Raw genomic sequence first — 288,358 nt, 5'->3', positions numbered from 1 at the left:
ACGGAATAACGCTGATAAATGTCGAGAAAAATACCCAAGTAATTTTACGGAACGATAATGTAGCGAACAAGCTCCAAAAGTCAGCTCCGAAAATTCCTTAGGATTTCTGCGGGTTTTCTGAGCCGGAAAGAGATATTTTTCTAGCAAAAAAAAAAATAAATAAATAAATAAATAAAAAAATTGACCATTTGTCTTGGGTACGTTATCCAATGTATCTCAACATCAATTGACCTAGCAACGCCTGCTTGCTAAATGCATAACCGGATACCATGAATCATAAACATATTGTGTTACAAAGGGTAACCCGCCTTTGTTAATGGTCTAGTAGTCATCATAGATAAAATACATGTAACAGCTCTCGAAGTTATGAAAAGAATAAGGTTGACGCGTCAACCAACGTTACTGTAAAAACTTTAAACTGTAAGCACCCATATTGCCTGCCAACGTTTAATTTCGCTGCCTGACGATGATTCTCTTAATAAGCTCACGAACCCAATTATTCGTTCTGTAACTGCCAGTCTGTTACAATGTTATAGAGACAAACGCCGGCCAGACCCAATTAATTGATACACTTGGTCCTTTTAAGGACGTTGACGATGCCGAGGGTGGGAAGCAGGATGCGGTACGTAGGTATACGGATTTGGTATCACCTTTTTTCTCTTCTTTCGCACGAATCTCTTACCTCCGTTCCTTTTCTTAGTTCCGTTTTCCTTTTTTACGTTTTACTTTCATTCCCTCGTTTGTCGCGTAGTCCCGTTGATTGATTTTTTCCACCGATCGGGCTTCGAGCGCCGTGAAGCGTGTGGTTCAGCCGACGGAGAACGGGCAACGGCATACCTGCCAGACTACAAACTGGCGGCGAATGGTCTCGCTGCCTCCTGAACCGTAACTTAGGAAGCCTCCGTACACGCTTACCAGGTAGTGCAGGTCTACCCTGCCCTACGGGGCTTCGCGCCGTTCTTCCTCGTTTTCGAATGCACCTATCGTTATCAATTGTCTCGCAATATCTTTCAAAGTCGTAGCAGTTAGTTGGGTTATAACCTTTCTATTATCGAACGATTAGTTTAACGGATAAAGGATACAGTTACTGAAAGTAAATGTGTGAGAACGCCGTTGTCCTGCGCATATCGTAACCGTTCGTCCGCCTGGGCGCTCTTCCAATTTCGAGGCATTTGAATTTCTGTCACGATATCGCATCGCGTTGCACCGTCAAGGGAAGCCCAGGTCGTTTCTCGCCGGCTATAACGGCGGAAGAAGACGTAGCGTCATCCGGTCGGCATGTGCGTTCACAAAAAGTTAAACACGGACATACGCACGCACACGCGCGAATGACTGTGGGTACACTGAAACGTTTTCAGGTATATGCAACTGTATACCATACGGCTTGACGACCCAGCCCAGTGACGCGTCGAGCGATCGTTGTGCCTGGCACATGTACTACGATGTCCCATTTTGACGATTGATCGTTGACATAGGTGTAAAATAGTTCGTCGCTGCGGCGTATAATCGCATCCCGAGGGGAAATGCCGACTCTTCTCTATTTTCATTCGGAAAATGGAGCGCGTCTCTTCGACTTCGTTTAACCGGCCATTTCTTGCTTTTACAGCTTTTTTCGAATCGGTTGTTCAACATTACGGTGATTCCGCGAATATCGCGAGCGCTGTTGATGAAAAAAGTGTTGAAAATGCCTGTGTTTACAGAACGAATGTAATTGTGGGAAGGTTACGGGGACTAGAAAAGTGGAACTTGGTAATCTTGGATAAAAATTTCAAAATTCCAAATAGCGGATCCGACATGCCAAATTGAAAATATAAAAATCGATCCGATTCGCTTGAAATTTGTTACCCGGGACTTTTCGGGGTCATATTTGGTGAGCCAGAAAACCCCCGGGTGTGCGTTATCGAGCCATTACGATCACTTTTACATTTTCAGTCCGCCACATTAGATCCGCCATTGTGTGAATATTGAAAACTTCTTTGATCCGATCCCATTTTTGAAATCAGCAGCCTCGTGACACCCACATATACCCAGTTTCAAGGAATTTGACTGCAAGGACAAATGCATCCTTCAAAGGGTTAAACACCTCTCGGGGATGCACTTGGGACCCATAGATTTTCGTAGATACCGAGTACACGTCGCACCGGTATAATCATAAGGTTATTCGTCTAATTGCGACAGGGAATGTTATCAACCGCGATTCACCGGCTGTCTGTACCTTTCGAAACGTCTGTATAATCGAACGACTATAATTGTCGTGTAAAATAGAGGAGGTAAGTAACAAGTAGGTGGATCGGGAGGGTGTACGGAAATCGATTCCGCGGCTAGAGATAAGCCGAGATTTCGCGTGGGTCGTAACGCGGAATAGGTACGGCGGCTCCTCGGTAGGTAGTCGTTGCTCGGTGGTCGCGCCGAGCTGCGGATCGAGACTCCGCAGACCTTAGGATGGCTGGCACGCGCAGTAACTGCCACGAGTTGGAATAATTTATCGTAATGTTTGCCGTAGGTAGAGAAGAGCGTCCGCGCCCGCGCCGGGCGCTGCATCTACGTCGTCGTCGCGTCGCGCGTCGTCCGCGTCCTCAGCCCGGCATTGCCAAGGTCTAAAAATAAGCCCCGGGCCTCGGAAACGACATCTCACAATAGAGCGATATCGTACAAACCGAGACGGCGTGAGGGTTGCGGTACATAGAATTGATTATAGGATAAGAGATGAGGAATAGGAAAAAAAAAAATGCGAGGCAATTGGTTTTTTAATGTTGTTGTTGTTTTTCTTTTTTTCTTTTTTTTTTTTTGTCACCAAATAATCCCTGCGTCGAGATTTTCGGTTGGCATTGGTTGGCTCGTGATACATCTCGACAAATTTGATCAGCCAATAGAAGGCCTCGATGCCATGTTTTCGGTTTCACTCGGGACGTTTCAGTTCAGTTCAGGATTTGCAGATCTCCGTTTCGGCAATAATCGAAGCAAGGATCGGGGAGTGATCTTGAAAGACAAGGTACGGACGAAAAAATGTCTACGAGTAAGCAAACAACCAGAGATCTTCCCCCGGTCGGTCTTGCCATGGGATCCGCGTCACACGCTCCCTTCCTTGTATCACTTCTGCGTTAACGACGCTTCGAATTAGCTTAACAGAAGCATCCGCTAGCCAAGTAGTTCTCCGTCCGAGACTCTCTGAGACTGGGAGGCGAAGGTGAAAATTGTTCCATGCAGGCTTAATGCAGATCGCAGTTATACATCGCTTTTCACTGTTTCGCTTGGCAGCCTTAATTCTTGCAACGATCGTAACGAGCGACCGATTGGAATGCAGTTTTATTCTTAGAGCTAGAGGTACTGCAACGTGAGCTTGCCATTTAGATCGTTTGTAGTGGGGCATCGATCTCTGTGTGATATTAGAAGGAAAAATTTAAACCACACAGTTGACACCTCTTTGCGAATTTCGTGAGGTCCGTTTTATTCAAGAAAACTATCTCCATTTTTCAATTTGAAATTCCATTTACTTTTGTACCTGTACGAGCTTACCTCGACGGTTCTCAGACTTTGGAAAACTTTGACAGTTCTCCGAAAACTTCGGAAATCGCGCTTCGTTTTAAAATGCTGCATTAAATATTTCGTACGAAAGTTAAGCGTCGTCGGGTACGCGAATTCCGAAAAGCTAGAGTGATTAATAAATTTTTTGTTTGCATTGCCAACAATAGGAGGCTCGTTGTTTGGACGAAGTGAAAAAAAAATGACTACAGAAAAAGTATCTGCACGCAATCTTGGGGTAATCGAAGAGTGACCAGATTCACGGATACCCTGCAGTTACGAATTCGGAATGGTATACAAAATCACAGGAATCAGTAACGAATGTATGCGTACGTGCATAAATTATAGATAATGCATCTCGTGGTCGTCTGTTTTTGGATTATTACCGCCGAGGGCGAACGATTGCTAAGTAATTGATTATTCATAAGCGAATGCTTTATGTGGAGGAGGGAGCTCGAATATGGAAAACATTTCCAGTGTGAAACAGCGTGTGGCTTTCCATGGCTGTAAACTAGGTGCGCGGTCACCTGGCACGATTTTCTCAGGTGATATCGGGCGTAACCTGGTTTGTCGCAAGAGATCTTTCACGAGAATAGGTTGAGAAGATTTCTTATTAAATGGGAAGAAGTTGTACGGGATCATTTACTCGTTGCTGAACACCGGTGATACGCCAATGCGATAACGAGCAAAGATTCGCGATAGTTCCGACTAGATAACCACGAATCTCTGTCGATTTATGCATCGGAGTAATGTGACTGGTTTTTTGATAGTCGTGTTGGAATCATATTCCGTAATCGAGGCTTTCCCTCCGCCCTTGCTCGAACTCAGCTCGGAGCCAGCTGGAAATTGTGGTTTCGAAATTTTTCCATTTCATCGCAGAATGTGTTCCGCGAAAGTCTCTTCGTCTCTTTCCCTGCAAACGATAAGGAAAAAAGTCGTGAAAAAAGTGTCGCGAACGACGAGTTGAGCACCGCAAATTCCACGCGATTCTTCTGGCATCGCGGGCAGTGGAAACAGTCTCGCCACGCTGGCCGCAGTCGTTCGTAGTTACGCCGGACTACGAAGGAGTTCCTCCACCGCACCGTCGCCCATCCGGATTCCTTAGAGCTCGACGCTGATACCGAGTATCCCCCTTCGCCCTTTCGCCCCCCCCTCCGAGCTCGCTCTCTCGCTATTTCGATCTCTTTCACTCTGTCTCGCCGCAAACTGCGACAACCGAGCGGGGCAAAGAACTATTAATCTATTATAATACAAATGAATTATTAGCAGGCACACCTTTTAATCAGAGCTTGCGCGTGTCGCCGACATTTTGTGACCGTAGCCCGTGTACTCAACGTCCCCTGTATCCTACAAATTCTCAACATTGACTGCTCGGACGAAAGGATATGGCAATCACTTTTAGTCCCTCTTCTTTCCTTCCTTTCTCTATCTCCGCAGTTACAGTAGGAGTGAAAGGGCTTTGCGATTATCAAGCACTTATCAAATATCGTATTATACCGTACACCTTATCCGTAACGCATAGAATCGTAGATACACTTACACCCCAAATTTTTGCCCCCGCAGACACGAATTGCGTGATTCGTGGGTTTTTTTTTTCCTCCAAAAACCGTATACTGGGTACATTGTTTCAACGGAAAAAGAGGCAAGAATAGCCGAGAAAATAAGATTGATATTGTTGTCGGACGTATGCGACGATGACGCAATATTAATCGACTGGTAAGCATCGTAGGTAAGAGAATCGTAAAACGTGTCGCACATCCTTGCAGTTCATTTTCAGTGATTAATTGTAAGATCGGAGCAACCCGCACGCAGATATTCTCGTTAAATAACCGAGGGTATAATGTATTTTCGTAACGTTGTTTGGAAAGATCGTTATAAGAACACGATTTCCCGAGTTTCTTGCATCATTGCTACAGGTTGACAGAGTCGATTGAAACGAGATGAGGGCAGGGCAGTAGCGAGGACAGGAGGAAAGAGGGGAAATCAAGAAACGGAATATATCTAAGAACCGGCTCTGTTTTGCATGTCGTCGCCGGTCGTTTGGTTTTTTTCTTCCCTTCATTTTATTTCCCGTCTGCACGCTTGCTATTTATATTGAATTTCTATACTTTTTTCCATTATTTTTATTCCCACAACGATTGCGCAAACCGAGCGTTACGTAAACAGAGAAAGTATGCAGGCCAGCGTTTTCTACAAGTATCCAACTTTTATCTCCCGGACAGTTACACGAATGTCTTTACCAAAAATCATACCCTACGTACCGCTTTGTCGCTAACGAACGTAAACGTGAATAATTGTCAATACTGCGGGCGTATGTACGAAACCGGTCGTGTCCGTCGTGCGGTGTACCGTTACGTTAAGCTTTCGCACACGCGTAGAATTTTCGTTGCTCCTTCGCCTCCGTTGCGTCTGTCCTTCTATCTTTTTCTCTTTCTCTCGATATCGCGGAGTAGCGTCGAAAATTGCACGGGGTAAAATCGATGTCTGAGCCTTCGGGGCACAGACCCAAGTAATCAGCCCCCCTTCCCACTCCCCCTCCCCCTCCCCCTTCGACCCTTTCGACCACCCGACGACTTTCAACCAACCAGCCTCGACCCTCGCTCGATTTTCCTTCCACTCGCTATCCTTCTTCTTTATGGTAGGTAATGTATGGTATAGGTGCCGGTACATACCCACCTGCGTATCTATAGGCATTCCTATGCCCACCTACGCAGCTATGCCATTCCGCGTCGTGCCGTGACTCTAGACCAAGTTCCTATCCCCTACCCTCCGTCGGTACCGATTTAATCCGTATCGATCATTTCTACGTAGGTGCGCAGGTCTGTGACTACGCTCACTGGACGGTTAACGATGGAGACTGGTATTGAAAAAGGAAAAAAAAAAAAAACGAATAACATACACAGTTCGATAGTTTTGCTCATAAAAATATTTTCGCACTCCGTGTAGCCTGCCCTGAAATTGATGATTTTCGGAAAATCGTCATCCCTTCGGACCGCCGAAATTTATTCAAGTTTACTTAGGTCAAGTTCGTAGTGAAATTTTCGAAGCGAAGATATGCAATTGCATATCGCTAGCTGAACACCAGTTTATGTCGGATACGACGCGTTACGTATGTTATTAGGTACGTGTAAAGGGTAACGAGGGCGAAAACAACGACGTAAACTTTCAGCCTACACGGCATTATCCGCGTTTCGAGAGAACATGCCCACTCCGCTTGTTTTTTTTTTTCTTTCCGCAAAATTGCTAAATTCGGTTCCCGGGGAATTCACCTTGCCAGCTAAGAGCTACTAGGGTTGCCTTTTCGACTGCGTCCTATTATATCCAACCGCGAACTGTAGGTATAAGTGTACAGGGAGCAAGAAAGAAGTCTTAAATCTTCATCTCGTTCTAACATGTTGCATGAAAGAAAACGAGGTTGTAGTTGAATGCAAACGATGTACCGCGAGTCATCTAAAGAGAAACGCTTACCCTGGGTACGAATGTTCGAAATGTTCCGTTAGGACTTGGTGGGATGATTTGATAATTTTCCGCTTGATCGCGGCGAAAAAAAAGTACATTACGCAACGAGGGAACAAAGTCGAAGATTCTGGCCTCACATTTCCCGCAGATGCGTCAAGAGGGAATAATATGCTAGTTTCGTCCCGTTTTTCAGGTAAAAAAAGTAAACATTTTGGTTTAGTCGGGAATAAAATAGTTTAGAAGACGGCTCTTTTGCCGAGGGTTGGGGAGGTCGAACTTATTATATACAAGTATCTATAACTTCTATAAACCGTCAAGTGTATTTCACTTATATCTCCCGTCGGGGTACGCGGCCGCCTTCTTGTCTCGTTCGTCAGAGGGATCGAAATGGGCGTATCCATCTGACATCGAAAACTCGAAGTGGATCAACGTGCAAATACCTTCCTCGTTGCTCACCCAGACGAATATACATCTACCCTATCGTGGCACCGCTGTTCCTTCAAACGAATTACCCGCAACCGTGAGAATCTGCAGTTTTACTCTCCAGCTCTGCGGTTTCCCTTATTCGCGATCTCAACAATCACTCGTCGCTGCAAATGCAAAGCTGTCCGACAAAAATTCACTCTCCGTTTCTAAAGATTTGCGGTCGCTCGACAATTTTGCATACGATTACTTTTACGTGGAATTAGTACTCGTCATCGAAGTTATGACAGAAATACGTATAACATCCGTTTGAGCGGATCGGAAGAAGCCGAAGGACCTTGAGCCTCTATCACAGAATTGTTGGATCCGGAAAAAAATATTCTAGCAGTAATTAAATTTTATTTGTTTACGAGCGTAAACTTATTGCAGAAAGTTCACGTGCTATGCATAAATGTTGGCCTGACGCAACGAAGTTGTTTGTTTTCAAAAATGTATGTTTCGTTGGCAAAATTTAGTTTGACTTGTCCGAGGTGAACAATTTCTCCGTATTAAATTAACTTAATTTATTACTTGATCGATATCTACCTATACAAATAAAAATTTCGTTGCCTCCGGCAATCGATTTTGCTAGTTACGCTAGGCTCGCTGCTGACCTCTTTCCCTTTTCTTTTACTCTTAATCTTCCGTTCCTTTCTGCCTTCTTATCTGACATCCGCGTTTCTACTCCAGTTTGTTCTTCAACTTTCACACAAAACTTTTCCCCAAAAAGCGTTTCCAGCAGTACGGTTATACAGCTTTGCTGTTGTTCTTTATTCCCGCACGTACAGGATGCCCGTAGGCGGGTATCCCAAAACTTGCGAAACAGAGTTTCCACGCGTAGACTGACAATGGTCCAGCTCGAGGGAGACAAAGAATTGCGCAAAAAAAATCGGAAAATAAAAAATAAGTAAGTAAAAAAAAAAAAACGGCAGATACCCACGTGGTGTGAGTGCGAGTGGGCCCGTACATACGTACGTACAACCACGTAGGTACAAGCGTAGAGTATTCCGCGATGTGGGCTTAGGCTGCGGGGTCAATAGTTTATCGGGTGGTAGGAAGAATTATCGACCCCGAAGCTGGGGCTGGGATGAGAATTGATGTCGCCGCGGGTAAGGTGCCTGGGAATCATTTGTCCTTGGCTGGAACGTAGTCGCCTCTGGGGCTGTAAAGAACTTACCTTCCGCCCTCGGCATCGCCGTCGCCTCCGACTCCTCGACGTCATCCGGGAAATACGAAACGAGGTCCCTGCATACACGGGTACGAATCCTTTCTTCCTTTCTTGACATCCTGCCGCGCTGAACGCGACGAAGGGAAGATCCGAATGAAAGGAGGAACGCGGATTTTAGCGAAAATAAGAGAGATCACTGACAACTTGGGCATTCGACATTTTTTTTATAAGCTCGCTTCCTTGTCAGTCTCTTTGCAGTCTGTTTGTTTTTGTTTGTCCGTTTGATACAAATTTTGCAATCGATTTGAAACCAACTTAATGATGAGATAGAAACTTGAATCTTTAAACGTAGCTCAGAACTGAGAGACAATGCAACATTATTTCTTTGTCCGACAGATATTAGAGAATAAAAGAAAAAAAAAAATAGGATAGTTCGGGCTGGGACTCGAACCCAGAACAGGTGAAGGGAAACTGAAATAAACCTGAAATTTGCCACATGCCTCTGTCATAATCTCATCAAGATGTTTGAAATCGATTGCAAAATTTCGCACACGCAAGACTAAAAAGCAGAAAATCATTAATTAAAGGAAGATAACATTTTTAATTTAACACGTTTTTAAAACGGTATGAAAAGTATAAAATAATTTCTTCTAGCCGCATACAGATTTAGAGCAAAAAACGTGGGGCCCATGAAATAGGTTTCGCCTGAATAGTTTACTTAAGTTAGCAACAATTTTATTGCAATGCAAATGGTATTATACTCTCTACATTTCTTACTATTCTCAGTTGCATACGCCCCACGTCTTTGGTTTTAAATCTGCACGAAGCGAAGAGAAATTATTTATTTATTACTTTTTATTCCGTTTTAAAAATGTTTTGAATTGAAAATTTCAACTCCATTCAAATGATTATTTACATATCCACTTGTACTACAGGCATAGGCGGTAGAAGCAATAATCGCAGCAGCGATGATTACGGCCGTTTGTAACTTCGATGTCGTATATTTTGCCAAGGCAATGGGCTATAACTTTTGCCATACGTGTACGTCTGCTACAATTGTCAAGTACTATCGTACTCCATACTGTCACGGACGATCGGTTACGTCGCTTGTAGAAACTAAGGTCTCTCTGATTTCTAATTCGATATCAATTCCCGGTAAGAATATGCAGCACCTAAGTATATGTGCGATTACTTTTTACCCATCGCAAGCAATGTTTGCTAAAATTATTTCACTGCCAGCGCGATCCTCGAATCGGATTATCATCGTGTTTCGATTTTCTTCGGGCTTACACGATTCTGTAGAGTCGTTGCAAAAGCTTTGCCGGCGCTGCAAGTTCCGAACACGTTCTGATATTCTTGACATGTTTCATACGATTATTATACGTATTGTACTTGGTTATTACACGCTCACAATCGGCGTTTAGTGTTCGAAACATTCCTCGTAGTGGAAAGTCACGCAATTGTATTTCAGTTACCCATGTATGTCGACGAGGTGAAATTAACTGCAAAGAACCAAAAGTAAATAATTAATTTTTTTTTTTATGCCGGAGGCATTTGGCTTGTAGTGAACATCGATCGATAAATATACCAAGTTCGTGAGTATGTAACAAGAGAATTAAGCTCTGGTTTATACCCCGCGATGGCGTAAAACTTTCACTCGTAGTTAATACTACTATGACCTAGAAAACGTGTCGTTTGAAATCTTCGTCCAGGCCTTGGACTGCTCTGGTTAGTTTATCCCCTGATTGTCGGTACAGGATATATTGTATCGAAGCTTTGTCGACCGTAAGATAACGCGGCGTTAACAACTCGGGTGAGTAATTATAGTTCGGGGTTGAAGTGTAAAAATAAAACTTGCAGCCACGTACTGCAAGGCTCCTCACGCGATCGTGCAGCGGCTTCGTGCGTTTTCTTTCTTTCTTTCTTTTACCTTATGTTTTTTCCACACTTCGCTAGGATTACATAGAGTTTCGAAAGTCCTGCAATACAGAAGAATAGCAATGGGGTTACATATACACCTGGTTATTATACGCACGTAAAATCGTAGTTTTGGCGCATGGATTTACCGCCAAGTTGTTTCGATGACCCGATTTATTGGGGCGGGGTTGAAATTCCGAATTTTAACAGTTCCGAAAGTACCAGATTTCGAATTTTTTGGCGGCGAAACTTGAGGTAAAGAAATCGAACTTTGACGAAACATCAAAGTTTCGAACGGTCCGAAACCTGGCGCTCAAAGTTCCGCAAGTGCGGAAGAACGGAGAAGATTTAAAAGTCTAAAACATCGAAATCTCGAATGATCGAGGATTTTCAGTTCTGTGAATTTCGGGTTCGGCGAAGATTCAACACTTTGATCTTTCCTTGTTTTGGATTTTCGATATTTTTACGTTCGGAATCCAGGTAATTCTGATTTTCGGTTTTTTTGATTTTTTCACACCCACTCGATGAGTAAACTACGCTTCGCGAGAATATTTCGATATTCAGAATTTTACTCTATCGAGCCTTAGATTTTCGGAATCTTGTATTTCGGAACTTTGTGCCATCGTGTTTCCGACCATTCGAAACTTTGTCGTTTCGTTAAGGTTTGATTTCTTTACTTCAAGTTTCGCCAGCAATTAATTCGAAATTAGACGCAATTCGAAACATTTGAAATTCAGAATTTCAACCCCGCCCCGATTTATTACTCCTCAAGTTCGAAGACCCAGCAATATAATTTCGTCCGACTTCCAGCAATATAATTTCGTCGCGGTATAACGGCTAGCGGTTTGTGATTTTCAAGTCGAAAGTAACAGGCGTGGTCACTTTTCCAGGTCGAGTTGTAGCATTTTCTCGGAATCCGCAGGATGATCTAAGGTCCGGAGTTTCGGGGGTGCTTTCTCGATACGGCGATTAGATACCGAATCGTGTAAACGTCTGCCCGCGTGATTAAACGTCGCTTGTTTGAGGCCAAGGTTGCACTTGAGGCGCCACCTGGATCTTCCGGTAAACCTGTAATTACCCTTCACTCCGCCCTCTCATCCTCCAACCCTAATCACTGTGATCCACATGAATTTATTTCTTATCGAACCTCCGGACGGTTTTTCATCCGCACTTCACGCCCGTCCTTTGGCCCGGCGTTTTATCATCCTTACACGTACCTTGTACATACTGCCGCTTTACTTTTCTCCTTTGCCGCAGGCGCTAACTCGGCTTCGCGCAGACTTTGCCGTTTTACCGATCGCTATCGATTCGACGGCAGATCCATCCATAAGTCGGACGAGAAAATTTTAACTCGGAGCACATCCTACGTTCGAATCAGACTTTCTCACTTTTTCACCTTTTTATTGCGTTAATCTTCTTTTTCGCGGTAGTTTTTACGAGGATTATTCTTGTTTTCAAAATCACCGCACACAAATTTGTTTCAGTAAGACTCAGCTGGAAAATTCTTACAGATTTCGGGACGAAAACAATATATTTACCATTTCTTACACGATTTGAAAAAAAAAAAAAAAAATTAAATCACCACCAAACTCGCAGGTTATTTGGTACTTCGGAACCTTCTGACAGCTCAATATTCTACTTATTGTCAATTTAATCGACAGGCGAGACGGCTAGCCGGAAGTCGCGGTAAGAAGTTTCAGGTTTGGTCGGGTTGCGCGGTCATTCGTGCCGATAAGATCACGGGACCGAAAAATTTAAAGACACGGTTTACCTGCAATTTTCAACTGACCGAAACAACACAAGTATAAACAATACCGGGCAGGTCTACGAAGTTGCGTAGAAGAATTCGAAAAATAAGGACGGAAAGAATACATCGAAATGAAATCAATGTGTAACCGGTATCTTGCGACGAGGCGAAAAGGCGGGCACGCATCGTATTCTCGTCAAAGTAGGTAAAGAGTGTGTACAACTCTGCACTGCAGGGAAAGTCGCGGATCGGTGAATCGTCGTGGTGTCGTCACGCTCCGAATACTACCCCGGTAAATAAGATCAATCCATTACTTCCATAGCGTGTCTCCCTGCGATCATGGATTTCCCTATAACTGTTGCCATTTTTCAGACGCACGAATTTCACGAATTGATTCGATCTTGGTTTTTTGCACGCTTTGAGATACCCTGCGGTACGAGCGACGGTCACTGAGCTAAAAATAATCGACGCACAGATTAATCTGGACCAAAAAAATAATCGAATACGACTGGATTGAAACGGTGAAAATTAATCGATGAATCAATTATTTCGTTTTTTTTTCAAACGGTGCATATGAAACTGAAATTTCGTAAATTTTATTATGTAGTCTTAATAGCGGAAAAGTTTTTTGATAATTTATAGTTTCATTCAAAAAATGTTTCAATTTCGGGTGAAAATATTAATTTATTTTTCACTCATATATCAAGTATGTAATTAGTAAGTAAGGCAATGATAATAATTGATACTCTAATCACATAAATTGATATTGCACTGCGTCGTTCGTGGGGGTAAAAAAGAAAAACCGATCGTGAGGAAAAATAATCGCGTTTGAAAAATAATCGATTATACTCGATCAATCGGAAAAAAGTAATCGGTAATTCTTACCGCGGCACGCGTGATGTCGGGAATGTGATTCCGAAAGAATTAGTTATAGGAAACGTGGCGAGGGTGACGGAACGCGGAGAATTTGGTAATTGGTTGAAGAAAGGTGAAAGTCCGGGGTGGGGCAACTTTGTCCCCGTTAAATATTTAAATAGAGACCTGCTCCCCTCGACAATCCCCGACAATCGGCGAGTGGGACTTTTCGCTCCACCGGAAACCGCTTGTTCCGCGAGTTGCTTTCCCCGCGCGAACTGGAAGCGCAGGCTTCGAATCAACCGTTGACGTGACGATCCTTGAAATATTCAAAGCACGAGGCGTCAGCTGGAATTCATAGCGATACCGCTTCCACTCATATTCGCAACACAGTAGGCACCCACCCATACGTACAACGACACATGCTTCTGTATGCATGCCTAATATTATGCACACGTATGTGCGCACAGTCCTCGATCCACATCGTCGATGCCAAAAATTTATAAGTGTAGGTACGTTACGCTGATAATACACCTTACACCAGGCTGGTCCCTACATTTGTATACATGTATACACGTACATTATTTTATTAGACTGGCGGTTAAATAAAATGCCCATGCTCGCTATTAAGGGATGCCGGTAATTTTTATTTTTATTTTCTCATAAAACAAGGTTTTATTTATTTTCAGACCTAGAGTCTTTATGAATTTTACAACCATTCAAGAAAATCAAACCGTAGACAAATAAATCTGAGATTGAAAATACTTTTTACTCAAATATTTTCACTTTTTCATGACGGAATGGTCAACACACCGTCCAAAAAAAAAACATAGCCTAGAAATTAGTGTACAAATTTTTTTTAAATGATAGAAAATATTTAAAGAGAAAAGTGAAATCCGAATGTTTTTGAATATTTGCTTTTTCAGACTGCAATTAAGCGGGAAGCTGTAGATGTCGGTCGACGTTTAACGCCGATAATAGAACAATTCAAACTATTCATCTCAATAACACGGGGCCGTTCAAGTATTATCTAAAGCATTTTTGGCAAAATTTTGCATCCCACCTGGAATGATAACGATTGGTAACGCTTGCTTGTTTTGCTCACTACTGTTTTTTAACGTTAGCTAACGCTTTTATAAAACTTTATTGGCACATCGGTTCATTACCTGAGAATGGCAGAAATGCCGTTTATAGTCACATCCTGATCAATTCGTTCCTACTTTGTGAAATATCAATTATTATTTATTATCAATACACATTAACATGTTCGGTAAAACGTGAATTCATTATTCACTGTTCATTGCGTATTGAATAAATTATATATTGTCTTTCTTTTTGAATGCATGCGGTAAACATTATATTTGCTAAGATATTATTACTGAGCAAATCATGCATTATTAACACCTCCTTTTAGAGGAATTTTTTTATTATTCTCAAGCAGGCGGCGTGTTGGCTCTGAGCACGCACTTCAAGTTTCTCATGTTAGCTAACGCTTGCCTGGAACGCCATAGTAATACCATAGGATAACATTTGACAATGTTTCTCCGAATATCCTACCCCTGTTTCAGCGTTAGCTAATACTTGAACGGCCCCCATGCAATACTCTTCATTGTGGGTACGTTCGAGAATTAGTTTGATGGGCCTTGGAATGTTTGACTTCATCAGAGCCAATGTCCGTCGATATCTTCTGACACGAGTAACGCAATATGCAACGCTTACCCGTAATAAACGTACCGCGTGTGCGTACCAATATTTGTAATTGAGAAAGAACAAAAGTAAGTACGCGTGTGTGGGATGCAAAAGGGAAGAGAAGAGAAGGTTAAACGACGAAGGTTGGGTTTTTCCACCGTTATATACGTGTGCTGGAAAGCAGAGAAATAACAAGAGCAAAAAAGAAACGACATTTTTTAATTAATAAAACTGGTTCAACTCAATTAGCAGGCGTACACCTGTTGTCGCGAGCCGCGGGCTCGCATGCTCTTTTTCTACGTGCTACTGCTGCTGCTGCTGCTGCTGCTGCAGTATCTGCCTTTAAAGCGATAGATTTGTGTCAGGCGATATTGTCGCGAGCGGTCTGCATGCATCGGAGGATTAATGGTCGCGCAAAAGTAACGAAAAATGGGGTAATTGACGAAGGAAATAAGGCCGAATAAATCCGAATTATCGTACACGACCACCCGCTTATGGAATCCCATTCATTAGCGACGTGCTTGAACGAGGATGTAATCGAAACGCCTGGTAGCGTTATTGAAAAAAGAAAAAATTTCAAACGACGATCGGACAATTTAGTACCAGACCTATGAAAGTTTGTCGGAGTCCAATCAATGCCTTGACGAGGTTGGTTTTTTATAACAGCTCTTTGCGCGTTTTAGTTGGGAAAGAAAAGAGTAAGAAAAAGAAAAAAAATAAAAAAATTAACATCGCAGACGAGCTCCATTGCCAGGCAATCTCCATGTATAATATTCAATCAAGTTATGTCTATAGACACTTTGAACGAGGCGAGGAGAGGCGGAGTGGGCTGGGAATAACTGTTAATGAAATATATTCTTGACGTCTATCGAAAGAGACAATTGTATAGGTATTTCCATGTTTTTTTTTTTTTATATCTCTTTCAAGGGTGAAATTCAGCGAAATTGGAATTTCTCACACCTCTTTTTGCACTGGAATGTCTTTAAACTCATAGCTACAAGTGCTTAATTATTAAAATCGCGAATATTTCATTCTCTGGCAATAAGTAACAATTTATTGAGAGAATTGCAGCAGAGGAGCAATAACACAGGTCTGCAAAAAAATTATTGCAGTATTCTTGCAAAACACGAGGTGTTTGCATAAAAAAGCATAGCAGTAATGAAAAAAACCACCATTTCATTACAACGAACTAAACAACACTTCTTACAAAATTAAACAAATAATTTCTTTACGAAATGTATTTAACATTCCGTGTTCATTCTTTTCACTTATGAAACCTTTTCTTCATCTCTTTGATACACCTCCGGACACGCTTCCGCTTTACATTCGCCGTTTCTCAGTTTGTATTTATTCTTGAGTCTCGCTCTAACGCGTATTAAATGGAAGTAAGAAATCCCTTTCGCATAGAATTTTTAGAATAAAGAATATGATAACAGATTTCGAATTAAACGGGGATTCCACTCCAAATGAAACTGCAAGCACGAGTTCGAGAAAAAACCTGACGTGATGTAACTTTTTGAGTATTTTTCCGGGTTTCAGTGAGTGGCAATCTATAAGTAGCGGTATAAAAAACCTGTGCAGTTTTTTGTTGTACACCTGTATAATTCTAGGGTGCAGAACGGGGCAGGCCTTTGCAAGTTTGTTCGGCACGTCGCCTCAAGATCGAATGAAATTACTCGCGTATCTACCGGGGATAGCGTCCGAAGGGGGTTGCGATATCCGCACCACTAATCAATTTGAAAAATCTAATTATCCAAATGGACCCACAGGCAAGTCGTGGCGACACACGATTCGGTATACAGAGACCTACGTCCATTCCCAGCTACCCGTCTAGTTCTGATTATCGGGAATTTGTCAATTGCGGTACCGGCATCGCCGACCCCCGACATTCCCCGCGGTAAGACCTCGCAAGAACGAACCACCGTCATTCAAACATCACCCGGGTGATATTTACTCCTAACGCTTCACCTCACGATCGACTGTCTCGCTGCCGAAACTCCGAAAGGGTGCAAAAGCGTAGCACCCCGTATATAGTGGTCCAAAACGGGGTAAGATGTTTGAAAAATGGCTAGGGAAAGGCCGTCTGCGCCGAATTTGATGTTTTTTGTTTGTTTTTTAATAAAAAGATCGGAAAACTTACAACAGATTGTCGGAGGCCGTTTCGTAAAAACAAAAACATTTCATTTTCCTCAACCTCGACCCCATTTTCGAAACAATGGCAGTTTGAATTGACCCTGAAATAAAATTTATTCAGAAATTGTCAAATTCTGACCTCAGATTAGTGATCAGCGACCCGTAAAATCTGCGAATAACAAAATTCAGGCCAAAATATTGAGTAGAAAAATGTGTGACTCAAAAGACTGATTCAACCTGTCATTTTCTTTTATCGAAAATGAGGTCGAGATTAAGGATTTTTCTATTTAGAAACGGCCTCCGACAATCTGTCGTACAACTTCCGACATTTTTATAAAAAAAACTTGCGATTCGTCGCAGATGGCCGTTCTCTAACCATTCGTGAAACAACTTACCGCGTTTTGGACCACTGTGCGCACCGGCGGCGTAGTAAGGGACGAAACTGAAATCTTTATTCCGATCGTAAGAATACCCGGGAGCGAAATTACTCGAGTAATTTTGAAGCCTCCTGTAGCAGGTCCGCCCTGGAAAGATCTCGCCGGATTTCTTCGACGCGCCTTGCTTGGCTCGTCAATCGTGTGGCGCCCTGGCGCTACGAGGGCGCCACGGGTGATTGATGGCCCTTGCACCATTGCCCAGGGCTGCACCAAGGGGTTCGTTCCAAAGAGCATATCGTCTATCGGCAACCGAGTCCCGAGAACCCCGGGACTCCGGAGGGGTTCCGGATTTTTCCTGTTTTGGCTTTGTGAAACCCGGTTCCCTTCAAATTCCAAATGCTTGATCCTTCGTCCGAATGGCAGGGGATACCGTTGCGACGTGATCTTCGGTGAGGAAATTTGAGAGAACGAGTGCTAAACTCCAAGTACCTACATCTCTTTGCAATGCGACGACTTACCTCGAGTTCAAGCTTACGTAATTCAACAATCGTACACTATTTTTCGGTAATCGCATCATCCTTAGCTCCAATTAATCTCGTACTGTATTTTATAATCCTCGTGGTGATTCTACAGGCTTTGATAAAATTAGCTTCTTATTTTTTTTTTTTATTTCAAGTCGTTAGGTAATTTATTCGGATTATTGCAAGTAACGTTAAATCCGACAGTTCCGATAATCTCTACTCGGAATAAAGAGGATTGCAAAAATTTCTTCGCATGTCAGAATTTTCGTAGCTCAGGTGCGTAATGGTACGAAATATTTTAGTACGTAAATCTAGGGTAATCGCGCTCCGTGTCAGGGGGTGAATTTCTACTTTTGAAGTCACGAATGTACGCAATTATTACAAAGGTCCGATTCACCGCTGAAGCTGAAAATGAAATGTGTTGCGGAATGACAGACGTTCGTCTAACGTCGTTCCGCTTTCCTGCCCTGGGAAAATTTCAATTGGATTGAGCAACGTCTCGATTAATTTCCTAATCGGCATCAGGTAAAGGTGTATACATTTAGTTCCGGGTAACGTTTCGCTTTCGTTTCTACCGTTGTTCCGCGCAGATCCGCTGTACGAAACGTCTGGGAGTGAAACACTTCAGAAAAAAAAAAACAGACAGTTCCTTTGTCCAGTCCTGTACAGAACTATAGCGATTCATTTACCAGTTTTCTGGTCTCTACCCTTCTGATTCCAGTTCAGATTACTACAAGAATAGATGTAAAGTAAAACTCGGCGCCAGGTGAGGAAAATCTGGGACTTGCAACGGTGGCGTGTATCGAGGCACAAAAGGAAAAAGGTGAGCCGAAGCGCCGGCACGAGCTTCATGGATTTCTATTGCAAGTTGAAGTTGATACGATTGGGTAAGCTTGCGGCACCTCGGAGCTTTCTCTGGAATCTAGAAAAAAAGGCCCAACAGGTTTCACGTCAATCAAGTTCCAGGTGACTGTGATTAACGTCGTTTAGAACGGTGAAGTCGTAAATACGGCCTGTTTCGAACGAAGGTGAAGCAATCGTTGGCGTTGTTAGGTTTAGTCGGTCATCGAAGGGTGTGTCGTTTACACCGTTCCCAATCTGGCTCCCTCTAACCCAATCCTAATTTGATCGCCCACGTGCCGACCGAATATCTTGACAAATTGAACGGGTGCTGCATGAGGAATTAAACTTGCCCGAATTCAAATCGAAGTTCACGTTTCTCCTTTATCCCTGCGCTGCGTGCAGAAGAACGAAATTTGCACTGTAAACACAACGAAATTGATTCTGACCAGTTGACGGACGACGCGAAACCCGAATTTGTACATCCGGTTGCCTTGAACTGGTCGGAATCAATCTCGTTGCGAGTACATGTATGCAAAAAATGTTTCTGGAGGAGAAAAAAGTGTTTGTTCAACTGGCTGAATGTCCGTCTTTCCGACCTTCGTCACCTTCCACCAATACTGCGTTGAATAACTTCATACTCGGTGTGACAACAAAGATGAGAATTGACGAAGAAGCAGCAAGACAGGAGTGCAAAGAAACACGTGTAACAATAGTGTGGTTCTTATTCAAGGTGTTGACGAATTTTTTCCACCCTACCCCCTAAACCGACTTCAAATAATTCAGAAACAGTTGCCTAATTTTTCATATTTTTATCTCAACTCCAAGATACTCCGTATTGTGATCGAAGTTTCTTACGGAAATAACACGGTGAAAACTTTTTTTCTCAGTATATATTTTATTCTAAAAGTGATAAAGCTCCAAAAACCTGTAACTGCGAGGTTTTAGTTGGCATTATTGCTACTGTCTGAAAAAAACTAGACATCGTCATACCAGGCAGTCTAGACGAATTGCACTAAATAAAAGGGAAGGTCAGATTTTGAGGGCGTTCAATTCGTCGAGATTGCCTGCTTGCATGATAATGTGAATTTGTTTTCAGATAGTGGCATTTAAGCCTACCAAAACCTCGCAGTTAAAGATTTTTTGAAACATTATTACACTTACAATAAAATATATACTGACGATGAGAAAAAAAGTTTACCCCATGTTATTTCCGTAAGAAACTGCGATCACAAAGTGGACTATCTTAGAGTTGAGGTATGAATGTGAAAAAAATCAGGCGATTGGTTTCGAATTATTTGAAGTTGATTTGGGGGGTGGGGCGGAAAAAATTCGTCGACATCCTAAATAAGGACGATCCTAGTGTAATGTGAGCAGGTACGCAGATACGAAGGTAGCTCGTACGCAAGCGTAACAGGGTGCACGCAAAGACACTCCGGCCTCGGGGCGTGCGTAAAGGCCTGCCTGCATGGCTGAGCCGTGGGACCGAAGGAGGTAGAGATACCTACGGGGTGTAACTATCTATAGGTAGAGAATTTGTGCGAGCGGCTGCACGAGGTTCGTTATGAATGGACCACGTCAGTTGACGTTAATCTGGCACTTCATCTCTGTCGCCTCCCTCCACCTCCCTCGCTGTCGTCCACGCGCTCAGCCTCCCTCCCTCCCGCCCTCCCGCCCCCGCCCTGCGCCCTTCGCAACCCCCGACGAACGACTCACCCCTAACCAATTGTTTTATCGAAAAAAATAAACCACCTGCCCGAAAACTGGACAGAAATTTTTTGTTTTCGAGGGATTTCGACCACCGCGCGTTTGGGGCTGGATCCATTTTACCCGATGCTAGGATCAAACCCGGCGGCTATTTTTCCATGGTTCTGTACAACACGCAACGTCACATTGTAGGCTACATATAGGCAACACATGTATAATACCCTGCATAAGCATATCGTAGCGCACAATGCGGAGTCCGCGTGGCCTGCAGAGTGTAGGAACTTCGTACCAGTCATGCTGCGACTCGTAATTGCGTTACATGCATGTAGGTCACGCGCGAACAGGTTGAATATATGACACTTACGGTGGGGGATATGTTGAGCCAAATTACCGAATTCAAAGTATAAAGGTTCGGTATAAATTCACGATAACTGTGTTACAACGACCACGTCATTTGGTAATAGAGCCTGTACCTACTATACCATAGGTATATGGAAATGTAGCTATATTTTAGCGATGCAACGTATGTAAATTTCTAAGTAGCCGCAAATGCGAACGCGGATGCCAATATTTGTCATCGATATTCGCGAATGGGAATATATATTTTTAAATCTGGCGCCACTTCTCTGTTGCTGAAGGTCGACAATTGATTGGCTGACAGGTACACCGTGCAAGTCTCTCGCACGCATTAGAGCCGTTTGCATCTTATTCCGGAAATTACCGAGCTGATCCCGACCCGGACGATTGTTTGTTTGATTATTCAACGAGAAATTGATAACCGAAACAAATCAATTTTGAGGTTAGAGTGTGATTCAAACGTGAGGACAAACTTTTGTAATAAAAGTTCATTATCAAACGCACGTTTTTTCTCTTATTTGTTATTATTTTTACAATTTTCGTAAGAAAAATATGAACTACTCGTGACAGTCGCATTCGCAAAATATTCGCACGATTTTCGCGAATGCGGGTGCGAATGCGAATGTACAAGAAATATGCAAGTATTCGCGAATGCGAATATTCATCACATCACTATTACCAAGGGTCTTCGAACATCGTTTGGAAGTCACTCACAATCAGTGAGTGAAAAATTCGAATATCCGAAAGTCGATATTGAAGGAAGGCATTGCAAGAAATCGCATTTTTCTTTATCCTGAATCTAAAAATCCTAGCTCGAAAAGTGTGGAGCTTTGAGGATTTGCTTCGTCGGAACCTCGACCCGGGTTAAAGCACGAAACCGCGTCTTGGAGTCAAGTGGGCATTCAAACCAGGCTTACACAGAGCTTGCGGCCAGGGTCACACTGTTACAAAGCTTAGTCACTTCTCCGTTGTCTCTTTTTTTTTAACCGATTTGCGATATGAAACGACTCGCTCCTGCCGATGGTGTCTCCAGTACGGTGCCTCTAGTTTATCAATTACATAAATATACAGTACCGGGGGTTTTTCACAGATCCAGCGTAAATGTCCATATCCACTTGGATTTATTTCTCACGTATTCTTATAAAAAATGTTCACTGATAAAAATATGGAAAACAGGAAAGAGAGCAAGAAGATGAAGAAGTGGGAAACGAGGATAAACAAGAGCCACCGGAAGATGAGCGAAATCAACTTTTGCATGTTTTCTTTCGGGCGTATTCTTCGATCGTGATCATTGAAGCAAGCATGAAAGAAGGATGAAAGCAAAATGAATTCCATCCAACATTTTTATCCACGTATAAGATATGAAAAAATTTGTATTTTTCTCACTCCAACGGGTAACGGTATTTTTCCGATTATATTTTCATACAATCGTAAATTTGGACGACTAAGATCCTGGCTTTCGGCCTGCTTATCATAGATAGGATATTTAATTTATTCCACGAACGATTAACATCTCGTTGCAGGAGCTGCGCCGAATTATGCCTACACTCGGCGGTAGCGAATCGATATCAACTCGAACCGTCCTGCGCCTACAACCGTCTATACCGCCTACCTATACCTACGTACTATGCAATGGTGTACAGGCCGTATACGAGCCGGTTGTGCGAGACACGCACAGGTACTTCTGCGGTGTACGTAGTACGGAAAAATATGCCACGATTATCGATCAAAATTTCGTTGTCTTATTTTAGTAACAAATAGTGTTACACTACGGATCAAGTGAAATTCTTGGAAGCACCGTTCCTTCCGTAGGAATTCAAACGGTGAAAGACACGATTGAACTTTCGATTTTTGTTGCAAGCATCATCGCAAGGCGCCGCACAAGTACTCGTGACGATGTTTTGAAATTGACGAATACCGCGAGGAGTCTTTGTTTTAAACTTTGGAACACATTCGGCATACGCGCAGCGTGTATAAGTTAAACAAACGGCGAATAAATTTCCATGCGAATATCACGCTATTGAGTATTGATTCAATTTAATTTTTGCTCACCAGCCGGGAAACGGTTTGCGTCTTGAACGCGGGAGACGGAAAATACCTTGTATTATTCACTATCGAAAAACGTGAACCGCACCGAGATCGGACCAAGTTCCCCGTGAGAAGCCTTCGAACGCGCTCCCTCCAAGACGTTCCGTCGTCGCATGTACTTGGCGTACAATGCCCGAAGACAAACGCGCGTCACGTGACACGTTCACTTCTCCGAGTACAGGAGATGATTGGGGTGTGAGGAAGCATTCGGGCGGACGCATATCTCACTTTCGGATAGTTAACGGAGCCTCCGGGGACAGCCCCGTTGGAAGAAGCTGGCCGGTAACTTCCGCGGGGTCAACGTCGAGGGCGTCCGTCGGTGTTCCTGGCCATTATGGTTCCTACCTGGTACCCATGCCCGTGCCGGCCCACCCAGGGAAGCTTTCATCCTAGGACAAGCTCTTTCCGCGCCCGAGTTTAATATCGCAGTATTCCCTTTATTTCGAGGAGGGTGCAGAGCGTCGGATCCCCTTTAATCCAAATAAACCATACGTACGACCGGCCGAGTAAGAAATGACCCGGTGCCTATCTTCGTCGCTGATTCGCGACCGCGGCGCGTTCCGCACCGACCCGAAACTGGCGGCGTGTCAAGGTGGGCGGGAGCGGCGACGCGGAGCGTTTAAAACCGCGCGGAAATGCCGCAACGCGAAGGGGATTGAAGGGAACGTTCGCACCCCGATCGGACGAAACTTTCCAAGCGGAGGATGTTTGTCCTGCGAGTGGCGGAAGTTATGTCACAGCGAGGATGGTTCGAGCGGCGATAACTCGCTTCTCGATTCCTTGAAATAGATAAATTTTCTCTGAGAAGATCGCGACGCCGCCGGGCCAGCCGCCCCACGTGAAACGGCCTCCGATAAGGCCCCGCCCAAAATTGTGAAAAATTTTTCGGCAAAGATGGTTGGGCAGAAGCTCTGACGCCCCGCGGTTGTCGAGGGTTGGCGAGGCTTGGCGAGGGTTTCTGCCGGCAGGGGGCGGCGCAGGATGGCTGGAGACGCGGGGGCGCCCAGCCCAGGACGTCCTGTGACGCATTCAATTGAAAATCTCAAGGCACCCTCCTGTACCGCGCCTCGGGATAACGTATACCCCGTTCGCGATTACTGTCGACCGCTTCCACCCTGCAGTCGTACCTTGGGTATGAGAGGTACGTGCACCTGCCGCCCGTTACGAGTGATACGCGAGAAGGAGGGAAAACTCGATGCACGGAAACTACGCGCGATGTTAGAAAAATTCAACCAAACGTAATGTCCCGACGCGTCAACACAATATTTGGTTATTTTTTTTTTTTTTTGTTACTTTCTGTTGGCGAATGTGACAAGAATTTTTGTAATTTTAATGCCTAAATTGTCACATCGACATTTAATTTGTAATTTGTACTTTTTCTTGGAGTGAGTAATACATTATAAAATGGCTCAGTCGGACCAAAAATATTAGTGAGCCCGCTGGAACATTTTTTTTACTAACCGTGCACCAGAGTTCTACCTGGTCAGTTTTCTTCGCTCTTATTCTTGGACGACGGGAGTTTTCTGTGCCGAGTCAAATTTTCATCTTTGATAATACAACTTTGCCAGAAAATTTAAGAAACAAAGTGTCGATTAACCGATATTACTGAATCAGCAATAAGCTATTACGCGTGACGTAACCTCTACGAAAGTTTTTGCCCGTATTTTTTTTTATAACAGCTGTCGAAAACGAAAGAGTAATTTTAATTGGAAAAAACTATGGTCTGCGAAGGAATGCGAAGAATTTGAATCGTTGCGAAGCACACGTTCGGCCCAAGACTAACCGTAATTTTGCATTTTCAATTTCAACGAGCTTTGAGGCACGGTTCCAAAGTTCGTAGAATATGGATTACTGATCTATAGTAGATTAGAAGAATAGGAAAAATTTGACGATTGTAAGCGCTTTCTACATTTGTTACAAGGTTTGAAGGCTAGCAAAAAAATTATCGTACATGAATTATCAACTAATTTCAAAACATTGTGATTCTAATCCATTTTGCTTCAGAATAGAAATGCGGAATTTGGAAATATCCAAGAGCGAGAATAATCCTTGAATTTTCTCGTCGGAAAAACGTCCAGACGTAACGTCGGTCTGCGTTGATAGTGAATTTCACTTTTTGAAGATTATCTGTAATTCTGGCGGAGCAAGGTAGCGTCAGGAACGGTCCGACCAAGGCGGGATATTTTTCTTGGGCAACTATTCATAGCGGAGGAAGCATGCTGATGACTCTGCATACACGTATAGCGTAGAGGAAAACTTTGCAGAAACTTTACAGACAATCCTCATCAGGAGATGTTGGGAAAATCTTTCTCATTCTGTGCCACGCTTTCCGCGTCTTCTTCCCTTCGTCCTTCCTTTTCCTCCCATCCGCGTAGGTATACCTGCCCCGGTAAAAATGATTTCCACGATTTTCCAAGAATTTTCAAGGAAATTGGAACATATCGTACAATTTTGTGCTGTAAATATGCCCAGTTTCTCATCAAAATTTGTAGATTTTCATTAAAATTTCTATTTTTTCAGTTAAAAAAATCTACAAGCTATTACAATATTCAACGAAAATTCACAGTTCGTTACAAAAAATTGTGCTTCCTCTCCCTCGTGCAAACAAGCAAATATCGTAATCGGACATTCGCGATATTCCCAGGCCACCTTGGGAAGTTTTTCTGTAATATCGTACGTATAAGGTACGCATACGCTTCTCGGCGGGATTTCCGGCGTTTGCAACGTTGTAAAGTTTCTACTTTAAAACGCGAGTAAAAGATTTTTGATACATTCATTATACGCAATAGTCGGTAACTCGTTTACCATAATTATAACGCGTGGCTGAGAAGAACGGCCGGACCGAAAGGAGGATGAAAGGGTGCCGTGGGGGATTCGGAGAGGTGGAGGGGGCGAGGAACCGAAAACGAAAGCAGCTTACGGGCTTAAGGATCCTTAAGGAGGACAGGACACAGCCGTCTACGGTTACATAGGGCATCCTCGCCGTCCTCGTCGTATCCGCGGGGTGAAGCTTCTCTCTTGCTCCTTCATTTATAACGATGCCTCGGGTAACTCGATCGCATTGTGTTGATAAGGGAGAGCGAGCTGGCAGTCCTTCGGAGCTGCGCGATATACCTACACGCCTCTCTTTCGTTATATATTTGTTCAAAACGTAGGTATAACTCTCGCCTATTTTCACCGTTTCTCATTCTAAGCGACATCGTAGAGAATGGGGACAAAAGGACGAGAACCAGAGGGACGAAATATCTCGAACAATGTTCGCGACCCCTCGGCACACCCGTAATGACCGAACGTGTCTCAGTTTTGCGAATCGTCAGACCGGTGATCCTTACATTCGCAGTGATTCGCCGCGCGAGCACGAAGACGTCGAATTTGGGTCAGCGCAGGTAGAGGTGAATGAAAAAATGGCCAGTCGATACAGGTATTTCGAAATAAATTGCGAAGGGTGAGCAATTTTATTTCAATCGCCGAGCGTCGGGACATCCCGCTGGCCCAGCACGCGTCCTCTGCCTCCCTGACCGTCCATATCCCGGCCCGTTGCTTTTGCCTGCTGGGAATTCAACGGGATCCACCGGAGTCCCTCTCTCTCTCTCTTTCTCTCTCGCCACGGGACGCTGCCCCGTGCTACAGGGTGAATTTCAAACAATTTTCCCTCTAGTACCTATGAAACTGAAATAAATAGATTTTTATCTTATTTCGGGAGAATGTCGAAGTGTAGATAGTAGGTATTGTACTTTTTGAGGGTGAAACGGCAGGTATTATACAGAGCTGCGTTTCTGTGTCTGACTAGAATTCAGATATACAACTGTGGCAATCGATGATCGAATAGAATTTCTCAAATTCTCGGTAAGCTTGTATTCGACGATCTATAAATATCGATCCGAAAATTTGAACGGGGAGGGAAAATCGGCTTTGCCTCGGCACGCGTCGGTCGGGGAACAACGATGTCATGTGGAAAAATAAAAATATTACAATTCTGTGCAATTGCAAGGCGAATTAATCGCTAACGGGTACGCGGCGTGAAACCCGCACCGAGTCCGTCCCGCGTGCAACACTTTGACTCACGCAACCCCTGCGAGGGAATCCCCCGCCCCCTGTTCCTGCCGCAACCCCCAGGAACTCCGAGGAGGGTGAAATAGCACGCCATTCAACCGGGATGGCTTGACGGCACGGAGCCTAGCCCCGGACGTATGTACGCGTATGTATACATACCTGTGCCTATGTACCCTGCTCTATACGTGTATGTATACTATACATACGTAGGCCGTCCGCGCGGAAGCTCTCGCTCGGCGTTACACATAGATCTACGAGATCTGGATCTACGTGCGAGGGATGGATCTAGGTGTGCGCGCGTGGATCCCTGGGAGTAAAATGCGTAGGTATGCGTATACGGTGTGTGTTATTGTTGTGTGCAAGCATTGGCGAGGATTTACGAAGGTAGGCATAAGGGTGTGCGCGCGAGGCGACGCGACGCGGAGGTGCCGTGGGAACTCCTGACGCAGCGCGTCTGACGGCGGCACCTGACGTGACGTGACGTCCGTCGAGCTAAACGACGAGATGTATTTATTACGAAAGTTTAGTCGCTAGTTTAGCGTATAATCGTAAGCGAGGTGAGCGAGAGTTATCTGGCGCAAGATACGCGACTTTGTCGTGACCGGCTCAGCATCAATTCCGAATCACCGGGGAGAATACGATGCGAAGAAAAGCGTATCACCTGGGAGAATAATCGCGAGGCCGACGCTAGCAGCCAGAATTAGCAGCCAAACGTTTTAATCTTCGTTCGAACAAGGTGGTGAAGTCCGGAAACAAAAATTTTATTAGGTAATTGCGGTGGATCCCCGATACTTTTATACAATTACGAGGATAAGACTGAAATGCCTTTTTTTATTTTCAAAAAGCTTAATACGTTTGGCTGCTAACTTTCACCGCCAGCTGCAGCTTTGTAGAATAACTGATATCCACGTCTGCGCGGGACAATTGTGCAGGTTGAAAAGTGCCAAAAATGCGAGTATCTTATGCCCGACACATTCAAATTGTACGATGGAACCCGATTCCTATGGGAATTGTAACTTTTCTCGATGCAGGAGAATCTAAAAGACACTTGGCTATTCGCTTCGTGCTCGAGGAACAAAAATCGAGCGATTTTATTTCGGTAAGTGAAATGAAATTCGAAAGGACCAGGAACAGGCGACGATGAAGGAAATGGAAGAAGAGCGAGGAGAAAAGACAAAAGGAAGGAATAGAAAGGTAAGAAAGTGGAGTTCGGAGGCAGCTACTTACCCCGTTCAATCGACCTCGAAATGGGATATTCCTGTTTCGAGGGGCGTGCCCCAGGATTCTCGGCACGGTACCACTAGTACCTCGTGTGTACGTAACACACGACAGCGTCGCGTGTTTCCAAGCTTCACGTTCTCTCTAACCTACGGCGGTACGGCGCCGTGCCGAGAGTACCGGTGACTACCTACGTGCAGTAACGTCTGACTACACGGCTGCACGTAGACATCCTGGTGCATGATGCGTGTCTGTCGAGTGATTGTGACCTAGTAGGTTATGTGCGTCAATTGACGTTACGCACGGGGGTACCTGCTCGGACGGTCTAAAATCGTAACTATTTTTAGGAGTTTTTTTTTTTTTTTTTCTTTAATTAAGAACACTTTTTCGGGTCAGAGATCGTAGCCCAAGTATTGGAAAAATAATTTTTTGTTCAAACGTATACCGTTATGAACAAAAAATGTCACTCTTCGAAAAAATTCCGTAAAAAAATCTCGGGATTAAAATTGGAAAATTTAGCCATGAGCTCGAATCGATAAACCGCAAGTTTTAAGAATTGTGTCAAAATTTCAAGTCAATTTCACTCTTAAAAGTTTCTGTATGGAACTTCCTACACAGCATCGGAAGTTTTACTCGGATACGGAACTGTGAATTCACCATACATTCACTGTTTATCCAATTTACAATTACAATAAATTTACTGCACAATTTAGTGAATTCAAATTACTTTTTTTGGTTTTTCCCAATCTGATTTAGTAAATTGACAACTCTTTTTTACAGTAAGTGTGCAGTGAATTCGCAATAATTTTCAACACTTTAACATCGTAAGCAACTGACGATAAAAATCATTCCTCAATAGAACGATTCCGTTTTCGTTACGTTTCGAGTCGTTTTACTTCAAAGACCATCATTCCAAGGTAGCGACGGACTTGTCATTCGTTATTCAACTCTACGAGCAACGATTATAAATCGAATTTGGTCAAAGCTTTTTTGCAAACATTTCAGGTGACAAGAAAATACAAGCCAGAAAACACAATTTTTTGAGTAAAAGACATCGAACTGGATTGGCTGTAGAAGCAATTTCTACATGAGACGCGTGAGACGGATTCTGGGGTTATCCAGTTTTTCTGGCCCGCCTCAAGGGCGATAGACGAGAAGCTGGCGACCGGAGAGGAGGCTTAGCGACTTCTATGTACCCGAAGACATCTGCACGCGGTTTTTACCACCTGTTAACACATTTCGTCCCGTTCCGGGGCTGACGGTCGTTGTCCCTCTCCCCGCAGTCTCGACGCTTCTCGTTCCAGCCCTCCGCTCTCTCCGCGCCGATCGATCCCTGGCTCTACTCTTTTTTTCATACCCCTAGAAAACAATCAGAAGATTTACTTGGGTAAGAATTTTTTTGCAAAATTAAAGTTTCGCACGAATCCACCTTCGGGATACATGCTATTCTTCTTAATAATCTTAATCATGGGGGAAGTGATGTGTAATAACAGGATCGAGGAAAGAAGCGAAAAATAAAAAACAAACGATAAAACTAAAACAAACCGATATTTGAATGAATAATATAGCGAAACGGTTGCCTTTTGCACGAAAATCCGCGCATTTAGTCCGACCGACACGGGCAGACGGGATTTTACAAACCCGGGTAGATACGGTGGGTATGTATTTTAGTATAATTTCCGAAGATGCGGTTAAAATTTTTAGGCAGAAGGTGCATTTTAATTTCGAAACCGGTGATTAGTCCTCCCGGGGTCCGCGGCTCCGAACGATTACCGGCACGATTCCTCTCGCCAGGTTACCTAGTTTGAGATGAGTAAATAACAGGGGGATGATTGGATGCGTACACGTAGAATACTTAATAGCACAACTTGTAAGGCCGAAAGCTTGTTTTTTGAACATGCTCATCACGCCAATTATAGACATGTCTTACGTACACCTTGCTCACAATGTATGCACGCCGTGATATAATATAGCAGAACCTGCGGCCTGAGAGTCGGTGGAAGACGGCTTTCACGCCATGCGATTCCCAATCTGAATGGTAAATTTATTGAATAAAAAGAAAATAAAAATCCACGAAGAGCCAGCTGCATGTTTTCCCACTATCCGCACGTTATTTTTCCAATTCAAGTTCAAGCTCACCCTGGCAGAAGTCGAAAGAAAAAACACGTTCACCGACGCGAATACACGGTTGTCTGTTTGAGCAATCGTTGTATATTAATTAGACACACGATATACGCGTTCTAATTTTTTGGCCAACACAGCGAATCGGTGCGGGGTGAATATCTGGGGATGGGAATCCGACCGGTGAAAATTAACATTTCGAATGGTCGTGGAGGTACTGCACGGCGCTTGCAGTGCCCACCTGTGCCCGAAAACCGATTTCCAAACATAATCTACGAGGGTTGGAACGGGTGGATCGAGCAGCCCCAAAAGGGGCCGGGGTGCACTCGACAATGGTCGACCTCCTCCTCCTCCTCCTCCTCCTCCGCCCCCCACCTTCCCCAGGCCGGCCTACACAGAATGCGTTCTGTGGATTCAACGATCCGCGATCCATTTGGGCGTGGGAGGCGGTGGCGGAGGGGCGGAGGGGCGGGGGGAGGCAAGCGTTTTGCACGCGAGAGAACGTTTCGGCGTGTCGGCTGGCCCACTGCGCCCCCATTTCCTCCCAAACGCCCCACGCCCTTGTCCTCCGGCCCCGCGACTGGCGCAACCAACAGGTCGATAGTTTGCCTCGCGATATATCGATGCCTGGTCTACGTACATGGATAGGTACTCAATAGATACACGTACACCGTGTCAGGGTACGAAACCCCCCTGCAGCCAGATTCTAGGTGCCTGCACACGTACGACCGCGTATGTCTGGTACAGGGAATTGCACTAGGCTTCCGTCTGTATTTATGTACAACTTTCCAAATGTAACAACACGCGTACACTCACTTCCGGTACGGTATACACAGGCTGTGAAAAACAATTTTATCTACACTTGAGCACATGGCGGACGAAAAATTCTCATACTAAATGGCCCAAGTTCGCGGAGGAAACTCCGGCTCTACCAGGTACTATTACCGACTACTGGCTCAGCTATTGCAACGTAGGCGTGAATACTTTTTGAATACGCCTCCCGAGCTGATTGATTGTTTTCCAAATGATTTTAGGGCTTCTATAACATGAATTGAAGTGACGTCTCGTGGCTGTACCGACAGCGATGCCGTTCTGGCTTTTATTATTTTACGTCGGTTTTGTCCTCTGATCGTATGCGGAGTGTCAAGTGCCTCAGGTCGTGAATCATATCTTGTATATACGCAGGAGGGAAAAGTTTTCCGATGCTGCCTCGTAGGAGCGCCGGAACGCGGAGCGAGGAACCGCGACGGGATGCGACGCCTTGGCCGTTCCTGGGGGAACGATTCGAAACAAAACTGGCAAAGTTCCCGATAAAGCTCACTTTTGGGACCAGCTATTTCTTACGAGTGGGACAAAGTTTTACCGTTCTCGACGACCATCGCGTAGGTATCCGACACCGCGGAGGATGATCATTCGCGAAGAAAATGGGGGAGCTCGGTAAAACGATCAAAATTGAATTGCCCCGTGGCGATACGTCGGTGGGTACGTGATTTTTACCCTCCCGTCTCTGCGGAGCTTCTAAAATTCCTCGTCCGATCGGGCATTCAAACGATTGAACGCGATAATTACGTCTTGTGAGATTTTCCTTAAATTCCGATAATGTGTCAAGAACATCGGTCCCTTGTGGGTGTGCGGATAAATGCGAGCCGGACGCCTAGGCGAGTGTGCGTAGACGTCTATCCTCAGAGACGTATCTCGCAAGAGCAGGCGGTGCCGAGGAGAGAGAGAGAGAGAGCCAGCCGGCGGTCCGTCCGTCCGTCCTTACTCCCATTCGCCTGTCTGCTCCGGCTGTATCTCCTCCGACCATTTCTGGTCTTACAATGCCCCGGGATCTGACCCAGCCTCCTCTTGTCATGTCTATGCCAGTGGTAATCAATGCAGTATTCTCTCCTCTTCTATTTCGTCTCGTCTCAGCCGACGCTCGCGTTATACCTACAACGTGCGGAATTTCTTCCCGCGCCAACTTCTGGCATCGTGTCGTTTTTGGAAATTACACCGGTCAACGCGAACTTTGAGACTGGGTTTTAGATGTCAAATTTTTAATTCTTCCGCGTAACTAACAAATGAAAAAATAGTTTTGTCGGGTAAAGTTTGCTTTTGTGCAAACCAAAACGATGTTTCGGATTTTAAGAAAAATTGCCGACTTTCTCAATCTTTTATCGTAAATAACAACTAAACAAACTTCAGTTTTGCACTTAAATCAATTTTATTCAAAAATAATAATTAATAATAAACTACAGATGTAAAATAATTCGTAAACAAAGTTTAAAAATCAATATTTTTCGTACTTCCATCGTTTTCGTATGGATTTTCTTGTATCAAAGGCCAAACGTAATGTGTCATAATGCTCTGAATATGCTGCTTCTGATAACGTTGATAACGATAAAATCTATCGCATCTTGGTGACAACGATTTTCATTTTCTTCTCAATAGGCACCCATATTAGCTATCAACGAAAAACTTCTTTGAACAGTTTCTTTTTTTCCATCTCTTATCCGCAATCCATTATACCAGTGTTCTCCGAGCAGATGAACCCGAGCGTTTGCCTTTTTTTGCGCGGCGGAGACGTGTCTTTATTTTTAACGCAAATTGGGCCCACCGTTAAATTTCTGCCACGCCTCCTTGTGACTGTTGATTTTCTGCAGTTACGGGTACAAGTAATTTGGTCTTTCGATACATCGTCTCAAATTCAAGTCGGTATATTCTTACGCTTCGTTCATCGTCAGACCCGCGAAAATTTAATACAAATAACAGCGTTGTCCGCTCGGAATTAGAGTAACTTTAATTCAGATTCGATGTATTTGAGCTTACACTTAAAGCTGATTGGCGAGAAGTCCTGCTGTGCCGGGTGGATGATAACCCTTCCGACACCGTAAGACCCTCCGATGACTTACCTCAAGTTATATCCAGGGAGATTAAGTTCTCAAGTCTTCCCGTATACATCCCGATCCAATATCCAAAATGGAGTTCGAACAGAATGCTCGGCTGACGAATCAAAGGCCTATGGTTTTATCTCCGTTACTCCGACAGCAGACGAGAGAAAAAGTACAAGCTTTCGCTTGATTCTCAATCCAAAATATGATTATTCGCCCCGCGGAATATGCGGGGACCCAGACAGGATTTCGCCAGGAATACGAAGCTCCGCAGGAAATGAAAACTTAAAGTCAAAATTTTGGACCGACAGCCCTCCCTCTCGTTCTCGGCTCGTGGCTGGTGCTCGCCGCACGATGAGAATGGAATCCGAGCTCGTCTCCTAGGAGAGTACGGATCTTGAATCCTCCAAGGAATCCATTCTGCTCACGTCTTTTGTAAGGGCCTACCTCGTCCCGCCCTCACTTGCCGCTTTCCTGGCCTTACAGCCCCTGGGCACTCCACCAGTGGTTATCAGGAGTGCCCGTTCCGCGATTTCCCCTTCGCCGTGAGCTCGGAAGAACGAGGGGAAAGAGGCGAGCGAGGCTTCTTGGGTCTGGGAGTGGTTGGCAGTCCAGATATTCCGCTGTCACAGTGTGACGTTCTTTCTTCCTTCCTCTCCCCTTTTTTCCTTGCTTACGAGATTTCCTAATTATTTTTCGTCTCGTTCCTTCCGGTTCAGAGTCTCGCCCTTGCGCCGTTTCCTTTCTCGGTCGTCCCTGCGGCGGCGCCCCGTCCCGTTTCGCACTTTGCCAGAAAGCCGTGGCGATAACAATAGCGATAACTCCAAAAGGTCCGTCAGGGTCAGCGCGGCTTTATACGCCTACTCGTATCCCCGGGATCCTGAATTTCCCCGCTAGAGAATCACGCGGATCTCGGGGGTTCCTCCTTCCTTTCTCTCGCTCTCTCTTCGCACTTTTGCTTACTCGCTTGTGATAAATAGAAACAGATTCTTTTGCCGGAACACGAATTTTCATGCATGCAAAATCACCGGGCTGTACTTCTCTTTCACCGCAATGTATAAGACGAAAGCGCTAGGAAACTTTTGCCCAAAAAAGATACCCCGGAGGAGGGGATGGAGATGGAATATTTGACCGTGGCGTACTCGTTGTTTCTTCCGCGGAGAGTAAGCTCGTGTCAGTCAATTTGGATCTAGACGTTTCCTCCTCCTCCCCAGCCTCCCTTCGATCTCCTCGTCAACGTTTCGCTTTGTGTGTATGCAGTGGGTTCCTCCTTTTTCTCCTCTTCTTTCGAATCCCTAACCAAACTCTGCCAGGTTCACGTCAATCACGACGAGATCTTTGGGTCTTGAAAATTATAGGGTGGATGCTGGGCTCCCTTTAAAATTGCACCGCGGACTTTTTCTCTAAGAAATACGTCGAGTTTGGTCGAAAATTGATCCTCTGTGTACATCTTACGGGCAGGGATGTTTTTTTTTTTTTTTTTTTTTGTTGTGGTTGTTGATTTTGGTTTTTTTACTTTCTTTGTATTCTTCTTCGTCTTCTCTTTCAAAGTTTCCTTGGATCACTTCCTTTTGTTCGAGGATCAGCGCCACGGTAACGAAACGATCATCTGCGATCCGGTTTGCCGAAACGCTAGTCTTAATCCAGTCGAGATTTTCAACATCCGTCAGCACCCTTTCTTCTAACAATAAGTATCATGGACTATTCCATGTTTTATATATGTGTACCTGCGCATGGAATGAAAAAAAATCTCTAAAAATATCGACCATATGCATGAACTCTGTTACCGTAAATGAAAATTCTAAAGGTGATATCCGCAACTGTTACTCTGTACTTGTTATTACTTCCACTTACTCAGATATGTCGCAGTATCCAATTCTGGCTGGGCACAATAGTAGTTATACTACTAAACTAAACCTAAAACTAAAACTTTGCTGTTGAAGTAAAAGTTTTTGTCTCGATGGCTGAAACTGAATTGCTGTGACTATATCAACACTAAAATTTGCTAGTACGGTGAATTATTTTTTTTTTCGTTGATTTCGGAGAGAACTCTTGAGGGGGTCGCGTAATGTTAAGGCTGTTTAAAAAAAAAACCAAAACCCTTTAAAAAAACTGCACTAGACGACCCTCTTAAGAATTGTACGACGAAAAGAAAGGGTATACAGAAATTGGCAACGAATATTCAGAAGAGACTCTTGCCAATACTTGGCAAAAGTTTTGCAAAATATCCTGCCACTTGCAAATGTTGAGATTACCTTGCTTCTTGCTATCTCAACATGTGATTTTGTACCGTGATTCTAGACGACAAGAACGCAATATGAAAATGACGAGAGAAGACATATCACCGAGTGGGCGAAACAGAAAGCTGAGCCAGAGTCTCGTCGGTGGAGCTTTTTTGAAAAAGGGGGGGGGGGGAGAGGGCTTGAATCAGGAAGGGTCGGGGTGAAGGAGGCAATAACGCCGGGCTGGTAGGGATCTTTTTAAAAATGGCAATAGCTCTTTTGGCAGACGTTAGCCATTCTTCGGATCGCGCAGCGCGCGGAGCCCGGGCTTAAAATATTACCCGTCTCTTTCTTTCCGCCTCCGTTTCTCCGCCCGGGAGAAGGGTTGCACCGGCTATGTATTATATTTCCCCGAATAGCCTATATATTTCTGCCTCATCCTCGTCTCCCTATCGCTCCTGCGGCCCGGCTCCCTCTCCCACAGGAGAATATATTACTCCCACCCGCTTTCCTTCGCCCTCATTCTCGTCCTTGTCCTCATCCTTCTCCGTCTCCTCCTTTCCCGAACGGACCTTCGTGGGTCGGGACGCGGCGTTGCGTTGCGTTGCGTCTTTGAAAACACACTCCTGGGACCTCGCACTGTCCCCGCTGTATCGCAAGTCACGTTGGGGACCATCCACTCCGAAGTCATCGGCAGTTTAAGAGAGGAGTTACAGTTTGCACGGTCTAAAATCGTATCTATTTTCAAAAGGTTTTTTTTTTTTTTTTTTCCAAGAAATTGAAAACACTTGGAGCAATTTGAGTTTGAGGGCTTTATTATTTATAGTTAGAAAAATAATTTAGAATTTTTCCATTGCTAAAGTAATAAAAAAATGGCGGTACGTCCATTCCTCGGTTAATTTTAAACCGATCGACTTGAAATTTTGACACAATCTTTAAAACTTGTTCACCATTTTGACATCGTGACTAAATTTTTGAATTTGAATCCCAAAATTTGTATATCTTTTTAACGTTTGGATTACGAGGTCGAACCCGAAAAGGTGTTTCGAACGCAAAATTTTTTTTCTATCCGTTACGAGATGAATCGTGCTTTAAGGAGATGAGCCACAGCGAAAGCCCTCGCGCTTAGATTCTTTCGCTACTTACATGCACCATGCCGGCATTTTGTGATCAATTTCAATGAAAAAATTCTAAAATGTTCTAGAAACTATAAATAACAAAGCCCTCAAACACAAATTGCTCCAAGTAATTTCATTTTACTTTCCAGATTATTTGCAGCTTAGGAAAACTTCTTCACCTGGACGCAACGTGTTTTGGTGCTCTGAGCTTCATAGTTGCCGTGCAAGTTGTCGACTGACAATGAGCATCTGAATAAGTAGCATAGCAGACGGGGCCGCAATCTTCGTTTTCCGTTTCTCCAATCCTCACCGATTCGAACAGAGTTTTCCAGCAACTGTTTACGCGTGGTTGAGAGACACTGGTGCACTTTGCTCGAGCGCAACTCTGTCCTTCTCTGGCTCTCTTCCACTGGCTAATTCGGTCTCCTTCTCCATCGAGTTCTCCCCTTACCGATGCGACGGTTGGAATTCAGGTGTGACTTTCGACATGACGGAGCTTCGGGAGTGCCGCGCGACACGATACGGTTAGAAAAATCATTTCAATACCTAATCATTCGAATACAAACGTACGTGTCGAAGTTTAAAGAGAAATCGATTGATTTTAAACCAAGTTCTTCGTATTCATTTCAACCAGGAACAACGCGCGATGAAAATCTTCGACATACGACGGTGTTTAAAATTTGACTTCTGATTCTCAGCGTCTCCACGTGGGGTTAAGGAAACTCCGAGGGGTCGAAAATGGAGAAGAAGCAAAAAGCGAAAGGATACGAGAAAAAAGAGAGACGCGGTTGGAAATATGATTTTCACGTGGTGCACGATACCGGCTTCGGATCCAGTCTACCTAGGACGTACTCGTATCTATACGTATTTGGTGGCGGTACAACTGCGCCTTGTAAATCTATGTATGTACATACCCGCGTATGTATTGTATTATTATTACACGTATTACATAGCCGCGTTATAGGCTGGTACATAGCCGCATGCACACCTTCCTTCCATACCTACCTATCCTACGTCGCGTGGCCCGTAGATTACGCGGGGGCGCCAGCGGGGCTGGGGGTCGGATGACTGATGAGGCTCCGGGGGTCTCCTACCCTCGCCCTCGCCCTTGCCCTCACCCTCGTCCTCGTCCTCGCCCTCGCCCTCGGGCACAGCGTGCAGAGGGTTGGTTTCCCGGGACTGCGCTTTCTCCGCCGTACGTACTGCCTTTCTGCTACGACTCTAGGGCCACGGTGTTTAAGGCACCCGCGTAGGATACACTGCGTATTTATACGGAAGATGGCTGTTTACGTTTTGCGTACCTGAGGCTTTAATTTACGAGTGGGCAAACACCCCCAAGAATCATTCTTACCAATTTCTATTGCGATGTTATGATTGTACTATAAGCTGGCTCGGAAGACGTTGTCTTGCCCTTTCCGGTGGAGGCGCGATGACGTGTTAACAATGTACGAAATAAGTTGACAATCGCAACCCGTCGGATCATAGGATAGCTATGAACCATCGTCTCGGCAATACAAATATATTGTATGAATATATTGTATGAATATGACCTCAATCGGTCAAGTTGTTCAGAAGTTACACGATCACTGACAGTACGCTCCAAAGAATTATACTATGTAATAAAAATGAAGTATTATACATGTCAGACGGGGTAGGGTAAGGGTATAAATATTTGCATTGAATGTTGTGCTTTTCCGTGCTTCCCTGATGCACTGGTGAAATGACGGAATCTTGAGAAAAAACTACTCTCGTAGTACGCGAAAACTTTTCAACGAAAATCATGCCTATTTTCAGGAGTTTTTTTAAAAGAAATTGAAGACCCTTGGAGCAGTTTGAGATTGAGGACTTTACTATTTATAGTTTTAAGAACATTGGAGAATTTTTTCATTGATATTAATAACAAAATGGCGACATTGCGCATATAAGTAGCGAATGACTCGGAATTCGAGAGCTTTGGCGGTGGCCCATCTCCTGACGTCACTATCTAACTTGTAACAAATAGATAAAAAATTTTTTGTGTTAAAAACACCTTCTCGGGTTTGAGCTCTTAGCCCAAACGTTAAAAATGTTTTTTTTTTCAAATATATTATTCATTTTTCGACCAAAAAATTGTTACAGAAATTCTTATGAAAAAATATTGATTGAAATTCAAAAATCTACCTACGAGCCTGAATCGATGAACTAATTTTAAAGATTGTGTCGAAATTTCAAGTCGATCGGATAAAAATTGACCGATGAATCTGCGCCACCGGATTGAAAACGTGGTCGTTCGCTACTTATAAGCGCCATGCGGCCATTTTTTTATTAATTTCAATGAAAAACTTCTAAAAGGTTCTTGAAACTATAAGCAATAAGGCCCTAGAACTCAAATTGCTCTAAGTGTTTACATTTTCTTAAAAAAAAAAAAAAACTCCCCCCCTCCCCCCCCTCTTTAAGGTCTTTCAGTCTGACTCTGTTGTACCAGTGAGCTGTTATGCATGTATAAAGATGCGAGCCTGTCACTGAGATGTCTATAAAATATTTTTAACCCGCAATGTTCGACGGTCGTTCCAGTTGAGCGTGTTATAATCGGATAGTCGAAACGGAGAAATTCCGAGGTTCGCGGTGTCCCGAAATTGGTGAGATCTCTGTCACGCGATAGGTTATTCGGTGTTTCGTCGCCTTGTTGCTGCAAAGAAATAATTGATCGCTCTCACGAACGCCCACCATGCTCGAAGTTTGACATATTCGGGTCCGGGTGTCGGATTGATATACGCGCAATGAGGGACATGGAAAAGAAAAAATCTGAAGGAATAACGAGACTGCGAGCAGAATGATCTGAGAATTTGAAAAAGGGGGAAATCTAGTGATCAAATAACGCTGCGGTGTCACAAAATTCTATATCCCAGTTCGAAAGCAGCGATTATCTAGGGTGAAAAATTGTTTTTCTGCTTTTGTTATCCAAAACCCCATTTAGGCCAGATTTGGTTTCGATAGCATTCATCGCCTCGCCTTTGAAGTGTTCGCAGTTGCGATCTGGAAAAATGTCATTAATGCGTTTAAAAACCTTTTTTCAATTATTTCGTGCCTGCAGATCCCATCGTGGCAGGATCTGAAAATACCATTCATAATCGTAAGAATACCACAAGAAAGGAATGAAATAAAAAGCAAAATACGGAAGTCACTGTTCCACAATCAATCAAGAGAGTATTCGCTGTATGATAACGTGCAGTGATCAAAATGATGGGATAAATTGTTTATTTAAATATACGCACAGTGTAGAAAATATGAAAAAATCAACCGAGTCAAAACATTCATCAGACAAACAATTACCTTCAGGTTGATCTAGTCTCTGCTTTCTTTTTTCATGCTCATACAATCTGACAGGAATATCGCACGAAAGTTTCATATTGACTCATGAAGTTTTGCGAAGGACATGACAAATTACGTAACATTACACGTTCAACTATACCTATAAGTATTTCAGTTACAATTACATTTCCGAAAGTTATACACGTATTATTCGACTCCAATGGGTAAATATGTACGCGTGAAATGTACATGATACATTAGGCAGGTCCTTATTTGGGGGTTGACGAAGTTCTGCCGCTCCACCTCCAAAATCAATTTCAAATAATTGGAAAACGGTTGCCTCATGTTTTTCGGATTTTTACCTCAACTCTGCGACAGTCCGCTTTGTGATCGAAGTTTCTTATGGAAAAAAAACGAGAAAATATAAATATAAATATAAATATATATATTGAGAAAACAAGTTATCGTATACGATATTTTATTGTAAGAGTAATACTGTTCGAAAAAATCTGTAACTGCGCGGTGTTATTGGGCATTAGTGCCACTATCTGAAAAAAAATTCACATTATCGTATCAGGCGATCTTGACGAATTGAACACCCTCGAAATCTGACCTTTATTTGTTTTTTTTCGAGAAAGTGCAATTCGTCTAGATTGCCCCGTACGATGATGTGTAGTTTTTTCAGATAGTAGCATTAATGCCAACTAAAACCTCGCAGTTGCGGATTCTTTGAAGCATTACTACACTTACAATAAAATATACACTGAGATAAAAAGTTTTTCCCGTGTTATTTCCGTAAAAAACTTCGATCACAAAACGGACTATCTTAGAGTTGAGGTAAGAATCTGAAAAAATTAGGCAATTGTTTTTGAATTACTTCAAGTTGATCTGGGGGTGAGGTGGCACAAATTTGTCAACAGCCTAAATAAGGACCGGCCTAATGATACATACGTAAGATATCAAAGAATCGGTTACGTAACAAAACACATGCATCTATGACCTCTGCACCTACGGGGCGCTTAATTCTGACTCGGCCCTTTTAGGGTGTCACCCACCTGTCTGGGGTCAAGAGGCGCGTTGGGGTGGTGGTGACACGGGAGAATTTTGACGCCGGTTCAGGGCGACAACCCCGCTTCGCCCCAGCTGCTTCTCGACTTATTGAAATTTTTATTTTACTACACATGTGTACCTGCGGAAGGAAAAGCAGGAGCAACGAGAGAAGCTGGTTGGTAATCGTGATAGAAATTCGTAAAACATTCATCGATAACTAAATAATGTATTAACCGCGGAATTTCGCATTTTCAAAAACAAGCCTCTGGATTAATGTTGTTTCTCGCATACAGGTTACAACTTATTGCTTTACGTCAAATGCTGGTCCCTAACGAGAATTTGCGATTTCTACAGTTTGTCATTTTCGTGCTTTGTATTTTTATAAAACCGATATTACGGTACGGTCCGTGTATCAATTTTTATTTTTTTTTTCCTTTCTTGCTGAACCGAAAACTGTAGAACTGATAATCTTGGGTCATTCGGAATTTCAATGTTTCAGATTTTCAAATTTTCTCATTTTCGCACTTTCGGATCATCGACTTGTCGGGATTATGGCTTTTCGGCATTTTGTCCTTTCGGAATTTTTCCCTTTCGAAACTTTGAGCGTCGGGTTTCGGACCATTCAAAACGTTCATGTTTCGTCAAAGTTTGATTTCTTTACTTTAACTGTCGCCACCTAAGAATGCGGAATTTGGCACTTTCGGAATTTTTCAAATTTGGAATTTCAACTCCGCCCCTCATCATCACGACATGGCTCGTTACCGAAAAATAGATCAAACTCACGGTTGGATAATTCAAGCGAACAGTCCCGTACTTGGCTGCGATCTTAGTAGGTACGTGAGTATAGAATGCAACATTACACGCGTCGGAAGGAAATGGTTAGTTTTGCGTAGAAATTTATTAAAAGTGCGATATATGTATGATTACCAACGGTATTCCGTGCCAGAAACTTCAGGCACCCAACGCGGAAACAGCACTCATTGCACTCAGCGACCGGACCGTCGAACGTTTCGTCGTCTGCACGAATGTACAAACGCATTTCGAACCGATATGTCGGTCGGCTGTAGGGCGAGAGAGTTCCGCGGAAGGTGGCTGTATAATACTGTATACTCGGAGGTTTAACCAAGGTTCGAGAGCCCCTTCACCTCACCTCACCGCTCCCTCTCCCCCTCCTCGGCCCCCTTCCCGTCCCGTCGCCCCGCATAAAATTGTATAATTTGATTTAAATTTTAAATTGCATTATCCGGGCGGGCGCCGCGCCCTTCGAGACGAAACCCCGCGACGTTACAGCCAGGGCGCACGGCGCCGAACTTTGCTCAGCGAAATTCGAATTGAATACATACAAATTCTCTCTCTCTCTCTCTCTCTCTCTTCCTCCTTCCCTCCCTCTCTCTCATCGAGTTCGGCAAAAGGACTTCCGTAGCGCACGTTTGCAAAGGTTTGCTCCGGCATTATAGACGTCTCGTACAGGTGTACGCGCACCTAGGATAATATACTTCTCGCAAAAATTAAGGGAACAACAAAATTTTCGAAATTTTTAGGTGATTTTCAACAGGCTGTATTTCAGTGAAAAATGGTCGTACAAGAAATAAAAAAACAGAGCTTTCGAAGCTTGAAGACTCTAGTTTTTGAATTTTTTGATCAAAAATTTTTCAAAGCACTATTAGCCATGCAATCCTTGGATAAAGCGCGAAGAAAAAATTTTCAAAATTTTTTACATTTTTTTTTTTCGCTCTACGGGCATGGAAAAATTTTTCCGAGCTAAACCAATGCATAGGTCGCATAGCCTGTTTATTCAGCTTCAAGATGCTTTTTTTTAAACCTCGATACGACCATTTGTCTTCGAGATATCGAATTTTGAATGCCAAAGGATCCTTTTTCACTCAACTGCCGATATCTCTGGAACTACTGGTCGCACAGCAAGCCGAAGGGCAGTTTCTTTTTCTGCAGAAAATTTCCTACAAAAATCTGTCAAGGTTGATGTCAAAAAAAAATTTTTTCCACCTGTAGCGTTAACGTGAAAAAAGAGCAAAAAAATGCCATTTTGCCTTTTTTTGGATAATCGACTGTATCTTCGTCAATATTGGGGGGAAAGCATAGGTTAGAAGAAAATTTTATAGCCTAATGTACCCCAAAGGTCCCTCTAAATCGGTAGATCGATCGGTTCAGCGGTTTTCCTGGACCGATTGATTGAAATTTTGAAAAAATTAAGAGAACAAGGTCCCTTAAGAAACAAAAACCTTGTTCCCTCGATTTTTTCAAAATTTCAATCAATCGGTCCAGGAAAACCGCTGAACCGATCGATCTACCGATTAAGGGTGACCTTTGGGGTACATTAGGCTGTAAAATTTTCTTCTAACCTAAGCTTTCCCCCCAATATTGACGAAGATACAGTCGATTATCCAAAAAAAGGCAAAATGGCATTTTTTTGCTGTTTTTTCACGTTAACGTTACCGGTGGAAAAAAAATTTTTTTGACATCAACCTTGACAGATTTTTGTAGGAAATTTTCTGCAGAAAAAGAAACTGCCCTTCGGCTTGCTGTGCGACCAGTAGTTCCAGAGATATCGGCAGTTGAGTGAAAAAGGATCCTTTGGCATTCAAAATTCGATATCTCGAAGACAAATGGTCGTATCGAGGTTTAAAAAAAAGCATCTTGAAGCTGAATAAACAGGCTATGCGACTTATGCATTAATTTAGCTCGGAAAAATTTTTCCATGCCCGTAGAGCGAAAAGAAAAATGTCAAAAATTTTGAAAATTTTTTCTTCGTGCTTTATCCAAGGATTGCATGGCTAATAGTGCTGTGAAAAATTTTTAACCAATAAATTCAAAAACTAGAGTCTTCAAGCTTCAAAAGCTTGGTTTTTTTATTTCTTGTACGACCATTTTTCACTGAAATACAGCCTGTTGAAAATCACCAAAAAATTTCGATAATTTTGTTGTTCCCTTAATTTTTGCGAGAAGTGTATAATCGGAAGAGATAAAGGAGGTATCGTCTTTTAATAACGGTTTGTACCGGTGCGTCTACCTGACATTCAGTGTTGAATTGATTCATTTTGTAAAACTGTTATTCAAATGAGAATCGACATTTTTTTAAACAGTCGCTAAACACAATAGTTCTTAGCAGCATAATAGAACCGGATTCATGAGATCTAGATCACTTCGCAAAATTGGACAAGTGCGGATTAGGGTCATCTTTGATTAGGGCTTGAATGAAGTTTTCTAGCAGTAGACCACAAAATGATTCAAAAACAATTCCCTAATTTTGTCAGATTTTTATCTCAATTTTAACCCCTGCCCGTAAGAGTGTGAATTTTCCCACACAAAAGACACGTGTTTCGGCTGTATTCTCAGTATGTATTTATTCTGTAAGAGAAATAATTTTGAAAGAAATCTGCAAATGACGAATTTTAGTGGACATTGGTGCTCCTGTCCGATAATAAAAAAAAAAAAAACACATCATCATACTAGGCAATCTAGATGAATTGCACACCCTCCAAACCTGATAATTTTCATATTTAGTTACTACATTTCGGTGAATCGAAAAAAAATTTAGATGATGTGAATTTTTTTTGTCAAACAGTAGCACCAACGGCCATTAAAATCATTACTCTTACAGAAAAAAAATATATAATACTGGGAACATAGCCGAAAAACATGCGTATTTTAAATCAAGAAATTCTCCCTTTTTTTGGAAGGCGTCAGAGTTGAGATAAAAACCTATAATAAGATTAGGGAATTGTTGTTGAATTATATCGAGCCGATTTACGGGGGCGCAGTTAAAAAATTCGTCCCGTACCTTATCCAAGGACCACCCGGGTGCGTATGCATCATGTTACACAGCGTAAAAATTATGTCCCGAAGAAAGAGAATTCGCAAATCAAAGAAACACGTTCCTTTTTTGACTTCGGTATTTGCTTGCAGATTGAACGCGTGGCCTGCAGCCGTGGGTACGGTTCGTCTCTGCCGCGACGCCAAAGGTAAGCCACCGTCCATTTTGCACCGTCGTGTTTTTTCAGCTGCCGTGTAGTAGGTTGCGTTATACCGTCCTTACTCCTCAGCCGACAATCATCTCTTACAATTAGCGCTGCGGCAAGAGCGAGATGATAATGTTTGCGTTGAAGGGGCCGCGGCGTTAGGCCTGAGAATTGTTGTATACGCGTGTATTCGATATGATTATTGTCATCATTGCCAACTGTCGTTGGGACGGTTGTTATTACTGTAATGAAGCTGAACGAAATGCGGCTGCACGCGACAGGCAAAGACGAGTCCGGGTGACTCGCCGTGTCTACTCGGCAACGCCGGCAGAACAATTGTTCAGTCGAATGAAACTCCCTAATTGTCAGATATAGACGCGGAGAGCGAATGTTGAACTTGCCTGTCCCCGAGACTCTGTCTGATTATTTGGATATCCTCAGCCTGTGCCGCGGAATTCCGAATTTTACCCTTCGACCGTTCAGTTTTGTAGAAATTTTGACAAATATCTTGGTTAGGATTGCTACAAATTTCACTTTGCGTCTCTTTCCTGTGCTTGCGTTTCGTTTCACAGATACGAACGTTGCGATATTACATATTTGAATGTTGGAAAAATATTTTCACCCTTAATCAGAAGCCTCGTTTGCCGTTTATTGAAAAAAAAAAGAAACTGAAACGAAGGTAATTTCATTTAGCCAAGAAGGTTACACCGTGGAAAAAAAAGAAGAAAAATGGTGTTCGATTGAACACCGCTCAAATTCTGTTGTGGTCGAGTCTCTTTGGTGTGAAATTTCACGTCGTTTTGCGTTAATTGGGAGCGAATAACACCGTGACAGGTTCAATTATCATGGAACAACGTAAATTTTGAAAGCAGGACGATTCGATGCTCAGTCCCGAATTCAAGGGGTTATATCAAAGTCAACGTGACATTTTTCGCGGTCAAACGTCATCTTGAATACCGACGTGCTCGATTCAAGCCTCTAGCTTTCGGGCCGTGCCGAAAAGACTGATGTTTTTCTCTCTTAACGGCCAAGGGTTCGTGCCAATTTCTGAAGTCGTCATCCTTTAACACAATCGCGGTAGGAGTGGGCAACTTGCATGCAGCCATGTTGCGCGCACACACAGACGTGTACCTGATACGTGTATCGACTTGAACCAGCAACACTCCGTCACATCTCCGTCATTCGCGCGATACGTGCAGCGATAATAAGTACGTACGTATCGATCGCTGACCCAAGCGTCTTTGAAGTTAACACCTAGACGTACATAGGTGTAGATAGAGTCTGCATGAAAAACCGTCTAGACTCGAGGCTTGAAGTCGCGTCAAGTAATCCGGGAGTCCAGCTTCGTTCCATCAAAATAATCAAGAATTTTTCAACATGCCACGATTATAGGTATACGCTGCATGTTCCCCGTAATATAAGTTGCACCAGCTAGCTCCAGACACTTTTTATATCAGTGCGGCACATCTGAATTTGAATCGATATCGTAAATCGATCGTCAAAATTCGTCATGTGTCTCAATATCAGAAAAAAACAAACCGCCATTCGTCTGTGTGGATAATTGACAGAGAGGAGACGAATTTCTTCGGTGTGAAATCAATATCGCATCATAACACGTACGATATCGTCGAATGAAGACCATTGCACGTTGAATCCGAGTACAGAATTTGGCCGGTCCTTCATCCTTCCGACGCCAGACGTCAGGTATCACACTGGAAATGAGTCAGTCTTATCGTGGCCCCTGCGTACTGAACATGTACCGTCAAAACTGTTGTGAAAATAAGAGTGAGTGTTCGTTGTATACGTTTGTTTGTTCAATGGTAAGCATACCGGTCGTTTCGCGACACGAGCAGACGTTGGCAGACAAGGTAGCCGAACCGTTCGACGCGTTGAATTTCGTAAAATGTTGTACGTAGGTACGTACGTACACACCTACTCATCTTATTTCGCTTGGTACCTTCTCCTTCACTTTGGGCTGGGTAAAGTGCGGGCGGAAAGCGAGAGAGCTTCTCCGCGAGTTTTGTCCCACAGCGGCGTCGCGTCGCCTCGGTGGCTCTGGTTCACTCTGGTTCACTCTGGTTCACTCTGGTTCACTCTGGTTCTCCGGTTTCCTACCCACGTTGGGGCCCGCAGAAAGTCTCGCAAGTTACAGCCCCGTAACGTTACAACTCCCTGGCGTGCGGGCATCAATCTTATCGGGGATTCCCCGGTCGCTATCCCCCCCAACCACCCTTGCCGCCACCCCCCCGCGATGCTCCCCCCCCCCACCCCCCCGGCCGGCGAGTGGCGCTACGCCAACCCCGCGGAGGGCGATCTACGATCGCTATTTGTCACCCGAGAGGACGTCTTGGATTGCCTCTGCGACTTGCGTGCGTCGCATTTGCATCGTTTGTTAGTGTTTCGAGGATACGACGAGGTATCACTCTGGATTTTCCATATGCGGAGAAGGGGCTTCCACGTACGCTTAGGGAGAGACGGGGTAAGTTGACCAAATTCACTTCTACAATTTTTCCCCAACATTTGAAGGAACATCGATAATGAATGCGGTGTTATTGCGTGTAATGTGTATTCTGCGTATTCATAAATGTACGATAGTTTTGAAAAATTGTCAAGTACCTATAACAATCAATTGAATTATACTTTTGGGGTGAGGATGAAATACTAAATTGGAAAAGTTCCGAAAACGACAAATTGTGAATTTTTTGGTGGGGATACTTAATGAAAAAAGAAAGAAAATACTGACGAAACATCAAAGTTCCTAAAGGAGGAAATACCGAAAGGGCGTAACTCCGACAAGTCAAAGTTCCGAAAGTGCGAGAATGAGAAAATTTTACGATCTGAAACATCGAATTTTGAATGATCCAAAATTTTTAGTTCTGCGAATTTCTGGCGAGGTCAAATTTCAACACTTTGATCCTTCTTTATGGAAATTTCATTTTTCGGAATTTGCTCTACAGGGCCTCTACTTTTCGGAACTTTGCTCTACCGTAACTTGAATTTTCGGAATCTTACATTCCGGAACTTTGAGCCGTCGTGTTTCCAAATATTTGAAACTTTTTTGTTTCTTCAAAGTTTGATTTCTTTACTTCAAGTTACGCCATCAAATAATTCGGAATTAGGCGCTTTCGAAACTTTTCAAATTTGGCACTTCAAGCCCGCCCCTGGTTGAAAATGTCGTTCCGAAAGTACCAGTTCATATTCTCTAGCGATTGATCTTTGAATTGCAGGCTTTCGTTATTCATTGCACCATCCGCTCTAATTTCGCCAACGCGTGATTCCCACGTTCCTCAGTACGGCCATTCTTATCGAAAACTGTATACGTATAGTTATGTTGTATTGGCTATTTTATTCCTACTAATATTATTCTTCTCAAGACATTCCCCCTCAGCGCGTACGATAATCCACACTTCAGTAGGTGTAACATACCAAATAATGGGTTATATACACCGATAGTCGGTATTGTACTTCTTCACTTTCAGCCGAGACAGTTTTAACGAAAAAGAGGCATTAATTTCTGTCCCATGCCAAGGGTGAGATACCCTCTCACGTCCCGGAGCAATAAATCTGATCTCTTTCTCTCTGTCTCTTGCATTCCCTTTTATCTACATGTTATTCTTACTCCTTTTTACATAATACGCATGCGGCACGTATTAGAATTTTTTTTAAGCTATAGACACACTCCGAACACTCTCTTGACTTTCGCGAGTCAATTGACGCAAAGTGAAAATATAATAACTAAACGAATTTAAATATGCATTTATCATACTTATTTCCTTCGTTGTGTTGATAAAAAATTTCGTAAAAATACATTGCTGGGTTCCTTACGAGTTTGATCACTGCGTTGCGGATTTCGAGTTGAAAGATTCGATCGATAACAAGCTAATCCGATATTACGAAACAAAGTGGAATTGTGAAGAAAAATGGGGTACATCATTTTTTACGGGGAAACCCGAGGATGTTACGATCTAATGTCATACCTAAATGGGCATAATACGTGTGAATTTATGCATGGGATATGTAATTGTAAAAGGAGATGAAAAAAACGATGTCTTAGGTACTACATTTGTGTATTACACCGAGCAGCGCACCTATAACATGCGATGAAGCTAAATTTAGCACATGACTCAACCGCAAGTAGGTGCATTTTATGCGTGTACATATACCGCCACACTGTACATATATACGTATCATACCTCTGCACGAATATACGTTAGGTATAGACGTGTATTTCAATACGCTATACACACGATGACGATGATTCCGTACGACGCTCCGTATAAGGATCAAACCGTTTTACAGTTGAAATCAAAAACTGGTTCAAAATTTGTCTTTCGTATCGTATCTAAATGTAATAAATTCATTTTAGAATTAACCGTAAGCGGTGAATTTGAAAAAAATCTGGGGGATTCCCGAACGATCAAAATCTCGATAGACTTTCGTGCAGAGCTTGAGGAACTGCAGATATATACTCGTACATACAGGGCAGTGTGCTGCACGCGTAAAAGTGAGTGATATGACATCGATGCACAGCTCTGCAGATAAAGGTATACATCATCCGCATCGAGATTACACCTATAAAGCCAAGGACGATAATAATAATTATAAATAAAAGAAATGTAATTGAAGAAGAGCGCTCGTACATATAGTATAGTACACGCACGATGCTTGCGTGCAGGATCTCATGGCACGGCGTCGTCAGCGTGACGTAATCGGTCAACCCGCGACACAGCGGCGCGCCGTTCCCGTCTTTCCTCAACATTGTGCGCTCGTACGCACACATCCGGAACTTGTAGGTATGCGTATGCAACACGTTGTAAAAGACTACGAAACACATACGCACACGCGCGCACGCACGCATATACGGAGATATAAATAGTATATCGGTATACTAGCGCGTGCAAGTTTGGTAGGTTATTTTTTTTTTTTTTTTCTTATATTACATTTTTTTTATTTCCATTTCACGCACACATTCATGCCTACACGTACTAAACCTGACGAATAGATTACGGTAGTTATATTTGTCTGGCAAAGTAGGTATGTATGTAAAACGGCTGTCTCATCCGCGAAACATAGACCAGACACTAGACAGCGGATATATACCTATCTCCCTAGGGAATAAAGAAGTTGGAACAGATTTTTTGTCCGGAAAAGAAACTCCCCCATAACCGATTTGCGGAGGTTGTCGTTGTACCGCAGTCACTGCGCCACGTATTCGTATTTTTGGCGAAATTGCGTCAATACTGAAAATGTTCATGTGTCAAATCATAAAATGTTTTGAATGAATTCAGCGTGTCATTTATTGCATTATTTATTTTGTAAATTTGTTCAAATATGTAAGAAATCACAGAATAAATTACGAAACTCCGAATCATCAGATATACCGAATAAAAATTCATATAGTTCACGATGTGGTTGATTGTATGATTTTTGATCTAGTATACCTGATGGTTGGTGCTTTCGTAATTTGCCATGTGATTTCTGATATTTTTTAAATCAAATTTACAAAATAAATCGTGCAATAAATTACACGCTGAATTGTTCCGGAACGTCGTGTGATTCGAGACACGAACATTTTCAGCAAGGCTTAACCGAATTAGTCTGACAGTGTAGTATCGTTCGTTTTGTCGTTTCCTTCGTTCTCTGTCTCCGTAACCACTGAACGTCTCCTGTTCGTTTCCAAAATTCGAGTCCAGTTCAAAAAATGAACCCTCTGGCTTTTACCCTCGAGTCTCCGGGTGGCGAAGGTGGCAGGGGGGGAAAGGGCGTCACGTTTTGCTGGTCCGACCACGGAGGCGGAGGCGAAGCTGTGGAATAGAGAGTCGGAGAGATAGAGAGTGGGAAAGAGGGGCGAAAAAGAGCAAGATGGAGAGAAGAAGAGAGAGACCGGGGGGCCGAGGCACCATCTCGCGGTAGATAGAGCCATCAACTACCCTCGGGGTGTGCCGGGGCACGGTGCCTGAGGGTAGACGCCAGAGTCACGTCCGGGAACCATCCCCACCGACCCCCGATGGGACGGACGGTTATGGGGAGCGAGAAATAAAGAGTTAAGATTTTTTTGCCCTCGTTGTCCTTTTTTTCTTCTTATTCCCTCCCCTCCTCGTCTCCTTTTTCTTTTTGTTCCTCGTGCCCTCTCTTCTCTTCCTCCGCGCTTATCTTGGTCCCACCGCAACTTTTTATGGATACGTAGATATAGGTTGTATGACGCGCGCGTTGTCTTATTCTCTTCTTACCCCGCTGAAACTCTCTTTGAAAGATGGATCGTAGCCGCGTCGCCGTTCGGCAGTCGATCGTGCTTCCGGTCTCATTTTTATTTATTTTTTTACATCGTAATCGGTGCAGAAGAATCGTAATTAACATGTTACGTTATACTATATGATTGCAAGAATATGTGTGGAGGTGCACTGTCGCATGATTCTATCCGAGGAACTCTTTTCCTTCTTACGATTAGACTCACGTGGGAAAAAAACGCACGCAGCGGGGTCAGTATGAGCCAACGTTGCGGTAAACTTATTTTGTTACAACAACGAAAGTAACAATCGATCGATCGAAGCCTTCTGAGAATGGAATTTATTTTGCGTCATTGGCGGTCAGAAATTTGTGACAATTGTATAAAAGTTATCGCTGGCAAATGACACGAGTATCGTAAGGAATTATAAATTGTAAAATCAATCCGACTGCCAGTTCGATGGTTGCATGATGATAAATTTAATCAGAAGAAAGCTTCGGCTTGTGTGCTGTCGTAATTCGGATGGAATCACTTATTGCGGGGTATTTTGTAATATGTTTACCCGTTTTCAGTAACATTTTCAAAACATTTTCTCATCAAAAATTTCCTCCATCTAGGATATAGTCATGTTTTCCAAAGCAGTACATCGAAAAAAGTTAGTGGTTGGGTCTGTTTGAATCGACGATCAGGGATTAGTTGATGTGACTATTTGTTCGCGCGAAGACATTGGTGATTGATGCAAATTTTGTTTTATAGTAGATTAAAATCTTACTTAGTGTTAGCTGTCTGTCATCGCTGGGTTTCGTTAATCCAAGCGATCCTTTTTTCTTTGCAGGGAGCCTAACAATTGATATTAAGTCAATGTTTCTTTTGCCCTCGGAAGACGACCAAGCGAATGTGCTGCAACGATGCTTTATTCTTTCCGATACAGCCATTATAAATAAAATTGAAATGAGCCGACGAAATTCGAAAGGAAATCAAAAGTATCGCCGATTTATATTTCATCGTTTGTTTCTCCGAAAACATTCACGCACAATTTAGCCAATACTGAATTTTCCTTATTTCCGCATCACTGCAAAAGGAAGGGTAAAAATGTCGTGCGTGGGTCAGCATTCTCGTTTTTCACCGCACATTCGCACTCCCAATATCAAAGAGTCTCCGCATAATAATAGGCTTGATGAAGAGTGTCGTCAGCCTCGCTTAGTGTTTGCTCGGCGTAGAGACTGCAATGATAAAATGATGGAAGAATGGTTAGACTGTTATGCGACGGCCAATTAGCAAAATAGCGATGGATTTCGGCATCACGACCATTGCGAATGTATGGATAGATACATGAATCCATTCGTGTGCCCGATGGTCAACGTCATTTCCGTAAACTGAAATTGCCGAACAAACTAGCTGGCTAGTTAGGTGCAGACGTATTAAACATGCGGTACAACCAACGAAGAATGGGACAAAAAAAGGGGAAAGCACAGCGAAAAAAATTAAGAACGTGTGCAGTGTGTGTCTCACATTCCCGTAAATGCACGTAAACAGGGTACCTCTGACTAATTGTGAATATCGCGTTGCGTTGTGTTGTACATTCTCCTGTCGTGTCGGCAGTCGGTAATTCTTGGTAACGTAGAGTCTAAAAGTATCAGTGCTCGTGCACTGGATCGACCAGTACTCCTGGAATCGCTTTCGATCGGAGCATCGTCCACGTATGTTCGAAAATGAGAAATCATCCCGCAACACCGAGAGTGATCGTCTCATCAAAAGTGAATATTTTCAAATGAAAATATTTCCCAATCGTCAAGTATTGTGAGTATATATTTTTGCGATTTTCTTTTTCGCGCTTTCGCATCACGTTGGTATTTACGCAAAACAGAAGTATCGGAGTAAGGGAAAACTAAATGAGCACTCGCAAACTTTGACGGTTCACCACGAAAGAGAATCATTCTCTATTTGTAAATTCCGCTTGTTCCAGCTCCGGCTGTTTGAAATTTGTTCCAATCTATAAGATTTTAGCCATTTCGAACTTGTCAATTGGTACATTTGACTGTAATTCAATGTGTACAAGGACACGCATCGAGTACCATGTATGCCACGCATTCTGTGATACGCCGTTAAACGGGTTCTCTGCTTTTTGCTGAACGTGGATGGGTATATATGACGTGTAAAAATGAAGTTAATGTAACCGCGGACAGTTTACGCGCGGCTTCGTACGACGTGCGAGCTCGCGAGGGCTTTTTAGTGTTTCCCCAGTTAAATGTTTTCAATGAATCTCTCTCCCTCTGTCTCTGCTCCACTTTTTTCTCTCTCTCTCTCTCCTTCCTCTCCATCGTTTTTCGCCACTCTTCTCTCTCCGCTACGTTCCACTTCTGATCCCGATACCTGTTCGCAGTTCGTTCGACCGACAATGATCTCTATAACTTTTTGGCGTCACGTTCGACGCATGAATATCGAAATTTTCACCGATATACGCCTTTTTGTTTCGCAATCACTTTGTGACCGGGAGCTGAGAACAATGCGGACGGTTAAACTTTTCAAGCACAAGTTTTTCTATCGTCAATCGTAGCCGCCACAACCACCGTTAAATATAGTTCAGTGAAATTTTTTCCCATAAGAAACACCGAGGGCTGATGGTCAGCTGGTCTGGCGTCGACGAAACGTTAACCCTTTAACCGTTTTGTCCAGCGAGTTCAAGTGAGTCTCTCTTTACGCAGAGTTCCTTCTTTGTCTCCTCGTATCTCCGCACTGCCGTTATAATACCATACGGGCGACGCGTTGTCATGTCGGCTACTTTAATACTTCTGAGTAACGCGCGTATTTAAAAACTCCCCATCTTATTATGAGCAACGCGAGTACCACCACCGCAATGACGTACCCAGTTGACCGGTCAAACGAATGGAATTAACCGCCAGTCTGCAATAGCCCGTCTTTCATCTCGATCTACGCACGCACCTAACTATCCACTCCCGTCATGTGTGCACGCAATCCTTGTAGTATATTTTTTACTCCACCCCCACCCGAAAAAACAGCCCTAATTTAGGGAGCTAACGCACAGCTCGATTTGGCAATTGATCGCAGTGACTCGAGAGAGGAACAAGAAAAAAAAAAGGAAACGAAAGTGTTTATTTTACGCTTTCGATTGATGGATTAATGTTCAAGGCAAAAGTCTGCTCCAGACTTTCAGATCAATATGATGTATACCACACGGCTGTTGATGCGGAAATTCCGAGTGGGCATCCATTGGGATATCTAGCAAGAGGTTTCAATCAGTCGCATATTCATTTCAAATGTTTTGTTCAATTTCCATTTCCGCTGATCTTAAGGATTTCCTGCCTTCAGAAGTATTTCTCCGTCTGTAGAATCCGGTGGTAGAAAAATTAAAAGAAAAAAAAGAAATCTCGTTCCTCCGTAAAAGAAAATGATTTTCTTAGGAAGTGGACTCGAGCTATTCACATAGGCGTAGAATAAGCGGAAGAGAGACAGCATCCGATATTGTGAGTTATTCAGAGATTGGGATTCGGTACGTGTCCCAAGCGTGTTCCAGTAGGGGCGGCCCTGCGCGACGACGGGGACATTAACAAAAGAACCCATCCGTTCGTCCGCTGAGCTTGCATCTATTATTAAACGTCAAGCTTGAATATTCTATTAGCCACCTTACGGGTACAGCGTTATCGGGGGGTATGTATACCACTGCATAGGCGCGCATAGGTATGTTATAATACATGTGCATACATATATCGTATACCTCTATGGTGCCTGTATACCTAGAGGTGTTCCACCGAGGGACGTGCATCTCTATACCTATATTTCTCAAAGGTCCTGCAGTTATGCAGCGCCATTTCTCAGACAATATACTCATTTATGGAGTTGTACGGTATGGATATGGGAACAACGGTCTCTATCCCGGTAAATGCGCTCAAGCACAGTGGGAAAAAAAGTACATGTAGGTCATTTGGTTGACCTTGATGGGCCAGCTTACGAATTTCGCTCCGCTCGGGGAGCAAGCGTCAGACTCGTAATCACCTACTTTCCACCCTTGATACACGATGCAGTATGTTAAACTTTGGTTATTTTAATGATTCGCAGTATGGTGGACTGAATAAGCCCGGAATCTGATCATTTCCGAATTAGGAAGATCTTCGTCAGGTTGATTAAAAACTTATTCAACGATTCGACAAATGAACTCAAAACGTTTCGAATCCAATTCCGCGTTATTACAGTTGTGTGATAAAGAATTGTAGAGAAATGTCGAATAATACAGTGAGTCGTCACACGAGGAGCAGGAACCCCTCCATCTAGCACTTGTTTCTTCCGCCATTTCTGGGCCAATGGGAATAGATAACGAAGTAATCGCGTACATATCTCGCGAAGCTGAACAACGCGAGACACGTGTTCTCGTGCTTTTTTTAAAACATGTAATATGAAGCAAAAAGAAAGAAAGAAGGTGAAGGATGAGAAGAGAAGAGAGAGGGGGGGGAGGGGGAAGGTGCAAGAGAAAGGAATAAAACCATGCAGATAGGGATGAGGGAGGGAGAGGGAGACGAAGAATCGCTTCGACCCGGTCCGTGTTTTATAAATAATAAAAACGATGCTTCGGATCCGGCATGAGCAGATTCCCGGCGGATAAGAATTTTCTGATAATTGTCGACGCCGAGAGGTGGGCAAATATTCCGCGAGACGTTGCTGCTGTCGCGTATATGGATTCAGACGGATAGATAGACGTGTGCGACGTTCCGCGGCGGAAACAGCTACTCCGGGGAATCAATCGGATCGGATGGGATACATTAGAAAATTGCGAATTACATGGTACACGTGCATGCGTATTACTTAATCTCACAAGCGTACAACGTATCGCGAGAGGATGCGGAAAGAAGAAACTGACGCGAGGAGTGAGCTTGAAATGTGAAACGAAAAATCTCAAGCACGTGGAAAAAATGTTTACTTTGCAATCCTGTAACTCTCACGGATTGACAATTCATTCGAGCGTTTTATAAACACGCCGCATTTAGGTGATTGTTGTTATTACATTAATTAGTTTAATTTGATCTGCATTATTAGGCTGCTGATTTTTTTTCCTATCTTGCGCATAAATTTTTCATATACGTATATGCAGTTTTACCATCCCTTTCGAAAAAGGTAGACAGACTGCTTCGTCCTCGTCCGAAGCAGAGCGGAGAATGCAGAGCTGCGCGTTCGGATTGTTAAAAGTTGTCGTTTACTCAGCCATGCGTGCCTAAGTAACAGTCAACACGAAACTCCTGCTTCCTTCAACCACCCTCGGGCTTGTTTGCTGCAAAGCTCTAATTTCCCCTTCGCGATTTTGCCCGAGTAAACTCGAAATATCAAGAAGTACGTCGTCGAAAATTCTGCAGCTACTTCATGCTACTCATTTTTCTACTCTCATTTTTCTACGTCACACTTCGGTATACGGACTAACGGGAATATTTTGTAAAGTTGTGGTTTAAGCCGGCAATGAAAAATGCCACATTATGCTCGGGAGAAATATAGAAGTCCTGCTCAAGTTTCAAGTACTGATGTAGAATGTAGAACCCGCACGATCATAATCTGACAAATTAGGTTCCTCATCGTGTATAGAAACTGCGGTAAACATGTCTACACTCGCTCTGTAGCTCAGTTCGCACGCATTCGTTTGGACCTGAGTGTAACAGACATTACATGATAATTGGCACCTTGCCTGCAGTTGTAAAAAATCATGGAGATATAAACGTATGACGTAATAGGTGAATTGTGCAGAGGAAGGGTTTAGGTATTCGAAAATACCGAAATTCGAAAGGTATACAGTGATCGAACTCGAGTTGCTTGTCCGAAACATTTACCGTATACGCTTACATCAAATTAAGTCCGTTTGAGGGATGCGATCATGAATTATTGGTACGCAATAAGTTTGTCAAATAGAATGAATTGGATAGAATCGAGTAACTTTTATCAAGTTGTACGAGTTACAGCAATCAAATAGTCTCTTCGTGATATATGTATTTTTGAAGCTAGGGAGAAGCAAGGAGGAACCTGAAAATAAAAATATAAAAGGAAGGAGCGAAGAAGATAAGGTACAGAAATATTTTTCCACTTTCATTTCCTCGTTTGAAACTAGAGGGTATATTTGCTCTTTGCGAGGTCTCCTCGTTTGCTCGTCGAAAGTAAAAATTTTACTCGGACCTCGGTCGAGGGCGACGGGGAAGGGGTTATTATCGAGGAAAAAGTACTTTGGACAATCCTAGCTATGCCGGGTGTCGCTGGCAGGACTCGGAAATGAGAATAAGTGGAGTTGCTGAAAGAAGCGAGTATGCGAGATGTGGAAAAGACAGCGCGTGGTAGCTCGAGTTTCAAAATCTGTATTTCAAACTGTATCAGCTCTCAGTTGGTATCTGATCTGTAAAAAGTATGTGGTTAGGTTAGGCTTCGGATGTGTCTCCGTGCTGTTGAAAAATACCTTAATGGAATATTAATTTTTTTACTAATTTTACATTTTGACGAAGTTAAAAAGAACAAAGGAGAAATTTAAAAACGGTGATGAAAAACGTACAGAAATTTTTCCCAGATACTTTTAGACTCAATCGTCTTTGAATTTACTCCGCGTTATGATTTTCATGTCGTAATATTTTCGTTCAGCTGTGTCTTAGTCGTTGATTCTAGCGTTGAAAAATGGACGCGCTAGTGATTGTTTGACATGAATGAATCAACGGCTAAAATACTCAAGTGTCTTTGATCAGTGAGGAGATTCTGGATTTGACAACTTCGTACAATGCTTACCGAAGGAGCGCTTTAAAATATCCATGGTGTTTCTAATCTTACGTTCATCCGTACATGAACCTATTTGCTTGGTTTAGAAAATTATTTTGCAGCTACACTTCAAACTTACTGCGACATATTCGTTCTGTAAATCATTACTCGACCTTTTAACGATCTCTCAAGCTGGGTAGTGGAAAGTGACGGAAGATATGAATTCGCAAAGCGACACTGATAATCGAGAAGAACTGAAGGAAAGAGTAAAAGGGTAAAAGCAACTTGGATCAAAGTCAGGCCAAATCTCATTGTGATCGGTTCCTATGCCACTTACTGCATGGAGTTTCAGTTGATATAATAAGAGCCATCGAGTTTGAAGCTTGAGAACTTTCTTGTCAGAGAAGATTGTATTTTTCAGAGTTTATCCACAGCGTTCAAGTTAAAAAACATCCAATAAATTTCAAACAAGAACGAAAATGTTGCACCGATGCTTCGAAGAGTTAGTTTACCCCTTGCCTACTACGGATCGGCAAGAGAAACGCAGTAAGTTAATTCGAATGGTTTTCAGGAAGTGAAAAAATGGATCGTCGATGGGGTAAAAGAAAGGTAAACGCACCGCAGAGGCGCTGCAGCGTCGGGTTACCGCAACCTGCAGCAACGGGGCCTGCCGGCCAATATACATTGCAGAATCCAGGCAAATTCCTTAATTTCACGATATCCGCTTTAACGGAATAGACGTTGGGTACGTTCCCTTTAATATACACAACATAAAAAGTTTCACGACGAATAAAGTGACAGAGAAGGATTGATCGGGTTAGTTTTGTCCGGGGCGTTAACTTCGGGGGCTAAGCAGACCGGCATCTCGGCTCCGTCCGAGCTGGTCGCAGGTTCCATTTCCGTTAATCTTCTTTGAATTTTCTCCACGCGTCGTCGATCCGCGATAATTCGAAATATTTTATGAAATTTCTCCAACGTTTCCACGGCAGGAATGGTCAACAGTTTTCCCGTGGAGAGGAGAGTGCGAGAAGGACGATAGATAGACGGAGAGAGCGAACCAGGCAGAGACGATGGCTCCAACCTCTGGCTGATTTTCAGTTGTCCGCGTGTCGCCGGGTTTCAAAGATTCTCATATTTTTGCCCGCATTAAATAAAAGAAAATTTATCTCTGACATCGTCGGTATTTACCGTATCTTCTTATTCAGAGAAAAATTTTCTTTTTCAATCTAACGATGATAATTATAGAAAAATCCAACGATTCTGACAGATGGACAATAATTTTCCTTTCCCCGCCCCGGGACTCGTTTATTTTTGCATTTTAAGGCATTGAAGAAAAGAAAATGTTAAAAAATAGTAAAAAGCGAACGGGACCGGCGCGCGGCGGCCGACGGCTACGGGGCAACGGGAAGGAGGAGGAGGATGAGGAGGAGGTGGCGGAGGCGGGGGTGGGGGATCCACGGGATGTGGGGGTGGGGGAAAGATGCACAAAAACGGACCGAAGAACGTACAGAGAAGCAAAAAGGGTACCAACGTCCCTATACACACCCCACGCCTCCTTCCGTGTGTGCGGTCTTGATGTGTCTACGCGTGTATCTCAGGTACATACTACATACGTATATGTGTATATAAATGTGCGAGAGTGTGTATTTATACGTATATACGTACACCCACCTAGTCGGCAGAGCCAGGCACAGCCGAGCCCGGTTCGCTCGGCCCGCGTTCTGTATGCCTCGTCATTTCTGTCTCTGTCTATGCATGCATGGATATAGTATGTGTGTGTGTGTGTGTGTGTGTGTGTGTGTGTGTGTATATATATATATATGTACATGCATGTTCGCCCAGTCTACCTATTTCCCTCGTATACCTGATACACGAGGGTTATACCCCGCGTGCAATGCAGGATCGAGAGGGTGGTTGGCCTGTGCGTTTTGTACGAAGGGAAAGGGTGAAATTAGAGGTGGAACTGCAGATACGTGTTTACCTGACAATAAGTTGCCACAGCAACATTTTTAGGAAATCGACTTGAAGCCGGGCTTCTTTCGTTATCGTTTGACAATCGAAACTTCGATTTCGATCAAATTCGAAGCACTGGTCTCGAGGATTTTGAAATCAGTCGAGTTGAGAACAGGGCTGTAACGAATACGCGCCTGCTAGCTCTTCTTTCATGACGGTATGGTAGTTCAATCGCAGATCACGGTGGCTGTCACAACGGAAACATTCGCGACCCTGCCTGGCGTGGTTTTTCTGAGCGAGGTATTCATATTTTGCCGGTATTTTGGTACAGCTGAAAAGTAATAATTTAGGTCTGGTTCTGTCGTATCTTGATTTTTATGGACTCTCATCTAAGTGCCGGAAAGCAGAGCATATCTCAGATTTGTTAGTTCCTAGAAATGTTACTTCGAACCCTTCGGCGGTCACCCATGACCTTGTTCTCACAAATTTTCGTATAACGTTTCCATGCTATAAAGCGACGCAAAGAATTTCTTTGCAGAGTTTCAAGCTTTCTTCTCGCAAGTTCGGAGCTTGCGTCTCTGTATCCTTGGCATGAGCGTGAGATACGCTTGTATTCAAAACACCTCGAACTTTGCAAGAAACTTTTGGGGTGTCGTACACGTGACGTACAAATGGAATCAATAATCTTGGATTTTAGATTCCGGAGAAACTGTTTGATTATCCGAGTTGCGTGAAAGGCTTTGTAAATCGTGCATGATTGAATTAAATCTATGCAAAGTTCCGCGTTTATCGACGCGGCATTTTGCCCCGAAGAAGAACCCTGAATCGTCCATAGCATCTGGGACTTCCCCTTGAATGAAACGCTGCAGCTACGTTGGATCGACGTTTAGGGCGGAGTATCCGCTTTTGCATGTCTCCGGTTTTCAAGATTCCTCTTTCTCGGCGGAAGAGTTGTCATCTTCTTCGTCGTCGTGGTCACGGCCGTCGTCACGTAACGCACGTAGATAACGGGATGCTGTCGCAAAGTTCACGGGGCGTTCCGCGATTCGTCTTTCGGCAAATCGATTTACACTCGCCTGCCTGCAACTCTCTACGTTGTAAGTAAAGTTTTTGTAATAAAAATAAAGACGACGACGACGACGGCGATGAAAGCATTTCGTATCCAATTCATCTAAGATCCGAGAGGGAATTAACGGCGCATCGCAGATTTCCTGCAAGTTCATGCCTCGGTTGTACACCTATACGCATGTTCTTATAGTCGGTTACCTGCAGAGGTGTGGGCATACAAGCGATACGAATTAAAGGAGAATTAAGCGGTAGGTAGACAGCCGGAGCTGGAGGGACAATTAGGCCGACACTTGTTACCGCTACTTGCATCGGCGACGCTCATTGTTGGATTAATTGGCGTCGTATTATATACCTATGCATGCAGCCTGTGTTACATACATAAATTTATGCGGAGCACGCGTAGCGCAGCGTTTCGTCGTTTCAGTCTCGAGAGGCATGCACGCACGCATGCCGGGCCCTTGCACTTTGCGGCGCAAGGAGAGAGACTCTGTAGATCCGTGGAACGCGAACGTCGCGATCCCTATGCCATGCCTTATACTCCTCGCTACACGCCGCGGGAAGCGAACCAGATTTCATTCTCGGCCGTACGACTTTGACACTTGACAGTTGAATTGGCTTCGGACTCGAGAGAGGCTCCCGCTCCGCTGGTATGTTCCCAGATTATCGCTAAAAATTCAAGTGTTCGAGGGTGAGGGACAGGAGGGACCCCTTCAAGAGGCTCCGCTTCACAGTATTCGCTCCTCTGCAGAAGCCGAAGGATTCGTGTTTAATTTTTACAAGGGGGATCGGCGTGTCGGGTTGACGTTGACAATTGGGAAAATTATCAACGCCGGAAAGGACCTGAATTATCTACCAGCCGATGGTAAGAAATTATTGATCGGAATGTGAGTCCGGGCTTTGAAACGAATCGCGGTATCTTAGGTTATTTGTGAATAGCAATGAATAGGTGTTGCAGAGTAATGAACGAATGACGCATCCTTTTAATAAAAATAAAATAAAACGTTTCAACTGTTTGAAAAGCTAAAATTAAGCAAAACTTCGATTACTTACGCTGCTGATCTTTTTATTGCTCTGCAACATCGAATTTGACCAAGAAAAAAAAAAGAATAAGAAAAAAAAAATTGAGCACAGTATTAAGCGCGAGATTTTACTCGGTCGACAAACTTTGGTTTACTGCTTAATTTAAAAAAATGCGAACTTATAGATTGTCATAACTTATGATTTATTCATTTAGCCGTCATAAAATCCTAAATTCATTATAGAAATCGCTAATCTCTTGCGTGTGCTCAATTTTAAATTCAGTATTCTGTAGTAAAACAGATAAGCCTAGCTACGGTTAGATCCTGGGCACTAAAATTTTCGGATCCGGTCGCGTGTTAGCAGGGCAACGTATTCAGGGATTATTTTATGACGTGGAATCGAGCCAAATCTCGCCGACAGGAGGTACCTACACTCGACGAGAAAAAGGAGAAAATGGGAGGTGCGCCACAACAAAAAGAAAATAAGAAGAAAATGTCAAAGAACAGATACATCGAAAGATTAAAAAATTTTTTTATTAAATCACCAAATAGAAAGGAATGGAAGGATGGATATAAGTATACCCGTACGTACACGTTTACACTTTATTTTTATCGCCTGCAGCTTATCGACGCGTACAAAATTCGATGAAATCAAAACAGAAAAAGTATGACACTCGTTGGCTTTCCATGTTTTCCGGTCGTTTTAAAGGTTACGCGGGTCTCGAAGGTTGAAAAAAAACATATTGTCTCTATTCTTTTGTAAATTTAATAAAAGAATTATTTTATTCAAAGTTAAGGCATATGAAAAAACAGTATTTGAACGATATTTCATAAAAAGTTTATCCCAAAATTTCGAAAATTCAGCTGTTCGTAACTCGTTTTCGGAGACCCAGTATTTTCGCGGTGGGCACGATAACTTTGTCTGAAATCAGAGAACCAAATATTTCCTGTTGGTAGTTGAGTATGGCGAGTGATTGAAAGAGGGAATTTTTTTCTTCGATCGCAATTTATTTTATTATGCAATATATGGTGTATGTTGTACCGAAAGTCGTAATTGTTTGCATAAAACTCTGCCAAAAATTCAAATTTCAATTAAAAAAAAAAAAAAAAAACAATCCTACGTTCAATCTCTGGCTATACTCACCTACCAACAGAAAATATTTAGTTTTTTGTTTTCGTACACAAGCTAACAGGAGTTGTCGTGACCACCGCAAGAATATCGAGTCTCCGAAAATCAGTTCTGAACGGCTGAATTTTCAACATTTTTGCATAAAAATTTCATGAAATATTGTTAAAATATTGCTATTTCATATGCTTTAAAATTGAATTAAATATTTCTCTTAACCTTTGAGACCCACGTAACCCCTTCAGGCATGTCCAGTGTGTATCGAATAAAGAGACAGTTAGTTCTGAAAGTATGTATGTTTTTCGAGGTGCTGTCCGAGCCTGGGATCTTCGACGTCACTTCGAATTGACGGATTAGATCATAGTCAATGTAACCGATATACAGAATTAAAGATATACATCTGTAGTTGACGAGGCTGCGAGGGTGACGCCGCACCCCAAATCCTGCATCGCGTACCGCCTACCTATAATATTACCACGGCTGAAACTGACGAGCTATACGGGCTCAGGCTCTTCGTTTGTCTCTATCCTCGTCGGTTTTCCCGCTTTTTAAGCATTCTCTTTTTTCCAACTCCTCTCATCTTTCTGGTTTAATTTTTTTTTCTTCTTTCTTTTGCTTTTTTTTTCTTTGCCGCCACACAACCGATTCATTCACGAATATACCGACCGTGCGAACATACGCGGCTATTATTATCATCCGTTTCTTTTACTGGTATTTTGACCCCAAGTTTTATCACGGCCAATGTATTACGAAATAGCTTGTCAATCTTGAACACGTACCTGAATACTTTTCCATTTTACGATCAAACCCTTAACTTTGCATGGAAATATCCTTACAATATACCTGCAGCTGTACTTTAAGGGTCAGAGAAAGAGAGAAAGAGAGAAAGGTTCAAGATTTTTTTACAAGGTGCGGGGTATTAAATTTGGACTGCACACAATGCAGGCGATGTCCTCTGCAACGATGTATACCTGCATGAGTTTACTCTTAAGTTCAGTCGACGACCCCGGGCGTATTCGGCCAGGTAGACACAGCCGGGTTTGTCGGTCATAATATCACCGTTATACCCGTTATTTGGTGAAAACTCAAAAACCCAATGCTTTTGGTACGTCAAATTATCGTTTCCATTGTTGCAGAACTCGTCCCCGGTCGACTGTCAGGTACACATGTAGAAATTTTCACAATCCCCCCCTCTTCCGTCGGCCTTCTCCTACCCCTCGCAGCCTTCCCGCGGCATCGTTTCCCCGGTATCGGCTGACGGAACACGCGGCAGGGATTTGTCAAATCAGGAATTAATAATTTCTCGGCTATCGACCATTTGTTTGCTCGGAATACGCGACGCCGTCTGTCAACGGAGAATGCAGCGTTCAGGACGGTCGCAATTGTTTTCATCCGAACCGCCTTTCCAGCTGTGCATATATATATGTATATATGTATATATACATATATATATATACCTTCGTATCCACATGGCATCCCCAGTATACTCGTACACCTACTCGTACCGTTCATCGATCACAAGTGTGTTATTTGTTCATCTGTAAATAATGCATTAGTCACGATAAACTGCAGAAAATGTTTATACACACACTTGGGTAGGTACCTAATCCAGCCGACGCGTTGCCTTTGTCAAAAAATAAGCGCATGCCCCGTACGCTGAAAAATTTCAATATGTAAACTTCGAAAGAACGCGATAAATGAAAGAAATTTTTGGGAATGGTCAGTAGCCTTCAGTACTATTCTGTGAAGTCCGATATAGGGTTCAACCGGAGTATCCGACAATCTCGAATGAATAGGAACCTAAAATTTAGTCAAACAACGGGTGCATGGAGGAGTTATGCAAAATGTACCTGATGTATAAAATTTAACCGTAACTGTGGGACCATCAAATAACCGGACGATTTTGGACGAGAGGGTGTGCAGTTTTTATAATATTGAACAATGCCCGGGTATATTTGACCGTCGAGTGATTGCCCCGAGTTTGTGCCGCTCTGCCACGGTTAGGGACACGTTTTTTATTTTTATTATTCTAAATCGCATTACGCGGCACCAGCCACACCGCACGTACTTCTGTACCCGCAGGTATATCCACATATCCGACCGCCTAATCCATGTACGGCGTGGAGTTTATTTTCAAACTTTACTAATCCTTTCGTGGCGTTTTCCGTTCCCAATGCCACCGCAAGTTTCGGTGTTCACAGATACAACGAACGTATCAAAGTTTCGTTTCAATATTTACGTGATCACGAAAAAATTACTTCTGATAAATTCGACATTTTGAAAAATATCTACCAAATGGAAACCGTGGGATACAAATTGCAGCACGAATTTTGTATTTGTTTTTTAATTGTTACGACACTGCACCTATCAATCGCACTGTAAGAATTACGCTTCTTCTCCGTCTGTCTCCTCGGCTTGTACGCATGAAGCGATAATCGGGTGTGGCAAAAACGGAACGAGAGTAGTGAAATTTTTCGGGAGGCTCGATGCCTTCGAAAATCCATGTGAAAATAGAGGACCGGAGAGAAGCTCACTGCAGGGAGGCTGTAGCACATGCCGGGGTATTCGCCGTTGTTTATTTTATTACGTAATCTAGGGTAATAAACTTTACTCTGGTTTATTTATCCCCGGCCAATATTTGTTTGCAATGTAAACGTGTAGCGCCTGCAGGAGCGCCACGGCTACACAGTCACCGATGGCCCGAGGTGATGTTTTGGCCCATCGGACATGGAAGAAGCCTCGATTCCCGCATGCCTGGTACGACCACCGTTCTCGCAATTGTCGAGGGAAACGTCGAACGGCAACTCCGGAAGCGATGGGAAAGGCGAAAACGAAGACGAACGCGAAGGTGCGGGACAAATATTACTCTTACATTATGTTCGAGATAACGAGCGTCGCTGAGGTATAGGACGTAATTTTGCCACGCCCCACACCGGGAGTAGAAAGGAAAAAATCGAAATGGAAACGTTCGGGTTTCAAAGGCATCGGAATACGGATCTCAATTATGAATTTCGCGCGACGAAGCCAGAACATAATATCACCGAGATATTGTGATAAAGTTTTTGAATTCAGATCCTGCGGCCAAAGACCACGAATGCATTAGCGGACAGGCAAATTGTTTGCGCGTGTGCTGGTTTTTCAAAGAACTCTTGGATTTCTACACGCTTTTCGTTCGTCGAATGTCTTCGAATTTGTCCGTTATCTGAAAATGGTCGAAAATTCCGACAACTCACGTTGGGTACCATTGGCGCTCAGTGAATCATATTCCAAAGTTCAGATCGAGTTTCTTGATAAAATTTGGAAAATTTGTTCCTCGCGATGAGGTGTTGCGTCACGCATTGTAGCACGTCGTGCTAGAACTTAGCCGGCATCTCGGGAGCTTCGATAAGCTGTGGTGTGGATTATGTAGCCACGGGTAGATGACTCACGCGGACTGGAAATGCTCGGAATATCTATTTACGTCCGAGGCGAGAGGGGTTCGCCAGAGAAACGACTCAGAAGAGGCGCCGGAAACGGAACTCAAGCTCGTCTGCCCAGCCAGGAACCAAAGACACACCTGCGGGGAGGTGGATTCGAAATATGTAATGTGCCCCGTGATCCAAATTCTTCGTTTAATTCAAGTTGCAAGTACTCGTGAACAAAGAACTTTGCTGAGGATCAACGAGGAATCCTCGCTCACCGTTCAACGTATCGGCTTCGAACAGAGACGTGCGAGCACCTTTGGTAACTTGCGTGTTCTGAGCAATAGAAAAAGAGTGAGACTATCCGAGACATTGTTAGTATCCGATACTGTCACGCTTAGGAGATCGGTTATTATGATTTTGATGCAATGCAACACACTGTACGCAGTTAGAAGTTGCGTTCTCTCAGAGATTCATTGATCGGAGTACAAATTGGAACCAGTAACCCTCGGTACAATACTGTAAAATTGAAATTCAAATGGCAATTGAATTCGGGATAGTACCTGTTTTCCGAATTGGATGTAGAACGACTTGGTACCCTTGTTTACCTCATTACCGATGAACTGGGAGCTCGCAGTAGAATATTGGAATCATGGTGCACTCGGGACCAGTCTATTTATCGAATTGAAATACCTTCAGATAATTATCGGGATCTGGAATGTGAATTGTGGTAGCCCAGTTGGTTCAAGGCGGTGCATATCGTTCAAGTATGAACCGCGGTATCTCGAAAAAAAAATTCTACAAAGAGCCATAGCTTATTTTATCACATCGGCTGTTGACCATACGAGTCTTTTGAAGTAAGATCGCGTGGAAATGTCAAGACTTCTGAGATGTCATCGCTTACAGTTAAAGATACAGTCAAAGCAGAGGCGGCTGTCGTAACGAATCGGATCAACTACTGTTCGTATCTCGTAGATCTTTTGGTTGGCGATTGTTTAGAGAAGATCCTTCTGTCGTTTTCACCCAATAGAATTTTTCATTACCACGGAAGATTACTTCTCATTAATCATCGTTAATTTCTCTCGTTGATCTGTAAAATTTTTTCACAACAGTTTCAATACGCTGCATACGTGCGAATTTCGAGTTTGGCATACGACATTTCGGTTCGCCGAAAATTAAAGTGCTCAAGGGACGTACGATGGGGCTCTGTGATAATCAGAACGAGTGTTTTACGCAGGCGGTTATTTTGGAAAATGTTTCACAGTGCGTTCTCTGGTCTCTTCGTTGACGATCCTCAAAGCGGTCACAGCGAAGCATTCAAAAGAATCGTGAAGTCTTGGTCAACGGATTGCAGAGAAATTTTAGTTTTCTCCCTATCCACATGATTTTCCACGAAATATTATACATACGCGACGCTTTTAATGTGAGTACTTCTTTATTCTACATTTTTTTTTTTTGTCTATTAAGTCCTTTGTTTCTGGGTGCTCTACACATTCAGTCCAACACCGTAACGCGCTTTAATCCATCTAATCATCACATGCCGATGTATCATTATCGCACAGTGGAACGAGTATTTATCGTTCCGAAAAGAACTAAGTCTGAGCTAAATTCGATGCATAAAAAAATATTCACAATCAGATCCGATCGGACTAAGTATCGACCTTGAATTATTTCGCCGAAACATTGATGTTTGTAACATATTTCTAGCTCGTCCCATCAGCTAGCATGCAGCGTGTGTTGCTATTGGCATTAATATAATTTGATTTCCATAGCGAAAACTTGAGCAAAGATAAGTTGAAAAAGAAAATTAAAGACAAACAAATTTGTATGGTGTATAATCGAACTCCTTCTTCCTGTCAATGTTTAGGAGGGGGTCTTCGCGCCTTTACAGGGCTTCTTATCTGCCACCCGCGACAGGGAGGTCGTGAGTGCGTCGGGAGAACGAAATCGCAACTCGCAGTTGAAGCGGAAGAAAGTTGCGGGGTCATGTTCACAGACCTACGCGACAGACACGATTCGCATCCAGGCGCATATGTAATATGTAATGAAACTCTCGTGTACCTGTACAAGGGTGGTCCTTATTTAGGGTGTTGACGCTTTTTTTCCACCCCACCCCGCAAATTAACTTTAAATAGTTCAAAAACAATTCCCTTATTTTTTCATATTTTTACCTCAACTTTAAGACAGTCCGCTTTGTCATCCAAGTTCCTACGGACATAACATGGGTAAAACTTTTTTTCTCAGTATATATTTCATTGTAAGAGTAATAACGTTCAAAAAAATCTGTAAGAGCGAGGCTTTAGTGGGTATTAGTGCTACTATATATAAAAAAAAAAAAAAAAATACACACCATCATACCAGGCAATCTAGATGAATTGCACTTCCTCTAAATAAAAAAAAGTTTTCCCCATGTCATTTCCATAAGAAACCTCGACCACAATGCGGACGATCGTAGATTTGAGATAAAAATTTGAGAAATGAGGCAATTGTTTTTGGGTTAGTTGAAGTTGATTTGGGAGGTGGGACGGAAAAATTCGTCAACACCCTAAATAATGATCACCTCAGTGTGTGTACAACACACGATGTATGTACAGGCAACTCGTCGATGCTTGGATGAGGCGTGCGCGGTATCTACCAACCTTGCGCGTGGAAGCGGCTGTACCTCCGTAGGGTATGGCTGGATTTTAATGCCTAATACCGGGGATAAAATTCCATTAATGGAAAACATCGAGGCTTTTTTTCCTTGCGCCTCTCTTCATCCTAGCGGCCGCTCCTCGCCTCCCTGTCGTACCTACAGACCATTCGGTGCCTCCACGGCACTCGCTGGTGCTCTTGGTGCTCGATGCCGACAGGAGTATCGCGTATCAGCCGATGACGTATACGCTCGCACGAATCCTGCATACGTGTCCTTTTGTGCAACAGTATCGTTAGAGTTCACTCAGGTCCGCGTACCTGCCTGCGTAAGATATAGATATATGTGGGTATAACAGGCGTGATGTACGCACATCGTTCGTTGATATCACCCGAAGCTGCTGCGCCAATGTCGAATTCATACAAGAATGCAGATTGAATCGTTAGCTTTCTGCAAGTACGAGAGCTCAGGCAGTCGAAATATTAACAAAACGGAACTATGGTAGTGTTGATTTGCTGTTCAACTTCCTGCTTTTTTTTTAGCGGAAAAAGAGAATGAGAGACGTTATTAATGTTTATTTCTCGGTTCATCCCTTAATTAACTTTGGAATGAGAAGAAATCAAATGTCACAGGCTGGAAAGAAATATTTATTTCGCACATGTCGATATAAACTTTGAGCGATCGGGATAAGTGTGAATTCTTGGTGTTGTTGCAATTACAGTTTCGAAAAATTTTAACTTTTTCCACTAACAGAATAATCAATGATCATCAATTGTTGTACCGACGATGAGGAAACTGAAATAAATTTCAGACATAACGCGGCTGTTTTCGTCAAAGCCTTTTCTTTCCGTCGTTCGAAACGCAAGATTTTCCGAAAACAATTACAACGTGCCCGAACTTACATTCTCGATTCACACTCATGGCTACCGGATATGGGTACCTACGCGCTTTGTTATTCAATAAATTACACAGACTAAACATCGCAATGCCGCTGTTGCTGCTGTAACGATGCAGCAGGCGCTGTTGTTTTTCGATCCTCGACTCCGCGGGGTTTCGAGAACTTTCAACAAATCTGCTGAACACGTACGGTCCTGTCGTTAGCAAATATTTTTGCTCCCGTTTTTTGGACTGTTTCTTCTATTCCTTCCTCGCCCTTTTTCTTTTTCATTTTTTCTGATTTTACTCTCAAAACTGACGCGAAATTTTTTAGGTAAAAACTAGTAATAGTACCTATAATTTAAATTCTATGCCTTGGGAAGATTTTAATTAACTTGATGACGAAAATTCTTTCGGAATGATCATTACGGGAAAAAACGTATATTTATGTAACGAAAGAAGTCGTGTAGGACAGGAGGCGGAAGTAAGGCTATGCCGGACACTTGGGCCAAGTCTGGGACTGGGAAGGGGGAAGAGGCGCAGATAGCCGCGGTGTGCGTCGTTAAGCCTCTGGCAGACTTTGCAGGATTCCGGTCTGCAGGGGCGGGATAGCGGGATAAAGGCTCTCGTATAAGACAGCGTCCTGTCTGCGCGCCATTTTACCATTTTATCGGCTGCTTTATTGGGTGCTTAGGCGGGCGCACGAGGTTCTCATGCAGCTACGGATATATAATACTGGGATCGGCGTACGTATCCCGCACGTCCGCGTCTTCTATGGCATCCTTCTCTGAGGAATACTCTCACCACTGTTTTATGTCGCCAGGTGACGACGAGAGTCCTTTGTTGATTCCATGTTCTTTGAAGGCTGCAAACAACGCACATGCATAGGGATATACGTAACAGCTATCAATGATACTACGGTGTAATAACAAGTGCGATTTAGAAATTGAAGCCAAAGACTGCACGAAAGTAATAAAATGAACATGTAAACAGCAAGGACAAATTAAAACGACGATATAATGATCCGAAAGTTCTTGTTACCGTTCAAATTTTCATCGTTCAACTCTTGGATATTTTTCGTCAAATATTTCGTCAAAAGTTTTATACTTTTGTTCCGTCTCTTAAGACCGGCGAGACAATTTTTCCTCTTGTCGCGTGTCCTAGCAAATATATAGCGAATGGAATGGTGCCGGTTTAGGTACTTTAGGGTGCTTGCAGCTCTTGCCTCGTGGAAGGAAACCGCCCCGATACGTTTCCTTTGTTTTGCATTAGTTCTATTTTGTCTGCTTAAGTCTTCTGCGTTTCCCGTTTCTCCTCGAGTCCTCTCTACAAGATCCCGTAGCAAGCTCGCATCTCTCCGTAAGCTGCCCCCACGTCCCTCTGCTTTATTCAAGTTGGCTTTGCCGGGCAGACGCGGAAACTCAACTGTCAAGATATGGAAAAACAATTTTCGAACCGTTGCCGATGGGATAAGGGCTAAATGACATTGCCAAATTTGGTTCAGTTTGGCGGGGTAAAATTTTTTGAAAGAAGCTGAAGTTTTTCAGTAAAATTGTACGGTGAATATTTTAGACGGAGGGTTCGTCAGGAAGCAAAAAAAAATTATTCAAAGACATTAACTACAGCTACGTTTTCGATGTGCAGACTAACAAGCACATAACATAAAAATTTTATTGCAATTTTCACCCCCATTACTTATTCCTCAGTCGTCGCGTAACAATTTCTGACAATCACTTGACAATTTGTGCAAAACAGTTGATAGAATAGCCCAATGCGCTCGTTATCTACTGCTGGTTTGATTCGATACCGTCGTTGTTGCAGCTATGCACCTATCACTTTCACATCTAATGCAACTTTACAGAGATTAGCTCTGCATTTTTCGCAACCAGTAGGGAAAAATCGAGGGCTCGCTAAATTGGAGCTGAGAGGCTAGACCGAAGCTAGTTTTAATCTATGGTGCACGACGGTCGAGCGATCAGTGGACGGAAGATGGTAAAAGGTGTGCGGGAATATGGGCTGAAATAAGGGCCGTAGGTGTATACGATGGAAGTCTTCACTGTGCATGAGAAGGACGTCTCGACTCGTAGACGAGGCTAGGTGGAATAGTTTTAATATTGCGGATATAAGGGGTTCCGCGACGCCGTCATCTAGACGCGAGATGGCCGCTCTAAACTTGGAAGGAGGCGTCCAATATTCCTCGAGTTGACTTCCTTTCCTCAAGTATTGCCAGCTTTTTGCGATGGGCTGGGACCCCGGATGCAGCCATCTAGCCATGCGAAAACCACCTCCACTGCCATCTCGAGCGAATCTTCACTCTGTTATTTTTCGATGGTCATCGCTCTTCGTTAGATTGGCCGTGACTACCGGGGTTTTAATAATAGTATTCTCTGTACATCATGGTCTTCGAGAAAAAGAAACCCAAGTAACCGTTGTCGTGACAGGCGAAAAAGTCTGATCAAAGTCGACGAGATTTGCACTAGCGTATTTATTTTTCGTGAAACTGTGTGACCAAATAAGTAAAAAAGTGACCTACTCGCCGTGAACGTACAGATATTATTGACGGTGTTTTTGGTCGGGTGTAATAGTGTGATCGCTTTCATCCAACAACAAATATCCGCGTATACCAAGATACGTAACTACTCGACATTCGCCAATACAAACATCAAACATGTTCGGTTACGTAAGCAGTTAGAACTCTTGTACGAGTATGACGAAACCAACAATTGCCGATATCATTGAAGCAACATCCTACCACGCCTTCTAATGTACATTCTCTGGGCTGCTACCGGTTTAATCACATAGCTATACGCATACTGCGTTATTTTTCTTCACGTAGTCGCGCGTTTATGTATACAAATCACTTTTTTATAAAGAAAAACGCAGTTTCCTACGGCTTCGCGAAACAGCCTGAAATGGAATGTCAAGTTTATTATTTCATATTCCGGTACAGAGTTCGGTGGAAGCTACAATATATACCTAGTTCGTGATCACAATTTGGTAAAATATGTACCGTATGAGTAATTTTATCTGTAAAATAAATAAATAAGGAGTTACATCGGGATTCCCGAAGCAGGTATTATGGTTCATTTTTATAGCGAATACGGAACTCGGTTCTTTTTTTTCTGCAAAAACTTCTGGAGAATGCCACGTACCTGACGTAGGCGAAACGCGCACCTACCTGTGCGCGTATACGTGTGAGCTGAACGCGCTTTACTTACGGCGATAGTCCTGTACATTTGCCGCTCCCGTGACGGCGTTGAAAAGATTTGAATTTCTAAAGACTTGCCCCGTAGAGTTGACTCCTGAAGCGCATAGGTAGCCGGTGGATTTTCACAACGAGAGCAAAGGGAAAAATCAAAAGAGGGAGACAGAGAGTGAGAGAGAGAGAGAGAGAGAGTGATGGGGGGGAGAGAAGGTACATAGAGTTGAACGAGGATAGAACGCAAGCTGCTCTTGCTCTTAAAAGAAGTAGCAATTGAAATTTTAAGTCTAGGCTGCTTTTGCTTTACGCTCCAAACTTTTTCACGGCTTATTTCCGCAGGAATATATTCCAGAGGAATGCACCCTTACCAAAGCTCGTTTCTTTTGCCATGAAGCTGGTTCAATTTATACCTTGAACTACTGATAACGGGTATATTCACTCTGAATACCGCTCATGCTTTCTCCGTATCGTGAACTGCGCGATCATGTATGTTCGACGCACGTGGAAAGGCACTTTATAAAATTCCTCGGAACCATTCTGGTAGATCTTTTACTAGTCTATTTCAGCTACTCTGTACCTTAGACACTTTGGTCTCCATTCAGCATCACGTGCGTTACTGCTTCAAAGAATAGGCGAGTGTCTGTTCGTCCAGGTCTATGTGTAGGTATAGCTAGTTTAAGGCTTCTTTGTGAGACCTCTTACACCTTCAATTCATTACAATTTTAAACTTGCAAGAACTTTTCGATATTCGAATCGTGTTAAATATCAACAAATTTCTTATAGATTTACCCTTTTCCACGTATGAAACAATTCGCGTAAGCACGAAATGGTAATCATTTTCCATTCGAAAAATTCAATAAATGGATAGTTTAACGTACTTTAAAAATTATTCTTATTTCGAACGGCGCATCCAACGGTTAGCATAGGCTAACCAAGTAATGCCAGTGGTCTTAACCCTTTGTGACATAGTGTATATTTACCACTTCTTTATCCTCACGATTTCTTCTTTTCTACGCTTTCAATTATTATATTTTCAATCCACCATATTGGATCTGTCATTCTGAATTTCACAATTCTCATGTCGGATTCATTTTCAGCGATCCCGGAAACTCCCGGCTAACGAATTTCATTCGAATCGGAACAATTTTTATATTTTCGGTCCACCATATCCGATTAGCCATTTTGAATTTGAAAATTTCTCAGATTCGACCCGATTTTTGAAATTGGCAACCTCGAGAACCGATATACACACAGTTTCAAGAAATTTGACACGAAGAAAAAATGTATACCTCAAAGGATTAAAATCGTTTAAAATAGAAGCCCCGACGATCCGGTTCAAAGTCAAAATAGCGATGCAGGTACCGGCTCGCGGGGAAGTTGGTAGATTGTTTCATCAGAAAGGTCGGAATTAATACCGTTATCAATTTTGATTATGGTTTCGCGGGGCTTCTAGGTTTCGAAGGTTTCACCCACTACATTCGAGCCAAGGATCTCTGTGCGAAAGCCTCATTAGCATCATAACGAACTTAAATAAGCTGGCAGCATCCCGTGGTATCCGAGTTCCAGACGGTGCGAACGTGATCGGGAATCACGCGTAGTATCAGAAACTCATTCATTATAATTGTGGATACTTTCCAACATGCGTGAACTAGTCCGGGCTTAGGGTTTCGAACCGAGAATGAGTTGGTAGATCCAGGAACACTGCGATTCACGCTCGAAAGTTCAAAGGTTGTTAGTTCGGCCGTGAGGTATACCGAACCGAACCGTAGCGTTGACCGTCCCCTGTCTTTGGCACCTTACCAAATATAGAAGCCAGAGGGAACCGCGAGGTCGTGGTGCCGTATTATTCCGGAACGGTCATTTGGAAAGCTTCCAGATAATTTTACCGTGGATAATTAATATCGTAGGAGTTGCTTGGTAGAGATCGTACCCTGAAATATCGGCAGAAGGATTCTTATTCCAGGTGAGACTCCACCAGTCACGGTTCGGGATTACAGAATACGTTTGGCTTCACCGGAGACGCCGACAAGTGCAGGAAAAGTTTCTTCTAATCGGGAATAATTAACAGTTCACCCAAAATTAAGTAATTTATCGATTCATAAAAACATCAAAAGCTTGCAAATTTTGAACCCGTAAAATTGATAAATCGACTGTATCGTATCGCAGGAAAAGTATTGTACCTAACACAGATTTCACGAAAGTACTGCAAGAAAGGAACGATAAAAATCTAGGTGCGAAATTTTTGAACTATCTGCATGCGAGGGCACACGAGTTGAAACCGCTGGAACCTTTTTGTTGCAAATGTTTGATTGGTTTCATAAACGTCAAAGTGGCACGACGGTGTTGATATATGCGTTGGGACTCGACTAACCTTCGCTCACTGCAGATGTCGGTATGCACACACATACGTACCACACGCATGCTGCGCACAACCGTGTACGCCTAAATGAGCACGAGTCTGCGTGCACCAGGCACATTTTATATACTGCGAATGAAAGAATGCAGCTCAAATCGCTGCAGGTAAGTGTAAACGATTTCTGCAGTCGTGCAGAGTTCTTTTGATTTCCCCCTTGTGCTTACAGGGCTGTGAGGGTGAATGTTGACAAATTTATTCGATGTAACAAATAAACATACTGTTCGCAATGATTCGCGGCTATTTAGAGATTCTGTAAGTTTCATGTGAAAGTTATTAAAAGTGATAAAGCAGCAGCGATTTCGCGATTTGACGGATTTTCGAAAACAACTTTCGTGCGGCCCGATATATTTTAAAAACTAACGGGCCGATTAATCTTAAACTTTGTACATATATTCTCAATACAATTATCTAGTTCACCACGTGGTAAATTTCATTAATATAAATTTTTTACGAAACGTCACCCATTCGAACGTAGATCCATCTGACGTCAATTTATCAAAAATGAACTGTAAGGTTTATTCAAGAAATCAACAATCTCAACATCAGCCTTACTATCCGGTTTTGTCTGAGCAGGAGCAGCTCTTCTCCAGCCTTCCGATTATCTTCCTGCTTTTCATCTCTCCGGTCCTACAGCATCCTTTGTTTACAGAGATTTCGCTCTCCCACCTTTCCCCTCTCGTCCCTTCCTTCTCATCTTTCGTCTTCCGCCTCGCACCTTCATCGCACCCCTGCTGTCGTCTGCTCTAAAAACTTTTCTCTCATGCTACCCGTCCGCCTCTCTGCAGGCCACCCTGCCATCTGAGAGCCGTGGGGGACGGAGCGAACGGCGGACCAATACATTACATCCTTACGTTTAGCCTGAACATGATTTCGACGGCAGCGAAGAAAAAACTTAGAGTTCGTTCCTCCAACGTTAAGATCTGCACTGAAGGTCGATTTGGAAAACCTTCCCTTACAATTTACAAATATTAGAGTTGGAGCAAGCTCAGAGCAAAGCGACTGAACACTTGATAGTTTTTTGTTTCCTTTCTGATGCTTTTTCGCCACGCTCATGAGGTTTGTCCAAAAGAAAGTGAGGTACAGGGCAAGGAATACTGGATAATTCGGCTAGATAATTTGCGATGCATGGCCCCGTCTTTTGAAGGGCAGCGACGAGACAAACTGGGTTTGTTATAGAGTTGGACGAAGAGAGGAAAAGTGGCGGCAAGATAGAGATAGATAGATGGATACTTTACTATCATATCCATAGCGATGTTGGGTGAATTAAAGAAAGATACAAAAGAACGCCTAAAACAAACCTAATATAGTAGTAATATAGGAGAGAATAAGAAATTTCAAAAAAGACAAAAATGCTCTGGAGCTAGAGAGACGCTAAGCTAGGAGAGAAGAGCAAGAATAGCCAGTTCGGAATTTCGCATGCAGCCCGGGACAGTCACCGAGCGAGAGAAATAGAGAGAGAGAGAGAGAGAGAGAAAGAGAGAATGCGGTAAGTAGCCTTTTTGTTTTCCTAATGACCGGGCCACCGCTTCCGTCATACCGTTATACGTGTATTTACACCGTCCGGTGAAACGCTTCGCGCTTACGTTTCCAGTTTGTCTCCAGGTATGTGCAGATGCACAATCCCGCTGTGAGCAAAGGGAGTCAGTCTTCAACTTCTATCGCGGCACACGCCGTATGCAGGTACGAGGTACATGCCTGCGGATGATGGATTCCAAACTTGAAATACATGTGTAGGTGCATGTGGAAACACGACCTTGAATCTGCAGCTGTTGATAAGTCAGATGCATTGCTAGTACAACCTTACTGTTCTTGTCGCAGACACTCGTTCATAGACTCTCACCCGAAATTGTCCAGAATCGACTGCGTTGCTACCAATTATTAGCTTACCACTTCTTAATTTCAAGTATTTGAAGATATTTGTACAGGTTTTCTGTCTGTATTTACGTCAGGATTTGATTTGAGAATTACTACCATCTTATTCGATCTTAAGGTTATAACTTTCTTGAATCTCTTTTTTGACACATGCACGATTTTTTTCATATCTAAATCTCGGATGAAAAAAGCCTTTTTACGACCGGTGGGTAGTAAAAATCAAGAGCTCCCTTGGTACACAATATACTATTCATAATGGTTTGAAGTATTAGCTGCACCTCTGCCTGTACATTACGTTCATGTATCTTAAAGGAGCCAAGTATCTCAAAGCACCTGGTTCAGAAACACCGACTGAAAAACCGAGGCAACTTCGTACGATTCCGGGGTATCAGTTTAAGAAAATGCAAATCCAAATGAGAGAAGAAGTGGTATCATACATTGTGGAGCCGATTTTGTTCGAAACTGAGAGCAGCATGAATCAAACCACCTCCTAGTGTAGCGGTAGGCTGAAGGTCAAAGGTCACAGGTCCCAGGCTTTCTCATTTGTCAGACGAAATTGCTCTGGAGGGATCTTCCGTCACTCTCAGACCCCGAATCGCAATATATTTCCTATCTCCCTCTTCGTCTATCGCTCCTCATCTTCTCGTTGCTTTACAGAAAGGTAACGGATGTAGACACTGTATGCTACCGTAGGTGCAGGACCAGATGAGGTCTCATTGAGACTGCCGCAACGAATTTCTGGTTCATGGGATTTCCTTCAAAGTAAATAACGTAAAAAGGAAATGAAGGAGTTACGCAAAATCTTTGTCGAAGCTCATCTTCGATAACGGGTAGTATGGCTGAGTAATTGATACTGCCTGTGTTTCTTTATCAAGCATCATCGGCGAGCAATGTGGTATCGGACATTTTAATTCGGACAATGGCACCGTCACCAAGGTACCAGTTCCTGGAGCGAATACCTGCTCGCATCCGTGGTAATAAGGGACGAGGGGAGAGAGTAAGAGAGATGAAGGAGGTGGACGGAGAGTGGGGGAACAAGGGGAGCACGTGAGGCTAAGCCCTCCTCTGGCGCGAAATTAAACTTGGGGGATTAAAGTTTCAAATTCCTGACTGCAGTTGAATGATGGCCGCGTCCCCCGGGACGCTACGGATAGCCGGCGCCCTTCCGCGTCCTCGTACGCGCCCGACGTGCTCCGAGCCTTACCCCGAATACCCCAGATGATAGGAATACCATGGATAACTTGGTTTTCGCTCGGTGACTCCCGTAGCCCAAGATATTCGTGAGCTATATGACCCAAAATAATTCACGGAAATACGATTTTTCGCATTTCCCCTATTCGCATGGCCAAGTTCACGCCCAGCATTTTAGCCCACTTTGAAAGTAATCCTTATCAATTGTTTAACGTACTTGGTCTACAACTGAAATTTCAAGAAAAATTAGCAGCATGGTTTGCACAAGAATATTTCGAGTAATACTGATTATATTCAGTATACTAATTATAGTACGATTGTCTATACCTTGATGAAAACTTCTAACGTTATTTTACAGGCTACCACAGTAATTGCTCAGATGCACGAAAGACTCACCTTCTTCTATAAAGTGACGCCAACAAATAAATTTATTTCGTACAAGGTTTGACACAATTTTTAAGAAAAGTACGCGATTATCTTGAATGTTGACGCTCGTTCAATTGGAATGGAATTTCATCAATCAGACATCCCTTCCAAAGCGTACGGCGACACGATTCTTTGACACGTCTGTCACAACTGTCAGCTGTCTTCGCAACGAACTGGTCCGGTGGACAACGGTACGTGTCTATTTCCATCTCCATCTGACCAATTTTCATAACTATAGTACTATATAGATGCGTAAATACATCGGCGGATAGATGTGTCCTACAGACGTTCGTGTCGGTGATGCAAGAAACAAACGAGCTGAAAACGGCACGGTACGAGGCTCGCTCGCGCCAGAAGCTAAGACCGTTGGAGGATGGTAGACCCACCAGCAGGCATCGGGGCACATACGAAGGGCTTCTTTATCGTCGGTAATATCTTCTGTCCGGAATGATAAATTCGTCCCGCGGTAGTTATCTCTCGAGGGGATCAACCGGGAGGCACGCGGGGAATATATACCAGCGTCATATTTACTCGACCGTTTCTCCTACAACGGCACACGCCTCGTGCACCGCGTAGGTGATGCGAGCTGCAGCCACTGTCCTGGTTCCATGACCGAGCCTCCGAGTGGACATATCCAAATTTTGGTGTAACAACGTTGTTTCGTTATTCTTGTTACACCGTCTCGACGCGTCCCTTCTCGATCGGTCCGTTACAAGATGCAAAAACCGCATCATTCCTCGACAGGCAATAGGAGAGCGGAACTCGCTGGAGGCACTTATGTGACATATCGTTTTTAGTCGAACAAGTTCATGACTTCCGTTATGTTGCAGGCTCACAGCATGCGGAGTGTACATACATTGAACATATTAGAAGCTATCCAACGATAAATGTCAGAACTACCTTTCGAAGTATGATGAAAAACAGTGAACCGAAGGACCGATGCAAATGTTATTCAAAAATCTTTATGTAAAATTTTCTTAGGGTTCGATCATGTTACTTGATTACTTGGTACTGGAGTCGGTCCAGATCGAAGTGTTATAGAATACGAACCGAGAATATTTGATTAACTAGTAGGTGACCAGACTGTCCGAGAAAGAGAGGTTAAACGTCGCAGAAATGAGAGGAACCGCGAGTGGGAGAGAGAGACCATCCGACAGAGAGGAGAAGGAGTGGGAGCAGGGCAAAGCACGAAGAACAAGACAGTGTGCGGCGTTTGTGTACACGCACGAATACACGCGCGTGGAGGATCACACGGAAAGGTGCCTGCGGGTGTCGTGGGGCTGGTGGTTGCGCGAGAAGCAAGGAGAAAGTTGATGGCAAGGGACGAAGAGCGGGGGGAGAGCCCTTGGCCCTCATCCCTCGGCCGAGACTACAGTTGGGTTTGGCTGGCTGGTCGGCCACCCTTCCTTGCAGACCAGGAAACAAGAGAAAGAGAAGGAGAAGAAGAGGAGAGAAGGAGGACGTAGCGCAGGAAGGGGACCGTGAGCTGAACAGCTGAAACATGGAGAAGAGAGAAATATATGGAATATGGGGGGAGTTAGGGGTCAGAGGGCGCATATGTGTCATGTGTTATTGTCCTCCAGGCACCGAGGCGTAACCCCGGCTGCTTTGCCGAAGAGAGAATAGAACCTTGCGACAGGGGAAAGAGCCGGAGAACAAGGAGCGAATTTCAGTTCCTTTTTTCCTCCTCCTTGCTTCACTGTATCCGCACCTACGTTTCAGCCTTTCGTCTGCCGCGAGACGGAAGCGGGGGAGATGGAGGATCCTGAAGAGACCAAGGGAGAGAGTAAACGTCAGAATCCGATTTTCAATCTTTTTAGTTTATCTTGCTTTTTTCGCTCTCGACTCGAGCCACCTTCACCTTCTTCTCCAGTTCTTCCTCATCCCCATTCTCTGCCGCGCCCTCTCCATCTCAAAGTTAAAACTCTCTTTAATGTCTCGCGCATCTTACGTCCTCCCCGTGGACGTCCACCTTCGAGGCAGAGCCAGAAAACTTTTAACGATGATTTTTATGAACTTTTGTTTTGTTCGTTATAAAAATTGTACCAACAACCTCATCCTCTCCCCTTCTCCCTCTCTCCTACTCTCTATCCTTCCTTCTCACTCCCGTCATTTCCTGCGTGTCCCGCTCCGCGGACTCGAGCCAATTTCCACGCTAGATGTTCAGGTTCCAGGTTCCAAGTTCCAAAGCTTTGGACCCCGAGGGGACCGCAAAGTTTTCATTGTTTATCAGGATTTCCCCCAACTCTGTAACTCGAAGGAATTCCTCATCCAGGCAGGCTTCCCCTTTCGCCATCTCTCTCTCTCTCCTCCCTCTCTCTCTCTTTCGCCTTCATTTCGCGACCTTCGAACGTAACACGGCAAGCGTCCGTTGTACGAAAGTGACACACAGCCCGGGCTGCTCGAGGCTCAAAAATCCTCTTCAAAACAGAAAGTTGAATGAGATCGAACTTAAATCAACTCACGATTCTGATGAATCCACGAAATAGCCACTAGAATTGCGTTCGCAAATCTGCGGCCTACCGCAGCTGACCGTGAGAAAGGCCAGTCGGTGAGGAGTCCGACTTTCCGCCACACGTGCGGCCCACGATATGCAAATAGACCTGTATATCAGTATTCGGATGGTCTTGATAATACGATCTTCACTGATCGACTCCGTACCATAGGCGCAACGACACTGTTATTCACATTTAGTTTGATCATATTAAGGGGGCACATTACATTCTCAACCGTTCGAAATTGGCACAATTCTCCTTCGAGAGAGTGGGACGAGGGGAATTTATCACCACTCAAAGACGTGGTTTTCATTGCAGTTTAAAATGAGATGAACATGTGTATTCAGACTTAGCCACAGTAAGTTCTTGAAGGTAGTTCGGTCTTCACTGCTTTCAATATTAATAAGTACCTGTGTAGTTATATTTCTTTTCCACATTGAAGTCACGTAGATGCAAATGTAGTAGGAACAAATCTTATTCTGGGAAATAACTTGGAGAACGTTGGCGTGGTCTGATACTCTTTGATTTGGTAATTTGAAAATTTCGAAACTTCACTAACCCACATGATAAACTGAATTCCACTGCAACAAGCCGTGGTCTCGCCGTGAAATGAAACGGCATAAAATTTTGTTTAAGATCACAAGGAGCTTTTTTTTTTTGACACGGGCTCCAATGTCTGATTGTGAGACCCATTCGCGTCCGTGTATGCGGAGATCAATGTACATGTTCGATTCATTGAGCAAAAGCCCGTAAGTGTACCTACTTTTCATTACAATATAAGCATGTTCTGATGCGACAGAAATCAAGGAGCAGAAAAGAGGAAAAAGAAGAGAGGAGAGGTGCAAAAAAGAAAGATACGGACGGTAGTCGCAGCGCGGATTCAGGAGAATTTCTTGCCAATGCGGATGAAGTAGCAGTAGCAGCGACAGTGGTCGTGGCAACGATGACGTCGATGACGACGATAGCGGAGGTAGTTCAGTTTGACTAGAACTTGGCCCGAGCTTTTGTCGGCTTCTGCAGAAGTAGAGTCTCAAGTAGAGTCTGTTTAGAATTCCTCCCTCGGGGACTGGAGGAGTTCGACTCTCCCCTCTTCTTCCTCTCGAACTCCTCCTGCTTCACCGTCCATAAGAAACAGACCGGGGAACCAGAAAGAGAAAGAGAAGACACAAAGAGAGGGGAAAACCTCTACCGGGTGTTACGTACTCAGTCTTGAAGTATGCGTCTTTAGAAGTAACACGGTTTGGAAGGAAAGCAAGTCGAAGGCATCGAACTTAGTTCCAGACTTTAAGAAAGCAAGTAAACATATCTACAGATTCTGGGCAGCAGATAACCCGCTTGTTTTACACAAGCTGAAACATTTTGCGAAAATATAAGGTGCTAGAAGGACACGATAGGCGGGATGCCCGCGCTCATGGCAGAGGCCCGATCGCTGTGATAAGGGTTCACTTCACTATCACGTGTCCGATGCAAACGTCTGAAAGTCCGTGGTAACGTCAATTCTCAAATGAAGCTGAATATTGCGGGGGCTGATCAGCGAAGACTGCCACACCGACAGTAGCGGCACCAAAGATTTTTCGATCCTCGCCTCGTTCGATTTCGCGAAATTGAAAAATGGAACAAACGAACAACGTTGGATCGTATTCGGACACCCTGTAGAGCGTTGAAGTACGGCAAGGAGGGGCCAGGCGGAGTCCGTAGTCGGAGGGACAGGATACGATGATGAGGGTCCGAAACATGGGCCCGCCGCAGCGTTGCCAAACCTATTTTATTTCTTTCGTTCTTATTTTTTCTCTCCTCCCCCCGATTTCCTCCAAAGTTCCGAGGGACCGCGCAGACGACGAGTGTGTCTTCCTACGATCACCTCGTCCCCGGATCCCCGCGGACTTTTAAACGACTGACCTGAATTTGAAATACCAAAGCTGCTTCGTGCCCGTCTATACCGTCGAGGTGTACCAGGTCATACGTCTCTACCTGAAGCTAGCAACCTGTCGCTCCACGGATTCACCTGCTCTTCACCGCGTACCTCTGTCTTTTTCTCTTTTCTCCTCCTTTGTTTCTTTTTTCTACACGTTACTTACGCTCCGGGAAAATCGGCAAAGGAAGGCATAGTTATGGCTTAATCGTCGGTGAAACGTCGGAGAAGTGGTATTCGTCGGTTTTCACGACCGGGTATCACCAAACTGGACCTGCGGTCGTGCGAGATCAAAGAAATTAGCTCGACAGCATACGATAAGGCGGAATAGTTTCAAATTCTGAATAGTCAAATTCCATAGTGAGAATACTTCATTCTTACACCGTGACAATCAAGAATAAGTGAATTCGTTTCATCATCCAAATATAAACTTAAAACATGGGTATAAATCATATTTAATTGATAGAAGACATGGATCCTTTCAACGATCCAGTTCGATCGCATGAGCTACGCTCTTAAAGTAAAAGGCAACGATCACATTCCTATGACGATTCAAAATTCATTACCTCTCATGGAAGTCTGTGACGAAACAACATTATTTGACGTTTTGGTATTTCGATTTTCAAACGTCGCAGTCCAATCATTTAAATTTCTTTTTAGAAGTGACAAGTCAACCTAAGAGGTTGACAAAAATCTAAGAGGACATATTTCGTTAAATTCGTGAAGATGTCTAATATATGTTCATCGTCTGCGTCAATTATTTAAAGCATCGGTAATCCGTGCCACGTTAAAAAAAAAGAGAGAAAAAAACGTATACGCCGGACCAACAAGTCTTCTGTTCGTAGAATATATATAAATGTTGAGCAAGAGAATGCTAAATCTTCTATTACACGGTAGCCCGACTATCTTGATTTTACCATATTCTTTTAGTATGCCAGAAGGCCACACTAAAATATTCATGTTATTTCAAAACACACACTTGATGTCCAAAAACAACGAATCGGGTATTAAAAAATTATGGTAGATTCAACATTTTGATTTTGCAGCTGATTACGTAAGTTGCCGGCTCTTTTGTGATGTTAATAAAGTATTTTAGAAAATGAGTGCAATTCAAGTTGACGTTGATAAAATCAAGTATAAATCCAGTCAACCGTATATTAAAGAGATTGTAGCATAATTTGACTATCTAATGATTTAAACTTGGTTGAATAAAATTCCGGCTCGAAACGTGGTAAAACGTACTCAATATCATTGACATAGGTATAACGATGAAATCGAAAGTGATTTTTCGAACCTGGCCAGTTGGGGGTTATCAAACTTTTCAAATTCTCATGTTCAAGTGACCCTCAGATGAATAAAAAATAGAAAAAACAGCAGCTGCAAAACCATCTTAATTCAAGTACAACAATTTGAACACCCAGGAAACTTGATATTTGCACAATTCATTCGTAACTGTTTATAGAATGATGAAAGTTCAAATCTTAGAGTCGAAGCTGCAGCGAAGAAATGTGTGCAGTGGCGGTTGAAAAAGGCCTGGTAACTTGATCCGTGGTGCACGGAGCCCAGCATCGCGGTTGTCTCTGCGAGCTGCGCTTGCGGTTCGAGGCATGGCGCTGAGCGTTATGAGATAAAGAAGCCCGCAGGTTCACCATGCCTTTGGACCCAGGCCGATGGTTGAGAAATGTGCTCGTCACGTTCCAACCGAAGTTAGTCCCGACGCCGAGGTATGAAATTCTAACTATCAGCAGTGAAGTTTTCACTTATTGTCAGCCTATTAATCAATCAACCCAGTGCAGCACTCGCAATGAGGGTATCCCAGATCTAAAGACTAGAAACTAAGCGACATGTGTTTTTTTTTTTTTTTTACTGTCCTTAAGCACTTCAAGGGGGTAAAATCACCCTCCAAGGTAAGGCATGTCAGGAGGCGATTTGGCAGTTTCACCCACAAGAATATAATATTTTTAACCAATCCAATTGGAAAGGTTTTCTCATAACGAGAAATGAAAAATGTAATAAAAAAAAAAAAATTGCCAAATCACCCCTTAACATGCCTTACTTTGGAGGTTGGGTTTACACTCCAACAGTGTTCAATGGCAGATAAAAAAAAATCCACATTGCCATGCTATAGTACAGAAACGTGCATTTCTAAGACTGCTGAAAGAGGAGTAAACATGTTGTTACGAATATGAAAGCTCGAGCAGACCCTGATGGCGAGTTTTGGACGCGCTAGGGCGCGGAATGGAATGGATGTGTAAGTAGAAGGTAGTTTGGTGGGTGTATCTCACATACCGGAGGTTGATTAAACTACCCCATAACCTATAACGCTATGACATGAAGTTTAAAACGAAAGCGGAAAGTGGAAGATCCCGTGCGTCGGATAATCCACCCTAACACGCGCAGCTTTCCGTGTGCCGTGCAGGTTCTTCGTCGTATACTCACGCGCGACTCCCGTTGCCTAGGATGTACGTGTACCTACGTCGGCGAAAGACGAAAGAGAAAGATAAACCGGCGAAAAGTCTCGCCAACGCAACCCCATCATCCCTAAGTCGAGAGTGGAGATCTCGCCTCAAGATCCCCCGTAGGTATATTGTAGGACGTAGGTATACCACACGTATATAAGCGCGGGAGATTCAAGATTCGTTCTTTTATTTTCCCCCATCATTTCAGTGCCTTGGCCCGGCTGATGCCTGCGGCAAGGTGGTCACTGAAACTGAAAAATTTGTTAGTCTTCTTCCGCTTGTTTCTCTTCTTCTTTCTTGATACCCTACGTATTTGAATTATTGACCTCTGCGCGGGCAGGACGATGAAACGAGAGGTCTTTTCTTAACCATATCCTTACGCCCTACGCTGCACCCATAAAATTTAATTCAGTGGGGATTTATTTCTCTTTCGTTAACCCCGTGATGTGTTAGAATATGTGTTCTCAATTTGCCTCCAGAACCGGTGAACAAAAATCTTTAAAACCGTAAGTTCGTCAAACTTTTCCCGTCTTTCCCCACGCGGAAAAATAGTATAAAAATGCCTCCGAATCGTGGAAATATAAACCCTTGAATCACGAGATGCAGGTTCTTTTCGTGGTACTCGAGACATGCGACAAGTCCCAAAACGTATCTCCTTCTACTTCTGCTGGCGCCTCTTTGGCGAGCTGTATTGAATCGCCGCCGCGCCCATGTATGTGGTAGCGTACACGAGTGCGAATATCTGCACATGCACACAAATGTATAATACGGGTATATTATATCCAAACACGCACATGGCGATACGGCGAGGAGGTTTACATGGTTCCTGGTAAAAACTATAATCCGCGTCAGACGGCGCTATTCGTAAAAAGCGGAGACAGGACAAAATAAGAAGAAAAAGTGAAAAGTAGAAGTAAAAAAAAAAAAAAAGAAACAAAACAAAAAAGAAAAGGGTGAAAATAGAGGGATACGAGGAAAAGAAGAGTAGAAAGAGGGATAGGGATAGAAATAAACTAGAAAAAAGAGAAAGAAGAACTCACGCACGCAACAACGGGAAAGTAAAAACCGTCCGTTCAAACGTGGTTCAAACGTCCGTTATGGTGGATAAAGAGGGCCTTGATAAAGGGCCGTAGACCTTTCGTGGCTCGTCGGATATACCCGGTGTCTTGTAAGATCTGAAACAAACTAGCCGCCTCTTTCTACATCACTACATATTCTATAATATTGAGAAGATTTTAAATGCCAAAATTACTTTTAAAATTCGTTTCGTTCGTGAGATGGGTTCTCCGTTGGGTATTTCACCGATAGGTATCGTTCAAAAGTTCGATAAGGAATTCGTTCTAATTTTAGTCCATTTGTCTGCAATTCATATTCGATGTGGCCGAATTTCCGCTCGCTCGCGAGGAGGAGGCGGATGAGAGAGAGTTCGCGAAGGTGAACCTTGGTCCTGTCCGCGACTCGCATTCTCGCATAATATATACTATATTTTTAGCCTCTGTATATACAGTATATATTGAATTTTGTATATCGAACGAGCGAAGACCGCCGACGTCACTGAATTATATATAATATTAAACCCGCGGCTAATATGAAAGCGTGGCTTTGCATCGGGTTCGATCGCCACTCGCCATTCTGCTAGGATTTATTCCATATCAAAGCGCAAAGCTCCGCTATACACGCGAATGTGTATACATATACGTCGGCGTTACGTAGGTATATTTATGTGTCACAACGAGATCGCAACGTAGAGGATGAATTTCTTGGCAGTTCACGTCGATTGCGAATAACGAGAGTACCTGTGTAATAAAATTAATCAACGATTTGCGAAAACTCCGACAATGAAGGAAACATGTTAATATCGAATTGATGGCCGAATTTCTTGAGGGTACGAGATCGTTTATTCCTGCGTAATTATTCTCTCGGCTACTTTGAATAATACCAGGTTCCCTGCCGCCCTCCGTCTGTTCCCCCGTCGTACCGACCTTACGTCTCCTCGGGACGCGAACGCTATCATTTGCCCGAAATCGCCAAATTCCGGGATCATAATTTTCCCAGGCTATTCGGCCGGCCGTTCGAAGGAGGCGCTCGACTGATGCTCGGCTTCGTGCGATCAGAAACTACGATCTTTGCTGAAACAGACGTACGTACAACCGCGTCTCTTACGATGCTGAATCCGTAATCGAGATGAAATAGAGAAAATTATTTTGCCAAAACTTTGCTTGAGATTCTGCAACGGTTTATTTTCGACTGTAACTGAAACATAATTCACGAATCGATTGAAAGGTGGCTCATCAAGGTGGAAATCTAGAGTTTGAAAAGCATGTTTGGTCGATTTAATCAACAATCATTTTCCACAAGGCAATGTGCAGTAATTAATTGAATCTTGCTCTCTGCAAGTTCTGCATTGCGTCCTTGTCAAAGAGTCACAAGTGTACATTGTTAAACATTTCGGTATGGAACTTCTTACGCTGTATTCGAAATCTTATTCGCATAACGAACAGTGAATTCACCATACATTTACTGTTTATTCAATTTACAAGTACAAGTGCGTGTACGTAAGTGTGTAGTAATTTACGTCGCTGCACCGTATTTGCAAATTTGCAGCTTGATTTCGTAAATTGACAATTCTTTTACACGGTAAACGTGTGGCAAATTCACCATATCACTTTCAACAATGTACCGCAGCTTCGAAAAATCTCCGTCTGCAAAGGATCTATATTGTTTTATTACAAAATCTACGATACGTTTGAACCGATTGGTACAGAATTGTAACCGCAATCCGTTCCGCCGCGGGTTATGTCGCAGCCGATGCGGCCTTTGCGCCGCCAGTCCGCAGGTAGTTCGGAAACCGCGGGTACGCGGCAAATCCCTCGCCGTTCCGGATTTCTTTAATTTTGCGATGCCGTTCCTTCATTTCGGCTATCGCGCCAGGCGAAACGGCTCAGCCTCTGGCGGATGGCAAGCGAGGGAGGCGAGGGAGGCGAGGGATAATAAGTATAGGCGAGGGCAACGTGCAGGCGCGGAGAGATAGATGGAGAACGAGAGGTTAGAGCCGGCGGGGGTGGCGCAGGACGGAGGAGCGGAACCCCGATAGAGCGGGGACGATCGATCTCGACGATTCCTCACAACCCCCGGCCTCGCCGCCCTTCTGCGAGTCATACGCGTATATCGCGGCCCTCCGCCCTCCGAGAGCTTCAACTTTTACACCCGCCTTACCTCGGCTCCGACACCTCGCGATTATATATACCATACATGTATATCTGATCGCTCGAAAAGTTTCGATCCGCCGGTTGCCGAATTTCGAACGGGACCTTCGAGCTCTTCGGGGCTTCCGGCTGATTTTTCTGCACCCTCAAGAGTGTCGGATCGGCAGAAAATCGACTGGTATAAGTTGAAGATTTACAGCGAGTCATGGTGAAGGTGGATTTTCCTCTTCTTTCACGCTTGGGGGTATGGATATTCAACATTTCAAGTTCTTCGCTATTCAAAGAATGAAGGTCACACGTTTTTGCTCTGATTGTGAAATTTGGATTTTTTTCAATTCTCGATTTGAATAATTTTTCGATGCGATAACGTCGGGTGAGATTATACGGATATGTTTTGATACCAAGCTTGTTATTTTCAGTGCTCGAATCCGCGATTCTGTTACACTTTTTATAGCAACGTCGAGAAGTCGAAGACTTGAGAAGCCTGACAGTGAAATTTGCGTATGCCGCATTACTTATTATACCGAATTCACAGCTTTTCAGGTCGTGCGAATCATTGAAATGTATTTGAAAAATGGAGCTTCGAAAAGTAAAGAAACTACTAATCTACATTCTCTTCGAGTAATCAGGTTCGAGGAAACCAAAATGGAATTAAAAAATATTCAAAAGAACGAAATAGATCGAAGTATAGTAGAGTAATCTTGTCGGTTTCTTTCTTTGTTGCCAGAAAACATTTGTAGCGGAATGTATCAGAATTAGTCGACCGACGCGTTTGCAAGAAATGCGAGTAGTCGAAGATCATCGATTCCCCCACTGTGTGACTTCGCGACCGCTAATTATTCCTTACGAAATTCGTTCGATTTTAAGCCTTCCGAAAATACACGATCGCTTCAATAACAATTCGAAGAACGGGGCTAACGAGGCTGGATTCTTACATAATCGCGTAATTGTTAGTTAAATCGGACCAAGATTGTCAGAGGGATTTTTGAACAATGAGAGAGATATTTTTCTAAAGTAAAGGTATCGAAGCTCCGTGAAAAATTGTGAAAAAGTGTATCCCTGTCGAAGCCCTTCCTTGATAACAATTAAACTGAGATTAGCTTATCGCCCATCGCGGCTTATTCCGCGTTCTAACCGTATTTTCACCGGTACGACATCCGCCCTGATTTCCTGCTGATTCTGCGCCGGTTCCGATGAGTGCTCGGATATAATTGGCATCCTTATTAAGCCGATGCGATGCAGTCCCGTGATCTGCACGCCGAGCCGTGCCGTGCGAATTCATCAACGTTCGCTGCGCCACGCACGTCTTCTTTGAAAATAGCGCAAAACTAATAAAATAATATGGCTTTCACAGAAAAATTGACGCACTATCTAGTATTTGTCGTTCTACATTTGTCTTTCACCCGATTTCTTTTCACCGAAAATCTAGCGATGCATTTCAGAGCTACGCTGTAATGTCTTTCGTCTTTCTTTCGCAGAATGTTGACTGGATTCTTATATTCAAACACTTGCAATTTGGCACTAAATGAATGAATATTGTTTACCGCTACAAAATAGGAAAACGAAAATCGAAACTGATGGGAAATTCTCGTTGCCGGCAGACTAGCAGAACTGTGAATTTTCTCAAATCAATTATTGAATCAGGAATTCTGGATTCTGTGTATATCCAGCTAATGTTCAGTCACGTGTAACTTGGTACATCGCATCGAATAAAAAAATTCCAGCTTTATTACCCGACTCGTTTCGTTTTTGTTTCTGTTGAAATTGAAGCTGTACGTAGGTATATTATGACAACATCTACGGTATCTTGTGAACATGTTTCTTTATTAAAATGTTTTTCATGATATCCACCCCATCGATCAGATCCCGCCTGATCATAGGTTTTTCGCATTAACGATAGCTTGAAACTTGAACGACGCAAAGAGTGAAAATTTTCCAACACAAGAATCACGTAGTTTTCTATGTTTCGATGTAAAAATTAGGGCCTTGAATTATCCAATATCAAACATTTACACAAATTATTTTCAACGGTGTGAAAATATCTTTAGGACGGTGGTAAAATTTGAGGAGAAAATACCGCGCGTAGGAAAACAAATGATCCTTCCTCTTTCCCTATCTATAATCCTTACACCATAAGTGTCAGCAAATACTTGCGCGTATGCATATATGTATGCCCACTACACACGTTCACCTGAGTGCGTAACGAGGTTAGGTATATAGAACCCGCTAACACGTTCGACGCACGTTTCGGTATACATGCCTGTATACATTAAACATAGGTACGTACATACTTATATACCATATATGTGTACACGCGCATGATGTGCGTATAATCGTGAAGAACATCCTACAGGCATTGGGCACGTATGTGCAACGCGGAGTCGCGGGACTCGCGGGTCTGTGAGCGTGCGCTAAATATGTACCCGAAGCCACCCTCGACGCTCCGCCCGATAAGTATGTACCCGTGGGCAAACACACGGACGGCTCGGGGTGGCTCGGTGTGGGGCTTATACCCACACGTGGGCGGGCAGCTATGTCTATACGGACAGAGAGCGCCGCAGCGGCTCCGAGAGCTGAACCAACATTTGCTGTGTTGAGAGCTTCGGCTCGAGGCCCGGGTTCTCCCTCGGGACTGCCGCGGGGTCCGCCGGGTCCGCAGAGTCCGACTTGAGCACGGAGCCGTCTTCCGCCCCCAACCCCCACCTACGCCGAGTCTCGATACTTCCGGGAAATTCCATGTTTACCCGCTCGTTATGACGAATCGCAAAATATTTATCACGACATGCGGATGCATTTTCATCGAGGGCGTTTTGTGGCGTTGTTTAGCTGTGAATATCCAAGAGATCCCATATTGGGATGCGAATGACAGAGAAACGATTGTATCATTCAGGGAGAATAGTTCTTGACACCCGGAACTAGGACGGACCGGGCCTTCTCATCTCTGACGGTTCCGTTGCTCCGGTAGCGAGGTTCGAAAAGGGAGCGAAGGGAGAGGCACAGAGAGAGAGAGAGAGAGAGAGAGGGAGGGAGCAACAGGGATAAGGATTCGAGTCGGGTCGGTGGGGATGGACGTGACGTGTGAAGCTTGTACCTACTAATTCATTGCGTGATCACTTGTTGATGCCTTCGTAAAAAGGGTCCCTCTTCACAGGCTCCTCTCCCTGCTCCCATCACTGTTTCCGCTGCTGGTGGTGGAGCAGAAAAAAGGCCATACGTTGTGCCAAACACGGTTCCTGTTTCGTCTCACTTTCTCGCGAATCTGACTGCAATGACGAAACGCACAGCTCGTTTGAAACGAATACCTGACACACATCGTCCTACAGATATGCCGCGGAGGGTGCAAGAAAAAGCGGCGCGTGTTGATTACTCCGAGCTTGCGATTTTTGTTCCCTGTGCTCAAACGAATCCCATCGGTTTGCCCAAATTTGCGAAGCAGGCGTATTTCGTTCGCAGTAACTACAAATAACCGCATACTTGCGGCATTGATCACATTTTTCCGAGTCCTTTACGCCGCGGGCCCTTCCGGATATGAATTATGAAATCAACGCGGAGCCGCGATCCGGAAATTAAAAGAAAACAGTCCTGAAACAATGAGCCCAGGGACCGTGTCTTCTGGTTTGCACAGAGTAAGACCAATATTCCCAAGAAAACAGCGACAGTGGAATACCTTCGTGACGCTACTCAGAGATTTGATTGCAGAACTGCTCGATCGATTTCTACTTATGATACGCGGCCCGCCATCCATCAATCTCGATACGCTGTTGTATGGTTAGTTTACTGTTTATGCGAACCGGAATGATTTCAAACTACGTATTATATGGACTGGAAGCTCAGCTCCGGACACTCAACGTGAGGTATGCTTCCAAAACAAACCACCTGAAAGAAATCATGGAACGGGTATTAAACTAGCTGAAGCCAAATTTATATAGCCCAAGGTCTTGAAAAAGGCGGGAGAATATGCGTTTTTGAAGCAGTATTATTATCTCATCAAACGTTCGTGTGATCTGCATGAAATGTTTATAGTTGGAGGTTCTCTTGCGGTACCATCTTTTCCTCCCAAGCATGTGGTACAAGTTTTAAAGGATATCGCGGGGCTCCAGTTCAAACCTTCATCCTCGAACGCAAAATCTCTACACTAAACTGCCACGGTGACGTTTCACTGCAGACACTTCGATGTGATGTTTCGTTGACTCTGGATGTTTCTCGATGATTGTTTCTATACTTCCGGTTATCTCAATGCAAATAATGCTTCGCAGAGTGGCCGCATAAGGTGTGCGGTCACATTATAATTGTACAGCTGTAATGTGTATGATTCTCAGGTTCATATATGTTTGTTATGTAAAATATGAACAAATACCCTGTTACATACTTTCTATATGGATATACCGGTCTATTCGTCAGTCGTGTCACTTTCCAATTAACATTTGGCGGAGCCGTTGCTCGATGCTGTAATATTCTGCAGCATTGACGACGGAAATCTTGCAGTGATGTATCGATGAAGGAATCAAAATTGGAAACTTGCGAGGGTGATTCTTTCGGCTTATCTTCTCCTTCTTCCCTCCCGTTACTTATCATTGTTCTTCACTCGGTTCTATCCACAGTCGCCCTCGTGCCTCTTCTTTCCCCCCCTCATCCCTCTGCCAGGCCTTTCTCTCTTCTGTCCGATAAATGTGGATTGCGAGATTAAGGAAGTATCCTCCTCCCGTCCACCCACGCCCTGCGTAAAAATTTCCAACCTAATCCATAGTAGGTGTAGCCAGCGCAGCGCGGTAGGCACTCAGGCACCCCGCGATCCTCGCGTCTGGTTAAAATTCTCTGTGAAAAATCGCACCGGGGGTAGGCGTAGGGTGCAGGTGGGGTTCCAACCCTTCGGGCAGGACGAATAATTATCCGCCGGCAGTAGGGGTGAAATATTCCCGCGCAAAAAGCTCTCGGGGTTCCCCACGCGCACGGGAACGGATGAGCTTTCTGTACGCCCGCGTAACTCTCCCAGTTTACGGATTAGAATTCTGTGGCCCCCCCGTCCCTGCCGCACCGCCCGCTCAATCTAGATTTGTAACTTTTTTGAATCCACATATCTATCCCGAGCATCCTTCTTCCTCTAAACTTGGAACCCGATGCCCTACGAATACACGCAGGTGCATCTGTCGCGTCGTTAAGATTTGATCTCGTTCACGTAAATTCTCGGAGATGATACTTTTTGGTGCAATAACGTAGGATGTTTCATATTTATGTTAATAATTAAAGTTAGATTCATGTGTACAGGCACATGAAGAGCAAGGAACTGAAAAACGGACAACAAGAGGAAAAAATATAAAGACAAGACCGTTTGAAGTCGAACGAAAGCTCGAACGAAACTTGAAACACGTACCTATCTCAAAGTTTTCATCGTGGAAAGTCAGGTACTGTTATACATATAGATAAGGGAGCAACAAATACGAACTTTCCAGTTTCCAGTTTCGCGCTGCCGCTGCTGCTATTGCTGTAAACAAAAAAAGATCAAGCCTCGTACGTCCATATAACTCTAATAGTTGCAGAATGTAGATCCCGGGAAATAAGAATCAATTATTTGAGTTTGCCGGTCCAATTCTTGACAAATTGCATTCAAATAACATTGGGAAATTTCATGGAGGAAAATTAGTTTGCTTACCAGTTTCAATGGCCAACGCTCTTGACGATATCCACTTCTTACCCTTCACTTGTGATCGACGGACACTCTGGAAATATATGAAGAATATTGGGTTGACGAGACGACTTCAGTATGAACGAGGTTACAAAAAAAAAAAAAAAGGATTTGGTAAACTTCGGATTGCCCTTTGAGAAGTGTAACTTGGGAAATTCTTTGTGAGTTTGGTCTTTTTGCTTGTTTGTTCTTGTGCGGAATATATATTGAAGAAAGAATAAATGAGAACGAAAGAGGGTGGAGATAGGGGCGGAGTACGAGGGGGCTGGGAATTCCACCGTCTTTAACAAGATTCCTCGGTGAAATGCCTCGGGTGGCGTGGCGCGGATTCCAAGCGTTTCCGAAATACGTGCGACAGGAGGTGGCTCGGCTATACCTACAAGTACCTTGCGTGTGGATGTGAGGAGGCGAGGGGAAGGCGGCGGCGCGACCCTGTCAGTGTACCATAACCTACCGGGACTCTCGGGCCGACCCCGGGGTGCGGAATTCACCGCGGGGAACGAAACGCAACACGCTGCTCTTCCTCTCCCTAGAACGCGGGCCAAGACTACCAAGGAACCCGCGGCGAAGCCTTCGGTATCGATCTATGGAGACCGGGCCGCTCGCTAGTGCGAAAAGTACTCGGACGTTAACGAACAGCGTGGCACGAATGCGTCCGCAATAGCGAGCCGAAATGCCGTTTTTGTTTTCAAATTTTCCTTGCTTTTCATTTATTTTTTATCGCTGAAAAGGTCGATTCGAGACGAAGCCACCGAAATAAGAAAAAAAAAGTTTCTTCAACCGGTTTCCGTTGGTCGAGACATTCGCATTGACATTTTTTTTAGAGGAATTAGAATTTCGCCACTTTGCAGTGCTTCGCAACTTTCGTTCGCAACTAGTTCTGCAGGCATGAAATCCGAGATCTCTTAAATTTTGGAAAATTCATTGTGAATACGAGAGTGCGACAAAAGCATTCCTTTTCCGTATCTTCCAATTCGATCTGTATCTAGATAGGTATGTGGGTACCTATACGCAAGTGCCTGACAGCAAATACTGCAGGTGGGTGAGCGCGGATAGAGTTGATGTGCGCTTACGCTTCGTCAGACAATGGACGGGTACCGAGGCGGGAAGGAGGACTTATTTTCTTCTCCTCGTATTCTCTTCGTCTCTTCGTCTCTTCTTCTCCTGCTCCGTCCTCCTCCTTTCCTCGGGGCCCCGGCGCGAAGCAATACGGGTGGCGGCCCGTTTCATGTCCCATGGGATCTCCGGGCACCAGCGAAGCGTATACCTGAATTCAGGCCCCACCCCCGCCGCCCCGCAGCTCCGCTCCTCTACCTCATGCGAGCTGCTCCCAAAGGCTCCTCTGACAGTTGACAAGTTGCTCTTGGATTTTAGTCCCCCTCTAGCTCTCCGCTCTCCGTATGCCTGTGTATGTATGCATGCGTGTTCTCTATACCCGGCCCTCTTTCCTCCTCGAGAGCCGCCGCGATGGGCAGGGATCTTGTGCAGCGACCGTTTCTCTTTTGCCAACGAAGCAAACTACCGATGGACACGAAGCGGGATAGGAGAGACGCTCTTAAGCCGCGTCCACGCTGGAATCGGTCGAGCTTACATCACTTTACTCGGATAGAGGTGTACGTAAGTTTTCTTACTTATTTGTCTATTTTTTGTTGTCTTGTTTTTTTTCTTCGCATAGCGGGAAATATCAGATTTCAATAATGTTTTATGGCTACGTGAAGAAATTAAACTGCACGATAATGATCAGTAAACTAAACCAAACTAATTAGCTAAACTACGTGACGTATAAGTAATTTAGTGCTGATTTAGATGTCGAATTGAATGTAATTTTTTAATTTGGCGAATAAGGTGTACAATTTATACCCATCGAATGTCACGCCTGTTTTCTGAAGAACGAAATGAACGGTTATTTGATGATACATGACAGTTGATACCAGACTGTAATATGATTTTTTACATTCGAGAAGTGGTGAAATTGTGATTGAAAAAATTTCAGGATTAGTTTTTCTCAGAAAACTATCGACTCTCACGTAAAAGTACTCGTATGTGTGCCAGAGCAAGGTGCGGGTTTCTGAATATCTATACCGAACACGAAACGTAACAATATTTGAAATCTATAAGCGTTGAAGATAATTTAAACGTTTCGCGGCTTCACGGGTTCAATGTTAGAAGAAATTTAAGGAGTTGAAAGATCCGATGAAACTCAATAATCAAATATTTTTTTGCAAACCGTCGGCATTCTCGGAAATAGAAATTGCGAAGAATTAATTCTTCGCCAGAAATCGTATAATCGAACAAATAATTAACTAGCTGTTCTCCTTCTCATTATTTCTATCGGTCTATTCATTTGATTCGTGAAAAAGATTACCTTCGACTCGCTAATGCTTGCTCTTAGATCCAGAAATACAGAAATTGGTAATATTCTCGAACGACGTCGATCGATACGAGTCATCGTTGCAGTTTTAAATATTTTTCGCGCCTCCTGAATCCTGAATAGGTATGAGACTGTCCGAAAAAGGAAAGGGAAAATAATAAACTGCCAAAGAAGACTCGCCTGTGCCCGTCAAACTTCGGAATCGTGACTTCCCGGTCGGCTGCAATACCTGCCCGGCTGGGAATGATTAATATCTAAGCATCATACGTTAAACGCATGTAATATTTATACACGCCTCCGGTGAGTCTTAGGATGGAGCCGCGGTCCTCGACGACGTCCAGCTGTGCTCAGGGCGAAGATCTCGCCGGGGAGAACGGGCGAGCTGACGGTACCCGCTGCGGTCTCCGCTGCAACAGGCATCAGCCATTCCCGACGACTTTGATCTGCCATTAGTTAAGAGAACCGAAGACGAATGGGTCTCGCTCGGCGACACGTTAGCGGCCCGTTATCGGGCTTGTCAACGGGTCAGCGAGACCTTGACGACCGAGGAACATGAAGTATTCTCCCCCATCCTCCTCCTCCTCCTACATGCCACCCCGTTAATCCTATGAGATCGATTTAACTGTTCCGATTACCTCTCGTTTTCTCACTTTGGTACTTTCCAAGTCGAATATCAACCTTGCTGGATTACAATTGCAATGTTCACCGAGATTGAACCCGGAAAACATTGGTACACAAGGACCAGTGTTCGAGCTTTTATCCTCCTTAATGGGACCACGGTGGGCAAATATAGACGGGTCGGCATGGAATATCCAAACAAACTGCATCGTACTCGGATAATTGGAAATTAACGAATTAATGTTCATCCGGTTATGGGGAAGGTCCAACGTATGTAGGTCGCTCCGATATCAGTTGAGATGATATTAGACTCTATGGAGGAGAAGAGTCTATCGTAAAAACAAAGAGAATGTCGACTGAATTCAAAATTTCGATACGTTCAAGAAATTGTGCTGCTTTCTGAAAGAGTTCGTCAAAGTTTTTTCCGCTCGTGCAACAGAACTCTAATCACTTCTTGCCTCGCCACCACTTTGCAGTAATAATCATCTGTGCTATGCTTCAACTACAATCTGCATCGTGGAGTATATTGTATTTCGTAGAAATACTGAATTGCAAACTTCTACAAGGTACAACGCTGACATGCATCTACCGCAGATTTGTTATGTCTGCCTGTGCGTCAAAGTTTCTTGAACCGCATGCAGCGAAGCTATTCGTAATGCTAATCAGGAGTTGATGCTGTCTATATAATTACCTTAATAACAGTTTCATTTCACTAACTATTCGTGAGCTCCGCATCACTGCGTTCGTATTATTCACCTGCAGCGCTACGGTCATCTGGGCTAAAATATTCCTCAACGACGAACAAACGCTTTAAACTTGTTACAATTTTACACGATATTAATATGTACTAATTTACACTCGTTCCTAAACCACGAATAATCCCCCAGTAGTCCGTAGATTGAAGGCGTTTTCAAGTAAGTGACTCGCAATCAGTGCCCCAAAAATAACGATTAATATTGTAGAAATATGTTCACCAATTCATGAACGCCGAATGACATCGTACGTAGAGAAAGCTTTAACCAGTGCTGGATATCCTCAGCCTCGTAATGGTCATGACGAATGAAACTCGAGTAAACGAAATGACTCCGTGCTTCTGCTTTGTCGGGAAAAATTGTTATACAGATTATATCTTAAACTATCCGTATACCTGCGATGATTATACACCCAAGGTCCAAGGACCAGATGGTTGTAGCCTAGCCAGCTACGGAAGTTTGAGAATTCAGGGTGTTCTCCCCGGCCTGGCGCTCTTCTCGCGTCTCTGCGCGAAGTAGTCTTGCAATTTCCTCTTCTGCCGTTTCTCCTTCTTTTTTTTTTATCTCTTTCGGGACGAGGCATCTCTCAATTCCAGTTGGAACAGCGCCAGATCCTTCTCGTACTTCCGTCATATATTCTTTTTTAGACTTTCGATAAAATATATTGCGTTATATAGCCGGTGTTTTACCATCTCGGACTCGGTAGTCTGCGAAGATTCACGCAGCCAACTCGTCGCCGTCTGGATCTAGCGCCTCACACCACGGGATGAGAATGCTTCTCGGCGGCACTCCACCGTTGACATACTCGTACGTACAGCAGATAGGTTCACGGTCATGCTCGATTTTCTTCCTGTAAACTAAAAACGTATCGTATATGGAGGATATCGTGTAAATGAGACTATCTCAGAATTCAGTTGGGATTGCTGCACTTGAATATACTAAAAATATCGAATTACATGGTGGCGCGAGAAGAGTTTCCGTTTTTTTATCGACGGTTTCGATACGTCCAAAAATGGAATTTCGCTGAAGGATGAACAAAATCACTGACAGATTCTTATCTTTACCCGTCGAGTGGCTAGGTACAGGTATTATTGATCGTGGAATGCAGAAGCTAGAAAAAAGTTGAATCAAAATTTGAAGGACTCTGCAGGCACGATCGTCAACAAAAACTGCGATGAAAGCCCCGCATGCGGCGATGAATCTCAATACTCGAGCATATTACGCACACCATGCATAAAGTCACTCCATAGTCGGTGCACCCAGGCGAATTCCTCAAGGATTGCTGCATACCAACTTGTCGCAGACGAGGCTCGAGTTTCTGGTTCTTCTGTAGGTGTAGTTCTGGAGCAGCTGGATTTAGAAGGTGAGAGGGGAAAAGCGCGATTACGATGGAGAAGATCGGAGCCGATCACCTCCTGGACGGGACAGGCCCAAGGGCCGAAGGGTCCCAAGGTCTTGTGCTGGAAACTCAGGTAGGCGACGGCTGCCAGACACGGGTCTCTTTGTGTCCGCGTTATAAGAAGACGGCACGGCGGAGCTCTCGGCGGTATTCTGTTGAACATCCTTTGAGAAAGAGGGAAAAAAACTCCCACCCAAAACGACCGGGGCTTATGGATTCCTTCTCGGGGGCCGCCTCCGCCTCCGCGGCAATCAGCCTCCCCCTGGGGTCTATCCTGGGCTAACCCGAACCCCGCCAAAGATTCGGAGGTATACTGCAGGTTGGGGAGCGGGAAGGGAGGATCCATCATGGATATTCTCTTCCTCAATGTTTTTCGTTCTTTCTGATAATCGAGGTACCGGTCGATTACGCGACATTTTTGGAATATCGATTCAAAACGAATTGTTCCTACGTCTTGCCAGAGATACGAAGGTGATTTGATTTTTTTGAATTGGTACGATTTGCTGAAAACAGACGACGATTAGTAGAGAAATCGGGAAATCCCTAATGTTCTTACAACTAAATAATCTTTTTTCTTCCAGCCCGTAACATTTTTTTGTTTTCCTTACAAATGTTCAGCTATTCTCAACGTCGTAATGCCGCTGGAGTCAATCACGGCGGAGAAAAGTGCTTCTGATTTTTTCAAGAAACTGGTTCTTTTTACGAGAGACGAGCGTTCCTCGTCCTTGCCTTCTTTATTCCCACTATATGCGTGGCAATGCATGCTGCTCCTAATCGATTGCCCGGTAACCTTTCTTCATCACCAAATTTTTTTCATATCGAAGGAGTAAGGCGAGAAGGCAGGGAGAAGGAAGAAGCTCTATTGTAGCATTGTGCCGCGAATTGCTGATCAGGCGTATCCGAGGCCCGGAGATCGGTTTTCGTTGGAATTAAGGCGGGGCGAGACACGCGTGTTTGTGGTTTCTCGGAAAAGAACGAGACGGGCCTCAATCTTGGTGAGGTCGGGGTAAAAAGAAGCCCGCAGTTTCATCTCCGAGCTCTGTGGCTGCTCGTGTGCAGCGAGTCTGCACGGTACTCGGCTCGATCCAGACTTCGGTGAGCACAGCACGCGATTGCCACGGCCCGCCTTCGGGAGATCTTCATTTGGCCCAGACCCGGACCCGGTGTAGGGAGTAGTAGGAGTGTAGAGTAACAAAAATGAGCCCGTAATTCCGATGACGAGGCTCCTTCTCTCTATCCTCTCTCCATCCTATAATTATATGGTGGCTCTTCGTTGCTCCGGCTCACTCCGGAACACACACGATGCTTCAAATACCTGATCCTCCGAACTCGTGTTATATCTTCGAGGGCCAGGAAAGCTCGGTGAATTGAAGACTGTCCACGGTAGTCCCTGCAAAAACAGGCCAATGGACAACAAGAGCACACCTATACTCGGTTGGGTTCGATCGAACGATCTCAAGTCACTGTTTCCGGGGCTTACTTGGTTAAAAACTTTTCAGTGCATCGCTTGTTCCTTTTTCGAATTATTATGAAAAACGATAAAGCTTCGTATTAAACTTTCGACAAACTGCAGAATATTATTGAAAATTACGTATCAATTTTCCATACTGATTGACAAGAGTTGCTCAGTATAACTGCAATTATAAAATGTACCGCTTTTGCTGTGGAATGAAAACTCGAGTACGACCGCGGGAATCATCTGGCACGGAACAGTGTATCTTGGTCGAACGTTGTACTTGAAAGTTCAAACAACTATGAGATAAAATAAGCTGTGATCGAACATATATTAACAATCACAGTCGATATTTGCTGCAGTGTTTCATCCATAGCGCGATCCGTGATTTACAGGCGACTGACATCTTTTTGTAATCTTTAGGAAGAGGTTATTTTTGCGGAGTTCAATAACTCGCCATTTTTCAATTAAGTTAGATGTACGTTCCATGAGATTGATTCTGATTGGTACGATGCTATCTGACATGGATTCGGTGTGACGTTTTGACCGTAAACTGGTCATAATCAATCCCATGTTTACTAAGGCGTGATCGATGGTACCTACCGATTTTCTCATGCTTTTCCTCTGCTGAAATAATGATATTCAAGGACTTGAATAGCTTAGGTATATACAGTACATCAGAAAATGAAATCCTTTTCATCTGTTAAAATGCTCTGTGAACTCTTCGAAGACGTAATATTAACACTTTTCGCAATCTCGTACAATTTTTGCGTTCGCACAAAAATTTTAGTAATTTGTGTGAAAACATCTGCACTCTTGAAGTAAGTAAAATCTTGCTCTTCGAAGGTCTGGGAGCGGTTCACAGCGTTCACGTGACTCATCCAGTGTTAAAATACGATAGGAATGGTAAGATTCACAAGCGACTTTTAACGTCAAATTACAGGATACAATAAGGTGCTTTCATAATATTTTTCATTCCATTGTCTTGCGGCTTCGGCAGGAATGCAATATCATCCAAAGAGGTACTGAAACATGTGTGTCCTTTCGAAGTGGTGGAAGCGGCATGTTTGAGGGACGTTCGACGAACGGGAGAATCTGCAACAAGGGAGAGAAGGACAGAGCAAGTATTGGAGTGAACCAGAGCTACCACGATTCTCCCCTGGCTTCTGAAGAAGCTCGCAGAGAGATGTCCTGCCATTATCATCCCAGTAATAGCACGGTACCGTAGTATCCCAAGGAGAGGAGGAGAGTTCGTGCTTCATTACGCCGGGTGCCACTGTTCGGAAGATCGCCGAGACACGCGCGTCCACGCGCGAGATGCATCGGCATCGATGAACCCCGCGATTTTGTAGCATCTGTACTTATACTCGCCTGCAGTCACACTGGTGACCTCCGATAACTATACGTAGACACACTGATCTTGATTTGATTGTCGATTGTACGGCGCGTCGTAACTAGGTGATTTCATACTTTAGGGAATTCAAAAAACTCGTGTTCTCCCACCACTCACAGTTTCAATTGCCAAATTTGATTTGTCAGATGAACGATAACAAGATATTTTACGATACGTTAAAATCAGTTGTGACACCAATGAATTGGATGAAGATTGTCGTGTCCAATTGCACAATGGAAACAAACAAGTCGCACGATGCGTCAAGTCCAAGTTGTAGGAATCACTATCCGTTGCAGGTAGTTCGTAGAGATACGTTTTAATCCTGTGCGTTTGAGGAAGTGATGGCGGAGATCAATGCGATATGAGGTCACAGAAAAGATTAATTATCTTTCAAGATAACGTGCTATGTTTCGTTGAGCTTATAGTGTCGGTGGTTGCGAATATGGCGATAAACGACAAGTGTGAAAGAGGAAAAAGGTAAACATGAAAGTAATAGATTACGACAGTGGACATGGCGAAAGAGCGATACATCGACACGAAAGGCAAATATTTTACATTTCAACTGTGGCTTATTGATACACCACGGTAATGAGAACAGAATAAAATTAGATACATACACTGATATTTTGCATACACACTGGCATAGGATAGGAATAAGAGTAAGGTTCTCAACAGATGATGCCATTAGATATCGGTTTCTCAATTAAATATTCCGAAGAGTAAACTGCGGTATATCCCGAGACCAAAGCACGAAGATTGCGGGTTATGACTAGAAAAATAAAAAAACCTTAATATCATTTTTCGAAAAATCACGTCACATTTTCGAAGCTAGTTATCCCACAATGATCTTACGATGTTTTTTGACTTCATAAAGGTCGAAGTAGTCAGTGGAGCTTCTTACGAATCGATTCTGAGACAAAAAGTTCTTGTCATCTATGAGATATCGCGATCACAAACTAAGGCTAAGCCCTTTGTATTTTTTTGCAAAATTTTTACACATTTCAAGAATCGTTGGTATTAAGGTACTACATGGCAACTATGAGTGGTTCTGTTGGAAGAAGTTTGTCTCACACAAGTTTGCGAAATCGAATTTTTTCAGGACTTAATTGCAGCCTGACTGTAATCAGTATTACCCTCATTCGTACGAGTTACCTCATACTGGTAGGTACTCTAATTTAATCTCACGCGAGGAACTACAAGTAAATTAAATTTGATTCTATACTCCGTAAATCGATCATTGAATGTACATGCACTCTACATAAAAATTTTTGTGATAATTGTAAGAATTACCAGGCGGATGTCAGTATCCCAAGCGATGAACTGATAATCTGATAATTCAAGATGTATAATAAAAACCGCTCACGTTATCCACTAAATCTGACCGTTGTGTGGTAAGGGGCGGAAGTTGTTTTACACGTAACGTTTTGGTCCGAATAGAGTCACTAAGAAATTATCTCCATTCTCGGACACACCCAACGTATTTGTTTCTGGATTCGACTATGCAAATGACAAGTACGCAATCTCACACCCAGTTTCACCAGAATCTTAAGGTTTGCGCATTGGTGTTGTTATTTCTCTTAATCTTAATTTTATCTGTCCCATGCCAATCTCACCCGAGGTTTGGTCTGATTCTTTGCAGTTCAAGCTCCAGACCATTCCTTGGCATTCCCAACGGGTCCATCAGCTTGTAAATGATTTCTGACTACCTGCGTGTCGATGTTAATCATACCACAATTTCCAATACTGGAGAGATTCAAACGGGAAGATGTTACCGTATTCTTACGGACTCAGACCTGCTCTTCACGTGCATGGACGTTGCATACGTACGTACCTCTATACCAAAGCCTCCGAGGCCTGCGCACACAATCGTGAGTATTATGCGTGGTGACTCGTGCTAGGCTAGGAGCTCTGGCTGGTTGGTGCAGGAGTGAGATGGTATCGTTTTAGCCGCTAGCACGGAACGCTGAGCCACCACGCCAAAAACAACCAGCTGCCCGATAGCCGTTATGTGTAGAGTACAGCTAGCAGTAGGAGAGAGCGAAAGAGAGATATCAGGGAAGAGGGGGAGGAAAAGGATGACAGAAAACGAACGAGACAGACATCGGGACGGCGGGAGGGAGAAGTACGGAGGGCTTAAAGCTAATGTAATCTACCAACTGCTACACGACGTTACAGACGAGAATGTACTCCGGTATATCGTATCTCAAGAACTATATGGATGCAGAAATTTTTACGTCTCGATGAAGAAATATAATGATCTCAAATTTCGTAAAATCGAAATGGTGTTTTCTCTCGGAACACGAGGGAATAAACAATCCTGGTTAACGTGCACCCCCAGTTATAGGTATTTATATATCTTTTTACTATTTTTACCATTTCGCAGCTCTTCTCCGAAGGACATCTGCGTCCCAAGTCGAGTTTTTATGCATAGCTGATTGGCGAGATTGGATGGATAAGCGTGGGGTTATTTACTGGGTAGGGCATTGTCAGCAGCGTACATTGGTACTTCCATACTTTCGTGCATATCATTATTTTTAGCCTTGTTACCGACAATTGAAATTTAACAAAGGTTCAGCGAGAAGACGACGGTACGAACCTTAAGGTTGCAGGAAGACCCGGGCCTTTAACAAGCCACCCTTAAACTGATCCCATACAATAATATAATTGCAGTACGTCTATATTCCTATGTACGTGTGAATATATGCCTGTTTGCAGGCAACTTTACGATCGCTAGTCTGGTCAATAAAAGTGCCTGAAGCCTTTTGTACGATACAATTTAACCGTTCCAATGGGTCTGTTTCGCTCTGCACGCTCTTCGTCTCCATCGGATTCTGTAAATATATTTAATAAAAATCTTTAATTGCTGTGCCGTTAACCGGAGTTTACTGCCCTATGCAGTCATTGGGCTGTAAGCTTACGAATAAGTATACATTGCTGATATTCACCTCACCTACAAGGGTTTAGAGTACTTTAAGTGCCCGGAGGCTTAAGATGTACCGACGAGATGATGCGAGAAATGATTGTGTTCCAACGTAAATTCGAACTTGCTCGATCGGAACAAGTTGAGAAATCGATTTTGGAGTGTAACAATCGTGGCCGAGGTTGATAAAATCCATTGGGAATGATTTAAAGCTCGTAGTTTCAAGTTTTCCTTCTCGCGGCGAAAGGAATGGTGGCTGCATTTGCATATGGAGGCACCGGCCTAGATGACTTTTGGTAAAGTACATATTACATTTATTTTATCGTGAAGTTGATTTATGGATATTGCCGGTTGGCATCAAAACGGCATTGCGAACATTTCTGGGTCTACGGATCCCGGGAGGTCGCACAATTTATCGGAAAAGACATGATTCCCGTATCACGGATAGAACGAGACGAATCTCGATTCTTCCGTTGATCTTCCTCTAGAATTTAATCTGGTTGACCTCTCTCACAGAACGGAGATTTGAATTCTTAAAAACCGCTGACCTTCTGTACTGTATGCTTGAATGGACTGCCTTGGAATGTTCAGAGTCGTTTCGGTGCGAGGTGGTATTTATACGCTTTAGTTCAGGATCAGTACCAAGAATGTCTTCCACGATTTTGTAGAGTAGAATGCGTTACTCGTGACATCCGTGATCATAGACGTATGAATAGCCTATTTTCATCCTCTTAAAATTGTGAGATTAAACCGTCTCCTTTTCCAAAGCAAACTTCTTGGAAGATCCAAGACTTCTGACCATTAATTTTGGACACCGTCCCACGAGAGTAAAAATTTTCCGAATTCCCGGGCATCGAAAGAAAATAAATAACATGCCCGTCTGAATGAGGGGACGCGCCCGGGGTCAGTCTCGATTCTTGCTTCAGCCAGGTAAACGCGGCGTGAAATGAGAGAAGGTGTCCTACCTGTTTGCGAACGGAGTTCGCATGGCAGCCCCGCACGCATCTACGGATCACCCCGTGTCGCGTCTCAGGATCGGGAGGTCCTTTGTGGCCCCGGGTGGAGGACAATGCCCGCTGAGAATAATCCGTGTACCCAGCGTGCAGGGATGCAGAAGCTTCGGGGAAGCTTCGTACCTTGCACAGGTGTACACGTGTATTATAAATTTAACGTGTGTGAGTGTTTGTGCGTGTACAATGTACATATCGGTGACTACGCACAAGCCGTGGTGCCATAGGTGCTGCAGGGTATGAATTCCTTGGTTACCTTGTGCTCTATACCTATACGAAACTTCGGTGTGTGCTGCAGGATAGAAGCGAATACTTACCTGTTCGTCACAATGCTGCCTAGATCTACGGTCGTTCCATGAAAATTTTATCAAACGACGAGACGCCTCCGGTTTCATTCAAAATTTTTCACCCTCGTGCCAGGTCACAAATTTTCCCAGCAGTTTTTTTTTTACATTTTCGAATTCGCAGGTGTGCGTGTGGTTCTGCGAACCGTAATTCTGTAAAACGAAATCAGAGCCCGTGGCGGAAGGGGAACGTTATGCGGGACCTAGGAACTGGGACTATTGTCCTTTTCAATGTCGAGATCAGCGGAGACTGGGACCTTTGAGAGTAGATGGGTGACAGAATGAATTCGACAGTGTGTCTGGGTCCAACGGGTGTACATATTTCATTGGAAAGTCTCCCAAGGGGAAGGTAGGTGATGGCCACCTTCGATTAGCCCGAGCTTTCGCTGGGTGATTCTATACTAACATGACTTGATACGTCTTTCGGCTTACCCTCCCACAACTCTGTAGTCTTCGAGATACTTACGTTTAACATCTTTTAGTAGAAAACTCAACACCGCATGGGAATTGAACTGGCTCTTAGGAATACTTCACTATTACACCAGCCAATTTCTTACAATCAATTCCCCATGCGGAATTTACAGACGGTTGCGCTGTGTTTGAAAGAAGTCGGTACTGGCAGCGGTTTTTTTTTTTTTTTTGTAATATTCAGGTCCGGACAAATTTCAAAAGTCCATGGCTCACTAGCGGCTAATAAGTGACAAACTATGGTGCCTTTGACAATTTTCCACGATCAGTCCTCCGTGCAGAATTTGCAGATGGTTGTGCTGGTCTCAAGAGAAGTCAGCACTGCCGTCGGTTGTTTTCTTTTTTAAATTCACATCCCGGCTGCAGTGAAATTCCGTGGGTCATTAGCGGCTAATTAGTCGAGAATTTCGCTACTTTTTACAAGTCTCTACGATCAACCGTTAATAGTTATTTTTTGTGTGATTATGCTAAATCGGCGTGAAGAAGGCGCAACTCTAAAATTTTTTCATAAATTTGGATTCCAACTGAATTAAGACTACAATTGATCACCAGCGCCCAATTAGCGGTAAATTCCTAGTAACAATTTCCATGTCATGAAGTTATATCAGAGAAACTTGCACACTTATTGTGAAGTTTTTGGCACGGAAAACGTAATTCTTTTAAAATGTAAAATTATTCTACAATTTCTCACCTACGAATACATTTTTGCATCAAAGTGTGTTATTTTTACATACATATATTGAGAGCCTCGTAATATATATAATCTTAATCTCGTGATGATGATAAATAAATCGTGATTATTCAAAAAGATGCGAAAAAGGTCATAAAAGATTCAAAAGTTCAGTTTGAAGTAAAGTCTGTCGTAATAAGTCAAAGGTACCAAGACATTGTATGAGTTGCAATTTGTAATGTACGGATATGAGGGAAATTGCGACATGCAGGATATAATCATTTCAAAATTTGCTTTATGAAAAATATCCGACTTTTTAATACAAGAACATTGCATTTTCAATCATATACAATAATTAACAACAAGTATCGAAAGTTATCCACTCATTTTAAACTTTGGTCTGTGAAAAAGATACGAACAAGCAGTTCGCATTAGTGTGTCATAAATTGGTATCGCACGTGCCATGATAGAAAAATTTTTAAGAAATGGATTTTTTCACGGCCAATTATCCAAAAGACTCCATTTCGATATTTTTAAGTGGCTGTGCTAACTTAACGAATGTGGGATTAGTATTATGTTGAAACCACGCAGCCATAACCCATTTGCCGAGACAGTCGAGAGTCTTGTCGTGACTCTATTCAAAGAATTTCGTGCCTCCGTGAAACGATCAAGCACCCACGCATCGATCATCTTTAATTTATCGAGCTCATTCTCGCCAGACGCCACCGGCATTTTCCACTTTCGCAGTTGTCTTCGATTTTTCAGTTTCCGTGTCGCCAAGTGCGCAATTGATTTCAAGGACCGACCTGGATGCAGCTCTGTCAGCCTTACAATTCTGACCTATGACAGACAAGTAACTCACTTTTTAAATTCATACTTCACAAAATAATAGGAAAGAAAAATATAATATAGCGCATATTGTGAAATATTCTAAAAAATATGAAGAAGAAGTGCAGTAGAAACGCACTTTTGTTTCGAATGGAACATCACTCCGTGTACTCTTCTGGTACGCTTGTTGGACTCGAAAATTTGCCCCTGGTTTGACGATTCTCCTCCAAATCCATAATTTGCTCTCCAATAATTTCGTTGGGCTTATACAATTCCTCTTCTTCCGTAAATCCCATCAGAAACTGTATTTGAAATGACTTTACTCTCACGCGACAGATAATATTTTTAACACGGTGTTATGAGGTAATCTGTCAACTCCCGAGGTTCATCTTGGCTCTGGTCTTCAACAATCGGTATCGCTTCCACCACATTGTAATTAACAAAAGAAACAGAACCGGATTGACCCGGTATCGCGACATTTTCACCAAGAAATTTTGCAGTAGATTCCATAATACGTTCCGTACAGTTTAAAGTTTGAAACTGAAATAACCTCGTGAACAGCTGTGTGCCAAAAATGACCTTCGGTATAGCCCCACCACAGTGGTGAAGCACTATACATAGAAACGCAGGTAAAGGGGATCTGATCGACCTTCCAGGTAAGTATACAAAAGACCTGTTTAAATTTCAACAGAATATTATCAAGAAGAACATTAACGGAACTATATTTCTCCAATATTGTACAATTTAAGGCAGAATCGTACTCACATGTGCAATGAAAAATATTATGAATACCTGTAAATTTTGTGTTTGGTTTTTCACCATCGTGTAATAATGGTGCATAAGTTTTTCTAGCACGTACATACAGTGTATACGCGTCCACATACACGTTCAATGGTGAAAAAACTATCCAACTTAAGGAGCGCTTGAAACTTGAAAAGTAAATATTTTGAAAACTATAGAACTTTGGTAGAGTAATTCGAAGCGCGTGTCAAATGATTTTTAGTGTACAATCACTCTGCAAAAGTTCGGCGAAATCGAAGGGGGCCATTATCTGTCTTCCCATAGCCAGCACTTTTTTCCCCACTGTCAAACAGAACGAGTGGTCCTTGGAATGAAAAGATTTGTACAGTTATCCTTAAACGGGGTATTGGAAAAAAATTAATCATTTGCAGAAGGTCGTTTGAAGATATCTTGCCGAGCGTGAGATACGAGAAAGGAAAGGAAAGGAAAGGCGATGCGCGTAGGTTATACGAAGAAGCGACTTGAATACGCGAGTCGAGTTGCCTCGTAGTTCTTTGCTATGGCCTTACGCCAGAACGCCGGTACACCGGGTGAAAAGGCGCAATGAAAACGAAGAGCGAGAAGAAGAAAGATTTCTCTTTACTCCGCCGAGTAAAGGTACTGGCAAGGAAGAGATGGGGAGAGAAAATAAAAATTGTTGAAAAAATCAGGTGAGAGCGAAAAATAGAGGCGACGAAGAATTACCAGTTTCCGTTGAACCCTCGACGGCCGCGTGTGAAATAACACCCAATGTCGACAAACGAACGATTCTGCTTCCGTCATAGAACTTGGAACTTGTACGTAAGCTCGTCTGTTGTGCGATGTTTTGCAACAATATTGCAGAATTTTCCTTACTATTTTACTTTTCTACCTGTTTCTTGCTATGTTTGTGCGAACATTTATTTTCACTCGACGTACAAATGATGTTGGGAATTGTGAGTGCGAGTGGGCAATGGAAAAATGAAATCAACGGGTGCAATGAGGGATGGAAAAAATAACATAAGGCGGGGTTGTTTAAAAAACGTAACATATTCTATATTTAACAAACATCTTCCGTTTATATTTACAACTCATTTTTTCTTCTTCTTCTTCTTCTTCTTCTTCTTCTTCTTCTTCTTCTTCTTCTTCGTTTCAATTCATTGTTTTAATATTGCGTGTTCCGTAAACATATCATTTTCCTATATTTATAATGTTATCGGTTCTTGAGTATTTACAATATTTTTTAAAATTAGTATTACAATGCGACGAGAACGGAGTGATCAGCAGGTCGAATTCTCTTACGTTACATAACAACAGGTAACAGAGATATTCCCCATTCTTGAATCAAACGATGCACTCGATCATTCCGTGCAGGCTCTACGTTTTTGCATATCTAATGTAAATCTTTTTTTTTTCGATAGAAATATGGCAAATAAGGGGAAGAGAGGCGATCAACGATCAAACAGGAAAGAAATTTGGTATTAAAAAATCCATCAAGTTACGTAAATTACACTTAACCTATCGCTTGCACGGAATATGATCAGAGCGTTGCAGATTGCGTAATTATTATTCACCTATAAGGCCTAGGTATAGTTTTTACATTACCATTGGTAATCTCAAAATTTTCAAGGAGAAATTTTATATGCATAACATACATACAAGTCCTATAAATAATATATTCACAAAAGTGTAAGACGTATACGAGAAGCGTATTTTTTTTTTTTTATTTATCTTCTTTTTTTTTTGTTATAAATGGTATCAATTTTCATCATTCTTTTTTCTTTCAATTAGTTACGTTTAATTAATAAGTGTACTCGGATATTCTGTGCTCTGTACGATAGAGCTAGGGTCGTGAATATAATAGGTATGATTAAAGTGTTTAGAGTTGCACAGTTATTCGGCTAATTACGACAGGTATGTGGGTAAGTTGTAGGGCGGCAGTAAGGTAAATGTTTCCAGGTATAATATATTAGTGCTAACTATTGTTCTATATCATATACTGTAGCGTTGTACAATATTCTTTACGCTTAATTATACTTATTCCTATTATGATGATTATCATAGATTCATTCGACATCTAAAATCACTCGCGAACGATCTCTTAATCAACGTGAATCAATATTGGAATCGGAAATCAAGAAATTTCTGCGGCACAAATTGCGCTTTGTACAGATCCAACAAAAAGTAAAGGTATTAAAATTATGTTTTATAACCAAGCCTCAAAGTACAAAGATTCGATTGCGATGGTATGGAATTGTTTTTATATTTTCTTACAATTCTAACGATACATTACAAATCGCGGTGTGTGAAAAAGTAAACGTTATGCGTGATCGTTCGTGAAGAATTGTATAAATGTCGTATGCAGTTACGGAGAATTGAACAGTTGATAGAAAATCCCTTGAACAATTTTTAACAGAGAAAATTTTAGGTCATTTTTACTTAAGGCTAACATTTGGCATTCTCTTTTATTTTCGTTTTTCTTCAATTTATAACTTATGCCTCGTTATACGTATACGCAACGTTTGCTGTCTACACATACTAGATGTTGGCTCAATTTTTTCGGATAACACAAGGTACTTCAGCGAATAATTCTTTAGAAAAAAACACAATAAAGCACAAATTACATGGAATTCTGATGGCAGAAAGTATTATGGTAATTAACGCCTGTAACCGGGAAGAGGATAACGAAGAAAGCTGTCGTAGGATACGAACCCAATAACGCAGGTTAGTCAAATAATTCGGGAAGAATTGAAACTTGGACAAACGAAAAAAAGAAAAAAGAAAAATTATAAAAGTAAAAACGATTGGGAGAAAGCTTGGAAGATGAAGAAGATATTTCTGCAAAAGGCAAGCGTCTTTTCAGCAAGTTCTTTCTTACACGTTACAATTTAGCGCAAAGAAAAAAATAATATCGTCCTGCAACGAAGCGAAGAAGGTGCAGAGCCAAGTCTTTTAAAAAAATCTTCTGGCATTCCTTTTTATACTTACTGCGCGAATTCGCATTTGATTGTGAGTTTTTTTTTCACCTATTATTTCGAATAAATCCTCTGCTTGCGTAGGTCCGACTTAATATTCTAAGGACGTGCGCCGGGCAAGAAGGGACGTGGTAGAAACGACAACGCGCACACTTTTTGCAAGGTTCACGGCTTGGATCCTACTTTCTTTTCGCCTTTCCTTCCGCCGCACGTCCATGGCTCGAATTCGACTCGCTAAAAAATGAAAAGCACTCCGTTCCAGAATTTCGTTTCACTTTATTTTCTTATTTCTCTTCACTTCACACTCCTTATTCTCGTCCCTTTTTTTTTTTCAACTCCTCTTTATAAAAAATCTACAACAATGAACAATCAAAGTAATCTAACTACAATATGATTTCGGTGCGCGTCGCGTTGCAACGAATGTTTGTTGACTGAATATATTTTTCTTTTTTTTCGATTTTTATTCAAGTTGCTATGTTTTAATTTCAATTTTATTCAGGCGGCGGTAGTTATATGTATAATATATGTATATATACACACGCATACATATATCCATATATATATATATGTATATATGTATATTTTAGCGAGTACATGCGCTTAATTGGTAGGTGTATAGTAAGTCAATTAGGTGTTTGATATCATACGTTTTCCCGTGTCTTGTTGGTACATTTTTTTCTTACATACAAGTCGTATATGCATCGATATTATGTATGTTACACAGCTAGACAAGGGTATGTCGAACTTGTTCGTTGATCAAATCGTACATATGCATGTAAAATCAAGCTCAGCGTTGAATTAACTCGTTGAAATGAAAAAGGATCCGATAATAATCTATTAATCACGCAAATCGTATAATGTGATATATAAATAAATTCTGTTTTTTTGAAAATTCATTCAAGAATATTGTTACTGCCTGGCAGTCGGAAATTATAAAATTACCTACGTATGAAAAACACTTTTATCGACAGATAACAAAACGCAAAGTAGATCAATATCATAATTGGAAAGTATAATATTGCTGCTCGGATATTACGGACGAATTAATGTCACTATCGTGCATATTTCCTGACGAATTCCAATAGATAAAAAAGAAAGAAAGAATCGAAAAAAAAAAACAAAACAAAAACAGGGGAAAAAGAATAAATTTATCGTCGTTACACTATTTTCCCTAGATACGGTCAACTAGAACCATAATAATAATGGTCGTAATAATATTTGTAACGATAATAATTGTAATATCGGAAACTAACTAAACAATATATTTACAAACAGAAACTTGAAAAAAAGTTTTTACACATTGTGATATTTCGACGTTATACAATATGTATATGTATATATATGTATATAATATGTACATAATCATCATCATAATTATAATCGTATAATTGCAGGGACGCTGCGCCCCGCTATGATACAAAACTATAACGATATCGTTAATTTTGAGGAGGTACATTTACTCAACTTATTCAATAATTAATAATGACAATAATGATAATAATAAGTAATAACTCACTTTACGTCTTTTCATGTTAATTGTGTATGTATATGCATTTGCATATGTACTATTACGTTGCTTCGTTTGAGGAGGGAGGGGGAACTTACTGTGTAAGACAGGTGACGGTACCACGGCACTATACTTCCTCTATACGGACCAGTCTCATCACCACTGTCAATGACGCCTATTTCCACAGTGTATGCAAATATATGTGTATATGTTGACCCACGATTACGCGTTGCAAATTTGATTAGCATCCTAGCCCCGTATCCTTTCATCTGTATATACCGAGAGGAAGTATTGTGAAAATTAGCAGGATGAGTGACTGACATATTCTAATGCCGGCTGGCCACCCCAAGTTTCAGCCGCCAAACGCGACTTATGGACGTTACGCAAGGCGAGTGCTTCTTTTTTTTTTTATTTAAGCAGATCTCAAATAAATGATTCGGTAATTCAGGTATGTGTGTCAATTATTTATTGTCGATTGACTGATTGTTGCATTACGAGGTATCGTAACAACGTAACCTCAACTCACCACTTGACGCGTATCTAAGGGTTTGACAGCTCCTGCGTCTGGTTTCGAAAATACCGCAGGGCACGATCTCATCGATCAATAGAGATCAATTATTTTGCGCATGTGCGGTCAATCCATCAGCCTCCCAACTTTCATCATTTCCTCAAGGTGTATCGTATGCCGGAAATATAGAGAAATTCTTGGATTCAAAAGAAAGGGAGTTGTTCTACGAACAGGCGAAAACCGCTCACATTCTTTCGCAGTAACGGGTGATTGAATATTTGTATGAAAAATGAAATAGCGAACCGGATACCGGTTTATACTTCTCAAGACTAATTCTACGATGGCCATTTTTGTAATTTATGTCTGCGAGACTGCGGATAATCACAATTATTTCAACATTTTTGATACGGTAGCCCGAGGGTACCTACTTGTTTGTTTTTTCTTTTTTTTTCGACAGCAGTTAAAATGAAAATTGTTGGTCTATGATAAAAATTTAGGAATGAAGCTTTGCCAAACTAGGTTATTTCAACCTCGTTGGGTTGTAAGGTCGTGTCGTGCGCTTACACAACAAACGAACACATCCATTTGTATGTACTGAGTTTTTCCCGACGAACAAAGACCCGCGTTACACACGCGTCGGAGGGCGAGGTCTGTAATACTTGGGCTTGGTCGTTGCTGCCCGATCCAGGCGGCAGTAAAACGGCGCTTAAATCCTACTTCTGCCTAACAAGATGCATCCGGAGATGTCGGCTCGCTCGCGCAGCATCCGGTCCCGATGATAATTTTGATAATAACACACCTAATGTAGGCACTCCGTCAGCACTGCCAAGCCACTGCAACGTGCGCAGGCTACGCATTACGGACTCGTTATTTCTCACATACTCCACCTCAAGACGATAATTTCCAGGTATGTTGCATACCTGCCTTACTTGTAACTTTTTGGAAGATGCGCAATATCGTTTGTGCCAACACAGAAGGCCCGAAAGAGAGGTGTTGCGGATTCACCGCGTGACTCGTAACGAATTGTATATATTGCGGCATAACGCGTATAAAATTTTGTCGACTATCGCATAGAGCGAACCGCGCATGGCTGTATCAGACGTCCACCTCGTGCCGGTGCCTTGTTACTTATTCCTCTGCATCGCGTCCCGCATCGGCCGTGATACGTAAAACGCATAACGGATGAAGCGTAAGTAAGAGTCGAGTGATCGGATATGCGGGACCCGCAGCTGAAGGCGGGAGCGCGGCGCCGTCGCCTTCTTAGAAGTTAGATAGCAGTTATCAAGCAGGTAAAGCCATGATGGCCGCCCGAACTCTCTGCAGGTATCGTGACGAAATTTCACACACGGATGCACAAGGTACGTATAGGTACGTGTATAAATCTACAAGCTCGCCTTGCTTCGCTCGCCCGCGTATCACGTGCGTGGAACTTTGGACGAGCGGGACGTGTACGCGTATACCCATGCCGATGTACGTTGTACGCACATGCATGTACATGTGCCGGCAGAAAGGTATAACGCGTACCTACACGTTGCCGCTGTTACGTATCGGAGACACACGCGTGTATCTAACAGGTAAGTGTTCGATAAATATCAAGTTCGGCGCTCTTTTCGTTTTGCTGGACCGTACGAGTGATAAAAAATTTAAACATCAGGGCCGAAGGAATTCCGAACCCTTGGACAAACGCTGCGCGACGTAACGTTTTATTTATATAAATTGATTTTACCGAATGCCTCAATCTTACGCGGCTTCGCTAGTCTTAAGCTTACCGGGGCGAGACGAAAAATCGATTTCACGTTTCCGTTTACGAGTAATTCGAAAAATTGTAATGATGGTAATTTCGCGAGACCGAGAATGGTCGTGTAGTGTGACTTTCAGAGCGAATCGTGCCCATCCGCGTGATGTGATAGATTCGCGAAAATTGAATTCCCTAAACCGAGATTTTTAGTGTGAAGTAGCGTAAGTCGAGTACAGCTTGACTGAATTAATTTGTGAAAAACTACGAATCTGTAGAATATTCGACGAGCGAATTCGATTAACGCTGGTAGAAATTTCGACGTCGCTGCCGTTGAAACACTCGCGATTTAATTCCGGCTGTACGATCATTTTCAACATCCGTGAGTTATTCAGCGATATTTCACGCCTAACAAAATGACAGTAGGAATAGTTGGGCTACGATTTCACCTTTGACGAATGCCTAAAAATTGGCAATTTAATTTGCTAAACCAACTCGTTTCACGCTTCACGTATGTATTGCTTATAGTTTTCTCTCGGCTCGAAGTAACTTCAACATTGTCAACTACCACCGAGATCTTCGAATGGGTTGTTGTACTTCCAAACGATAGACTATAGATAACTAATTATCGCGTCACAATTGAGCAGGACTCGTATTTAAGCCTTGCCTGCGAAAGCCAAATATTTACCCTGTTGAGGTTTAGTAACGTTATCGTAACGATTCATGCCGAGGAAAAGGCGTTGCTGAAAAACATATGTAAAACATATGAACTTATATTTTCAAATCTTCGTTCCTTCAAAATCATTGTAAAAATAGTATTTATTTCCTCCAATGTTTCGTTACGATAACGTTACTAACTTCAATGTCGGGAGTATTTTTCATGTTTACTTTACGATAGGTCCAATGTTTGAGGAAAAACACGAATGCAGGCAATTGGCATTAGTACGGTTTGCTGGCTTAAGTGCATACTGCGATGTACCGTTGAAGAAAACAGTTTGGTAGTCAGTTTTCGTCAATACAGCTGTCTCGGAAGTAATGGTATTTTCTTTTAAACGTTGGGCATTTACAGCGCCAATAAGTTCGGCCATTACACGAGGACGTTAAATTAAAACAAGTATACAAGAACAAGGTTTCCTAATAGCAAGAAAGTTGCCTTTCTACTCGTACATCCACCGTTAAACGCAAAAACGAATCCGGATACATAAATTATGATTTTGACGCAGCTCGAGGAAAGTCGCTGGAATTTTATCCAAGATGAGAAGAAAAAGGAGGTACATAAAAAAATTGAAAGCTTTTAAAAAACGATGATCTCACGGACGGTGACTGTGTTGAATTTGTCTTACAGGTTCATCCATAACCGCAACAACTACAATTACGACTAAAAACCGTTCGATTCAATTTCCGACTCAATTGTATCCGAAAAGGAAAAACTAATCCAGATTTCATTTGAACCCGCGTGGTTGTTTCGGTCTATTCTTATTGTTAGCAATGAACAAAATGGGAGGAAGCGCGTCGAGGTCTTGCCGCATTTCGTGGCCTTTACTCGATTTCGTCAATTTTGTTTTTCGTCAAGTCAAGTTATGATGGCGGGTTTTTACGCGGTAGTCTCGCTTCCTCCACACGTGGAGCCCGGGTTTGCCCTAAAAAGAAGAGAAATAAATATTTAACGGGCCAAGTTTGTCGGGTAAAGGTTCTGGCCCTGCAACGTCGCTAACAACGAACCTGGCCTGCTCGCCTCGGGTCAAAGTTTTGCGACGCCCGGTATTATAGTTGGAGAGGCAGCCGTTTACACGAGTTTGCCGAGGGTGGGGGTGGTACACCTCGAGTGCCGACGGCCGATAGCCTGCACCCCTTCGTGACTCAACTGTTTTCACCCTGTCGTAAAGTTATAAAATCCAAAAGTTTTTACCTCCCCTGTCTCTCACCCTCAACGCCACCCTTGCCAAAGCCAAAAAGCCCCTCGGTATCTGGGCCACGGGCAGTTTCTCTCTTCCTTCATCTTATTTCCTTATCGCTATTTATCACGAATTCATCTCCAAAGATATATATATATATATACTTTCAGCTGCAGTATTTATAATACTCTGTACTCGAAATCCCAACGAAAGATACAGCGAATTTCACCCACGTTTCGCGACGATGAGTAAATCGAAATCACAAACAAGTATTGGTGTTGTTTGTTTGGTTGTTTTTTTTTTTCAATTCCTTTCAATCAAGAAAATTGATTAAATCTGCATTCAAGTATACATTTTTTTATACTTGTTCATACCCCACGGTTCACATACCTACTTTACTTTCAATGGTAATAGCAAGATTTTTTATGCCAGAAAACACATTTCAGTGCAAAGAATTTATTATTGCGAGGAATGCTTGTCGGAGCTCCGAGTTATCTTCGCAGGAATCTTTCGTTGATACAATTAGCAGGCACAAGAATTTTCGTATCGGATGGCTGAGAACAATAAGCGAACGAAAGTTTTAAGAAGATTTTCTTAAAGTATTTCTATTATTTAAATTGTGATACTTGAAGTGCGTTATTTTCCCCGATTGCTTTTAAAAGTATAATTAATCTTTATCTCATATTATTGTCTACACCCGTCGCACACTGAACTCAAGAAAAAAAAAAAATTGGTTCATGCTCAAAGGTAACGAAAAATTACTGACGTAATACGAAAATGTAGTTTTAACCGTCAAGTTTTCTTGTACTCAAAGCGTAAATACCTATCGAGGGTTTTATTATTATTCCCTGAAAGAGCAACAACAGCACCGCGTATAGAACGTGTCTGCACGCCAAATATTCCGGACAGTACAGATCTCTACGATATGCTGCAGGGTCGTAAGTCTTAAGCGTAATTAAAAATTTCTATCTATTTGTCTGTAGTTTAATTCACTCTTTCAGCGTGCCTTTACCGACCATTGCTCATTTTCCCAATTTGAGTAAAGATTTCAAACCGACGGATTGCCTGGAAAGTTGCTCACCACGCGTATGCAATCGAAATAACCATTCCAGCAAGAGTTACCGTGCACAACTGCAGTTTCAAATCTATAAAAAATGACCGCTTGAACCTGACGTGGTGATAATTAAAAAAAGTGATAACGTAACAACATTGACAAAATTCTGGAGGCAATAATCAACTACAGCGTTGTTCGGTTTAAAGATTAGTGAAGAGGAATTTTCACGGATCGAACGAAACGCGTGTAGGCGAAGGTACATCCGGCGGAAAATTCTTCGATACACCGACGGTACGGAAACGTGGCCACGATCGCACGGCAATATCCACCCATATACAGGCACTAGGCATCGTCTACGAGGGTCTGGCTATGGTCTGGGGCATTCGCCGCGGATGGGGCGGCCAGACAATGAGTAACGGGGCTGCGAAGGGGACCACCGCCAGGGGAGCCTAGGGAACACACCCTTTCTCGGCACCCTACCTCCGCTCCGTCTCCAATCGATTACAATAGCACCTAGCCTACGGAGGGTGACTCCCTCGTTATGCGGGGTTCCCCCCGTCACCCCGTCCTACTCCTAACCTCGCGGCACCCTCGCCGAGGCTACACATCCACCCCCGCGGCGCCAGGTCACGTGAACCTGACCAACGCTATTAATTTGACTATTTCTTTCCTTTCTCTTTGTCATCCTGTCGTTTCCCTTCGTATTTTACGTTTTATTAACTTTTTTTCTTTGATTTTGTTTTCTTTTCCTTCATCGTGCGAAATCGAAAGCGAGGGGATGCGGGTATTTTTATTCATCCCTGTTCCTAGACAATTTTCGTTATTGTCGAAAGTGAACTGTGGGCTCATATTACCGCGCGATCAAGGGTTTAGGAGTGAATGAATGGACCGGATATAGTCGTTGATCGATAACGTCAAAATGTTTTCAAAATTGAAACTATAATGCAAAAAGGGTCGTTCAAATTCACGTGTTGGTAGGCTTGGAATATCTTGGTTTCACCTACTCAGTTTTTGCGTTCGGGCACAATGGAGGGGCGGCGCGAAGATTCGCACAGAGGAATGACCGATGATAGGGGGGCGTTTGAGGGTTTCGTAGTATCGCAGTGCATAACAGAGTGTTTCAAAACATTACGTTCACAACGTTCTATAGTTACCACCGCGAAGGAAATTTCACTCAAAAAATTTGAAATAATTTACAGAAGAATTGATTTGATGATACAAAATTGAAACTTCAGACTTCGTAAAAACGATCATCTTTGGCACGTTCGCCAAACAAAATGGTAGCAAGCATGGATTTTGTATAACGGTTTTATCTTCAATGAAAGTCCAAAATCTCAAAATTCACTTGGATCGCGTAAAGTTAACGGTTGAGAATTCTTATAGAAATGATTCATTCCAAAATGTTTATTTTTCTCAAATTTGCGTATCGAATTAATTCAATACCAGTGAATTCTCTTCTGTTGCGCGGGGGGAATGGTCGAGAATTGTATGTAGAAAAATTTCAATCTGGTAAAATTCCTGGTGGAATTTCGTAGAAAAAAAAAAAAAAAAAATGAGGCGAGGGCGGCGCGTCAGAGCTGAAAAGAGAGAAAAAAAGAACGGGAGTTGTTGGAGCGGACGCTTCGCCTCCGGAAAAACGGAGACCATAGGCACGGGGAAAAGTTTTTATAACGAAGAAACTTGGAGAACGCAAGAACCTGAGCATTTGTACAATGGCGTCGCGTCCCGATACAGTGAGGGATTTTGCTTCACGTACGTGATTATATACGTCACGAAAATGGAGGCGAGAGAATTACGCGTGTTCCATTGTAGTAAGATTTATGTTTATGAACATGGAAGGAGCTGGTAAGTAAGTGACCAGGTTTCGACGCCGTCTGTGTATTATAACAGTTGATGTTATGGGTAAACAAAGGTGTAACTCATAAATCGGCCGAAAGTAGAAACGATTAGAAAAAAATTATCGCGACAGGGAAAAACGGATCGGAAATATAACACGTTAAATTATCGCACAGGTGCTGATTTCTTCGAGGCGCAACCTTCGATTATCATTATCCAGACACTCGTGTGAAGTAGTCATCGGCTTCATCCACTCGTTCCACCTTCGAGCAATTTTTCTTATATTAATCCTCATCGGCAATTATTGTCCGAGGGTTTCGCCTGCGTACACCGACGGCGATTGAAACAATATTTAGTCAAATGTTCGCGTCTCTTGAATGTTATTTAAAAAATTGGTTCGAAATTCAGGTTTTTCCAACTTTTTTTCATTCCGTTTATCCCATTCATCGAACACATCTTTTTTTTTCTTTGTTATTGCAGGAATAAAAGGGACGGATGTAGAAAATCCAAGACTAAAGATAAGTTGGAACGAAAAATTTCCTTGACAGTGTATTGTTACCGGTCATTGCTAGTGGATTCGAGGAAAAATATTTTACCGGTTATTCCGCAAAGCCACTAACATGAAAAATATGCGTAAACGTTTTTTTTCCGTACGTACAACCACGTCTAATTCCGTCAGAATAATACCGTACTAAACGAATAGATATCTACCCGTATGGGAAAAGAATTTTTGCCTCTCCGAAGGAGTAAGACGAGCCTGTATTTCCAGTTTTATTTTTATATTCGCGTCGTGCAGAGACGCGCGGGGCCCCAAGATTCGGGTTTTTAGGGCCCAAGCGCTGGCGGGTATCCAGGTAGACGGGCACGTATTCCGTCGGTGTGCGTGCGTGTGTATGTTACGCGTTATACGCGTATCGAGCCCGGCTGAAATTCAGGTTCTCCTCGGAACTTCCAACAGAGGCTGGCTGTTGCAAGCCCTTCTTTGGCCCGGTGCCCTTCGGCTCGACTTGGGACGACGGGTCCCTTAGATATATACTACATACTCTGCTTCCAGTACAGTCGCTCGGAAAAGTTTTCACTGTCCTTATTTTTTTCAATTTAGCCGCGATACATACAGTTTTCATTTTTTCTTTTGCTTCGAAATAATACAAGGGAAGAATGGACCCAATTGGATAACGAAAATACGAGAATACGAGCATGGGAAGTGTTTGTAAATATTGAAGCACCATCTTCAGATGAGTCTGCGGAAGGCTGGACGTGGCTTTATCGGACATTTGTCAACCCGATTTTCCCATTTTCGGTCTTGTCTAACCGTTTCAGTTCTGAGCCTTCTTCCCTATTTCCTTTCCTCTCACTCCTCCTACAAACGGATGAACCCATAAACCTTATTCAAATCGTACTTCAGGCATGCCGAGCTTGATATTAATTCGAAAACTTGGTTGTACTCGAATGCCGATTCGGAAATGACACGTGTACCCTACGCACACACGTGATAGAGACGTGCGCATTAAATATATGCATGTGTGTACAGCTAACGCAACAGTACCTAACACCTTGCTGTAGCATTGACGCGATGGGTAAGAGCCGTTGCCTTCTTCGTTTCTACTTCACGCCTGGGTACGTATGTAAACATATACATACACACATACGAACTCACGCACACACGTATGCATGTAAACACGAGGTACAGGAACGCACGTGTGTCCGTCCGGCACCGCGACTCTGCAATACGCGATCAAAATCCACGATTACTTATCTTTCGTAAACTATAAATTCGTCGATTTACTATTTTATTTACCACTATTGCATCCGTTGCTATCTTCCTTAAGTCGTCAATTCACCGTTACGAAAGCAAAAACAAATTATTTAAGCGTACGTCAACTTTTGTCAGAGTTCCACATCTCTGGCAGCTGATGAGAACTTCAAAACACGTGCAGTTTCAATATTTTGTCATAATTGTCAGCGATAATTTCAATTGTGCTGTAGAGAGCATCCCGTGGGTATGTTAATGACATGATAGTATTTTCAAAACACTTTCGGATGGTTTCCTTGTATAACGACAGAGAATTCGGTATATTTGAAGACGCATTTTTATTTATTTTTTTTTTTGATCAAATTGATCAGCACCATAGATGTTGGTTGTTTGAATTTAAATACTTAGGTGGAAGACTTATGGTCTGGAATTGGGTGAAAATATTGAATTCTGAAAAAGACTCCCGGTACGCGGAATTTCGGAGAATATGTATCACTCGGATAAGCGTTCATATCCTACGCGGTAGAAAACCCTATGCATTTGCGTGCGAGGGTTTGGGTATTGTGCTGTTTCCGATATCTGAGATTATACAATGGTCCACACCGCAAGGCAGCACCGTTAATCCGTTACGGTTTACCCTCTACCAAATACCGTTTCCATTTCTTCGTTGACACGATAGTGAAATTTTACAGACCCGCCATGTTCCAGAAAATGTTTCGAAATTATTCTTGTAGCTAACTTGGTGCTGAATATCTGAATTTCGGACATATATCGCTCGATTCTTTATCGCTCTAAGATTATACCTAACTTGATAATGTTTTACCGACGATCTTATCTTCAACGGGTATCTAATGCAGCCTTAACGTAACGTAAAAGCCCGCGTATTATATGACGTCACAACCCTCCCGCATGATTTAATACACCAAGACGAGTCCAAAGTCGGGTTATCGCGTATGAAAGAACATCAGCATGAAAACGCACGTCTAGCAGATGGTTAGAGTCGTTCAACCATGCTTCAACCACGGCTCGAAGTGTCGGTAAATCTTTTGGGCATAACAAGTGTAAGCTTGTTGCTGTTAACCAAAGGCTGACGAGTCTAACTATCTGCCGCATCAACTCGGACTTGTCGGGTATATCGAATAATCCCTGGAAACTAAGTTCGATCTATGTATTACATTTTTATTTCTCGACCCTTGAGCGGCGACGGTTCGCTGCAATTGACGATGGCGATGCTGACTGGTGTCGAAGGTGGAACAAGAGGAGAATGTCGGAGAGTTTTGGTCGCGATGCCAACGTGGCAAAACTGCTTAAAGCGTGGGTGGAGTGTACGTACGGACGTACGACACAGTCGAATCGATTTCACAATATCGTTCCTCCTACGTATCGCCGGCGTACACGTATGCATGCACGCAGCTATTTCTCTCCACGTAGATGTGGTTACGCGTCGTATGTAGCTTCGGCGCAAATGCACACAACCGCGCGCGCGCGAGCGAGCATGCATGCAAACACACACGCATATATATACATATATATATTATATGCATATATACACTCATGCGTGATGAACCTAGTGTTCAAGCTATACATATTTATACATTACTGGGGTGGTTGGAGATGTACGATGAGGACGTAGGCGCGCAACCATCAATGTTTTCGCGTGTGTCATGCCTTCTATGTACGTATACGGATATGCCTGTGCACCTATGTAGGTGCATATCGTAAGTTTGTTCAGAGCTATGGTTGGTATGATACGTTCACTCGCAGCTATCCGGATGGAGCGAGAGAGAGAGAGAGAGAGAGAAAGTGGGGGAGGGGGACAGACACTCATTGCACGTTGAAATTCGAGGCAAAATACGTAGAGAGAGTTCTTGTTCCTTGCACGGCGAAGCGTGTGAGTGTGAAGAGGTATTTTTCTTTATATATACACGTGTATATATATGTATATATATATATATATGCGCACACACACACACACACACACACACGCGCGTACTTGGATTATAATAACAGAAGAAAACGTCGGTGTCTCTTTGCGATATTGTGTGCGGTGCCTCGATAAGGAGTCATGACAGAGTGATAGGTACCGTGATTCACCGTTTCTGTCTTTCTTTGTTTGCAGAGCAACTATTTAATATTATACTATTCTTCATCCTTTCGTCTATCGTGTATGCGTAACGAGAAATTCCGGTGTAGGTTCAATGGAAACTAGTATACATGTGACCGTTACGCGCTTCTAACAGTCCAATAATGGTTACGACAGCAGGTAGGTAATAGTTTTTGATAACAATAAAAAATATAATTAATTGATAATAATCACGATGCAAGTCGAAGGTGCTTCGTATCCTTTCTTTGTCTTGTTTGTTCGTTTTACCCTTCAACGAACGTGTGTTAACCTTAAGCGAAATGTTCCTTTTAGACACTAGTGTTCATTTGGGAATGCCATCACCGCAGATGCCATAGTCCAAGGTTTAATATACTTAGCTGAGGCAATTCCATAATCCTTTCTAATCCGGTTTTCGTGATCCTCGTGCAACCGTATAAATCGATGCATTTCAGATGTTTCATGCTCTCAGCAATGGTGGTGAGTCCTTTGTCCGTGAGCCTGCTGCACTGGCCAACGTTAAGGGTTTCAAGTTCGTGGAGGGTTTTGGCAATCTTGCAGATTCCCTCGTCGCTAACTTGACACGCGGATAGGGACAGGGACCTGAGGTTGAAAAGGCCCTGAGAAATATGAACCAAAGCCTGGTCCCCGATTTTGTCGCAAAACGAGACGTCGAGGGATGAGATTCTGCTGCTGCCCTCGGCCAGATACGCCATGCCGATGTCCGTTACGTTGTCGCAGGACCTGAGGTTCAGCTCCCTCAAGCTCGGCATCTTCGCGAGGTGTTTCAGTCCCAAGTCCGTCACGGACACGCAGAAGGACAGGTTGATGGACTTGAGGGTTGTAAGGCCGACGGAGACGTGCCTTAGTGCCTCGTCGCTGAGCCGTTGGCAGTCCTGGAGCCCGAGGTGTTCGAGGGCCAGGTTGCCGTCGGCTGTGTCGCGGTTCAGACCTGCCAGATGGGCGATGCCCTGGTCCATAACGTGCCAGCAGCTCCGGAGGTCGAGTTTCTTGAGTTTCTTGAGGCCCCACGCGATCAGGAGGAGTCCGGTGTTGGTGACGTTGCAGCACCCGCCGAGCTCGAGAACCTCGAGATTCTTCAGGTACTGCGCGATCCTCCCCAACGACGTGTCGGTCACCTGTTTGCACAGGGACAGATTGAGCTCCGTGAGCGATGGCAGTTCCTGGATCAACGCGTGAGCCAGACCGACGTCCGTCACGTTGTAACATCCGGAAAGGTTGAGCGACTCGAGGTTCGGCACCCCCTGGACTACGTCGCGGAGGGAACGCCTCAGGGAGAGGACCTGGACCCGCTTAACCCCGCGGCGAACGAGGCTGGCGAAGAGTGCCGGCGACGACCTCCTCAAGTGCAGCCTGGCCTCGACGCCTCTCCATACGGACCTGTGATAGGCGGCGTCCCTCCACGCCGCGCATACTTGGGCCGCTCGTCCCTTGTCCCTGACGTCGAGGTAGCTGAATATCAGGGCAAGGATCTCGGGATAGAGGCTGGACACGTGGGTACTCGCCGCGGAGTTTCCCCTCGGGATCGGAGGGAGCTGCCTCGGTATTCCCTGGTGGTTGGTCGTAAGATTCGTCGCCCCGTTGCCGTAGTGGGGTGGGTTCGAGGGGGTGTGCTGTATCGTCTGACTGTGAGGGGTCGAGAGGGCGAGGTGGGGTTGGTGGAGCGGATAGTATTGAGGCCTGTGCAATACCGTCGAGCCTCTCAGGGGCGGGAGAGCCGGTAATTCGGTCAGCAACAGCTGACCCTCTTCCATCTTCGTTCTTCAATGCTGCAGGGGGCAACGATGCCGGTTATCGTCTATCGCGTGCATAATAACCGCGGTCTCGGCGGACAAGCTGCTCAGCGATCAGCTGCAGATTTGTCTTCACCAAGCCATTTCAGAGGCGGGACTTCACTTCCGGTATCCGGCGAGGTCACTTTCAACACTCAAACCATCCGGCAGCACTGTACGAATATATTATTATCACTGCTACGCCTATATCTATCCGGGTGTCGTTCTCGTTTGCGTGCCGCAGCGACGGACGGAGATAAGTCGGACGTGGACCCGACACACGGCACTATTACGACTACTGGCCCACGCTTTCCAGCCCCGTCACCGAACCTGCACAGTGAAAAACAGACCACAAGGGTACACCACTTCCGTCGATCGTGGGGTGGGGAGAAGAAAAATCCTTTCGCACACCTATCGAAACACACCGAGGACACACCGACGACGATGGACCGAGTTTGACGCGGTCGCGTCGTTACGTTAACCGCTCGTCGTCGGGTTACACGACACGTCGTGATACATCAGGTGGACGCGACGGAACCGATCGAATTGCGACCGCGCAACTACGCCTGCGAACTCACGCACGCCGGGTACGCGGAGAGGAAAAATACACGTATTACGGAGAATAGAAACGCGCGTTCTCTACGAGTATGCGAGTGATTGCGAGGTCACTCGTCGTGGATTGGGGTGAGCGACATGGCGCCGAGGTTAACGAGTGCGCTTCCAGTCGCGTACTGCGGTTCAAGCCCCGCGTTCGAACTTGGCGGCGAGCGCAGCGCGCGGCGCGCGGCCAGGTGGCGGTGGGATCAGAGCCCCGCGGAGGGGGAAGGAGGCGGGGCCAGGGACGGCTCGGACAGAGGCCGGATTGGCGGGGCCGCGGCGACGCAGGGTCACGTGACCCGGCCGGCGGATATCGATTCGGGCCGCTCTGCGGCGGCATTTTTAAGTTTTCGCTAGGAGAGGCGGGACCAGCCGCGAGGCGCCCCCGCTGCTCCCGTTCGCCTCTCGTTCGCTACCGAACTCGATCGTGCCTCGATAACGTCGATTGATTTTTTATTTTTCACCTTTTACTTCGCTTACACTACGCTCGTACGTACATGTGTATTCTACACGTACCTACGTCCTTCTAGCCTTTTCTTATAGTACAAGATCTGTCGCATCCTGCGCGCATCGTACATACACTTTCCATCTCGTTCTCTCTTCCTTTCCTCCTGTTCGTCTTTTTATTGCCTCCGTTCCTTATTCCTCTATACGTAGGTACGTTATCATATATGATATCGAAGATACATGTGATACGATAACTATGTGTACGCGTAAGCGTGTGTATTCAACATCTCGGTGAAATCGGACGAGAAACTTTGTTGCGTAGGTTGGGAAAATGTCGCTATACGATAAACTTTCCAGTAGAGGCTGTAGAGAGGGCGGGAGTTGCGCGGGGCGGGGGTGGGGAGGAAATTTTTTTCGAATTGTCCGCGCGCCGCATACGCGTTCGACCGCGCATAGGCGTTGAATTGCAAAATTTATAATATATAACAGAGGCACGGCCGTATACTCGCTGCACCGGCTCGTGTACGCAAATATAATTTCTACACGCTGTATGCATAAGCCTAATCTATGTGCGTACTCGTACAAATAATATGCATGCATGTGCGTACAATACCCGAGCCACGGGTGCGCAGGTGCGCCATAAGACTCTAGGATAGACGGACCAGCTCTGGGTCTCTGGTGGGTCAAACCCGTTTACCTCGAAGCCGATTCCAGGATACAAAACGGTGTCTACAGTACCCGCAACATTTTTATTCACAATTTCTCATACCGCTTCTTCTTCTTCTGTGGTCTCGTTTTTCTCCCGAAGAACAGAGGTGAGACGGTGGTTCATGACGATTCTCCGGAATGATCCGACGTGGATCTACCTTGCGAATATCTCGGGAGAAACCCTTGACAATTATTTTCACAACATAAACCGCGCACCTTGACGCAGGAAAATTTTACGTTATATACCCTGCCGACCCGATCGGGTGAAACTCGGAGAGCTTTGTAGTTTCAGTTGATGACCTGTGCAAGCAGATGCACATGTGCGCGTGCATGAGTCTGCAATGGCAAGGTAAGTCGTGGATGTATTTGTCATGTACGTTATAGGCGCCGATGTGTACGCCTGGCTGCAGTCATGCACCTATAATACACAAGCAGGTATCCACCTGCCAGGTCTGCCAGAGCCACTACCAGGTGGCTGGTGATCGTCAGGTTTCGTGCCGCGGTGCCGCTCTGCAGTTGCCCAATATTGTTAATGTAATAATCGTAAACACGCGTTGCCTCCTGGTGTATTCAGCTACGCTGCATACATGTATGTACGAAGGTACCCACCTATTTACATATACAAGTGCTTAGAATTACACGAAAGTGCATGACGGTTGCGAATGTACTCGTTCTGCGTGCTAATTGAACTTATTCAAATTTTTCGAGGTGGTTAGGTGTTTGTATTGCCACAAATGCCTTTGCACGAAATGTTGTTACTAAATTTGGGACGGCAAATTTATTACTTAATTGGCAGGAATGTGTACTCCGATAAAACTAGTTAGTCAGAATTACTACATACAAAGTAGAAAATTAAGTCAAGATCCGAGGACTACGTTATCGGCGAATAGTGTCTATATTATGCCATGACATAAAATGTCTGATCGGATAGACTGAATTGTCGATGACGCCTTGTCAAATGAATGTTTAGTCACCGTGACTACATATTATCGTAGATAAAATAAGACATATTTGTTTATGTGAAAAATATGTGATCAGTCACATGACAGTTCCAGTCATGCGCAGCGTAAAAATTCATTCGTCGGATAGATCGCGGACACCGATTTCGTTACTCTAGACTTTACCTAAACCATCGAGACGTAGTAAAAGAATTCGCTTGATCGTCAAACCGAGCGAAAGAAAATCTGCAGACTTCGTCAATTTAAAACTCTTCAAGTGCATTGGGTGGGTGGACGAAAAAATATTCGGTAATGCTCTCCGGTATCAATCTCATAACTCAGAAACGCTGCACTGATTCAGGTCCACGTTCCCGTTTTAATCTCTTGAGTAAAGATTTACACTCTGATACGGCTTATCTGTAGCATAGATACCGCTTGTCGTTCCCTAACATTCTATAGACAAATAGATAGACAGACTGCAGAAAGATAGACAAGAAGAACGATCCGGCTTGACTTCATGGCTGTTACATAGAAAACATGCAGGGTCGCGGCGGAAGAATGGTCTCTATTGTACATATCTACAAGAATGCACACTCGATTTACGTGAGAAAATTCGATGGCTGGATTCTAACGAAGGGTGCGAGCGCGGTGGAGCGCTGTTTTTTATAGTAAAAAACGTAGAACACACAGAGAAGATAAATACTCGTACTTCGCGATCTGCAGCTGTTCCACGCAGCATGTATTTATACATAGACGCGTAACGTTCGTGCAGCGGCTACATACATGTTCCGTTATCATTCACTGGGCCGCGTACATAGATACTGGACGGCGGCTTATCGTGCGTGCCGCCCCCACCAGTTTTTTTTACAACTTATATTATACGTCTACCCAGCCCGAAGTATAAAAATATGAATGTATACGGCTTGCGTATTGAACGACCCTTCGTGCATCGTCAAACATGACCAAGTCTGCGATCAAAAAATGAACGCCTTGCAAGACGCTCTATTCAAGCCGCAACGTAAAAACTTGAACCTACAATGAAACCGTAATTAAAAATTTTCGAAACAACAACCCAAATGTTTCGCAATCTATATACTTAAATTGCGCTAACTCGCTCGTTTGTTCGTAAAATCATCTATACTTGCATAGGTAATTCGTAGTTCCGTCGTAGTTACAGATCACTTATTGTTGAACGAATTCATGAATGTGTAGGCAATCCGAGAGAGATCTAATTCGATTTCAAGTCAAGTACAGAAAACAATTTTAAATTAGTGTTTCGTATTTTTTCATTTTTCAATGCTACAATCAAATAATACTGCCCGGGATGAAGGTTTGGAGTCACAGAGAAAATGGTGTTTTATATATTTTGGGATTATAGATTTTAAATCGTTTTTCGAGCTGATTTATCCTTCATGCGATCGAGTCAGTCGAGAAGTGAGAAAGTTTTGGTACACAAGTCATTACGATTCAAGTAAATACTGAGAGTTTGAAATTGCTTTCAAAATTCATACAAATCCTTGTATTTTAGCATCGAAATTGACGGTACATATTACAGGGAAAAATTGCATGAAATCTCAAATAAGGCGTGGGACAGCCGAAGATATTTCCATGTGTGTCCACGGTTATGTTCTAGGATTTATCGCCACCTATTGGCACGAGCAGGATGACTACCGTTCTGTAATCCTTGTCTTACCAGCATCCGTCACTACAAGAGTTGTATATTATACCAGCGGAAACTACGTCAATATGATTAGCGACCGTGAATATAACTTGTTCTTCTTACCGACTAACCCAAGCCTCTGTCGGCAGGGTAGCGTACATCTTTCCATTACCGACAGCGATATTGCCGGAACTTTTTTCTTCTACAAAATGAATAAAATTATTCATATATATACATATATATATATATGTATATATATATTGATAATAAGCAATTTTGTCGTACAAATCAAATACTCGAAAATTTTGAAATTCATACACTGTTGAAAATCAACCATGGAAGTTGGATGACTGCCAAAGTGTCCGATGAGATGGGTGAAAAAGAAATGTATATATAATTGAAACCGCCATGCTACTACTGTGGCTACTGCGTGGTAAGATGGGAATTTCGTTGGATTGAATTGCAGAAACATATTTAAATAAAATCTCCACAAATTTTGCGCTCAATCCTGTAATTTTCATTTATCTGTACAAGCGTTTTTCTAATTATTCCCCGATCCATGCCATCAGTATTCTTCGTGGCTACAAAAAGCAGAAATCTAACAAGAGCATTACGGTATTTTATTTGAATTTTCTCGTAAAATTAAATGAAGCGAAACAATATTGTGCGCCTACAGAGATGATAATAACGGTGAAAAATGGACTGCCGAGGATGTCTCATGCATGAAAAAGTTTGACTGAAATCAGTTCGTGGGCTGACTGTACGCGCGAACGCAAACCGATGAACGGACGAAGGGGGCACCTGGCCCTAAACACGGGCCTCACAATACGTGATGATAGGAGCTATTGTGGGAGCCCCGCTTGGTCTCGAAATGCTCTCAGAATTAAGGCTGAGAAGTCCGTACAGAGGAATCCCCCAGCCCCCCGATGACCCCCGGGGGGCGCGGGCTATAGGCCTAATATAATTCAAATTACACAGGAAATGGCAGCCGTCTGGACCACCCCGGGCCACCCTGCGGCTACCCCCTCATCACGCCACCATCGCCTACCTACATTAGGTATTATACATATACGCGTACGGTTGTACATGGGATGATGGAAATCGTTCTTCAATTGCAGGTTCTCTGGGACCTATACATATACATATAAATATACATATAAATATGTATATACATACACATATATATGTACAGCCAATGCGTCTACTTGTACATCTCGTCCTCACTATTCTTGCTAAACGAAAACACTTATTGGCATCTTGAAATGCAAATGCGGTTCATTAGAAATAACGAACCATTGGTTGAACAATTTATAGTCAGAGTGAAATATTTATTTGACAAAATCAATTTTTGCCGCGTGAAATTATGCACGTATCGATAAAACTAAATCACGCAACGTGAATACATGGAAAACTCTTTCTCACAATTTTTACTATTTTCACTTTCAAGAACACACAATGTTACCTGAGATGACAAAAGAAATTAATAATATCCGTTGCGGTTCAAGTGAAAAAAAAAAAGAAAAAAAAACCGTTCAGTGGAGCAGCCATTTTTCTTTTGGCATGTATCATGTATTATATTAGAAGGTATATACATTTAACGTACATATATGGCGGTTTTACAACCAGATTGGTATAGTCTGCAGTCCCGGGGAGAGAGGACGGACCATGTTTTAGTCGAACTCAAAGGGTCTATCAGGGAGGAAAAGGGTCGGTCGGTGTGCGGTTACATGCAAGAATTTGGGGTAAAAATATTTTCTATTCGTTAAGAAAGGCGCGATGAGCCAAAAGTTGCCGCCACCGCATCGCTATCGCAGGAATGAGAAGCGACCGCTTGCTGCTGCAACGCTGCCGGTGCTGCTGCAAGAGGCCCGAAAATAGAGTTGAGAAGAATTTTTACTACGTTTATTAGGGCTCCCGGGACGCGACACGCATAGAACACTCGACTGCCTGATGGAGTTTTTTAAACAGACTTTGTTAACCTCGGCAGAGATACTAAATTGTCCGATAGATGAGACTTTGTAAGCAGGGCGAGTTGGAAAACCATTTCTAGAGAGATTGTAAATGTTTCGTGATATTCGTTGTCGACTCAAATTATATTTGAACGCTAGAATCTTGTATATCGCCAGTGTAAGAACATGCAATACTGGTCCGATTTATTACTCATGGCAATACTATACAGTTAAAAGATAGCAAGTCGTTATCAATAAGAACGCAAATGTCTTTGTTTGTCGCTTGTTGACCGTGAACATCTTGCAAATAATCAATCATCTGGCGCCGGGTTCGTCCTTCAATGTCAAAGCGAACTAGTGAAAAATAATCGTATAACATTGGGTCAAGTGCTTGAGTCAAGCACCGAGTAACAATATATCTGCACAATTCGTGAATGATGCAAACCATTAATTGTGAATACGAGGACTCCCATCACCACCTTCTATGACGATTCGAACACTCGGCGACTCTGTTCCGGCTGAGATCGGTATAATGATAAATGCTGATATGTCCGACTACGAAAAGAGGAGAATAATTTATCGGTCGTTGTGGCAAATTGACGAAAGATCGCCGATAAACAGATTTCGATTGATCTATCGTCGAACGAGCAGTAGGTCAAGTCCGTGAAAGTGGTGAGTCCGGACGAAGGCCGCGTTCCATCGAAGCCCGTTAGAGTTACGTAAATAAGATGCTTATCGCCCTGCACGTACCTACAACATATAGACGGGGGATTGGAGTCTGCATAGATCGGTACAATATCACGGAAGCGCACGAGGGATGATACGAACCTACGCAGACCGGCCTTTTGCCGTGCAGCTGACAACGAGAGCATCTCCGAGAGACCCTCGTGGGGCTACGATTGGCCAGCAGAGAAGGGGAGATCAGTAAATTGGATCTCCTATTGGCCGATGCTTCCTGTAATACGTCATCGTTACCAGACGCGTGGGTGGAGACGCGCTCCCGGATTCGACCCTCGAGCCTCGTTCCACCTTCTACTCCAATCTGTCGGTTTGCGTAACATCGTTAAGATGCGAGAATTGAATGTCAAGAAAAAAGTGCACGGAACGTTTTCCGTTAAACGTTTCAACCCGTGCTACCCGAGCCTTCGATCCTTTCTATGCCTGCAGTGCGGTGAGTAGCTGCTAAAGGGGTTTGGATGTTCGAAGGAACGGAGCGAAACGCAGCCTAAAAGCCGTTGCTCGCAAAAAACCAGTTTGGTGTTAGATGACGGGGCTATCTCAAGATCTAAGTGGGGTACTCTGGACCAAAACGATCGCTACTGATCTCGCCGCCCTCGCCTGCGGTCTCTCTTGTCTGCCTGTTCGAAAAGATGATCTTGCACAGACGCTGTATACGCGTATACCCACGTATACTTTGGACGCGATAAACCCGCGGCCATAGATTTAACATGCCTAGATAGATGCATACCTAAACCTATCCAGCATGTCCCAGGATACCACACCGAGGTGTACACCACCATGGACCGTGCAGGACATGTGCACCGTTACCAATCACTGACATCCGGAAGGGCTGGCCTCCTTGTTAAGTATGTCTGTCGAGAGGCCAGTATCACACGTTACGTATAACGTTACGCCTGGAAATACGAATTCTGTCCAAGTTCCGATAAATTTTGGTCATCGTAAGCGGGAGGACGGTGGGGGGGTGCAGCTTGGACGGTCTAAAATCATAACTATTTTCAGGAGTGTTTTTAAAGAAAATGAAAACACTCGGAGCAATCTGATTTGAAGGGCTTTATTATTCAAGTTTTAAGAACTGTTCAGAATTTTTTAATTGAATTTAATAACTAAATGGCTGCATAGCGCATATAAGTAGCGAACGACCACGTTTTTAATCCGGTGGCGTAGATTCCTCGGTCAATTTTCAGCCAATCGACTTGAAAATTTTACACAAGTTTTAAAACTTATTTATCGATTCGAGCTCGGGGCTGCATTTTTAAATTGCAATCCCAAAATTTTGTTATAAAAATTTATTTAATAATTGTTTGGTCGAAAAATGAAATTTTTTGTTCTCAATCCTATATATTTGATACGACATTATTTTTTGAACACTTGCGCTACGAGCTCAACCCTGAAAAAGTATTTTCAGCTCGAAAAATTTTTTCTACCCGTTGCAAGTTGGACAGTGATGTCAGGAGATGCGTCACCGCAAAAGCCCCCGATTTCTAAGTCGTTCGCTACGCATATGCGCCGTGACACCATGTTTTTAATTATTTAATATCAATGAAAAAGTTATGAAATGTTCTTGAAACTACAAGCAATAAAGTCCTCAAACTCAAATCGCTCCAAGTCTTTTCATTGCCTTAAAAGAAGAAAAGATACGATTTTAGACCGTCGACGCTGTAACTCTCCCCTTCACCTACGGACTGTGACAAACTACGCTCGAGAGTAGAGTTTTTTCATTATGGAAATGAAAATCGCAAACTCCGAGATCCGTAAAAGGCGTGAACATACGAGTAATGAAAACAATAATTCTGGGATGATCGATGAGAGATTTCTACGAAATTAGTCGAGGGTAGAAGATCCTCGGCGAGCATTATAGGCGGGTGGCTAACAAACGCGAGCCGCGGGGGCCGCCAATCGGCGGCGAGTCTGGTAGGACGTCGACGAGGACGGGGAGAGAGAGCGACGGGACCCTGCGGAGGATCGTTCGAACGGGTCCGTGTCCTACCACGTTGGATTCTGCGGCACTCTCGCTCGGCACGCCGAATGCGCCGGTCTGGTTTAGCCGCGCGCGAGTACTGCGCTATAGGAGGGATTCAAATTTCAAACGTCAACGCGAACGTCAGCGCGTGCCGCGTCGGACGGATTCCCACGCACAGCTCGAGTGACTTGTTCTTGGTTATTTGCGATTCCGCAACATTGATACATATCTATTCCCCGAAACCGTTCGCAGTCGGCCGAAAGTCCGTTGGAACGTCTGTTTTGCAGAATTCATTGCAGAATCGGGCCAGACTGTAAAATGGAACTGTAATTTCGTTACAGCTGCCCCCCTCCTTCATTTCCCCCCCCCCCCCCCCCGCCCCTTCACCGGCCCCAATTTTTGTGTAAAGTTCAAATTTCCGCCATATCAAACAAGTAAATTTGAGTCAGTGCGGTGTGAAGAGCTCTACGAAAACGGAGGAAGGCGAAAGATGCGATCCAGGCCGACAGCGTCGTTCGGGGTCCTCTCATTCCGACGTATTTCCCACTTGTTTTGCAGCGAGCTCTGATCGTTAGAAGCGTTTAATTCCAAGTCGAACCGTGCTGACGGGTTGAAACTTGTATAATACAGCGACAGTTGGCCGCCCAGTCGTAGGTACGGCTCCGTTATAATCTTGTGAACTATCAACCGTGGAGGAACGGCGCAGCGCTGTGGTGAGCTTTATTAATACGGACGGGAACTTTTCGCAGTGTTGAGAGTGTGTTTTCCGGTTTGATGTTTAACTTGAGCTTGAGCGCATTGTGTCCGTCAGGTTAAAGGCCTGCTGGTTAATCGTGTAATAAAAGTTAACAATAAGAATTCAAGCCGGAGTTGATTCTGCAAAAGTGCAGTTCTCGGCCTTGTGGTGCGCGCTGGAAGGTGGACACGGAAGTGAAACGAATCAAAAAGATGCTAAATGTGTTACCGGATTTCCGAGAAAATATTTGACTTCGTTAAGAGTGCAGTGAAAAACGATATTGCGGTGCGGCGTCGCGTGTCCCTGACGCAATATTACTTTGACAAGGTAGACTTATGGGCGCATCGGTCGAACGCCTGCGCTATTACTTTTGTGAACTCTGACGGGAAGCGCGAGGATTGCAGATTTTTCCGAGAAAGAGAAAATTCACCGGAAATAATACTTCGATAAGTACATGTGGCGTGAAACAGTGATGATAACGGTGAACGGATAGACGATTTGAAACGTAAGTATTTTTTTTTCTTGCCCGCTCACCATTGTACAGGTACCTATACTGTTGGAAAAATTGAACTAAGCATAATGTGCCACTTTTGCAGCAGTTCCACTTTATGTTTGTGTTATTTGTTAATTTCTCTTAGTAAGTATGTCACAAATTATTGTAATTTTAACATTTAAATTGTCTTATCAACATTTAATTTGTACTTTGTACTTTCTTTTTCACTGACTACTGCATTAAAAAATGGTTAAGTTGACCCAAAATTTTGGTGGACCTGCTGGGGTATTTTTTTCTAACCGTGTAGGAATGCCCTGAATACTCTTGACAAATTTTTTAAAAACAATAATCTTGCACTCTGTTCTTGAGTTTTGTCATCTTTTTTCTCCAAGTTTTAAAATGATTGATTTCTTCCAATAACACGCGGACTAGTTTTTAATATCGCAAAAGTAATGCCAAGCGTTGAGTTGTCGATCGTCGTACGAAGAAACGTATTTTCTTCTCTCATCATCATCACTTTCAGGATTCTATGTTCTAAAAATGAATCTGAGTCACTGATTATACCAAATCATGAATATACATTTGTGCGCCATAATTATTCACTGACAGACCAAAAATTACACGACAAGTTATACTTGACGTTTTTCCATTTTCTCCGAAATATTCATTACAGTTTTTAATTTGCTAGTGCGATACCCTTCGCTAGGCATTCATAATTCAAGCTTTGTTGTAGAAATGCGAAAAATGTGTATTATAACTGGTGAAGGAAAATTGGGGAATCTTATATATTAGTCGGCTCGTCGGCGTCCAAATTATTGAACGTATCTGTAGGCATAGTTCGTTGCCCAATAAAAGTGTTATATACACATAAAAATGAAATTAAACGAACGAAAATGAAGTATAAAATTGAATAGTAAAAAGGCGGAGGCATAATATAGGGGGACAGGTATATCATAACGCGGCCATTATCAACGTTTTTCCCCAATTAAAAATCGACCGTCGTGGGTTAAATTAGTGCATCCGGATGTTAATAAGATGCCCTCACGAGAACGTCATAAAACATATGAGTTACGACTGAGCCGAACCCGAACGTTCACGCAGGCATGAACCTCCGTGTTTCTTCGTGCAACGCGCGCACGGACCTTTCCTTCTTATTATTTCACCACATCTCTTCAACCCTTTCCTTTCCTTTCCTTTCCGCACCTTCCCCGTCTCCGTTCATCCTTTACTCACCCTTCTCTCACCGTCCTGGCAATTTCCCCTCTTTTCGTTCCTCCGCGACCGTACGAGTATCCTGCATAAGTAGTACCTACTCTGCACTCGCGCGTTCCCAACTCGTCGTCCTGACGGTTTGCCCCTCGCCAAGGATGTAATACGGTGGTCGGGCTTCATTAAACGAACCTTCCAGAATGATCTGACTTGGCGAAAATTTAAACTGCTTTTTGTTCCGCCTCCTCGGCTCTGGAGCCCGAAGTTTAATAATGGTGCCCGGTTCTCTCGCTCGTTTGTTGCGGAAGACGCGCGTTTATGTGGTGCACATTCGTATTGTACGTCTGCCTGGATGCAGGAGAGGATGCATTGGGTCGTGTCGAAGTTACACGACGCGTGTCTACACATTCTGCGTTGCATACGTATCGAGGAGTACGGCTATTCGACCCTGGATTCTGGTCGATAAGGGAAAACAATGAAACAGGGAGAATGTATTACTTTCTGAAAAGTTGTGCTGCTCAGAGCTGATGCTCTTTGAGATTGCTCGCAATCGAATTGTAATAATTTTGGTACCCAAACATCTATCGGAAACATTGAATTATTATATTCAACTAAGGAACGTGCCTTAGACCAACGACCCGTAGATCGGTGATTAAAATTCTGTTACGTATCCGACTATCAGCGTTAATCCAATTTTTCTCGTTACCGACTTTCAATCACGTAATCAATAATCCGTATATTATACACGTATAGATATTATTGTACCTAACTTCAACATTAATTCGAAAGAGAAAACGTTCAGGTAATTTACTATTTATGTACTGCTCACTTAACTTGTCTCATAAATACGTGGGGACGTAGAATTTAATGAGAGCTTTCGCTTCGACATGATTCCATCCGAACCTGCGTTATGCAGCTAGGTATGAAGCCGTATCGGGGAAAATTTGGAAATTATTTTCATAGCCGATTCGTGTATCTGCAGATGAAGGGGGGGAACGAAATTTGGTATTATAATTCAAACGGTAAAGAGGCATCGACCAGGCGCTGATAGGCGAAATACCGATAACGTGATTACCTACGTAATATTATACCCATAAAATGAACGCGTGTACGTATAGCCAACACTTTAATTGGTCATCGGAGTGTGTACGGAGTTACCGCCCTTTCTGTTCGTCCTCGAGTATTCCGCTCTTGGCGTTTCTGCTGTCTTCGCACGTATGCCGTACCCTTTTCTCTCGTGCAATTAAGGGGCCAAGAGGACAGAGCCGAGTACAAGTATGTACGTACATTGTACATATACATACGTGTAGGGGAGGTGCGAAATACGATTCTTTCTGTCTCCGCGGAAAGATCCGGTTCCCCCTAATACACCATACACGTCGTTGTTAGCAAAATAACGCAGCCGTTAACGACAGCTAATGATCACTGCTGCGTGAGGAGCAGATATTTTTTCAATATATTTTCTACTTCGCTGCGCCTCCAGACTTAAGAGACACTCGGCTGGACCTCAAGCCGCACCAACGTGTAGTGATTATTGTTGGCAAGAAAAAAAGAATAACAGACGGAAGATCTTTTTTGGAGTTGAAAGTACCACCATAATTTTTACAAACCTGACGACTATTCTATATCGCATTCACGTATCAGATTAAACTCAACGGCTTTATTTCTTGGTTTTCTTTTTACCAGGATTCTTGTGAATCTTCATTTCGCGCAGAGTTGCGATTTGTTGCACCTACTTGAATCAAATTTACTTTTCAAATCCCATTGTTTCTCATTTCATTTCAATGGGAATATAACACGGATACATTTTTTCCAAATTTCCGATCCGTTTCATTATCAAGCATATGCGTAAATGCAATAAGCCTGATAAATGAACGTCTTTGATCAAAAGTAAACCACTCTAGCGAAAACGTGCGAACGTCTGTAATAAATTAAAACCCTTTGGATACCGAGAGAATCGTATCCTTAGAAACATTTTGGAGTCTGAGCAGAACTGTAGTCGGAAGATTTTTTTTGGAATTGGATAGGGACCTTAAGCCGAGCAAATTCGCGGTGGAGGTGAAACGCACGGATACAAATAACAATCCGCGAACAATCGAGCCAGACAATCGCGAGGATCTGTGCAGGGACACGACGTTGGACTGTCCAGTCGCATATTTCTATCGCGTAAATACGATAGTTTACGATGGCATAAACTCGGATTACCGCGAGAGGCAGAGGCTAATCCAACGTCCTACGTCCTCCGCTGCAGGGCGTGTCGGCGGTTCTCGCTAAGTGCATGCCGGCCACTTTAGAGCGAATTTGAAACCGATTCAATACACGTACAACCGGATAAGAGCAACGAGTACTTTTGAATTTTACACCCGCCGCACTGGTACAGCACATCCACTACCGCGGGTTCCAGACTCCGTCAGTTCGTTTTGTCTTCTTCCGATTCTTCTGCTGTCAATACTTCTTCTAGCATTATTTTTCACTCCACTTGACGTGTATCTCCAGCGATTCTCTTTCGCGCATTTGGATAAACGATGAGTGTTGGCAAGTTTTTTTGAAGTAATTTAAGACGACGTTAAGTTTGGTCGTGTGTATTCATATACGTAGAATGATAGCAACTCGTTCGAATCATCGTCCAAAATCGTGTAAAGTCATGTCAAGTTGGGCATAGTAAGTTGAAGTTCACGCGAAGTCTTACGAAACGGCAAAAGTGACGTTTAGAGTGAACTCTCCTGACTTCACATTCCTTCGCTCAACCCGTCGTGACTTCGAGTGTCACTTCAAACGATCGAGGATATAATTTCACATTACTTCACACGTGACCTCAAGCAACTTGGCATAGTTTCGAGAACACAGTTTCACGTGGTATATAAGTGGCTCCACGTAATTTCATTAGGTACACGAGTTGACATCTCACGGTGCATCGACGTGTTCGATAGCCAATGCAAGTGAAATGGAAGAGGAAGAATGTCTACGATTCCCACATATAATGCGATCGATAAAACACTCGACTCTGTATCTAATCTTCAAGCTAAAAATCAATTCGATGGCCCGGATGCTACTTTGCTTCACAGGGAATTTCAAACTGCCCAGCTGCCCGACACTCGGCGTCTGAAGAGACCATTTTGCTGTCGATAAGTACAGCCGTGTTAATCGTGCTCGGAGGGTCTCAGAGACGACATCGAGGACGGTGGGAAGGGAAATTTGTTCTATTCTTCGGTCACTCTCACCTCCTTCCGCGTCGCCTTCCCTCCTCCTCTCCTCCTCCAGCTTTGTCTCGAAGCCCGCCGGTTAGGTTCCCGAAGGGCCAGAGGAACTCGTTAGGGCAGTTCGTAGGTACCCAAAGCAGACTCTCGAGGAGCGCGGGGCCCGATCAAATATTGACAAACAATTATAAACTTAACGCCCATTCGAACCGTTAGCTTGGCGCCAACGCTACACGCTCTCTTGTTCCTATCCGTGGTTCTTCTCTATCGATCATTCGAAACGAGGGACTAATATTCTCGTTATTAGCTGTACGGTGTAGTGCCCCACTTGACGGCTCGACGTGGGCATGGATTTCCGTCGGGAATTGTCTCGGCGATGACCTTCGGCTCGGAACTTGGACGTCCGAGTTAAAACTTGATCCTCACCAGCTGCCGTGCCGATCACTGTCATGTCTCACGTATTTACACTCCTTTCGTCTTACAGGCGTTCCACGATGGCGTGCAAGAACTGGGTGCTCGTCCTTCTAGGGGTTTCGCTCGCTGCCGCAGCTTCGACGAGATCGGGAACATGGATGTGAGTACATATTTTCCTCCGCTAGGTGTACCCTGGACGTATTTTCACTTTTATGTGCCAAAGAACGACAATTTTAGTATATAGGCACTTATCCAGTTAACATTATACGTTTACGTTTTCGAAAGAGGCGCAAATGCACGTGACCGGCCATAATTTAACCTCGGGTGCAGTGGACGTTTCAAGAGGAACGCCATTTATCGTTCCACTGCCCTGCGGGTAAATCGGTTTCATGGGTATTTTATATGTCATAGGAAACAACTTTGTTTGTTTTGAATTTTGGCAAAATAACGATTGGTACAGATACATCCTGCACACGTGAAAAATTGTAAGTATTCGGCGGACGAGACGCGACACGAACACTTTTCAAATTTTCGGTTACGAAACACCCGCTGTCGTCCTTACTTCACAAACATTGACACTTCTCACGATATTTTTTGTCGATCTCCACGAAATCTGATGAGCAACTTTTTCTCATAAGTATGTATTCATTTTTTTTTCTCTTGTAAGGTTTTCAATGGTCAATTTGTAAGTTTGCTATAACCGAGTCGTTTTACCGGGAACTGGTAATTTGTTCTTCTTTATAAACCTTCCTCCACACATCGGTCATGTTTCCCCCAATTTTGAAAGTGAAATTTTGCCCAACACAACGACCACACGACCGGAACCTTCTCAAGTATTATTTTTGACTTTGTTCTTGCGAATACAGAAATGCATAAAATGCATCCTTACGAAGGAAGGAGAATATTTTGACACAATTTTCGGTTGCAAGTCGAAGTGGTAATTTCCAGTTGCGTAAGTGCCGATCATCGCCGGCGTTGTATTGCTCCATCGCCTTTTATTTCCCTGATGTGAAAATATATTAATGGACTCTCCGGCTGTTGCATACACATTATAGATGTATAAAATGAAATATTTGTATACACGAGGGCGTATACGGTATACGTATAATTCCTGCATCACGTAATTCCAGAAGAGTTTAATTCAACCGTGAAACTAACAGCAGCAGCCGCACCAGCGGCATAAGGTACCGGTATAGGTGCAGGTAAATTCTTTTTAGCGTTAGCCCACGCACTCTGCAAGGACACAACAGCGACTCGACGAAGCGGGCGAGGCGTTAAGAATTTCTACGTAGGTAAAAACACTCCGGCTCCGTGGCCTCCTCGTACGGCGTGTAGGTTTCCCCCGATAAAACTGACTTTATTGCTGTTCAAAGTGTTTCTTAACAGATATCCTTGCCATATATACGGTAATTAAGGGTGAAAAAGAAATCATTTTTCTCCCACAACGGTATTTACGACGAGTATGTATGAGCTGACTCGCAAACGATTGAGATAACAGAATTCTTGATGATCATTCTCAAATCGCGAAAATACTATCCTCGAAACGAAGATACGAGGAAACGATACTCGCTTCCAAAGCTGAGTGGACTCCGTTTTATTCAACGTTGTGCCGAATCAGTGAAATAAATAAAATCTTCATTACGTATTTCGAAGACTTGCCGATTCGCAGCCTGTGTCGTTAAGCACCCATGGGAGCTTTGCTTGAAAATCGAGGGCCGTTCCTTCGGAAAGCTCCTTGCCCTCGACCGTCGTGACTTGACAACCTGGAAATATTTGCACCGTAACATCGCGATATTAATACCGGTTTACTGCGAGGACTTGCTCTTACGTACACGTATTATACGTATACAAAGTGTCGGACGAGCAGATTTTCATATACCTACGCAGACTTACTGGATCTGTACACATGTATATGTATACCTACGTAGCTATTCATACTCACCTGCGTGGTAGGTACGTATGAGAACGAGGACACTCGTCAGCACGCTTTCAGCTCGCGTGTAAAGCGCACGCGGTGAGAAACCCCCGCGAGTTCATTAATAATGGATTTATAAAACGCCGCTGTAATAAGCCTCTGCAGCAGAGATGAAGACATATCGTTGAATTCGGCACTCGTTGCAGGTGCGTACAATTCCCAACAACGAAGACGAAGAAGACGTGATCGTTTCGATTTTTTCCACGTAACTGATAGATGAGAAAATAATTTTATCAGATAGAGTTTGATTTTATAGAAACCAGATCGAAGTTTCGGATTCGAGGAAACATTACCTATTTTCTTAAACATTTATTGTAGATAACAATTAGAGAAACTTCAGTTTTTCATTTAAATCAACTTTATTCAAAAATAATAATTAATAAACAACAGATCTAGAAGAATTGTTAAACAAAGTTCAAGAATGAATATTTTTCGTACTTCTTCTATTATCGTATGGACTTTCCCGTATCAAACCTGAAACGTAATCTCCCATCATGCTCTCATTATACTGCCCCTGATGACGTTAATGACGATAAAGTTTATCACATCTTTGTGAAAACGTTTTCCTTGTTCTTCTGAATAGGCACCCATATTAGCTATCAAACAAAAACTCTTAGACTTAATTATCAACGTGAAAAAGACATAAACAAACTTTATAAGTGATAAATAAAAGTTTTGGTTATTTTTCGATGTATAGAATCGAAATTTATTGGTTCAAGGAAATAATAATGGCAGAAAGAAATCAATGAATCAGTCCAGAAGAAGTTGCTGTCGAAAATTTGTGAAAACTAATTCTTTTTTCTCCGTCAACCATTCTCCACAGAACTAGGGCGAATTATAGTTCATATCATATGAATCTAGTATTATTTATTATGGGTGATACGTGGCGTTTGTTTGGGTCGTCCCAAAGCCGGGCAAGAAGCTGCAATGGCGTGGCTCGGTGCTCCGCAGCTACGATGGATAAAAATTCTACCGCTAGTTTCTTCGAGGTACAGCTGATCTTATCTGGAGCTGTTACACGCTCGGGTAGTGTTACGCTCGCATCAGTCGCGTTTCACGACACCGTGGGAATGGTAACGCTTCCAGGGAGAACCCCGAGCCCACGGGACTTCAGACCCGTGACCGGGTTGGTACTTTTTCAGAAGAAAAGTAGTTTAAACTTGCGTTGAAAAACCTGAAAAAGCAGTCGCATCGAATAATGTAGACTATGACATACCTTTAATCGGGAAATACTAATTGAATATCTACTTGGAGCAATTTGAGTTTGAGGGCTTTATTATTTATGGATTCAAGAACATTTACGAATTTTTTCATTGAAGTTAATAAAAAAACTTCGGCATGGCGTAAATAACCAGCGAACGACTCCGAACTCGAGGACTTTTGCGGTGGCGCATCTTCTGACATTACCGACCAACTTGTGACAGATAGAAGAATTGTTTTGAATTAAAAACACCTTTTCGGGATCAAGCTCGTAGCCCTAATGTTCAACAAAAAAAAAAAAAAAAAAATTTCAAGTTTGTACGATAATGAACAAACAATTTCACTTTTCAACCAAAAAATTGTTGACGAGATTTTTTTTTTTAATTTTGAGATTAAAATTGAAAAATTCAGCCACGAGCCGAATCGATAGACAAGTTTCACAGATTGTGTAGAAATTTCAAGTCGATCGGATAAAAATTGACCGAGAAATCTGCGCCTCCGGACCAAACACGTGGTCGTTCGCTACTTATATGCGTCATGTCGCTATTTTGTTATTACTTTCAATGAAAAAATTCTAAAATGTTTTTGAAATTGTAAATAATAAAGCCCTCAAACTGAAATTGCTCCAAGTGTAATCATTTTTTTTTTTTTTTTAATTTAGGTATGATTTCAGACTTTCCAAGGTACCCTCCCACCCTCCTAAATGAATCGATTGACACAGAAAGCTGTGGTTCGGTCTTATTAGCGCATCCTTTGAAATTGGTAGAACAGTAGTGGTTCCCCATTCCCCGTGATCGGAGGACGAAGTAGCCCGGCGAAAAGTGTCGGTGGCGAAGGATCTCGAGTCACCGAGCTTTTTAAACCGTGAACAAACAAACTATCAACCTGGTTCCGAGTTGAAGTGCTCCGCGAGTGCTCTTTCAGGCTATATTTCACTCGGTTAGTACACGCGGCAGGTACCACGCGAGTAACCGACGTGCGTGTGCGCCTGTATACCCATTAATTTTTCTCTCGTCGAGAAAACTAACTACTTATACACTCCTGCCGTACGGCATCAGCAGCTCCGACACTCCTTGACGCCGATACACAGAACTATATCGTATGGTCGGGTGGCGCATCGCGATCTCTCGTTGACATGGCTAATGCATGGACTACTTTTTGTATCTTTATCCATAAAATCCGTTCTACACGTATGTATTCTATTTTTTCATCCAGACTATCGGTCTAGACGATCGCTAGGCGGTCGTCAGGTGGTGTCAGTCGGCGGAACAGCTTTCGTAGATTCTGGACTCGATTCTCGGTTCTGTTGTTCATTTTTTTTTTTTTTTTTTTCACCGAAAAGTTTTCCAATTTATTTCCGTATTCTAATGACCAGAGGACATGACTCCGAAGGTCGGATATGGTTCAGTGGCTTTGGGCAATAAGGGATGGGGAGGCGATTTAGGGGTTGGAAATATCTGATCTAACGATCAACAATGGGATTATGGGATAAACCGCTTATCCAGGTTTCGGACTCCCTCTCTTCCTATCTCTTACTCTTGCTCTCTGTCTCTCTCTCTCTCTCCCTCGATCATTCACACTCGGTGCATTCGGGCTACGGTGTACGGATACAGGGGTCAAAGAAATCAGAGACAGATCGGCGGGGTAATTGAAAAAGCGGGATTAATGTATTCGCGAGCACGTTTCTGAGAAATTTGTTACGTGCAACGTTTGTCCTCATGCGGATGGAACAAAAACTCTCGCAATAAATTAGATGAGGAGATAATATCCTATCCTGATGCACATGAGTCTATCTACTTTCTTCTTTCTTATCTCTGATTCGTTTTTTTTTTGTTTTTCCTTTCTCCTGTTTTCGCGGACAAGGGATGACGGATTCGCCTCCGTTTCTAGTTCACTCAAGTAGGGTAAACCGTGAGATTTTTGATTTATCGCAATTCTCCAAGCTTGAATATATTCCAGATAGGAGAAGGCATACTGACTCTCATCATTTTCACAGTCAGCGACCAAAGAACAGATTTTTCTTGAAAGACAAAAACTCACAATGTAAACAAATGTGGGCGTGAAAAATGATCGGTAATGGATCTAATACAAGTTTCACATAATATGTAATGATGACGGGTTCACGACTATGCTCAAGCTTTGTTGCTCCTAGCCGATAGGTATGTACGTACAATACTACATCGCATACTACAGTACGGTAGTGAATTAGAATCCGGAAAATGTAAATACGTGATCTATAAATAATAGTAGAAGGATAGTGGCGGAGTGATACGGGCTTGATCGTCGACTGGTGCCCGAACAATATAACTACCTTCATCTTGACTAATTCGCTCGTGTATAGGTCTATAATCTATCCGTATACATTCACCAAGTAATTTTACATGACTGGCTTACTCCGTGGCTCCACAGGGGTTCGGCGTCTCGCGGCGTCCTCAGCCATCGTTCTGCAACCATATCACCGATTGTACGATGCTATAAAACCGCGCACAGGGTACCTACGTACAGTGTTGCGTATGTACGCGTCGTACGTTTATGTTCGTAATTTAGTATCCGCGTCAGGAATGCGTCACAAGGTCGGGCAGTAACGGTTTTACTTTAATGAGGACTAAATCAAGTTGTTTTTTTTTCCATGATACATGCGCAAGGTAGGCAATAGAAAGACTATTTTGTAAATTCACAATATTTCCAAGGTTGAGAACGCTAAAAGTGTGGGAGGTGGATGATATCAGCGCTTCGATATTTTTGAATAATTTTCATACGAAAGTTGGATAATTTTTGCAACATTTATGGGGTTTTGAACACTTTTAACGGCGGGGAATGACTTTTGAGATTGAAACTCGTTTCCATCTTACTATCTATAGATGCATCACACGAATGTACAGACGACTACACTTAGTCCTGTACAAACACACATGCATACTTCCATCGTTTGGTGGAATGAAACGATATATTGTAGACGATCTGTCAGTCCCGCAGCCTTAACTTTGCCGAAGCGGTTGGACCAGCGTGGCGGCGGCGGCGGCAGCAGCGAGAATACAGCGCGAGGAAAGATTTAAACGCGTTGATCTGCGCGGGGAGTCGAAAAGATGCGAAGCTTGTGTATCACACGTGCGTATGTATATGTCACCATTCATATGCCGCATTCACGCGGACACAGGCATAAACTCGGAATTACATTTATATAGGCATGGTATATTGTCATACGCCCGGCGAGGTCGTAGCCTCGTAGGTTAGAAATCGTGAGAATAAAATCCAGGCGCGAGTAGGCGGCCGTTTCGTTCGGCTTCGCGCACCCTCCGAACCCTCTGGATCCTCCCTTGCGTGACCAATCCTTGAATTACCGCCCCGCTTCCATTTTGTTCGCTCTTCTCTCAAACTAGTTCGGACTGAACCTTCCAAGTCGAGATACCTACTACAAGGTTGCAGGAAAGGCTTTTCTGTACTTCGATGCGAACGTGAAATAGCTTAAAACTTTGAAATCCACTGGGAGAAATGTCGATTACACGGGCCCGCGAAGTATAGCTTTTAATTTCCCCTTAAAATTATAACAATTTTTTTTTTTAGGTAGTTAGGTATGTTCAATTAAAATATAGCGCTAGTTTTTTTTTTTTTTGCAGCGCATTGAGATTTATTTTTATGCAAGGTATGCATATTTACACATTTTTGAACAATTTTTATGAAAAAATAAAATATAGAGAATGTAAAACTGATAAATCAAAAAGACTTGAGATATCTTCTTCTACTTTCTTTAAAATTCCTGTTCAATCTTTTCCTCTTCTACTCACGTAGCTCTAAATACGCTTAAAATTGCCATAAACAACAACTAATGAGGATAGATGAATATTTAAATATCAACACTACCATTAATACATCACATATTTGTCACAGAAATTGGAAGTCAACTCTAGTAGTACTAAGAAAACAGAAAAAATATTTTGCTTAGAAAATTTACGCGATAGAATTTTTTAAATATTTTTTTCATAGATCCGTACATTATACCTACCGAAATTACTACTCAGTTTTGTCAGGGAAAACCATCGCGGACCTGTGTTATCAAGAGCGTCATAGTACTTGTATTTGCATGGCTAGATGCCGGTTCTGCGGACGGGGATTCCAATTTTATTCACACGACGATAGTATACTTCGATTTACTCGATCATGTACGACTCGGACCCTTGCCGCAGTGCAAAATATGAAGCCGAACCAGATCACCCTGCGAGTCACAGTTACGGAATCTTCACAGTCCACTGATCAACTGGGATGCATTTTTCTGTCGAATCAGGCATCGAATCAGGTGTGGTTCGATCTCCAGATAGAGATAACGGACCCCGAGTAGGCCACGATCAGCTCACCTTTTTCTCTTCATCTTTCACCTCATCTTCCTCATCGGCGTCTCTTTCTTCGAGTGTTTTTGAGACGAAAATTTGATAAATATACCCGAAATCTATTCTGAGCTTGTCGAAAAATTGCAGAAATTATACGGAAAACTAAACGGAAATTATATTGTAGACTTACACTCTTGGCTCTACTTTTCAAAGTGTTCTTTGCGTTATATCACACCGAGCAACTGCGATCAGTAGGTTCTAGCTATCCGTCCTATGTAATAAGCAACATGAAGTAGGAATATATAAAGCGAGGTAGGCGTGTACCACCGTTCAACGCACAGTATGATCGGATTATGTTAAACAGTGAAATAAACAGATGTATCCCATCGTGTGTACAAACTATAAACCAAGAACAGAACATCGACCGCGCGTAGTACGACGTGTTCGTGATACTCCTCGTCAGCATGATGATATTATTTATCTTCCAGACGCTCCGCAACTAGGCTTAGGATGATATTTTGCCGAAAGGAAAAAAAAAACAACACCAACAGTTGGAAAAGTACGGAAATGTCGACCAGTATTCTGCTCATCAATCAATAATTTCAGCTAAGATGCATATACTGTATAAAATATTAATTTTATATAGTTGAGTAAAAAATTCGTAACAAATTCAAGGATATTTCCAGGACTTTTTAAGGAGAAGCAAAATTTAAGGACATTTCTATGACCACTGGACACCATGATACGGCACCAAAAATGTAATACGTCAAAGGAAAGCAATTATTCTGTTCATTCATCCCTGTGAAATATATTGCAGATATAAAAAGTGTAATGATGATGGTTTTCCGTCGAGACAGCACCCACCTTCATCCCTTTACGAGCTTCCGCTGTTCTTCTGAGAGTGTATGCAGGAGGGTACGAATGATATTCTGGGTTCATTGGAGGGAGGGAGAGCCGGTGCAGGATGAGCAGCCCACGCGAATGCGCATATGAATGTTATTGCACTCTATTAGGAGACAGGGCATTACTTTTGGGTTGGTTGGTACAGTGCAGTGCGTCGCATCGCGGCGTGGGCTGTCCGACCAAAATATTACCCGCCGTGGGTACTTTATTGTTTTAGGAGATTACAGAGCGGTGACTTATCGCGCTTGAGATATTAGCGTCTCTGACTTAGAGCCCGATGCGCACTGCACAACCTGCAGTGTCCGTGTCGGAGATTCTTTATGCCATACCTGGGATTCACGACGTACGTGTGTGCGTCAGTAAATGAGGTTCATCGGTTCTCAGGACTCCATCGCTTATCCTAACTTCATTGGAATCTTTCATCAAGGCATAAGCCGTAATCATGAATGACACTGAGGCGCTCTGCCTTCAGCGTTCGATGTCATTGAAATGAGAAAGCTGATGAAGGAGTATGTTTGCCACTTTTATTCTCTAGCAAATTTCATGAAGAACTATGGTTGACGCTGGTACAGCTGTTCTAGTCAAAGTTTCTGCGTGACACTCGTGTACATCAATGGCGTGGTAGATGACGAAGCCCTAGTGATGGTTAATACCATAATTTATACAGACCAGTTCATGGCCAGTTTTGGGCTTCCCAACTCCCGGAACCCTGTAAACTTCTCTCAATACCACGACCACCCACCCTAAGTAAGACGAAGCGAAACGATCTCGCTGCAACGATTTGCCGGTACTGAGGAAATTAGTCATATATCCGTCACACCGTTCCATTCCGTACCATTGCTAACCTATATTAAATGTCCATAACGCAAAGCGCACGTACTACGTATATCCCTCCATCATCTCGGATGACTGGATCGCGAGAACTGGTCGTTGGGTATACGGGTTGAACCGTGTCTCTCGCGTTTCTCCCCTTTTCCCTGGCTCCTTCTCTCCAATCCTCCACTCCTCCTTTCGCTCTTTTCGTTCGGTAAATTTAAATAATCGCCGGAACAAATCGCCAAGGGTTGGGGCAGTTTCATTTTTCGGGGGGGAATGTGCGTGCGCATTGCTTCGAGGGGGGAGAAAAAGAGGGAGATACCGAGATGAGGAGGTTATACAGAGTTCGCTTTACGGCCCAAAGGGTCTTGAGCCCGCACGAGTCGTCGTCCACCAGCTTCGCTAGTCACCGCTGTTGGCCTGGAGGATGGACCTGGGTTATAGGCACGAAGCCCACGCGCACAATGGCCAACAAATGAGCAGACAACGAACGAAATGGAGCCGAGTGAATGGAACGAACTAGGAATCCGTTATTTTCATAAATTTAGTTCCACCTCAAGTGCGGGTCCCCTCTATCTCTCACGCTTCCTTCCTTCCCTTCCGGTACTCAATTTTCTTCCAAAATCACACTCTTTATCACCTCGCCATCTCGTTCTACCAAAAGAATCACACGATTGTGAGGGATAAATTTTTTTTATTCATTGGAATCTCTCGCTGTTTGGTACTTTCACGAGGATATTTAAACCTTGGGTAACAGCATGAATCCACTGTCGTCACCATTCGTTAGCTCTCATCTAGCAAGATTCAGTGATTGCTTGCGGGAAGTCAAGCTACGTCATACGTATACCTATACCCGAATTTCTTGAAAAAGAAACCTTGTTGTAACTTTTTTTCTTCTTTCCCGAACCGGTCCAATAGCTGTGCAAGGCTGACTTCATTCTTATTCCGCCGCTTTGTGGTTAATCGTATCGGGAGGTGGAACTTGGTACTTTTCGAATACGGGGCTCGATGCAATAAATATAACCCATCCGGCTGAATTGTCGGTGAAAACCAGCAGCCTGTGGCGACCATTAAATTAAACAGATTACCTGTGGATTGCAGGGAGTAAATCAAAGCGATTCCAAGAGGGTGCGTACGTTTTTACGTATTGCGAAAGCGACGTACGTTTCGTTGCCCAGTCATCAATTCAACCCCGAGTCTCGGCTAAATTTTATTACCAAATACTACACCAGATCTGTATTGCTGGTACAGTGGTACAGGTTGAACGGATACCTGTGCACCCTTCAACCCGTGAATATCCTGAAGCAGCTTCTGAGGTCGAGATAGGATCTCTGCCCCTCATCCCTTTTGATTTTAGTCCTGGCGCTCAACGGCAGAAAGGATCAGTCCAGGTAGCTGAACGATAAACACTACGGGGCTCCAATTTAGCGTCGCCTCTGCTTTATCGCTGACTTCCAACGTAAAATCCAAACCGTTCCTCGGAGAGAACGATCCACGATCCACGATCCTTGCCCGAGATTGAATAAGTGCGGGAGGCCTCGAAGAGCTCGATTAAACTTTGTCTCCGGCACCGCGCGGTGACGATGCTGGACTCGTATCGGGAATCGCTTCGCTCCACCTCCTCCAGGGCGTACCTATATTGTAAAAGGCATAATCTGACGTGGGCATTACATGTGTTGGTACCTACCGCACGCACCCGCGATATCGTGTTGCCCTCCGGTGGTCCTGATTCTGCGCGAGCCCGTCACAAGGACTAATTTCCGAGTTATCTCTTGTCTACCGAGATAAGCCACCGGTTTCGTTCGTTGAACTAATTTACCTGCTGCTGCTTGCCTCCCCATCCCCGACGTGAGACACCCCTGATTGGTACCTCGCGGGGTTTATTTAAGATTTCCGTAGCTACTGTGAGCTTGCGGTATCCTGTTAATCACGCGCGACAAATGAAACATATATTATCAATACTTGTCTCTTCAATTATGTACCCCGATGGCTACCAAACCTAGTTCGAATTTCATGGTCGAGACGACGGAGAAATGATGGAGTATAACCAAGGTTCAAGTATTCGCAGGTTCATAAATTCGGTGCGGTTGCATATCCAATCACATTAACTGATTTATGCCTCGTTCAAGGATCCTTTTGCTCAGCCACCTCAGTCGGTACCTACATGGACACAATTATACTTTCGCATACTATGGCGGCGACTCTCTTTCACAAATAAAACGATTTAACGTGCAACTATATTTATGTATATCCTGGACGTTGAAGCTTCGGGCGGGTGTGCTTATACACCGAGAATTGATGAACTTGTAAATAATGACGATATAGTTTTTCATCTTCATTTTTTTCAGCCGCGAGCTAATTTTCTTCTCTATGTATTATCTCAACAATGATTAAATTTTCATTTGGAATCTCACCATACAATTTGAGTTGTTATCTGATTTAAAAAAAATGCTTTCGAACATGTTTTGCGAATTCATCATTACAGCTTGAATAAAATGTTGGTACGTAAATAAATCAGTACGCATAGCTGCGTGATGTTGCAAATAGCATCAATAATTAACGTCAGTCTGGGGGCGGGTGGTACAGAAAGTAAACGTTATCTTTGGACTGCAGTGAAAGAGCGCAAGGGTTTCGCGATCATTTTTTTTCCATTCATCCCTCCCCACAATATCTCTCTTTCTCTTTCTTCTTTGGGTATTTCAATGTCGCAATTTTTCTTCCTACGCACCGCAGGGTTACAGGTTTACGGGCTGGAAGTAGCGTTGACGAATTTTGACCACCCCGACTTTAACTGTCCGGTCCTTAACCGGTTTTAACTGTTATAGTCAGCACCGTCAAAATGGATTTTAACCAATTTTAGAAACCTGATTGTATATTAACATGTGCCTGCAAAGGATTAACCTGCGGCTGCAGCATGACATTTAGTTTGAACACGGTAATAATTATCGTCATTAAAGATACAAATTAGCCATACCATATTGTTCGTTTCTCAGAATTCTCACGAGTCAAAGGCAGTCTTCCCACGCTCGTTTTCATCCCTTCAATATTTTGGGTACGAAGCGTGGAAAAATTACGAGACAGGAAGAAGTAGGTCGTGAAACAATTTCTCTTTTTCTTATCGCTTTGTTACTTTCACTTCATTTTCGAGATGGACTTCACGGAATAATACATTTGAATCTATCTACCAAATAAGGAATCAAGTATGGACTATGGATTATCCCTGCATCTTTTTTCGAAATTCATGAGGAACCCTCCATATTTACGCGACAAGTATTCATGACAATGACGAACAACATGTCTCGGTGAAAATTCGTAACTCTCTTGGACGTCAGTGTATCTGCTGAGACCGTTGTAGTGGTTTAGTTACCCCTGATCGGACTGTAACCACCCTCCATCCGTCTCGCATGAATCACGTTCGGACGCTTGCACGTCTTACGCTGCGTTAAACACGTTGAACCGTTATTTCAACGCCAATTAAGCCCATCGATCGAGTCCCGGCGGTCATTTGTTTTACCGACACTTTACCCTTAGGCCACGCAAGCTACAGGCTCGTATTGTCACGAATGAACACAACATATCGCTGGCACAATGAAGAAAATAATTTTCATTGCTGCGCCGCATGGGTGATTATTATTATCAATCCGATAATTCCGCAATTCCGGGGGAGCTATTTTCTTCTAAAAATTTATCTCTTACTTTGTTTTTTCTTAAATGTTGGCGGGGAAAATGAATTGGTATTATATTTATTCCCGGAAGTCCAATTCAGTCGGCTAGTGTAAATTTCATACTATTAAAAGCAAAATTTCGTCCGATGTTTCAACACGTTTGAGGGCAGAAACGAAAGAAGATTTGGAACGTGTTAAACACGTTGTTCTGCAAGATTTTATTTGTGTCGAGGTTCGAGATACCTTTTATTATAGCACCAGAGTTCAAAGACACTATGAAATGTTTCGCAATACTCTTTGTTCAAAGTTTGCAGAATTAGCGACACAAGAATCCTCCTCTCGACCGAGTTTGAACTACTTTCAAGAGTCGTGAATGTGAAAATAGATCGCTATCTCCAACCGTACATTCTGGTTTGTTCGATCGGGATTCCGCGTCTTACGAAAGGTCTTGCAAATCATACTCGGATAGGCTTATGCCGATCGGATTGGATGGTATATGGGACTTGTCCGTGACTTGAAATCTCCAGTGCTGCTCTGCTTATGCGAGTGCAGTGAAAGTGCATTCGCACGTGCCACGCGTACTATACTTACATATTATGCAGATCCTTTTTGCGGCCCCTTGATCGCTCTTCTCTATCGGCTTCTTTGTCAACTAGCTTCAGAAATTGCGAATTTTTGGTCGACTATGCGATCCGGAGTAACAGTCAGAGTCTGGTACTATTTTTCGCGGTTAATATCTGAGTTTTATCACGTCATTTTGCCTCCGAGGGAAAGTATCATTCGTCGGATACATGTTATACCTGATTGATTCGTAAAATTTATTGACTAATTACTTCTCGAACGTACAAGGCGTTAGTATACATACGTATGGTATGTATATTATGTATGGTTGCTAATAAATAAACAACAGATGTCACTCGAGGATGTAGCTAAGAAGACATAACCATGGTTCTTAATGACACGTTGTTAAAAGTTATCCCGTGTAACAGTATTTTCAAGATTGATATCGATTGTAGAAATAGATCACTATTGCGCAGTATGATTGGACACGGTGAAAGATACTTGACGCCGAATTACAAAATAATCTGAAAATTGATAAGGTTTTCAATGGTATAAATAGTCGTTGCAGCGAACCCAGTTTCGTAAGTAGACCCACCGATATCAGAGTGACATTGAAAAACAGCACTGAACACCAACTGCATTTTGAAAAATGTTGAAAAATGATTGGATTTTGATGGTCTTCGTCATGGCCGTGGCAATATCCGCCCTCGTGATACAACGACGATTGGCTGTACAACAATGGAACCGTCTTCTAGTCAGCTGTTGCGTCCCGCATGGTCAACGAAACGTTGACGGTCACCAAGGATTTCAACCTCACGTATCTGGTAGTTCTTGACAATACGGTGAATAAAACACTTCCAGATTATGTAACTTTTGTCAGCGGTGGTACCGGGCAGACAAACTCGACCCTATCGTTCAACGGTAAAATTGGTGAGCCTATAAACGTCACAGTGAACACACATGTCCGATGCTAATAAGCATTTTAGGCTATTGACGTATTTTAATATCGACTATTTGGCTGGCATGTAATTTATATCACGCATGTTATACTTTCGCAGTAAATCCTCATTGGGAGTGATCTCATTCGACGAATTTCTCCCTTAGTCAGTCAACTTCCGATATTTACCCCCCACGCGCGATGATATGCGATGAGAAATAATCAAGCCGATTGATCGTCACTTGAGCCACAACGCGGGGTGAAAGCTTGATCAACGTAAGAGTGTTAACGCCATAAGGCATCGCCAACCGTTTCTTAGCCCCAGACTAATTCCGAAGTTCCTTAGCTACGCCGCCAACCGGTTTCATCTTCGTACCGTCCAACCGCTTCTTCGACGTTGTGCCTCCTGCAAAGACTACGAAATTGGATTTATAATCTAGAGTAAAATGTCTCGCTGTCGCTTGTTACGCGGTACTTGAGGTTAACTGCTCATTCGTCGTAGCAGACTGGCTAGAAGCTAAGTGATCGCTTTACAAGATTAAATTTTCTAACCTCCTTTTACAAAACTTCGAAACCGATAAACCTTGTCATTCATTTCGCAGTAAGGTAAAATTTAGAACCGCATACATATTCAATTCGTACAAAGGAAGTATCGATTATGACAAGCCTTACGAGTTATTGTTTTGTGAAAAGTTAAGAGTAAGGTTTGACGATGGATCGCAGTAACTCAAAGCGTGACAATCACTTCATTTTACTTTAGTCAAGACTTTTTCTAAATCATTTTCATTTATTGACCACTTATTTTTCCTTGTGAAATAATTCCAACACTCATAAATACTGATTTGATTCCAATAGTACCTCCAACACCATATCCAGACAAACGTCGATAAGTCGATGGCTCTTTCCGTTAAAAAAATGATGACAAAGTTTCACAGCAAGTAATCGTGGTCTCATCGACGACCGAATGCACTGACTAAAGAGTAGATTGGCTGGCCGACTTTACTGACGAAGGACAAGGTGGCGTTCCTGTATCCTGGTCCCCCGCTGACGAGCCTCGGGAGGGCCCCAAGAGTCCTGTTGACAGCCTGGTCATACGCTGTTATGAGGGTCAGGTTGTAGACCGAGTTGATATTCAGGGTCTGGACAACGACCCGATTCGCGACGGCTGCCTTGTACACATACTGGCGGGACAAGAGCCAGTCGCCGCTTTGTCGTTTTCCTACGTACAAACTGTTCCCTACGTAGGTGACGTTGACGGATCCTCCTCGTACCGGAACGGCTCGTGGTAGGATCACATGGCCGGTCACGGCCACGGTTATGACGAGGCTTGCAAATATTAAACACTTGTTGAACATTTTGGTGGATGGATTTTTCGTGGATGGAGGATGATTAGCTAGGATTTCACTTTGCGTTTTAATCAGGTATACGGTGCGAATACGACTCAAGTAATTGCACTGGAATTGCAAATTTGTGGTGGTACGTTATAAACTCATTATCGCGAGTAATCTTATCAGTGTAAAAATATCTACATTACCGTAAAACCTACATTCCCCTATTTCACCGCTGCTGATGTTTCTGGTGACAACGCGGTGTCAGTGTTATCAAGTTCACACGTGATGTTGAGCAACATTTCGAGAACTCGACTGATTCCTAGCAAGGGTACGACGTCAGTTGTTTACCGTGAATCAATTTCGCTGATTATAAAGATAATTTCAATTTCTACGTGGAATTGTAAAAGCTTTACAAAAGTTGAAAAAAAAAATGGGATATTTTGAGCAGCCTTGTATCACCGCAAACAGCTCTTATAATTCCGATATCAATTTTGAATCAAATAAGTGCACAGCCGTTATTATGAAATTCTCAAACACGATTCTCATTGAGTGTGGTTTGTGTTCACAGTTACGCGCATACACGTATTCAAAGCTTGCTGTGATCAAGAGGGGTAATATTAGTTATTTATAAGACATGAATTTGCTCCGTACGTGATCCGAGTGCTTTCTTCTTCTCTTTTTGCATAACCTGTTGCCCGTAATTACCACACCTTCGTGGGTCGGTAAATCGTTTTTTTCTTATGTATTCGTAATAGAGCATTGTCGGCTACGGGTATGGTAATACCATACTACAATCTGCCTATCTGTTCTTATACGAATGAGAAAAGAAAGCTCGTTCCAGTACCTTGAGTCATTTAATACAGAAATTCTGATAGCAGAATTCACGGAAGTCTTGGAAGATAATGATATACATGCAATAATAATATCGAACACTGCAGTTCTTTTTTTTAACGATAAAAGAATAAAAATGTATAATACATAATATCGATATTGTCATCTCTTTCATTTATCGAATCGCGTCAACAACTATGGAATTTGCAAGATAAGAGCAGCGCGTGCAGAATCTTTTGCTTTTGTCTACTCGCGACAAACTAACTGTATTACTGCCATATAAATATATTACACATACCCATTACATATATTTTCAGTTCTTGACATCTCGAACGTATCTTTGAAAAACTCGAGAATTTTCTGAAAATCGTCCCGCAGAGTTTCGCAAAAAAGTTTCTACATCCTGGAATCAAGAGCTTTTAGCAAGGTCGTTTCGCGCGAGCCATTGGTCACCTGTTCCCTCGATTCCGTGGTCGTATTCTCGGCGAGTCCCTTCTGCTTTCCAGCTTCCGCGAACTGCCCTGAACGTGGCTCAACGTGTCGCTTAGTATTCTGGACACAGGCCGACACGGGGTAAGGACGGCTTCGTGCATATGGTGGAGAGCGTCGCGTCGTAAGAGTGTTAACACCATCGAGCATCATCGCTCAGCCCACCTTGGCCTGGGAAGAGCAATCTCCGGATCCTAACCTACGTGGCTGCAACCGGTTTCCTCTCCTCGTGGCGTCCGGGCCGAAGGCTCCGCGTCTGCCCCGGACTCCAAGCTAGCGGAGGGACGAAGGACGGGAATCTGGAGTAAACCGTCCTGCAGGTGTCCCCTTCGCGGGAAAGTTTATTTTTTTTTATTCCCAGGGACAACCTGCCACGCGACAGTCGACACCGTAGGCACCTCGACAAATCTAAGCCTTTTTTTTTAATTCATCTCCAGGCCGGTCTGGGCAACGATTAAACTTGCTCGGTACAGGCTGCTATCAAATTCTCCCCGCGGTTCTCTTGATTTAGGTAGTGCAGGCAATAAATATTCCCACATTCTGCGGCGGGGGTGGGGGGATCGAGTTCGGTCCCGGAGAATCACCGTAAATGGTCGAGGGTATACGCACACAATGCGCATTCCTCGTTCCATGAACGGCGAAACCGTCGACGAATCAAAAAGTATAAGTAAAGCCGCGACTGCTCGACGGTTCGGTTCGGAATGACCGAAGGCACGTCGTCGCGACGCCGCGGATTTGTCGTAAACTTCTTGACTTTGAGCCTTTCTCGATTCTCCCACTGCAACCGCCAGATAAAGGTGAAACTGTAAGCCTGACATACGGAGATTTAGATTTAAGTAAAAGGAAAATGCGCCCAAGGGCTGGAATAATCGAGGCGGGGTTGAAATCCCGATGTCGAAAAGTTCCGAAAGCGCCAAATTTCACATTTTTTGTGGCGAAACTTATAGTACAGAAAACAAACTTTGAGAAAACATCAAAGTTGCGAATGGTCGGAAACCCGACGCTCAAAGTTCCGAAAGTGCCAAGTTCCCAAAGGGCATAACTCGGACAGGTTAAAGTTCCGAAACTGCGAAAATGTGAAAATTTTGAAATTTTGAATGATCCAAGATTTTCAGTTCCGTGAATTTCTGGTTTGGTCAAAGTTCACCAGTTTGATCTTTCCTTGTTTTGGATTTTCCGTATTTTTACGTTCGGAATCCTGGTCATTATGAATTTCGACTTTTTTAATTTTCTACACCCGCTCGTTGAATAAACTAAGCCGTGTGAGTATATTTCGATTTTCGGAATCTTATTCTATCGTACCTTGTATCACGGAATTTCGCTCTATAGTAACTTCAATTTTCGGAATCTTGCATATTGGAACTTTGAGCCGTCGGGTTTCCAACCATTCGAAACTTTTTTATCTCTTCAAAGTTTGATTTCTTCACGTCAAGTTTCGCCACCAAATAATTCGGAATCAGGCGCTTTTGGAACTTTTCAAATTCAGAACTTTAACCCCGCCTCGAATAATCTATCTTCCGGATAAATTCCTCGTCTGACAGTATAAATCATATGCGAACGTCTATAAACACTAGAACAACGTGATATTTCGACGATTTCGAGAACTGTTTTTTGGAAACTGTATTTTACACACCAGGATCGAAAAGTCTTAGATATCGAGTGACTGCCTTACTGAATGAAAAAAGATTCTGAAAAGATTCGTACAACCGCACATTCGTCACCGGGATGTTGGAGTTATCTTTTCATACTCTTCAAATAGTCAAAACCATCGAGAGCATAGCTACAGGTCTTGATTTAGGACAATCCTCAATCAAGGGTATGTAACGACGTGCAGAAACACTTGAGCACGACTCTTGCCGTGTGTGTGTGTGGGTGTATTTCGACACTCCAACACGTGAACAGTATACGACTGCTGAGTGCGGTAGTAGGGATCACTGATCATTCGCTATGCGATTTTTTCCCCCACGAGATCGCGATCATATATTTATTTTCATCACTTTTTTTAACACGTTCTCCGTAATTACCACACCTTCGGAGGCCAATAAGTTTCTGCACGGCACGTTTATAATGGAGCATTGTCAGCCGGCTCTGACCATGCTAATACTACTTACCATTATATCGACGATGTCGATTATTCACGTCAAGAGAAATGCGATAATACCTCTTTGTATGGTGCCGTATGATTGAATATTACAAAGCCACTACTAGAACTTACCAGAAGTCAGGAATTAGTAATGCCAGTTGGTTACAAAATTATCGCTTACAAATTATACAGTTGTTTTTTGAGAATTTTTTTACAAGACTTTTGACACTCAACGGTGGTTATTATCGCAGCAGTAGCCGTACCAGAATCCGATATTTATGAAGAAGAATTGACCAGTTAAAGGCCTCCAGGATTCGATTAAAGTCTGTGACCAGAAAAGGTCAATCACGATTTTTGCATTTTTGATTTGAAAAAGAGGAGCAAAAAAGGTGTAAATAGGATGGTGGCAATGGCTCAGCGAAGAATGCCGATTCTTCTTCTTTATTTTGAAGGTAATATTGAAGAAAGCCTCTTTATAAGCGGTTATTTTTTCACATGGTTGATGCTTGTTGATTATTAAGACTATCAAAACCAGTCGAAAGCCGCGAACCGAGGATTGAAACTTCACGATTTAATCCGCCTCCGTATAGAAGTCTTTACACCTACCTTAAATCTCGTCAAGCCCAGCTATTAGTCTGAGAAAGATTATACAGTTTGGGTTGAAATTTGATCTTCAAATAGATACCGATCCAATATACTAACTTACTCGGTGTCTGATGTCGAAGTTGTGGCTTAGAGACCTTACTTCATTCCGAATAATTGTAGAAGCATAAACTCAGTGCTCTACGCTCCAATAAGTCACGGAAAAGAATCATTCGTCAGAAATGAATCAGCGATTGCTATTGTTACAACTGCACGACACCAGTCGATGGAATTGAAACTGTCGTAGCACAAATAAATACATGATAAAATCAATTGGCATTAAGTTGCAGCAGATGATTTCTCGTTTCATGGCTTGCCACTAAAAAATTTATTCCAATCACACATGAGGCTGAAGTTACTAACGTTAACGTAACGATCCATCGGGAGAAAAAATCATCGTTGGAAAATTTTAGGATGACTTTCAAGGAGATGGCTTTTCAGAATCAGTGAATATTTTGTTTATAATGGTTTAATAAATTTCAGAAAGTCACAAAGGCGCGAATTGGCGATTTTTTCTAAACATGCATCGTTGGAGTAACGTTACTAACTTCATCCTCATGATCACACGATCTCTTCGCACGGTGCAGACGATAAGATTTTTTACTAGAATTTTCCGAAAATGATTGATGTCGCTGTGGCAGTTCTCTTGTGCAACAACAGAGTTATTTTGTACTGCTCAAGCGACGTGAAATCAGATTTTCGGTGTAACGTTCCGTTATTATGCGACGTATATACATACGTATATACATATATCCATGCAGCGTCGCGAAAGATAAGATACGGAGTGTTGTACTCCGCTCTTTTATTTGCGTCCCGTCAAAGAGTATAAGGTATACTTGCTGGCTTATCGTCGATGCCGCGGCACGTCTTTGACGTCGCTGAGGTATATATATAAGCACAAAGAAATTGCGCGCAACGCTTGATGAGAGAATAAGTCCCCAGACCAGCGCGCCGGAAGACGTTTCAAATATTTTATGTCCATGACCAGGTAAGTAAAGGGAATATTGATGCACCTACAGCTTGGGTACGGAAACTTTGCCTCGAAGAAGTGCTGGACGGTTAACACTCGATCAAAGAAAGATATTTCACAGCCAATAACAACCGAATCAAGTATAACCACTTCCGGGCTTCGATTGACAAAGAAAGTCCCTCGTGATAGGCACCTACTTATTTCAATATCTCATAACCGATAGAATCAACCTGTCGTCAAGATGGGAGTTTAAGTGGTTGCCTCATACCCTCCTACTACTTGATCCAAGTCAAGTCTGTAACGAGATTAAAGGGTGAGATTGTCATGATCCGGAAGCTCCGTATAATCTTCAGAGCAGAGTAATATACATGGTTGGAATCCTGGGGCAGCCGTGTAAACGGAGAGAAGGACCGAAGGTTGAGTTTACTGCGCGTTTATACGCATGTATGTATGTAATATAGATATAAGTATGTGAGTTCGTTGATAAATTTTGATTGGGTATTTGTGATATTAACGATCTGTCCAGCCGAAGGAATTCGAGCCATTAGTTATCTAAGAATAAACCTATTCGGTAGAAAGAGAAGCGATAGAGAAAACAATTAACTAGCCAGGGCATCGCTACGCGCTCGGGTCGCGCAGGAAAGTTTAAAGAACTGACATTTCACAAGCTTGAAATATTGACAAACATCAAACGACTCGACGTCGCATATATTATTCCTTCGTCATTCAAAACTCCCAAGCCTCCGTGATTATAATGAGAACAATTTTTCAACCCCCCCCCCCCTCCCCCCTCCCCCTCTCCGCCGTAAAAAAAGAATGGAAATCAAAGGAGGAGAGGAAAAAATCCCGTGTATTTCCGAAATTAATGATATTACGTAAAATGTCTAACAGCTCGACATTACTTATTTTACTTCCACTTCGGTTACGTTTGTAAAAATAGGATCTGTATCTAGAAAAAAAAAAAAAAAATGACACCGTCGACTGTACTTATCTCATTTGTAATTAGTAATTCTGTCATGTAATTATTTAAAGGGTCTCCTGTTCGCCTCTATTCAGGCTTCCACTTTTCTTAATTTCACGTCGTTTCCAGTCGGCAACAATGAGCTTCCAAGAAGAACAGGGCACAAATAATAATAAAAAACAAATACAAATTAAGCGTTTGAATTTCAGTGCACAACTTTCGTAGAAAATTTTTATTGTTCAATTCAGATGACTATAATTCTTCTGAACTGCAAGTATTTATAGGCACCGAAGAAAACTTGGCATTTATAAAAGGCCCGAAATGGTTATCTGTTTTTTTCAATTTCATTCTTATTCCTCTCAATTTTAATCAGCTTCAGAAACGATCACGGAACATCTACGTTTGCGTGGCTGCGTCTGTACGTAGCTGTTTGCTGAAATTGAGTAGAGACAAGCTCGCGGAATGCCCGCACGTTATTTATGCGCCAGCACAAAGCCGAAACCGGTCGATATGCACCGTGGTGCTGCACCTGGTGCAACGGGTGCAGCAGCGGATGGGTATATCCTCTGTAATTATAGCACCATTATCTTACCGCGCCATTACTTCGAATTACCTACTCCTCCTCTATACTGTACACGTACGAATCTATACACACACACATATATATATATATATATATATATATATATATATAAATATTTTTTTTTTACCTTGTTCGTAAATTATACTAATTTATATTTGGCGTGAAGTACTCCACATTTCCTGCCAATACTTTGTTTTATATAAGTTTTTTTAATTGTCTCATCTGAAAAGATTATACAACAGTAAGTACAAAGAAGTGTGTTGCACTAACAGCAAGACGTAAATGTCTGCTTCCTTAAATTGATAGTTCTTCTATATCATCTATGATATGATTGACAGAAGCAGCGAGTCTCATGAAGGTTTTCAGGTCTGAATTATCTAAAATACTAAAGATATCCAGGTTGTTATTTTCAAGGGTAAGAAGTTTGGTTTCTTTTATTTTATACTCGAATATATTTCACGTTCAACTAACTTATGTAGAAAATTATTATTCTTGTAGCAGCGCTGACAGAGCAGGTTCTTGGGGAATTTCACAATTTTTGATCCGCCAATTATTCTATGGTTAACTTTGCTCAGGAGCCTGATTTGCGAACAATATTTTAGTACGCCGGTATGCAATTACAAGTGTAATGGGTGCACGGAAAAAATGTTCACCAGCCCCTCGTCATATCGAGGAATGAAGAACCTTTTGATTCCCGGACTATAGAGCACCGCAATAAAATTTAACCCCCCTGATAACCCCGTTAAAAATTTATCTCCTCCTCTCGCTCCTCGGTTTTCGGCAATTTGACTCCCCGGCCATGCCGCGTATTACAGAGGATTACGGATGAGCGTGCCGCACCTGCTTGTCGTTCCTGACGATCAGCGAGCTCGAGGGAGAGGAGGAGGCGGATAAAGAGAAGTGGACAGAGAGCCGAAGAGAGGAGATATGTTGAATGCACTCGTTAAATGGGCGGCACCGTACCCTTCCGGATATCTCCTGCAGACCTGCCCCGTCAGTTGGCACGCAATATTATCGCGCGTCCGAGATCAAATCGGAGAGATAATTAAGCGCTTGGTGAAAATTACTCGGCACGTTGGCGTCCAGTGGCGCAGCTTAAGCTGAGCGGAACGGGCTCGCAGTCGGAACCGCTGCAGCGACGGGGCCGTTACTCTTCTCGCCTATCCTCTGCTGACCGCTACAACGCTTTCGTGATAGCTGAAAACTAGCTCCTCCTCTTCGTCTTCTTCTTCCTTCTTCTTCTTCGTCTTCTTCTTCGCCGTCTTCTTCTTCTTCGTCATCGTAGAGATAGGTTAAGGCGCAGCCCGAGGATTCACACTCATCGTCAGACTGCCGTGCAGGTATACAGCAGCCACCAAGGATTTACGAGTGCTCTCCTGACTCCGGTGCGCCTAATTTGGGGTAAGATATCGGGGCTTCGACGCCGACGGAGATCGACAGAGATCGGTATCTAAAGTGTGTAATTACGCAGTAGACCCTGGGCCCCCGTAAAATCGGGCAGCGCCTTCTGCGCCCGCTCACCGCGATTCGGGCAGCGAGGTGTTGAAATTCCCGCCTTAAAACACACCCGCTTCTTTACTTACCTACCCTCGGGGATCGAACTCTCGGAATGCCAATACCGGTTACTCGAAATTGATCCTTGGGCTGACTCATCCGTTCGTATTCACTATGTCAGTCTTGTGGTAGATATAATTGGACGTTGTGACAACCTTATAGGATCCATGAATTCCAGAATTATTTCGTATCATATTCTTCTACTTCTTTCATATTCCCCCAACTACGCAGAGAAAAATAGAAATTTTTTACTCTTCTTTCTTTCTTTTTTTTCGTACTATTCTAGAACGCAACCGCACAGTCTATGGTATCATGATTTTGTTTTTCAGTATATTTCCCGTCAGCCCGACGACGGCAACTATCGAAGAATTATAAGACAACAGGTAGAAGAATAATTTACCGAATTCGCAAACGTTTGCTCACTTTAATTTGTTGCTCGAACCTGAGTTTGAACGTTGCTGTGATATACCGATACGGTAATGGGATCGGCAAATCGATATTGGAATTTTTGATATACGCGCGTACACGGCGGATGCATGGCAGAAGCTGGATATACGGAAAGCTGTGCACGAGAGCGACGTGGTTAATGGGTGGCCGCGTCAGGAGAGCAGTAAAATAAAAAGTTTTAAAGTGTAGTTTAGCTCGGCTTGGTTGCCTAATCGTTCCCCTAAAGAGGCGTTAACAAAGCCTTTGTCGCGCCGACGCGAACCATTTTCTATTAACTTTCGTAACCGAACATCGCGCGCGCTTAGCTCGCCTCACCGGTTTCATTAATCGTCCTGCGCTCGGCTGACCGCGTGCGTTCAAAATTAAAATGAGCCGATCGGTAGATCGGTATGGAAAGGTTCGCCACCTCGAAATCCGGAATGCGATTCGAAATCCCAAGGTAATTTCTTTCCGATGAAATTTCATAATGTTTAAGAGAGCGGCAGAGTTGAACAGCGGGTGAAATATACGGGGAATTGGATTCTGGTTATACCAAAAAGGCGTCTGTTGTCTTCTTGTTTCACCTAGTGACTTTCAACTTGTGAAAAGGCCGGTTAGTGTCGAAATAATTATCAATCTGAAACCATTCGGAACTATAGATATGCCTACATCACTGACGGGATTTTAAACTAAAATGAATCGCAGCTCAGAGTAAAAACACCCGGACACGTCTCCGCTCTCAACTTTTTTCGTTAACCTAACCTGTCAATAGCCGCAATTAACCCGAACGAAATTCGAGCATAAACCGTTAGAAAGCTGCACGTGGACAGAAAAAGTCTACTACGGGCCTCGCATACTTCGTGTTCCGAATTCCAACGCCTAGTCATGATTTTTGTCTTACTTTGAGGATTTCTGATTACAAATGAAGATAGGGTTAACCCTTTCAGTTAGGCAATTCAGTTTTCTGTTGTCATTCAAGTGCAATTATATGTTTCACGTGTATTTTTCGACGCTGAATGCGAATATGATGTCAAAATTTAATAAAAGTAAAAACAACCCCGAAAATTGGGTGAAAACAGTGTGAGTTATTAACATTGCTTGAGACAATGGTCTTGAATGAGATTTATGTGAATATTTATTTCGAGACAATACGATTTTAGGTGAAGATTAGGTGCAAACCGCAATACTATCTATATGCACCCGTAAAAAGGGTGAAAAGTACCCCTACACATTGGATTTTATAAATCGAATGGCTATTTTGAGATCTTTGTCAACCAATGAATCCCAAGCGTTTTTAGCTTATATTTATCATCAAATTTCTCCGCTAACGAATTACATTCAGGAAAATACGCTGTTTTTTCTTTGCATGTGTTAATTTGTAACAATCATAAACTTTTATGGATTCACAAAAAATTTCAATCATTCAAAAGTTTAAGTATTGTTTTACCTGAAAGTGCAAGAGAATTCAGGATTATACATGGAACATAAGAGAAGTGATATAAAAAAAAGAAAAAAGAAAGGGCGCCACTACAGTGTCTTCCTGGCTTCTGTGAGTGAAAGGGGCAACGTTGAAGTAAAGGGGGATAAAATGGTATTCGCTTTTGAGGTGTAAAATGGATTGATAGAACGGGATTTGGTTAATGTTTCAGAAACGTAGGCCTGCAGGGTATACGCCAGTTAGAGGCGATGAGAACGACGGAGTTGTACGAGGTGGGAGCATCGCCACTTTGCGCGAACTTGAACGGTCTCTCTCCAGGGCAGGGGAGGCTTTGCCAGCTCTATCAGGATCACATGGCCGGTGTGGCACGAGGCGCGAGAGCCGGAATCGCCGAGTGTCAGCACCAATTCCGTGACAGAAGATGGAACTGCTCGACAGTCGAGGATGGGACGGTCTTCGGTCCGGTACTCGGAATCGGTGAGTTCATATCGCAGATCTCTTTACCGTTTCCCCGTAGCTTAATTAAACGCCATCCGTTCGAGAAGGGGGAAAATATTTGAGTGCATATTAAAAATCATTATCCCGGGTAAATTGGTCAGCCGGAGTACTGTAGGTAATTGCCATGCCATCTTGCCAAAGGAGAAAGGCTCACCTCGCAACTGGTTCGCAAAAAACTTCGCTGCGAGCGATACATCATTCCAAGGAAGTTTCTCTTGTTCTTGGAGGCGTATGAAGGAAATGAAATGAAAAAAAGTGCTACTAATTCACTCTACACCTACCTGCGCTATACAATTGGATAATTTTCAAATCTTGTAAGCAGCACGCTGCCGGCAAGCGCAGGCAGTAGTAGAATCTGATTAATTGCACTACTGCCACGTGAAATTTTGTCCTACTTATTTCCTGAGGCCCCTTCAACGAGTGTATGGCATTTCTTGAAGGAACCTGTAGCAAACTGGGCCATTCCGATAACCAAGCAATGTCCTTTTTCCGGAAAATGAGAATCGTACGAACTGTAAAACGGACGATCCTAAAACGAAAGATTTTGGTTTTTCGCCACGCGGATCATCTTCGCGGTCCCGTACCTCTTTCCAAAGCGACTGGTGGTCTCGACTTTCAACGATTTATACAAGCGATGTGGATCACCACGCGGCTCGTGGGGGAGTCTGGGACAAAAGAGAGACCAAAGTACCGTCACGGGTTTGCAGAAGAAGGTTGAGCTTGACCGGTTAGCCAGGCTGCGCCTTTGGCTGTGGCGTCGCCAAATAATCTCCTTCGACAGCTGGAGTATGAGGATGGAATCCCGCTCCGGTGTTGCGTCCGATCAAAGCCCTCGCGGTCCGCGTGCCGCAGAAGCGTGCGCGCGTAGTTCGTCCTCGATACTTTCTAATCCTGATTGCCGAGCGGAGGCTGAAGTTGGAGCTGGAGCTGGAGCTGGTGCCGGAGCTGGATTGCTGCTGACTGACTGACCGGGGACTGAGGGTCCCTTTTGTAGAGCCAGCCTCGATGCTCAACCGCTTTCTGCTACGCGGCGAGATCAAAGAGACTCCGGAACGCGCGCGCGTCGCGATACTTACCGCTATTCCCGGCATTGTCTTGTCTCGTGTAGTCGTGTACACGACGTCCTCGCCAGCCAGTCCTGCTCTTCCTCTTCCTCTTCCTCTTCCTCTCTACGCTCCGCCTGCAACACGGCACAGCCTAGGAGACGAAGAAGAAGAAGAGGAAGCAGAGAAAGAGAAGGTGGCGGTGAAGGTGGAGGAGGAATAAAGGAGAAGACCGCCATTCTCTCATGTCGGCGGGAGGCGATCAAAACCTAATTCACCTCTTCAACGGAATCGGTTAATTTGCAGAGTGTTGAACGTTGGAGTTAGAGGTTGTAGGATACGTCCAACGTTCATAAAATTTATTACGCGCATAGATAAAAATGAGAGCTTGCCACCTTTAATTTGTATGACCGATCACTTCCAGAACTGGATTTGGGGATAACTTTTTTCATCTGATTCACTTGGAAGGTGCATTCTACCTACAGTCGATTGGCTTCCGACATTTCACAATTTCATTTTGATTTTACACAGATATTTCGAAAAAAAAAACGACGAGGAAAATACTTCAGTTGCGGTATAGTTCGCACATGCTTGCGCGTACGACACACTCATATTACCAGCTACGACTTAGTCTCAAAGGGATTTTGCACACAAGAGAAATGGGACAGAAACGGAAAATCTTCCGTATAGATCACGCGCGCAGACCCTCCAAACTCAGCTGCATTTTCACGCTAAGCGAATGGGTACAGGGTGCAGAGGAGCTTGTAGAATATATTATTGCATATATTCACGCGTCAGGGGTGGCGCTGTAGGTCGTGGCTTAGTGGGGTGCAGGGCGTCTCGGCTGCCGGTGACAATTGAACCGTTATTAATAGCCGAGTAGAGAAGAGAGCTCTGGTCCTCAGAGGCCCTCTTTGTCCCGGGGTAAGCTGCGATTAATTGGATCGTTCCGAAGTCGCAGGCGAAAGAAAGCCCTCATTGCAAATCTGCATTATGGTACAGAGCACTGGGATCATCGAGAGGGCGAATGGATGGAAGAGAGATGAGACGGGATGACATGGGCACGTGGGGCTGATTCTTCGGGCGAGATGTCGTCGAAAGTGATCGTCTTATTTCCTTCATCCTCGTTTCAGCCAGCAGAGAAACGGCGTTCGTCCACGCCATGGCTGCCGCTGGTGTCGTATACTCCGTCAGCCGTGCCTGCAGGGATGGCCAGCTGTCGTCCTGCGGATGCTCGAGGAGCGGACGTCCGAGGGATCTTAATCGAGAGTGGATCTGGGGCGGCTGTGGCGACAATCTCGAGTACGGTTACAAGTAAGTATCGTACTCTCTAGCTGCTTCACACACACCGACGCTATTACAGTACGTATCGGTACACGTGCGATATGCGTGTCATGATCGATGTAAGCGCACCTGCAAATTCCGTAAGTAGTGTCTGGCTCTTCCTTTCTACTACGTTTCGTGAATCATTGCCATGGAAATTTATCGAATCGTTGTCTGAAAGAACGTACTCACAAAGAATGGCTTTTTAGCAATCTTTTCTTTTGAAGTTTGAGGTGCAAGAGAGAAGTCGGGTGGTTGTCAGGATTCAGTTTAGCTCAAATGAACAAGAATCTCAGACGAAACATCCAAATTAAGATATACTTGAGAGACGGAAAATTTGATTATTAAAAAGTACAACGTCGTATACAAATTACTAGTTACATCTTTTCTAATCAATTACTGTTTTTCCCATTGTCTCTCAGTCTTCACTTGTATATTCGCTTCACTAGTTATTGATTCGTTGAATTTCCGTTCGTTCAAGAGTTCCGTGCACCGCTGGCTCTTTCTGTTTCTCATTCGGTCTCATCTCGAGTATTATACAAAAAGTGTAAACGTGTACGATCATACTGCCGTGTATGTATATATCGTTCCTTGAATTGCCTTCTTTTCGGGTCTTCGTCCCTCCCTCGGCGACGTACCACCATCACGACTGAAATTTATTATCAATTCCCACCTGGGCACTTTTATGATTGCCCTTTCGAGAGCCTTAACTGCCATTTTGGTAACACCCACGGCTCTAATATCCGGAGGTACCCGAGCGATGAAATTTATACTTCGACTCTACACTCTAAGACCTGCAGACATTCAACATTTTCTTGCCGTGCACTATAAAAGAAAAGATGAATAAAAGAAAAGAAATGTTTATTTGAAAATATAATTACCAATATTTCCTGTACACGTTCCAAGTCTCATGATACCGTGCTCTCAGCCTTTTTTTTCACTCAAAATTTCACTTTCATGGCAAAAAATTCTATCCCCGATCAGCAATCTTTGATACACTTCACTCTCGATTCGTGTCATCTAAAAAGGTGTTGTCTACAATTTTTCAAAAGCAACGAACGTGCGATCGTATGCGCGCCGAGTTAAAGAAGCAAATAATTGTTAGTGAAGCCAGACTGCAGTACCACGAACTATGCGAGGATCGGGCAGCAAGCCCGGCGTAGGAATTCCCGTTCCCCAAGTCCCTGACTTGTCGCACGTAGGGGGATTAAAGTCGCAATAGAAGTCAGTCTCGTTAGACTCGCACGGTTGAGCAGGGGATACGCGACGTAGAGTCGAAAAGGCCAAAATTCGTCACGGGTTAAATCCGCCCCCGGTGCCCGACGCGGCCCGGCCTCCACCGCACGCATTACTTATAATAGGAATAGGAATATACCTAGGTACGGGCATTATTCCCGATGTCGCAGCCCTATCGCCCCCCCAGTTCAGCAACGCTTTTGTCCACGCGATTTGTTTCAGGCCTCGATTCTGTATAAGCACCTTATACGTACCTACGTTATACGTACGTGTATGGTAGAGGTATACTCCACACATGTACGCGACTGCAGTGCCATTAGTTATCAAAAATCCCCGAGCTCAAGCACCATTAAATCATTAAAACTGTACTAGATTGTAATTCTTGTGATTGAAGTAACGGCTCCATTACCACCGGCGTGACGAATGTGATGCCACAGGCACGTGCCGCAGTCACTGACTTAGGTATATTTATTTTCTTCTTTCCTTTTTTATCCATTTGCAGTTTTCCATACAATTCTTTTATTCCTGGTTATCTCTTGTTCTCCTGCAAGTTCAAAAAATTGACATGTCTAGCACCGCGATCAGGTGTAAGTAGGTACAGACTTGATGACGATCCGGCCAATTCATCAGATTGATACCAAATTGGAGGAAAGCCCGAAGAGATCGAGATCGATCGACGAAACTAGTGCCGATTACTGATCAGTTTGCAGCTGCGATGCCCAGTGGCTCGTGATACGTGGTAACACTCGTACACGGAACAGACCAAGTGCGCGGTCTATGATAATTGATTAGATTTATACCTCACAGAGCGACTATAGCTTGCGGTCGAATTAATGCCTGCATGCCACAATAAAAAGTAAATAAATAAGCCAATCGTCGATGTCAGCTGGCAACGAGTACGTCTCGTTTGACCTCGTGAAATTCTATCCGTCGTTGACATCTTCATCCTCCATTTAAAGCACATCGCTTCTTCGGTCTGAGTTCCACTCGGTTCTGTAGGTTCACGATGTGTCTGCAGCTGGGGATCGTTGCCTTTCAAAGTTTAGAGTTAGGACGATGGGTATTAATCGTAGCGATAAGCAACGTCCGACCACCGCGTCATGTGATCATAATCACAGAGCTCATTGTCATCGGTTAAAATGCTCTACTTAATCATCGAACGCATTTAACTTTCAATATCAAACAGACCTAGACAGGATCGAGCAGTTACGGATGATGAAAAGTTGCATATTTCACGCAACTTGTGCAAAATCAATAAATCTTGCGATCATACGTACCTGTAATGATGAAAAACAGACGTTTCTTTCTTAATTTTCCAATTTTCGCAAACAATTCGCAGCACTACGCTCGGGCTTCGATTCCCTCTCCCTGTCAGCAATTTGGTGTTGTTCGTTGTGTCAGGGCTGAAGATCCGTGATGAAAATTCAAACCGCTTGTCAAGTAAACCTGACGCTATATTACGTAGAGGAAAAGAGGCTTGCACGCGGGTCATCGAAACGATTCATCTCCTCTCCCTCGTTCCGGACGACAAGTCGCGCCAACAGACATAAAGCGAATATTACACTTATCTATCACTGACAGATCCCGTCGAGATTTATTAAACCAGTGTCGCGTAATCGCTGCTCCGCCCCTCGGCCTACGCACCCCTCCAGCCGGTCGACCATTTTTCTTCCCCCTGCGAGTCTAGCTTGGCAGCGATACAAGGTGGGTTTCTTTGCAGCCGATTCTGGTTCGGAAATATCCGGCAATTAAAAACCATCAAGGCGACTGCAGTGGAGGAGTAAAAAATTTTCAACCTCAACCCTCCCACGATCCAGTTTTTCTATTCCTTCTTTGGATCCCGCGGTATAAATTATGGAGACAATTAGCCACGGTGCAATTTAGTTCCAAGGTGTTTAATTTTCGTTCACATTTCAGGTTCACTCAGGGCTTTGTCGACGTTCGGGAACGCGAACGAAGCTACAAAAGGGGCAGTCGAGAGCAGGGCAGAAGTCTTATGAATCTTCACAACAACGAGGCTGGCCGTAGGGTGAGTTCAGCTGCGATTCTCTGCTTCGATCGTGAACATCAATTTCATTCTCATTTTGATCAATGAAGTCTATAAACCAATTGTCGGACAGCTTAAATGCTTACTCGAATTTCCAATTAGAGCACGTACTGGGTCAACTTTTTACACTGAGATACCGGCAGGAAATCTATTTATTCCATTATTCGAACCGTTTCTTTTGTCATAGAAGTAGATTGACTTGGTTTCAAGTGACAAAAAATATATAGAAAAAAAAAAAAAAAAAAACAATGAAATTTTCGCTCATTGCGGGAATTCAGGGCGAGTCTATAAACGTCTCTACTACTTATCCTCATCTATTCGTCGAATAAGTGAGTGAAGCAAGACTCTACCTATCTTCTTGATTACCCCGTTAATAAAAGGACCATCAAATTCAATCTACGACATTCTCTAAAATCTTCGATGCCCACCCAAATAACCGAGGAGCTCAAGAAGTGCAAACTATTGGTCCTGAGAGGCATCAAATAACCCTAAGCTTTTTACAGGATTGAAATTGATCCATATTAGTTCAACTTATAACATTGCGACATAACTTTTCGTAACGTCGTCTGAGTTGTCAAAGTGTATTCCTCAATCCCCTGCTTTAGCTATACCTTTCTTGTCGGTGGGAAAAATAATTCTCGAAAGATCGGCGATGGATAATAAAAAGTTTAAGCAGGCATAATAACAGTGGAGGGATTGAATTGTATGAAACGAAAAGTCAGATCGCGAATCCCGAGGTACAAAAGTGCCTCCTTTCACGTTGGAAGCGTCAATCAAGCGGTTATTACAGCGAGTGCGCAATAGGCGGGTGCGGCTGCTCTGCGCCAATGTAATTGGTTCGGTACCTTCATATTCTATTTCTATGCACCGGCACAATATTACCAACTGGATCGGATTACGTGGCGTTGCAGTGGCTTATACATTTATGCCTGTATAGAAGAAAAAAGAATGCGGTGCGGAAAGCGAACACGGATATACATATATGCATATTGGCCTCACACAAAGCGCAATGGAGGGCTCTTGTTTCTCCTTCTATCTTTCCCTCTTTGTATTTCTAGTCGGCCGCCTTATCTCCCTCGATTCAATTCTTATCTCTCTCTAATTACTGCCGCGGGACGCTTGATCCTCGCGCTATCTCGAGTCCTTGCATAATCGTACCGTAATTTTTTTTTTTTTGTTTTTTAGGTAGTAGGCATAGGAAGAGCTACGGTGATCTTGACAAGGATAAGGAATCGGTCGCGCAAGCGAGCGCTCGGAGCTTTCCGAAACTAATTTAGTCTTCGTAGCATTAGCCAGTGACGTCAGTGTAGGTGGAAACAACCAAATTAGCGTTCTTCAACGGAATGCCAAGCCCATCGTGAGTTTGGTTTCAATTGCGCGGCTATGCAGCGGCAAAAATGTGCGTTCGTGACTGACGAAATCTTCAAACACAATTCGGGAATTAAACCCGACTGGATTTTCATATTTGCTTCACGGTACAACGTCAAGTTTGAACTCCGCCCCGTTTCGCCGCACGCTCAATGCGCGGATCGGTATTGAAATCATCTCGCGGAATTTTCGGGTGTTCGCAGCATCACCCGTGCACTGTAAGATCACGACAAACGTGTTCAACCTCGGGATTTTCCCGAAGTGCAAGGTGGCGTGGCCCAAAGCCTGGCGTAGCCGATCCTTTCTTTTCACTTTGAGTCTCTCGAACCGACGTCATCAATCGCTTTTGTCTGGGCCGAGACGAGCTGTAGAATTGTAAGGGCGAGGCGTGGGTGGCGCTGCGACGGTTCTCCGTATTATTCGGCCGCTACACGCAATTGCCGGTGTCGTCAAACGGCAGAGCCTCGGTCCCATCGCGTTTCAATCGATATTTCGTAAACGTAAATTACAATTATCATAACCAGAATGTCTGGGCCCGATGCACGTGCATATTTCGTATGAATATACAATGTAGCAAGTAATAAGTTTCATTAAATTATTATCGGTTCTTCCTACGTCGGCTAGAACTCGCCTCCATATTATGCCTATCTTCTTCTCGACCGTATAAAACTTGGAAGTCCTTCTGACGTATGGTCGCTTATAAATCCAGAACTACCAAACCGATTTGCATTATTTTTTTTTCGTGGATAGCTACGACGTTTGGCCAGGCTTTGAAATGTATTTTGTTACAACGAGATCAATAGTTTTTCAAATGTAACGATATTTGTAAACTAAGTCGGAACGGGATCGCAGTCTTGGTGAACGCTGACTAAGTTCTTATTATAGATACAGGCTGGATTGGGTTGGGTTGGGTTGGGTTAGGTTTGGTTGGATTTCAGGTTAGGTCAGATATTATGAATCTTCGTTCAGATATTTTTTACTTCAAGCAAGATTGTTATATCTGAATGAAATTTTAATTTTATTACGCTAAATTTGGATGACGACGGCGCCTGGACGGGCTGCTAATATTATAACACAATACAGTAGGTATGAGGATATGAGAAGTAAGTGAATAATAAATGAATCAACTGTCGGAGAGGAAAACTGATTTTCTTCTATTTTTACCACCGTGGGAGTAAACATAATTGAATAAGTTATCGTCTCGTGTACGGTATAAGAGGGGGACGAATATAATATGTATGGAGGTGCATACGGCGATCGAGTACAATGAGAATCATAATTAATTCCTTGGAGTCAGTACGTTGCAAGTCCGCGGCGGTAGAGCGAGAGAGTAAGAGAGAGAGAGAGAGAGAGAGAGAGAGAGAGAGAGAGAGAGAGAGAGAGAGAGAGAGAGAGAGAGAGGGAGAAAGAGAGAGGGAGAGAAGAAATACAAAGAAGAGTAAAACGCGTGGAAGAAACGAAAAACGAAGGGCTCGAAAGAATTACTGCAAGTCAGTTACAATGCGACAATAATCTTGCAGGCTTTGTCCCGAGTCACGGAGGTCCACGTGATTACGGCCACCACTGCGTGTAGGTACAGATACTTCCTTCGTACACACAACATTTATACATAATACATTATACACGGCCCTACCTGCAGAAGTAATTACCGCGCACGATACACGAGGCTGCCAGATTGTATAATAATGACGAATATACTCGTATCGTTCGCGAATGCAATTATACGACCCTGCTTGTTGCGTGCTACTTCCTCCGATCGTGTTAAAACCGCGATCTTGCAATATATTTTACGATTTTATAGGTACATCGACAAGTATACCTGTACGTGACACACTTGCGGTTGGGTTGTTTTGAACAAAAAAAAAACAAATGAAGTTGAAGTTCGTAACGTCAATGAAACTATGGATTTTTACGAAAACTGGTTCCTTAACAATCTTAGAATTTTCTAAAATTCGCTAAACTATAATTCAGAAAAAAATACTTGTGATTCGAAACTTGACGTTTAATTAAGAAAAATTCTAAACTTGTAGAATACTAATCCTTCATCAATACTTGACGATACTAACGTTACTCACTTAAACTTTATAAAACGAAAATATCGGCAGTATTAAATCAATCTATTTTACTGAAGGTAGAAAACTAACAAAGAACAAAGACGAGGTGTCGCCTGATGGTTAGTCGTCCCACCCGTTGTGCATCTGGTGCAAGATAGACGGAGAGTATTTGCCCGTGATTCGGGTGATTTGGGTAATTTGATGCAGGCTCATGGTAACGAATCGTAAATATACTGGCCGCAATTTGCATGCAAATTTAGTTCAATTTGCATAATCAGATATACGTATCTCCGGTTGCGTTGACAATGGCCGAATGGACGCGTGGCGCACGTATCATGGGTGCCGTGCCATGCCATGCCCGGCGTCGCGTTTGAAGGGGAAGAGGGAAAGAGGACGGGTGGAAGCACAGATGGATCTCAAACGGATATAGGTGGATGTACTGCTCGGTATAACGAAGATACATATAAAATCTACTACCTATATGTTCCGTTGTTGATTATGCAGCCTGTCGAAAGAATCAAAGAAGTGTTTCTACGAACTGATTCGGTGAGAGCGGAACAAAGTTTACTACTTTCCAAAACCAATGACCAAAAACAATCGATTTTCTGTTAACTCGAGTATTTTTCCACACAATCGGTTTTTGCTTTTTACTCCCAGGAACGACGCAATACAATATCAACTTATGCGATATAGAGTATCAATAATTATCATTGTCCTACTTATTAATTACCTATTTGATGTAGTTTACAACATTTTGGTTTCACATACACCGTTTCAAAAAAATACAAAATAATCGATCGATCGATTAATTTCTACCGATTCAATCGAGTCGTGTTCGATTATTTTTTTTAACTCGATTAACAGATGCATCAATTATTTTTAGCTTATTGGCCATCGCTAGAATGCAGAGAATTTGTTCCGGCGATGATTAATGAAGATTGGATCAGAGTCCTCCTCACAGACGTTTATAGAGACGGGATCAACAGTCTCTGCCCATGACAATTACCAGCTGCGTAACAGTTCGAAAGTGTTTGGCTTACTTTAAGCCGATCCACTGCAGGACTCAGAATCAGACACCGCACGGCAATTAAGCCGCAGTCCTGCCGCCCACTGTTTGGACTTTCGTCGCATCGTATAGTGAAAAATTATCGGTTGTGTAATTTTGCCGGAGTGATTGGGCCGTTGCGTCGCGGAGCTGTTCTATGCGTGTAATTTATACCTTACCCATACATCGGGCCGCGAGTTGTCACGTTAGCTAAATATTTAAAAGGTGTCGAATTAATCTTAAGAGCCGACCGTACGGCACGGGAGGCAAACGTTTGCGTGTCGATGCTCCGGCCGCGTGTACCTCCTCCTCCTCCTCTTCCTCCTCCTCCTCATCCGTTCACCTCTACCTACGTTACTACACGTACGGACCCCGAGGGACGATGAAATTACCGCGAAGGAGGAAGAGGAGGAGGAGGAGGAGGCGGGAGGAAGGAGAGGAACGACGCAGCGAGTTGAACGGGGCGAATGTCGAGGCTGCTCTCGCCGCCGCCGCGGCACGCCGGAGATTTAATCGCTCGCGGACCGACCGGCTCATCGATCCACCGATCAGCCCTCGATCCATCGATCGATCCGTCGCTTCGTTTTCGTCCCAATTAAGCGAGCGACGTCGCCCGGCCGGCTGGAATTATCTCCCGGACGTATTATATCTACACCATACGTACAGGCCTCTGGGACACACGCCGACTACGAAACGTTTCCGCGCCCGCTCCTCGACCTGTCGCATGCCGACATCCTAGTTGCGGGGGGATACAGCTGGGACTGTCTAAAATCATACCTGTTTTTAGGAGTTTTTTTTTCTTTTTTTTTTTTTTCAAAGCAAATGAAAACACAATTAGAGAAATTTGAGGGTGAGCGCTTTATTATTTACGTTTCAAGAACATTTTAGAATTTACAATAACATGAATCTGCGAAGAAAGTTGGTAATCGAAGCAAGGAAAGCGCATGAGAAAAACGAAGGAGAAAAAAGAGAAAAAGGTATGGTGGAGGCGAGGTTTTTTTTCCCCCCAATTATGTTGAGATTTTATTGATGATTTCTTCTCGAGATTTTAACAATCTTAAGCGGATACACGGAGGCACGTGTCTCGAACACACAGGCTCAAGATCCGAAAGTTTAGGCAAGCGACGCCGTGCACCGGACTGCCGACATATAGCTTAAGAAACAAGGATACTCCGCGTGCTCTTGCGTGAGCAATGATTTATCGTCATTTGCCACCGCTCATTCACAACTATGTACACTCTTCTCAATGGGACCCGTGGAGGCTTTCTCACATAGCGCGGGAAACAATTTTTCTGTTCTCAATTGTTGGTCTGCAATATCATTTTTTTTTTTCTATCATTCTGGAACGAACAAGTGTTCCAGTGAAAAACATTCGTTCCCTCTCCTCTTTATCAAACTTACAAAGTTCAAAATGGTGGATCTAATATTGCAATATCAAGTGGCTTTCGGGATTTTCTTAAATGTCTTTGAACTTTTCAGGCAGTTGTAAAGAAATCAAAGGTAACCTGCAAGTGCCACGGTGTCTCTGGAAGCTGTAGTCTCATCACGTGTTGGCAGCAGCTCGCCTCCTTCAGGGAAGTCGGTGAGTATGATGCAACAAATTTTACGATTTCATTTACAAAAGAATACATCGGAAGCGTGCTTCAATTACGGAATCATTATTCGCTGGCTGATATTTTCCTGTCCAAGTTCATAACAATTTGCGGTTGGGCGTCAAAAAAATTTGAACTATTTTCAGAACTTTTCCGGTATAAGCAGTGCCGCTTTGAGAATTTAGTCACATAGCGTGAAAAATGCCTCGTATTGTATACCTATCCAAACCACCGACATGATAACCGTCACAAAAATAATCCTCAACTTGGGTGTACATTCGTACCTTCAATTTTTTTCTTATGGAAATTTAGCATTATGTATGAGTTTGAGGTAAGAATTTACACCCAAGTTGAAGTTTTTTTCACAAGGGAAGTATCGAAAATTTTGAACAACATACCGAACTGAGAATGCGGAAAAATGATGGACTAAAAATTTTTACTATTTCGGGTGGAAATTCGCGTTTAAAGTAGGAAGTCTCTTAACGCTAGGTCGTAACATAACGTGCAATATATTTTATCCAAAAGCCTAAAAATCGTTACTCAAAATCGTTACCAGACGGTTACAAAACAATTGTTCCGAGCCATGATCCCTGTACAGGAAATCGTCTGCTTTTACCGTTAGTTTAGTTCGGAAGATTTTTTTCTTTTTCTTCGAGATATCGGCGGCGAGTACAGTTTCATTCGAAGACCAACACGGAACTGACCGACGGGCGTTGAATTAATGTAACATTATGAAAAGGAGGAGGCGATAAGGCCCGAGAAGAAAGGGTGGCCCGTGTATATAAAACGATGCGAGTGCGGCATACAGGCAGGATGAGAAACGACGAGGTGAAATTCGTAGACGTCGAGACCCCTCCCATTTTTCCTCGATTGTTTCCGAATATCCACCCCCAGCATCACCCTTGTAGGTAGAATTCGTTAATCAGGGCCGACGAGGAGATGAAGAGCCTACTGAAAAATCTCCACCATTTCATAAACACAGCCCGTGGTTGATTAAGAATTCAAGTCGCGGGGCAAGAAGTGTCCGTTCTAATCTAAACAAGCCTTTTAATTACCAATATCGTGAACCCGGGAACGGGCCCCGGACGGACCCAGAGATAGCCCCCAGGTATCGCACGCAGGTGTGTTACATCGACGTACCTCCGTATATATGGCGTATATTTAACCTATCGCATTATGGTTTTATGGGACGTCCAACTGATACCTACTCCACGTACTCGGGAATTTCGGGTGCCCCATTCCCGCGTTTCAATACTCGACTCTATGTACGTGTTTGTGTGTATACTGAACAGGTAGGTTTATCTACGCGTATGCTCGGGCGTGTATTCGTTTGGTTAATTAGACGCTAAATCAATTGTGCAACGGATATGTCTGGCGTAAGTAAAGATTCACCCGCGGGAAATATGTACAACAGGAGAAAGGGTTCGTTGACTTTTGCTCCAGTCGCGCATCACTGCTTATGCACTGCAGGGTTACCGAACAGTAGGTAGGTACCTGCAGGACTAGATGAAAAATGCACCGGATAGCCGCACTACTGCAGTGAGCTCGACATTGGCGAAATCCTACACCTTGTGCCTACGATTGGTTTAAGCGGTTGGACCTTGTCGGGCGGCCGAAGGAAAGCGATTAATATAAAAAATCATACACATATTGGGGTAACATTCAACTTCATTCGGATATTTTTTATTTATAAAAATAATGATTTTTAAAGCTGCTATAGCCGATCTCCGGGAGCAACGCTAAGAAAGGGCGTCTTGCGGTGATCAAGATAACTCTGAACTGGATCATGTGAAATGAAAAATCAAAAAAGATTTAGATAGTACAAAGTGTTACCTGGTCTTTAATCGAAGGAATACGCAAAATATTAATTTATAACAAAATGACGGCTTCTGGAAAAAAAAATCGATTTTCCATAAAAACATTCGTCTTAATTTGTTTATAAAACTAACAATATTTATCGGCGAGAAAAACCTTCGATCAAGGACTGAGGACTGAAAAATCTATTGATAAAGCTTGTGTCAAAATTTGAGACTGATCGATTCAGCCGTTTTCGAGAAATCTTGCTCACCGTCTTTGAAAACATAGTTTTGAGAAAAAACGCGTTCAAAGTTTCGAAAGCACTTTCAAACGCTCCGGGGCATATGTGCAAATTTGCGCGTAGCTTCGAGAATATTCGTCGGATCGACATGAAATTATCTGTACATATACTTGAACGTATGTGAATTACGAAAATGTAATGAGAAAAAAAAAAACAAACTATTTTTGAAAAGTCCCGACTAGTTACAACCCCTTACGAGATTCAAGGCGAATGTGTTCCCCACTCTTTGATCGGTATTGTTACCTACAAACCTGTGACGCAGCCGATCAGGAGTCCGTTTCCTGTTTTCTATTCAAGAACGCACACACGCACGCGTAGTCGCCCGTTCGACGAAGGAGGTAAAACGTGATATACCCGACCTAAAAATTATGAACCTACGGCAGAAGTTCAACGCGCGTGTGCCTAATGGGTGTGCGTTCCACGGATGCGTGGATATGTGCGGAGGGCAGGCTGGACGGCGGCGAACGGGTGGCGGTAGGCGGTCTGCGACAACCGCCATTGGACGAAAGTACATTTATAATAATTATCGAGACATGCAACCCGCGACTCTCGCATCTCTTCCTACAAGACGCGTCGTTATACCTTCGACGCTGCGCCGCGATGCGTTGCGGGGGCGCACCGCGAGGTGTTCCAATGTCAAAGGTCGCGAGGAGCCGCGACTCATATTTCTCTCGATATTCCTCGATGTTGGAATCGTGCCGAGGCTCACGCGTGGATTCATGTTCGAATCTGGGACACGGAGTGACTTTTTGGTATCAACGTTTGCTTCGTTGCCTACCCGTGATTATAATGTAATGTACGAATTAAGGGATAATCGATCAGTCTGTAGATTTTAGCGTTAATGTAGTGATGCGCTTTTGGAAAAAGGCGTTATTTTGCAACTTTGGGATTACTTGAAATCTAGCAAACTGTTGATACATCGTCGACAAACTCAGATTTTGTAAATTCAATTTCTTCAGGTATTCGAATGGCGCGAAGTAATAATTTTTGTCTCAACGTTTCGACACATTAACGTAACTATTATAGCTTCAGCCCCGTAATAATCGAGGTACTGTAATAATCATTACCACAATTATAATAAGGAATCGTAGTATTTCTATAACTTTTTGCTAACGAACGAAGTTCAGAATGAAGATTGAGTCACTGCATATGGATTTATGAGTCTATGCGATCACTAGATAGCAGTTCTACGTTCCATGTGAAGTTCGAAAATGGACGCATTGTAGATGAGGATGATAAAGTACAAGGATAAAAGACCTCAGGCATCGTTCTCTGGAGGATTATCTCGAAACGGAACCCTAATTTCGTTCATTTCGTTGATTTCCTTGTAATCTCGATACGTGTAGCCATCTAAAAAATTTCGAGAGAAACAAACACTAAAACCCTATGAATACCAAGTCGTCACGGACCTTCACCGAGGCAGCAGCGTTTAGTCCTTATCTCGGCTTTCCTTTCACTCAAAATACCGATACCTACTTTGGGCAGGTAATTCTTTTGTATTCGACGGCGTGTGAGGTCTGACTCTACTTGCGGTCATCCCGCACCCTGTAGCCTACCTCCGTCACTTCCTGCTGATCGCTGCTACAGTCTTTCAACATCACAAGATGACCGATACGGCCTATATGTATGTAAGGTCCAAAGTCCGTGTGTGCAAACATCTCCACGGCCATGCCTCAGAGTGTTGAACTTGACCGGAAAAGAAGGAGAGACTGAAGAAACTTTTGCAAGAATTAATTTTAGTTGGTCTCTGATACGGGATATACAAATTGTGGCTTCGAGTCACGAAGTATCCGCGCATCAAATTTTAGGGGATTTGCATTATAGATCAGTCAAATTGGGTGGTATAGGGAATAGAGTGACTTTTTTAAAAATTCAGGGGTTCTTCGATCCGAGTTCGTGACGATATTGACGGAAACAAGTAACACCGCTTTGCCGCTCTAACGTGTATCTAACCCTCTTACGCTATCCGACACAAACATAACAGAGAAAAAATAGTAAAAACAAAGAAACGAACGAGAGAAAAAGAATACCAACAATTCCCAACGCGTTTTAATGGCTGCGATCATCAACATCCCTTCGGACCGTGTTACTTGCGTGCAGATGGAAAAGTCCGAAGAGGAATGAGGATGAAAAAGATGGGAAAAGACACCGATAGAGCGAGGCGATCACGAATCTCCATTAGCAGCTACACGCGTTCCATCCAATGGCGTTTCGAATTCCGAAAATTCCCCAGACATTGCGATTGATCGCGACGATCGAACGTAACGGCAGTTCAAGTATATCCTACGTAAAGTCCACACCCACCTGAGAATCGTACCGCACTCTGTGGGTATTCTTTCGACACTGCTCTACTTCGGCAGCAGATTCTTTGCATTGATTCTTTGAGTCGTGCGTTAATGATTCCTTCCTATCTTACACCGTATCGCCGTCTGATCCTCAAGTTTACCATCCCTTATTCAGGTTAAACATTTTCGATTCGTTTGTGTAAATATTTCGACAACAGAATACCTCACGTTTGCGGTTTATTTCTGAATAATGTTAAAGGGTAGGGGTAGAAAACTAGAGTTGCTGATTCATAGAAGGACCAGAATGTCGAGTTTTCATAGACACGAAAATTTTATTCGTAGAATTTAAATATGTGGAAGGTTCAAGTACAGAAAATTGAAAACATAATAAGTCGAAATACAGAAAGGCGAAGTATAAAAAGGTCAAATCTTGGAACAGCAAAATCGACAATCTGTATACGATTTTATATCATCGAGAATAATTCCGACGACTCTACAGTTTGGCATTCTATGTTCTGGTCTTTCTAAACCTTTACTTCTCCATACTTTGGTTGTCAACATTTATAAATTCTATATATTAAGTTTTCGCTCGTTTAAAATTTCGACATTGTGGCCCTTCGATTTTTTCATCTTTCCGTCTTTCCATATTTTTACCCCCACCCATGTTAAAGTATATTCGGATCCGTGACTCCTGCGGGAACGGAGACGAACGAAGTCGTTTGTGGGCTGCATTATACGACTAATGCGCCGAATACGCGCGACCGCTACGCGAAGCCTATCCGTCAAATTACACCTCAAGCGTTGTCCCGTCGCGGTCGTACCTGTACGTGTCGCGGTAAGCATATAGGTAAGGGAGAACCAAGGGAGTCAGGAGCGTACGAATGAGTGTGCGTGACGAGGGGTGGGGGTGGGGGTGGGAGGCGAAGTTCAGTTACAGCATAACGCCTCTAATGTCCGCGGTGGAATTATGATAATGCAATTGTTACGCGCAGTTTTGGTAATCTGCAATTATTCGTCACCTCGTCGCGTCGCGCCGCAGCCTCGCAGCTCTTCGGACGCGTTATGCTGATCGCCGGAGTAGGTAATTTGATCCTTCTTTGGCGTAGGACGACGAGGCTCGCGTAATTGTTCACCACTATGCTATACGTGCCGTTGCTAATATATTACGTGTAGCTGTGTGCGTACGTGTATTATAGTCAGATGCGGTGTAAAATTATCGCGTACTCACGAGTGATGCGCGTATATTATGTATGTGTGTAAAGACGTAAAAGGACGCTGCGGGATAATGCTCAGGAAACTAGAGAGACGACGCGGAGAAGTCGCGTATAACGTCGCTTATGCTCGGGTCATCGAGCTGCGCCGAGCCATGATTCAAATTTGAATGACAACCCGACGAACGAGATAAACACGGGATGGGTTGCACCGCGTCGTCATCGCTCAGGTCATGCTGAACTTGGTAACGAAACTTTAGACTAAAGAGTACTCGTTATTGGGCAATTTTGTTTTTAATGGTTTACTAAATCTCGGACATTCATAAAGATGCGAAGTATGGATTTTTCATAAACATACATCGTTACGGTAACGTTTACTAACTTCATCCTCATTCCTCTCTTTCGTTTAACGCGCTCCGCAGCTGTGCGCCAACTTTGAATTCATTCTCTCTCATCCGTCTGCCCGTCATCAACGAGTTCTTGTATCTACTTGTTGTACATTTCACCCTGAGGATGATGGAAAGAATTATTTAGCTACATTTTATCGCATTCCGTGATTCCAGGTGATTATCTGCTGGATAAATACGACGGGGCAACCGAAGTCCGAGTAAACAGAAGGGGACGTCTCTCGATCCGAGACCCACGCTTCACCCTCCCGACCGCCAACGACCTGGTCTACCTCGAAGACTCGCCGAATTTTTGTCTCAGAAATCTGAGCATGGGATCCCTAGGTGAGTTCGATATTAGGAGAGACGGGAAGTCATCCTTGAGAACCGAATCCGAAGGACCGATCACGGTGTGAATCTGGTTTTCCATAATTTTTCAGGCACCCAGGGGCGAGTGTGCAACAGAACGTCGGCCGGTATGGACGGATGTAATCTTCTGTGCTGCGGAAGGGGTTATAACACTCAGAAGACGATAGTGAGGGAAAGGTGCGAGTGCAAGTTTCACTGGTGTTGTTTTGTCGAGTGTAAGACATGCGTAAAGAGCGTCGATGTGCACACGTGCAAGTAGCTGCGGTGCCGTTATTACGATCAGGGTGTCATTTTAGCAATTCATCCGCCAGAGAAGATTATAAGCAACGTAATTCGTAAAATGACGCGAAATGTTTTAAGCATCGGTTATGCAGCGTACCGTCTTGTTTTTGTTTCATTGAACTCACTGGAACGAAATTTGGCGAGCGTTTAAATATACGCGAGATGTATCTTCTTTTAAAAGTATGATGTCACACTATTTATTGTATTCTTGCCAACTAGTACGAGGTACACATTAAACATCGTACGTGGTGCACACGCAAAAAGATGGCGTACGATGACTAAGAAATCTCAGCACAGTATTTAATTAATCTAGACTTTATAGAATATTTCCAATTTATATGTAGAGTTATCACTAATTATACATACCACGACGTTTTTCAATCAAAGTATATCATTGAACGGATGGGGATTGATCGGTTATTCAAATTCTGTGTAGAGATCTTTATGATCAACAAAAAAAGAAAAAAAAAAAAAAAAGGTCGGAACAAAATTCGCAGATGCATTTGGCATACGTGAAACAAAAATTGAGGGAATCACAAGTAAAGGAAAGCGTTTGACTGGAGAAAAAAATACAGTTAAAACCTGACTATCTTTACCACGGGATTTGAGATTGAGAAACGTTCTGTTACTTAGGTAGATTATTTAAATCGACATCGAAGATAATATTTATTATTTATAAAATAGATCTTAACATTATCGCGAGGTGACGTTTGACTTCAGTTAAATATCTCACACATTTACTTTACTGTTATCCTTGAAACAAGTTCAGAAATTTTTTTGTCATTTATATTAGAAAGATTGTGAGGTTGAAACGAATTGAAATTATTGGTGGTCTGATTTTTTTCTATGCGCACTTCGTCGATCGGTTATGAGTGTATGTAACCGCGATACATTTGGTTATTCGGTAGATGTGGATCCATGACTCTCTAATTATTGTAAGTGTACATAATAAATATCACATAATCTTTGGTTAACAAATAGAGAAGTGAAAGAAAAGAACGAAAATACGCGACTGCGAATTGTGGTTTTTATGGTGTGTGTGTATGAAAATACATCAAATATAGCGTATATCGTAATTTTAGAAACAAATATGTATTCTACTTTACATCCGATGCACTATGTATAATCTATTTAACCTATACGTTTATTTCTGCTCCATGTATACGGTGAAGATATGATTTATTAGTATTTAATCGAAAAAAATGTAATTAATGGAAAGTGCGTCGTGTGAGAAGAGAATAGAAAAATAAGAAAGATTCCGAGGTTCACTCATTATTACTCCTTCAGCACTCTTGATGTCAACTTGGGGCATTCGGGTGAATTTCCATGGTTACGAAATATTCGGACAAAGGCGATCGTTTTTCATTTCGCTTTGCCTTATCCTTCGTGTACTTTCTTGTGGGATATTCGACCAAATTGGCCACGAGCCATCGGCTTATCGCCTATTGTGCTACCGCAAGTTTTCACGTTAAAAACGATTGAAAACGCGGTCTTGCCGTAAATACTTACAAACGTACTAAACATTCTCGTCGTGAAACGCTGTAGGCTTCACGTGTGATTTCTAAAGAAATTCCGTTTGTCACCTCAGAAATCTTCTTGCAAGATTAGTAGGCGTTACGCGATGGCCGAATGAACGCTGAATCACGCACTAAATGCAATTGGCAGCTAATTACGAAGAGTGTGATCGGCTCGTTTCGAGGAGTATTATAGGAAACAAAACGTATTATTAATCGTAATCATATTCGTAGTATTATCACGTGTGATTTTAATCCAATGTTAATACATCACCGTTTGTACCGTAGTTCATGATATTTATTAATCTTAATTCAAGTTTATACGTTAATACCTATAATCGATATACTTATATCGTAATGCAAACTGTATAAAATGCATTATTTCGTAAGAAAATTTCTATACAAGTTATTCTCCTATCCCATTACTCCTCTTACGCTGCGCCGTGTGTTCTAATTAAAATTTGGTGAGATGTGTCATCTTATATTACAACGCGAGGCTCAACCATGGGTTTAAACCTTCATTTCTTTCTCCCTTTCTGACGCTAAAAGTTCCGAATAACTGTAATTTTCAATTTTTTTTCAGATCAATTCGAAATCATTGTATCAACCCAAATATTCATTTAAAAAAACCGCAATATAGATTAGTCTAATCGATTAGTCGCGATTCTGTTCAATTTCCTTTTAATCCGAGGTCTTCGGAATTCGAAATATATCAAGGTACTCCAATAGTTATTCAGCCATTTGTAATATTTCTTCTTTTACATCAGTTTTAGTATAGTATCAGTAAAAATGGGGAGAAAAGTCGTTCCAATATCGTCCGATTTATTTGAATTAAACTTCAAACGGGTAACCAATAACTCGAACCCGCTATCTGGGGGCAAATGATTTCGTAACGTTTTGCTGTCATCATCGGCACTGCCGTGGTCAACCTGACTTCCAATTGTCAAATCCAATCCGAGGTATTCATCCTGTTCGAGGTAAATAAAAAACTGTCGGATGACGATCCGTCGGTTACCGACTGGTCGTAACGGAACCGGGAACTTCGCTGAACGAAGACAGCATCGTTAGATCGAGAGCTGTTAGATGTCAGTGGTGTCGGAGAGTTTTCTGGGGGAGGGGGGATAGGACGCCGCTCGTGTTGTCGGTAAGTGTTCAGTCATGGTAAAGAGTCCACCGTGGATAGGCGTGAACGAATTGAAAGTCACGTGCGGCCGAATTCCCGTTCCGTACGGTCGGGATTATAAAAATCGTCGGTGTGTCAAGGAAACTCGGAGGGTTTGAGGAGGAGTAAAAGGAGAGTAAAATTGAAAATAGAAAAAGGAGAACGAAAGGGGATGATCAGGTGACGCGTGTGATGATCAGCTTATGCGAGGACTCGGCTCCTGGGAGCGGTTCACTCTTGGACGAAATCAATACAATCGCCTGCGACTTGGCCAGCTTCGTACTCGCGACACTCGGCTTGCTAACCTCAAACTCGACGGGCACATCGGCGAGTAACGAAAACGACGCATACGGCCAACAACACCAGACGCTACTTGAATTTTTCCAAGAGTTTTCCGCCTGGCTCGCCTTCGACGAGTTTCAGCTCCAGCTCTTCAAACTCTTCGCCTTAATCCTCGTCAGCAACGTCGCCCTCATATACGTTGCTTGGCACGTTTACGGCGATCGGATATCCGATCGGTTCATGAAACCAGGTCAGCCAGGAAAAACAGATTTGACAGATTTGGTCACGTTTTCTTTTCACCTTTTCTCTTCTCACGCGTATATGCATACTTGCGTACTGGCAGACTCGTGGCATTGCGTCACACCAGGGATCAACTAAACGTAACTATCATCTATATCATATTGAAGTTAGCAACGTTATCGTGACGATTCATGCCGAGGGAAAACCGTTATTTCACGATTTTGGAAGTTTCGGAAATTCATTAAACGGTAATAAAACAAAACATTCATTTTTCGAAATCTCAGTTTTTTTATAATCAGTGTTGTAAAGTTACGAAAATAGGCATTTTTTCCCCAACGTTTCGTCACGATAACGTTGCTAACTTCAACCTCGTTGATCCACGCATTACGAATTGCAGTAGTCTGGTCAGACTGGTTCCCTGCACCTGCGTTCAGGTATATCTGTTGTGTCTTAAGTAACCTCGCAGGTAACGGTCGCCGATGCTTTTACACTTAGTTTCACATTTTAATTAATGTGCGCCGTGATCAATCATCCAGTGTCATTAGTCTGGATTTGTGTTGTATATAGAGGGCATTCCATTTTTTAATTTAAAAACAAGCTCGGTCACGCTGCAACGTATTTATGCTGAAATTTGCGAACTTCAGCGTGTTCATATTGCCGTTCAATTTTATCCTTTCGAGTAGGCACACTAAATCAATTTTCTTTTCACCGAAGAACTTGGCAGAGTGAAAAAAATATCTGGAATAAAATCGTTTTCGAATACTTTAGTTATAAAGCACGTCAATCAAATGCAAATTGTAATTGTCACGGAAGGTAAGATAAGTATACCCTCCTAACAAGACCAGAATCGTTTCGGTCGTTTCATTTCGGGATCATCTTACGAATTACATTTATGCACTGCATTTACGCAATGCTACCAGACGCTTGCACTGTATGCAAGATGTGACCTTCACCTCTACATATGTACGTATTTGTTGTTGCTATAATGTATAACAATACAACGTGCATAGCGTTATTTGATCATACGTGTGGATTACAACTACTTATTCAGGTTTTACTTCAAGACGAGGAAGCGAAACGATTGTACCTAACATTGTCTACCTCACAAACATATTATCTCTGAAAACCTACTCACTCGACAAATGTTATTTTTCATACTAAATTTGGTTTCATAGAATACCACAAAATTGATAGCGATAGTGCAGGACACGTATGACGAGTTAACAGTCATTCACTGCACTGGTGTAGGTAATATACATGTGGCAGGGAAAGTTCTGTGCATGCATTTTCTCCATTATTTGAAGTTGTGAGAATATAGTATTATTTATGTTGTAAACTAGTTATAGGAATATAATACACTAATTACTGTCCTGTATAAGTCTTGATCTGAATATTTTCACATGAAAAACGGTTTGAATAGAATGTTTGTTTCGTACTTTTGCACATTCTTATCTTGAGCTTCCTTGTCTTCTGTGCGTCACAATTATACAGACGATGCACTGATAATGGTGCACGATAAAATGGAAAGCAGTAATCTTGAAGCATTCATCCTAATTAATGACTGCAGAATTCATCGATTGTTTGGACGACGTACGGGGTTGAGCTTCGCGGAAAACTTTCCGTTATAGTCGTACTCTTGGGTGTACATTGCACTGTATATATTATAACGACCTTGAAATTCTTAACATATCTGTGTGAAAAAATCGATTTCTTTTCTCGTCTAACTTTCGTTCCCCACTTGAAATGATAATTTTGTAAAGATAACAATGTTCATAATAATGAAAATGATCATCCATCTGTTTTAATGAATGCGACACATCTTGTAAACGACTGGAAATTCAACGTGAGTAAAAATAGAGGAAAGGATATTTTAGGTATTTAAAGAGTAATCAATTGCGGCAGTAATTGAATCAGTAGAGGGCCTATACAATGTATGTACATGCGCGTAGTAGGACTTATGGATTCTAAAGCAGCGGTCAACGGTAATATAGGCGTATATCTGTCATGCTTGGACATATTTGAAAACAGTAGGTTAAACGTAACGGCCAGCGGTAGCTTACAATGTCCCCAAACTCATTGTATCATCACGGTCTCTACTGAAACAGAAAAGTTTTTATGAAGAAATATTTCATATAATTTAAATACGTTCAGTATTCGTGAAGACAACTTTTGTAAAGAGTCATAAAAATTGTAGCAATTCAAATTAGACATAGTACCAGATCCAAGTATGCAAAACATTTCCAAATTTGGTGTATTTTCCTGTAGATCATATTATCTGCTTCTGTTTCACGGGTGGCATAAAGTTCTCGACTAACGACAAGTATAGTATGTAATTATACACCCACAGAAATGATGCAGTTAAGACTGTGTAGCCATGTGTCTAGAGATTCCGAAAACTCTTGACGCCATCCTCGCAGAGCCAGGTGTATATTTGACCCATTTTAAATTCGTACACTGCTTTTTCTTATCGCATGTATTAATACACAGCTGACTATATGGTATGTGTACTCATAGATTACTTTTCACCTTATTGGTAGTTGGAGTGTGTTAATGAAAATTTGTAACTTTCAGCGACTTCTGCTGCCGTTGAGGAACTGAAGAAGAGCGTCTCCCGATTGAAGTTACCCAAGGAGCATTCCCCGCGGGTTTAGAAAATCATTCACCAGCTAACTCTTTATCGAGTGCCAACCGAAAACAACTAACATGGCGGACAAGATCAAAGCATTTTTCCAGAAAAAGAAATCCGATGCCAAATTTAAGATGGCTGGAAAGGGGTACAAGTTAGTATTAAACGTGTGATACGTATTCACTGTTGCAAAAATTAGTCAGAGAGCTGTCAGTCACTCCGAAATTTTTTTTTTTTTTTTCTATTCGACAGGCATTTAAGCGTTTTGAAGTTTTTGAACTGCACAACTACAAAGAAAACTAAGATTATATTCTTCTTTTCCGTGTTTGCAGATTAACCGAATCGACGAGTTCATCAAAATCGAACTCTAACGAAACAGTGAAGCCAGTGACGCGGGCGGAACCAACCACAGAAGCTAAAATTGCAGGACAAGCTGCCCTGGCGAGGCTCGAGTCGAAGAGGCCAGACCCGACAAAGTTCAACACGTAAGTTCGGCCAGGGATTTCGATTTCGTTCCTAGTATACCTACATGATCATTAATCACGATGGATGAACAGTTTACCAAAATTTTGCTCACTTGTTGCTTATTCGCAGATCGTACGCGGCTATCCAGGCACAAGTCAAACGAGAACTGGAGGCGGAGAGAAAAGCGGCGAGTAATGAGGCAAAGGAAATCGCGCTGCCAAAGGAGCAGAAAATCCCACAGGAGGTCGAGGCAAACCCGCTGCTCGCTGTACGCGGGGTTTATTTTCGCTGTCCGATTATTTCTGACGAAATATTAACCAGGGACGAGTGGAAGAGCAAGATTCGACAGTTCCTTTACGAGCAGCTCAATTACGAGGAGCCCGGACTCACCGCCTGCCTCATCATTCATAGTTGTAATGCCGGGAAAGAAAAGGTTGAACAGTGTGTCGAAACCATGTGCAAGTACCTTGAAAATATCATCAATAATCCGGGGGAGGAGAAATACTGGAAAATACGAATGTCCAATCGGGTATTTCAGGTGTGTAGAAGGGTTGGAATAACAATGTAAGATACCCGAATCGAATGATTTCTTCGTGAATTTAAGCGATACCTGTTCAATGTGTAGGACAAAGTGAAGCCCGTCGAGGGTGCCTTGCAGCTGTTTAAAGCCGCTGGGTTTGAGATGGTCAAACTAGCGCATCAGGAACAGGAAGAGGACTTCCTGGTTTGGAATCCGGAAAAATCTTCGATCGAGCAAGTCGGTATACTGGTTGATGCTCTGAGGACGGCAGAGCCCGTTCGAATTGAGTTGGACAGAAACTTACAAGTCTTACTGCCCAGTCAGGCAGCGAAAAGAAACGAATTACCTCCAATTTTCTTCACCATATCGCCGGAGGAGATTAAGAAGGAGCATCAGCTCAGGTGCGCCACTATTTTTCTTATTTTGGCTTGAAAATATAGCAGTTGACACGTATTGGCAAAAATTTATTTCATAGCACAGGTCTGAAGCGGTAGCAAAGAGTCAAATTCTCCGTACGAAGGCGATGCGGGAAAAAGAGGAATTGCGAGAAATGAAGAAATACCGTTACGCCTTGATACGGGTGCGTTTCCCGGACGGGGTAATGCTTCAAGGCACCTTCGCGGTTTACGAAAGGGTCGAGAACGTCGTAGAATTTGTCAGAGAGAATTTGATCAGTGACGAGATACCGTTCGTTTTAACAACGCCGACGGGTCATCGTCTCGGGAATGAAGACTATGAAAAGACCTTGGTTGACAACAGACTGGTCCCCGCATCAATACTGAATTTCAGCTGGGATACGGAGATTTTAGATACCAAGGGACCCACCGAATATCTCAAAGAAGAAATTATCTGCCTGATACAGTCCACGTAAGCCTCCTCACCCTAGTCGAGCTATGATTTTATCGTCATCACCTTCCACTCGACAATGGTAAGCACGGACACTCTAGTTTCACACGAAGCGAAGTTTGGAGTCTTTGTTATTGTTCAAGCTATAGAAAAATCAAATTCTAACACATTGGTAGAAAACGATGCAACAAATTAACAAAATTTTCGATTTTGAATGAGTTAATGGGTGACCATTGTGCTCACGGTGCTGATTGATTGTAGACATCGTCGCGTTCCGCCGTCTCACACACGGTTTGGTTCTGTTTTTGATATTCTACAAGACGATGAAACTGAAATCAATACGCAAGGGAAAAAAGAAACTTGAAACTGAATAGATCAATTAAAGACGGAGACAATATTCTCTGCTGTCTGACGTCGAATTATGACATGCTTACGTCTTATTATACCTTTTAATAGAAATGTCCCCCCTAATAATGCGAATAACGGGATGTTTTGCTGAATGATTGCCAGGGGTAAATGCAACACTATGGACATACAGGTATTGTACACTATTGATAGCAAAATATTCTCTTTGTAATTGAATCCATACTTGTTAAAAAAGGAAAAAAAAAAAAGACGATTGGAATAAATATCACGTTTTATTTTCATTTCTGTACTATGTGCTCATCATTTTTTCTTGTACACTTTGTCTCCTACCCAGTTCGGTCAATCGTGTAGAACCAGAGAATTTAGACAGGCTAAAATTTCTTGAGCGTCATTCAAAAGAGTGGTAATTCAATTAGACTACAGTTTAATGTAAGCTGGGATCAAAAATATGAAACATCAAGGAATACTCTTGTTACAAATGGTCTAGATTTATACACCGCTTTTCTTCAACCCATCATTAGACTGCCCACGATATCAACTCGTAAGAACGGCGTAGAAAAGAATTTTATTCAACTTTTTCCACTGATGGGTCTGCATGAATACGAAGTGGGCCAATGTCAAATTCTATTCCACATGTTCGATACTATATCGAGGCACCTTGAAATCATAATCAGCGCGTAAGTCCGCCTTGTCACAGGCAACCACCTCAGACTCAAGGAATAGGTAGCGTCCTCGGTGGGAATTAACGAAACTGTTTCGTCGCAGACCACAGCAGGCTGGTCAGCCACCGGTATTAGTGATAAATTTCAATTGGTGGATGAGAAGAACCCATGAATCGACAACCGTAATCACGATTAGCCAACGGCAAAGTCCGCTTCGATAGAAGTACGTCGCGTCGACGACTTGTCAGAGAGAAAGTAAAATTCTAAAAAGAAGCACCAAAACCACGGGGACTTTTTATCGTGCGATGAAAGGCGGTTGGCAAGGCTGCTGAGAACCGTCTGCGTCGTGTGTCAAAACATATGACGATAAGGCGAGGATTTTGACGAACCTAGAAATTTGTAACAAAAATTTGTACAAACGTCGGCATAGCGGGTAATAAAAACCGACGACATCGAAGGGTCGAAACAGCGAGTTCGTCGAGGGTGCGGCGGACCTCGTCGAGCGAAAATACCTGGCTGGCATAGGGCTGAAAGGTGCGCGGAGGTACGTAGCCTGACTTGACTCAGTTTTCTCGTGTATGTGACGTGTGTGGAGGTAGGTAGATAGGTAGGTGGACAGGTAGATTCATAGGCATCACTTCTCGTCGCACGCTTATCGGAACACACCATTATTGCACGTAAATATTTGTATTTGTAATTTTCCCCCGTTCTTGTCTCACAACCGAGAACTTGTTCGCGCACTTCCTCCGTCTTGGCAAACGACTCGAATTGTCTTCGTTGTACGAAAAGCTGGGAAGACTCGCCGCATGCTGCAGGCAGGTCCGTCCGTGTGACTGGTTCGCTCCGTAGTCCAGGCCGCACGGATCCGTGGTTGACAGTTCGATAGCTGCATGATTAGCGGTATTGAAAATAGCAGAGTCACCCGTGGTCGATGGATGACGATTATTCCGTTGCGATAATTACGTAACTAAGAAACGTACGTTGGTCTTCACTTAGCTATTCAGTGTATCAGCGGCGGCGGGGCTGTCCTATGGTTTTCGTAGGACACCAGCAGCACCAGCTGCACCAGTCTGTTGCTCTTCCGCGTTTCTAAATATTTCATATTACATACCGTTCGTTCGATACTGGAATGCATTGCCGCGGTGTCGTCTAGATGCTTCATCCTCGACTCTATACACCTTCTCGCTCTTTCTCCGCGCTTATTTTTTTTCTCTTCGGTTTCCCATCACGATCAGTCAGTTCTTTTATTGCCTGTTTTCTTTTACAAATACTTTGAAAATTATATCGAAATACGATAACACGTTCTCTCGGGAAAGTGTTAGCACTGCAGTTATGTGTACGCGTGTGCGTGCGTTTTGTATCCGTATTTAATACTGCGCTGTCATTGCCACGTGATCGCCGCGATGTGACGAATGGTTTTTTTATTACATTTTTTAAATATTTGTTTCATTAAAATACCACATTGAAGAATTGAATATTAATCCATTGGCAATCCGAGGAGTTGTGATGTACCTACCGACGATTAACAATGGCCATAATTGTTAAACGATAAGGTGAATATATGATTTACTTTAGGGAAACATTTCTTTCCCAAACATTGTTTCAGGAGCATCTCGCCGGCGGTGTCCGGAGCTACGCTCCCTACCCCGGATCGTCGGAAATGTTATACCGGACGAAAAAGCGTGCGGGAAACAAGTCAACCCGGTCCTATACGATGATTGGTTGTCGGCTTTGAAAATAATTTAAAAAACGCGACAAAAGACGGGGTCCGAGACGACGACGACGACGACACACTGACAATTATTTTACGCAACGAAAGAATAATAAGAATATCGATAATAATAGAGATAAAAGAAACGATAAGATAAGAGGGTAATAATTACCGAATCGTTTAATATTGCAAAATGTCAGAAATCGACGCAGCACCGCCACCGGAAGTACCGGACAACCCTGAGAGCCGGGTAACTGTTACTCCTTCGACATCATCATCGTCATCATCACCCTCGTCGATAGCTTCGACGGCACCGACACCACCGCCCCTGCCACCTGTTCCACCAGTTAATACCGTCAACGGCATAGTCGGGGCGGATAATAATCACGGACTTGCAGCGGCCATTGGGCCCTTGAATAATAACAATATGAACAGGGCGAGGAACAACAATAATCAAAATCCACTATTCAATGTTCGGGACAGGCTATTTCATGCCCTCTTCATCAAGGCCGCCCTTGCCTACGCCAGAGCCTTCCCCAGACCTATTCGACGATTTATTGAATTTATCGTATTGCTCAAGGTAACTCTCATTATATTAGTACGACATTAACCATTCTATTTCTTTATATAATTTACATGTTTCGAAATTTTTCTTCAACTTCCGAAACTTGCCTTCCGTCTTGTAATGTGGAAATATCTCCATGCCAGTTTCTGAGACATTGTTATTATTATTATTATTTTTAGAGAATATTCCGTAGAAGATGTCCGAATTTGCGTGTACTAAAATGAAAAAACCCACAGCCAAGAGTTTGAACGCACATTTTAATGTTTGCATTCTTCCACTCCGTCGATTTACACATATCTACCAAGAGCAGGTGCAGAGCGCGGTTATACTTATTGGATTGATCTATACGCAGCAGTGATGGCGGTCAAGGGTTTATTCAAAGATGTCTATAAGGGCATCGTTCAAGTAGAATTTCTTAGAACAGAGAAAGTATTTACGAGTAATTCAAAGCACGCGTTAGTTCAGCAAAGGGTCGCGAGATCTCGGAGAAATTGGGCAAATAGCGGCGAACATAACGGAAATTAGAACCAGTACTCGCCGGATTTCTGCTTTGGATAATGTCGTGTGACGGAATTCTAGACGTGCGCAGTTTTTTTTAAATTACTTCATATCGGGTTAGCGGGGAAGAATGCGAATGCAGTTGTTCAAGCAGTAGCGGAGTTGTAATTATAAAACGTTGTAAAGTGGTAACTGCAAATTTACGAAACCTTATTTAAAGTTTGTATTACTTCCCGCGATCTTCAAAAAGATATCGCGAAGATATTTCGAATTCAGTCGAATGCTTCCCCGAATACTTGCTGTTATCAAACGGAGTCCTCCGTTGTTAGATACTTGTTACATCCCGGCGCTATCCCCCGTGCTTGCCTCCGAATGAATTGCAGTTTAAAATTGTTAATTTGTATCGTTTCAGGCAATAACGTCATTTTTCGTGCTGGCATACATCCACATAGTGTTTTCCCGAGCACCAACCAACTGTTTGGAACACATAAGAGACGACTGGCCTCGAGATGGTATTCTGAGAGTTGAGATCCTCAGAAATGGCGCTGAAGATTATACCATAGAAAAGAGTTACGCCAAGGAGGAGAAGTTGAGGCAGGAAAAAGTCGATGACCTCGCTAGCGTATTAGGAATTTTAGCTAGAGATGGGTAGGTCTTCTCCGATATATTTCGAATATATCTCACTATTTAATTGCACAGCATATATTCAAAGAGAAGTAGCGAAAAAAAAATGCAAAATGAATAATAATCGCACGAAGGTTTTTATTCTGATTCCTCTAATATTTGAACAGATCATTTTTGAACATCGAACCTTCGACTGTCGAGGAAGACGCACAGGGAAATGCTGAGGCGGAAAGCGAAAACGTTGCTAAGAATTTCACGCAAACAGACGCCAACGTTGAAATTGGAAGTCTGTCTGTTACTGGCGATGTGCAAAGCCCGAATTTAAGTACAACGAACGCGACGATAAGTCCGCCATTATCAACGAAGCTGTGGGATGGTCCAAGTAATGCGGAACCGCTCGAGGTAATGCGATCAGAATTGAAAACGTAGAATAGGAGAGCAATTTTATTTGATTATGTTTTCAAGTTTCCTGGCATTCCCTAACTAACCGTGTCACACGCTTGATAGCTTTAGAAACATCAAGTTCGTATTTTAAGGTTCTGTTGTATTGAGCAGCCTGGGAAAGATGTATTTTTCAAGTCCCCTTGGTTGAAGTAGGGAATTAAATTTTCAGACAGGCTCCGAAGTGGTGGACGAAACGACAATACCGCCTACGAACTCTTACGAAAATGTTACCGAAGATCAATCGAACGATGAAACGAATGGTGATCACATCATTCAGCCATTGAAAGGACAGGTTTCTGAAGTGGAGAAGATAGTCAGAGCAGGTAACTTAAGATATTTTTTATTATTGCGTTAACTTCGGCACATTGCATGTTACGATATGTATATGTATATCTATCAAGGTTGGATTTTGTAACGTTAACGTAACGCAATACTGGCAGAGATGTTTCCCAATTTCATAATTAATTTGTACAGGTAGCACTTATGAAAAGAGGATGCTTATGCTTAATTGCATCGCGAATTTATATTTTACATAATTTGACCCTGAATTCTCGAAGTAGGGAGTATGTCAAAAACTGACTCGTTAGGATAACGTTACAAACCTGCATCTTATAAATTTTTTTGTTATAATACATTGCATCGGCGCTATCGAGCATTGCGGCCAGGAAACCTCAGCAAAAGAAAGAACCGATAATACCGACATGCTAGTTGTGCACCTGGCATATTCTTCCTACGAAACCGAAAGTCATTAGTTTCAGATTTTTATAAATGCAATATAAAATAACTAGAATGGAACTACATACGGTGTCAGGCAGGGGGGGACGTGGAGCAGAGTACGCTTATATTATAAATCGGATAAGGTATGAATTTTATACAACGGAACGAAATTCGCACAGATTCTTACCACCTACCCCCAGGCAGGTTGGTAAGGTAGTCTATTATATCTATAAGTTGTTTCTATCACTTCGGTTACAACTCTTACCGGAGGTGAAAATAAGTATGCGGTAATTGTCGCGGAAGCTAGAAACGATATATTTGCTGTTCAAGGGGAAATTCTACTGGACATGTGTGAATGACCGCCGAATATTCCACTTTCTTATTATAAAGTGTGTGGTGAATCAAATATTCGGTACTACGATTAATAGTCTATTCATGTACGGTGAATCGTAAATAAAAAGATTCTCTGCAATCAAAATCAAAGCATCCGAAGAAAGTTTTCGACACATCTTCTACGTATACATTTTTGTCGTAGAGGATTTCTTTTTGCAGTAATTTCTAGTATACCGAGAACAACAAATAGTGGTACCGAATTTTGGATTCATCATTTTCTGTCACTGAAATCGATTCTGTGATAATTCTTCACCCAATTTCGGTAGCAATTTCCCATAAAAATAGAGCTGGGAAATCTGAGTAGAATAATCATGGAAATGTAATAAAATAAAGTGAATTCACTTACATGGCATAGGCTGGAAACCCAAAATCGCGCGAAGACAGAACGATGATAACGCGTCAGACATACGAAACGAAAGGTAGAAATCTCACACAGCACGGAAGAGATTAAAACAGTTGGAAAATTTTTAAGCGAAAACAAGGTTAAACAGTTAAATACGTTGGCACGCCGTGGTCGACAAACACATATGCTAAGTCACACGCACACACGGGATTCGGCAACCAGCCTTCAAAGTCCAGAAATGATGGAAGGTCAAACGGGAGCCCAATAAGGTTAAGAAAGTTTGCTGAGAATAAACTCTGTAACAACTGAGGAATGGCATTGGACGGATTTGATGGTCGCGACCTGTTGCTCAGTTACATGGAATCGTGAGGTTGAATATTCGTGGAACACAATAATTGACAAACTCTCGGGTAGCCGTGAGGAATTGAAAACTTGTTCACAACTCTTTTCGGTAACGCAAAGATAGCAAAAAGCTAAGGCATAAATAAATACACGTACGGCACAAACGGTTGCGGAACAATAGTTCACAGACTTTGTGAATCCCCAACCATGATTCGTGGGGTTGAAGAAGCAAGGGCGTCAATGATTCCTGCGGCGCGGCACAGATGTCCTGGCAGGATTTCGTGGCGATCAGTAGTTTCATCCTATCTGTTACCATGGCTGTGGGATGGCGTTAGTCTCTCGGAAGGACGTAAAAGTTGAGCAATGCTGCTGCGAGTCCAGCCGGGGGATCACGGAACTCGTGAAACCGGCACCGATTTGTTCCGGGGAGTCTCTTTTCACGTATCGGCCTTAGAATCGCAGTTCACGTTTTCGGCATATTGCTCCTCTAGGGTCGGTGGAAACTTTGTTCCCACTGACGTATAAGGTATGTGTATCAGTTATTGACACGTTTAGACTCAATTCCAAAGGTATAAAGTTACGCCACAAATTGTAAATTTATCGATGTCTAAAACCAATCGGTAGAGGGTCAGACAATAGAAATTTAATTTTTCGTCATTTTAGAATGAAGGATCAAACAGATACAAGAAAAAAAGGTCAATAATTGGGATAGGGTCGATAACTGGGACACTTACCTTAGCTACCTCGATATTTATTATTGCCTTCAGCTTTCGACGATCGATCTGTTTCGTTAATCCCACGAATGAAAAAAAGTGGAGACAACGGACAGTAATGCAGGTGCATGGCGCGTTGTTACAATGTATATCAGAAGAAATGAAATATTTTTAAATGGCGTGAAAATTGAATTAGAAAAATTGAACGCGCTTTCAACGCTTAATCCTATTTGATCATTAATTCGATCTCAGTTTTTCCAGAAGACGAATACATTGTCGAATACTCGCTGGAATATGGATTCCTGAGATTATCGCCAGCTGCACGACAGAGGCTTAACATTCCGGTGAAAATAGTCACCCTCGATCCTTCGAACGAGAAATGTTTTGGGGACGCCTTTTCCCGCCTTATTCTTGATGAATTCTTAGGATACGATGACTTGCTGATGGCCAGTATAAAGACTCTCGCTGAACACGAAGATAACAAGGGTTATTTGAGGTACGTTTCAGTATATTTAGGTATGAAGGTGCAAATATTGTTTCACTGATACTACGTGTCAAAGGTTTTTCATTTACCTTTTAAATTCCAGAAAATGGGAGGGTACGAATTATTTGCAAATTTAAATAACTTCAAACTTCTGTTCCTCATCTTTCGCTGATAATGCAGAGCGCTGTTTATGGAATCGCCAAGGCGCGCGTTTTTACCGACGAATCTCTTGATACAGTGAAATACTTTACAAGAATTTGAGTTCCGTTTAGAACTCTGTAGATCATTTGACTTGTTTTCGCTTATCGCCTTCGGTGTTCATTCAATTGAAATTACAACGTTGTTTGTTCTTGCTGTCAATCTTCTTATCGACAATTCAAAAAACTTTATATGAAGAACCGGTCATTTAATATCGATTGACTGAATTCCACCTCTTTGCCGATAGTTTTGATAAACTTATCCGCAGCTGATACTTGGCTTTGGCGGTAATTAGTTTCGATTAGGTGCAACTCCTTAGTGGCGGGCGCGACTTTCAATTTCAGTCTCCTCGAGATGATGATACGCCACACGGAGATAGTAATTGAAAGGAACATTCACGTGCCAACAATTCAGAGCCTACGAATTAGAAGAAAAATATATTTACCTTGAAACAACACCTTTAGTCGTTAGTAAATAATCTGAAAAAGCTACTGTATTCATTACAATTAGATATACGAATTGCAGACCTTAAACTTTTCGTTTGTACAGAAAGAAACTACTTTGAGATTACTTTTTGAACTGTTTCAAACCGTAGTCTATGAAATTCGAGCTCATGTTATATCACGAGGACTTTTCCCGAGTGTAACCTTACGTTTCAATTCACAATTACAGAAACGTCGTGACTGGGGAACACTATCGTTTCGTAAGCATGTGGATGGCTAGGACGTCTTATCTTGCCGCATTTTTCATCATGCTTGTGTTCGTAAGTATGCCAAAACCTCACATTGACAATTACTTTTTCCATTACTTTCTATCGTACGGCGTCTTCGGTGTCTTTAATTTTAGTACTGCGTGAATTTAGAAATCTTACACTGTAGGCAAACGGCTTGACAGACAGGATTTGCGCGTTATGTTGCGTTAGTAGCTAGGAGGAATCGTTGCACGACGCTGATTGTGACGAGGGGTAAAAGACGTGGGTTACGAGGCTCATGTTTCGAGACCTAGGGGATAAGTGCTTGTTAGCAGAAGCCTGCAGCACCTTTCGAAAACTCGGCTACATTCCCGCGAGTTTATCTCAGCTTTCGTCCTATATACAGGTAACGCCTTGTTTGAGAAATTCAAATCCGCGTTCAACTGAGCGATCCTTAATTACAGAGTCATGTGTTTTAAGTGAAACTCATCTCGGAGCGCTTCTGGCATTTTATGCACCTTTCGATGCTCGGTTCCCCCATGGTTGCGGTTTTCTGCGATATCTTACTCTGCAATAGTGCGTCAATCATTTTCTTCGATCCTTTGTTATTTCGTTTTTAATTGATCGGTACATTTTTTTGCGGCCAATTGAATCGACACAATGTATTTTTTCCTGTTCAATGTTCTTAACGCCACAATCCAGAATTGTTTCTTTTCTCATAATTAGACTTGTGTTTTTCTGATCACATCATGAAAAAATTGAACGATATCACACACAAATTATGATAACTTTTATCGGAGAGATCACACCTAATAAACTGCAACTGCAATATACCGGAGACTGAGAATTCGTCGAATAAATAAACATGCAACCCAAGTAAACTTATGTAATCCCAAAGTCTCGTCTCTGGTAATTATTGGATCTGGTATTAAATATCATTCGGTGGGGGTTTCTCCCAGCGTTTCCACGCGCTTCGCCTCGACATTATTGCCATCCATGCCTGCCGCTCCTTTTCACCCTTGTAGTTAACTAAGTAGTTCCGATACGCACAAGTATCCCGCGATCCCCGAATGTCTATAATGAATTATATTTTCCGTAATACACGTAAGTTAAAGTACTTACCGATAATTTCGGAATGTAAAAAACAAACAAGATAAGAACCTAAATACTTTTTACGCTCACATTCCATCTTTATGCTTTGTTTCGAAAAGAAACAAGTTGGACCAATTCAATATCGTTATAATTTTTTTTTGCCAATGTTTTTTACTTACGTTAGTCAGCGAGTACACAAGGGAGTACGGCGCGTACTCAGGTACCCTTGCCATTCCTCCGTTACGACGAAGAATATAGAATAAAAATATAAATCAAAGAAGAATCCAGAATTTCGTTCGTCGTTTCGTAGAATTTCATGCCTCAGGGGGGTTAATTGCGCGAGAGAAATGGCAGAATGATAGTAACCAAAGCTCCGCTATACCAGCGTTGCGGACTTTCTCTCGGCATCTGCGCGTTAAATCTGAGAAGGCGTAAAAACGAACGCGACACCCTCCGAGCGGCATAAGGGTAGACACCTCACCGAGCGCTCCTCTTTCATCCCCTCAAATATAATACAGAATCCGCAGTACTAGCCAACGCTTGCGGTGCTCTTATACAATCATCCATCGTGCATTCACCCGCCTGTAACGTACAACCGCGAAATCACGCGCTGCATCCTCGATCACCGTAGCCACGGAAATATTCGATCCACCCTAGACTTAGGGTATTTTCCCTGGGTGGTTAACGTTGAGGGGGCAGTGGCACCGGCTCGCCTATTTCAATATAATTTGATACGAAACGGCCGGGTTGAGGTCGTCGCCAGGAACACGAGGCTCCTAATAACGTTGATTTATACCGGGCGTCATCCTCCACTGCCAACCGAGCCGACGCGACGGGGTAGGTATCGGGAGAGCGAACTGGCTTCTGGTGGTTAGTTTGAATTGATTGCCATATCTTATTACGCGTGTGAAGCCGCGCCGGCACCTATGTTTTTCCCCCTGGACCCTCAATCCCCTCAATCCCCTCGCGAGTAACCTCGGCGTGCAATTCTCGTTTTGACCCGTGCTCGATTTCGCACGGCTTTGCAGCTGATTCCACGTCTACGAATTTCTAGCTGTAAAAATAATTCCGTCAACAAATAGGTACACTGTAAATCAGACTTGAGCCTCTTCGAAGATACAGAAACCCAAACAAGTTTAAATTGAAACATGATAAAAAAGCAATTTTACCGATTCATTATACGGAAAACCGGTAATTCTTTCGGTTGGATGTGATGAATGAAACAAAACGCGTTTCTTGAAGTAGAAACCTTTGATCGTCTTAGCGATTTTGCTCGTTCATCCAACAAAACTTTTGTACGCTGTACGTTATAGGGTGTGTCAAAAGAACAGAAAAAAAATAATTTCTTTATCAAACGCGCATCAAAGTTTCGATAGAGCATCTCTAATAGAATATCTCAGCCAAATATGAGCTCTTAATATCGATGTTTAAAGATGCATATTTAATATTTAGATATTCTATTTCAGATACTTTACCGAAATTTTCATGCGCGTTTGAAATTTTTTTTTTTTTTTTTCACTCGCGTACTCTACATCGAACCTACGTTCGGTAACGGAAATAGTTGTACACCCGTTTCCTCCGGCTCTGGAAGAGCAAGGACAAAGCTCTTGTCCGGTTCTTCTGTGATCTCCGGGAGCGTCGTGGTTATCGTCGATCGCGGCTCCTTTGGGATAAAACGGGGTAGCGAACCGCATGCCGGAAATGGCAGCTGAAATGGATTTGCTCTATACGAATCGCAGGGGCGTCTACGGGCGCCGAGGCATCGCCAGACAACCAATTGGATGATGCACGGGCCGACGGTCGAATTAGCACGCTTCTAATAGTTCCGCACATACGGGGTGTCCGATTCCAATGTCGCGATTCGTCCCTGCCACATTGTTGAAGGTTCGACCAATCTTCGAAGTCAGGGAAGTCGGCGAGTAGTTGAGCGATCATACGTACGAAATATTTCTACCCTCATCATTAATCATACCAATCGAATCGAGTAAAACCGGATTGAATTACGCCACATTTTTATCATGACTAGTGCAGGTAAACTTTGATCAAGTAAACAAGATTGTATAATTATTATTTAAGATTTCTGCCAAGTTCCACCGCATTCTTGCGGTTCTCAGAAGCGTTCAATTTGCATTTACGACTTGACGTCACTGAACATATTACTGGTGTAATTGTCTAATCGATAAGACAAAACAATTACTTATTTCACCGACAAGTTGTCACTAAGTGCATGTAATCTTTAATGACCATTTTGAGTAAGACGCTTGGAACTTGTAGAATATCTACATATGCATAAAAACGTTAACGAAGTCGAAGTGTCAGAAATGTTTGTAAAGTTTTTGGTTTAAAAAAAGAGGTTGCGGCGTGCGGTTTTGATGAGGCCTCGTTACTTGTCTGTTCGTATAATAAACAAAGTGCATGGGAATTAAAGTCGTTTCAATAGCCGTGCAGGCTATTCAGAAAGTGGTTTATGTATTGCCTGCTTCCGCCGAAAAGCTTTATTTTTGGCAGCTAAACCTTGTCGTTGAACCGGTTTTCTTTATGCGCCTTGATTAATAGCTGTGTCGTTTTGTGAAGTTCTACAATCAGCTTATTGTCTGTGGAATCTTGCATCTGCGATGCATTGTGTCAGGTTGGTATCCCTTCCAACCCCGTCAGGGTCGAGGTCGAGGTTTTATGTTTGCATAAACACAAATGATCGGCCAATAGTGGGGACATTCCTGTGCAGGTTTCGTTCGATTATTCGTATAAAGAATAAATGAGAAGAGGGAGAAATAAGAAAATACCCGAGGTAAAAGATCCGAAGAACAAAGAAGCAAGCGCAGAAGAAATTATAGGGAAATAATATTGTAATGTTAACTTCACTTTTCCCGGAATTCGTTAGTCCTAGAAAAGTATAATAACATTCTGTCACCTAATTACAAATATACAGCTTTGAATTTTCATTCCATACTTTACATGTAAAACATGTCCAACATGTAAACATTCGTCTACATACATTCTTACATCGGGTGCTCAAGAGACGAAAACTTTCTATTTACATGTAAAACCTTTGATACTTCCATCCTTCGATCAACGATTAGCTTAAATGTCCAAAATGCACATTGCAATACATCTGAATTTATTTCCTGCACTATTGTCCTTTATTCAATACTATAAATACGAGAGACTTCGAACTTACAAGGAGAGTGTTAGACCTCTGGATCATTGGTTCTACTCAAACTTCTAGGGTCGTTCCCTTCGACTAAGCTACGAAGCCTGTGATGCGTAGTTTCGTCTCATAGGCCTCTCTTCGCTCCGGGTAAAATTGATCATACAAGCAGTTCGCAGTCGAGTGAAATGCCATAGTAAATAGAATCATTCGCGTCTTTTTACCTCAAGTATCAAAAATCATTGTCCTCCGTTGAAGTCTCGATCACGGGATCTTACAGAAGAAAGTGAAACCTATAAATTATTATTTCAGAGTAACAATGAAGCAATAAACTGCGAATTTTGCGAAGTTTCAAATAGACCGAAGGAAAGCCCAGTAGATGGAACTACGCATCAGAAGTTCCAAATTTTCGATCAGAGAAAAACACCCCCAGACACTTTCCTTGTAAGCTCCAAGTAAGCGCAGATCGATTCGGTAACAGTTATTTCGACAACGTGGTTAAACTTGCGGCGAAAATTCTCCACCTCTAATTTCCCTGTTTCGCCCCATTCCACTAGCCCGTCGCTCGTGTCGGGCCACGTGAGTGAAACGTGAGCAACATCCAGCTACCGTCTCTACGTCACGTGTATCGGACTGTCGCTCCTACCATTCACCCCTTGCCTTCTCACCCTCCCGTCAACTTCGCCCTGGTTCACCGCGAGCGAAACAGGCTGGAGGGATACTCGTTAATTTTCCTGTATAACAGATTTCATTCTGCGGTCGCATCTTTGGATCATGTGTATTATTATATATCGATGAAACGAATTTCGCCACTTTCACCGGAGACTCCTGGCATGTATATTTGCTTGAATTTGCAAATTCTGAGAAAATGAATTGGGTACTCACACTTCTTCATGGGGGGGGCTTTGCATTGAGTGAAACTATTCAGGTTTTACCAAATTTTGCAACCATCCACATTGACTTTCAACCTTTTCATGAATACATTTTTCCTTAGATGTGAATCATTTGAAATTTTGCATACGTGGGCTCTTGGGGTCGCTGATTACGAATCTGAACTCGAAATTCAAAGATTCGAAATGGCGGATCCAATATGGCGGACAAACAAAACAAGAGAAATTGTGAAAAATTTCTGGGCAATATTTTGGCGTGTAGTAATCTTGTGTAGAAATTGGCATTTGGATATTCATGGCAGATTAGCAGAAAATTCTTTTTTTCGTGGAAAAGTACGAATTTCGACCATTTGTTTGGATGTGCTATTTTTGCAATCATTGAATAAATAAATTTAACATTTTTTATTAGATTCGGAAATATTTCCGGGACCGTGTGGAATCAGGACTTGGCAGTTGTTACTAAAAAAGTAGTTTAACAAATAAAAACCTGCAAAAAAAAAGGTGTGACGCTGAGCATCCCAACATGAATTAAAGGGTTAACACACTCCTTTCTGCCTAGTAAATAAAACGTTCAGCTCATTTCCCAGTCATATTGAGACCTTGAAACTAGGAGCCGCTTCTGATACATGCATCCTTTATTTCAAAACATTAGTCATTTTTCGGGTGATTGTGACCAAGTTTTCGGTTCAGAGATCAGCTCGGGAGGTTTAACACTGCTGAATGTGAACTCCCAGTTGCGGTATTTAATATGGCCACGACTGTATTAAAAATAACATGAAAGATGTAGATTGCGCGAAGCGCAACGTGGATGAGAATCTCTTACTCTTACTCCGATTTTCAGTTCTTCACCAAAAAAAAGTATAACTGTTATAACCCGCAGGAGGAAAAAAGTCGCAGAGCAATGAAATCCAAACAAAAAAGGAGAAGAGAAGAAAGCAGTAATAAAAAATGAAAAAATAGAAAGAATCGAGAGAAAAGAGGGATACTTGGAGAATAAACGTTCAATGCATCGATCGATCACGCATACAGAGAATAAAAAGTCAGGTAGTTATATATACGGGGAAATCGCGTGGGTGCAGAGGGAAAAGGGTTAGTCTTGGCGAAGTTGCCGGTTTAGGTAGATGAAAGCGGTGACCATCCATCAGCGAGAATTCATAATTCATAAGGCTAATCGATCTTGCCGAGAAGCACCCTCGTTTTCATTCGCGATTCTTACGCCCGGCCACAGACACGCTTCAACCCCCCTCCCATTTGAAATGGGAACGGCTGGAATTTCGGTCGAGCTGAAGTCAACTATGACGGTGTAGGACTTTCATTTTTTCTCCTCGATTATTTTCATTCGGTTATTTTGACGCGATAAAGATTTCATTGCGGAATGAAAATTTTGTATTCATCCTCGATTTTGGCAGCGTTAACTGGACAAACCTGTCCTCTGTTGTTATTCAATTGTAAATCACAAACTCAGGTGTCCATGTACAGCAACCACAAGAAAGTGGGATGCTTCATAGAGATGCGATGGTAACAAGGTGAATCACCTCCCCCCCCCCGTAAATTCAAAACCAAATTTCGTTTGACGGATATTCTGAACTGTTCATCTCACGCAGAGTTGTAACTTTGTTATCGACCAAATCACGCGAAATAACTTGTTAATAAAAATGAAACGATTATTAAAAATTTTGCACGAAATTACGATACTTTGAAATCTGCTTGATATCGAGGACATTATACTTGATACATCAGGTAATGATTACATCGAGTTTTCGCAGTCGATTATTTTCCTAAAGCACCCTGAAATTAATGAAATTTTAACATAAAATTTTCACTTTTCAAATGATTTACCAGGATTGCTATTGTATCTGAGAAAAATCCTGAACATCTTGAGCTTATATCAATAATAATTTCTTTAAGCAATCAAAGTCTTCGATGTTCGTTGTGGTGAATTCGGGGGGTTGAAAACACGATACTGGTGGCGAAAGTAGGGAAATTATTTCGAATGCCTGCACCCAGTAGACTTCTAGGCTTGGAATTCTAAGAGTGTTCCGATTGAAAATTCTATCTTGTATTGATAACGGCACTGAATTAATCATATTACCTGCGACGTACATCGTTACACGTATTCTCGTATTCGAATTGCATTGCTTTTCCGTTTAAATTCTCCAAATGCGTCAACTATACCTACACTACTGAAAATGTTCGAAATTTTCCACATATTTACTACGCAAAAGTAAAAATTTGGTGTTTGCAAGTGAATTACTTAGCATTTTCATTAAATTTGAAATCGGTTTTAAAATTTTTTCTTGCTTAGAAAAACGTAAAAGCATATTTTGAATATATTAAATTGTTGTGGTAAATTTGTTACATTTGTAAATTTACTATAATTTTACCATACGGCATTTGAAATTGACTAAACATACTGCTAAAATTACCATACACATGTACAAAGAAATTCGATTAGAGCCTGTTAAAATGAAAAATATATTGTGGCAAAACATATAAATGTACATCTCTATTAATTTTGCTCTGCAATTAGTCTGATTTCGAATTTCCGAAAACTGAATTCTAAAATGTTGACCGTACTGTATTTGAAAAGTTTCTCAACAGTTTTTGGAAATTACGTCATTTTCTTCCGAAATCCCTAACAATATCACATTTGCGCATTGCCCAAAAAATGACCATGTATATTTTGGAAGTAGTAATCGAATTTTAAATTTGTGACTATTACACCGTAAATTTACCGACACGTTCTGAAAATTGACTGAATTTAGCTAGTGGGTTCGTAAAATCATTAAAAATTGTATCGTAAGTAGGAATTTTGCAAATATCTTCCCCATAAGCTATCATTGACCCGGGTATGAAACAAATAATTTGGTAATTCTTCGATTCGATCCTAAACGGCGTTTTTGTCTAGTACCAGTTACTGAGAAGTTGTTAAAATGATGTCTGAAACTCAATGAAATCAATTATCGAACCGTTTTTATCGACTTTATTCAATTCACAGTTTTAGTGTATACATTTACCATAAAGTTACTAAACTCGTATAGTAAATTTAACAAACTGTAATTCAAAATCAATATATTCAATTCTCAGATTATAAATCAAACAACGATATCCAGGTTTACAATATTTGTATCACCAATGTGTTTCGTAATTTCACTAAATTAAATAGTGCTATTAATTACTGATCGCATAATTTTCACCTAAAATTGTAAAATATTTTGAATGAAACCATGACTGATCAAAAGAAAAAAAAAAATTCTGCCATCAAGAATATGTCTTGAAATTTACGAAATTTTGTTTTCAAATGCACGGTTTTAAAAAAATACGAAATAATCGATTGATCGATAAATTTTTACCGATTCAATCGAGTCGTGTTCAATTATTTTTTTGGACTCGATTAATCGATGCGTCGATTATTTTTAGCTTACTGGCCATTGGAGTCCCCAGCAGCCTGGCAAATCTGAAAATGTAGAATGGTCAAGGCATCTGTGTTTTTTTCGGGACATAAAATCAGAAAAGAATTTCGCGTCGTTGAATTACATATCGTTTCATAAATTTTTCTGATTTCCAGTTTTCTTACTTTTATAAACGCTAGTGAGGTGAGAGGCAGAGAGGGTGTTTCAGGAATAATTAAAACCAAGGTCTTCAGATCTGCAAGCTGATTGTGAGAAGGCTGCTCGTTGCGAATAATAGGTTTACTTCTTTCAAGGGGATGCAGGTGCGGATTCAAGCGGCGTTATTCACCGCTCGATTCTATTATTCGCTGCGCTCGATCCGTTAACGCGTGCAGTGCAATTCCCAATATGCGATTTGCAATTTGCCGGCTACAATTTGTCTCTAAAGCTCACGCTTGTCCTTTTACTAGAATTATCGAACGGGTTTCGCGCTCACTTCTCTTATATTTTATGTACCTACACGTACGCGTTTATATGTACCTATAAGGATATTTTTATACGTGCAAATTGTACCTGCATACACTCTAGGTGCAGTCACACCTGTAACGTATATTATGACGCTTTACACATATGTATATGGTGCGTTCCAGGTCAAATTAGCAGCCCATGTACCTCATACTCTTCGATTTCAATCATTTTTTAGCATGATGTTCATATCGTCCCAAAAGGATTTGGAATTTTTGTCAGATTATTTGAGTCACCGGTGAAATTTGAAAACAAAAATTGAAAAACCAATTCCGAAAACGCTATTTACAAAAATCTGAAAAAGTTCTCACAGATTCTATGATTCGAAATGTGATTTTCAAGCACCACACGATAACGGGATCTTGATGTTTACTATTTTTTTCCTAATTTTTTTGTTTCTCCATGTCCGAATTGGAGTTTTTTTTTTTTTTTTCTATTCCCCGATCCAAATAGATCACGGAGTTATGAAAATAATGTGATTGTGCAATCTATATCGAGGCATATAAAAAAAGCAAAAACAATTCCAACATGGGAAAACTAAAAATATTGAGATCCCATTATCGTGGGTTGCTCAAAAACCACATTTCAAATCATTGAATCAGTTGCATTTTCGTAATGAATTTCGCGATTATGTATAAATTTCACTAGTTGCTGAAGAAAATCTGAAAAAATCGCTGTGACCCTTTTGGGTTGGTAAGAACATCAAACCAAAAAATTATTTACTGCTAATTCGATGTAGGATGCCCCATACAAATGAATGTATAATACAGTCCGCATAAAATTAGCGGGCACTGAGTTTTGCTACAGTATTATCCGTGACATTAACTACACTAATTTCTAGAATTAACACTTCGTTGTAAATTAATTGGTAATTTTAAATCATTCTCTCTATCCGCCGAATATTTTGACCATAGCCATTTCGGTTCACGAATCAGATTATAATAAGATAAGGTTTGTCGAATGATGACACTGTTATGTTCCTTTGATAATCATCCACCCTGATATATTTGTCATTTTCTTATTTTTGTTTCAGACTGTCTCCATCTCAATGCTTCTTCGATACTCCCATCATCAGATTTTCATCTTCATAGGTGAGTGATTTGCCTTGATTATTGATATACTTTGTTCCTTCAGCATTCCAGTACCTATTATACCAGATTCGCTAAATGTGGTTGAGGATGAATAGGCTCGATAGTCAGAATCAAACATTACGAGAAGACTAGGGGGTGGGCTGGTCGATTTCGACGTTGAGGTATATAGCTCCAAGTATCGGAAGTCCACGTATCTCAAACGCAAAAAAAGGCTTAACAGCTCCATTCTATACGAAATTCTGAACAAAAACAATCCAACACATTTGAATTTGACGCAGAAATAAAGAAATGGCATGGATTCTAGGAAATCGCAATAGTAAATTCGTAGAATTTATGCAACTACTTTAACAATTTTCATGACTCTTGGTATCCACAACAAAATGTTGTGTTCCCTCGAGAATATTTTATACATAATGCATCTACAAATTGATTATTGTAAAGAAGCAAAAAGTTTTTTCCGAGTGTAGGCTTGACAGACAGATGGAGTGCAGAGCAGGTTTACTATCTAGCAAAAAGTATAAGACTGCCATGCACCTGTAAATTGCAGAGGGTAAATTGCAGAGGGCTAAAGCTTAAAGCTGAACGAACGGATGCGTACATTATTCCCGTCGAGGTTTCATACGCATGGTCCGTGCGCTCGTGACGTGTTGTTTTGCAGGATTGCGTGTCGATTAGCATACAAGGCCTCCCACTTGTTCCTTGCCACCCGAGGAACCTGCGTTGTTCTTCCCCCAACGGTTTAGATCCCGATAAAACTCGTCCGGTGAAATTAAGAGGCTGTAGTCATCGAGCGCCAAGATTCGGTGAAATAGTTCGCGCAGTAATCCCATCCATTTTTCACTATCGGGTTAAAATTTCCGAACGACTAGTGAATTTTTTTTGAAACCATGGATACGGTTTCAACGACACTCCTGCTTCTCGGCGTCGGCGCTTTAACAGTATTCGTGACCTGGGTACGAGGGAGAATTTTTTATTGGCAGCTCAGGGGTGTCCCAGCTGCAAGCTCAGTGCCCTTCCTGGGAAGTTACATGCCGTTGTTTCTACGGAAACTGGCGCTACCCGATTTTCAAAAGTATTTATACACCATAGACATGGAGTCGAAATACATAGGAATGATGGACTTCAACACGCCGTCTATTCTCGTCAGAGATCCCGAGCTCATAAAGCAGCTTGGCGTCAAACAGTTTGAAGAGTTTCCGGATCACAAGCCTGTCGTTGGCGAGAATACCGATTCGTTTTTCGGAAAAATGATGTATTTTGTGACGGGTAGCCGATGGAAGGAAATGAACGCCGTGATTAGACCGGCCTTTACGTCCAGCAAGATCAAGTTCATGTCCGAGCTCGTGTCAGAGACCGCGACCGACTTCGTTGCCTACCTTTTGCGACATCCTGAGCAGACTTCGTCGATAGAAATGAAAGATGCCTTCACACGATTCACCGCCGACGCCATAGCCACAGCAGCATTTGGCTTGAGGGTCAATTGTATGGAGGATAAAAACAACGCTTTTCACACTTGGGGTAAACGGGCCACGGATCTAAGCAGTTCGTTGGTTCTATCGAAAATTATTTTATTCCGCGTTTGTCCGCGACTATCGCGTTGGTGGGGCATGTCCCTCATCTCTGAAAAGTCGGCAAAGTTCTTCAAGGATTTTGTCAAGGAGAACTTGGCAAGTAGAAAAAAGCTGAACATCGCGAGGCCGGATGTTATCCACCTGCTTTCACAGGCCAGTAAGAAAAACGACGGCATAGTCATCACTGTTGACGACGTTATCGCCCAGGCGTTCAATTCCTTCTTCGCCGGTTTCGACACCTCCTCGACGCTGATGTGTTACACCGCCTACGAGCTGGCCGTTAATCCGGACATACAGGATCGTCTTCGGGACGAGATTGACCGGTGCCTTCGGGATAACCGTGGAATCATATCGTACGAATCGCTCAACGACATGAAGTATCTCGATGCCGTTGTCGCCGAAGCGCTCAGGAAATATCCACCGCTGCCATTCACCGACAGGATATGTCGCAAATCCTTTGAATTACCTCCTGCTCTTCCCGGGATCGATTCGTTCACTCTGCAGCCAAATATGGTCGTCTATTTTCCGATTTACGCGATCCATCACGATCCCAAGTACTTTCCGGATCCCGAAAAATTTGATCCGGAACGTTTCAATAAGGTAAACAAAGCCAAGATCACACCCTATACTTATATACCCTTCGGAGTTGGCCTCAGAGTTTGTCTGGGTGATCGGTTCGCCTTGATGAGCATTAAGCTCATCTTAGCTCATTTGCTGGCAGAGTTCGTTTTAAAGCCGACATCGAAAACCCCGATTCCGCTGAGATTTTCTAAAAAGTCTTTAACCATGGGTGTAGAGGATGGATTTTGGCTTGAATTACTACCAAGGAAATCCTGTTTTAATTAAGTATTTAAATCCGAGATATATCTCATGTTACTATTATTTTTATTCTTTACTCATAGCCTGAATTTCATTCTCGCAGAGTAGTACTCCTAGTTTCACTCTTTTCTCCTTTATTTAATCATCAATTCGACCAATATGAACAATTTTCTCCGGACACCCTTTGCGTATTGAGTTACTTACACGTATGTGCTACATTTAATTCAGGATTTCACAATCCCAGAGGACTCTTTTCTTACCAGTGGCGTAGTTTGTATTATAATGAAGCAATAAAATGTGTGAAAATGGATAAAATAAAATGAATGATCTGACAGTATAATTAATAAAGATTATTATTTCGGTATGGCCATGTGCTGTGGCTCAAAAGTCCTTATTTTTATTTCGTTTATAAATTATAAATGGGCAAAGGAAACGTTTTCTTACTCGTTTACTATTTTGGCGAAAAAGTTCGCCAGTAGCCGCTCTCTCAGATCAGCCTTTCACAAGGTTCAATGGTAACGTCGCGCTGCGGTTTAAAGAGCCTTGAGAGCCCATATTCTTTCATATCGATAATGTTAGCTTCCGATATAAAAAGTAGCTTGTCACTACCGTAAAATTTACCGTACGGGTCGATGGCAGATGGCAAGGTCGTTAAGTTGCCAGTTGGTGAAGACTAAGGCATAAAGGACCATGTTTCCTTACCGATAGAGGCAATGCCATTCGTAGGAAAGGCCAATTCTGAGAAAGTACATCAGATGCAAAATCCTTGTGCCAAGTAGATTAGAGCGGAAAGGATCAAGACAAATTTACTTTCCAACTTAGAAAGCGCTAAAATGATAATTTACTTTAATAAGCACCAGCAACGATAGCATCACCTAGAGGAAAATATTCAAGTCAAAATTCTCACTGTCAAGTACGTAACTTCTTCGCATGAAATAAGAAATCAACAAGAAAACTAAAGAATTTATTGGCGAAATCTGAAATTCGGAATTACTTATACTTGGTGGGCCTACTTGGAAAATGAAGAACGAAATGAATAGACACGCCTATGGAGCAAGTAAATATAAAAATTCGCTGCCGTCGGACCTCTGAGAAAGTTTATCTGATTTAGGGACTTACGTCTCGCCATTTCTACAAGTTTTTCATCCACGGAAATCTTTTCTGTACCCCACGTTCGAAGAATATTACTTTATTTTCTAGAATACAGCTACCAAAATACACCTAACTTAACTAATGATTGAACTAATAGGGCTGTAACTGCGAACTGATTGGCCTATTACAGAGGTAGTCCATGTATGCTTGTATAAAGACGCTCTGTAGGTGGAGATGGTCAAGACATGACGCATACATGAAAGAATAATGATGAAATTCGATTCATGTACCAATTTACCGACACTGGTAGCAAGAAATTAAATTCCGTCATTTGTTTTATTTTCTCATAGGCAATAATCGAAATAAAAAAATCAAAGTTTGGTAATCCGTAGGTAGTGAGTTAAAAAAAATTCGTTTGTACATTAAAGTGCTCAACAACAGATGATTGCAAAAAATTGCGCGGGGTTGAAGATTAATGCATTTCGGAACACTGAGGGGTTCTTACGACCAAAAATTGTACTCCTTCATGAATAATGATTTCTCTAAGATAATGCGATTGGATAAAAATTTCCGACATTTCTTTTTACTTACTTTTATTACTTTTATCGGGTCAACTTGCTTCGTGTGCCAAGTGCCCCAATTTAACATAATTTTCAGATTTAAAAATGATTCCAGGGATCTAATTAGCGAACGTATTGAGTTGAAAGCGTTGGTGAGCACGTGAAGTTGATTAATTTATTGCATCGATTCTGAAGTCGAGGACGAAAATTTCGATTTTTCTCTGAAGTTTAACATAAATTCGCAAAATCTAGGTGAAGAGTAAGGAATGGTTGTGTTCGTTTTGGAATCCAGATATGCTGCGGATAGTCAATCGTAGCGAAGAACCGTTGATAAAAGATGTGGAAAGTGGAGAAAGGAAAGAAAAAATAAATGGCAAGATATTATATTTCCTATAGATGTATCTCGATATTCGTGACGCACACGTGTGACTAGCGATGGAGGAATAACGTCGTATCGTAAATACGCGGAGTGATTGGCGTCTTTCCTTTTTCATCCGAGTGGCTCTCGCCGCTCCGTTGCCTCGCCTGTCGTCCTACGGTATTTCTTACCCACGTTAAGTGGAAATGACCCCTACGCTCCCGACTATAACTGACAATAAATATGCCCGCATCTATGGGAACCCATACTCTCTTACTCACGCGTGAACACGCTCACGCGACTCCATGTGTGTCCATCAAGAAAAACGTATCATCGCCCCGACGCACTCAATTAGGTATCGATGATGTTTACAAAGAAAATTTCGTCCCTGGTCCAACCAGTTTCGACGACAATAACCGAGCGACGAAATCGAGTAGATGGTCAAGTGATATCGGTCTGTCCAGAAATGATTAATCCCTGCAGGCTTCATTTCCTTTTCTTTTATTTCACATTTCGAGCAATATCATGTAATTTTCCAAAACTAAATTCATCGCACTCTTAACAAACTCCAGTAGGTGAACTAGATAATTATTGTTTCAGTAGAGCCAAGTATTTTTGTAATTTAGTACGATGATACAAATAAGACAACTCTGATGGAAGGTTGCAGTTAATCGAAACCTGTTCGTAAATGTAAAATGTTTGTTGAAACCACCATGTCATTTGACAGCACAACAATTTGCACTCCACTACATAAGAAATTTCGTAACAAATTGATCACAATGATGAAAGTTGTTCGCTTTTCGTAAATGCAATTACTGCTATTTTTTTTTTTCTTTTTATCACAAGCATTTCAAGCCAACTATAAAATGCTCCACATTATTATTTACTTTCATCGTGAGGTGTCAAACTCGTTTGTCAATATTTTTTTTTCTCGTTCAGAGCATTTCGACCCGAGGTTTGTCTTCTTTCCACGATATTCGGCGGTCCCATTTGCTTTGCGTACATGACGTACAGACGCGTTCCGATCCATCCGGCTATCATACTGACTAGAAATATGAGCCAGTACCACGAGTCGATGTCTCCCTCAAACATCATTTGTTACTTTCGGAGAACTGATCCAGTTATTTATCCGGCTTCTTCTCTCTGCAAGTCGCGGCGATCACTTCCGATTGTATTTGGAGCAACACTACAAAGTTTTCCAGTGATTAATTCGGCTTGTCTGTGGCTGCTACTGAACAGTGTTAAACGTCGAACGCTGAAACCGTTACTCCGCCAGAATCACATGACTCACTTCGGCTCTCATCGTCGACAGTCGTGCTTGTCTTGGCTGGGCTCGGTTCAGTGATCGCAATTCATTTCACTCATGTTGGAAGTCGTTAGACACTCCACACTTCGGAGTTTGCGAAGGTCTTCAGCCTGTCGAATGAACGAACGTTTCTCTTGGAAACAGGAAACATTGGAAGATAGACCATCCTTTCATCATTTGTTACATCTTGAACAACAACAACGTGGATATTGCTCCGCCACGCGTTGAGAGCCACTAACTCAGTTCACGTAGCGTAGATTACATACGCCAGATTACGAAATACATATGGGCGTAGCTTGCTCAGAGCAGACGACAGAATGAGATAGTGTGGTATGGTTACACACTACGTGTATTACTTCACTTATCCACGTGACGCTACGCCCTAACCAAACTGACGAGTCTTCTCACGTGCATAATTGCGCATACTCGGAACGTGACATTATCTCAAGATTTTGGCGTAAGAAATTAATCCAGCCTTGAAATTGGTCAAATGTGGACATGCTCAGTCGATTAGAACGCTGGACTAAGTTCCTACTCGAGTATCTTTAAATAAATTTGCGCTTTCTTGTATTCATACCGGTGATAGTTTTGGCGGTTAGGTCCAAAGGTAATGGATGATTGTTTACGGTCGAATAGACAAGGAATTTATATTGCCAGATGTTGGATCGGAGGTGTTTTTTCTTGGCTTGCAGCCACCCTTGTTGATAAAAAAATTAACCCAATCGTTGAATAAAATTTCCAGGGAATCAAGAAAAGATACCTGACTGGTCATTTTGACGTATCGTTATTCATTATTTTGCTTGCATTCTAAACATAATATTGTCCCATATGTATTTGAACTTTGATGTAAACATTTTGGTTTAACATATTCGGCCCAGTTTGAGTGAAACATATTTGTCTGTTTCTCATCATTTCACTGCGAAATAGGTTAGGTGATAAGATTTCTGTATCATTACAGACTACATGATATATAGTAAGTGTTATGTTGATTTCAAACAAAAACTATAATACAATCCATATTTTGTTTTTTTTTATCTGTAATCGAATACCTGGGGCGTGATAAATAACTTCCGCAGTCAAAAGTAGAGCAGGAAATTAACTTTTGGGCACATTTTGGTTATAGGCTGGATTATATGCGCAAGGAAACATCGTAATGGAAGAATAAAAAATCATAGATGTATTTGACAGATTATGTGCATGCGTAGCGTGTATAGCACTATTTTTCAAATGTGCTTAGCACAGTTATATTGCCCTAGGTAACGATATTCAAGTCATTCGTTCTTATTTTTCTGTTTAAGACAACGCGACAAATATGAGTTTCAGTCCAATTCTCATTGCATTTTATAAATTTGTAATAAAAATGAAGATAATTCACCGGTTTCCATTGGTCATGAACGCGCACCGTTTCTGGATTCCAACTTGAACCAAGCTCACTGTTCGGACAGTATAGTCACCAAGCCCTTTCTTAGGACGAGGGGAACGTGGGTCCTATAGCTGATGTAGCCACGGTATTTCCACAGAATACTGTAGATAACAATTCTCGGTTCCACCACGGCCAGCGGCTTTCTTAGCAGTTTCTTGGACCGGTATCAAAGGGTATCAAAGTGAAGGGATTAGGCCTGCCCCTATTTTCGGCACTCAATCTTTCTGGGACAAATTTGTCTAGATCCTGGAAGTACTTGGGGCTCACTTGAAGAGCAAGTATTGGTATTCAGATACGTGAGCCAGGTTCAATCACGACCCCTTCCCAATTATTTGGTGCCAGCACAAGCTCACAGATACTAACGCAGTCCATCATAATCTCAGGTGGAAACTACCTCAAGGCATCGATGAGAATCACGACCAGGTAATGTAGCCAGTTCATAGTTCCGAAGGACATCTTGGAATTCTCCTTGAGCGAGAGATCTAATTCGGTGTCTGCCTTCTTCGGGATTTCTGAATGAGCAGCTAGTTGATGATATACGAAGCATATGATGGTTGACGGAGTTTCGAACCTGGCGAAAAAGAAGTTGAAGGCGTGCGTGGTTATCTCTTCACGAATCAGTTTTTCTCCGCTCTTCTTGTGCATTGCGTGCATCAGCAAATCTGTCGATTGTTACGAAAAATTGGGTAAACTGAATTATTTATTGCTTCGCATCTATAGTTCGTACGGGATCGTATAGCAGCTGCGGAGAACAGAGGAGATCGATTGCAAATGCTGTTATTCCTCCTCGCAGACCGCATTGCGCATTGTACAAAGGAGCTGACGATTTTGCCCATAAACTATTTTTGTTCAACATTCGAGATGAACACCATCAATTTTGAAAAACTTTAATGAAATATTTTGGAAATCAATTGAAAACTATTTACTTGTTGTTGCTTTACTTTGAATCAATTATAATTTTCGTTAATTTATTGAACTCACCAGTATCAATTTCAATTTCGCATACAACATTTTCACGTATCAATAACTCCTGTACAAAATATTTATGTCGAAAATTTTCACCAAATAATACCAAGTTCACCTAACAACAATAGAAAATGTGTAAATATCATCATAGAGAGTAGTTGATAGTTTCTACAAACAGCGTAGCAGAAAAGAATGACATTATTATGTAGTTGAAAATCTAATCTATGGACAATGAAAAACGATTGCCCTAAAGATTTTAAACCTACGTGACGAGAGGAGCAGGGGATTACGGGAGAGAGGGTCTGGCTCCGAGAAACCCCTCAGGAGGATACGAAAGTTGCAGGGTGAGTTGATAGAAGAAGGATCCGACACAGTGTAAACAGGGAAGCTATTTCGGTAGGTTAATCATTTGAAATATACATTAGCATAGAAAAACAGCAACGGCCTCGTCGCCGTGCCGAAATTTTCCTCTTCGCCAGGTCGTCTTATATTCTTGTCTGGCAAACCATTTGTTCTCTCGATGTTTATCTCCAACAGTCTGTTTTTCCTCACCCGAACCTTATCCAGCCTTACGTAGGTGTCTCGATAATGGCGATGATATACCTCTTAGCTGCGACTGCGTCTCTGCTTTGGGTTCGTTCTTCTTCAAAAATCCTGCCGTCTGATCTTATACGCCGTCTACGACGAACGTGAGAAGCTGAATCAAGCAGGGCGCGCACCTGCGGTTGATAAAAAAAAAAGCAGCATAAGGTGAGGTGAGAAAGGTGAAAAACAATGGAACAGAAATAAACCAACGCAAAGAAAATAGAAAAACCGTTGAAACTGTGCTGAACTCAGCAGGGAAAACTTTCAGCTTGTGGTGGGGGGAATCGACTGAGATATTAATGAGGTGAAAATCTAAAATTCATCAAACCGATGCTTCGGGTCGGGGGAATTGGGTTGAGGAGTACTTTTCCTCTTCTTCTTCTTCTTCTTCTTCATCTTCATCTTTGCCGTCATCTTCTCAGTTGGTCTTTTTCCTGGATGCGGTGCGTAGGTCTGCGTGACGCGGCATCATCCGCGGGCGGTCATCCGCGTCGCCATCAAGGCAACTGCCGGTATTACAGGCCCCACCTCACGCCCGTATCTGCCACTCGCACAAGCCGTATAGACAGAAGCGTGAGAGCGAGCGCAGTGCTACTCCGAGTAATGTGATGATAAAAGTTTGCAGAAATTTAAACCAAGATTGATGAAGACGCGAACTTTAAAATTAACTCTCATCGGGCTTTGAAGTGGCGCGTTGAACCGGTACCTCACTCTCGCCCAACTCTCCGCAACTCGACACGCCATCGTCCCATCGCCTTCCTCCACCTCTTCCTCATCCTCCTCCTCCCCCTTCTTCATCTTGGCACCAACTTCGCGACCCCTTGCGCAGGCAACCCACCACGACATCACCGGCTGACGCATTATCAATATTCATAAGAATCCATACACCACGAATTTCAATCAAACTCACCCGATGCTCGTGGTGATTTTTGTCCATTACGTGTACCATTTGGGTACACGGAAGTCATCTGGGAGTGAAATGTACATAAGGGCTACACCATACGGCGACAGAAATTGTAATTCCTCAAAGACGTCTCAAATTTCAAAGAAACAATGAGATTCAACAAATTTTCAATCGAAACTCATCGAATAAGGAGTTTTTTGATGTATACCTGTATATAAGGCTTCAGAATTACAAGCGTATGAAAGCCTATTTTTGCAATGTATTAAAACTTCTTTCAATGATTCAATCTGAAATCACAATCTGTTTGAACTCCGACTCCAGAATTGAGTTATGCGGAACTTTCAGGTTCGATATTCACTGTAAAGGATGAAAAGTGAACCGAATAGTAATATTTTCAATTTGTTCGCATGTTTCAGTGGACCTCCTCCAGATGCTCGAATTCAACGTGACAGTATCATTCCCAGCAGCACCATTGCTCACGGTTATCCTGGCCCTTGTCGGTAAGTAATGTTTAACGTACTTGAGAATTGACAACAATTCTACAGTATCTGGTTCCGAAAGTGATCCGTAAATTAATCCATCAGTCCAATCATTCATCGATTGGCAGTTCAAATGTCAATCTCAACTTACTTGCTGCCCATAGACAGCGAAACAAGTCCGTATCGGCCGAAGTGTGATTTAAATCGGTTTGCTCACTTATCGTTTCCCGTAATGGCTTACCCAACTTTCTGCATAAATTTCTAATGAACACGCAACAGTTGGGCTCTCCAGGTAGAAGCTTTTCAGGCGCCAAGGTCATTGGCTAGAATATCGAAGTTCCGACTGCGGCTTTTCCTGGTTCAATGGTTAGCCGAGCATCCTACTATCTTTTTTGAAAAAATCAAATCAGTGCTGAAAGGATCAAGATTTTGAGCGTTTTTTATTTTATGACTAACCCGGGGGTCTTTGTGAATTGTTTGTTTTCAAGTCTTTTCAAGTCTACTTCGATTTTTTTTAGTCATACCACGTCTCACAGCCACTAGTTCCGTAGCAAATGAATTACGCAAGGAGTAAAAAAGAAGCAATAAAAAAAAAAACATCAAAACAAATATTAAAGGTGGGAGAAATCAGGGGTGAGGTTACAGTCAGATGACACTTTAAGGATCGGAATGGAAGAGGAAGGGATGGCAAGAGGCGACGAAGAGGGAACGGAAGCGTCGGGAAGTTGTTATCTGGAGTAATGGGTTCCGGTTCCCGTGTCGCTTCCTGCCCTCCATTCGTCATCCTATATACTCTTCGAGTCGGGTGAGTTAGTCGGTGATCTCACGCGCTGGCACCCTGATCTGTCATCCCTATACAGAATTTTTTCACCTCAACCAAATCAAAATTATATCAGGCTGTCGGCTCGCGATGGCAATGATCGAAGCATGGGATTGCCGTACTACAACTTGCCTAAAAAAATGCCCATGAAAGTTATGGAATTGTGTTTATTTGGTTTGAAATTCGATTCAACTCAAGTTTGAGATATCCTCCTACGATTCAATGGCATTCTCGAAAAAAGTTGAACCTCCAGAAGCGAATTTTTGTGAATTTCGTTGAAAGTGTAACTAAATTTTTGGAAAAATTAAGCGTCAACTGTTATTATTATAGACATTTAGTAGGGTGGTCCTTGAAAAGGTCATTTTTGATTTTGACGAGTTTGCCCTCCAAATCGGCTCCAGATAATTAAAAAATAATTCCCAAATTTTTCAGATTCAGTCGAGATATGAATGTATAAAAATGAGGGAATTATTTTTAATTTATCTGGAGCTGATTTGGGGGGCGAGCCGGCTAAGGTTCAAAAATGCCCTTCTTCGGGACCTCCCTAATATTTAGTAATAGGGATCTTTCAAAAGGGTGATCAGGTTTTCGACTGAAACTTGAAATGAATATTATCCTTGACCGGTCAAGTCAAAAGCTTTTTTCCCAAAGAAAATGTCCGAGCACGAAGCGTTCGATCAAACGTCTTGCAACATTCTCTCGATATTGGCATCCACCGAATATTGATCCGCATCTACGTTCAGGGAGGTTACGATTCAAATTAGACGCAGAAAGTTCCCGCTTCACAGCCGCCGTGACGCCTTCGCAGTGAATCCGTGTCAAACCCGATTACAGGCGGGCATAACCTCGGGGCTGTTTTTGCATAATTGAGAGTTAAATTGCGCCAGTCGGCGCCGGCTACGTTAGGTCTGCATGACCAAGTGCCAAACGGTCCGTGTCAGCCGGACACTTTCGGCCGCGTGTGCCAGCGAAAGCTGAGGTGTCGATGGGGAGGAAATTGATAAACGTTTGCGCACTTCCGACGTCTCGCCAAAACTCGACGTTAAACGCGCATTTTTCAGCTCCCACAGCTCGGTTGGATGAACCAATGCGACGTAAAGAGCGGGGATTGCTGGGCCCAAGGAAATACGATCTCTTAATTAGGTATCGCTTCGCCTCCGTTAAAAGCCGCCAATCCACGAAAATGAAAAAGAAGGCGAGAATTATTGTAAGCCGTGCAACTGCCGGTGAGGCACGAGCCTGCAGTCCCGCACCCTCCGCAATTCTTTCCATGAACGGTGTTGACAGAGGCCGCGGAGGTATACCCATCCTCTCGGAATCGCTATATGAGGATTTCATGATTTATTTATCATCTTATTATAAATTGTACTGATTAGAGTCAGGATTGAATGGATACACTTTTATTGAAATTACAATTTAGGTTTTCGAAACAATACTCTTTTCAAGTTCTGACGTCAAGCCCGCACTATCCTAAGTTTAATGGACAAGCGGAAAAAGTAGTTCGCATAGCCAAATCCATACTAAACAAATCCATAACAAGGATCATCCAGCTTTAATTCACAATCAGTTAGTTGTATGTCACTTCGATTAGTTACGGTCCTCAGGAATGCAGTTCGTCGCTTCGTGGAACAGAGTGCAATGGCAATCAATGGACTGCAGACAATTCCCTGATTGAATTTAATATCTTCAAGTCATTTTGCATGAACAGTTTGAAGAGCACCTCATCTTATCACATCCACCTTTCTCCGGGTCCGTACTCCTCATTCTCGTATCGATCATTAGTGCGAGTTACAAACATATGTAGAGCAAGTATAATAGCGTAGAAGATCCGGGTGTATAGATGGATATGTTTATCGTACACATTGATGCTCGTCGACAAACATACGGAGGTATATAACATTTCGTGTCCTCCTCCTGATCCTGTTCTTCGTCACAGCTACGCCCTCTAGCTCTACCCTACGGCTCGCGTCACAGATCAATGATACCTGCTCGATGTTGACACAAGCTCACCCTCTTCCCTCTCTTTTTTCCACGTTCTCCGTACCGCGTTGTACACACCACCCTACTTCGGTTTATCCTGAACCAACCTTCCCCGACGCCCCGCTTTTCTTCTACCGAAGATCCGCACTGGAAACAGAAATGCAAATCAACAGTTACCGTGGGTATAGCTCTTTTGAATATGGCTATTTCTTACATGGCTAGACTAAATCCCTAATTTCACAAATAACTCTGATTTGAAAACCAGGAATTTGTTAAGCCTGACGTTCGTTCTGCACGGTGAAACAGAAATTATAATTTAAAATTTTCTTTATTGACTTGTTATTATAAAGTGGGTCTTGATGAGGATACGGTAATACAAGGTTCAATTGTAGGTGTATAATTAACAGACGTATACTTTTGAATATTTAAATCGTAAATGAAAAACACTTTGTGTTGAATTATTTACCGAATGGTATATTGATGTAAAGATAGTTCAAAAACGAATCTATTGAATATTTGTAATGCGTGGATAATGAGGAAATTTTCCGAAAACTGAACTTGCAGTAACCAGCAAAGCTTCTTATACCGATCTAAAACATGATTAATGTAAAAGTCAGATGATAATTTACATCTTTAATTCTTATTTTCTCTGAATCATTGCAAGAACACCCTAGAAAAATGGAAGTGGAAGACGATTATAAATATGGCCAATATTGTTTTGAGGTTTGAGCAGCTAGAGAGGTCTTGGGATTTGGGAATCGATACTCTGCAAGAGTCCCGGACTGGTCGAATAAAATGAACTCTCGCGAACAGCGAAAACTAGAGTTGACTAGGTTTTGGAAATAGGCTATTCCCTTTACGGGCTAGAGACAACTATGAGATTTTAGGATCGGATAATGCCGCCGGGTAATGCACCAGTTTAAATGCATACTATATCTGGGCATTTCTCACTTAGGTCGAATCGCGCTGCAAGCAGCCGGACGGTTGCAATGGCTACTAGATCGCCTTTTATATAAAGAAGTTAAAATTCTCCTTGTAATACGAGGGGAAACTCGATAATCTTATCTCAGCTCCAGGATGAAATTGCAGCGGAAATTTTATAAATTTCTTACGGCCCCAGCGAATTTTTCTTTTTTAGGCCAGGTACTGCAATCCATGCTTTATACTGTTTTCATTAGGTATGACTGGAGCCTGCAGCTGTCTTAACGATGTAATGAGTGTAGTTTCTTAGTGTCGTAGGGCCCTTGAAAACTGTCAAAAATACCTGACGTTTCGGCATTTTGAGGGGGGTCATAAATAGTGCAAAAAAAAAAAAAGTAAGAAAGAAAACAGAAACAATGTGAAATCAAAATTACTCAAATCCAACTTAACAATATAAACCTCCTGAAAAGTATGCTTTGCGTGTTCCCGAAACCACCGCACCATGAGACGAACTTCAATGTTTATCGAAAATTCAATTATACGTTTTTCCAGTACTCGCAACGCATTGAGGAAATCGCTGTGATTTAGTTAATTTCCATTCGTCGTCCGTTTGGTACCGTTTCGTATGGATCGAACGCAGGTATTCACAGCAGAGACACGAGTTTGCACATACCTGTACATATTTGTGTATGACGGCCACAGCGCCCTCGCAACGCCGAGCAATTATGTCGGTCGCGATCGACGAGTCGAACGCTGTGAACCAATTTAAATGCGTTGAAACTGATCGATGAACTTTTCACTCCAACAACTCGGTAATACTTTCGTACACGATCAATTGGCTACTCGGTGTTATGTACCTGCCTATGTATACCGTTATCCGAGCTCGTTAGCGAGTCCGAAATTGAAAAAAAGTAAATGAATGTAGAAATTGAAATAAAGAGAAAAGTTGGGTACAAAAAATAGGGTGACAATTGGGAAGGGCGTCAAAAAGAAACAGCTTCAAGCATGGCACGCTTCGGCGATCTCGTCGGCGCTTCATTAGCATTCCGGAGATGCTATTTCGTTTTAGGCTCCATCTTGTCACCCTCACGCTGCAGGGGTGGGAGGAACCGCGTCGCGTCGCCGAGTGTCTGGTCAAAAAACTAATTACCCAACGTCGATTCTTCATCTTTTCTTTCCCTCTTACTACTTTCAACGAGACTGGATGCGCTGTTAGCTTGTTTCAAAATTCTCTCGCTTTCGATTGCTCAGCATAAAAAGATGGATTGAAATGTGCAATCCTTCTTTTTGGGGATATTTATAACGCGGCTAAAGGGTATAACAATATAGTACAGAAAGTAATTATTTCATGATATGCAGTAATGGCCACCCAGCGAAATGCAGGACATGGTGTGAAATCTAGTTTTGGTTGAAATGCAGAATTTTCATGGGTATTAAATCACTTAAAGAATTTCTCCACTCAAAAATCATTCATGTTTATGTTGGTTATAATTCGAAGTTTTCAGGCTACTTCAAATATCGCAAACGCGAATCAACTTTCGTTTTCCGTATTTCAAGTCAAATAAACTGCCCAAAAGAAGTTTCTATTCCTTTACTTTTTGATAGACTTTCATTACTATGAAGTGAAAGACATTTTCTTGTTATTTTGAGATCGTTTATACAGCTGTGTGACCATTGTGTACAAACCAACCCAGCATATCGTTTGTAATTCAGTGTGTGAAATGCCTTTTCAATTGAACAGGAAGTATTTGTTGGTAAAAAATTCATTTAGCATAAGAATTTTAAGCTACTGATCGGTCGATCCGGTGTAATATATATATATATTTATTCCTATCATCCCCTACTGCACGATTCCCTGGATCTAACCCTTTTAATTTTCATACCCCACAGATAAGAGTCCGTGCGCTGCATTGGTGAGCCGGGTTCGCAGCCTATTAATCACGTTTAGCGGAGCGTTTCAACGTATTTAGGTAGCGAAGATGCCGTATCATCACTTCGGCGCTGGTTGTTTTAGTCAGGTCATTCGCCGTTTCGTGACCAAATGACTGACACCCGGTATGTGATACCAGCCGGCCGAACTGGATCAGGAGGCGCATTACTTTGCACCGAGTAACGGCATGCGGCAACCTCCACGTTCCAGGGGCAGGGCGCACCTTGTAAAACGCACTTTTATTATTCCCGCTCGACCTCCCATCGCGTATACGGTATATCATTACAATTAATTATCGCACACGCGAGACTGCACGCTCCGTTACGCTTTGCGTATATATATATATATATATATATATACCTTAATGCCATCGGTCATGTTCGTAGATACGGATACGAACATGTAGGTAATGGTCTGTGTTTTTAATTGACTTACAGCCGAATTGCTCCCGGAACGATTATTTCGACTAAATCGCGTGGTGGGAAAAATTTTAGAGCACAGTAATGATCCGAATGTACCGTGAACCAACTGATCTTCACGTTAGTCGTTATTTTGATCGTTGCTTCAGGAGCAGATACTGAAAACGATAGCATCACGGATTCGTAGTTTAAACTGACGATGGTGGACTTATTCAAATGAACAAATCCTCGCTGATGGCTTCGCGATATGTTCACTAAGATTTCACCAATAAATATAGATATATCGGAAAGAGAACGATATCCAATTCAACTCATTTAGGAAAATGAAATGTAAAATTAAAAAATGTGGGTGAATCTTGGAACTATTTCCGTATTAAAAGTTTTAAAGCTTGAAGGAACCGCAGTATGGTGATTGAGTTGGCAAAACGAAGATATTTCTCATTTCAAAAAATTCAGGACTGTTGATTCATGGTAATTGGTTGGTAAAGGTATTCAGAGTAATACACAAGAACACAAATACCGGGAGCGGAACAAAGTGTTTTATAAACGCTTTACGTCTTGGTAGTGCCTAGTCCACGGGTAAAGATAAAGTTGATGTACGTTCAGCGAATTTCGGAAGAAGTAAAGCCTGAGCAAAGTTTGAATATCAGCAACGCGTGATTAGACCGTGTAAAAGCATTTCAGAATGGAATTTCGAAAGTGCGATGTCTCTGGGGTGTAGGATAATAACGTCCTGAGCTACACATCGACGTATCGATTCTGCGAAGAACAAATGGCAGCCGAGTATATTACGGTGCGTTGAAGCGCGATAACAGTTGCGAAGTTTCGGGTGTTTATCTTCGATTGAGTAACACTTTCCGTAGTTGGAATGAGGGTGCTTCGCCTGGTGTAAGTGGTGAGATGATATCTATATCCAAGGATTCAGGTTGGGATGGGGACGGGGATGCGGATGATGGGTGGGAAAAAGTTGCGCAAGTTAACAGAATCAATATTGCTTTATTGGAATTCACTTGCAAGCTGTATTTATTTACATTCAGCTCGATCAGGTATGGCTAAATGAAGCACCTTTCACTATTTTCCTTAATGTTTACCAATCTGTACATATTATGATGTTTATGATGCATCTACAAACACGTGAATCCCCCCCCCCAAATTTCCCGTGGTGCAGGAAACCGGTCATGTCGTGTTCGTAGTCCAATTTGTAAGAATAATTTGTTCAATTTGTCGAGCCTTCGTTCACGGACATAATGGTGTGTGTAATACAGGCCGGTATGGCTGAATTAAATTTAACTGGGACAAATTGACGCTGCTCTGGACAGATTTAATTGTCCAAAAACTATTCGATTAATAGGTCCATTACCAAGCATCGATAAAATATAGCGAGCCGGTGTTATCTCAGGTTTACAGAACCTAAATAACAGCAGTTACTACTCGCTGCTGCCAAAAAGACGATCTGAAATCCTACAAAAATCAAATCCCTGTAATGAATAAAAACAGAAAAAAATAAATTGGATTTGGTAGGTTCGAATTTTTCTCTACCTAGATAGGGTCATCCATCTATTCTCAAGAGTGGGTACAGTCGAATCGTTTGTTTTCCGCAAAAACTCAGGATCTATGGTTGTCTCATACAAATTCACCCGCAATACGGGATGCAGCTGTATGTATAAATTTCAGATTAGAACGGGAATGATGAGAACGTCGTAAGGGTGTCAGGGATCCTCCAGGAGAGTGTAGGAAGGGGGGACTTCTATCAAATCAACTTAACAGCTCGAGAACATTAGTCAACTTCCAGGTCCGTCTTTTCGATCTTCCTTTTTTCGGAAAAAGGAGTCGTAAGAGTTCTCGTAGCCACACTGGAACCCCGAGAGAAAAACGAGCTTCTTATTCTAAGGAAGAGGTGCATTTATATGTATACATAGAAAACCGCTTACGTATTCGTATAACGTGTATTACCTAATATGTATTGGTTAGTATATGTGTACATGTGTTTACGTATTTCTGTTCAGATGAAAGATCGTAATTTTATGTTATCATATTTATTGCTAATATACTCAATTTTTTCTTTCCATCAAACTTAAACGTACTTACTTCAAGTATCAGCGTTCAATCTTGTAAGCAGTAATTCAGTCTATGTGTGGCATGTGGTAAACTATGGAGGGTAGAGGTAAAGAGAATTATCTCACATGGGTTTCCAACTGAAAAAGTGTCCACCAAAATGCGACAAATAGTGGTTCAAAAAGTCACCAGAATGGCGCTAATAAGCGATCAGAGTTCAATCTGATTACCGCTTTCTGGAATTTTTACTACAACAGTGCAACCTTAATTGTACTCTATTTTATGAACACTTTTTATAGAGGGAGATAGTCCGTCATACCTCTGTACCCTCCATATGATAAACATTGCCTCAAATGGCACAAGATTTGTAATTGACTAATCGCGAGCTCAAGATCGCAGCATATGTGGTCACCGAACTCAAGTTGCGACTCCGTCGGTTCGCGTTAAATCGCGCGACGAGGTGTAATTAAACCTAAGCTTACTTGTATTTTAATTTTGAAACGTTATTGTGCATCGGGTAATCCGAAAGTCCCCTGAATTCACTAGAAGTTTTACGAAGTACCGTTTGAAAAAATTTCTTGATATCGAAAAGTACAAAAAAAAAAAAATTATATTAGTACGTCGTTGCGAATGGCGTATCTGACAATGGGCCTTTTTTGTTTCAATAGTCGATGAAAACTTGGGTCATTTTGATATCATTGTCTCATTTATCGTCTTCCAGGAATGGAGGCAATCATGTCCGAGTTCTTCAACGACACGACCACTGCTTTCTACATAATCCTAATAGTGTGGATAGCTGATCAGTACGACGCCATCTGCTGTCATACAACCGTAACAAAACGTCATTGGCTGAGGTGAGTACATAAGCAAAGTAAAACCCAAGATAACAATCAATCCCGATTCTCGCATATTACGTACTACATCACTTGGCGTGTACGAAGTCTTCGCAGTATATTGTGTGGGAGCAGTCAAGCCTGGCCGTGCCAGTTTCGCTGTCCTTCGGCAAGTAGCCGCGACGAAACGATCGAAAGAGGGCTTAATTAAAAAGGATTAAGTCACACCGAGCCTTACGTCCCCGAACGTCCCGTTGGATTCTAGCAGGTCCCTTGGTTTACTTTGCTTCCACGTCCGGCTAAAATCGATCAAAGTGTCCATCCCGGCGTAAAGTATAGCTTTTGTTAGCCCCTTGGGAAACAGCTTTGCCTTGTATACTTTCCTCTGTCTCAACGACGAGAGCGCAGTGACGGAGGTAGTATATTAGGTACCGAACGAACGATCTCTTACACGCTGCGTAGTTTCGAGGGAGGAGGTACACTGCGGGAGAAAAATACTATCAGGGTATTCAAAATTCTGCGAAAGATGATTAATAAATACGAATATGAAACCTTCCTGATACTTGAATCTCTCAACAAACTGTAGTCGAAGATTTTAATCCAATGGTTCACGTCGAATATCTAGAAGAAGATTCAAGGCTGAACTCTGCGAATTTTTGGGGTGATCCGAGACCAATAAGGTCTGGTATTTCCGATCTGGCACCAACAAATTGTCACGTGTCGCGAGGCTCAACGGACTGGGGTGATAATGAACCCTTTACAGTCGATGTGGCTTAAAACGGCTGGAGTGTATAAAGTCAGAAGGCATCGTTCGGTACAGGAGAACAGAGTATTAGCGGCATTAGATGACGATCGAACAGATATCCAACACAACGCCGGCGTTTCCCATTTCATCGCGGCGATCGTTTGTCGAACAGGGACTGTGTCTGATCCTGCAAGGGTCCCGGGACCAATGCCAGGTCATTACTACGGGCTATCGGGTTTTAATTAAGACTCTGTCTCGACCACCACGGTCGCGGTGTGGCGCCGTGCCGGTATGTCGAGGCAAAGGCATTTTGCTCCAATCGCTTTAACCAAAATCTCTCGGTGCTGGGTCGATGTCACGGCTTCAATCGCACGTCACTTCCGGCGCAAGCCTATCTCGCCCATTACCTGATCCTCAAACCAAATACCGCATAATCGCATGCCCGCGTCAGGGTTGTAACCTCGCAGGCAAAGTCGGAAATTTGCATTCTGAGAAGAATACAGTGAATTATCTCTCTTTGTTCGCGACTTGAAGAAGTGTCCTCCTTTCTACTTTCTGTAACCTAACGGAACCCGGAGAATTTTTATAGAAAAGGATTGCCGGTCGAATTGGCTCGATTTTGATTATGTTACAGTACACATCCTCCCGATTAAAAATTCTCGTAGATACAAGTCCCAAAAATTAGTAGTTTCCAAAAGTCAGGCTTCGGAAGGGGGGTGTATGAATTTTTTGATATCTATGGATTACGCCATCTTTACGAATGCCAAAGTTTTAAAGGGGACCTGGAATCAAACACATCCCTGAAAAACTGCACAGCCGATTCGCAGGGACTTCGCAAAGGCGTGAAAAACAGGACAAGTCGATTGTGGCAAGACACGGAGTCTCTCGTTCTTTACGTGAAATCTGACATTGCACCTTCTTCCGGTGAACCAGCGAGTTCGTGGATGGAATCAATGCATCGATAGAATTAATAACGGCTTCCTGCCTATCTTTGAGAGTCAACAGGGCAGTTTTTTAGTAATTTGTTTGAATTCGAATCCCTTTGAAGAACTTATAATTCATGGAAACCACGAAATTCATAGATATCAAAATATCTGGACACCTTTCCTCCGAAGCCTGTACCTCGGAAACTCCTGATTTTTGGAACTTGTGTCCATGAGAACTTTTTATCGAGAGGATATGTACTATAACATACTGGAGATCCAGTTAATTCGACCGGAAGCCAATTTCCATAAGAATTCTGTGGGATTCTTTATCTCTGGAATGTGAAAGGGTTTCAGTGATAATTTCATCTGGGGACCTAGTTATCTCCTTCGTTTCGGTGAGTTTAAGGGGACCTGAGCTCTTCCAGCAACCTCACGAGCATATCACCGCAATTAGATTCTTGACAATTTCAAGAAGTTGATTTCAGTGTGATTGGCATATCGTGCTTATTAGGTTCTTCTCTTTATTCTGATACATGATTCATATTTAAACAATTTATTTATTTTCGTTCTTTTGCATCGTTTCTTCTAAAAAAGAATCATCTCAGTTTACGAAGCATTGCCGTACATGCATGGTCTCGAATCGATCTAAATATCCGTGCACTGCTTACAAAGATTAATTCGATACTACGCAACTTGCTGAAAAACTGATAAAATCCAAAACTAAGAAAACTTGGAAAAAAAGGCCGCGTTTCACAATTTTTCCGATAATTCTGTGAGGTAACAAACACGGTTACACTTGTACCGACCAAGGAGTTCCTGTGTGATAAAATTCACGACGTGCATGCGGATATTTGCACAGTACCCATCCCTCTGCTTCGCTTCCCCTATTCTTTGGTATAACCTCGGTGATTAATCGCGTGTACCACACACTCTCTAGACTCAACCCTTAACGGCCTGTCTTGGATCTACGTGCCGCTAGTGATATTCGCAATTTATGGCTGTAACAATTTTTCACTATAGTTGCATATCGCGCTAACGGAGCCAGTAGGTATGGATATGAGATTCAACTTTGACAAATGGGTAAAACGCAGACTCAGCCACGCTTTTGTTATTCTCCTCGAAACCCAATTTTCCAAATTTATAATTCGTTGTATGCAGATTTTTAGCCTGGGTCTGCATTGTAGTGGCTGCATCGAAAGGCAGAAGTCCCGCATGCAACGTCAAATCGTGTACATTGTACGTGTATAACACCATACACGTACGTGTAGAGAGGAGATAGGAAAGGCCGGGAGCGTAATAGGGAACTGGGAAAGTTTGACGATTGGTTTCCTGATATACCTACGCTGCTGCAACGTTTCCAGAGTCTCTACCTTGCCAATTCTGTTTTGCTCCGCATTGCCTACAGCTTGATACCGGGGTAGATATCCACGAGATCATCCTGAAGTCCTTCTATAATACACCCACGACTCTCAACCGTATTTTCTACGCATTGCGCACCTGCAGATACCTTATATACGTAACAACGACGAGAAACCAGAGACATCCCTCATCCGATTCAGTGCCCTGGGCTCTGACTTCTTTCTTCGTATTGAACTCTTCAACGAATTCGCTGCCTCACCGCATCTACCCTACGCGTTTTGTTTTTCGTACACAGCAGTTCATCTTGGCATCAACACAAGATCTATAAGAATCAGGTGTGACGTGCCGACTGATGACTTTCTCTTCATGCAGTTGCGCCTTTCCGAGTAGTACCATGAAATTGCAGGTAGCTACCTTGTTAGATATTGAATTTCTTCCATCAGAGCATATGGATAGGATGTACATTCGTCCGGGATGAAGAAACTAATGTGAACTCAGTTTCTTCGTTCAGCAATGATTTGAAAACAGAATGGCTACGATAGTATTGAAAGACTAGAGAAGTAAACAGGAATCCGAAAAAAATGACACAAAACAATCAATTAATGGCACATCACAATCAAGATTCACTGCCGGTATGTGTGTGTTTTCCAAATGGGCTGCACAAAGCAGTTTATACACCCCCCAAAGCTCCTCAAACCGTAACTACGGTACAAGAGGGTTCGATTGGGGATGCATAGATCACGGTGGAGGTGGAAGCGCTCGGCTAACCGCCTGCTGCTTACCTCGACACGACGATGGGGTAACGACGAGAGGTTTCGTCGAGGATTGGTCGGACGGTCGTCGCCGTTTCTCCGATCGTAAGCCGGTCGGCGGATATATCCCAGGTGAAGCGGGTTGCCTGCAGCGAGCACGATCCAGGGGGTTTCGGGGGCGGAATACCCCGAATGATCTCCGTACATTAGCTCGCTCACGATGCCTGGCTGTTGAGTCAGACCGCCCGCTGACCTAGCGACCCGTGTCATTCGAATAACAGCATTATCTCGCATACATCCAATCCGCCTCCGCCCGCTCCCTCATTCACCGCCGAATATCTAACGAATCGACGCGAAAATTCGACCGACCAGACGAAACCGTAGGCTAAATAGCCAACTCGACTTGACTAATTGCAATTCTGACTGATTGCTGGGTACCTACAGGCAGCTTCCTCGGATCTTGCGGTGTGATCCGGTAGTAATTTTGGTTGTATGCGGGGGTCGGCCGGGATCTTGCGGATCTGGCAACTCGTTGTGTACAATATTGTTAGAAAGGGTGAAATCACCCGCTTTGCCCCCCTTTCTGATGATCTATAATAGTAGTCATCGTAGATAAATTCCTAACCCTCTAGCAATTGGTTTTTGTCACTGAGAAGTTCATAATTTGTGCCGTCAATTTATAATTTTGGAAAATAAAAGGGTCAATAGTTGGGAGTAAACGTCTCAATAACTGGTACACTTACCGTAGGTACAATTATCACCCTGCCAATTCAAGGAGGGCCAAAAACGTGCTTCCGGTTAATATCTTTTTCTCCAACTACGTCAGTTTCTATGTCTGAGCGATTTTTGATTTTTTTACTTCCATTTTACTTTTGCCAGGCACTGCCTCCTGACTCTTTCCCAAATGTTTCGGACTTGCAGGGAGGCGAACTCAAAATTTTCCCAAGTCAGTACATGTGATATAGAGTCTCACTTCGATCGATAGCCGATCTCAATTATCCTCGTCAGTTGGTTCAAACCGTTGGCCCGAGTTGAATCTCTGTAAGGGAGCGAGCGAGTAGAAAGAATCAGGGGTTGGTTGGACGGTCCGATCCGTCTGGAGTCACGGGAAGTTTCCTCCGCCGAGCCGCTATAGACGAGGAAGTGGGAAATGAGGGAGGGAGAGAATCGGTTTTGCCGCTGTAGGCAAGGGTTAGGAGAAAGAAGAAGCCGCCCCTCCTTCAATTAGCAATAATCAGATTGGCTTTAGTGCCTACACCTCCCCCGTCAATTTAGTCGATCTAATGTATCATCTACGTCGATGTAATTGAGGGTGTAAGGTATGCCTCTATTTCCCATTAATTTCTCCTAAATAAATTCAATAAACGTAAATCCAATCTTCGAAAAATCAACCCTCAACAGATTCCCTGCTACTCCTAATTATACTTTCTCATTGATCTTACACCTCGGTGAAACAATTTTTCTTTCTTATAATAATTTCTTATACTCCGTAAATGATCCCCCAATCCGCCCCTTTTCACGTTTCTGGACTTGATCGCCCCTCCAGCCTCTTGGCCTATGCTTTCGGATAACCTGATTTGTGAATCGCCGGTAAATGAAAAATAAAGCCCGTCGACAAATTAGATAACAAATAAAAACAGTCAATTTTCATCATCAACTGTCTGTGAGCGCTAAACAATCGTGAATTTGAACTATATTGTGTACTCGTACCTTGGATACAGCTTTGTACCTATACTTGAGGAGTTGATGTGAGAGGTAGTTGGATTTGGTCAAGTTCACTGCACACAATTTGCGTAATTTCTTGTTTGAACAAGAATATCTACAAATATTTGAGGATCGTGAAAAAAGACTCGTGTGTCACATGCGCGCTGGAAACAATTCACTCAGAAGGTCGGCGCGGTAACGCGAGATGGTCCACGCCCGCACATCCATCATACCTTATACCATTCGTGTCGCCTTAACCCGAGACAAACAGCCTGCACGCCCACCTCGCGAGTATGGCATGGCGTTCTCAACCACGCCGATCTTACAGGAATTCATACCTATATGCTGGAAACGAAATAGTAATTCCCTTCATTGATATTTTCAAATAATGTTAATTTTCGGTTCAATTTCAACTTTGAATCCTTTTCGGAATTGGTAACGTAAGGTAAAGGGTGTCTCGGTTAATCAGGAACATCAGATGAATGAGAAATCAGCAATTTTTTTTACGAAAAATGTTATGTACTAACCCAAAATAAATTTAAAAAATTAGTTAATCTGATTAACCTTGATGGGCCAGCCTGAGAAGTTTTTTCTCTGGTGCATTTCGAGCTCATGAAACATCATCAAATGAAATGTTCTTCATTTAGTTATTCAAATAAGGCGAAAACTAATACAACGATCAAGTTTTAAGCTAAAAAAAACCCCGTCGAATGAGACCAAAATCATCCAAATCCATTCATTCGTTCCCGAGATATCTTGGTAAATAAAAAATAAGTGAGCACACAGACACACGCGGCATAGGCCGTAAAACGTGGAGATTCGGTGGAACCTCAACTTTTCATTCGCCGGGTGATAACTTCCCTCATTCTTTTTTTCACGAAAGGAAACGCGACAAAAAACCTCTCGGATAATTACATGGATTACATTTTTTTCGAGTAAACGTTACAGGGATTGCGGTGAGAATTTCTCAACGGTATGTTGAAGTAACATTCACGAATGTTCTTCAAACTTGTCAAATTCCGTCGCGCGTGTATTGGGATGTAAAATAAATCCAGCACTGTTTTCTTCATCAAAAATTCACCAACTTCTAACACAAAACAGTTTCCAAATTGTAATTGATTCATTTCACTTGCTTCTCTACGTTCAATTAACACACGATCATGCATTAGAACAGTGTTCAGGGTTTGCGGATCCTGCGACATTTCATCCGACAGTGAAACGAACTATTCGCATAAATAACATAGTCAAAGAGAAAACGGATAAGTATAAGAAAAAAGTTTGATCAATGAAGAACGAAGAAACAAAAACTGCAGAAAAAAAAGGATAGTACACAAAAAAGTGAAGTAGTCGCCACCGAAGTATATCGTCGTAGTCGTGGTAGTGGTTACCGAGAAGTAGAAGGAGGCTGGCCAGCAGTGTATAACGACGGGTAACCTCATCTTCTCCACAGTCTCACATTTTATTTTATATTGTGTGCACTCTCAAAAGAAAGACTCTTCGCTTGCTCCGCTAAGACAGCTCGAGAGAGCGGTGGCCGTAAAGAGAAAGGGATCGGGACGGGGTGGATGGGGAGGAGGGAAAAGAGGGGTGAAGAGGGGTGAGCGGGGGGTGGGGGGGGGGCAGAAGAGCGAACGCCGTAGGGTGAGGATATAAAATAAAGCTCTTCTCTAGCTAAATTAAAAATACAGCCTTTTTGACTGGATATCTAATACCTACCACCGACAAGACATGCCTCGCCTTCAAACTCGAGCTCATTCTCGCCAAAGGAAATTACATTTCAATGGATTTTTATCTCTCTACCCCGTCTTTCTTCATCGTACATATTTACCCACCAGATGGAAAAGGAGGCAGAGAAGAAAAGAGAGAAAAAGAAAGTTATCTATTCACCCAAATGTTTCAAGTGTATACAATATACGTAGAGATATATATGTATACGCACATACCCTTCGTATCGAGCTTACACAAAATTACTCTGTGCAATATTATCCAATATTGTAACTATTTTACGCAACGCGTACATTCAACGCAAAATTATCCGCGTGGGATTATAACGTGTCGAATACTACCGGTCAACACGAATTTTGAGTCTGGGTTCTATATGTCAAATTTTGATTTCTTCTACATAACCAATAAATGAAAAAAATAGTTTTATTTGATAAAGTTTGCTTATTGTCGAAACCAGAACGATATTTCGGATTTTAAGAAGAATAACCTATTTTCTCAAACATTTGTTGTAACTAAAAATTAAACGAACTTCAGCTTTGCATTTAAATCACTTTTGTGAAAAACAATAATTAATAATAAACTACAAATGTAAAAGAATTGATAAACAAAGTTTAAAAACCAATATTTTTCGTACTTTTTCTATTTTCGTATGGACTTTCTCGTATCAAACCCCAAGCCTCATGCCCCGTGATGCTCTCATTATACCGCCCCTGATGGCGTTAATAACGATGAAGTCCATTACATCTTAGTGTAAATGTTTTCCTTGTTCTTCCGAATAGACACCCATATTAATTATGAAACAAAATCTTTTAGACTTACTTATCAACGTACAAACGACAAAAACGAACTTTATAAGTAATAAATAAAGGTTTTGGTTATTATTTGATACATAGAATCAAAATTTACCTATCTCAATAGTAACTAAAAATTTAAAAAAAAAATGTTATCGACCTGTATAATTTTCACTCGCATTACCAATTTCTTTCTGTAATCGCGTTGAGATTCCTTTGGAACATCTAGGATCAATTAAAAATTAACAATCCTGATACCATAGCCGTGCAATTGAAACTGTGAAGCATAATTTAAAATTCAAAAAGGTTACTCGAGTCTCTCTCTCCTTCCTCTCTATGCTTATGAATATCATCTGCAGCTGCATGGTCGGGAATCATGGACTCGCTATAGAGAAAAAGTCAGGAGTCCCTTCTTTCAAAAATTGAACCAATAAGAGAACAACGCTGTACTAACGCAGGCTTCTTCGTGAAAAATCTCTCAACTCCGCGAATTCTTCTACAGTCAGCCAGAGAGACAAGTTTTACTGCTAGACTACAGCATGTCCCCTTGGTTAGTTGGATGAGAATCTAAGCCCTGCCTAAGCTTCTCGAGAAAAATTCTCTGAGCAGATGAAACCGCAGTATACCTTAAGCTCGACAAATTCTAGGTCTTGATATTCCACGAAACGCAGGGTCCTTCTATTTTCACCCTACCCTACAACAAATTTCTTTCTTTTTCATCGTCTTTTCTCGTTTCGAGAGCCCCTGCCAACAAATTGCAGCTTAAAGACGAAACCTGTACGTATGGACGTGTAAATCTAATACACGAGGACTGGGTTGATGCGTTACTGTTATTAATCGTGCCATGCGATCCGAAATAAGTGGACCGGGTGAAAATTCAAAACACAAGACTTGCGACCTGGTGAATTGCATTCTGTAAATAAGTGTGCAGTTGTAGTGAAATTATCTGGAAAAATATACTTGCGCAGCTTCTCTAGTCCGACTTTGTAAAAAGTCTTTAGCGCCTGAACTAGGATTAAAATTGTACATTTATACACAGACAGAGTGCCCCTACTGTTATTAGTCCTATTATTATTGCTATTACCGTTATTGCTATCGTCTGCTGCTGGTTCTCCAAGTTTCGCTCGAAACTAATCCTCGTGCGATGTGCTTTCCCATGTGAAGCTGCACTCGTGCCCACTCATGTCCAGCTAGTGTTTGTCCTTTCTCCGGAATTAGGATGTCTCTTCTTCTGGCGCAGTGCGGTATACATGGAAGAAGAAAGGCGGAGGCAAAAATAAACTTTACTCCAGATCCTAATAATATGGTATAGTTCCGTCTTCTGGTGACCGTCAGGCGTAGACCGTGGTTCTCCTTATACACCATCTTATGGTCGTCTCAAGTCTGCCCCTTCAGCTATTTACTGAAATCAACTGAATGCCGCATATGTTATTTCCTCTTTTGATAGCATAGGTTCCAACGATCTAGTCAATTTTTTTCATCAGTTGTGATCATTGCGCTCAAGATCGGAGGTATTGCAGTTTCTTGGAGGAGGGGGGGGTACAACTTGGACCGTCCCAAATCGTACCTATTTTTAGGAGTTTTTTTTTTTTTTCTTAATAAGATGAACACACGTAGAGCAATTTGAGTTTGGGGGCTTTATTATTTATAGTTTCAAAAATATTTTAGAATTTTTTCATTGAAATTATTAACAAAATGGCGGTATGGTGCATATAATTAGCGAACGACTCCAAACTCGAGGGCCTTTGTGGTGGCGCATCGCCTGACATCACTGTCCCACCTGTAACGGATAGAAAAATTTTTTTGAATTAAAAACACCTTTTCGGGTTCGAGTTCGTAGCCCAAATATTGAAAGAAAAAAAAATTTCAAATATATACGCTTATGAACAAAAAATTTCATTTTTCCTAATGTATAAACTAGTTTTAAATATTGTGTCGAAATTTCAAGTCGATCGGATTAAAATTGACTATGGAATCTGCGCCACTGGATTGAAAACAACGCGGTCGTTCGCTACTTATATGCGCCATGTCACCATTTTGTTGTTAATTTCAATGAAAAAATTCTAAAATCTTCTTCAAACTATAAATAAGAAAATCCTTAAACTCAAATTGATCAAAGTGTTTTCATTTTCTTTTAAAATAAGACTCCTAAAAATAGGTATGATTGTAGACCGTCCAAGCTGTATCCCCCCTCCCCCCGCAACCATTTCAACTCTTACAGTATATTATCCTCAATAATTATATGTATCTTACGACTGGATGCAATTCACACATAAGACGCGAGTTGTCGGTGGTAAGGGAACAAAATCTACAGCTAACCGCAGGTTGTTCAATTCCAGTGTCAGTTTCAGTACGTCTATCAATGTCCACAAGTTTCTCACGCTTGTTTAATACATAAAACGCGGACGTTTCTGTTTTCCGGAAGTGTCGTATCTGGCCGACACAGTGGATCACATCCAGTAGGAATGGGATGAAAGCGAAGGAAGGAGGGCGGGGAGAGCTTGGTGCCGTTTTCTGCGGTGTGTGCCAGAGACGTGGCGGAGAGATTGCGAGTATGGGGGGTAAAAGTGGCACTTGAACGCTTATAATCAGCTAGGCTTGTCTGCAAATAACACTGCAGGATGATTATGATTGAATAAGGTTCGTAATTGAGGCTATTAAGCAATTATATAAATAACACACACGCGGGACTCCCGGGGTGTGTTATTTCATCGTTGCAAAAGGTGGGCTTGGGGCACCGGGAAATTACAGTGCAAACAATACCGGTAGCAACTACCTCGTTTATTCTCTACGTAGCTAACAAGGGCTCGTTGTTGTAAATTTGAGGATCGCGCCGATTCTAGTTTTTATATTTTACCGCTCCGAGTAAGTATAGTTTTATTAGAGTGAACAACTTTATTGGTCAGAGTATAAGATAGACTCGTTCAAGGAACTAACATTTATTTTTCCTTCGAGCATACTTCTGCATTGATGAATGTGCCTGGAAATGAAAGTGCAATGCCTGTTTAGCTAATTGTACAAGTCTGTACGGATAAATTTCGTTTTGTGACTTATATGAATATTCAGGGTTTCAAGGAGACAGTCACGATTGATTTTCAAAGTGACTAAGAATATTTTTTCAACTCATCACGTTGGTCGAACAATAAATACGTGGCAGATTTTAATTTTCAAGTTATGTAATGTAGACTTTAGTTGTATCAAAAAAAAAAAAAAATATTCGTTTGTGATTACGGCATACATACAATACGTAGTGCCATTTTGGTACTACAAGCGTAACAAGATCAGCTGCTGCGTAACAAATTTCACAAGCTTTCGTCGTTTTTCGTTTCCGTTACAACGTCACATCAGTTTGTCGCACAGGTTATGTCGAAATATTCAGAGTTGACTGGAATACTTTTAATATTCAGAACACTTCGGCGTGCTGTATTATAAATTTTATTTGGTCCGCAGTGCTGAATTTGCAGATTATCTTCGTTGCCTGGTAGTTTGGTACACTGGAATAGATACACATACACAAATTCGCATCTAACTGGTGCAGGGGTTGAGAATTGCGGACGTCTGCGATGGCGGCAGACAGGCGCCTGCGAGCGAACAAGAAGTCGCCCTGGTGTAAAGTCCGATGGGTGGAAGGGATGGAGTGCGGAAGAGAGAGAGAGAGAGAGCGACAGAGAAGGGCGGAGGGGGGAGGGAGGTTGGGGGGCACCTACGACCGCCGTGTGGACGAGGTCGGCGAATTCGGACGACCGGCGGGGTGCCAAAACAATCGCAGCGGGCGTCGACACGTGCGTCGTGTAATGTTCAATTTACAAATAAATTTCCCCCTCCGTCCGGAAATCCTACTTTGCGTATAACCCCTATCACAAGATGAGGTTGTTTTTTTTTCTCTCGATTCTTGAAAACTCTTGAATTGCACAATTTTGGAATTGACCAATCAGGGTACAGCGCGTGCTTGATCCTACTGTTTGGATAATGTCTCAATCAGGTTTCACGAAGTTTTCACGCGGGATGTGTATCTTGAAATATTCGCGACGAATCTACCCTGAAAATTGAATCGCCGTTCGTTGGACTCAATTGCCGTTTGCAGATCCGGGATTAGAATTCCAGTAAGGGTATTGTGAACGGGGCAGTTCAGGCATAGTGACAAGTCACGTGATTAGTTCCTGCACGGAGACCGACGAGGCACGCGATTAGTTGGCGGGAACTCAGCGCGAGTGGAAAATTAGTCTCCAAAGGGTAATTAAACAAGGTAATTAATCGCGTTCGCACACGAGACGCGGACATGGAATACTAACCAGAAAACATCTCGTATTGCGGTCCCGCTGAATAACCAGCTTTTCTTTCCTTCGTTTCTATCAGCCCGCGAATGTGACACACCACTACGGATATTTTCTCATCTATTTCCCGCGCGTCCGTATCCGTCTGCATCCTAAACAGTCAGAGACTGCAGTCTCGTAGGATCGTGAAAAATTACCCGAGCTCCTGTACGGTACGTCGGAAACGAATTATTCTAGAGTATTTCCGCCTGTAAGCCGGAGTATCTACCGCAAACGAGCGTATTGTACGCACAATATTTTTTTGCAGCATTGAAAAATTGTATGAATGTATACCTCGCAGTTTAAACTACCCTGAATTTTAGTTTGTACCTTCGCGCCGGATGACGGTGTGAAATTAGTCGGATGATATAAGATTTCGGTAGCGTGATAGGGTTAACTGATGACCGTGGTGGCGGTCTCGGTCTAGGGCTTCAGAAAGTCACGCAGCAACTAACAATAAGCATCAATCTTCGGTGACGACGTGCTCGGGCGCACTTAGCAGGCTGCCCCTTTCGGAAGACACCGCCAGCAACGGCCAAAACCGCATCCGTGTTGGTATAATACGCATGTCGTTAAATCCCTCGAATGAGTACAGGTGTAATAAGAAACGTTTCTACTTTCAAATCTTCTACCACGTGACAGATGTTCATAAGCTTCATCCCATCGTGTATATTAGCCTATTCGAATGTCGCGATGCTTCCAACCACTCGCATATCAAACTCTGCTCCGGTGATTAAAGCACGCTGTCCTTAAACCCCAAGTGGATGAAGTGGTGACTGAACAGACACAAAGATCAGGGATTCGTTCTACAGTAAGTCGTGATAAAGTTAAAAGTAACGAGAAGTAATGATGACGGCAGGAATCTGCCTAAGAACTTCTTCTCTCCTCGTCTAGCCGCACTTTTTACCGTGTACTTCATCAGCGATCGGAATTGCGTGAAAAGCAGAGATCCCATGGAAAAAGAGTAGTCCGAACTAACTCCAACCTTATGCATGATATTCAATTTGATCGTGAAATTCATAAATTTTCTCTTCAAGCTATACCGATGTTCAGGGAATTGAGAGGCAATCCGTCCTTGTGATCTTACCTGAGTAGTTGACAACGAGTAACAGATAACAGTACGGGATAATGGTAGTACTCATCTTAGTATACATGCACTGGAAATTCACGTGAAGTAGGTATACCTCCCAAGGTGGATTCGGACTGATTCAAGGTCACCGGTGTCGTCTGCTAGCATTCACTTAACCTGCATATCAGGTGACTCGAGTGGCCTTGAATTCGTCAGAATCCACCTTGGGAGGTGCACAATATTTTCAAACATGTTTTTAAACTCACCTAATTCCTTACCTCAGCTTACTCCGCGCTCACGGGGACAACCTCAAGCTAACAGACTTAGTGATCGTCCATGGAAATATTAACCACTCGACGTCATTCGGTTGAGTTTGACGTGCTTTACACGGTTAGATGCGCTCCTTGCACCACGATTACTCTCTTCAATTCCAACGGGAACGTTCAACATTATTTGTGACGAAATTGGTATGCGATAGTGAAAGCAGGGATGAATACATAAGACAAGCAGTCGTGAAAGCTGGCGCGGTAAGGTTCTCGTTCACAGAGTAATAGCGCATCAAATTCGAGGATACCTATTGTAGGTGCTAATTATCCTGGATAGGATCTTTTCGGTGGTGTCTGTATGTCACTGCATATCTATGCCTTCTTCTGTAGGCTGCAGAGACGTGGCTGGTAATTGGTTTTCCTTGGCTACGCCTCTCTGGGAAACCCCCTCCTAAAAATTCTCGACCTCCCTCGTTCCACTCCTCCTGATCTTTTGGCTCTCTTTCTTGGCTCAACGATCTCTGCTCCTCATTCGCGTCTTCTCTTATGAGTGGAGCTTCTTATGATCTAACAAGCATATCTTCAACCTCCGCGATTCCGAACTCTTTGCAGCCCTGATTGAATTGAGCGGAATTGAAAGGGATTTTGAAACCCTTGACGGTGGTTCGCCAGGACCGTTGTACGCGTGCGTATTGAGGATAGATGTTATCCGGTCCCGCGTAACGCGGAGAGAAAATAAATACAAGCGTCGAGATTTCCTTTCCAAGTGCCAAAAGATCAGAATTTTAACTGTAACCCTACGCTTGATCGCCTCGGTTTTTCGCTATATCCTTCTCTATAACAGGATTCAATCCAATAGCATGAAATCATGCTTGAGGATCCTTGTGATTGTTCACATTTCCTCCGCCTTTCCACAATGTCAAACGATTTGTAAATTCAGCTGACAATTGTTTCTACGAAAGTCTGACGTCTTCCCAATAGGATTGTGACGCGATTCTCGTGCCAAGGATCAGCAAGATCCTTGTTTGATGGCAGCTGCAGCGCTACAAGCCGGTAAATACGTGAGTTCTTGGTGAACGCAGACAGAGATCCGCGCTCTCTTGCGCATATGACAGAACAATTTCATCGGCGGAATCAGAGGACAGCACGGGGAAACCGGCGCGGTGCAGTGAAGCGACACTCTATTAAATGGTGTGCCGTCGAGCACGGTTGAACAGGCGCCGCCAGCTCGACGTTCAGCTTTACCTCGTGTCACTCGGAATCTATTTGCATAGTAATGGCGGCGTCGCTTCCGTTTACAAGCCGATGCCTGGAGGGGGACGTATGGGAAACTGACGACGTACGTCGTTCGGGCCTTGCGGAGCTTACTCGCCTAGTACCAAAATCAAAGTTCTTTTCAACGCTTCGGTCGATGACACGTGTCCGCCTCTAGCGACGCTCGATGATCCAGGAGTAGAGGGCTGTTGTTGCGGTATCGACAATTCAAAGAATCTCAGGATCAAACAAAAGCTCTACTGCCGATCTACTCTAATGACGAACACAAGTGATCAGATTATACTCTTGAGTGCCGCAGCTCTTGTGAAAGTGTAATTCAAAAATTTGTGCTTGCGAAGCAGGGTTTCTCCAACCTCTCGTAACGGTTTTAGGGTGTCGTTTGATGCATGCACTAACTTGCAGACAGCTTTCTTAATTACATTCGAATTTATTGATGGAAGCCATTGATTTTAAATTATTGAAGCCCTGAAGGTGTTAAGAGTATAACATAAATGACGTATTAGATATCAGTAAACACTTGAACAGGACTTGGAAGCTAGTAAAACGTGAAGAGAAATATTTCTAATTGGATATTTGAGTGCTTATTGAATTATAAAATGAATGGAAAAAACATTTTCGTATTAACGAAGCTGCTGCATTGGTCAATTCCATCTACTTGTCTCCGTGACATAGTCAAAACGAGCTCGTAGCTAATACATACCATGTTAATTGATACCTGATGCAATGGGCTTCGTAACAGTTGTCAAGACAGCTGAAATCATTTTGCCTGAATGACGAACATTAAAGAAAAACGTTGCTCGTCTTATGCCTCGTTATTATCCTTGTTATTATCCAATTAAAGGAATCCAATTTGCGCGTCACCTACATCATCTTCGGGCCCTTGCCATGACTCGTCTGGCGGAGCAACAGGAAACAAGCCGCCGTGAAGCAGTGAAGCATCAAGGCCCGCTCGGTAGCCTGCAAGCTGCTCGAGTTATTATTGCTAATTGCATCGGCACTTTGATATTCCGCCGTTCTAGTCCTCATCCTCAACTGTTGGGATAAGTTTCTCAACTAATCCGGCTTCGCCGGTTAGTTGATCACATTTGAGCCGTCAGGCTCACTCTGTTGCTGCGGATCTAATTGGCAAGTGGTAAATATCGTCCCTTAGCATTGAGGCGGATTGATTCCCAACTTGTATTTTTTTTTTCTTTAAAGGTAAGAAAATTCAAGCAACAAGCATAAATATATCATATACATTAATTAAGGAACGCTCTCTCCTGTCGTAAAATATAGATGCTACCTAGGAGATGAGGAATCAACCACCCGAGTAAAAATTTTCATTAGGTTTAGATAAGGCCATAATCAAACTTACCTCGCCCTGATATGTACCTGATTAGGGCCTGACCAGAAATGTAACGTGCCGTTCTAGAATGCCCTAATTGGGCTAAGTTTAGGTACGATGGTCAGAGCCTGATCAGGCATTGAGCAGAACTGGACCAGGGACCCGTGAGGCGTTCATCACGGTAGGTTGAGGCACCACCTGATCAGACTCGGGCAACGATTGTTCAGATTTATTAATTTTTGAAAGAACGTAACAAATTGCCCAATCTTATGTTGATAAAAAGCCAAGATTACCAAAACTGAAGAGCTGATATCTGTAGGTAGATAGAACCATGTTTAGTTGAAATCCGGTGTAGGTAGATATCTACAAAAATACTAAACTTCGAAATGATATCTTGCACGATTTTTCAGGCAGATGGTTACCCTTGATTAAAAATTATTAGATATTTTTATTACGAGAACGCCAATGACTTCCATGACGCCTAGTGGGTGCTCCAGGTACTTGGAATATGTCAGGTTCAGTCAGGGTCAGATCCGGTGTGCCGTAGTGGAGTTTGCCTGACCTGAGCCTGTTCAGAGCCAGATCAGGCATTCCCAACTCAGACGTGCCTGATGTTAACTTGACCAGGGCCACGCCAGGTCTGCTTTAATGAGGCACGCCTGATTTCAATTTTTGGATTTAATGGAAGTTAATTACGATGGCTGGGGCAGGACAGACGAAGAACGGAATAAGATACTAGATCTCTTTTTGTCCCGCCCGAATCACATATATGTACCTACATATATATTATAGTATATATGTGGCATATTCCTTCTGTATCTACGTATATATTGAGCGAAATCACCCCATGGGCCAGAACGCTTCCAATTATAAGAACGAAGCTGGCGATGCTTCTTTTCTCACACCCCTCCTCCACCCTCCCGTCCCTGCTCCGTTTCAGCTCAGTCTTTAATTTGGTCGCGTGGAACCGTCAAAGATCCTTTCAGATTCATTAGTTTTTACGCTCTGTTCCTCGCCTTCGTTGATCCGAAAAACAATACGTAATATTGGAACAGCGTGATCGTCCGAGGACAGAGCTCTGAACACGTGGGGGAAACCCCAGTAATTTTGTGTCCATTTGTTGTCAATGGCTAAAAATACTCTGTTCCATATCTAAAGTGAGACGATAACAAGAAAAATGTACGAATTTTAAACGCATTCGTAGTCTCATAAAACGATTATGCCTTGAAACTCCAAAATTCCAGTAACGGTCGTTTGACCCTCTAAGTTTTGATGCAAAGGATGCGAATCAATTAGACCCGATGCCAAGTAGGTCAGCTGTGGCCGATGGTCTACGACGACGCCCGAGAGACCGAGTGCCGTGCCGTTACCATGGCATCCCCAATGTCCCGATATCAATATTTATCACGGGTATAATCAGAAGTGCGAAATGCCACTTACGACGGACTTATCGTGCATGACCACCGGCAGCCGAATACGTACCTACAGTCCCACTACGAACAGTTGCGGCGCACCTAATCGTTAGACAATTGGGTCTTTGCATTCGAAAAAGAATTTCTTTTTGATAAGCGTGTAAGGCAAAGAAATATAAAAAATGAGCTCGTATTATTTTCTTCTTGATAAAAAAAAAAAAAAAAAAACAAAAACAAAACCGGAAATTAATTGCGGATGTACAAGTAATTTAATTGCATTGATGTTGCGGTGTATCAATTTAAGATTTAAGTTTAATTTGAAAAAGATTCCGATATGCATGCAAAATTGTTTCACGTAAAGACTCAACTGCTTGAGAAGTGTTGAAGCCAATAAAAGTTAGTCAGTCGCTCATCGCGATTGCAGTGTAACACGGATTTCGTTTTACATCATGATTCAACACTCGTTAAATCTGGTGTATGCGATTGGGAAAAAAGACCACGCAGTCAAAATCTGGATATGATTACCATTGCACTCAACAGCCAGGCTTGAACAATAAATTATAAGTATAACGTTATTTCGTTGAGATTTTCATAAAGAATAAATGAGCGGGCAGGTAATTCTGCTACTGAGAACGGATGAAAAAGAGGAGGGAGGGAGAGAGAGAGAAATGGAGACAGCTCAGGCTTCTCGAGCGACGCGATATCACTCCGCTAATTAGGCATTAGCGCAACAAACAAGCTCGAGCTACGGCGTTCCCTCGCCTCCTCCTCCCCCCTCCGTACGCCCGTCCACCCGTTCCCACTGCCACCCCATGACCCCCCGACGCGAAGCTCAAGTTACAAATTAACTTGCTGAGAGATCATCCTGAAGCTCTGCCCTCCGCCCATTCGCCCCTCGCTCACACACGCTGGTTCACGGTTTCATTTACGTCACGGACGCATCGGATAATCTGGTGTGGGTCGATAATGAAACTGGCGGTAAAATCACTGTTGGCTCTTCATTCCCGCGACTATGGCTACTCGTTCTATCTCTTTCTCTATCTCTCTCGCTCTCTCGCTCTCTCTTATCGTTCACGAGCTGTGCAGCGTCACTCTCTTTCGAACTCATTGTCGAAATTTTTCACGATTACGGTACACGCCTCTTTTCAACCTTGTAATGTACAACCGTAACAAAAGTTGCTTCCAATACTCGATTTATTTTTTGCCCACCCGTCGAGCTGATGTTTCTAATAGATCCGACACGCACGTCGTGTACGTTTCAAGATCGTAGAATATTAACAAGATTTCGTTTCTTGTTTTCCACGCTTATTTCTCAACATTCGTTCGGATTGGGAGATTGACAGGGGAAAATCGAGAACCTTCGGAGATAACGCACTCACCGGGGCTTGGGGACTGCGCGATAAGATCTCATGCCAGATTCGACGCGTGGCTGTTCAAAGGAAACTCTATCAGTACGCAAAACTTATCGAACACTTGAACTCTTGATTGGAGTTTCGATTAACGGAGCTGATGCTGTTTTCGAGGCAACGCTCTTGAACCCATTCTACTTTCGGTTTTGGGTTCATCCCTAATCTTCACCCGTTGAGGTCTGGAACCGCTTGAGGACCTTGCCAATGTCCAGGTCTCATTCTCTCAGACACGTTACTTTTAAGTAAGTAAGTAAGTTTATTTGTTTAATCCATCATGCATAGAACCTTAAAAAGGAGTGTATGTCCTCATAAGGTATAGCAGGCATATTCCCAGCCAAACATCGAAATATCAGTTTATTCGGCTATTGCTTATAATGGAATTCATGCTACTCATACGGCAGCAGCATTTGAAACTCGAGCTTTACACCAGACACTGCTTATTTCCTATCTGGAAGGAAAAAAGCGTAGGCGTGGTGGTAAACGGAAAAAATGTTGTACAACGAAAGTGGTAAAAGTATGGAGTGCGCGGTGATCGTGTTTTAGGTGTAGATGGAGGCGAAAGCTTCCTGCAGCGGCAAGTAATGCACTGGTCGTGTACTGGCCAGTAACTCCATTGCCCTCCCGCTGATTGACACCCTTCGCATCTCATCGCTCCGGACCGCTGCGGGCGTCGCCTCCCGTCCTCTTCGTTCTAGCTCTGGTTTTCCAAGGGGGAGAGGTAGGAGACGACGCCATACATCAGTGAACGTCAGCCGCTCTGGTCAACTTCCATGCTTGAATTTCTGTCGGCACTTACGTACCTTTCAACTTGCTTGTCGTTGATAATAGTATCCTTGAAGCTCCAATCTTTGCATAGTTATGGTACAAATCAGGTACTGGTATTAGCAATATCAGAAGATAGGTGGTTGGTGGGGCAATGAAAAAAATCAAGACAGACAACTCCAGTTTTATTGACGATGGAGCTTCTCGTCGTGGAATCACTTCTCGCCTGAAATATATCCAAGGAAGCGAATCCTCTTTGTCTTTTCATCTCGATCGCTATTTACGTGCAAATATTGTAATTAATTGTAAATAGGCGGAGGTGGACAAACGAGAACCGAGGGTCTAAACTTAAAATAGTCTGGGGCTATATATACCCTAGTCGCCAAATACTCCGTTAGACTCGCATAGGTCTGTAGACAAGTTTCCAGCCGATGTTCGATTAAATATTAACGATGGTCCCATCGGTTATTGGATGCTCGAAGGCGACAGACCAAAGAACGGGGCGGGCGGTAGAAGCGCGCAATGCGCACCGCGTCAAAGAGGTAAAGTTCTAACTTGAGCGTCCGACCGAAATCCGACCTCAACTGCTCAGTTTAATACGTGCTTGATCGCGAATCGTAATCATCTTTCGTGGGTGGATTCGCAATGAGAGTCTGGGGTGCGGGCTTGTAACACCCAACATTGTAAGTTATTCGTGACAAGAAATTTTTAACGTAATACCAAAACAATACGTTTCGTTGCGTTTTTGTAATAAATATGAATTTCTATGCTTCAAACGTATCGTAATTTGTATATTATGAAAACAGTGGAAGCTTCAATTTAGTACAAAGCGATTTTTGCAATTTTTTCAATATTAAATTAATTTTTATTTTCTCGCATCATCCAGTAACGACAAATGGAATTGGGAAAGGGTGATACGACATGTTGTGAGCGTATTGCAACTATATGCAAACAGTAAAACGACGGTCTCGTATGAATAATAAATTGACAAGTAATCTACAATGATGACAAATCACTCCGCAGTTATTGCGGCAGCGCGTTGTCAACTAAACTAGATTGTAGCGACAAAGTATCGCAAGACTGACCGACCGACATGATGTAGTAGATGCAGTGAATGTAAGCGATAATATCATAATTGGAAGCGTCAAGCGCATGCTCTTTGATTCCAATGTATTTAACTAGGTATGTACTCGGTATGCTAGACATGTTCATCCTATGATTTCCGATTGGGCGGTACTAACCTGACTCGACTTGAACTGTGAACATTTTTTTTCTAGGGTCAATCAAGAAATACGATTATCCCGTGGTCGGTAAAATCTAAATCGTTGAAATCGAAATTCCGGAAGTCCAAAGAGCATTTGGATATTGTTATTATATCGTGCACCTACGCCCAGCTCCTCGCTTCGTTTCATACGTCTGCGTAAATTTCCTCCACAAAGCGTATTTCCATGTCTGTGAAAATAAAAGTGGCCGGACTCCCTTCTTCTTCCTACCTCCGTCTCTCCCGTGTGACTTCTTTTTTGGTCTCCTACTCTTGGCACGTTCCTGGATGCTCGTCCGCGAACATTCACTTTTACTTCGCAACCCGTAATCCGGCAGGCTGTCCCCTGAATAACAACTATTTTCGAGTTTTACTCCACCGTTCCGGTATATACGTACATATATGTATGTACGTTGGATACGTCGACGCAACGGAGAGAACGCATCAAGGCATTAGCGACGCTAAGGCACAGATATAAAGCAGAGATAAACCTGCCAGGAGTATAATAACCGGCGAGAACTTATAGAATCGCGAAGGTGGGAAACCTATTCAGCCGCGTATATCCATAGACGTATGCCTGTGTGGATACCCAGCTATGCAGCATAGCCGGCTTCCACGCGTAGACGCTTCTGCGGAATCGTTTGATTAATGATGCCGAAGAGTGGGATGAAAGAGGAGAACTTCCGGTTCAACCGCGAGTCTCAGTGAATTATTTTATTGTCGCGAATCGGCGAATTTGCCCGGGGTAGTAGAATATCTGGTACAGGGGATGAATGTTAATAAAAGGGCACGTGAAAGAGCCAGTTTTATGTTTAAATAATCATTTCCTCTAAATAAAAATAAAATGATTGATGTCCCTACCCTTGTTTGCCGCACGCCTCAGTCCCGCAGGATAAATATTACATGCGGGACGAAGCGGTATCAAACTGACCGGGAATAATGTATTGGATAATCGTAAATCAGGAGGTGCGTTACTATGTTGAAAAAACTGGGACTTTTTCGTATTTCTTAGTTGTTACTACTTTTTTAAGGTATACAAAACTACAAAACCTAAAGGCACTTCTAACGTGTAATCTCGGCAAAAAATTCCGAACGACGGTGAGTGAAGTTCTTGCGTTTTCCTTTTGACTTGGTCCCAGTGATTTTATCCGTATTATACACCGCCGGATAAAACGCCTAACGTTATTAAGGTTGAAAAGGTATACCTACCCACTCTTTGGCTGCAGATACAAGGCTGATGATTGCCCCTTAAAATACCTATTAAATTTGACGATATTACAAAGGCTCGGCCGACCTCGAAGGTTATTTTATCACCACAAAACGGATCAGGATAAAAAATTTATTTACTTTCAGAAATGCCACTTATTTCAACCGGCACCGCACTCACTGCGATATCCGGATACGTAAAACGTCGATCTTACCTCTAAAAACCCCAAGTCTTGGAATGACTCTTAAGATTTCTGCATCTTCACTTTTAAACGTTCTGTCAGCGGTAACGTGCAAACTATAACTCTGAGACCAAAATGTCCAAGGAGTTTTTTTCATTTTATTGCATTCTCTAAATGCGCACTCGGAAAAAAAAATCCCGAATCAATTTAAGGGGTTTCATTATGTACAATTTTAATACTTTGGATCGCAGTATACCTTAAACTATAACTATAGGAAATATTTTTCCATGACCATTTTTGTTCCTTTTCCAATTCTCTAAATATGCAGAGAATGGAAAGAGGAATAAAAATGCCTGTTGAAACATTTCTCCCAGAGTTATAGTTTAAGGTGTACTGCGATTCAATGTATTAAAATTGCAATAAAACTCTTTAAATTGAGTCCAAACTTTTTTGAGGAAGCATGTGCATCTAGAGAACGCAATAATGTGGAAAAAACTCCTTGGACATTACCGCTGATCAAACGTTTAAAATTGCAGATGTAGAAATGTTAAGGGTCATAGTCTTGGAAGAGGGAGCTCGAGATGACGAAATTCATCCAAGCAGATATCTGATTCCCATTTGAACGAATGGATTTGCATTGGGTAGCTGAAGAATACTTGGAAAAATCTAACGTGCAGGAGGCTTATACAAATATAAGATATCCGGAATAAAAGTATAAGAAACGCGAGGAGACGGTATTAGGTTTGGTAAAAGGCTACTGCCGGCTAGCCCTTATTTGCGACCCAGCAGCTGCCGCGGTAAACGCGGTTTGTGTTGATGCGACGCTGCAATATCCTATAAATACATTATCCAGATTTGCCGTCCGCTTTTCACGGAGAATCTGCAGCGTACCTTTCTGCCCAAAGAGCGAAGAGCACCATGTGAGCGGATCCCACGACGACAACGACGACAACGACGACGTTCTCCCTCTTTCGTCTCTCTTCTGGGATGGATGGGGAGCATACACATCCCCTGCGGTGGTCGGCGTGTACCTTGCTCGCAACGCCTAGGGAACCGAAGACCGGTCTGGCGCCGTGTTTGGGGTGATATTTCATTTTCCGCCAGTCTCAGACTACCGCTCCCCACCCCCAACCACCACCCCCCGTCATCTTGGGGTGGGGGAACCTCCCATGGGTCAGAATGGACCCTCCGGTAACCTCATTTGCCGCTTTACGACTGGCCGCCTCTTGGACAAAGGTTACCCACACCTTCCGTCTCCCTTCCATACGCTCTGCTCACACCGGATTCCGCACCTCTTCTTTCCAAATTATCACCGTCCAACGTCCGAATCTTCCATTTAGTCCGTCACCCGTGCAAATACGCCCCTATATCTTTGTATGTGCCAGTATCCTAGCCTCTGAGTCTCGTGATACAATTTTGTCTATAACCATCTTTATTAGCAACTCTACGGTGAAGCTACGATCTGGCTAAAACTGAATAAGATTTATACGGAAGAGAAGGTCGTAGTATCGCAAATCTGTTGAACCTTGATAAAGCAGCCTAAAAGTATTCACAAAAATAGAATTGAACCTGCAATAACTCGGTACCTTATTCATCCATGAAAAACGAGTAAATTCAAAATTCATTCTTTGACCTGCTCGACGACAAAATCGAGCGTTTCCAACGTGGGTCGACAAAACATATTGGTTGGAGAGCTCTTGCACAAAGGTTTGAGTAGTCCGTGAAGATACTACAAATACCTCAAAATTTGTTTGTAAGGAAATCCAGCCGATACCCGACAAGGCTCTGAATTGTTATTTCAGGTGGAGTGATAAAATGACAAAGATTTCTCAGTTCTTCTGCAACAAATATTTACCAGGATCACGTATAGTATATGCAGATTATGGATTAGAGTATCCATCGACTCCACTCATTAATTACCACTCATTCCAAGGGATTCTTGGATTCGTTTAGAACCTCCGATCGAAGAAGTCTGTCTGTGGATTTTATGGAAGGAATGTAAATATTGTCTAAGACTATACAGGTTCGAAACGTTACATCCAACACCTTGTATCCTAATGCAGGTCTAGAGCTTGTACGTGCGTTGTATCTATTTGCGAACGGAGACCCTTATAAGGAGAATATAATAATGCCTGCTGCGAGATGAAAAAAAAAAAAATTATATTTTCTACTGGCAGACTGCGAATCTCATGGCCCATTCGATCCTCGAGAGTGCGGATATTGTGGTGCATCACCCTCTTCTTGAACACCTCCTTAGATATTTTCCCAGCACTTCGGTCTGTCCTCACACGGCCATCCGACCGGACACTAAGGACTAACTCCGCCCCATCCTTCCTTCCTTCCTTCCTTCCTTCCTTCCTTCCGTCTCAACCTACTTACTTACTTACTTACTCGCTTGGTTTCTTCGTCGCTCGCCTCGTTCCTCACCATGTCTAACCACGGTAACAAGGCCCAATATTATGTATTGCGTGCACTCTACGGAGAGAGATGGAGAGATGAGGGTCCCGTTCCTTACCACCGGTAGAAATTGCTTTCGCGCCGCGCGGCTTTCTCTCTGCTTTTTCCTTTCCTCCCTTCTTCCTCCCTTTAACTCGTCCCGACGCTACGTGGTGCATTCGACGCCTCGCGGGACCCCGCTTCGTCCAGTGCCTCCACCCCCAGCTTCTTCCCGGCCCCAACCCCCAGCGTCCCCCCCCCCCCCCCCCGTCGGTCGAAGCTCAGATTGCTTTTATACCCTGGATTGATTGACAATATACTTACCCTACGGGGTGAGTGGACCTTACGGTTATGGAGCCGCCTACTCAGTTCACCCCTCAAACCCTGGACCAGCTTCTGGCTGGACTATGCCGAGGAATCGTGTCCCGGCGGTTACGGATATTTTTACCTCTCGTATGAACCCCTGCCAGAATACATCCTGCTCTCGGTCAAAAACGGTACACAGACTTACACTAAGGATCGAATTCATGACGCGTTGTAGTGTCGATTGGAATCAACAATTATTTCGAATATTAAGTTTTCAGAATTCGAGAATGGTGAACTAACAATAAGGGTATTGGTTCCCTACTTTCAAACAAAATCCATGGCCCTAATACGGTGGCTTCCAACGTGCTTATACACGAACGAATATAGGCATAATATTATGAGTAGAAAACTTTCCGCCTTCGGCAAACGCATACGGAGAATCGTTCGAGTTGTTGGCTTGTGAAAGTTGGAAAGGTCGAACAATTTTCAAACTACAAGTGGTCAGAGTTTGAAATATATTATATTTTCTATACCACTCAACCGCTTGGATTTCTAGATAAATACGAGTAACCGTATAGATTACCGAGCCTTTCATGAATATGGGTGTAAGTTATGATCGTTGATTTTGTCCTCGCATGATCTCGTGAATATTCCGTCGAACAGTACGACGGCATAGGTAACGTATAATAAAATCAAATTTCATACCCTTTCAAATTCAATACTATTCAACTAAACACGTGCTTCCGGGTATGCCCGGGATCTATACAAGTATGGGATATACGCTACCGGCAAGAGAGACACGTGGGTGAGAGGGTTGAGATCGGCACCCCGGTTGATCCCTCGCGAGAGGAAATCTCGACCATCCCGCAACTTGGGGATACTTCCTCTTACTTACGTCTTTGAAAAGAAAGAATTTATACGGGCTATGTATTGCAGCCCTTGTGCAGGCCGCTCTTCGGCGAGGGGAGATACGTGGGTGCTGGAAATATCAGAGGTAGATTTACGAGTATAACGGAATACTCGTGCTCCGTCCTCTAGTATTCTTACGCTCGAGTTATCCGTAACATCGCGAGTATAGACCCACCCTCGTCTTACCTCGGCTCTTATTCGTCTCTCTTTTTCACTCCCCCCGCCCCCCCCCTCTCGCTCTCTCTCTCTTTTTTCGCAATACGGAATCGCCGTCATTGCTGTATCAGAGCTGATCAGTGACGTATGACAATGAATGGTCAAGTTTTAATAAGGCAAGCAAATCAGGACCTTCTTAGACTTTTTCTAGATCTTTCATTTGATGTCGTTTTAAAGATATGAAAAATAAGTACCTTTTTGAGGACTAGACATCTCTCACACCTCTAACAACGAAGGTACCCCAGGTCAATAACTCCTATTTGATGTCTTTTGTAATATGTTATAATAGACTAAAAATTTAGCGACACGTATTTTTATTTTATTTTTTTCATCCGCCATCAAACACTTCGATAGGATGAAACCACTATCCGAGGTAGGGTATATCAAGGGGTGATTTGACATTTTCTTTTTTTGTTTGTTATTTGAAAATATTATATTTTTCATCTTTCGCTATGCGAAAACTTTTCCAGTTAGATTGGTTGAAAAATGTTATATTCTTGTGGTTTAAACTGCCAAATCGCCCCTTGACATGCCTTACCTTGCAGGATGGTTTAACCCCCTTGAAGTGCTTACCGGCAGTTGAAAAAAAAAAAAAATACCTTTTCCTTAGTTTTTAGTCTACTATAACATATTACGCAAGAAATCAGATGAGATGTATCGACCCTGGGATACCTTTTTTGTAAGTATTACTCCAGCTCTTAAATTAGTTGGGGCCACACCCGTTTCCGAGATGTTTGTTCGGCGCTTCTTCTCCGATCCTCCCCTCCCCCCACCTCTGTCCCACTCTCTTTTCCTCTCTCTCTCTCTCTCTCTCTCGCTCCATCTCTCTCGAGGTTTCGTATGAATTTGCAGCAAATCGGGGGTAATAAAATAAGGATCAACAATGACCGATCGGATTGCCGTAAATTCAATAGCACGCAAATTTGCTTCAATAAAACCAATGGAGCCCTCGTATTGATCAGGGTCTCCTGTTTTTGTTTGGGGCTGCCTGCCGCGCCTCCGCCACCCTTTTCGCTCCACCCATCAACCTCGCTAAAGGCACTGTTCCATTCACCAGGAGACCGACCCATGTTTCTACTTCACCTGTCACTACCTGCATTTTCCGCCGCTACGCTGATGACGCTTTCGAGAGGAATATAAACACAGAATGTGGATATTCTCATTTTTTACCGCGAAATTTGATCAGGCTGAAGTTTGTAACGTTATCGCGATAATGCATCTCTTGAAAAACTTGTTATTTTGCAACTTTAGGGTTATCTGGAATTTAGTAAACCGTCAATAAAGCATCAACAAACTCAGATTTCGTTAATTAAAATTCTTCGGTTATTCTAAAGCTTCAAAATGTGAAGCATTGTTTCGACGTTTCGTGAAATTTGACGAAATCAAACGTCTTTATTTTACTAAAACATAATTATCTGCATTTTCTATATTAATGAATAATTAATTGTATACAAAAAGCGAGAGAGAGTCTTGAATATTTTCGACCATTTCTGGTGAGTTTTATTGTGTGATTAATTGTACGTGCTTTGATGCCTGTTGAATCCTCTTTATCATCGCCATTTTGGGTAAAAGGTAGGGGCGATGCTATTATTACATTACAGGTATATCAAAGTTCCTCGGATGAGAAAATTGAGTGCCTATTCATTTTCTGATATGTCCTTCTAGAAGTGCTTTACGCACCTGACTCGGACGCCCCTTATAAAAAAAAGAAGGTGAGCGGAGTACCGCCTTTCCTTTGGATTTCATTCCTCAGCTTAACTGACGATTCGTTTTGCGGTGACTGCCCGCCTTCTTCAGCCTTCGATAATCTCTTCTTCATTAAACCGCCTTTTGACTTAATTCGTTATTAGCAAGACTTAACAGCAATTATAATTCAGCTTTTATAACTGCCACTCATGATACCCACCTGCTCTGATTCACGGAATTATCCAGCCTCAAAAGCTTCGCGAGTCTTCGTGAAATTACGACCGATTTGCCTACGGAAAATATGTATCAAGTGGTAGCGTTGATCAACGTTTTGAAAAAGTTGAAATTAAGGTATATTTCTCAATCTTCGATAATGCAACCGCCTTAGTTTTTTGTTATACCGTGTGTAAAATCGCATTCCACGCACTAATCGCATAATATACTATTATAATATTTCCCATCCAATTAAGAAGTAAACAGGATCTTCCTTTAGTGCATTCAGGTACAGATCATGAATCTGCAGAACTTTTGGACGGATGAATTGATAAACTGGTTCTTATAAAAGTAACTTAAGAGTTCGGAGAATGAAGGATGAAAACCTGTCACATGGAATCGTTTACACAGAATCGTTTTAATATTAATCAAGGCAGTGGAAGATTATTATCAAAGGAATACCTACGCAATACAGTCTGGAAAATTTTGATGCACCAATTACTCATCATTCTTGTTGCACATTTTCATACGCATCTCGTTTATTGTGCTACCGTAACACCTGTACGAATTTCCAATTTTTGTACGAAAAATTGTAACACGATTCCGTTACAACATGATCCGCAAGTTGACGGTCGGTTAGTCTCGTAACGTCCGTTGAACGAATAAATTGTCAGCCAGGGTGAATTTTCACCATCCTTGCCGGATACAATAAGTTGATACGTCCCAAAAGATTTGCTTATTGTTTCCGAAAGAGAAAAGCAAAACAAGCGTAACGTCGATCTTATTCCATGATTCAAGGAACGGATGAAAGACTACACCTTCTTACTCGAGAAACAGGCACGTACCTTAAACCAGCGTCTACGTGTATCACAGTATATCGGTTAGGATTCTCGAAAAGTTCCTTCAAGCTGTGATATTTAGAGAATGAAATTCCACGCATCCTCCCCTTCGAGGAATAGTTCGAATTCCTCCCCTTGAGCCCTTCTCCGCCATCCTCGTGCCTTACGATTCGAGACTGCTGCAGCAGTTCAATAGGATCAGAGCCTGTTGAATGAAACTTCATTTTCCCTTAACATTTTATCATTGACCATTGATTTGGATTGTATATAGACATCGCAATATGAATAATAGTTTCTTGATAATATATATGGTATAAGAGTCCGAACACGAAAGTTTCCTCAGCTATGTGCAAAGATTAGTCGAACCGATCGATGAGCTTAAGGACGGGCTACGAATTGGTTCGGCCGAGAAAAGGAAGAGAACATCTGGGCGAGGGGCTACTTTAGGAAATTAGCCGTCGTAGCTGCAGAGGGCCAAGGTATACATGTAGACACAGCGATCCCTTTCCTGCCTCGTCCTCGATATGGTACAAAACTCCGCCGTGAAACAGATCCGTGATTAGTTGGCTTTTTACCGCTCAGTTGAATATTTCCAGTTCAGTCCTACCTGGTTTCTCTTTTTACGATTTCGAACCATTTTACGCAGTTGTGATTTTCTATATTACAAGATGTAAACTTTTTGTACAGTTTTCGTATACCTACGGAAGCCTTTGCTAGCGTTGTAACGCGTTTAATTTTTACACGAAGAAACATGATCATGATTAGCGTGATTAATCATAGGATTGTTGGAGAACCGAAGGATGATAAATCATCTTCTGTCAATGTGTCACCCCAGCTGTGGTAGCGCTGGTTTGAATTTTATCATAAAACTTTAGAGATTCTCTTTTACGTACCTACACGATGCAGGTGCCTGTTTGTATAATAAAAACTTGACACGCGTTGCATAACTGTTGAACATAATTAGCGAACTGTAACATTTATGGTACAATCATTAATCAAAATCGTCAGAAGCACGAAATTTTAATCCAAGTCAAAGCGTATACTGTTAGTGGAAGTTTACACCGACTCATAAAACTTGTCGTAATTCGTAATACTTCGAACATGCACCCGGGATTTTCAGTTCATTACTCGTAACATTTTTCAACGTTTTGTTGAACTCCACATAACGACAACTAGCCGTCATACATAATGTATTACAGAGGCGTTAATCGATTGAGCAGACCTGCGAAGTATAACTTTTAATTTCCCCTTAAAATAATGATGTTTTTTTTTTTTAGGTATTTAAGCACGTTGATTGAAATTGTAGCGCTAGTTATTTTACAGCACATCGAGATTTATTTTTATTTATTTATTTTCATGCATATTTACAGATTTTTGAACAATTTTTATGAAAAAATAAAACATAATGAATATAAAACTGAAAGTTTAGTTATAAAATGAACAGCATTAGTTTTAAACAACACTTACGAGACTCGATAAATCAAAAAGACTTACGATATCTTTTTCTAGTTTCTTGAAAACTCTTGTTCAATCTTTTTCTCTTGTATTTACGTAGCTCTATATATGCTCAAAATCACCACAAACAACAACTAATAAGGGTAGATGAATATTTAAATATCGACACTACCATCAATACATATATTTAACATAGAAATCGGAAGTCAGCTCTAGTCTTACTAAGAAAACAGAGAAAAACAATTTCTCAGAAAATTTACGTGATGGGATTTGTGGAATATTTTTTTCATAGATTCGTACTAATACCTACGGAATTACTACTCAGTTTTGTCAAGGGAAAACCATCGCAGGTCTGAGTTATCCAGCCATAATTTGTACAAATATACACGTAAACATTGCAGCATAGGTATACAACATTTTTGTATTTGAATGTTTCTATGAATCAACACCGCTATTTGCGACGTAGCGACTAGCCAATAACCAATAACCAATGGACAGGGGCGAGGCGTGAAGCAGGCCCTTGGCTCGTTGTACGAAATTAATGTAATTTATCGACGATTTTACGATCGGACGGTATTTTTATTGGAATCGGCGGATGGGAACGTCTCCGATACTTGATCGCCTCTCGTAAAAGGGTGCAACCACGAGTTTCCGTGGCCGGGGAATCCCGGAAAGACGATCGTCCAGCTTCTTTCACCCTGTACTTTAACTCTCTCAATTAATATACCGTGCCGATTCGAATCGTCATCGAAAAATTAAGGGATACAGACAACGCCGTCTCTCCACTCTCGTAAAGAAACCGAAGGTCCGACCCTTGAACTTATCGAATCACGTGCCTAATAGAAAGCGACTCTCTATAAAGCCTATGTTTCAAAGTATATTGAAATTTCGTAAATACCGTTGGTCTGACTTTCAAATTCTTCAGGATTCAAAGACAGAGAATATATTGTAACACTTTTGGATGTTACGGAAATTAAATACGGGTTCGCTAAGCGATAAAGAATAGACCAAAACAGGCAGAAATTAAAACATGAGAAAAATACGTTTATCAGCGATACGTGTTATCAGTTTAAAGTCTGAAACGGGACCGTTTTTGCAGTAATATGGGTTGACGCAGCAACCTTATTTATTTTATAACATATAAAAGTTCTTAAATGTCTTTTATCTATAATGACTACTAGATCATTGGAAAGGGGGGTAAAACCGTTGATTTCACCCTTTGCAACAAAATTGTCATGAATTCTGAAAGCTTGAATCTAGATTAGATTTTTTGTTTGTTCGTAGAGCTCTCGAGAAAAACGCACTTTCCTTAATTATGACAAAATGACGATGTACGAGTGTATAACCTGTTACGTACATATATGATGGGTGTGCGATCGTTCCATTAATCTCGTATAGCATGTACCTCTCTCTCTCTCTCTCGCGCGCGCTCTCTTTGGTAATGCGTAGCTTACCGATGCCTTCATTCGGCGTGTCCGGTGGTGCCAAATAAGGGATAATATGATCACCGCCGCTATTGTCGCGCTATTATTATTATCATCATCATCGTCCTCCCTATTGACCGTTCGTATACTTCGTCCTTCGGAGACCTGTGTCATACCGCGGAGCCCAATTTTCGCTTTTTGAGCACAATGGGCGGATATTCGATCTTTTTTTTTATCCATAAATCTCTACGGATACTGCAGGTCCTATTACCATTACCCACCGTCGACACGTAAAATGAGCCAATTTCAACCTTCGTTCTTCCATTCATCTCCGGCTCGATCTCACCTGAAGATCCGTCTCTTTTCTCTTTCCTATCTAATTCGAGACGTCGTGTAAATACTCCTATGTAACTCTACACTATCAGTACACCCTCTACAGCAAATCCGAACTTCACTCGATTACCACTCTAGTGTAATACAACCCGCTCTGTACCAAAAGCGGCGTATTACCCGTCATTAAAAAATTGTCATTTCGATGATATCCCTCACCACTCGGAATCCCATAATTCTGAACCTCAACGGATTGTTATTCTTTCTCCAGACATCGTCGGAAGCTGTTACTTGCTTAAAAATTACATCGTTTTATTCATCAATCTGTAGATAATTTAATTTCAAAAGAATTTACGCGCGCAAAAAACTAACCTAATACTCTTTATTTTTCTTTTGCCTGTTACAGATTCTTCTATCTATACCACTTCTCGTTCTACGCATATCACTACCGCTTCAACGGACAGTACAGCAGCCTCGCTCTCGTTACCTCTTGGCTTTTTATACAGGTGAGAAAAGAACGCAAAATTTTTCGTACCGTAGATACGGCAAATTTTCTAAACATTTAATCATAGTAGACATTCATTCAAATGGCTGCTACCATAACTCTGCAAATGAATTCCATGGAACGATATCATCTCGACAAACAATCCGTCAACAACCGGGTACACAGCTAATATTTCATCCGAGAATTGAGAAAATATACTCTTATCCAAAAGTCTCTGGGGCGCCTGATTTACCCGAATGCCCCGTTTCGTCAGAGACTTCTGGGTCTGACACTTCCGACAGGGTGTCCGTTTCTCTGTGCACGAAATTTACTCGCCCCATGATAAGGAACACATGAAGTAAGAAGTAGGTATTGTAATACGACATAAGCGTTGTTCGGAAGCACGCGCGGTCACTCGTGCGTCTAGAATGCAACGCTCCGCCCTTGGATCGCTTTACACAATATCTTCCGCGGACTCCGAACGAGGCTGGCGAAAAACAAGGGAGAGAGTATTTTCGAACGTGTTACTGCATGCTGCCTGCCATCGGCATCTATTCACAATAATTCCGGCTCTTCCTTACGTTACCGCCGCGACGTTGAAAGCAGAGCGCGCTTTGCTTGGGCATCGAGGGAGGGAGGGAGAGTCACCCCGTGGCTGCGTAACGCCGGTGTGCTCAGTTTCACCGAAGCGATATTCCCCGCACCGCCTCCCTGCTTGTTTCTACCAACCCGTTATATCGTGTCGCTGATCGCATCTGTCAGTCGCAGACTCCGCAAATTGTTAACGGCTCGAGATATTCGAATCAACCTGCCTTGAAAATATTGAGTAGCTAATAGCAGGGCAGATACTGCGAGTCGCGTGTCTTTTGCCTGCAACGAATGAGATTCAATCTTGTAAGCTAAATACGCCTTATTTGTTTGCCCACTTGCTTGCTTTTGCTCGCCTTCTCGGAAGCCCTCCTTGTAGGTATACATTCGTTCGCTTCAACCATATTTCTTCGCTCGAATCGTCGTTTGCGGAATAGGGGGGAACGTATTGCTTCGAGGAACCCTTCCTTTCATACACCGTTCGGAAACATGCGTTTGACGAACAGCTTTAACCAAACAACCTAGGAGAAAATTAGTGAACAAATGTTTGAGAAGGTGCCGCTGAGGTTTCGATTGAGTTGAATTCGGACAATGAGCTCTGTTATGAATTTGGTAAATGTCCATTGCAGTATTACCTGTACTAAGGGAGTTCGAAGTCAGTCGCGCAGTTAACGCCACGTGAATTGATTGGTATTAAATTAGTGGTTATGTGCCAAAGACACTGTTGTCTCATCAAAGCTGTTGTGTAATTTCTCGTCGGTAAGCGTGTGCTTCTACGAGCAATTCGTTGCAATCAAATCATCAACGTCACGCACATTGATCGATACGTTTTGTACTTTTAAATCATGTAAATGGTTTTCCCGCAATCTCCACGTCTTTCCGGTTCGAAGAAAAAACCCTCACGCCAGCGTGGTGCAGGGCCCGATATGCTACGACAGGTATTCTCGCCTTCAAATGGAATCACAAATTAGTAAACTTTTCTCGCCCGTGAAGGCAGGTACCTATAGTGCTGGTATCGTGATAAAAAGTATAACCGCGTTGTTATATTCGCGAACGCTGACGTAATTAGTCTTGGTGAAGTTTGGTTAGGTAAGTCAGTCCTGATACCGCCCGAAGGACTATCGCGAGGATCAAAGGAGGCTGGAGATGAAAGAGAGCAAACTTCTTTCTTTCACTCTCTCTCTCTCTCTCTCTCTCTCTCTCTCTCTCTCTCTCTCTCTCTCTCTCTCTCTCTCTCTCTCTCTCTCTCTCTCTCTCTCTCTCTCTCTCTCTCTCTCTCTCTCTCTCTCTCTCTCTCTCTCTCTCTCTCTCTCTCTCTCTCTCTCTCTCTCTCTCTCTCTCTTTCTCACTCTATATCTCCTTTTCCTTCGAAATTTATTTTTTCTCCTACTTTTCCTCCATTTATCCTCTTTCCTCTCAAATATCGTAAAGCGTCAAGTGAACTAGATTGACGCACATGAAATTTGTTCAAGCCAGAGGCAAACGATTGCTGCAGATAATGGAGACAGATGAAGATGGGAAATGTCGGTGGACGGTTATATGAGAGAAAACAAAACACGTTTTTCCTCCGAATAATAATAGCAATAATGACGATGATAATGATAATGATGATTATGAAATAAAGCAAGAGCATTTTCATCGTGATTTGTTCCTGGCAAATGGCCAGGGCTAATTTCCATCAGGAGGGATAGTGCCGCAGGGAATCGCATCGACATAATCAACAGTTAAATCGGTAATTAATTCGTTTAATGAATTTATAAATACCTCGGTAACAAAATTTCGTTGGCCGGAGCGGAAGAGCTTTCGAACGGTTACCCTGACGCTCAGCCACCGGCTGGCTCGTCGCCGGGTTTATAGGTCAACAAAGTTGAACCGATTAATTTCGCAGCGCTATTACACCGCCGATATTTCCTGTTCCCGTTCGCACTCCTCGATTACTTCTCGTTAAAATTTCATTCCTGTAGCGCTTAAGCCGCAACCTTGAACAAACGTATCTCTCTAATACCTGCAGTTCTCTAATACCCCGCGTTAACCGGGACGGCGATTATTCTTGACTACACTCATCGCGGAGATAACTTTGTTACAAGCGTTTTTCGAATCTTCCGTAGGATATACGAGGTATGTACCTTCGATTTCGAAGTATTGGGATGAAGAGGCTTCGACGAATTCTTTAGGTATTTTCGAACCGATGATGGATTTTGTTTCGTAACCGAGGGTCATTTGAGTAGTGGATCTGACGACAGAGAGAATCGCACAAGGTTCAAGACATTTGATGAAAATGTTCAATTTCAGCTATGCGGTATTGTGAACGCGATGTTGAAATTGGATACGATTGATTTCAGTTGTAAATATCCTCTCGAATTCCAATTACATTTTTAGTTACATGAAATCCGCTGTTAATTGTAGATATTTAATTAACGGAGCGAAAGTATTCATGATATATATTCCGCATTGATTGAAAAATAGCCGACTTTTTATTATGAAAAATTTAATCGTATCAATTTACAATATGAAAGTTCGAGGTTTTGTAAGAATACGAAACAGAGTGATATGAAATTTCATAACTGTATTATTTATGGAATTATTCTCATGTCGCGGATTGTAAAACAATTTACAACTTGCAAAAAAATAACTACTTGCCTTTCAAATACGGCATGATAAGATAAGATTGGGGAAAAATACCGTGATTATTTTCAATATTACCAATATATTTCGGTGCAATCATGCATTTCTAAGAGAAGAAAATGTCTTCATGTAGTTGAAATACATATTTTCGAATGTCGCAAGCTCCATTGAGGAATAAAAATAGTCATACATACTTGTTAATAATGATAATAAGAAAAATTGGGTGAATATGCGGCAGCGTGCAGAGAAACCTTTGCACTCGTGCAAAGCTTGCAGCTCAGTGAAAGCTCCGAGTTTCCCTTTTCACCTGTTGCTCCCTTCCTTTGATTCCTCGTATGTTCTAAAACGTCGAGACAAATGCCGCTTTTATATGCAACTAGCGAATGATAGCTAATGATGTACACTTCCAATAAGTGAATATAAACTTCGAAAGCCGCCGTAACGATACTTGGATAAATAATATCCGGGTATCACGAAATCGCGTTCTACTTCGGATCGCCATTGACAAAAAAAGTATCCTCCAATACCTGATGGTAATCTAGTTAGCGAGAACCGGAAACCAAACAATGAACCTAGATGCACGATCGCGATCCGAGCCTCTATACCACCGAACAATGGTACGAACTTGTGAGTTAGCCGCCAGAGTCCCTTGTAAATATGCCTGTAATATCCTAGATCCTTCCTTGAGCTAGTCAGACCACCACTGGGTCCTTGGATCCTTTACCAAAGGGAAATTGCACGACGAAACCATCAATGTTGACGACAGTCTATTCATGCAGGTTCAAGCAATGGTTACACTTGGAAATTGCGTGACAACCATGCCAGTTAATTTCTTCAACGTTATTAACCGTTCCCCCGGTTGAGAGACCTGGTATTATCTATAGTTCAGTCTATTAGAGAAGATACATTTGCTTCAGTCGCGTGGTAATGAGGTTTTCAAAGAATGTAATATCGCAGATTATCGAGAAGAAATCCGTAACACGTGGGCTAAGGTTTAGAGTATGAAAAATTGATCGTTTAAGCAACAAGCTATGAAAATTATATCTTCTTTTAGCAAAATAATTTTGGTTTCATAGAGTAATTACGACCTCATTACAGTCTTACTTTTCTCATTTGAGTGTACATGACCTTCTTTTCGCTCGAAATATAACGAAAACTTTGGACAAATATGTGATGAGAAATGGTGCAAAATTTTTCATTCCAAAATCGCAGGTATAATACATCGTGTCTTGGAAAATGATTTTTTTGCTTCTTCGTTATATACTGCTAGAATGAAAAATCAAAGGAATACTTGTATGTGGCAGGCAAGCGGAGCGAAAAAGTTTGATGGCATTATGATTGGCTAACACCGAACGAGGAAAGTCTGAACCAGAGAGAGGGTTGTTGATTGCAACTTGTTGGGGACAACGCGTGTATTCGACGAATGATAGAGTTGCGCGTGAGCGTGAACCGCGTCGACGGGTCGCCAATTCGAAAGCCTGTGTGTCGTTTGCGGCAACAAATTTATATGGAAATTCACAAAATTCGCTCCCCGTCCCCGCGTTGCTCTCCCTCCTTTCGCCGCACCTATCGGTTTCTCTCTCTCTTTCTCTCTCTCACTCACCCACTCTCTAACCCTCCATTTTTCTTTCCACGCCGTCTTTGCGTCTTTCCGTGGTGACGTCAACGCTCCTTTCAGGAACCCGCGATTGGCTCTCTCTGTAACTCCGAAACCGCTCTACGAGATAGTCGCTCCAATCTGGTTACGAAGACGATTTGAAGAGCGCCTGGAATCTATAGGGTTTTGCAGAGGCTGATACCTCTGTAGCTGTGGTTACCATTTTCCTTCGAAAATAAAACTATTCGTTTAAAGAGATATTTTATCTCGCATACGTTTCTTTCGGTTTTCTTTTTTATAGTTATATTTATATCGACCGTTTTAATCATTGATATCAGGGACGTTTGATTCGTTGATAGAACCTCTCCAAGCATGAAAACATCAACGGAGCTTCGAAACTTGTGACGGTTGTCATGTCGCATCACAAAACAGGAGAGATTCGAAAAGTTTCATACCACAGCTCCATTCACTACGTACGATTTCTCGGTGCGAACACCATCCTAACGGGTCCACTAATTCTTTCCTAACTTGAGATGGAGTAGCTTCTAGATTAAAAATCTCTGTAAAGCTCTTTAATTAAATAATTTAAGGCTTATCATGTTAGATTCCGAAGAGCTAAGTGATATGTACGAATTTAGCAACTCTTTGGATCAAAAGAGTAAGATGAAAGAGTAAAAATTAAAAAAATCTTTTAATGGAAACAGTACGAGGTTTCTGAATGTATTGAAGGTTGTGCGTTGTCCAACTACTACAAATTTCGACCGACCTCATAAAATTCTCATAACTCAATTGAAAATGCACTTCAGGAAACCTTTTTGTTTCAATTGATGAAAATATGCACGCGCCACGTAATGCTGTACTTTTTATAAATTTATTACGCCCTGACCCCATGAAAATGAGATTATTTCAATCATGGCTTCCCGACTGTCCAACTATTGGGTATTTCACCTAACCAATCTTCATTGCAGTTTTCACACAAGTGTGATAAGATGATGTTCGAAATCGAACGGACATCGAGACGTCCTGTGCGCGAATGCCCCCGTCTCATCAACTCCCTCGCGCTATTCCTTCAGTTGACCGATCGCAGCATTTATTCTGCTCTCGTTCCAGCATTCCATGATGTACTTCTTTCACCACTACGAGTTGCCGGTGATTCTGCAACAGGCGCAGCTCCAACAGCTGCTCTTACGAAATCACGGACAGCCCGTTCAACCCCCCACGCCGAGCACCGCGCCGACGACACCCGGCCCTTCGCCGACGGCGAGCCCTTCGCCAAGTCCCACCCCCGAGGGAACAACGCCCGCGGAAACAGAGCAGCAGCAAACGCAACGCAACTACGTTTCCGAGCTTTCGCAACTGGACCCCGAGCCTCCCTCAGGGCCCGAAGACGAGACACCTCCAAGGCGGAGAACCTCGGAGGAAGGTACGTAGGCTTAAGGGATTAACCTGTTGCAACACGACACGCACGCACACACACACACACACCCGTAGACCTAGGACTTTGTTTCTTTTCCATTTTCAACTGACAATCAATATTGAATCGAAGCTATCGAAGCATGCCTAATGGAAATGCAGTCACTTTATAATTTTTACATCACCACATTTGTTCTTATATCGATATTAAGTTACGATTCTGGGACTGTGCAAAATAATTTCGAAAATATCGATTATCTTTCAATGGAGTGGTATAAATTGTCACCCAATGATAAAATTTAACCGACCGCTGTAAGCTTCGCGTCGGGCTGATCAAGAATCTGAACTAAAAATTTGACAATTAAAGAAAGCGGATCCAATATGGTGGAGCAAAATCCAAAAAGTCATTTGCTTTCGATAAAACTCGGTACCGGGGGGATTTCGAGGTCGCTGATTACAGATTTGAACTCGAAATCGCAAAATTCAAAATAGCGGATCCAATATGGCTATATCAAGTGACTCTTGGGATTTTGGTCCGCCATATTGGATCCACCACTGTGAATTTTCAAATTTTGATTTCAGATTCGTAATCAGCGACCCCAAAAACCCCACAATACCAAATTTCATCTAAATCCGTCCCATCGCTTTGATGGTTCCCTGAAGGGGTTGAATGGGGTAATCCATTCACTACGGGGAACGTGTTAGAATTGGGATAAGAATCTTTAAAAATTAGAGAATTGTTTTTGAATTATGTGGAGCTGATTTGGGGGGGGCAATCGAAGTTCAAGTGACCTTTTTAAGGACCATCCTAGGGGTGCATACAGGTATCATTGCAGATGCTACAGTCCAATCGGTTCATCAACCGCGAGGACCGTCCTTAGAGAATGGCGGTGGTGAGGCCAGTGCAGAAACCTCGACTTTGAGAAAGCCAGACGCCACCGCGACCTCTGGCGGTGACTGCTCAACGTCGGAAGAATTCGAGGTCATTGAGGCCACCATAGACTCGCCTCAGAAAGACGAAACCGCATCGTCGTCGTCGCAAAGTTCGATCGTGACGACCGATCAGCAGATCAACGGAACATCCCCCAATGCTTGAATCAACAACTCGTTGTAATTTCCCTTCATTAGGAAAGATGAAATGCAGAGGAATGGAAAATGGAATCCACCTAACCGACCTCTGCGTCCCTGTCTCGAAGGTTATATCAATTACGGAACATTGGTAAACGTTTTGATGGTCTACGTTCTGCAAGGTAATCAAGAGGCTCGTTGTTAATTTCCATTCAGTATAAAGGTGGAAGGAGGACGTAGGTAGACGAAATCAATCGAAGAAGATGCAAAGGGTTTTTAAAGAGACTACACATCAAAGACGGCATTTTTTTTTTGTTCACAGTATACACACTTTTTATTTCTTCGTCTTATCATCGTATGGAAGTTGATTAAAGTTGCGGGTCGATATCTTGCAGTCAAATTCAGGTTAACTAACTGTTACCTATAGATGATCTTTGGTTTTGATCTCGAATAATTTCGAAAATCTATCTCAGCCAATCGAAGAGTGTTGATACGATCATCTTAGGTAAAACACTGTACAGAAAACTTTGACAAATAGCTTAAATAAATGTCAAGTATAATATAAATAATAATGACAACAACAACAAAAACAATAACAATAATGATAGTAAGAATGGTAATCTTATTACGATAATGGAGTAATGTTGATAATGATGGTAGGTAAATAAATGAAATAATATCTATAAATTATTAATATTAATTGATGTCAATAATTACGATGATGAATAGTTATCCATGAAAATAATGGTAATAATAAGTCTTATCATTATATGTATATTGATATAATAAGTATACAGATTTACACAATGCAATTCAATCCGCGATTTACGTAGACATAGTGAGAAATAAAAGTTCCGTAAATGGAATGAAGCTCGTCACTTTGACTTACGTAATACCGATATTACTGATTACGAGTGAATGATTCACAGTTTTATGGCACCTTTATCATGATGATAAATCACTTGATTTCAGACATTTCCATCTGGAATATTCACCAAGGAATTGGTCGGTCAAAATTTGATTAAAACTTTTTTAATTTCAATCAATTTAACCTGTCTTATTTTCGTTTCTTAAAATCTGTCGATTCAAATATTTGGATTACTTAAAAATAAAAGAAAATAGTACGCAAATTTCCAAAAGTTCGTCAGCGTCCACTTGTTCGTAGACGAAGGTGAATTCGATACAGCTTGATCGTGAACATTTTTTCATCGACATTCTGATAATTTTTTACATTCAATTCCACCCCCCTCATTCTATCTTTATCTATTTACTATATTATGTATAAGTTACATCTTTAGACTTATACGAAAATGAATATATGATATATTGAGATAAATCAACGATACGTGGGCGTCAAAAGAGAGTGAGAATCATTGAGTGACCGAATCTGTTTTCTCCACGCATCTGACCGTGCAACGCAATGGATCAAACCCTCATCGGTACTACCTAGATATTATTTGTGATACGTTTACCACTTACGATTAGGAGATACATATAGCAAGTATATATAGACATGTAATATGTATGTAACGCGTATGAATTCTCACGTCAGAAAATCCCTCGCGTCGCCATACGTTGTTAATCTCGATGGAAATTGAGATGAAAAATACTGAACGTCGATACGGTATTTGTACGCGTAGCTTAATAGCCGCATAATATATATTCCTACATTCGCGTGCAAATCGCCTCATTCGGATATGTCAACTATAGGTACTTATGTCGTATGTATGTATGTATGTATGTATGTATGTATGTATGTATGTATGTATGTATGTATGTATGTATATTTATTGTTTATCGCCTTGACTATGGTGGCGATAATGGCGACGTGACGAGTGAGAATCTACAAGAGGAATTAAATTTCAGGCTTGAATAATTTCCCTGGCCGTTCCTCCGTAAACCGAACTTAGGTACGTTTTTGAAAGAGTCGTACAATTTTTTCTGCATTCGCCAAGTTTTTCCTAAAAGACGTTCACAAGCTATGCGATGTGAAACAAAAAAGAAACGGTCACAGCGGTGGGACGGCGACGGACAATTATGGTCAATTTTTAAACCCGCACTGAATATCCTCTGTACCATAATATTTGCCCGGTATTTGTTATATTGGTTTCGAAAGCTGTTTGGTTGTACATAAATTATTGTATAGTATACAATAAACGCAAAGCTTTTAATACCCCGTCTCGGCAACTCATTAAACCCGCCATTCTCCTCCTGTGCCCATGTTGTTATCCATGCTTGATCAGACGGTATCGAATCATTTGTCCGTTTACGGGTTCGCCTCAGCTCATTTAAAGAATTGTAATCCCTCCCGATCGAGCCTTGATTCTTAAGCCTAAGAATCCGATGCCCCGTGTTTGCCGGGAGCGCTGTAAGCCCGGGAGACTTGGAAGATGGATTCCCGTCGATTGAAATTGATCGCCGCGCGGAGATTTCAGGGCGGTGGGGGGGCTAACAGAGTGCGGATAAGGTAGCGCCACAGGAAACGACGGGGATCGGAGCCGGTACGAATAGACAAATAGTCAAACGAACGAATCGCCGCGAGGTGCTACGACGAAGATACGCGACACTACTACCAATCTACCGATTTGTTTTCATAACTCCACAATTAGGGGACGGTCGAGGAAGGATCTCCAGGATCCTCCTTCGACAATGACTTTACCTCGCTTCGACGTTCGGGGAACGCCGTATCCGGGCATCGCTGATCGATTGACACAGCCATCAGCTTTGATTTCACAGAACCTTACCTCTCCCTGATTCTTTCGGGGTTTCGAGTGCACACCTATACCGACGAATTTCTTTTCCGCCGTTGCCATCGCATAAGCTGATTATCAACAATTCACGGTAAGTACGTAATTGGACATCGGCAGTCATCGGATACACCTTGCAAAGTATTTCTTACTTACGTTGCAACGGTATTCGCCGACTCTGCCCCTCCTTTCTTCTCCAGTAAAGACATGCAGAGCCAGACTATATCTGCTTCCACTCTAATTTTCAGAGCAGCGTACTACGTATGAGGCGTATTTTGGTATCGAAGGTAAGCCCGAGGTCCTGCGGGTTCCCGATCCCTCAGGAGATCCGAGAGTGAGGTGATAGCAGGAGGGTTGGGAGCGAGCGAAGAGATGAGCGAGGATGGGGAAGACGGGGAGGAAGGCGGGAGGAACAGGGTCGAAAAGCCGGAGGGGCCAGATTTGCATGCAGCAAAGCAGCCTGACTACTTTATTTGATTGGCTGACCACAGACCGAGTCTGACCAACACAATTGCACGGTTCCCAGCTCTTTTGTACCCCTGTATCCGGTATAAGCGTCTCTGGTTCCCGTGCTCTGATATCCAAACACAAGCCCAGCTCGTACCGACCGGCTTCACTCTGATTTCCAAACTAACCTAACCACTTTCCCAGTTCCGATGCAAATTTGCGCTTCCTCGTACCCTGCGTCCCCTTTCCGTCCCGCCGGCTATTTCAGTATCTTCACTGATTTCGAACCGACGGATTATGGATTCTTCCGATTCTTTTCTTCCGACTTCGCGATTGTGTTCGCAATTCTTTCACTGTACTATTGAATGGCGTTGCTCCGATGATATTTCGATACTTTTCCAATCAGTGTCAAGTGTTATACGTAAGCGGAAAAGTCGAGAGTACCTCACGGTGTCGTAGGAATACCTCACGGTTTCATTTTCTTTTAAAATAAGACTCCTAAACATAGATATCATTTTAGACCGTTCGAGCTGTATCCCGCCGTTGACAAAGTAGCTGCAACAGAAATAACGTAATCGATGGCGGCGCACCCTGCAAAAAAATTACCCTGTAACGTCAATGCAGTCCCTCCGGAGACGGTGCCGGAGACGGTGGACGTGCACCACGCGTATAGACGAAGAGACAAAGCGATATGGCGGGTCCCGAGAGTTTAATAAGAAAACAAAAATGTTGTTCGATTCTGTCCGGTCCGGGGATGCGTCCCGCAGCCGATGCTTGACGTTGCGAATAATCATTCCGGCTTAATAAAAACGGCTTATCCGGAAAACAATGGACTGTCCTTTGCAGGACACCCTCGCCATACCCGTTCCACCGCAGGATGAGGAGACATCAGAGACGCCGCCGCCGACTCGCCATCCTTCGCCTTCGTCTTCCCCTCACAGCCTCGAGAGTCGGCAAGCCTTTCCGCTCATCTCAAGTATTACCTGTCCGCGCTATCCTCCGGTTATTAAATGTTCCTCCGTTCTCCCCCCTTGTCTTCCTTGAGCCTTTCGCCGAGAGGAGAGAACTCGGGCAAAATCTCGTCGCACGTTAATCCCCTCTCGCGTTTCACCCCCTCGTATCCCTAAAATATTCAGCTCTTTCCGCAAGGACATATCCGCCGGTTCTCTGGTGCAGGGCTCAAGGTCGTTGTACTTTCCGCCCGGCCGGTTCCTAGATCCCCTGGATTCCGGAGCTTAAGCTCCGCGTAAGCGTCGACTCGACCATATACGAACATTTGCGTCCGTGCCTACCGGCTATTTTCGGTGCAGCGTCGAGCTTAAGAGTTCTTGGTTTGACGGTGCTTGACTTTGGAAGAGGGAGGAAGCGGAGGGAAAATATGGAAGTGAAAAAAACAGGCATGGAGTGGGAAATCAAAATGCATTCGCGAGCACAGAACCATCCGGGCTTAAGGGGATACATTGTACTCGGGATTAAAATGGGGTGTCTTTGAAGCGTCGGCATCTCTCAAGAGAATTTTCCAATAACGCGGTTTTATTACAGCTGTTGACTAGGCTTTCAATGTGTAATCGTGTGAAAGACGGGATTTGGGAGCTGGTATTTCTCAGAGTTTAATTCGCTTTGCTGCAGATTACGATCCGTCGACGTTCAAGATCCAACCGATCGCTACGGCTTGGGCTAAAATACGCTTTCTACCTTCTTTTTATCAAGTATGGGTTGTATTTTTCTTCCCAAATGATATCGTGTCGTTAGACGATGAGTCTTGATTGATCAGGGCTGTGTGTAGGTACTGCGTAGTGTCGTTTTGAAGGAAAACCTGCCAGCCAGAACAGCGCGGTAAAGCGAGATCGGCGTGTATAAAGCGTAACTCCCTTGGGAATATATTCGACGTCGTTTAACTCGAGGGGAAAGGAAAGACACCGGGATCGTGGCCGGGTTGTCAATGCCAGGTGCATCCCTGCTGGACTCCGATGTCATTTCGATTCAGAAATCCGCGTTCTGAAAGCCTCGCCCGGGTGGCTTACAAACTTCAGCGTATATCCAGAGCCGGGACAAGTTTGGGGACAATCGAAAGTGGCCTCGTCCTCTGCAGCTGGCATGTCGCCCGGCGAACGCACGCCGGAATTCTCAGGCGAAATTACACGGACCCAGCACGCGCGCAGCGCTGGCTCACCGTGGATCCTTTCTGTCGGACAGCAGGTGACTCGGGTGCGAGACGCGGGCTCCTGCAGGAGATCACCTCGATCTTGATCAAAGCTGGTCACGCGCGGCGGCTTGACGAGGGTCCTTCTCGCTCCTCGCCCAGTTCCTTGATCCCTGCTCCTTGTTGACGTTCGATTTTGACCCACTGCATAATATCAGACGTAGCAGGTATATGTACGCTCCCGTATGCACACGCACACACATCTGTAACATATTTTCGCGCTTGGATAGCGTACGTAGGAAGTTCCTTTCTTTCACCAACTGCCATGCGATGAAAAATCGTTCGAAGCGGCAAGACAACTAATTCTGAGTTTCTTAAAATCGACGGTGCATCTTTAGCTATATCGATCGTTTAAAAGAGAGTGTCAACTTCATAGGAATTGTTTGCATTCTGCTTCAAACTAGTTACTTTGAACCTTGGAAAGAATAATTGTTTTTTTCTTCTTCGAAGGTTTCGCAGTTACGATTATTATTAACTGTATTTTTCTGACTACCTGCTTCTGAATGTTTGTACCAGACTGTAGCTTAATCTGTATTTTTCCAAGGTGTGAAAATCAAGTAACGCTGCAGTTTGCTGTAACAAATGTATTCAACGTTATGGAAAATATTTTGTATTAAAGTATTACGAAGTGAAAATTGGTCTAGCTGTGGACGAAGAAACGAGGTACGAATGTAAATCAGCGCGAGTCGATGTTTGCGAATCCGAGAGCTGAGCTGATGGTCCATCGGAACAAATTCATTACATGACTACAATTATACAGCTGCAAACAGGCGGCATCGAGTAACGCGACACGCCGATGACAGGGTAATGCTCTATACGTAGACGTGCATACCTTATAGGTGTGTGCGTGTGTGTGTGTGTGTGTGTGTATGTGTATATATATATATATACACATATACACAGATAGAAGAGGCGCGGGGTTATCGAGGGTAAAATGGAGTCCCGCGGTGCGGGGAGACGAGAGACGAGAGGAGAAGCTGCCTGTGTTATCGAGCGAGGCCGAAGCGAAGTATGAAGAGAACCGCTACGCCGAAAGATTTTCCCCAAATCTTGCGCCACGGACGACGCTCTAATCACCGTTCATCTCCAATCAATTCCCGGACGAAATCGCATTCTCTCATTTCGAGCAAACATACTACTCACATTAGGTGTACCGCGCGTGGTGGCGTGGTGGTATTTTCTTTCTCCAGGTTTTTCAATTTTCTCTTCTTCGCACGCGAGGAGGCGAGGTCGATTCGCAAGGATCGGCCGACGGCCTCCGGAGATGCCGGGCTGCCAAGGGAGCTTGGGGCGTGGGGTGTGGGGTGGGCTGGGTTTAAGCGGGATCGTATTTCTACTTAGTTTCGAATAAAGATCGATCGTGGAAAACAATATTGTCCCGTCGCAACGTCCGCCGACGACGCCCGTCGACGCCCACCGGCCCCGTCCAATCGTCGTCCCCTCCGGCACCAAACGCCGCAGCATTTTCCTTACGTCGAAGCCAAGCCGAACTCTGAACGTCTTGTACAGCTTTCATTTACTCAACAATTTCGATACCGAAAACAAATCCGCGAATTTATCCACTGATCACTTACCAACCAGCGCACAATCGACTCTCAACATGCCGATTTCGATAACACAGCCAAATAATTTAAGATAAACACGAAAGACGCTGTCGTCGGCTTCAGCCGATAGTCTACTACACATGCCAACTATAAGTTCACAGTTGACCATCGGATTGAAAATCTATTGTCAATGTCACATTGAATTGTTCACCCTACCACACGCAAGTTTTTCTTTTGCATTTAGGGGTCCGCTTCGACGCAACTATCAATGGATAAAATACAAATTCGTACTCTTGATGTCACACAGTCGCTTTTACTATATTCAAAGCGCCATGGCGATGATGCTTGTCTTTCCTCGAATCGGGTATTGACTACAGTTGAAACGTTCCATAAGCGACGTCACATATTATCATTGACGGTTAAGGATTCCGCAAGTACCGAGGCGAGACGAAGTCTGAACGTGGAATTCCGTCACGTTTCCTCGGTTTTCACCCGGATTTTGTCCATTTCGCCTGGCACCGCACCCTTCGGGGCGACCCGCATACTTTCACGCGGCTGTGCCGCCGGTCTTTGCCCTACAGTTCAGGGGCTATGGCACGCCGCGCTGCTCGTGAGAATGATATTGCAATTATAAGATCAAATGATCGCGTAACATAAATTCAGTCCCCATGGCTGCTGTCTCAGATCAGCGGTCCTAGGATCGTAATTAACTTCGCGGTGACATCAAGCCTGTTAGCACACCGCTCTGCACCATTTTAGCCCACAAAGGGGCTCACCGAGCTGCTCCTTGATCCCATACACTCGACTCTGCTCCGCGTCCTCTATCGATTATCGCTGTACAACGCTCCGAGTTCAGTGTGTCGAATCCATTATATTCGCGATTCCGGTTTTTCCCGTCGGCCGAGGGTCGAGAAACGTTATTCACTTCATCCACCCGGTTTCAGGATAATCGCTCGTCTCACCTGAACTTATTTTTCTTCTCAATCCAGTTATACTTGCACGACTGAAATTCATCGCCAAAAAAAAATATATTTTCTGAGAAATTGAGTTATGAATGAAGTAAATTCTCACGGGAAGTCGGGAAATATAACTTACATTTTATAAATAAAGAAGTGATCGGTGATTCTTACTTGTAAATAAGAACCTCGATATCGAAAAAAAGTCACCTATTCGCAAGTATCGTTTTTCGCGAATGGTTCGTTGCCGTCGACGTCGAATTGACGTGTTGTAATTTGATGGAGACGGGAGGCCAGGTCTCGACTTCAAGAGTTCAGAACTTCAAGAGGTGCTTGTATACACCAGTCCGCGAGCAATTAAACCCCTACCGTCGCAAATTATGCAAAAAAATGTGAGGAAAAGAAACAACAAATTGAAAAGACTTGACATCCGTCGAAGCGTCAATTATAATACTGTTAATCACTGTAGGTAATTACAAGCGTCAATTTATCCATCGGATAGGTAGCTGGAAAAATATATAATAACCTCTTCCGCTTGGCAGGTCCTACAAATATTAAATATGAAAAATTTTCATGTATATTATGTACTTCTCACTACGGGAAACATTCACCTTTCATTTTACAGAAATGTTGAACAATAAGTGCGCTGTACCTACATGAGTTTCATCATCAAAACGATACGTAAAGGTCGTTCAACATTATTGTTGGTGTTTCGAAGGATTTTGCAAGACGAAACACACGATTCGCGTTTACCCCGGGACTTCCGCATCATCCGTATTTTATAATCTTGAAAAAATTTTCGCCCGACTTTAACTTGATCGATAAAGAAAACCGGGAGCTCTTCCCGATTGCCGAGTTGTTTATCGAGAGTGGCTGCTCACGCAGGGGAAGCAACGAATACCGGACACAATTTTGTTCCTTCACTTTTCTGTCACAGTATGAGAAGACGGAAATAATTGCCTTGCCTGCCTGTGCCGAAGAAGAAGAGGATCCAATCGAAAACGCGGTGATGCGAGGGTGTGGAGCTGGGCGAAAAGGGCCGGGGGACATACTTTGCTCCAGCGACACCCGAGAACTGCGTTTGATGTCCGTTCGGGCTCGTTGTTAAATGCAGGTATCCATCGACTGTTCTGTTATCAAAATGCGAAGACGGGAAGCCTTTTGCTGTCGGAGAGACCGGTCTCTCCGTGGGGGTGGGAAAGCAAAAGGAATCCCCCACCTGCAGTGCAGAGACCGTCGTCAACCTGCGCCCAGTAGTACTCAATCCAAGGTTGTTGCCGTCTTTGAAAACGGGAAATGTAGGGGGATTCTTTTCACTATTCTCGATTCAAAAATCCAGCATGGCTTTACGATCCTGCATACCATAAGTTTTCCTCGTGCAGGCAGAGACATCCGGGTGCGCGACAGATTCTCTTTGTGACGCGTGATTCGTCCGGATTGTTTTACATTTCACCGTGATGTTCGTCTTGGCAATTTAAATACCGCGTTGTGCGATTATCCTAGGATTTTTTTTCGGATCGCGGAGTGTCTGAGAAAATATTGAATCGCTTCCCTAGATTATCTTAAATATTCCAAGTCGATTTGGATAGTGATGAACTTTGGGAGTACTCGATCGATCATATATTTCCTATTCACATATGTGGAAAAGAGATTATGGTTTAAAGTTGATTTTACGATACAAATAGGTATTAATGATAACAAAAATTGACTGAAACTGCCTCGCGACTGAATTTTGACATTCAACTGACGCCAAGCTGAGTATAAAAGTCCAAGGTTTTTGTAGCTGGATGTTTGAGAGACCCTGAGAAGCCGACAAAGTGTTTTTTTCCTGAAAGGAAAATGTCAATTGAGGAAGAAATATAATAATAACAACAATAACGCGAAGGAAAAAATGGAGCAAAAGTGAAATAGAGAGAGAGAGAAAATAATACACGTGTTAGGAGAAGGAGCATTCCGACTCAAGTCGTCGTACCGTGATAATGAGTATTGAGCTGCTCAAAAGCAGTCGTACCGTAATAATTGTATGTACAGAATGCATTTTGACGAATCGGTTGTGTTACGATTTCTCATGGCAGATGAAAACAGGAGACAGACTCGAATTCAAAAGTACCAGTTTTTCGAGAGTTAAATCTGTACCTCATGATCCGCGTACTAACGGAGTAAACGCAGAAGCGAAGAGGATGCAGTCGCGGTGGCTTTCGAAAAGCTTGAAGTGACACACAGGGAAAATTGTCAGAATTCTTGGCGAAAACTTCTCTCCCACGTCATGTCGCTGTTGGCTGTCTACATAACGCATCGCCAAGTGTATTATATGCACACATGCCTACAATACATCCGCATATCCAGTCTCTTGTCTCTTCTCGACTTCTCGTCTATCTCGAGCCACTAGACGATTTCATAAGCATGGCTAAGATATTTTGCCGCAAAGGAAGCGATCCGGGCTCCTGGCATCTCGTCGACGTTACGTAGGTAATAAATATGTCATAAAATTAGGGGTAATTGATGACAATGACGACGAAGATTGAAATCACCGGAGGAAATTTTTAAGAAGTATAAGAGCGAAAGGAATTGAAGAAGGGAGCGAGGAGAGGACCTACGAGGCAGGAGGTGGGTTTTTTAATTGGTTTCTTTTTGACATTTGTCCCTGAATTTTCATCCGCAACTGATGTACCTATTTGTAGAAGAAGCTTGAATATACCTTATAATTAGACATTTTGTAAGTACTGCAAGTTCAACACGCGTAACAAATTAATTCGTTGTTTGGGAATATTCTCGTAACATTATAGGGCTCCCTCAAACGGCAGTGTCAACCATGCCACGAGCGTACCGTGAGCATCACGTGCATGATAATAACTGTTGAAAGCGACCGACGAAAACATCGCCCGTTGTGAGTACGGCGTGCGAAGGTTGAAGCAGTCGGCGACACAGAGGGAGAGCTCTTTAATCGAATGAGGGAAAGTTGAGGTGATGGGCAAAGCGATGGGGAAGAGAGGAGGAAGGCGATGGGGTGATTCACTTATCGGGGCGGTTCATTGTGCATTCCTCCAGTCTGTTGGTCTTTCGGGTCCTTCGCGGTCTCCGCATTTGACGGCTGCTTCTTTTCTTGCATGCTAAGCACTCCATGCTTTTCTTGCTGCAGCATCGCTTGCCTTCGCTGGATAAGAGCGACAGAGTATCGGGTGAAATTGACGAACGTCAAGTTATGTTTTACATGCGAAAATCGCTGGTCCCCCTTATGCGGGAATTTGGCAATTCCCAGAAATTTCAATAAGCTTTTGGAAGAGCGGGACAAAGGGATGCGGTAATTAGTTTCGAGCTCTGCGTCCTCCTGATATAAAGGCACACACAGGATGCTCAAGAATTCTCGGGGCACGGCGTGTAATTAATTGCGGTTTACAATCGGCCGTCGCCTATACGACGACGACGTAAATATGTGTAAGCTTGGGTACGTCACCAAGCTACGTAGCGCCGCGCGTTGGCTCATGCGCAAAGAGTCAGTATGAAAGATGACTCCGAGCTACGAGCACTAATGACAATACAAAAGTCATAACAAAGGTTTGCTATCGGCAACTGTATTGATTCAGGTTAGTTTGTAAGTGTGTGCGATTAATGTAAATAACTTATCGTTTTGTTAACTCTTGTAAATATTTGATATTTCAGTTGTTTACTACATCATACAAGTGTTGATTAATAACCTCAAATCCACTCCATCAAAGTTCCTTGTCTGTCGCTTACAAATCAATACAATGGAGAAAAAAGCAAAATTTTACTTCGTCTCGGAGGCTGGCATAGACTCAGCAAAAAGTACAGCAGTGAAAGTAAAAAAAATTCAGCTGCTTGGGCAAGAGGAAAGTTTTTTGTTTCCAGCGGACAAGCAGACGAGAGCTCAGCATGATAAGCTTTTCGAGAATGCTATTGTGAAGAACGTAGTCAAGAGTCTGAAGCAACGCAACAAATTTCGTAATGTAGTATTGACATTGTCTGAAGAACTGGAAAACATCTACTTGGATGAGGAAGGTAATGTTGTTTTTCATGACGAATATCTTGAAGAGGATACCCCAATGCAAGAGGCAAGCGGAAACAGAGAGGCATCAGCCACGAGTGAGAGGAAAACGAGCTCGCTCGTGAAAGACATGGTAGTGGAAAAGTTTAATGGTGAGAATATGAATGCGAGTAATTGGATGCGTTTATATGTGCAGGAGTGTGACAGAGTGGGTATCGCGCAAAACAAATACGCGGAAGTTTTGAGATTGTTCCTAGAGAAGGGAGCGTTAGATTGGTATAGCGTATCGGTAAAACAGATTTCTTTATTGAACTGGGAAGCGTGGAATAACTCTTTTATCGACACCTTTGCCGCGCAGTCCTGGGTAGACATTGAGTATGCTTACAATTTCAAATTTTACAGCGGATCGTTACTAGAGTATGCGCTAAAGAAAAGGAGCTTATTATTAGAAGCGGATGATAGCCTATCCGTAAGCACTCAAATAAACATGATCGTGATTAGTTTACCAAAGTTTATTCAAAATAAACTAGATAGAAAGTCCATCGGGTGTGTAGACAGTCTCATGTCAAAACTAAAACAAATTGGGAAAATAAGTGATAAGAAAAACGAAAATGTAAACAAGAAAAGCTCAAATGAGAAAAGGCCATGTAGTATTTGCGAAAAACTAGGATATAGAAATAGATTCCATTTGGAAACAGTATGCCATAACAAAGATAGGCAAAGTAAAAATCCTAAAAATGAAAATATCAGGGTCACAAATAATAATGAAGTTCAGGAGATATTAGCTAGGCAAGAGGAATCAAAAAACGATTAGTCCTCCCACTTATAAAAATAAAAATATTTGCAAATGGCAATCCAGCAACAGCTTTATACGACTCTGGATCAAATGTTTCTTTGATCAGTAGTACATTCATAACTAATAAAAAAAATATTAAACAAATAATAAGTGGGAGAGATACCATCAAAGGTTTAGCTGGGATTGCAAAAACGGAGGGCATTGTAGATTTAAGAATAAAAATTTGTAACATCGAGGAGAATTTTCAATTTTTCATTGTTAAAGGAAATGCTATGGATGGTGAATTTTTGATTGGATTAGATGCGATAAAAAAATTCAGGTTATGCCAAGATGAAAATTTGAGGATATCTCAAAAACAGGAAAATACAAAATTGGTCAAGAAAAGTAATTTCAGTAAAATGAGCGCAAAAAAAATCGATGAAATAATACAAAAAAATGAGAAAATATTTGCAAAATCAAAATTTGACATAGGAACAGTAAAGGGTTATGAAGCCACAGTAAAGTTGACAGAAAATAGGTACATTTCAAAGAAACCATATAAATGCTCTTTTCAAGACAAAGCAGAAATTGAAAACCAAGTAGAGGAATTATTAAATGCAGATTTAATAGAGGAGTCAAGCAGTCCTTTTGCAGCTCCTGTAACCTTGGCTTACAAGAAAGAGGAAGGAAAAAAACAAAAAAATCGTTTATGTATGGACTTTAAGGAACTAAACAAGATTATAGTTCCAGAGAGTCAACCATTCCCTAGGATAGAAGATCTTACCGTACGTGCCAGAAATTGTAAGTTTTTTACAAAATTAGACGTTAATTCGGCGTTTTGGTCGATCCCGATACGTGCGAAGGATAGATACAAGCTAGCCTTTGTAACACATAATAGGCACTTACAATGGAAATGCTTACCTTTCGGCTTAAAATCTGCTTCTGCCATTTTCCAAAGAGTTTTAGCAGGTATAATAAAAAAAAATAAATTGGATGCATTTACCGTAAATTACATAGATGACATTTTAGTGTTTTCCAAGACATACGAGGAACATTTACAACATGTAGATATAGTATTGCAAATATTACATGATCAAGGCTTTAAATTGAACAAGAACAAATGTCAATTTGCTCAAGAAAGGATAACCTATCTGGGTCACGAAATTGAAAACAATATGGTTAAACCAATAAATGATAATTTAGTCGCTATCAAAAACTTTCCTATACCTACATCAATAACACATATTAGACAATTTTTAGGAAAAGTAAACTTTTACTTGGAGTTCATCCCAAATCATGTTGTCCTACTAGATCCTTTGCGAAATTTGTTAAGGAAGAATGTAACTTTCCACTGGTCTGAAGAATGTAGGAATAGTTTTAATTTAACAAAACAATTTTTATGTACAGTTCCAGCTTTGGCAATATTCGATCCAGAAGCTCCAATATTTATTTTCACAGATGCAAGTAATAAAGGAGTTGGAGCCATATTGAAGCAACCACAAAAAGACAATTCCTTAAAATCAGTATTTTTCTTTTCTAGAAAATTGACTGATGCTCAAAAAAGAAAAAAAGCAATTTATATAGAAGCCCTGGCTATTAAAGAAGCCATTTTGTATTGGCAATTCCATCTAATAGGAAAAAAGTTCATTATTTTTACGGATCATAAGCCACTAGAAAACTTCAACATAAAAAAATGTAGTGACATGGAATTAGTGAATATTTTAAATTATATTTCAATGCTCGACTTTGACATCATATACAATCCTGGCAAGGAAAATTCTGAAGCTGATTGTTTATCGAGAAATCCAGTTTTGGAACCTCGAGAAGATACAGAGTTAGACTACGCAATTAGAACCTCAAATTTATTAAAATTAATAGATATTAAAGAAAATCAAAAAGCATTAAGAGTAGATGATAAGTGCATCATAAAAGAAAACATAATTTATAAAGTATTAAACAAAAGAGAAAAAATTTGGATCACCGAAGATTTCGGAAAATCTCTTATCAAGGACATGCATGTAGATCAAGGTCACATAGGCACAAAACAACTAATATTAACTTTCGGTCAAAAATTTTATTTTAAAAACATGTACAAACACATAAAAATGACCTGCAGATCTTGCGAAACTTGCATTAAAAATAAATCCAGAATAGGCTGCTTCAAAGCACCCTTATCTCAACTTGGTCCAGCAAAGGAACCCTTCGAAATTATTTCCATAGACACAATAGGAGGTTTCAAAGGCAATAAGAGTACAAAAAAATATTTACACCTGGCAGTGGACCACTTCACTAGATTCACCTACATAGTAACCTCAAAAACTCAAATGGCAAAAGACTTCATAAATCTAATTAAGAAAATAGAGAAAAATGGAAACATAAAATTAATTCTATCAGATCAATACCCTGGTATAAATTCAACTCAGTTCAAACAACATCTAAGTAAACAAAACATAGCACTGGTTTTCACGGCAGTGGACTGTGCATTTTCTAATGGATTAAACGAAAGAACAAACCAAACTCTCGTAAACAGAATAAGATGTAGAATCTATGAGCATAGAGAAAAATCATGGCCTCAGATAGCAGAAGAATGCACGCAGGACTACAACAACACAATTCATAGCTCAACCGGATTCACACCGAATTACTTGCTCACAGGCTCTAACAAGTCATTTTTGCCAGATGAGTTGAATGATAACAATTTGTCAAATTTAATCAGCAACAGAGAAATAGCGTTCAGAAGATCTAAACAAATACACGACCAAAATAAGGAATATTATGATAAGAATGTAAAGCGAATAGACTATAAGGTAGGAGATTTAGTTTATGTTCAGAGCGTTAATAAACTAAATAAGGATAAATTGGACCCAATCAGAACAGGTCCCTTTAGAATTAAAAAAAAAATTTCAGATGTAATGTTTTTGTTAAATAGTAGAGCCAGAAAAAACGAATCAAACATTTTTCATGCCAGCAAGCTGGTTCCTTATTTTGACGATGCGCTACATCGGTCTTGAGAGGGGGGATGTAAGCTTGGGTACGTCACCAAGCTACGTAGCGCCGCGCGTTGGCTCATGCGCAAAGAGTCAGTATGAAAGATGACTCCGAGCTACGAGCACTAATGACAATACAAAAGTCATAACAAAGGTTTGCTATCGGCAACTGTATTGATTCAGGTTAGTTTGTAAGTGTGTGCGATTAATGTAAATAACTTATCGTTTTGTTAACTCTTGTAAATATTTGATATTTCAGTTGTTTACTACATCATACAAGTGTTGATTAATAACCTCAAATCCACTCCATCAAAGTTCCTTGTCTGTCGCTTACATATGTACCTTTGCAAACCGCAGGTCTGCAGGAAAGGGTTAACGCTGAAGTTTCACACTAGTGCTTAGAAGGGGTGAGGGTAATTTTAGCGATGAGTCGGGTATATTTTTCTCCAGCTTACCTAAGTTGTAGCTTTTGTACGTACGAGTCGGAGGTAGGATCGTATTTATCAAATAATTACCATGATGAACCGATCTATGTATATGTAACGAGCTAATCATCACGCTGGATAATTTGCCTCGATAATTATGTCATCCTGTTGATTATATAACCAACTTCTGTAGCCGTCGGAGAGCCGATATCGGTTGACACTGATTATTTAATATACCGAGCCTTTGCCTCTCTAGGA

The 288,358-nt window shown here is 42.6% G+C and overlaps 6 protein-coding genes and 1 long non-coding RNA gene across 17 annotated transcripts; 5 read left to right on the top strand and 2 right to left on the bottom strand.

The window, feature by feature from the left end:
• Positions 1–112,875: 112,875 nt before the first annotated feature.
• Positions 112,876–127,510, bottom strand: LOC107216649 (F-box/LRR-repeat protein 14). Its single transcript, XM_046732552.1, has one exon. It carries the CDS (start codon positions 126,782–126,784, stop codon positions 125,351–125,353), a length of 1,434 nt encoding a protein of 477 aa, XP_046588508.1. The 5' UTR covers positions 126,785–127,510; the 3' UTR covers positions 112,876–125,350.
• An 8,368-nt stretch (positions 127,511–135,878) lies between these two features.
• Positions 135,879–186,902, top strand: LOC107224054 (protein Wnt-5b-like). 2 transcript variants are annotated; one of them, XM_046746744.1, is made up of 8 exons: positions 135,879–137,043; positions 141,922–142,011; positions 167,753–168,018; positions 170,216–170,396; positions 173,559–173,670; positions 179,635–179,737; positions 185,905–186,072; positions 186,168–186,902. In XM_046746744.1, the coding sequence occupies exons 2-8, from the start codon at positions 141,932–141,934 to the stop codon at positions 186,353–186,355; spliced, it is 1,098 nt and encodes a 365-aa protein (XP_046602700.1). In that variant the 5' UTR covers positions 135,879–137,043; positions 141,922–141,931; the 3' UTR covers positions 186,356–186,902. The 2 variants fall into 2 exon arrangements, with proteins under 2 accessions (XP_046602700.1, XP_046602702.1); XM_046746746.1 differs by lacking the exons at positions 135,879–137,043; positions 141,922–142,011 and adding an exon at positions 165,202–165,524.
• Positions 186,903–189,577: 2,675 nt separating this feature from the next.
• Positions 189,578–194,680, top strand: LOC107224059 (UBX domain-containing protein 6). 3 transcript variants are annotated; one of them, XM_015663973.2, is made up of 6 exons: positions 189,578–189,716; positions 192,148–192,356; positions 192,535–192,687; positions 192,797–193,205; positions 193,293–193,588; positions 193,668–194,680. In XM_015663973.2, the coding sequence occupies exons 2-6, from the start codon at positions 192,280–192,282 to the stop codon at positions 194,056–194,058; spliced, it is 1,326 nt and encodes a 441-aa protein (XP_015519459.1). In that variant the 5' UTR covers positions 189,578–189,716; positions 192,148–192,279; the 3' UTR covers positions 194,059–194,680. The 3 variants fall into 3 exon arrangements, 2 of the variants coding, with proteins under 2 accessions (XP_015519459.1, XP_046602699.1); XM_046746743.1 differs by lacking the exon at positions 189,578–189,716 and adding an exon at positions 190,092–191,419; XR_001525663.2 differs by lacking the exon at positions 189,578–189,716 and having other exon boundaries at positions 193,668–194,115; positions 194,490–194,680.
• Positions 191,482–195,834, bottom strand: LOC124296641. 2 transcript variants are annotated; one of them, XR_006906419.1, is made up of 2 exons: positions 195,728–195,834; positions 191,482–191,669 (listed from the first exon to the last, which is right to left on the bottom strand). It is a non-coding gene; the product is annotated as an uncharacterized LOC124296641 (long non-coding RNA). The 2 variants fall into 2 exon arrangements; XR_006906418.1 differs by having other exon boundaries at positions 191,482–191,672; positions 195,728–195,830.
• LOC107224056 (membralin) lies at positions 195,204–274,189 on the top strand. Of its 6 annotated transcripts, none has more exons than XM_046746740.1 (13): positions 195,204–195,738; positions 196,668–197,352; positions 198,248–198,483; positions 198,627–198,861; positions 199,073–199,226; positions 201,664–201,907; positions 202,766–202,856; positions 212,865–212,922; positions 222,923–223,006; positions 231,832–231,964; positions 264,645–264,744; positions 270,643–270,955; positions 271,758–274,189. In XM_046746740.1, exons 2-13 carry the CDS (start codon positions 196,966–196,968, stop codon positions 272,039–272,041), a joined length of 2,319 nt encoding a protein of 772 aa, XP_046602696.1. In that variant the 5' UTR covers positions 195,204–195,738; positions 196,668–196,965; the 3' UTR covers positions 272,042–274,189. The 6 variants fall into 6 exon arrangements, with proteins under 6 accessions (XP_046602696.1, XP_046602697.1, XP_015519454.2 ...); XM_046746741.1 differs by lacking the exon at positions 195,204–195,738 and adding an exon at positions 195,920–196,037; XM_015663968.2 differs by lacking the exon at positions 195,204–195,738 and adding an exon at positions 196,323–196,614 and having other exon boundaries at positions 196,973–197,352.
• Positions 213,570–215,640, top strand: LOC107224058 (cytochrome P450 9e2-like). Its single transcript, XM_015663972.2, has one exon. The coding sequence runs from the start codon at positions 213,810–213,812 to the stop codon at positions 215,337–215,339; it is 1,530 nt and encodes a 509-aa protein (XP_015519458.1). The 5' UTR covers positions 213,570–213,809; the 3' UTR covers positions 215,340–215,640.
• A 9,161-nt stretch (positions 274,190–283,350) lies between the features above and the next one.
• LOC107224055 (transposon Tf2-1 polyprotein) lies at positions 283,351–287,949 on the top strand. Of its 2 annotated transcripts, none has more exons than XM_046746738.1 (2): positions 283,351–283,494; positions 283,571–287,949. In XM_046746738.1, the coding sequence occupies exon 2, from the start codon at positions 284,982–284,984 to the stop codon at positions 287,697–287,699; it is 2,718 nt and encodes a 905-aa protein (XP_046602694.1). In that variant the 5' UTR covers positions 283,351–283,494; positions 283,571–284,981; the 3' UTR covers positions 287,700–287,949. Both variants share the same exon structure in this region, with proteins under 2 accessions (XP_046602694.1, XP_046602695.1).
• The last annotated feature ends 409 nt before the right edge of the window (positions 287,950–288,358 follow it).

This window comes from Neodiprion lecontei, chromosome 1 (assembly GCF_021901455.1).
Source record: "Neodiprion lecontei isolate iyNeoLeco1 chromosome 1, iyNeoLeco1.1, whole genome shotgun sequence".
Lineage (NCBI taxonomy): Eukaryota > Metazoa > Arthropoda > Insecta > Hymenoptera > Diprionidae > Neodiprion > Neodiprion lecontei.
This window is presented reverse-complemented; position numbering and strand designations above follow the sequence as displayed.

Coding starts and splice junctions, on each gene's coding strand:
- LOC107216649 (XM_046732552.1), bottom strand. CDS start 126,784: ATGGAAGAGGGTCAGCTGTTGCTGACCGAATTACCGGCTCTCCCGCCC.
- LOC107224054 (XM_046746744.1), top strand. CDS start 141,932: ATGGCGTGCAAGAACTGGGTGCTCGTCCTTCTAGGGGTTTCGCTCGCT. Junction 168,019..170,215: donor CGGTCCGGTACTCGGAATCG/GTGAGTTCATAT, acceptor TCCTCGTTTCAG/CCAGCAGAGAAACGGCGTTC. Junction 170,397..173,558: donor AATCTCGAGTACGGTTACAA/GTAAGTATCGTA, acceptor TTCACATTTCAG/GTTCACTCAGGGCTTTGTCG.
- LOC107224059 (XM_015663973.2), top strand. CDS start 192,280: ATGGCGGACAAGATCAAAGCATTTTTCCAGAAAAAGAAATCCGATGCC. Junction 192,357..192,534: donor ATGGCTGGAAAGGGGTACAA/GTTAGTATTAAA, acceptor CCGTGTTTGCAG/ATTAACCGAATCGACGAGTT. Junction 193,589..193,667: donor AAGAAGGAGCATCAGCTCAG/GTGCGCCACTAT, acceptor TTCATAGCACAG/GTCTGAAGCGGTAGCAAAGA.
- LOC107224056 (XM_046746740.1), top strand. CDS start 196,966: ATGTCAGAAATCGACGCAGCACCGCCACCGGAAGTACCGGACAACCCT. Junction 201,908..202,765: donor GATAACAAGGGTTATTTGAG/GTACGTTTCAGT, acceptor TCACAATTACAG/AAACGTCGTGACTGGGGAAC. Junction 223,007..231,831: donor GGTTATCCTGGCCCTTGTCG/GTAAGTAATGTT, acceptor ATCGTCTTCCAG/GAATGGAGGCAATCATGTCC.
- LOC107224058 (XM_015663972.2), top strand. CDS start 213,810: ATGGATACGGTTTCAACGACACTCCTGCTTCTCGGCGTCGGCGCTTTA.
- LOC107224055 (XM_046746738.1), top strand. CDS start 284,982: ATGGATGGTGAATTTTTGATTGGATTAGATGCGATAAAAAAATTCAGG.